The sequence below is a fragment of the Emys orbicularis genome, chromosome 20 (genome assembly GCF_028017835.1).
Source record: "Emys orbicularis isolate rEmyOrb1 chromosome 20, rEmyOrb1.hap1, whole genome shotgun sequence".
NCBI lineage: Eukaryota > Metazoa > Chordata > Testudines > Emydidae > Emys > Emys orbicularis.
Genome location: NC_088702.1, coordinates 7,223,185 through 7,434,453, shown reverse-complemented (window position 1 = coordinate 7,434,453; position 211,269 = coordinate 7,223,185). Strand labels below are relative to the sequence as shown.

General features: G+C 48.6%; 9 protein-coding genes across 11 annotated transcripts; all 9 read left to right on the top strand.

Annotated features, from left to right (window-relative positions):
• The first annotated feature begins 21,989 nt into the window (after nt 1-21,989).
• LOC135892183 (cathepsin K) lies at nt 21,990-31,643 on the top strand. The gene is made up of 8 exons (XM_065419894.1): nt 21,990-22,068; nt 24,105-24,231; nt 25,979-26,101; nt 27,014-27,169; nt 27,500-27,718; nt 29,390-29,555; nt 31,050-31,155; nt 31,317-31,643. Exons 1-8 carry the CDS (start codon nt 22,058-22,060, stop codon nt 31,414-31,416), a joined length of 1,008 nt encoding a protein of 335 aa, XP_065275966.1. The 5' UTR covers nt 21,990-22,057; the 3' UTR covers nt 31,417-31,643.
• A 23,906-nt stretch (nt 31,644-55,549) lies between these two features.
• Nucleotides 55,550-63,722, top strand: LOC135892298 (cathepsin S-like). 2 transcript variants are annotated; one of them, XM_065420012.1, is made up of 7 exons: nt 55,550-55,684; nt 56,587-56,709; nt 58,294-58,443; nt 58,523-58,747; nt 60,719-60,884; nt 63,300-63,402; nt 63,623-63,722. In XM_065420012.1, exons 1-7 carry the CDS (start codon nt 55,550-55,552, stop codon nt 63,720-63,722), a joined length of 1,002 nt encoding a protein of 333 aa, XP_065276084.1. The 2 variants fall into 2 exon arrangements, with proteins under 2 accessions (XP_065276084.1, XP_065276086.1); XM_065420014.1 differs by lacking the exon at nt 58,294-58,443.
• A 6,399-nt stretch (nt 63,723-70,121) lies between these two features.
• Nucleotides 70,122-78,005, top strand: LOC135892289 (cathepsin S-like). Its single transcript, XM_065419996.1, has 8 exons — nt 70,122-70,209; nt 71,207-71,339; nt 71,505-71,627; nt 73,298-73,447; nt 73,528-73,752; nt 75,188-75,353; nt 77,583-77,685; nt 77,906-78,005. The coding sequence occupies exons 2-8, from the start codon at nt 71,208-71,210 to the stop codon at nt 78,003-78,005; spliced, it is 999 nt and encodes a 332-aa protein (XP_065276068.1). The 5' UTR covers nt 70,122-70,209; nt 71,207.
• A 5,460-nt stretch (nt 78,006-83,465) lies between these two features.
• On the top strand, nt 83,466-90,905 carry LOC135892279 (cathepsin S-like). The gene is made up of 8 exons (XM_065419980.1): nt 83,466-83,507; nt 84,531-84,663; nt 84,828-84,950; nt 86,621-86,770; nt 86,851-87,075; nt 88,504-88,669; nt 90,235-90,337; nt 90,579-90,905. Exons 2-8 carry the CDS (start codon nt 84,532-84,534, stop codon nt 90,676-90,678), a joined length of 999 nt encoding a protein of 332 aa, XP_065276052.1. The 5' UTR covers nt 83,466-83,507; nt 84,531; the 3' UTR covers nt 90,679-90,905.
• Nucleotides 90,906-95,932: 5,027 nt separating this feature from the next.
• On the top strand, nt 95,933-105,300 carry LOC135892169 (cathepsin S-like). The gene is made up of 8 exons (XM_065419879.1): nt 95,933-96,055; nt 97,081-97,213; nt 98,781-98,903; nt 100,832-100,981; nt 101,061-101,285; nt 103,069-103,234; nt 104,857-104,959; nt 105,201-105,300. Exons 2-8 carry the CDS (start codon nt 97,082-97,084, stop codon nt 105,298-105,300), a joined length of 999 nt encoding a protein of 332 aa, XP_065275951.1. The 5' UTR covers nt 95,933-96,055; nt 97,081.
• A 6,995-nt stretch (nt 105,301-112,295) lies between these two features.
• LOC135892283 (cathepsin S-like) lies at nt 112,296-119,468 on the top strand. Of its 2 annotated transcripts, XM_065419990.1 has the most exons (7): nt 112,296-112,427; nt 113,188-113,310; nt 114,898-115,047; nt 115,126-115,350; nt 116,792-116,957; nt 118,978-119,080; nt 119,322-119,468. In XM_065419990.1, the coding sequence occupies exons 1-7, from the start codon at nt 112,296-112,298 to the stop codon at nt 119,419-119,421; spliced, it is 999 nt and encodes a 332-aa protein (XP_065276062.1). In that variant the 3' UTR covers nt 119,422-119,468. The 2 variants fall into 2 exon arrangements, with proteins under 2 accessions (XP_065276062.1, XP_065276063.1); XM_065419991.1 differs by lacking the exon at nt 114,898-115,047.
• An 11,465-nt stretch (nt 119,469-130,933) lies between these two features.
• LOC135892328 (cathepsin K-like) lies at nt 130,934-141,594 on the top strand. The gene is made up of 7 exons (XM_065420051.1): nt 130,934-131,062; nt 132,344-132,466; nt 133,161-133,319; nt 134,644-134,868; nt 137,271-137,436; nt 139,996-140,101; nt 141,495-141,594. Exons 1-7 carry the CDS (start codon nt 130,934-130,936, stop codon nt 141,592-141,594), a joined length of 1,008 nt encoding a protein of 335 aa, XP_065276123.1.
• A 5,078-nt stretch (nt 141,595-146,672) lies between these two features.
• On the top strand, nt 146,673-173,475 carry HORMAD1 (HORMA domain containing 1). The gene is made up of 14 exons (XM_065420375.1): nt 146,673-146,705; nt 147,342-147,486; nt 147,676-147,739; nt 150,254-150,290; nt 150,799-150,819; nt 150,927-150,953; nt 152,234-152,301; nt 164,126-164,277; nt 165,032-165,288; nt 166,510-166,576; nt 168,882-168,958; nt 169,606-169,689; nt 172,423-172,521; nt 173,395-173,475. The coding sequence occupies exons 1-14, from the start codon at nt 146,673-146,675 to the stop codon at nt 173,473-173,475; spliced, it is 1,212 nt and encodes a 403-aa protein (XP_065276447.1).
• A 6,207-nt stretch (nt 173,476-179,682) lies between these two features.
• On the top strand, nt 179,683-200,987 carry GOLPH3L (golgi phosphoprotein 3 like). The gene is made up of 5 exons (XM_065420223.1): nt 179,683-179,799; nt 180,851-181,052; nt 195,308-195,439; nt 198,130-198,244; nt 200,295-200,987. Exons 2-5 carry the CDS (start codon nt 180,870-180,872, stop codon nt 200,720-200,722), a joined length of 858 nt encoding a protein of 285 aa, XP_065276295.1. The 5' UTR covers nt 179,683-179,799; nt 180,851-180,869; the 3' UTR covers nt 200,723-200,987.
• The last annotated feature ends 10,282 nt before the right edge of the window (nt 200,988-211,269 follow it).

The following is a 211,269-nucleotide window of genomic DNA, read 5'->3' as shown; positions in this document are numbered from 1 at the left end:
GCGCTGTTGTGTGGGACAAGAGTCCCAGAACCTACACCGGGCTCCTAGCTCACGGCACCTTAATGCAGTGGGATTCAGACAGCGCCCTCGCCATCCACTAGACTGGAGGTTCCCAAACTTTTCTTATTGCCTACCCTCTTCAGATCTACCAGCTGCCTGTAAACCCCTACCCTTCTCGGCACTGATACTTTGTTCTTAACACTACCTGTCTTGAGCCATCTGTCCATATTTCACTGTTACTTACAGATATAGTCATAGTGCGACATATACAACCGAAAAAAAACCATCCTAAGTTCCGAGCTCAGTTAGATTGGACAGTTGCTAAGCAACTGAACCCACACTGTATCGTGATTGGAGGTGAGGGCTCTGTACGTCAGCATCTCTGTGTTCTCATTGGTACATCTCAAAGTTAAATTAACTGCCGTATTTTATATAACAAATTCCCAGAGAGTTTTAAAGCTTCATCTGAGTCGCCTGGTAAGAAAATGCAATAAATAAAATCCACAATTTCTCCCACGTACCCCCAGAGATGTCTCGCGTACTTCCAGGGGTATGTGTAACACACTTGGGGAACCCCTGGTGGTGGTGGGCTTAGTTTGGTGATCCAATACTGCAGTGTTGGGGTCCATATTAGTACTTTATAGTTTGTAGGGAGGATTCAGCAGCTCTGGAGGGGTGGGCAGCCAGCCAGCCATAACTGGTGGGAAGCCCCTCTCCTCTTAGAGCTCAGACTTCCTGGGGTTTGACCTTGCATTCCTTGGAATTAAATCAGTGCAGGGATGAGGCTTTAAGAGCCTGATCCTGTGAAATCTTACATCCCATGGGAGTGGCCGGTTGTGCTACCCCTCCTGTGGAATGACACCCGGACCCTACACATGTAGTATACCCCATGTGCCTGCAGATTACACCGCGACCTAACTGAAGTGTCACCTGGCAGCCCCGCTTAGAAACCAAAAAATAGCTCTGTTTTTGCCATGCAGGTGAAAAGGGCTTGCGTGAAATTATCGTTGGTTCTTTTCCTTCCCTGCTCTGGATGCAAAGGAGGCGCAAAGTCTTATTAAAACAAAAAATCCGGTAGGCTAACTGAAAAAAGGTTGACTTTCATTCGAGTCCTGTTTTTGATAATCAAATATTTTTAAATGTGAGTATTTTATTGTACAGTTTGGTTGGGAGGGCCGGGGGACGGGAGATGCTAAACGTTTGTTCTTTTTTAAATGTTCTGTACTGAAGGCTTTGTGTTGTGACAGAGGTTGCAAATAATTATATGTAGCAGAGATTTTACAAGAAGATATTTTTTTCCTTTTTAAAAGTGCAGTCTGTCTCTTTTCTGCTGGGTGTCTTTACAAGCGTTCCACTGGCCTGACTAAACCCATTTGGCTTGCAGGGCCTCCATTGGGTGTGCTAATGGCCCTGGGTCTAAACCTGCCCTGACGAGCCTCCAACCTGACTTTTTTTTTTTCCTTCCCAATCCTGCTCCCTAGCTCTGTTGTGTCGGGAGATCTCCCCCCATGACTAGCAGCATGTTTCTCTTGAAGTGGCCTAACAGAGATTTTGAAAGGCTCAAATGGGGCGGTTTCATGCCCAGCTCCTGTTGAAAGTGAACGGGAGTTGGTGCCAGATTCCTCCAAGTTGGAATCGTTGGAGAGACCCAAGGGAAAATTTTTGGAAAGTGCCTCAGGCTCCTGAGTGCCTAAGTCAATTTAGAAAAAAGGGACTTCAGGCTCCTAAGTCATTTAGATGCTCTTGAAAAATTCACCCTAAATCCCTACCGCTGTGTTCTTGCTCAGGAGATTCAATTCCCCAATATATTAAAGCCCTCCAGATCCCAGTGGTGACTAGCTGTCTGCTGTCCTGCATTGGTTTGAGGAGCAGAATAGCGCCCCCCCCTCCCCAACTGTGGCTATATCAATAAGTGCTGCTTTTGTGTGTGCTAGTCTCAGTATGTTTCTAGACATCTCATCGGGCACCTTGGGGGTGTGCCCTGTTCCGGAGATGTTCAGAAATGATCTGACCAGTGTGCTTGGTCTGAGGAGATAAGTAGTAGCGCTGTGTTCCCCGCTGCCCAGAAACTTAATATTCCATAATCTCTGGCTTCAATCAACCATTGACCATCTCCGTTCTTTTTCAAATGTGCATCCCCCCTCGTCTTCTCCCCGCCGTCATCGCTTGAATCAAAGCCAGGCTTTTTATCAATGGCCAGCAAGTTCACGCCAGTCTCCGATCCCTCCCAGCCAGCGCTGTCCCTTCCTGCTGGGGCAGATTAAGAAGCAGAGCGGGCCCATTACTCAAGCGTCGGCAGGGCTGTTGCAGGTAACCTGTCGTTGGAGCCATGACCAACACGGAACTGAACTCTCTCCTGCCATCTTGCTCTACCCCACCAGCATCTCCTGATGTCCCTAGTAATGCCGTGGAAGCTAAGAACAACTTCGTGGGTGGAAGAGGAAGTTTTCTGCATAACAGATGGTGTAACCTTGCTCTGCTTGAGCAGCTTGGCCTCGTCCAGTACAATCAAGAAAGATAATTTGGGGTGTTGAAGGGATTCCTTTAAAAAAAAAAAAAAAAATCTGATTGTGGTTAGTTGCAGGCCAGTACGTCCCTCCTGTGCTCCCGATGGTGCTAATATTATCTCAGTTTCTTGGAGTGGGAGTTGGAAGGTTCCTTTAGGCTGTTCTAGCAGTGTAGTAAGGAAGAAGGGGTCATGCCCAAGGTCTAAGAGCCCTGTCTTCCCAGCCAGCCAAAGAGTGGGGGGGAAAGGTTGTTCTAGGTGTCAAAGCCATGAGCATATGTGGCCCGCCTAGACCTGGGAAGAGGAGTCGAGCGTGGGAAGGAACAGGGAAATTGCTGCTCGGGAGTCAAACCCTCCAACTATCCTGTGCCCCATTCCTTGTGTGGATTGGACGGAAGTAGTGGTGTCCTCGGCGACATGCAGGAAAGAAGGGCCCAGGTGCCAGGGGAGACCTGCCTGGGAAAAGTTGCTCAGCCTGCAGCACAGCTCTCGCTCGGGAAGTGAGCGGACGTGTTGCTTTCAGAAGCTCACGCAGCCGCGCTGCATTAACATGTTTTACAGAACTTTTCAGGAGCTGCTCCAGTTTTTCACTGGTCCTAGCAACTGAAATTATGGTGACTGGACAGCTCGGGGGTTTGCTGCTGAGCATGAAACAGGAGCCTTTCACCACCTCCAGGCAAGCTGGATCCAACACCTGTTTAGCCTCCATCTGCGGCTCTTGGCCCATGCTGTGGTGGCCAGCTGTCCATCACAAATGGTGCCACTTCTCCACAGCTTACTCAGAAAAGCCATGGAGACTGACTCCATGCTGACCTGTGGAGGGTGCAGGGGGCCCTTCCGGTGCATGCCTTGGGAGAGGGACGCTTGCAGCCACCTTATACACAATTTCTGGAACCCATCTCGTCCTGAAACTTGCTGCACTGCTCTGAGCATCTTCCTGAAACGCCCCTTCAACAGAAATCTACTCTGAGGAGGAGCTTCTGAATGCTCCTAATTGGGGTAAGCACAGGGCACCCTGAGGAAATGGCCCTAGAAACCTGTTTCAGAGGGGTAGCCGTGTTAGTCTGTATCAGCAAAAAGAACAGGAGTCCTTGTGTCACCTTAGAGACTAACACATTTATTTGGGCATAAGCTTTCGTGGGCTAAAACCCACTTCATCAGATGCATGCAGTGGAAAATACAGTAGGAAGATGTATATCTACAGAGAACATGAAACAATGGGTGTTGCCATACCAACTCTAACGAGGCTAATCAATTAAGGTGGGCTATTATCAGCAGGAGTGGTTGTGTTCAGCCCCCAGCCTTGGCCCACAGCTCCCTTGCGGGACCTGGGGCAGATCACTTAATCTGTTCTGTACCTTCATTCCCTAGCTGTAAAAGGGGTTTAGTATTCCTCTATCTTCCAGAGCTGGTTGTGAGGGTAAAAATCTATGAATGTTTGATGCTCAGGGACTGCACTGCCAAGGGCTATAGAATTATCTGAGCCCCACTGCGCTAGGCCCTGTACAGACATGGAGTAAGAGATGGTTCCTACCCCAGGGTCTACAATAGACAAAGGAAGGGTCGGTCTCCCCCTTGCACAGGTGGGGAACTGAAGCCCAGAGACACGCTCAAGGTCGCACCATGAAGCTGTAGCAGAGCCGGGAGTAGAACCCCACTGCAGAGCGTTAATCACAAGCCCGACCTTCCCATACCACCCGGCACAGTCCACGTTTCCCCATCTCTGGTAAAGGGCTCGGGGATTGAGGGCTGCAAAGTACCATTTCTGGCCAATGCTTGTGACTGTGTTTATAAAAGAGCGGGGGGTGAGGGCCAGCCCATCCTTCCCTTCTTGCTCTCGCAAGCAGCAGGCCTGATCGATGCAGCAAAGCAGATGCATCTGGCCAGGCCATTAATCCCGTCCAGCGCGGCTGTAGGCGGAGTGCCCTGAAGAAAGATGCCTTTCATAAGAGGAGAGAGGGGTTGCCAAGCTGGAAAGCATGTGTTTGGCGAGCTAATGATTCCCCAGCTCCTTTCATCTCTTGTTCTTAGCGGTGTTTTGAAGTGGTTTGAAAGCCAGAGTCAGAAATAAAAGGGGAGCAGGAAGGATCTGGAGCCAGGCTCATTCGTTCCCTTTGAAGTTGTCGTCTCTGATGCGAGGTGGCAGCTTCGTTCTGCTGCAGCCTAGAGAAGACACCACCATCACGTGTCTCCTGCATCCTGTAGCTTCCTTCCCCCTTAACTGCCCTGCTCTGCTGTCTCCAAGGTTTAAATCCTGCTCAGTTCTTGAGCGGTGCTGTGGCCCAGTGGGTGCAGTGCTAGGCTGGCACTCAGGAAACCTGGCTTCTAGTCCTCTGAGCTGCTGGCTGACCTTGGGAAAGTCACTTCCCCTCTGTGCCTCAGTTTCCCCTCCCAGATTGTAAACTGTGGGGCAGGGAGAGTTTCTCACTGTTTTGGCCAGAGCCTACAGCAATGAGGTGCTGATACCCTACTGTAATACCAAATGATCACTGTCCTCTTTCATCTGGGTCAGCTGTTGTGTATCCACCAACCAATCAAAACCATTCCCAGGCCCTGATGTCCCTGGCAGATGTTACCAATTGTAGGTGGCACCTCTCCCAGCCAACATCTGGCTCGTGATCTTCGTAAGCGTTTTTAAAGGGCCTGTTGCCTGAGGGTCCAGCTGCTGCGCCGGGTGGAAGAAATGGACCAAGCGGTTGCAGCAGTTTGCTGAGTTAAGTAACAAGCTCTTGCAATTGACTCGTTAAGGCGCTGCACGAGCCAACCCCCCGGGGATATGAAGCGACCAACTTTCCCATGGACGATGGGAGAAGGCGAAATGTGAAATTCTTGAGGAAGAATGGTGAACTCTTTCCCGCTGCAGATCTTGGATGGCTTGGTAAAGGCGCATGCCTCTCAGGCTATTTGCAGATGGGGAAACTGAGTCACCCAGGGGCCAAGACTTGGCTACAGTCACCCAGTGAGGCAGCAGCGCCTGTGATGCAATGCAGGCCTCCTGCCGCTCAGCCTCCCACTCAACCATATTCCCTCCCCAGCTTGGGAATAGAATCCAGGAGTCCTGACTTGATACCTGTAGCCACTAGGCCATGCTTCCTTTTCAGGGGTGCAGGAATTGAATAAACCAACAGACCTCAAAGGGCTGAAGCTCCCCCTCGTGCCACCCAGCTTCAGAAACCAAATCTACCAACCCTCAGCTCTTTCCAACTGTGGCCACTGATCAAAGCGAAGTCCTCCATTCTGCTCCGCTCTCTAGAGGGTGATGCTCCTAGTACCCTGGCTCATTCACCGCACGGCCATTGTTCTGCTGCGGTGTCGGCGTGAGCAGGCGGGCAGCTGTCCAAGTGATCTCATACAAAACCACCTACTTCAGGGTTTAAGCCGATTTCTAGCTAGCAGAGACCTAATGCCGGGAGCAGATTATCCCCCATCTGTCCATGGTGGGGCGCTCTAACACCTTCCTCAGCAGCATCTAGTGCTGGCCATCTCCAGAGACACAGCGCTGGGCTAGATGGGCCTCGGGTCTGATCCAGTCGGGCAATTCCTCCTCCAGCGTATGCTTTGCTCCTGGCTAAAGATAGCGCGCTTGGAACCCAGGTGCTGGGCTCTGCCTGCTGCGCGAGCCAGAATGCACTCCAGCTCGCGCTCCATTAGCTGTGTCGCCCCCTGCAGGAGTTGTACAGTTGGCCTCTCAGCTTCCAGCGTTGCCCCTGTGTGGGAGAGGAGTGGCGGCTGCAGAAGGAGCTGAGAGGCCTACTCCTGTGTAGCCCAGCCCAGCCCCCTCCCACGTGGAGTGGAAGCCCAGGCTGAAGTGGGGGATTGGAGCTAGTCAACGATGCTGCGAATGGTGCAGAAATAGTTTTACCATCAGCATTGACCACTGGGCAGCCCGTTAGTAACAGGCGTGAGCTCATGTCCTAAGCCGCTGGTTCCTGGAACGTTATTTCACACCCCTCCTCAGTGCATCAATCAGGGCCTGATGCTCCCCAGGCCCTGCTGTGTTGGAGGCTTGGGGGGGGGGGGGGCAGCACCTGAGCAAACAGAGTAGAGCAGGTGGCTGGAGCTGGGCACCAGGAAGACATTATTTATCGACAGGCAGCACCAGCCACGTCCGGGCGCTGCCACGACACAGTCCCTGCCCCCAAAGAGCCCCCAGGCTGAATAGACACAGAGTTGGGGAAAGGAAGGATTGTTCTCCCCATATTACAGAGGGGAAACCCAAGGCTCAGAGCTGAAGTGACATGACCAGGGTCACCCAGGACTGAATCCAGAGCTCTCACCGCAAGCCCTTTCCTCTCTCGGGGTAGGGCTGCTGGCAGGAATGCTGTGTGGTCGGCTGACATCCGCACCTTGCTCCAGGACTGGGCGTCATTGTGTGGGGGGGTTGTCAGCAGTGTCTTTCTGCAGCCCTGTTGTCAGGATTCCCGTAAGTCAGGATTTCTTCCTGGCTGGCTGCTCCCTCCCCTCCTGCTCTTTTAATTGTTTGCAGAATCCTCAGAGCTGGGTCTGGATGTGATTAAGCTGGGAACGTTGTGATCGTGAGTTACGTCTGGATTGTTTGTCCTTTCTAAAATATCACATCCTCCCCCTGATGTGGTAAGAACTCCACAGGCAGGAGTTGGGGGGGGGGGGAAGGAGAGGAAGGGGGGACGCAGGCAGACACACCCATCCTCAGCTTCAGAGAGTCCAAGTTTAAAATCCATCCCCATTGCAGGGGGTGCGTTCGTCAGTCACAGCCCTGACAATAAAATACAGGAGTCCTGACTCCCAGTCCCCTGCTCTGTCCACTAGACCTCAGTCCCCACTCCCAGAGCTGGGAATGGAACCCAGGAGTCCTGGCTCCTGGTGTTTCCCTGCTCTAACCACTGAGCCACATTCCTATGAAAAACATTAGGAGGAAATTTACCCTCCTTGGTATGAAATACTCCCCTGCTTTCAGCTTGACAAGAAAAGAAAAATGGGATTTTACCTATGTGTCAAAATGTGAAACCGCGTAGCGGAAAGAGCACTGGACTGGCACTCAGGAGACCTGGGTTCTATTCCTGGCTCTGTCCCTGACCTACTGGGTGACCTTGGGCAAGTCGTGTCACCACTTTGTGCCTCAGTTTCCCCATCTGTAAAATGGGGGATAATGATACTTTAGAAAGCGCTTTGAGATCTAGGGATGACAAGTGCTGTACAAGAGTTAGGGAATGTTCCCACCCCCAATCATTCAGGAGTCAGGCCCCCCAAATATCATGAAATTGGCTTAAGATTTTTAAGTTGCCTTTTGTCTTTAGGGGTCACACTTGCAAGCTTTCTACTGCAACCACAAGGGCTGGAAACCTGATTTAAAAATAATAAAAAAAAACCCCTGAGATTCCCACAAAACGCCAGGACTCCAGGAACTGGGGCTTTAAGAAAAATACCAAATATTGCGGGGCTTGTGATAAAATTGTGACTTGGCAATGCTGATGATCCTGAATTCAGGAGCACGTAGGATGACCTCAGGGGCTGATCCCTGGTTGGAGAATTCTTAATTCTTTGATGTATTTCCACTTGGCCCCATATCTTCGGTTTTGTGTCTGCGCTTCTCTCTGCCTAGCTTGTTCCCGATAGGACGCTGCCTGGACCTTTTGCTTTGTTCATCATGGGGCTTGTCCCTTACCACGTTGGAGGCTCTGCTTTGGGGGAGAGATGGCCAGAGGTTTTAGCACCTCCTGCGTCACCTTCTGGAATGAATGCTACAGCGTAGAGACAGTCCTGCGATCCTGCCTGGCTCGGAACTGACCTCTAGTGACCCCTGGTACATACTGCAGCTTGTTCTTTTTCATTTTCAGCATCTGTGCCTTTACTGCACTGCTATTAATGAATTAATTATTTGTAATGCTACAGAACTTTGGAACCTCTCAGTCGCAGACCAGGACCCCCCCCCCCCCCCGGTGCAAGGCGCTGTACAAACACAGCATAAAAACCCGGTCCTTGCCCCAAAGAGCTTGTGACCGAAGTACAGAACAAGAGACGATGGATGGATACAGACGGACAAAACCAGAGCGACACTATTGCTCAACATGAGGGGCCGCGTAACCCGTGTCAAGACGTTTTGGTCTGGGGCATGGCCAAGGAGAGTTTTGAAGAGGCGTTGGAAAGAGGATCATGAGGCCGTTTTGTGGATGTTTAGAGAAGGGGGAGCCAGCGGTGGGATGTGATGCGATCAGAGCGATGGGCTAGAAGAACCAGCTTTGTGGCAGCGTTCGGACGGGATCTGAGCGGGGCCAGACTGCTGCTGGCCAGGCCAGAGAGACGGATGTTGCTGCAATCGAGAAGTGACGTGGCAGCCTGGACAAGAGGTTTAGCTGTGTGGGTGACTAGGAAAGGCTGTAGCTTGGAGCGGTTATGTGGAGAAAAGCCACAAGGTTTAAAGGCAGCCAGGATCTGAGGACCCAGAGTGAGGTCTGAGTCAAAAATGTCCCCCAGATTGTTGGCCTGAGTGACAAGCAGAATGCTGGTGTTGTCCACAGTGAAGGAGACCGGAGGTAGCGGGCAGGGCTGGGAGGTGGGGAAGGGATTAAGATCTGTTTGTTTTAGCCATGTTGAGCTGGAGCTCCAGCTAGACATCCCCCGAGGAGACGTCAGAGGGACTGATGCACTTTTTTGGGGGCACAGAGCGAGATCTGAGCGTGCCCAGCAGAGATGAGAAGGAGCCCGAGGGCAGAGCCCCGGGGAACCCCTGCAGAAAGCTGGGGTGGGGGAGGATCCTCCACAGGACATGAGAAAGGAGCGATTAGAGAAATAGGAGGTAAGCCAGGAGAGAACAAGTCGCCAAAGCCGAGGGAAGGGAGATTTCCAGCAGATGAGCGCACGCTCGATGGTGTGACAGGCCTGGGCGGAGAAGCGGTGGTTTTTTGCACGTTCCGCATCGCACGCTAGAATGCTACGGGCTACAGTGCTGCCTGCAATCCTGGGGGGCTCGGAAGTGACCTGGGGTGAGGGGAGATCGGGAGGTGGGATGGGGTCATTGGGGCAAACGCAGGGGTTAGAGGAGGTGAGCAGAGGAGAAACTGCTATAGCTGTGACTGGAGAAGGAGGCAAGAGTTTTTGGGGGGGGGGGGGGAAGGGCACCTGGTGTTTTGTTGTGTTTTTTCTCTTGTAAGCTCGGTGCAGAGGGGGAAGTGGAAGCGGGCCGGGGGAGGGTTTGAGGAATGAGTCGAAGGTGGCTGGTGGTGTCGTGGTGGGATTCAGTTCAGTTGGAGAAGTAGGAAGTGGTTATTTAGGGAGGAGGAGGGAAGGGGAAGGGGTAGTGGAGGAAATCAGCCTGCAGCTTGGAGCAGGTCCCCTGCTAAGCAGCTCACCTTGCTCATCACGATTGTTTTGATTCCTTCAGTCCCAAGCCTCTGGCCGGGGGGTTTTCGGAGCTCTGCCTCTCTGATGTGCCCTTCCCATCTGCTGTCTCCCCGCATGCATTGATTGAACGTGTCACGCTCCCTCCTGGCCCCGGGGCCCAGCCAGCTCCCCTTTGTTTCCTGTGCCTGCTGCAGACTGAAGGGGGCGCTGGGCTTGCCACGAGCCAGGTGTCTGTGTCAGAGGTGCGGGGGAGGGGCGCAGAGCTCCCAGGATCAGGCCCGTTGTCAGAGGTGCGGGGGAGGGGCGCAGAGCTCCCAGGATCAGGCCCGTTGTCAGAGGTGCGGGGGAGGGGCGCAGAGCTCCCAGGATCAGGCCCGGTGTCAGAGGTGGGGGGGAGGGGCGCAGAGCTCCCAGGATCAGGCCCGGTGTCAGAGGTGCGGGGGAGGGGCGCAGAGCTCCCAGGATCAGGCCCGGTGTCAGAGGTGGGGGGGGGGGGAGGGGCGCAGAGCTCCCAGGATCAGGCCCCGTGTCAGAGGTGCGGGGGAGGGGCGCAGAGCTCCCAGGATCAGGCCCGGTGTTGGGAGGAGGGAGAAGCTGTGGCACAGTTCGGCCTGGGAGCCAGCTCCTGTGCCCAGACTGCGGAGAGCGGGAGGCAGAGCCAAGGGGAGGGAATTAGCCGCCCTCTCGCCCATCCAACGTCGCTGGCGGGGAAGTGGCTCGTGGGGTGAACGAGAGGACCCCCCTGGGGGGGGGAGCTGAGGAAGCAGCAGCCGAAAGCCAGACCCTGAAGAGGCGTGCATGAAGCCGAGCCTCGTGACTGCTGGCCTGGTGCTGAGCCAGCTCAAATGCCCGGCCCCGGGAATGCAGCTATTCAGCTGAGTCCCTTGCACTGCGGTGAGCCCCTGTCGGGGCACGTTACAGAGGGAGGGCAGGAGCTTCCGGAACAACCCCAGCTCCTTGTGTGGCTTCAGGTTCCTTCCATGCCTCAGTTTCCCCATCTGTGAGGTGGGCACCAGAGCGAGCAGCCTCTGGTGCGGCTGCTGAGGCCTGGCTGGGAAACCCCAGGGACCTGGGGCCAGTCGCAAGAGGCTATAGCTGGGGCCTACAGGAGTAAAGACCCCAACTTCCAGGAGTTGTGTTCAGCTCCCTTAGGCTGGGATTTCCAAAGGTACTAAGGGCTTGGCCACCCTGGGACTTGGCCCCAATCACCGCCATTGGCCCATCAGCTGCGCTGCAGAGGCCCAGATCTGCTATTTGCACCGGTGCAGCCTACCCTGGTTTTAAACCGGGATTAAGCGGCGCTGGTGCGAATTGTGGCTTATCGGCCCATTGCCTGCAGTTTGCCTGCTGCATCTCCACCCCCCGACAGGAGCCCTCAGCGTAGCAAAGCCTAAAACAAACCCCCAAAGTCTCTCACCCCCCCCCCCCCCGGCAGCCAAAGATCCTGCCAGCTGACCCCATGCCCCATTTTGCTGGCACAGGCCAGAGGGTGCTGAGAGTGTCAGGGCTCAGGCGCTGCCACCCTAGGGGGGTTGGTATAACGGGCAATGCAGCAGCACCCTCCGTTCTGCTTTTGGCTTCTGGGGGCCGTCGTTGGTCTGGCCCGGAGCTGGATAAACAGCTCCTGGTCCCGAAGGAGTCAGGCCCCCGTGACTCGGTCACAAGCCGCTCGCTCACCCGCGACGGCTCTCTGGGGAGTCGTGCGCGTCGGGGCCGCGGCCCTTGCCAGAGATGACTCCGCGTTTGCGGTGGCCCCTCTGCTCTGGCTGATTCATGCTGCTTCCATCCAGCTCTTCCCTAGCCTGTTTGCGGAGTGCCAGGCATGTTCCTCCTGACGGCTAGAAGCAAACAGCCCCATCCAGCGACGACGGGAGGGGAGAGCCGGTCACGGGACGGGAGAGCTGGTCACGGGATCTGCCATCACATGAGTCTCTGCTCTCCACGGGAATAGCTGTGACCTCCTAGCTGGAGATCAGAGAAAGTGATCCTCCCCCTCCATCCCACACAGGCTTAATAACACACACCTCTAAAGACCCCAGCTGAGATCAGTGCCGGGACGCAGCAAGAGACCGGCCTTGCCCCAAGGAGCTGCCCGTGTGAAAAGACCAGGCAGACGCTGGATTAGCCTCCCCGTTTTAGACACTCATAGTCTCCAAGGCCAGAGGGGCCCATTAGATCACCTACTCTGATCTCCAGTATAACCCCGGCTGGAGAATTCTCCCCCATTTCCCGTTAGCCATGCGCCGGCTAATTTGCGTGTGATGAAACCATCACTCCGATGGGGCGCCGAGGGCCAGAGAGAGGACGTCACTTGTCTCCCGCCTCCTATATATATATATATTTTTTTCATTTTAACTTCTTTCTACGCAGGCCCTGTATCAAAGCAAGCCCCTGTCTGCTGGAGAAGGGCTGAACGCGGCTCTCTCCTGCACCGACAAATGTCACCGCACCACTGGCCAGACAGATTTGCTAGAGAGGGACGAGACGTGATCCCAGAGCCACTTAGTCTGGGGAACAAGACTAAGGCCTGCCCTGGGTTTGTATCCCTGAGGGGATGGCACAATCAGCTGTCCCTAGTTAACATCCCCCTGCCCGTTTAACGGGTCTTCATACTTTGTTCTTTACCCTCCCTGGGCCATAAAAGCCCTTGTCTCTTTACACTTCCTAAAATGTCCACATTGGGAAGCGAGGGACTCTGTGTCAGAGCTGGGAATTGAACCCAGGTGTCCGGAGGCCCACCCCAAGGCTGCCCTAGAGGTGAAAGGGGCAGGCAAGGCCAAGCCCCGACCTCAGGACTCGGGTTTCACTCTGTGAGCCAGGCTGTTGGCTTCATTTACCTTTATTTGTTTTGATTTCAATGCTACTTTCAAAATTCACCTTTCCTTTTCAGTGGTAGCAGCAAGAAGTTTTGTTGTGCACGTTTTTGGGGAAAATGTGCCTTCCCCACTGTGTGGAACTGTGATATAGTAAAATGTGGACTGCCCTTGGGGTGGAAAAGCTTTCGTCCCCCACACATACACAGGCGAAGTGCCAAAACGAAGACAGATGCTCAGAAATTTGGGTACCCTGTTTAGTACTCAGAGGAAGGCTCCCTAGCCGGCAAGCCAGAATCTTGAGCCAAATTCTCTATTAACTTGATCCCGAATAAGTACTGAGTAACGTAACTGTGTAACTTTGCCTTATGAAAGTGTTTTGTTTATTTAAATCACCTATACAAAGCCCTGGGTGCCCTGGCCTACAATCCCCAGAACAAGCCAGCAGCGTTCAACTATTGATTTGAGTAGTATTGCTAGAGGGCTGGCCATGGTGGCATTTGTGAAACACACAAATCCAGGACAAGCATCCTGAGACAAGACGGCGTCGCTTCCTCGGCTAGGCCGGGCTGGGAGCAGGAGCTCTGGAGTCCTTGTTTGGACACCAATGGGTATTGTGGTGAATGGAGACTTGGCTAATGACTTAGATGGGGGCCCCTTCTCCATGACTCAGATTCTCCCTCTCGAAGGTGGGGAGGATGGGGCTTGCTTTAGAGGGCGGCCGTGTGGCTGGATTACCTAATGCAATGCGTTGCGGCTCCCTCCGGCAACGTCAACGCTCCCAGCCTGCAATGATGGTGTAGCTGGTGCTCCAGCAATACATGGCTGGGGGGCTGTCGGCTGCTGCCAGGAGGGGGTGACCGCTGCTGGGGGTGAAGAGCCATGAGGGAGAGGATCAGACGGGACCTCTGTCCATGAACAGCCTCCCCAAAGAGGCACTAAGGGGAGTGTCCGGTGCAGTGTTTTCCCCAGGAATTGAAATTAGGGGGGGTGTTTGAATTTACGAGGGGAGGGGGTCAGGGCTGATGAGGGGTGAGACCGTGAGGGTGAAGGGGGGCTGTATGGCACCATAGTAAAAACTGAAAAATGTTTCATGACCGTTTTATTAGATTTAACTCATGTTTTAAAATCATCACACAAATTTAAGTTGGCTACTGAAGTCTCCTATGAAGCACGACATCTACATCCTTCTTGGTTTCTTGTTGTAATTTTGCACAACTCTGTTAATGAACTTCTTGAATGCAATGCGTTCATCTTTGGTGGCTTCTCGTGTGTCCAGGACTTCCAGTCCTTCAATTGATATGCTCATTAGTTCAGTCACATGAACAGGCAGAAGGCGACTTCTTACTGAACACAAAATTCTATTCAATGATGAAAAAGAACGCTCAACTGTAGCTGTTGTGACTGGGAGTAGCAAGAGATGAATTCCTACTTCTTTCATCCCAGGAAACAGAACACAAAGATCGGGTTGAGCCACTAGTGATGATAAAAAAGAAGTTTGAAGTCAAATCTTCATTCATTCGTCGTATGATATTCCACTCTGTGTTCAAATTCTCTATTCTGTCCTGAGCACACGGCAGCCCCATTGCTGGTAGTGCCTCGCTCCACTCAACTGTCGGTGTTTTATAGGACAGGGATCTGTAAAAGCTCCGTAGAGGTTGAGTAGAATCTAGAAGTCGCTGTTGTAGATTTTTAAGAATCAAGTCTGTGTACTTTTCAGTTGTCTTAACAAACACTTCTTGCCCTTTTCACTTAAGGGGTCAATATAAATGCCTTCATTAGTCAACTTCTGGACTAAAATCTTTGCTTCTTCCAGAACTTTTTCAATGGATAGCTCTCTGATTGATCCAAATGTAGGTTCTATTGCTGGACAAAGATCTACTACTGTTGTAGCAGATGCCTGGATGGCATTGTTTAATGACCCAAGTGGTTTCAACAGTAGACTTACAAGAGCAAGAATGGCAATAGTCTTCTCTGAACGTAGTAGCAAACGTAATCCACCAGCCTCACTACTTAGATCCATTCCATCTTGGTAGATACTTTCCAAAGCCAATAATAACGGCTGGAGTAATTTTAAGACAACAGCCAAGGATCGCTCATGAGAAAGCCAGAGGGTTTTCCCAGGTTGGATTAATTTGAACTTCAGTCCCAGTGTATCTTCTATATTTTCCAAGATATTCAGTCTTTTTGGACTCTTGCTGACAAAAGAATATAATGAAGACATTAAATTTATAGCTTTTTTTAAATGTCTTTTGAAGAGTCTGCAGCTTGTACTAGCGCTAGTTGGAGTAGATGGCCTCTGCAGTGTGTATAGGAGAGATTAAGGTTACACTTTTCTCTGAGTAAAGCTTGTACTCCACCATATCTTCCAGAGAAGTTTGTAGCTCCATCAAATGCACAAGCAGCCATCTGTTTGGGGTCCAGTTGACAAGCATTTAACTCTTCTAAGATGTGGGTTGTCACAGATGCAGCCGATGTGTCTTCTATAACTTGAACATCTAGAAATGCATCTACCGGCCTACCACTAACATCAAGATAACGTACACAATGACTTAATACTTGATGCCCATTTGCATCGGTGCATTCATCAGCCATGTATGCAAATATGGTGAGAAAGTTCTTCACTTTTTCAACTGTTGAGTCTTTCACTGTTGCACCACATGCTTCTAGCCAGTCTGAGTTTCTTGCAGAAAGATAGTGAGCATTTGCTGTTCTTGTTCAGTACTGTGTTCAACTTCAGGATGAACTATTGACAATGCATTTAACATTGGCCACCAGTTTGTAGTGTGTAGTATCTCTTGCTTAAATAGAAAGTATGATGCCACAGCCATGTTTGTTCGCATGAACTGTGTTGTGTCTCCAGCATTCTTAACAGCCTCATTAACACTACCGGTGTTGTCCTTGGTCAGTGGAGACGCAGAGTTCAGAGGTGCTTTCACATGAGTTCACCTCCCAGGTGGGGGGCAAGCAGGCACCTTGCTTATTGTTCGCTCTGGCCACTGTTGTTCGTTGTGCCACCGTTCACTCCATCGCTCTGTTGCCAATGGCCCTGCGCCATCACCTTCTGCTGCCACCTGCCACTGTGACCTCTGCGAGGTGGTCTCTTGAGGTTCCACCCAGCTCTGTGATTTCAGCTGAGCTCTCAGTGCGGGAACCTCGCTGCTAGTGCAGACTGGGCCATCTCTTCCACAGAAACACTGTCCCACAGCAGGTCTAAGCATTTAGACCTGATTATCAGTGATTTCAGCTGCAGTGGTCACTTAACAAAACAAGACTATCTATGGAGCCTAATCAGCTCTCTTTAAACAGTGGAGAAAGTTCAAATAGTACTTGTGACTCAGGCAGACCATCAAGCAAAACACCTGTCCCCACCCTCTCTTGATGCCCTCAATCAGCACAGGCTAAATACAGTTCTACTGCCCTTTACTCATACAATAACAACATTTCATTACCGCCGGCATTCAAGTGATTTGTAACCCCAGCCAAAATCTATCACTTGGGCAACACAGCTCTGTTTGCTGGATACCTAGGTAGATTAGGTGTGAATGTAAATACAATCTGGTCCTGAAGCCTTTCCCCCTAGCCCCAGCTCATCACTAGCTGTCAGGGAGAGCTCATTTAGACTTTGATTACAAATCGTAATTTGAAATTATTTGGTTGGCCAACATCACCAAAATGAATGCACTGACATTGTCATAAAAAACAACAGCTGTATAAGGAAGCTAGTCTATGTTCATACTTTTCAAATCTAGTATACTTTTTCAGATACATGTATTTTATCATACACTTTATATGCTTTTAAAGTGTGTATTAATGTTCCAATTTCAATTCAAATTTCCAAACAATCACTAAATTGGCAACACTGCATGTAACTAGTTCACAAAACTGGGGGCATGTTGGGGAAATTCGGGGTGGGTGGGTGTAGGGAAATCCCTGGTCCGGGGCAGAGAGGAGAATCGAACTGAGGGAGTTGTGCAATATGTTTACTTGTAATATGCTGTTCAGCCACTAGATGTCTCCATCTGCAGCACAGCGCTCCAGGCAAGTTGTAGGTCCCTGGCAAACCAGGGAGATAAAGTTGGAACGCAAGCTGTGCGGAAGCTTGTTTGCTTGCGTGCGTGGTTGTTCCTTTAAACAATGCCTCCTGTTGAGAGGGACTGAAGTTCCGTATCTCAGGGCAGGGAGATGAAAACTGGTGGTGGTGATTTAAACCAAAATACTCTGCTTCCTAGCATGTTCCTGTGAAGTCCCAGCAGGCCCTATGTTAACGGGAATGGCTAATGCAGGGCTCTTGTTGTCTTGTCTCCAAAACATGCCCCGGTCACCTGGAACTATGTCACTGCTCTGTTTTTACAATGTAAGTCCTTTGGGGCAGGGGCCCAGATCTCCCTGTGTGTTAACGGAGGCCACTAGGAATAAATAATAATGTAATGTGTGGTTATTCTCTACCCCACCCCAGCTCTTGAGGGACCAGCAGAATCGGTCCCTGGATCATTGTATTGTGCTGGACAGGAAGGGTAAGCTTGGGAGTGAATCTCAATGGGGTTGATGGGAATGCTCATTAGGCAGAACCTGCAATGGCCTGGTGTGTAAGAACTGGGCTCTGATTGTAAGCCTGGAAGGGGAGAGACAGGAGACAGACCTGGGGTAATAAGCCACTTGTTCTCTCCTTTAATCAGTAGTGCCAAGCACAGCGCCCCCTGGTGGGCTGCAGGAGGTAGTCGTTTTCGACGCTGATTCTCCCTTCCTGTTTTTTGCCTAATAGCCAAGGCTGCTTCCTTGTTGCAAGTCACCTGCTTTCCTTCATGCCTTGCCAAGGGACGGGCTGCTTCATGAACTGCTGACCCTGCGTGTGCATCAGGCCAGAAAGCACCTTTACTCAGAGAGCAGGAGTCAGCTTTTCTGGTCTGCTGAGTGCCGTCCTCTGCCCTGAGCCACTGCTACAGGCAGGGAGAGGAACCCTTTGTCTGCCGGTGAGCACATCCCCATTCTGCAGGGGCTTTGCTCCTCCACTCCCATGTCCTGGCCGGTGTCGCTGTTTTTAATTATTTGTAGTAGTAAAGCACCTGGTTACGACCAGGGCTCTGTCGGTGCCGGACAAACACAGAACAAAGACAGGCCGTGCCCCAAGGAGCCTCCAATCTAAATAGCAGGGAATCTGCTCCCCAGGGCGTGGGGTTCTTCTATGGGTTGGGGAAGCCAGTGTTGCTCTGGGAATGGAAAAATGAGGCTTGACTGCAGTCAGCTGAGTGGTGATTGTAACCCCCCCACAACCACAAAGATTGGTTGAGACGCAGTTATTAAGTGCAGTTCAAAAGGACACTCGGAATTAAACACATCCATCCTCCCCTCCCCCCCCCAAGCATTAAAAACTGGAAATCCGTCAATTTAACATTCTAATCAACAACTCCTGCACACAGACCATTTTGCAGTGATCAGCATCCAAATAACCTTAACTCTGCCCTGGATTTGTGTTTGGCCTTTAGAGCCCAATCCAACTCCTCTTCTTTCCTTGGACTTTAGTGGGATTTGGACTGGGCCCCTCCTTGGTTTAACATTCCAAGGTGTTACAAGAGGTATGATTGCAGCTTGGGTTGACATCCCCACCTAGTTTTCATCTAGCTAGCACGGCTAAAGATAGCAGTGAAGATGCAGCGGCAGCTAAGGATGGTGTATTAAAACTGTGTCCAAAATTGTAGGCTGTCACTTGAGATTGCAAGGTTTTTCCAGCCACTGTGGGCAGGTTACGGGGCTCCGTAGGGAAACGTGCAATCTGGGTCTAGCAGCAGTCAATCCACGCCTGCGTTTGCGTCTGTTTTGGGGGGTTTGTGTGTGTTCTTGTTCTGAATTCTAAGCAAGAAAGTCGTGTTAAGTTGCAACCTTCCAGCGAGAGGAATTATGTGTTTTTTTTTTTTTTTTTTAATCTAGCTTCCCTATGTGTCTGCTGCGAATATACCTGGGTACGTACTCGCATTGCTGGCCCACACCAGGCTCCATGCCGGCCGGGTCTTTGCTGCTACCGTTAGCCACAGTAGCTATATTAAAGCTAGCCCTGGTGGGCCTACCCGAGCTGCAGTCCCCCACCGGTTGCAGGGCCGACCTACACTCAATTATCCAAATGGAGGGTATGCATTTATTATTTGCTCTGTTCCATCAGATCTGATGGCTGGGCATGACCCACCTACTCCCTGTCTTTACTGTCGTGGCCCTGGTTTTGTGGCTTGTTGAGTCTGTGTTGGTACAGCAGCGTGGTCTCTAATGGTATTTTGTCTAATTGAGGGTGACATGGAATTATTTTGCTCTCTGGAAAAAGACAGCTGTTCCCTCCTGCTTATTCATAGATCAGTAGACGGTAAGGCCAGAAGGGGCTGTTAGATCATCTCGTCTGACCTCCTGTAAAGCACAAGCCAGAGAACTTCACCCAGTTACTGCTGGATAGAGCCCAATAGTCTGTGTCTGGCTAACACGTCCCTTCCAGAAAGGCAGCCGGATTGTGTTAGAAGATAAGGCGTGGGGAAGCAACTTAATCACCCTCGCTGGTCAAAGTTGGTGCCTGAGTCCTAATCTGAATTTGTGTGGCTTTAACCGCTGGCTGTTGGGCTTTGTTCTGCCTTTCTGCACTAGAAGGTGCCGTAACACTCAGGACAGAGCTGGGCTTCTTATCCAGCCCTGGGTGCCCCTCCCATCCAGCACTATGGGAGTGGAGCCCCCTGACACCTTGTTGTCACCTCCCCCAGGTTAGACCCGCCTAATAGAACTAGGTAAGATGGTGCAATTCTGTCGCTTATGCAGTCACGTACAGCAGCGCAAACCCGAGGTCAAATGTCGCCAACTTAATATGGCAGCGTTTTTTGCACTAGTTGAAATGATTCCGCAAGCTTAGAGCAATGAAAGATCGGGCCCATCTGAGAAGATAGGCCAGAGGCAGTGTGTCCTAGTGGGAAGGGCACCGGGCTGCCACTCAAAAGACCTGGTTTCTATAACCCGGCTCTGCCACTGACCTGCTGGGTGACCTTGGGCGAGTCGTGTCCCGGCTCAGTTTCCCCATTTCCACTGTGAAGCCCTTTGACACCCACGGATGAAAAGCGCTAGATCAGATTAGCCGGGCAGATGACATTGGGGTCACCTTGAGCGGCTCATGTCTGTATGGAACGCCGTACTTTGGTATGAATAAGAGGAAGGTTTTCTGACCAGTTCGACGGGGAAGCCACGGGATGCGTGGATAAGAGTCATTCAGGCTGGGATGATGCGCAAAGCAGCTGATGAGCTGGTTGCCAGGTTCTTGTTAACTTTAATCCAGTCCTTGGGGCAGCTTTGAAATTCCCAGGCACCGATTTTCTAGCTAATGCCTTTACTTAGACGGGAAGCTCTTTGGGGGAAGGACTGTCTATTTGTTCTATGTGCAGCGCCTAGCGCCCTGGGGCCCTGCTCCATGACCGGGACTCCTAGGTGTTACTGTAGAAGAGTGGAACACATTTGCTGGATCTCTTCGGTTCCGTCCCTTGCTACAGCCAGCCCAAATGGCATCAGCTGTTGTGTTGTGCGGGGGGACCAAGAATTCAGAGGCCTATGGAAACCTGAGTCCTGCCCTTAGAGGCACATAGGGTCAAATCCCACTTGGCCCTGAATCCTATCTCCCTCCTGCTCCCCTGCAGCTGTGACAGCTTCAGCCCCGCTCCGCAGCAAGCTACGCATCTGAGTCAATCGCTGAGGAACCTCTTGGCTGGCCCTGGGGATTGAACCTGGGCCCTCCCTAGCTAAGCACATGAGTCTCCAGGGGTTCTCCGGACAAATTATTTGGTGGCCTCAGAGTGCGGCCACCAACTTTTCTGGTGGCCGCGCTCTCACTTGTTCTTAAAATTCTTGATTAGCTTTAGGAAAACCAAACAAATTATGCACATCCACACGTCCAATGCATTGTAATGTATTTATTGCGAGCTAGTCAGTCTATTGTGAAAAGTGATACGCGTATGTTTGTTAATATCACTTTTCACAGCAGACTTACTCGGCCCCAGCAAGCCTGGGGACATATTAAGCCCTGGATGGGGGGTCGGGGGAGGCAGCGGGGGCCAGGCGTGGGTGGCCAGGGCAGACAGCTGGGGGCTGGAGCCTGCAGCCCCACAGACAGAGCCTGCTGCCCCCCTCCCTAAAGCTGAAGCCTAAACCCTGAGCCCCATGCCCCTGGGAAGGTGGGGAACTGACCAGCTGCCTGTTCCTCCAACTTTGTGCTCCAGGGGTCTCCAGATGGGGGCATGGCCCAACCCCTGCTGGTGGCCCCAGCAACCAACACCAAGGGGGTGCATTGCTGCCCTCCCCGCTCCCACAGTCCCAGCCCAGGAGCCTGTGTGGCCACAAGAAAAGCCCCTAGAAACACTGTTCTACAGCTTGAGCAGCCTCAGGGGATCAGGCACAGAGGGGGACGTGTAACGCCTGCTGATCCGCAGCTCGCACGCTCCTCCATGGCTGCAATTGGTGGGTTCAGTTCCTGGGCCTGTGCCTGGGCTGGGTGGATGTGTGGCTGGGGGAAGAGGGGTGTGTGTGTCACTGGGTCAATCCCCCGGTGCCTCCGCTAAGAGGTGGCATCACGCAAGTAGCGAGCTGACCCATGGAGGCCAGGCCAGCCTTGCATTGACCCAAGTGACTCCTGCAGCTAGTTACGGGGTTAAATTGCCCAGGGGCTGAGCGCCCACAGCTCCAATCTGCTGCAGCTGGAACAAGGGGCGCTCGGGGCTGAAGGTCAGCCCCTTCTGGGACTAATCCTGCCAGGGGTGACCTGCCCCAAAGCCAGAGGAAACGCGGGGTGCTCAAGACCTCCTTGGCTACGACCCTCCACGGGTTGCGGATGGATTCAGTAGGGGTGGTGGGGACTCTAAGGGGCGGCATTAAAAGCGAAGTGTCCTTTGGGCTTCCCCGGCGAGGTTCAGCGCCTGCCCAATCTGGGGCAGGGTGGGGATTGTGTGCTCTGGGATGGGGGTGTATGCTCAGGAAATCTGGGTCCTACTGGGGCTTTGGGGGAGGGATAGACACAGCCCCCCACCCTCAAGTTCTCCCCTGCACCCGCTTTGCCCAGGTGCAAATGACTCCCCAGGGGGCAAGGCCGGGTGGGAGCTGGGCCTGCGAAGCAGGGAGGTGACTAAGTTCTGCAGGCAGCTGCAGGTCATGTGAAACCGAACACCCAGCCAGCACCGCTCCCTGCAGCGCCCCCCACTCCCCGGCCAGGCCCATATGCAAATCTGAGTAAACCCTGCATGAAACTGACAGCCCATATTTTCCAGCCGCCTGCCCGACTTCCTCAATCCAGCCAGCATAAAAAGAACTAGCAGGCAAGCAGAGGTGCAACATCCCGGCTCTCATCTCCGCTCGGCGTCTCTTCGGGGCACGGAGAAGCGGTTGCTAACTTTGGTATCCGAGAGCAGCCATGACTTACAGGTGAGCCCCGCTTTCCTTCTTAGCAGCAAAGGGGGATCTGATCGCTCTCCAGCCATAGCCGCCAGGGCTGCTGGGTGAGGCTGCTCACTCCAAAGCTGGAGCGAGCGCCCCATACCTGTGGGGTATGATGCAGAAAGTTTCTCCTGCCTGTGCCCTGTGGTACAGATTACAGAGCTCTCCCTTGGGGGGCAGAAGAGGTTTCGTAACCCCAGGCAGTAGCTTTCGCTGCTCTCGGAATAGGTTCTTTGTTCGCTTTCATTTCCTTCTCCCCCAAGCAGCAGGACCAGCCTGCAGAGGCCTGGGGCAGTTTCAGAAGTTTGCTGCTGGGGCTGAACTCCCCCCTGGCCCAGGGGAACGGAAGCAGTTTGGGATCCCGGGTTGATAGTCCAGCTTGATAGCCCGGCTTGTAAACCGAACGGGGAGTCTGGCTTGTTGTTAGTTTTATGGGAGCGCTTGGAGGCTTTCCTGGGCTTCCACTGGGCTAGGTCCGGTGCATACTTGGAGTGAGAAACAGCCCCCGCCCTCAAGGGCTTCCACTCAGAATTCACCAGGCAGACAAAAGGTGAGAGAGGGGAAACTGAGGCACGGAACAGGAGACGTGACTTCTCCTAGGGTCACGCCAGAGACAGAACCCAGATGCTCCGTGCCCAGTCCAGTGCTCCAGCCATTAGACCGCTCTGGTGGTCCCTGATTTCTGAAGGATTTAGCAAGCTGAGCTCAGCCCGGGGAAGGCGGGTGGTGGCAGAGCGGGAGGAGCCGTCCGTTCATCCTGGGTGCCGGGCAGGGCTGGAGGGTGGACGCGGGCAGAGGGAGCTGAGGCGAGCGTGACAGCGGTGATAACGCTGGCTGTGACGTGGGAGCTCAGGGCTTGATCCCAGGAGCTGCTGAGGGCAGGAGCGACCGTCGGGGGACCTGCATTCTACACCCAGCTCCATGCCCCTGGGACACGTCCCTTCCCCACGCTGCCCTGCATTTCCTAGGCTGGGAAATGGGGAAAGCAGGCTTAAGGGAAGGCAGGGCAGCCCAATGGTTAGAGCAACTGGCAGCCAGGACACCTGGGTTCTGCTGACTTGCTGCAAGACCTCGGGCCAGTCTGGGCCTCATTCTGGGCCTCAGTTTCCCCATCTGTAAGGTGGCGAGAACGTTACCCGCCTGTGGGAAATGCCTTGAACTGAGGGGGAGATGAGGCAGCAATGAGCCGTGGTGGGTTTTATCCCGGGCCGGCCTTCGCCAGGCTGCGCTGCTGTGAAGGAGAGTTAACGAGCCCAGCCGGCTTGCCCTGCATTCCTCCAGAATCTCCCAGGCGTCCGCCAAAAGGCCCTAATGGGAAACAGCTGCTGGGGCTCATGTGACGGCTGCTTGCGCATCCGACGGGGGGAGTCCAGGGGCTGGGATCCGGCTGGTGAAAAAGGAGTCTGGCTCAGGCGGAGGTTTTCATTGACCGGCCCCGTGTAAACCCCTCCCTCTGGCCAGGCTTTGGGGAGTGGAGTGCTTCTGAGGGCTCCGTGTCGCCAGAATTCAGGAGCAAAGTCCTCATTCTAGTCACGGGGCAGGCGCGGTGCGGGATGGGGCAGCGCCGGAGCCCCTCCCCCTCCCCGCAGCAACGCTAGGCCCCGGCTACCTGCAGCCGCAGGGGTAACACACAGGAGGCAATCGCTTGAGCTGCAGCTGGGTTAGAACAGGGCACTAACGCCTGCCGGTGGCATGACACCCCCTCCCCTGTGGGTCATCAGCCGGGTTTGAACTTTCAGCTCCGCAGCCCGGACTTCCACCACTGGAGCTAAAAGGGCAGCTCTGGCAGCTGTAGTAGGCTGTTGTCCTCTATGCGGACTGGCCACTAGAGGGGGACCTGGCCCACATTTTGCCATGTGTTGTGCATGCAGGGGGTGCAACCTATACAGTGCCAGGGGGGTCTGTACTGACCCAGTGCGGTTGGAGGTTGTCCGGGGTGGGGGGAGTGTCTCGTATCGCTTTAACCTGTCCAATGCTGCCCTCCTACATTGCCCTGCTCATGGCTTTCCCCTCCGCCCTCGCAGGATGTGGTGGATCAGCCTCCTAGCCCTGCTGCTCCCGGCAGTGAAGGCCAGCGTGTACCCAGAGGAGGCGCTGGATTCCCAGTGGGAGCTATGGAAGAAAACCTACCACAAACAGTACAACGGCAAGGTACCCGGGGCGGGGGAGTCTGGCAGCTCCATACGGGTCAGGACGCTTCGGGGACTGGGCTTCAGCATAGCTGTGGGGCTGAACGCTCGGCAGGCCGGGCCCCAAAAGCAGCAGCCGCGCTGCTAGCGCGCACAGAGATCCAGAGCCTAGGTCTGTCTCCTCTGCTAAAGACTGTGGGGCTGGTTCGCCCTCCTGTGGTCGCCGCTTGCACCGCTGCAGAGCTCTGCCACGTCAGGGGGACCGGTAGCACTTTACACCCACTCTGCCCCAGCGTCAATGGGTGCGGACAGTGAGGCCCCCTGCAGCCGGAGCACTGAGGTTTATTGAGAACGCGGCAGCTGGTTTTCGAGTGGCCGATCAAGTGCTTTGGGGCTGGAAAGGTGTGGAGTGGAGGGATTAGTGTTATGGGCAGAGCGGGTCTTGTGGGGCTAGAAGTTCAGTGGCAGAGGGGTTATGGGAGACCCCCGAAAGAGGGTAGGACCTAGCAATGGGGAAAGGCCGAGTGGCTGTATGACCCTGGGGGAACGTAGGACTAGAACTTAAGGCTAGACTAGACCCTTATGAGCCCCTAAGCCTGACCCTCCTGCATAAGAGGTCCCAAGTTATCCCCTGCACGAGGCACGTCCAGGATTTGAACCTTGGCCCGCTGGCACACAAGGTGAGGGCCATCCGCGGCACCCCCCAGACACTTGTTAGAATCCTGGAATATCATGGTTGGAAGGGACCTCAGGAGGTCATCTAGTCCAACCCCCTGCTCAAAGCAGGACCAATCCCCTGACAGATTTTTGCCCCAGATCCCTAAATGGCCCCCTCAAAGATTGAACTCACAACCCTGGGTTTAGCAGGCCAATGCTCAAACCACTGAGCTGTCCCTCCCCCCAGGGACAAGGGACCCTGTTACTGCTTTGGCCAGCCCGGGGAATTCTAATGAAGCTTGAAAGCAATCATGCACCGCCTGGATGTTGACTGGCTCTTATGGACTGGGATAGAGGCGGTCAGGTTTAGTGGGTGGAGCAGGGGTACAGGTTGGGGAACGAAGCCAAGGGTCAGCACCAGAGTCCACTGCCAGTTCCCAGAGCCAGGGATCAAGCCAGAGGGAGAACCAGCCATGGAAGCTGAGGGTCAGAGCCGAGGTCAGGCGCCAAAGGCCGGAGCCGAGGGTCACGCCGGAGTCAAGGGCAGAAATCTGAGGCCAGGGTCGGAGCCGGGACTGGTCACCGAGGACTGGAGGCCAGCACGGTGGGAACAGGAGCAGCAGGAGCAGAACAGGAACCAGGACGGGGTGCGGGGGCCAGGCACAAGCAGGGTCCGACGCAGCCACAACAGGAAACCACCTGGTTCCTCAGACAAACTTCCTATTCCTTCTCCTTAAATAGCATAGCTGGACCAATCGGTGGAGCTGGGCGATCCTCCAATCAGAGCTCCTGGGGGTGGGGCTATAGCCCTGGTAGCTTCTCAGCCCAGTGGGCTTCAGTAGCCATTGGGTGGCAGGTGTCTGGGGACTCCTAGGCCTGGGTTCAAGACCCGGGACATCACCTTGCCAATCCAGGGCAATATGGGAGGCCCTATTCCAGTGCTCTCGATCTCTGCGGTGCACTGGGACAGCGATAACTCTCACCCCCACCACGTGGGCTCCAGACCCTGCTGTAACTCCCAAGCTAGCGCCGGCGGGAGTCTGAGCAGGGTCCGGCCCTTGGTGTCCAATGGCCCGGTGTGTTTCCATTCCTGAATCCTCCTTGCCTCGCAGATGGACGAGCTCTCGCGGCGGCTGATCTGGGAGAAGAACCTCAAGTACATCACCACCCACAACCTGGAGTTCTCTCTGGGCACCCACACCTACGAACTGGCCATGAACCACCTGGGGGACATGGTAGGTGGATGACATGCCAGGGTATTTCCGAATCCTCTGTGAATTATCCCCAGGCGCTGCAGCAATGTTACCCTTTGTCCGTCTATCCCACGGTCATCGACGGGGTGTTCGGCTTAGGGTGACCAGGTGTCTGGTTTTCAACCGGAACGCCTGGTTGAAAAGGGACCCTGGCGGCTCCGGTCAGTGCCAATGGGCCGTTAAAAGTCCGGTCGGCGGTGCTGCGGGATCTCGAGCAGACTCGTCCCTACCTGTCCTGGCACCGTGCTGCGTCCCAGAAGCGGCCAGCAGGTCCATCTCCTGGGTGGGGGACACGGGGCTCCGCACACTGCCCTCACCCCAGAGCCCGCACCCCCTCCCAGCCCCCAACTCCCTGCCCCAGCCCGCAGCCCCCCTCCTGCACGCTGAACCCCTCCTTTCTGGCCCCACCCCGGAGCCCGCACCCCTTCCCGCACACCGATCCCCTGCTCCAGCCCAGTGAAGGTGCTGCTGTGATGCATATGCTAACAAGGTGGGGAAGAAGATCTCACCAAGCGTCTGAGCGCAGGTCTTTGTTCCTATCCCCGTCTGTCCGTTCACCGAGTCTGGCCGCCGGACCCTAGTGGCACAACCTGCTTCCACGTCTGAATGCTTTGACCCCTGGGTCCATGCCGCACCAGCTTAAACACTGTTCACGGCCGGGCAAGAGAGGGGAATTCTCTCTTGGCAGAAGCTCGTTTTCCTCTCCACCCAGGGCGGGTGCCAGCCCGGCAGGTTTAGCCATGCTAAAGTTCTCCTCTACCATGCAATTCCCCAGGCAGTGCCTTTGGGTCACTGCCCCTGCCGCGCTGGGCCAATGCAGCTCTGGCCCAATGGCGACTACAAAACTGTCCGCCAGCGCCCGGCTTTGCCAAACGTCCGCCTCTCCTTCCCTAGACCAGCGAGGAGGTGGTGCAGAAGATGACGGGGCTGAAGGTCCCTCCGTCGCGTGGGCCCAGCAATGACACGGTCTACGTTCCCGACTGGGAGGAGAAGGTGCCGGACTCGGTGGACTGGAGGAAGAAGGGCTACGTGACGCCCGTGAAGAACCAGGTAAGCAGTGCTGTTCTCCGAGCTCGGCGCTTCCTTGTCCACTCCGGTTGAACCGTATGGCTGCCCTACACTGCACTTCGCTTGTTGGCTGGGACTTTTCAGGACCAGCTCAGAGAGCCAGCGGCCGGAGTCTGGGCTCCTTTCCACGGAGGTGGAGTGGCTCCGGATTTACGCCAGGGTGACCAAGATCTGACTCTGACTCTGCCGTGAGATCCTTACATTTCAGTGGGGGAAATAGCCACAAACGCTGGCTGCTTTCTGCTCTCCCTCTCTGCTCCTCGGGCTAGGAACAGCCTCTCACTTCTGACCATCTCCCCTCCTGTGCGTCAGGGTCAGTGCGGCTCTTGCTGGGCTTTCAGCTCCGTCGGGGCCCTGGAGGGGCAGCTCAAGCGGCAGACGGGGAAGCTGTTGGGTCTCAGCCCGCAGAACCTGGTCGACTGCGTGACCAACAACGACGGCTGCGGGGGCGGCTACATGACCAACGCCTTCGAGTACGTGAAGGAGAACAGGGGCATCGACTCGGAGGACTCTTACCCCTACATCGGCCAGGTCAGTGCCCCGGCTTCGGCTCTGCCTATCAACTTGGCGACAGAGATGAGAGCAGTTAGGGGCGGAGGGGGGGATTATGGCTATGCACCAGCCCAGGCGTGAGGTCGTCTTCCCTCTGACACCAAGGGCAATGCAGCCGCTAACACCTTGGAGTAGAATTTTGCAAGGCTGGGTGAGAGGGTCTCCCACCTTCTTGCCCAGAGGATGGCAGTGAGTGGAGCTGGCTTGATCCAGCCCAGATAAGGGGTAGTCACTAGATGACGACTCTAGTGACCATTGATTTCCTGCTGCCCCCTTGCTGCCGCTGGGGAAGTAACCTGGGCCAGCCCTGCCCTGTCGAGATGCCTCCCACTACCTGCCCGCTTGTGTAGCTGCCCGTTGGCAGCTGCTCTGCGTCTCCTGCAGACGCCTGATGCAGGGAGCTGTGCCATGATCTAAGAGCTCCTGGGACGGGGCAGGGCTCCTCACCAGACCTGGGCAGAACGTCCAGGACACCTAGTTTACTCCAGGAAAAATGCAGTTTTGGTCGAGGCAAAACGAGCCCCGATTTTGACGTGAATCGTTCTGGCCAGTCGCCAAGAAGAGGCAGCGGTGGCGATGGTGGTGCTGTGCCCCCCTTTATAACTTCTAGCCCTGCCAGGGCACTCCCTTGGCAGGCAGGAGCCCCCGTTTCCAGGCCCGGCTCCCCTGAACAGCCCCAGCCCCGATTGCTTTGATGCATCAAAAACACCAGAAATATTTCAGATTTGGTTCAACCTGACTTGAAAAATCAGTTATTTGCCCAGCTCGACTCACAACTGAGCCTCCTGGCTACTAATCCCCCCGCGGCCCAGCTGTTCCCTGCCTCTCAACCTGTCACTCCTAACTCCCACGCTACCTGGCCTTCCTCTGCAGCCAGCTCCCAGGCTGCTGCTGCTACTTCGTCCTGAGCAGGCCCCTTCTGGCCACACTACCCTTTTCTGTGCTGGAGAGATTGTGAGAGAGCTGTGCTGGCTGGATGTTGCACTTACAGTTCACGCAGTGCCCGGGAATGAGCAGCAGCAGCTTCGTTACAGAGCTAGCAGCGTTCTCCAGTGCACCCAGGCTACTGCGTACTGACCCCGTCCCCGTGCCCCAGCAGGGCAGTTCTCCCGTAAAACCCCGGATGGGTTCTGCAGGTGTCCTTGTCGCCCTGGGACAGTTGTTCCAAGCTCCTGACCAGGATGATGGAGGAGGATGTTTTCCTGGGGTATCAGGAAAACATTAGGGGTTACCAGGTATTTTGCTCTTGCCTGGCTCTAATCACAAGAGCAGGCTGGGAAATTCTATTTATTTATTTTCTCTCCCGCACAAAATTTGGATGAAATTGAAAACGTTTTTGTTTTCCCACAAAGTTTTCCGAGTTTTTATTGGAAACCAAAATTTTTACATGTGGGGTTTTTTTTTGCAACCGGAAACAGGAAAAATGTCAGCCGGTCGGTTCTCTCAAACCGGCCAGACCTTTTCAGTTTTGGTTGCCGAAAACTGGAGGGGGGGGGGGGGGAAGGGTTTTCTATAAAACTTAGAAAAAAATCATCAGAATCCCCTGGAAATTTCCAAGTCGACAAAACAGCCAGTTTCCATCCCCCCAAAACCTCCTTTGACGGTGAAATTGCAACCTGCTCTATCTGCTGCTCTCTCGGCCCCCTGCAGGATGAAAGCTGCATGTACAGCCCTACCGGAAAAGCCGCCAAGTGTCGCGGGTACAAGGAAATCCCAGAAGGGAATGAGAAGGCCTTGAAGAGAGCTGTGGCCAGGGTGGGGCCTGTATCTGTGGGCATTGATGCCAGCCTGTCGTCCTTCCAGTTCTACAGCAGAGGTAGGAAGAGTGGAACCTTATGAGTCCCAGGTGATGGTCTGGGAATTGCCCATAGGGTGAGGTCTACTCCGCCTTGGCTTTTGCTGGTGGAAGGGGGTGTCAGGTACGTTGGGCATCGAGGGGAGGGTCAGACCCCACTCTTCGCATTTCATCCCACTCCATCATCATCACACCTTCCACCCTGTGCTGTGCAACGCCACGGAAATGCAGCCACCTCTGGGGTGGAAGGCAGCCGCTGGGCAGACAGATGAAGAGGAGAAATTTTGACCAAGGGCTTCCCTTGATCTAATGCGAAGTGCCAGCAGGTCTTTAACACACAGGTAGAACAGACAGGAGCTGGGTTCTGGGATAGCTTCTCCCACACAGTGAGTTGTGTGGAGTGTGCCCCCTTGTATGGTAATGATGACGCCCTGGACAGGGTGTGTGTGTTTGAAGGCTTGCGTGCCCAAGCTGTAAAGCAGGATCCTCACCCTGCAGGCAATGGGCTGACTCGTAACAATCAGCGTAACAACTAACGGCACGTAGCATTGATTGTAATGCTTTGCATGGACAGCTGATGACATTTAAAAGGTGGCCAAATTTGAAACGGATTAAAAGGAAATAGATTCCTAGCTTCCAAGGCCAGAAGGGACCAGGGTGATCATCCAACAGGGGTAGTCGATAGGCGGACTGCGGGCCAAATCTGGACTGCTGGACATTTTTGAATGGATCCCCAAATCTTTTTATTTACTTATTACTGTTTTCTATGGAGTCTGGATCTTTGACTACACCTTGATCAAGACATTTGGACTTTGATTGCCTCTGATAGTCTGACCTCCTGTTTAACACAAGCCATAGGACTCCCCTGAATTAACTCCCATTGGGCTGTTTTACTAAGATAGGCCGTCTAGTTCAGTCTTGACTGTAAAATTGCTTGTGAGGGGGAACCCACCTTGCACCTCGGTAAATTGTTTCAGTGGTTAATTACCCTCACTGTTAACAACTTGCATTTCATTTCCAGTCTTTTCCACACCGAGTGTAATTGGGCTGCGGAACTCATTGCCACAGGAAGGCATTGAGACCAAGAACTTAACAAGATCCCAAAAGAGCTGAGACCTTTATGTAGATAACACGCACAGCCAGAGTTGTCGCCATGAACTCGCACCGTTTTTGGAAGGGATATTAAACCTTGTGCTTCAGGATTTAATAATAACAGGCACTAGATAAGAGCTAGGGGTTATCGGTAGATCTCAAAGCGCTTTGCCAAGGAGGTCAGTATCATTATCCCTATTGTACAGATGGGGAAACGAGGCACGGAGAGGGGGATGGGTTTAAGCCTAGCTCTAGCTATTAGAGACCAGGATGAGATCTAACATGGCAGGCAGATTATCCCACATCCGCCAACTGTGGGGTTCTTGCACTATCAGAGACAAGATTCTGGGCTAGCTGGGCTGAGGGGCTGGTCCAGTCTGGTGCTGTTATACCCGTGAGTGACTCCCGCCTTCCGTCCCCCAGGTGTGTACTACGATGAAAGCTGCAACGCTGAGAACATCAACCACGCGGTGCTGGCTGTGGGATACGGCACCCAGAAGGGCAGCAAACACTGGATCATCAAGAACAGGTAATACAATGCCAGCCAGTGCCTTCTAAGGGCGCCTGCCTCCTCTGCCAGGAGCCCCGTGGTGAGGAAAGGTGGCACTGGGCCAGGGTGATCTTACAGAGCTGGGGAAGGGCCAATGAATCCAGGCAGAGCTTTTCACTCCCTCTCCTTTCTCTCCGCAGCTGGGGAGAGGGATGGGGCAACAAGGGTTATATCCTGATGGCCCGGAACATGAACAACGCCTGCGGCATCGCCAACCTGGCCAGCTTCCCCAAGATGTGAGCCCGTCGCCCCGAGCACTGTTCCAAAGAAGCGGCTGGATTCCTGAGCTGGCATCGTGGAGTATCCGCATCTCTGACTCAGCGTCCGCGGCTGTCTCCTCCTCGGCTTCTGTACTAGCCTTTCCTGCTTGCCATTTTTTATACTCTGCCCTTCTCCTCTTGATTTGCAGTCAGACGCGGGATCGTCCCTATTCTAGGAGCCTCTTCCCCTCTTTCTCTTCCCCCCCCCCCCCAAAAAGTAGCCATCTCCCTCCCCCTGGGATGCGTGGGTGAAAGAATCCGTGTCTGCGGACAACAGACGCCGTTGTGGGGATTAGAACTCTCGCCCAGCAGCTCCGGAGGAGCAGGTCTCTACCCATATGAGCTGTAGAACTCTAGCCACCACGTCTCCAAAATCCTGGATTTGCTCCGTGGCCCTGGCGTCCCTCATTCATATGCACCAGTCCGTTACAGCCTGTGTGATACACGCCCTGCTGCTGAGTTCTGTCCTGCCCCACTGTAGGGACAGTCAGACGCACACAGCTGAGAGGGATCGCGTAACCCAGATTCTGAACCCTTGGGATGCAGCAGCAAAAGGGGGGAGGTGGCCTGGATTCCATCTCCTGGCGGGGTTCTGCAGGTGGCTTCATGTTCCCCCTGTCCTTGTTCCACTGGAGACGTTGCCTCTCTGGGGTTGGAAGGGGAGGATGCTTTGCTGTGTTCTGGCACATATGGCAGCAGCTGTGCCCACTCCGTATCCCATGCACACTTGCAGCCCTACTCCGGTGTGACAGGTTCTGGTGAGACTGACATGATTTTGTTTTTAAATAAACCCAGTTGGGAATAACCCGTCCCTTGCTTGGTGGTTTGCTCTGTATCCCGGCTGAATGGTCGCTGGGGCACTGATTCAATGTTGCCAATAGCATCTACAAATACAGATCTCCCGGTTTGGTGTCAGGTTGGGTAGTGCGAGGTGACACCCCGGCCCTGTTCGTTGCTTGCCTGTCCTGTTGTTAAGCCTCGACCAGGATTCCCTTGGGCCTTCCATTGGAGGAGCTCAACGCTCTTTGAAAGCATTACAAATACATGGTAGCCCCTGCCGCCCGATGAGGTGGCTAACACAGCCGGTCAAAAACTTTGCATCCAAACTGTAGGTGGAAAATTGGATGTTTGACAAAATGAAATATTTTGCAGAGAGTCTCTGCCTGCTTCCCGCGGAAAGCTTTGATGTTTTTATCAAACAAAAACAAATGCCTGAAAATGGAACAATATAGATTCTCACCCCTGCTGCCATGCCTCATGGGAGTTGTAGTCCAGCTGCCTCATGTGCCCACTCTCCTCTGTGGGGCAGGCTCCTGAGCTGGACTTCATCTCCCATGATGCACTGTGGTCATGGGACTCCTACGATGCCTGGCCTCACCACTCCAAGAGGGGAGATTATGATGCATCATGGGATATGTAGTCTGAGCAGGGAATCGGTCTATAGAGGAGAGTGGAGGCAGGAGGCATCTGAGCTACAGCCCCCATGAGGCTCCATGGAAGCATTTCCAAATTGAACTATTTTGCCTTTTGATTTTTTTTTCAATGCAACTGTTGAAATTTTCCATGGGGAGGGGAGAAACCATTTTCTCACCAGCTCTAGTGGTAAACATTATCCCAATGTTACAGACACAAAAGAGCCAGATTGTGATAACGCTGGGCAGCCCAGCATGAGAGCCGAAGAGAACCACAGGGTCAGTCTGCAGCCAGCAGCCTCCGTAACGAGTCCCTTCGTGCTCGTGACAGGCCAGTCTCTTCTGTGTGGGACACGACCTCTACTGGGCTTGCTTCACCCATTGGTGCAATGCAGCCACCTGTGGGGTGACCCTTTGGTAGCATCTGAGGGCTGATCACAAGGCGAGAGGGCTACAGCTCTAGCAAACAGGTTTGCATTGGGTTGTTTCACTGACGAAGCTGCAGACCAGGGCCCCACTGATGAGAGAAGGGGCGATCCAGACAGCCCAGGGCAACAGAGAGAGAATCAGACCATTGCACCAAATGCAACCCCTTCCCTGACTTTTCACACTTACACATAAGCAGCTAAAACTCCATTGTAAGCAAGACATGAGAAGTAATTCTTCTCTATGCCGCCCTGCTATGGCCTCAGCTGGAGAAGTGTGCGCAGTTCTGGGCACCACACTTTGGGAAAGATGTGGACAAACTGGAAAAAGTCTAGAGGAGAGCAACAAAAATGATTAAAGGTCGAGAACACCTGACCTAGGAGGAAAGCTTGAAAAAACTGGGTTGGTCTAGTCTGGAGAAGAGATAACTGAGAGGGGACATGAGAACAGTTTTCAAGTACATCAAAGGTTTTTCCAAAGAGGAGAGTGAACAATTGTTCTCGTTAACCTCTGAGGATAGGACAAGAAGCAATGGGCTTAAATTGCAGCAAGGGCGGTTTAGGTTGGCCATTAGGAAAAACTTCCTAACTGTCAGGGTAGTTAGGCACTGGAACAAATTACCTAGGGAGGTTGTGGAATCTCTGTCACTGGAGATTTTTAACAGCAGGTTAGACAAACACCTGTCAGGGATGCTCTAGATAATACTTAGTCCTGCCATGAGTGCAGAGGACTGGACTAATGACCTCTCACAGTACCTTCCAATCCTACACTTCTATGATTCTATCATGTAGTGGCTGTGTGATGGGTTGTCCCGCCCACCCCGGGGTGCCACCTGATGTACTGGGGTACCACTGAGTCTGCCTGTTCCACCAGCCTGGGCTCCCTTACACTGTCCTGCTGAGCCAGGCCCTCAAGCCTCCTTCAGCACACACACACATAGGATGCACCCAGCTGCAGAAAGACTGAAATCAGCTCTGCGTGGGAAGACTCAGCTAGGGAAATGCCCAGCACTCAAGTACACACCCCCGCTGGAGTGTAAACCCAAAATGGTACTGGCTTGCGCTGTGCAGAGAGGCTATGCAGAATTATACAGCGTAAGCTCATTGAAATTCACTCCCTCCCTCAATGTGAAGGAAGATATGCACAGGTTTTTGCTCCCCAGTTATAGACATCCACAAATTGGTTTTAGAGAAAACAAACAAGTTTATTAACTACAAAAGCTAGATTTTAAGTGGGTAGCAAACCGATCAAAGCAGATTACCTAGCAAATGAAACAAACTAAGCTTAATATACTAAAGAAACTGGTTATAACTAGCAATTTCTCAACTTGTGTTAGGCAGATTGCAGAGGTTCTTGAAGGCCAGCTGCTCTTGCTTGCAGCTTGAAACTCCAGTTATTTCTTTCACAGGCCGGACACGCTCTCACCTGGGGTCAGTCCATTTCCCCCACTTTGTCTTTGTTTCTTAGATGTTTTCAGCAGTCATTCTGGGCGGGATTCAGTGAAGAATGAACACTGATTAAGTCACTTCCCTGCATTAAATAGGTTTTACATAGGGTGAGAATCCTTTGTTTTCCAGTTTGGTTCCACCTTCCCCGCCCCCCCACACACATTCAGTGGAAAAATACTGGTATTCTATCATGGAGGATGTGATCACATGACCCTGCAGCCATGACTCAAAGTCTATTTGCAGCATCCACAGGAAGGCTTTCCATGAAGGTGGGAGAGCAGCATCTTCAAAGCCCTATTGTCTTTCCTCATGATCCATCCAGACTGATTGCATTCTGTCTGGTGGGCATTCCCCAGGTGTAAACCCACTTGTAACTGATACATAGTCAATATTCCTAACTTCAGATACAGAAACGATACATGCCAGCAAATAGGATCATCCTATTCAGCAAATCATAACCTTTCCAATGATATCTCACATGCCTTATCTTGTACAACATATATCACAGTTATGCTAGAATATTATAACAATATTTCTAGGAAGAATACGGGATGTACATCACAGGCTGCATGAGGCCAGCTGGCAGGGGGAAGCGATAATCAGGCCTGGTAAGCAGAGCCTGGCATGTGCGTTATTTTCAGTTCCTCTTTCTGTGTGTATTTTTGCACTTTGTGTGAAACGAGGTTGAGCGTAGCTGGGGGTGGGGAGGGAGAGAAGTTTTGGCAGAAGCAGAACTAGATGCCCAGTACACCGGCTCCGAACAGCGCTCAGGTGCTGGTTGCCCAGCGGTCTGTTGTCGCTGTTTGCTGGTTTTACTGTGACCAGCATTTCCTGCTGAGCAATGTACGGCTCAGCCCCCGCTGCCTAATTTGTGCCTTGCACGCTCACGTTCCCAGGATTGCCAACTCCAAGCATTTAAAAATCAGGACTAGGCCCCCACCCCCAGATAATGGTTGCCTTAAAAAAGTCAAGAGTTGTTTTTTTTTTTTTTTAAACACCACACATTTTGGGCTCTTTTAAAACTTCCTTTCCTGTTTTTGTATCGTTAAGGGGCCATGCCTTCAAGCTTTTCGCTGCAACCACAAAGGGCTGGAAACTGGTTCTTTTTGGCTTGTTAAATGAAAGCTGAGAGTCTCATGGGAATCCCATGACTCCAGAAGCTGGGGCTTAAAAGCACCAAATATCGCGAGACCTGTGATTAAAAACCATGAGAGTTGGTGCCACTGCGCTGGCACACGTTCCCGCGGCATGAGGCTGTAACGAGGTCACAGGCTGCTGTCATGTCTTGATGCAAAGACTCATCTTTCGGGGCAAACTCCAGGAAAGGCAGTTTGATCTCTTCCCGTGCGTAGTATGGAAGCCACAGGTCCTAGTGAAACACTTGAATTTCATAGCTACATCAACAACATCATGGATGAAACTGGAATTCCATGTCTCCAAAACCCCAGCCGCCACATCTGTCTCCAGGTCCTACTTTCTCTTAGGGCTTGTCTATGCTACCGCGTAAGTTACGTTGCTCAGGGGTCTGGAAACCCCCCCCCCTTAAAGTGGTGTCTACACCACGGGAGACGCTCTCCGGCCAACATAACTTCCGCCTCTCGTTGAGGGGGAGTAATTACGTCAACCGTTACCAGACGTGCTACACTAGTGCGGCTGCATTGATGCAGCAGTATTGATGCAGCAGTGAAAACAATCCCTTAGGGACTTGCAGGGCCCAGCAGAGGGTGCTACATCACACGATATACTTGCAAACCCAGAGCCCATTTTTTCAGCGCCTGAAACTTCAGCAGAACTTTCCCGGGAGATCTTCTGACCTCATTTCCAGCTGTATTAGAACAGGGGGAGCTTTATGTCGCGGTTGAGGGCTAGCTGCACCTCTGACCCCTCCTCTGGCCTCTCTGAGTGCATCTTACCAGCACCCTGACTTTTTTGGGGGTGGAATCCTGCAGTTTTTCCACTCTTAGACCAGGTCCTGTGCTGCAGCATTCTGTATATTGACTGTGCTCACCCCAGCAAGTCCAACTGGGGTCGGGTCCGCGTGGTTCTTCTCGGCGGGAGCTGTCATGTAAATAACCAGACAGCCTTCCAGAAACGAAGTGTTGGTTAATGTTCACAATAGGAACAAAGCAGAGCGTAAGAGAACAGGATTTAAATCCAGCAAAAGGCCTCCATGCATGCCAGGGGCCACAGAGACGTGCTAGCAGCCGGCCGCTTCCGGGAGCGGCGTGGGGCCACGGCATGCAGGCAGCCTGCCTGAGTGACTCACTGCACCGTGGGACTTTTAGCGGCTCGGAGTTGGAGATCGCTGCCTGTGATTTATTTTTGCGGGGCCCCCCTTGAGCCCCTGGGCTGCAGCCCCTGCCTTAGTCCGTCCCTGCTCCTAAGACCTCTCCCAGAGAGGGATTGGAGGGAGGGCCCTGCAGAAAAGGCTGTGGCCATAAGGGGGCGCCTGGGCAAATGGACACCTATACAAGGCTCTATACTGCTCCAACTTCCCAGTCACCCCGAACTCTCTGGGGTTCCACTCCCCCTGTCCTTGAGACGCCTTTTAAATTGAGCCAAAGTTTGTTTGTTCAGTGTTTTCTGAGCCTGGTTACACTGAGGGTATGTCTACACTACGAAATTAGGTCGAATTTATAGAAGCCGGTTTTATAGAAATCGGTTGTATACAGCCGATTGTGTGTGTCCCCACATAAAATGCTCTAAGTGCTCTAGTCGGCGGACCGCGTCCACAGTACCGAGGCTAGCGTCGACTTCCGGAGCATTGCACTATGGGTAGCTATCCCACAGTTCCCGGAGTCTCCGCCGCCCATTGGAATTCTGGGTTGAGATTCCAATGCCTCAATGATGCAAAACAGTGTCGCGGGGGGTTCTGGGTACATGTCGTCAGGCCCCTCCCCCTCCATCAGAGCAACGGCAGACAATAGATTCGCGCCTTTTTACCTGGGTTACCTGTGCAGACAACATACCACGGCAAGCATGGAGCCCGCTCAGCTCAGCTCACCGTCACCATATGTCATCTGGGTGCCGGCAGACATGGGACTGCATTGCTACACAGCAGTAGCAGCTAACTGCCTTTTGGCGGTAGATGGTGCAGCATGACTGGTAGCCGTGCGGCTGGCAGCCATAGGGCTGCATTGCACCAGCCCCTTGCCTTTTGCCTTTTGGCAGTAGATGGTATATTATGACTGGTATCCATCGTTGTCATATTGCGGTTCAATCAGAGGCACCTGGGCAGACATGCTCAGTCCTACTGAACTGTCTTGACGATGATGGCTATCAGTCATAGTATGCTATTTTCTGCCAAGCGCCCAGTATTTTCTGCTAAGCACCCAGAAGAGGCCGAGGGCGATCTGGGTGCTGGCAGATGTGGGGCTGGCAGACGTGGGGCTGCATTGCTACACAGCAGCAGCCCCTTGCCTTTTGGTAGAAGATGGTATATTATGATTGGTATCCATCGTCATCGTACTGCAGTGGCTATCAGTCATGCTGCACCGTCGGCTGCCAGCTTAAGATGTAAAAAATAGATTTGTTCTGTATTCATTAGCTTCCCCCTCCCTCTGTGAAATCAACAGCCTGCTAAACCCAGGGTTTTGAGTTCAATCTTTGGGGGGGGCCATTCTGTGTGACAGTTGTTTGTGTTTCTCCCTGATGCACAGCCACCTTTGTTGATTTTAATTCCCTGTACCTGTACGCCATGTCGTCACTTGCCCCTCCCTCCTTCCCCTGGTCCATCAGATACTAGTTTCGCGCCTTTTTTCAGACCAGGCGCCATAGCTAGCACTGGGATCATGGAGCCCGCTCAGATCACCGCGGCAATTATGACCGTTGGGGATGTTGAAATGCCTATCGTGATCCTTGGGGACCCAGCCTACCCCTTAATGCCATGGCTCATGAAGCCGTACACAGGCAGCCTGGACAGGAGTCAGGACCCGTTCAACTACAGGCTGAGCAAGTGCCGAATGGTGGTGGAATGTGCATTTGGGCGTTTAAAAGCGCGCTGGCGCAGCTTACTGACTCGCTTAGACCTCAGCGAAAAGAATATCCCCATTGTTATTGCTGCTTGCTGTGCGCTCCACAATATCTGTGAGAGTAAGGGGGAGACATTTATGGCGGGGTGGGAGGTTGAGGCAAATCGCCTGGCCGCTGATTATGCGCAGCCAGACACCAGGGCGGTTAGAGGAGCACAGCAGGGCGCGGTGCGCATCAGAGAAGCTTTGAAAACGAGTTTTGTGACTGGCCAGGCTATGGTGTGAAACTTCTGTTTGTTTCTCCTTGATGAACCCTCCGCCCGCCCCCCCCACCCGGTTCACTCTACTTCCCTGTAAGCCAACCTCCCCACCCTCCCCTCCCCCCTTCAAGCACCCCTTGCAGAGGCAATAAAGTCATTGTTACTTCGCATTCATGCATTCTTTATTAATTCATCACACAACTAGGGGGATAATTGCCAAGGTAGCCCGGGATGGGTGGGGGAGGAGGGAAGGAAAAGGACACACTGCACTTTAAAACTTTAACTCTTATTGAAGGCCAGCCTTCTGATGCTAGGGCAATCATCTGGGGTGGAGTGACTGGGTGGCCGGAGGCCCCCCCACCGTGTTCTTGGGCATCTGGGTGAGGAGGCTATGGAACTTGGGGAGGAGGGCTGTTGGTTACACAGGGGCTGTAGCGGCGGTCTCTGCTCCTGCTGCCTTTCCTGCAGCTCAACCATACGCTGGAGCATATCAGTTTGATGCTCCAGCAGCCGGAGCATCGACTCTTGCCTTCTGTCTGCAAGCTGACGCCACCTATCATCTTCAGCCCGCAACTTGCTCTGTTCATCCCACGATTCAGCCCGCCACCTCTCCTCTCGTTCATATTGTGCTTTTCTGTAGTCAGTCATTGACTGCCTCCAAGCATTCTGCTGTGCTCTGTCAGCGTGGGAGGACATCTGGAGGTCCGTGAACATATCATCCCGCGTCCTCCATTTTCTCTTTCTAATCTTCACTAGCCTCTGTGAAGGAGAAACATTTGCAGCTGGTGGAGGAGAAGGGAGAGGTGGTTAAAAAAGACACATTTTAGAGAACAATGGGTACACTCTTTCACGTTAAATTTTGCTGTTCACATTACACAGCACATGTGCTTTCGTTACAAGGTCGCATTTTTCCTCTTATATTGAGGGCCTGCCGGTTTGGTGTGAGAGATCACTCACGCAGTGCCAGGCAACAGATTTCGGCTTGCAGGCAGCCATGGTAAGCCACAGTCTTTTGGCTTTTTTCACCTTCTTAACATGTGGGAATGGTTTCAAACAGTAGCGCCCTCATTTCCCATACCAAGCACCCGTTGGGTTGGCCATTTAAAATGGGTTTGCAATGTAAAAGGAGGGGCTGCGGTTCCCGGGTTAACATGCAGCACAAACCCAACTAACCCCCCTCCCCCCCCCAATTCTCTGGGATGATCACTTCACCCCTCCCCCCCACCGCGTGGCTAACAGCGGGGAACATTTCTGTTCAGCCGAGCAGGAACGGGCACCTCTGAATGTCCCCTTAATAAAATCACCCCATTTCAACCAGGTGACCGTGAATGATATCACTCTCCTGAGGATAAGAAAGAGCGATAAGGAATGGATGTTGTCTGCATGCCAGCAAACACCGGGACCATACGCTGCCATGCTTTGTTATGCAATGATTCCAGACTATGTGCTACTGGCCTGGCGTGGTAAAGTGTCCTACCATGGCGGACGGGATAAGGCAGCCCTCCCCAGAAACCTTTTGCAAAGGCTTTGGGAGTACATCCAGGAGAGTTTTCTGGAGATGTCCCTGGAGGATTTCCGCTCCATCCCCATACACGTTAACAGACTTTTCCAGTAGCTGTACTGGCCGCGATTGCCAGGGCAAATTAATCATTAATCATTAAACACGCTTGCTTTTAAACCATGTGTAATATTTACAAAGGTACACTCACCAGAGGTCCCCTGTGCGCCCTCAGGGGATGGGAGCACGCCTTGGGTGAGTTCGGGGGTTACTGGTTCCAGGTCCAGGGTGATAAACATATCCTGGCTGTTGGGGAAACCGGTTTCTCCGCTTCCTTGCTGCTGTGAGCTATCTACATTATCTCCATCCTCATCTTCCTCGTACCCCGAACCCGCTTCCCTGTGTGTTTCTCCAGTGAGGGAGTCATAGCACACGGTTGGGGTAGTGGTGGCTGCACCCCCTAGAATGGCATTCAGCTCCGCGTAGAAGCGCATGTCTGCGGCTCTGCCCCGGACCTTCCGTTTGCTTCTCTGGCTTTGTGGTAGGCTTGCCTTAGCTCCTTAATTTTCACGCGGCACTGCTGTGCGTCCCTGTTATGGCCTCTGTCCTTCATGGCCTTGGAGACCTTTTCTAATATTTTGCCATTTCGTTTACTGCTACGGAGTTCAGCTAGCACTGATTCATCTCCCCATATGGCGAGCAGATCCCGTACCTCCCGTTCGGTCCATGCTGGAGCTCTTTTGCGATCCTGGGACTCCATCACGGTTACCTGTGCTGATGAGCTCTGCGTGGTCACCTGTGCTCTCCACGCTGAGCAAACAGGAAATGAAATTCAAACGTTCGCGGGGCTTTTCCTGTCTACCTGGTCAGTGCATCTGAGTTGAGAGTGCTGTCCAGAGCGGTCACAATGAAGCACTGTGGGATAGCTCCCGGAGGCCAATAACGTCGAATTCCGTCCACACTACCCCAATTCCGACCCGCTAAGGCCGATTTTATCGCTAATCCCCTCGTCGGAGGTGGAGTAAAGAAACTGGTTTAAAGGGCCCTTTAAGTCGAAAGAAAGGGCTTCGTCGTGTGAACGTGTCCAGGCTTAATTCGATTTAACGCTGCTAAAGTCGACCTAAACTCGTAATGTAGACCAGGCCTGAGTCAGGGTAGCAACATTAGTGTCAGTTGTCCTGGGTGTTTGCTGAGCGGCTGTTATCTGGGCTACCGTCTGCCTGTCTTTCCTGATCATACAGTTAATGCATCAATTCAGTACCTGCCCGTGCCTATGGTAAACGTTCCAGGGACCAGGTCACGTACAGTATTCATGAAGTATTACAGAGCAGTTCCAAACTGATCACGCTTTACACTACAGACTGCTGGGTTTCAAGGCCCCAAGGGACCCATTCTGATCATCTGGTCTGGCCTCCCTGCATAACAGAGGCCACAGAACCTCAGCCAGTAATTTCCAGGTTTGCCAACCCCAAAAGTTTAAAAATCAAAACAAAACAGAGCCAGATGCACCCCCCCCACAAAAAAAATCATGAGATTGACCTAAAAAAGTTGTGATTTTTGGTCTGTCTTTTGATTATTTTTTTTTAACCCCACCTCACCCCATCCCGTGTGTGTGAGAGAGAATTAATGTCACCAGCTTTCCCAAATGCACCGAGCAGGTGAATTCTGGCTTCACTGGACGAGTTCTCACTGTGCAGAGCTTCCCACTTCTCCCCAAACCCCAGTGTTCTAATTACAGGAACTCCTCACTTAAAGTCGTCCCAGTTAACATTGTTTCGTTGTTACGTTGCTGATCAATTAGGGAACATGCTCGTTTCAAGTTGTGCAATGCTCCCGTCTAACGTTGTTTGGCAGCTGCCTGCTTTGTCCACTGCTTGCAGGAAGAGCAGCCGGTTGGAGCTAGCTGGTGGGGGCTTGGAACCAGGGTGGACCGGCAGCCCCCCTATCAGCTCCCCCATCAGCTCCCCACTCCCCTAAGTTCCCTGTGCAGCAGCCGCCGGCAGTTCAGCTGTCCCTCCCCCCACTGCCATGTGCTGCTCCTGCCCTCTGCCTTGGAGCTGCTCCCAGAGACTCCTGCTTGCTGTGCAGGAGGGAAGGGGGGGGGGCTAATGTCAGGGTGCCCCCTCCCCCCTGCTCCTAAACCCCGCTTACCCCTTCTCCATATAGAACAGGGAGGGGACATGGAGGGAGAGAGACAGAGAGTGCTTGGGGCAGCAGCTGCTGTCTCAACTTCCTGATCCACTTAAAAAGACCATGCACTTAAGAGTGGGTCAGCTTACTTAAAGGGGCAGTGTGCATCTCTCTCTCTCTCCCACACACAAGATGTGTGTCTGTCTCTGTCTGCTATGCTGTCTCCCCTCCCTCGTGTTCGTGCTGCCTTGTGTGAGAGGCTACATTAACAACAATGTGTTAACCCTTGAGGGCTCAGCTAGTTCATCATTTAGCAGCAAGGCTCCCTGGGAAATATCCCTCCCTCTTCCACCCTCTGACTCCACCACCTCAACCAAGCTTCACAATCATCAATGCTGTGAACAGCATTAAATTGTTTGTTTAAAACGTATACTGTGTATATATCTATATAATATATAGTTTTTTGTCTGGTGAAAAAAATTTCCCTGGAACCTAACTCCCCCTATTTACATTAATTCTTATGGGGAAATTGGATTCGCTTAACATCGTTTCGCTTAAAGTCGCGTTTTTCAGGAACATAACTACAACGTTAAGCGAGGAGTTACTATAGTTCTGTCCCTCCCTTGCAGTCTCCACATCTATCCCCTACCCCCTTATCCGTTTTGCCCTCTCATCCCCCTGCATTTTCCCTTTGCCTGTCACTGCACCTCCTGCAGCTCCAAGATTCTTTGCCGCCCCCTCCTTCTCAGGCCTGGATGGGAAACTGCATTGCGGGGGTCTCCTTTCTCCCAGCCTAAGGGTGTGGGGGGAGCTCCAGGGGCTCATCACCCCCCCATTCCCTCTTCCCAGGACAGCGGGGATCAGACTGATTCACTGGAGGGGAGTGGGGTGGAGGGAGCGGAGATGTCTGCATTGCTGGGTTCATTCTGCTCCATCTCCTCGTCCCCTCTCCAAAAACTCTGGAGAGGTGGGGTGAGAACTCTGCCCACCTCTTGCAGCAGCGTTGATTGGCTGCCCTTCTGCTGGAGGTGGAGCAGTGGGGAAAGGCAGCCAATCAGAAGCAGGAGGTCTCATGAGAGCGTTGGAGTTTCTCGTGTCATCCTGAGACTGGCTCCAGCCAAAATCCCATGACTGGTGATGGAAATCATGAGAGTTGGCAACAATGAATTTCTGCATCAAGCCCATAACCTCTGGTTGAGCTAGAGCACCTCTTACATCCAGTCTGGATTTAAAGACCGCAGGTGCTAGAGAATCTGCCACATCCCGAATTGAGTTGTTCGAACAGTTAATTCCTCTGGCTGCTAAAAAATTGTGCCTTATTTCTAGGCTTGGCAGAACTTGATTTTGATTTTAATTTGGATGGATGCTATCAATGTTTATTTTTAATAATTTTTTTCTATTTTTATCAATGTTAGCTGTGCAAAATTAAGGGGTGTAAGCATTTATTTTTTTTATGGATTTACATTTTCCCAGTTGCAAGACATGATGGGAGGCTCAGACAGAAATTATTTAATGACAGTCGACGTTGAGATACAGGAAGTTGACGGTTAATAATGGTTAAAACACAAATTGCCAACATCCCATGTCAAAATATATAAAGTAAATCTTAAATCAAAATGTGGTTCACAAGCAGCATTTTTCCTTACTTTGCCTGTCTGTAAATATTATGGATGGCAATATTTTTTTAAACTGTTTGTGTGTGCACGGTGAAATTGGCGTTTACCAGCATTTACCAATAAACATCTAATCATAGAATCGTAGATGTGTAGGACTGGAAGGGGACCTCAAGAATCTGAAGAAGTGAGGTTTTTACCCACGAAAGCTTATGCCCAAATAAATCTGTTAGTCTTTAAGGTGCCACCGGACGCCTTGCTGTTTTTGTAGATACAGACTAACACGGCTACCCCCTGATACTCAAGAATCCAATGTTTCTCAACAACCGGGCTGGTCCTTGAGATTTCCCTGACACAGTTTAGGAAGGCACCAGGCCGGTCCCTGGTATCAAAGAAGTTGAGAAACACTGATTCTAGTCCTGTCCCTGCACTCAAGGCAGGACATGCCTTCTTTTTTCCAGGCCTAATTTGTCTATCTTCAGCGTCCAGCCATTGGATCTGGCTTTTCGCTATCCGATTAACGAGCGATCTACCAGAATTCTTTCCCCCATGTAAGTACTTGTAAGGTCGTGATCAACCTCTTAACTTTCTCTGGGATAAACTGACTAGATAGAGCTTCTTAAGTCTCAAGGCGTATTTTCTGGTTCTTGTTCCCCTAGAGCAGAGAAGAGGGGAGCCCACTGTTATGAGCTGACAAGCTGCTACAGCAGGTTAGAAAAAATGGTTAGTGTAGTTAATGAAAAAGAATTGTTTTCTCTAATTTTTTTTTCAGAACACTTAGAAATGTTTTGATTTTTCTGAATGAAAAAACGTATTAAAAAAAAATGTATTTCCCCTCCCTACCAGCTGTCCTTTTTGCCTATTGCAACTGACTAAGGTGGATGGGGGAGGTGAAAAACATCCCAAACTGAAAAGAGTTTGGTTTCTGTTCGTTCTGGTGAGGAAAAAAACAAAACAAAAAGAAAATTCCACCACATGGTGAGAAACAGCTCCGGCCCCACAAAGGATGGAAGGGGAAACTGAGGCACAAAGAAGGGATGGGACTTGTCCAGCAGGTCGTTGGTATAGCCAGGAATAGAAGCCAGGTGTCCTGATTTGCCGGGGCTGGTGCTTTCAAGGCAGGAAGATTAAGGTTCAGTCTTTGCTCCTATGTTGTCCTGGAGGGCTCATGGGGTTATTACCCCATCAGACAGGGCAAAATTCTCCACAGTGGAGCTCAGCTTGGATTCTCTCTCAACATTTTTGATTTTTAAAAAAGCCATTTTTTGTTTTTAAAAAAAGAAAGTTTCAGACAAAAAGTTCCGACCGGTTCTCTTAGCCAAAAAGTTTCCCGCTGTCCCCGCCTTCACCTCCCAGCTGCTAGCGCTCTCCAAAGGGGACGGATGCTGGAGCTCCAAGGAGAGAGAACTAGGTGTTCTGTCGAGCAATTTGGATCAAGTTTGGTTACTTGGGGCATGACTCAGCGCTCTTTGTTTTGCAGATGAGCAGGTTTCGGTTCCAGCTGCTCGTCTTTGACGTTTTCAAACCGAGAGTTCTCAGAATTCGAGCTCATTTCTACTCTGTTTCCCAGCTGGTCTTGTGCAATTTGGGGAAGTGGCTAGCAACTGCTGACTTTGGTGTTTAGAAAGCACCTCAAGGGTGCCTGGTGCTTACCAGACAAAATTAACAGGACCTCCCTACTGAGGAGCGTTCAGACAATCTTGTCTAGATTGGGGATTAGACCCTGTTATAGCCCTCAGGGCCAAGGTAGCTAGACAGCTGCAAACCCGTATTGTAGCTAGGCAAAGCTGTCATTTGCTCTGGTGCAACTGTAACATCGACAGACCCTGGTCGTCGGCGGGCGGGATCGAACCTGGGACCTCTGGAGCTTAGTTCATGAGCCAAAAGCCAACTGGCTGTTAGCTAAGGTTGTAGAGCAAACTCATTAAGAACTCTCTGTCTCTCTCTCTGTCTCGGTGCCACAAGATGGGACAGAACACCACACCCAGGAGGTGTGTGGGTTACACAACGACTGCAGTAACCGGCCACCAGTGGCTGAAATTCCCAGTGTAGACAAAGCCTGAGCATGCATCTGACCAGGTGAGGGTAGGATTTACAGAAGAACCGAAGGACCAGATTTTCCAAGGTATTCAGGCACCTACGGATGCAGATCAGTATCTAGTGGGCTTTAGAAAGACCAGGGCCGGCTCTGGCTTTTTGGCCGCCCCAAGCAAAAAAAAAACAAAACAAAGTTTGCGGCGTGGCCGGAGCACGGGTGCAGGGGGACCGGCTGGGGGGGGGGGGGAGGAGGAGGGAGCAGGCGGGAGAGAGAGAGAGAAGGGGGCGGCCAGGGCTACAGCAGGGGCGCTGCCACGCGGCCCCATCCGCCACGCTGCCTCCTGCCGCCTGCCGCGAGGGCTCCACTCCGGTCGGCGGGGAGGGAAGGAAGAGGACTGCCCTGCAGGGCGCTCTGGTTCTCTGCGCCGCCGCCCCCTACGGGGTGGCCGGAGCGGAACAAAAAAAAAAAAAAGCGGCCGTGCCGCCCTAGGATTGGGCAGAATGCCGCCTCGAACAATCTGCCGCCCCAAGCACCAGCTTGCTCAGCTGGTGCCTGGAGCCGGCCCTGAGAAAGACGCCTGAGCAGGTTGGGCGCTTGATTCCCATTGAAAGTCATCCCGGATGCCTTTTAATTTGCCCCTCACTCACTTATGAAAATGGCACTTAAGTTCCTTTGTAATTACATCACTTTTGAAAATGGGACTTAGGCTGCCAAGCCATTTTGACCCCCTTGAAAATGTTTCCCCTTGTGCCTCCCACCATGGCCGGCCGTGCTGTTCCCAGCTGCTGCTGTTTCTTATCTGCCTAGCAGCCCCTAGGACCGTGATGCTCAGAGTGGGGCTCGCAAGTTGCACGTGGCTCTTCGCTGCGTCTCCTGCGGCTCTTAGCAGTACATGATATTAAAACACCGGGTGATTTAATTAGTAACCAATCAGGAGGCTTTTACCATGTTATTAACCAATTGTAGTTGATAAAATAATAATACCTGGTCAGTCATTTTGCTGTGCGCGTAATAGATATACTAAATATTTCCCATCATGCTGTTTCAATATGACTATATAGTACTATAGTCGATGAAGCAATGAATTCACACGGGTCTGCTCTACTGGGTAATGGTGATCGCTAATTTGGCTCCTGAACTACTGAGGACTGAGTATCGCTGACCTAGGACCTCATTGTGTTTGTTTATTGCTATAGGGTGTATTACAGTAGCGCCTAGGAGCGCCAACCTCAGACCAAGACTCCATTGTGCTAGGCACTCTACATTAAGTGGATTACGGTAGTGCCCAGGTGTCCCAGCTGTAGACCAAAACCCCATTGTGCTAGGTGCAGTACCTTATTTATTAGGTGTATTACGGTAGCGCCTGGGTGCCCCCAGGACTGCATTGTGCTAGGCCTTATACAGACACAATGCTGGGCCCTGCCCCGACCTAAACATAAGACAAGAGGGAACAGATGGCTACATACCCCACGGGTATGGTTTTGTTCAATATCTTCATTAATGATCTGGAGGATGGTGTGGATTGCACTCTCAGCAAGTTTGCCGATGACACTAAACTAGGAGGCGTGGTAGATACACTAGAGGATAGGGATAGGATACAGAGGGACCTAGACAAATTAGAGGATTGGGCCAAAAGAAATCTGATGAGGTTCAACAAGGACAAGTGCAGAGTCCTGCACTTAGGACGGAAGAATCCCATGCACTGCTACAGACTAGGGACCGAATGGCTAGGCAGCAGTTCTGCAGAAAAGGACCTAGGGGTTACAGTGGATGAGAAGCTGGACATGAGTCAAGTGTGCCCTTGTTGCCAAGAAGGCTAACGGCATTTTGGGCTGTATAAGTAGGGGCATTGCCAGCAGATCGAGGGACATGATCATTCCCCTCTATTCGACATTGGTGAGGCCTTGTCTGGAGTACTGTGTCCAGTTTTGGGCCCCACACTACAAGAAGGATGTGGAAAAATTAGAAAGAGTCCAGCGGAGGGCAACAAAAATGATTAAGGGGCTGGAGCACATGAGTTATGAAGAGAGGCTGAGGGAACTGGGATTGTTTAGTCTGCAGAAGAGAAGAATGAGGGGGGATTTGATAGCTGCTTTCAACTACCTGAAAGGGGGTTCCAAAGAGGATGGATCTAGACTGTTCTCAGTGGTACCTGATGACAGAACAAGGAGTAATGGTCTCAAGTTGCAGTGGGGGAGGTTTAGATTGGATATTAGGAAAAACTTTTTCACTAGGAGGGTGGTGAAGCACTGGAATGGGTTACCGAGGGAGGTGGTGGAATCTCCTTCCTTAGAGGTTTTTAAGGTCAGGCTTGACAAAGCCCTGGCTGGGATGATTTAGTTGGGGATTGGTCCTGCTTTGAGCAGGGGGTTGGACTAGATGACCTCCTGAGGTCCCTTCCAACCCTGATATTCTACGATTCTACGATACAGACTGGGGAACGGGGGGGACAGGGACGCAATGAGATAATACTGGTCAGCATGATCATCAGTGGTCCCCACACACCAGGGGACTAACCAGCAAGTTTTTGTTGGCTTCACACGACAAAGGAGAGTTTTGAGGAGGGATTTGAAGGTGGGTAATGACTTGAGGGAGCTTTACTGATTGGTCCCAGAGCTCCTCCCAAGCATGCAGGGGGGAAAGCAGGAAGGGGCTTGTTTGAAAATGTAACGCTTGGGTGAGCAGTACGGCACTACGCTTTGTTGTAGGGATCTGCAAAAGCAAGCCCTACATTCGCAAAGCCTATGGCTAGTGTCAGGACACACTCCCGCCCCCTGGAAGTTTATAAAGCTTAACCACAAAACCCCAGCGTGTTCCTTTCCTCCATCCCATTGCCGCCGACACTGTCCAGAATACATGCTAATTCTCCCTAAAGCTTTCACCTCCATCTCCAGCAGCTACCGAAAAAGTGGAGCTGGGTGGGAACTGCAATTTTCCTCCTGTGGAAAATTTTGCATTTCTGGCAGAAGGAAATAAAATCAGTCCAAGTTGGAATAGAACGTCAGAGACGTGAAACTGTCCCGGGGGGAGGGAGACATGTTCAAACCGTTCAACTTCGGAAGACCCGAAACGGAATGTTTTGAAAATTTCCAGCCCCACCTCCCCAGGCTCTGTGGGAATGCAGAGTTGGCCTTCCAGGCTATCGGCCTCTCCTGGGGCGGAGCTGGCGATCCAGGGGAACCATTTCAATTTTGATGAATCAGCATTTTCTCTTGCAAAGCAGTGTGGAGTAGCGGATAAGCCTGGTTAAATATCTAGGCCTGCTGCAGTGACCTCGCATAAACCGTTTGCCAAGTTATTTGCAAAACGAAAGGAAGATTGTTGAGCAGTTCTCCTCTGTCTTCTGGTTTGGGGTTCAGGCCTTAGTCAGTTGCAAATTGGAATGGGATGGGATGGGTTACCTAGGGAGGTGGTGGAATCTCCTTCCTTAGAGGTTTTTAAGGTCAGGCTTGACAAAGCCCTGGCTGGGATGATTTAGTTGGTGCTGGTCCTGCTTTGAGCAGGGGATTGGACTAGATGACCTCCCGAGGTCCCTGCCAACCCTGATATTCTATGATTCTATGAAATTGTATAGGAATTTAAACAGCACTTAAAAGAGGTGAGATTTGACCTTCTGGTCTCTTTTGCAGTTCAGGGAACTGTAGGCTTAAGAGGGTATTTAGTAACAGAAATGGTCAACAGTGGCAGATTTGTCTTCAAAGTCAGCAGCTTTGGCATGGTGCACAAAGGTTTATTTTTAACAGGAGTACTTGTGGCACCTTAGAGACTAACAAATTTATTAGAGCATAAGCTTTCGTGGGCTACAACCCACTTCTTCGGATGCATATAGAGTGAAACATATATTGAGGAGATATATATACACACATACAGAGAGCATGAACAGGTGGGAGTTGTCTTACCAAGTCTGAGAGGCCAATTAAGTAAGAGAAAAAAAACTTTTGAAGTGATAATCAAGATAGCCCAGTACAGACAGTTTGATAAGAAGCAAGTGTGAGAATGCTTACAAGGGGAGATAGATTCAATGTTTGTAATGGCTCAGCCATTCCCAATCCCTATTTAGCCCTGAGTTGATTGTGTCTAGTTTGCATATCAATTCCAGCTCAGCAGTCTCTCGTTGGAGTCTGTTTTTGAAGTTTTTCTGTTTTAAGATAGCCACCCGCAGGTCTGTCAAAGAATGGCCAGACAGGTTAAAGTGTTCTCCCACTGGTTTTTGAGTATTATGATTCCTGATGTCAGATTTGTGTCCATTAATTCTTTTGCGTAGAGACTGTCCGGTTTGGCCAATGTACATGGCAGAGGGGCATTGCTGGCACATGATGGCATATATCACATTGGTAGATGTGCAGGTGAACAAGCCCCTGATGGTATGGCTGATGTGATTAGGCCCTATGATGGTGTCACTTGAATAGATATGTGGACAGAGTTGGCATCGGGCTTTGTTACAAGGATAGGTTCCTGGGTCAGTGTTTTTATTCAGTGATGTGTGGTTGCTGGTGAGTATTTGCTTTAGGTTGGGGGGTTGTCTGTAAGCGAGGACAGGTCTGTCTCCCAAGATCTGTGAGAGTAAAGGATCATCTTTCAGGATAGGTTGTAGATCTCTGATGATGCGCTGGAGAGGTTTTAGTTGGGGGCTGAAGGTGACAGCTAGTGGTGTTCTGTTATTTTCTTTGTTGGCCCTGTCTTGTAGGTTTATTTTTGTTATGACTAAAATGTTATGAAATGCCCTATAGACAAACCCTCCTGATCTATAACCAACATTCTGGGATGGATACATGAGGCACAAGAATGTGGCCAGAGGAGAGGTCCCAGCTGTTTGCGATTTTGTGCAAAAAGACAATCTGGTGAAAAATTGCTGAAAGGGGTGATTTTTTTTTTTGAACTCTTATTTTCTTTTCTCTATATCAATTCGTTTTCCATCAAAAACTATGATGCTATGAAAAAACTTCAAATCATGCCCATTCTACGCTTTGGTTTTTGCCGTCTCAATGGGATATTTTAGACAAGAAAAGTTTCAAACTCCTGTTAAGCTGAATGTAATCATACAACCCTGACTCTGGGTGAAGCAGGCCAAAAAAGGGATTTTCGGTCCAATGGGAAATTCCAACGTTTTGAAATGTTGTTATCCCAAATTGGGACAAAAATAGCTAAATTTGGTGTGGTAAGAAATATTCTGCTTTGGTAAACTCAAAATGACTGCGTTGCAATGTTGTTCTAGCTGTGTCGGCCCAGGATACGCAATGTTGAGGTTTGATATTATATTATATTTATATTTAGACATGAGAAAGTCAAACCAAAATGTTTTGAAACTCTTGCATTGAAAATTTCATAGAAATTGTCACGAGTCCCGCAAAATGTTTCGATTTCAACCAAACAAACTTTTCCAATGGAAAATTGTTCCACAGAGCATTTTCCAACCGGCTCTAACCACATGGCTGCTACCACTACACCAACCTAATGCAGCAAACAGTGGAGGAGCGGGGTGGGAAGGTGACACCCTGCTCTGATGCAGCTGGCCAGTGGGGCCATTGGCGCTGACTCCATGGGTGCTCCAGGGCTCAAACACCCACCGAAAAAAACGGGGTGCTTAGCCAGATTAATCTTTTGTGGGCCCCGGCGCCCGGGCCATGGCCCCACCCTCTGCTCCACCTATGCACTGCCCTGAGGCCCCACCCCCGCTCCGCCTATTCCCCCCCAAGACCTAGGGTGACCAGAGAGCAACTGTGAAAAACGGGACAGGGGGTGGGGGGTAATAGGCGCCCATATAAGAAAAAGTCCCAAAAAACGGGACTGTCCCTTTAAAAACAGGACATCTGGTCACCCTACCGAGACCCCACAGGGCATCTTTCCCTTGAAGCCCTCCCGCTGCTCTCATGGGCGGGGGGAAAGGGGGCAGAGAGGACCACCCACTGGCAAAAACAAAAGTCAGCTCCTGTAGTTGGGGTTTGGGGTCTCAATAGCATATTCAAAGTGTCAATATCCGTATGCTAATGGGCACCTGGAGGGCATTTCTGCTCAGCCCCGTGCACCCAGGAAATTGCCTGGGTGCCTCTGAACCTCCCACTCAATACTGGGTGCTCAGGCAGTCAAAGATCAATCGGAAACTGACTTAGTGAACATGCTGGGTGCCCAATTGACAATCAAGCGGGACTGGGACTCAGGAGATGTAGATTCTAGTTCCTGCACTAGCACTGCCCTGCTCTGTGACCTTGGGCAAATTGCTTCCCTGATCTGTGCCTCAGTTTCCCCTTTGTCTGTCTCGTCTATTTAGCTTGTGAGCTCAGGGAGGCAGGCTCTGTCTTTCCCTCTGTGTTCATGCAGAACCCTAAGAACATAAGAACATAAGAAAGGCCGTACCGGGTCAGACCAAAGGTCCATCTAGCCCAGTATCCTGTCTACCGACAGTGGCCAATGCCAGGTGCCCCAGAGGGAGTGAACCTAACAGGCAATGATCAAGTGATCTCTCTCCTGCCATCCATCTCCATCCTCTGACAGACAGAGGCTAGGGACACCATTCCTTACCCGTCCTGGCTAATAGCCATTAATGGACTTAACCACCATGAATTTATCCAGTTCTCTTTTAAACTCTGTTATAGTCCTAGCCTTCACAACCTTCTCAGGTAAGGAGTTCCACAAGTTGACTGTGCGCTGCGTGAAGAAGAACTTCCTTTTATTTGTTTTAAACCTGCTGCCTATTAATTTCATTTGATGACCCCTAGTTCTTGTATTATGGGAATAAGTAAATAACTTTTCCTTATCCACTTTCTCCACATCACTCATGATTTTATATACCTCTATCATATCCCCCCTTAGTCTCCTCTTTTCCAAGCTGAAGAGTCCTAGCCTCTTTAATCTCTCCTCATATGGGACCCGTTCCAAACCCTTAATCATTTTAGTTGCCCTTTTCTGAACCTTTTCTAGTGCCAGTATATCTTTTTTGAGATGAGGAGACCACATCTGTACGCAGTATTCGAGGTGAGGGCGTACCATCGATTTATATAAGGGCAATAATATATTCTCAGTCTTATTCTCTATCCCCTTTTTAATGATTCCTAACATCCTGTTTGCTTTTTTGACCGCCTCTGCACACTGCGTGGACATTTTCAGAGAACTATCCACGATGACTCCAAGATCTTTTTCCTGACTTGTTGTAGCTAAATTAGCCCCCATCATATTGTATGTATAGTTGGGGTTATTTTTTCCAATGTGCATTACTTTACATTTATCCACATTAAATTTCATTTGCCATTTTGTTGCCCAATCACTTAGTTTTGTGAGATCTTTTTGAAGTTCTTCACAGTCTGCTTTGGACTTAACTATCTTTAGCAGTTTAGTATCATCTGCAAACTTTGCCACCTCACTGTTTACCCCTTTCTCCAGATCATTTATGAATAAGTTGAATAGGATCGGTCCGAGGACTGACCCTTGGGGAACTCCACTAGTTACCCCTCTCCATTCTGAGAATTTACCATTTATTCCTACCCTTTGTTCCCTGTCTTTTAACCAGTTCTCAGTCCATGAAAGGACCTTCCCTTTTATCCCATGGCAGCTTAATTTACATAAGAGCCTTTGGTGAGGGACCTTGTCAAAGGCTTTCTGGAAATCTAAGTACACTATGTCCACCGGATCCCCCTTGTCCACATGTTTGTTGACCCCTTCAAAGAACTCTAATAGATTAGTAAGACACGATTTCCCTTTACAGAAACCATGTTGACTATTGCTCAACAGTTTATGTTTTTCTATGTGTCGGACAATTTTATTCTTAACTATTGTTTCGACTAATTTGCCTGGTACAGACGTTAGACTTACCGGTCTGTAATTGCCGGGATCACCTCTAGAGCCTTTTTTAAATATTGGCGTTACATTAGCTAACTTCCAGTCATTGGGTACCGAAGCCGATTTAAAGGACAGGTTACAAACCTTAGTTAACAGTTCCGCAACTTCACATTTGAGTTCTTTCAGAACTCTTGGGTGAATGCCATCTGGTCCCGGTGACTTGTTAATGTTAAGTTTATCAATTAATTCCAAAACCTCCTCTCGTGACACTTCAATCCGTGACAGTTCCTCAGATTTGTCACCTACAAAAGCCAGCTCAGGTTTGGGAATCTCCCTAACACCCTGCACAACAGGGCCCTGATCTCAGCTGGGATCTCTAAGTGTTACTATAATACTGATGATAACTTAAACCTGTCTGAGCTTTTGAAAATGTTGACCCTACTAGTTTATTTTTTCATTCTCCAAATCATGTGCTGTAGGGTCTAGGAAGGGAAGGAAAAACACCTGATTTTAGTGGACTGGGGCTGGGGACTGAAAATCAGCCTGCAGCCGTAGTGAATATCCCTAGTTTGATACAGTCACAGTAAATGTGAAACCAGAGGTCCTGCCATTTCCCCATTCACAGTCCCATGTGACGAGCCTGGCAGGTCAAACCGAACTCCTATTTCTCAGTGTTGCAGTCAGAGCAGGAAGGGTGTTAGGGTTCACTCAGGAACCAACCTTGGGAGGAGAATTTAGGGGAATTCTTGCTGCCTGCTGATCAGTTCAGGATTCCTGCCTAGAAATCTCCACCGGGCGAACTCCCATCAGGTATGTTTGGCTTTTTCTTTTTCCCCTTGTACTTTAAATCTCCCCTTTGTTGTATTTGGAACAATGTATTTGAGGAATTTTGCTTGTAGAGAGTTTGCATCAGTGGATACCCGCGTGCATCAGTCTTGATTGGGCTCCTTTGAAAATCCAAGTCCTCTTCACCTAAATCTCTCTGGGCCAGATCCTCAGCTGGTGTAAATCAGCTTCGCTCCAGTGACCACAATGGAGTGACACCAGTTTACACCATCTAGGGATCAAACTCATTGACCTCAGTGAAGCTACATCAATTCCCACCCCAGCTGGGAACGTCTCTGACTTTCGCTAGCTCTATCCCCCCCGCTGGATCACCTTATACCAGGCTCTGATGCCCATGGCCAGGTCCAAGATCCAGTTCAGGAGCTGTAGAAGTAGCCGGGTGATATTATCCATTGACCCAGCTCTGTTTTCCTTTCAAGTCTGTTGTTGTTGTATGGGGTTCCAGGAAGCCCCTTCCCCTGCCCCATCGCCCCCAAGAGGTACAAGCCGCCAGATGGCTCAGTGTGAGAACTGCTGCAGGATCAGGGTTTGCTTCTTGACACTTTTGCTCATGGCAGAGAGAGTGGAGAAATCTCAGCAAGTCAGTGCTGGATCTCTTGCACCATCACTGAGTGAAGGAAATTGAGACACTTGACTTAACCATGCAGATATTATCTCTCACCGGCGTGCTCTTTTTCTCTCTCCACTAGCTGAGCAGAATGAAGCTGTTGGTTTGTATCTTCCTGGCCTCTCTTGCTGCTGCTGCTGCTACTGCACATCTACACACAGACCCGACGCTGGATAACCACTGGGAGCTCTGGAAGAAAACCTATGGCAAACAATACAGCCACAAGGTGGGCTCTGTGCAGCTGTGGGGTTAAAGTGGGGGAGGGGGATTTCCGTCACCATCTCCCCTCAGGTCAGCAGGTATCCGGGATCTTAGCATGCCAGCCCTATGCCAGCTCTCACTGAGAACGCTGCCTCCTGCTCTTCTCCTGGAGATTGCAAAACTCTCTCTGCTTTCAGAAGTGCATTCAGTTTTAATTAACATTGGACCCTGTATGTACCCGCCACCTTGCCTAAACCATCCGGGGGGTTAGCTGATTTCTTCAAGCGTGTTTTGTTTGGGATATATTAGAGCCAGGTGACATTGTTCACGAAACTCTTCTTCTTCGATTTTGGCAATTTTTTTCGGTCTAATTAAAAAAAAATAAGATGGAAAGGTGGGAAAAAATGGTTCATTTCAGCGTTTAATAAATGAACCATTTTGACTTGTCCTTTTGGAAAGCCATTTTGTGTTGGAATTTCCCTCCATTCTATTAACAATAACTCAATAAAAAGGTTTTAAAAGCCCCAAATTGAAACAAAACGTTTGACCAAAATCCAAAAATCTTCAACTGATTTTCAAAACATTGTTTGGTTTGACTACAAGCTGTCATCACTGTCCTGGTGACAATTACATTCTGCCAGCCTATAATTCCCCCATATGATTTAATTGGATGCAGTGTGATTCTTCTCTTTTTGTCCTACCCTGTTGTGTAGTGTTGCTGTGTGCTGTTAAAAAGTTGCTGCACATCACTCCAGAACTGGCTCCGCTTCGGGGTTGGGGAAGGACTCAATCTTGCTTAACTTTAACTTGCTGGCAAGAATACTGTGGGTTCCTGGAGGATAAAAACGTGCTGTAGAACTATTAATACTGGAGATGGTTTCCTCTGGGCTACTGCATAGTAACGTGGGGGCTGTGCTTTGGTTCCAGAAAGAGGAAGGGGAACGGCGCGTGACCTGGGAAAAGAACCTCAAGCTCGTTATGCTGCATAACCTCGAGCACTCACTGGGGCTGCGTTCCTATGAGCTGGGCATGAACCACCTGGCAGACATGGTAAGTTAAATAGACCAAGTGACTGGGCATCTGGGAATTATCTGTGTTTCCCTGGGGGTGCTGTGGCCAGAGAATGTAACTGAATCAGGGGCAGAATAAGCTCCAGCCAGTCCAAGGTCAGTATGAGCCCTGCAGAGGTAGGCCCCCAAACCACAGCACCCCTCTGCGTCCTCCAGCAGCAACCTGCCCCCGTCACCGCTCCCAAGAGCTGTGCAAATCTTTGTTCTACTTGCTTGGGTCAGGGTTGTGTGAGGGAAATCTGCCATCAGGGGGATAGTCCTGATTTTTTAAGTGCAGGTGCTCCACCCCCTGCTAGCCCGCTGCTGGTGTGACCCCCCCGCCCCCAGCATATTTCTGTATCAAATGGCATCCTCCAAGCAGCGTGATCTTGCACATACAGTACATGTGAGGTCAAAAGTGTGGGACTCTCATTCCCGTAGGTTCCTGCTTCTCTACCTTACTGTGTCTGCCACCCTCCCTTATCCCCATGAGAAATGTCACGTGTGGAATAACACACGACCTGTCTGGTTGGCCGTTGCTGGTTAAAGAAGTTGTTCCTTTAACTGAAATTCCAGGGGCTTGTGCTTCAGATCCCGTTACTGCCAACGCCAAGCATTCAGAACTCAGGAGTCAGGCGCCTAAAATCATGGGGGGCTTAAAAATCCTGGGATTTAAAAAAAGTCTAAATCTGGGGGCTCTTTTTATTTGCCTCTGGGTTTTGCGCTTTTAAGGGTTAGGTTTTCCTGCAGTTCTCCACAGCTATATGAGAGATAGAAACTTAAAAAAAAACAAGCTGAAATTCTTGTGCAATCTCACAACCCTCCCACATTGGTACTTTAAGGAAAACACCAGATATTGTGACACTCTCAATAAAATCAAGAGACTTGGCAATGCTGATGCTCCTGGGTAGAGCTTTGTGAAGATGAGATTTTTTTGGTTTGGGGGCTGAAAAATCAATCAATCAAAAGTTAGTTTCAGATGGACCTGAAATGGCAATGGTGATATGAAAAAAAGATGAAAATAATTCATTTAGGGTTAGACAACACGTTTAGTTTACTTTTCTAGATTGTTTTACCTTTTTAAAAAAATAAATAAATGAACTGGCAGTAAAATTTAAACTGAAAAATCATTTTGAATCCAAACATTTGGACTAGTTTTGAATTTTTTTTTCCCGGCTGAAACAATTTTGCAAATTCAAGGTGAGTTGACACAATGTTTCAGTCGACCCAAATATGCATTTTTCAGATAAAAAATATTTGGTTTTGTCTAAAAACTTTCCAGCAGCGCTAGTCCTGTGTTCTATCCCCAGCAGTGTCCTGGGGGAGGAGGATTAGCATGTGGAGAATCACAGAATCCAGAGTTCCCGGCAAACAAAGCTACAGCCTGGGCTATTGTGTCAGCCAGGCGATCCCCAGCATTCAGGCGTGCTCATAGCTTTCACTGCATAAAGGAAAACACTGTATCGATGAACAAGAGTTGAACCTGAGCCGCAGAGTTTGTATCCGAATGTCCCCAGTGTTCGGGGCCAGTCTGTACATCGAAGGGGACGTCCGTCTGAAGGGGTGTGTGTGTTCTTTTAACTAGACCAGCGAGGAAGTGGCTGCTTTGTTAATGGGAGTGAAACTTCCCCACCGACCTGACCGGAATTCCACCTACAGGCCACGGCCTGGCAGCAAAGTGCCTGACTCCATGGACTGGAGGGACAAAGGATGTGTTACGGATGTGAAATATCAGGTGGGAGGCTCAATCTGTTCCCCTCCTGACATGGGTGCCCATCACAGCAGTGGCTGAGCGCATCTCTCTGGCTTTTCAGGGGTTCTGTAGCGCCTGCTGGGCTTTCAGTGCTGTCGGTGCCCTAGAAGCTCAGGTGAAACTGAAAACTGGAAACCTGGTGTCTCTCAGCGCACAGAACCTAATCGACTGTTCCACTACGTACGGGAACCAGGGCTGCCTGGACGGATATATGACCAACGCCTTCCAGTACATCATCGATAATAACGGCATTGATTCAGATGTTTCCTATCCGTACACAGCTCAGGTGGGTATCCAAGTTTCAGACAGACACAGAGAGGGTCTGTCTACACTGCACACTAAGCCCGGGTTCTGACTCCAGTTTGACATCCACACACAAATCAGCCTGACTCAGGTCAGCAAGCGCTCAGGGCCCAGGTCCTACGACACTGCTAGAGGGGTGGGTCAGAGTCCGAGTCCTGCTGACTTGGGTCCAAACCATGTCCTTTTGCAGTGTGGACGCAGCTCAAGCCGCAGACTGAAGTCAGAAAGTCTGCATGGTGCAGTTAGCATGGCTGTGAGACTTGGATCCAGCAACTGTAAACCCAGGTTTACAATGCAGTGTGGATGCTCAAGCCTGGGCTTGGAAACACTGGGTATGTCTACACTGCAATGTAAGCGCAGGGTTTGAACTCAGCCTCAAGCCTCACCCCCCTTCCATCTACACAGGAATTGAGATAATCGAGGGCTCAGACCCAGGAAGTTCCAAGCCTGAGTCAAGCTGGGACTCAGGGTTCAAGCCCTATTGCTTTGCAGCATAGATGCAGCCCCACTGGATTCATGCTCTGGGCGTCCACCCAAAGTATCTCACAATCCCACAGGCCCACATTTTTTGTCCTCTGGACAGTCAAGTTTGGGTGGACAGTCAAGATTTCCCATGGTGCACTGTGAACAAAGGGCTGGAGCGGCCACATTTTGTGAGGGTGCTAGGAAGTGTGGGATACGGTGCTTGGACTCTACCCTGCATAACACAGTGTAGATGCTGGAGCCCCAGGTTGGGACCCAGGGTTCGACATTCCTAACCTGGGGTTACAAATGAGCGTAGACGCTCAAGCAGTAGGTTACCGAACCCAGGATCTGCTAACTCTAGTTCTACTAACTCTGGGCTTGCATTGCAGAGGGTTTGAGACCCTGCCCCCACTAGGTCCCAGAGCCCAGGCTCCAGCCTGAGCCCAAAGGTCTATACTGCAATTGTATAGCCCTGCACCTGAGCCCCAAGGGCCTGAGTTACGTGTCACAGACCAGCTGTGGGTATTTTATTGCAGTGTAGACATATCTTTTTGTGGCCTGTTTTACTGGGTCTTTCTTTGCTGTTTGTATCAGCATAAAGACCAGGAGAAGGGATCTTCAAGGCAGTGTTCTCTAGTGGTTAGAGCAGGGGGCCTGGGAGTCAGGTCACCTGGGTTCTAATCCCAGCTCTGGCGAAGAATGGTGTCTAGTGGTTAGCGCAGTGGAACTTGGAGTCAGGACTCCTGGGTTGTAATCTGAGCTCTGTGTGTTCCTCACTCTGCTACTCTGTGAAACCTAGATAATGACACTTCCCTCCATCTCAGCGGGGGTGGTGGAGGCTTTTAATTAATTAATGTTTGTATAAGTCTCGTAGATCCGCAGATGAAAGATGCTACACAAGTGCTGCAAATTTTTATTGCTGTCATAAGATTGAGTCCTCACATTTCTTCTTACCGGAGTGATGGGAAAGGAGAGATACCAGCATTGGGGCATCCCAATTAGAGCTGGGTAAAAAAATTTTGGCACATAGTTTTCCAAAAAATTCATTTTTCAGGGCACTGAAATTATGAATTCAACCCGAATTCAGCAAATTTTTTTGGGGGGGAAAAACCCTCATCCCCTCCTCCCCCACCCGGAAATGTCGAAATGCACCGTTTTGGCATTTCCAACATGAACCATTTTGACAGCTCATTCTGAAATGACATTCAAAAGGTTTCATTTGACCCGAATGAATTATTTTTATTTATTTTTTGTTTCATTTAAAAAATAATAATGAAAAAATTCCGCTTCGATTTGAAACAAACAGATTTTTAAAATTTTATTTTTCCAGGTAAGTCACTGAACTGAAAAATCGATTAGTCCCTCAGCTCTGATCTCAAATGTGAGGGATTCAGACAACGGAGGGCAATAGAAGGGAGGTAAAAACAAATGTTGTGAGTGGGTCAAATGTTCATGCCAGAGACCAAAATGTCCCTGCTTCATCTGCTAGAGCGGAACGTGTCACTATAACCCTGCCACGCGAGCCGCCACCTGCTCCAAGTTCGTTGAGCTCCCGCATGCCAATGAAACAGCCCTGAAGGATGCCGTAGCCAATATCGGACCCGTGTCAGTCATGATAGATGCGGCACAGCCTTCGTTTTTCCTGTATAAGTCAGGTACGTTCTCTAAGCTAGAACACCTTGCGCCCGGTGCTGTACGTAGTTTGAAGCAGTGATGCCTTTGCTTTCTGTGGACTGTCTCTTTAAATTGGAAGAGGAATGTGGAGGAAGTTGCTATTTGTTCTGCAGCATGTTACTGAGGAGACGCGCACATCGTGTTCTTCCCATGGAGACCTGGCTTTTCTTTCCTTGTTATTTCCTGGAATCTTTTGGACCCTCAGTAAATTGCAGTAATTGTAAAACAAAAGCCCCAGGCGGGTGAAAGCACGTTTTGCATTTTGTGAGTGGCTCCATCATGTGACCGCTTGGTTCAATGTGTGTTACATGTCCCCCTCTAGCAGCTGGCTAGAGGATAACAGCCTAGTACTGCTGGAAGCTAATCTCTTTTGTTCTATACATATGATAAGTCTATACTGCATACCGGTGGTGGTGGCGTGCAGGGTAGGTGTAGCTACACACGGCAGTGAAAAGCAGGCTGTGTCCGCACTGCGCTGTGTAGCTATGCACAGCAGTGGAAGGTTCTGGCGCTGGAGGAAGTGGGAGCTGTCAGAGTTTTTCCCCACGACCTCCCGCTGCTGGAGTCTTTCCCTACGGCAGAAAAAGGCCACAGCAGCAGGGAGGTAGCAGTATATGACACTGCTGAAAATAGCAGTGTAGATGGGGGAGGCCCTGCTTGGGCGTGTAGAGAGCCGTGTAGAGCATATACCCTAAGGGTTCAGGTGTGTCTTTACTCCCCTAAGCCATCTACACTGCTGTTTATACCTGTGTGGAGTGTATATAGTCTATACGCTGCCATAAGGAGTGTGCAGTGTGGAAATACCCTTAGATTGGAAGCTCCTTGGGGCAGGGACGATCTTTTTGTTCTGAGTTTGTACAGCGCCTAGCGCCATTGGGCCCTGGTCTATGTCTGGGGCTGGCGGGTGCTACTGTAACACAGATTAATGATAACAACAAATGACTGGAAAAAGCAACAGAGGGTCCTGTGGCAAATGACTGGAGATGCTCCTTTAGCTCGAAAGGTGCTTCAAGGGCTAACGACCCCAGGTTCAATTCCTGCTGGTGTCTTAGTGTGTGTCATTAAAATAGCACCCCAGTGTGGACCCTTCACTCATGTTAATGTAATGCCAGTGCGCTGGGGTGAGCAGCAGGGACTGGAACTTCTGGATCTTAACGCATGAGCCTTTCTTGCTGGAGCTAAAAGACCCAACCTCTTTTAGGCAAGGCTGTGGCCGGCTCATCAACCTTTCTGTGGCCCAGCCACCACTAGAGGGAGACAGAACGCCCCACCGAGTGGGCATGGCTTACATTAACCTGTTTTTTTATTCGTTTTGTGGGTTGTATTTACCTTCACCCTAGCGAGCACCGTCCATAGGTGCTGGAACAATTTGTACAGTGGGGGTGCTGAGATACATTGAACCAAACTGTAAACCCTGTATATGATGGGAACCACTTCAAGCCAGGGGGTGCGGCAGCATCTTCAGCACCCCCAGTTCCAGCACCTCTGGCACCGTCAGACATTGGGGGGCCAATTTTATGCTGCACCAGACTCAGCTCAGGTCAGCTCTAAAATGGCCTTCAGCACAGTTCTGGGGTTGAGACGGCTCGTGGGATAATTTAGGCAGCCTTGGGTGTTGCATAAGATATGGCAGCCCAAGTCAAGCTACCTAATGGGAGCAACACCCCACAGACTTGCTATAGACCCTAAACCCGGCTGGAATGTCCCCTACGCTAGAGCTTCCCGAACAAGGCCTCCTAAGACAGTTTGTGGCTGTCTGACTCGGTTCCTGTGCTGGGGGAATTCTCTCCTGGCTCGATTTGGGGCTTTTAAGGGACCATTGTGAGGGGACCATAGTGGGAGGAAGATTCCTTCCCGGTATTTATGGGCGTTGGGATACTGAAATAGCTGAAGGGACGGATGGGAAAATGGAATTTTTCATTGCTGGGGGGTAGTTCAGCTGTACCGGTCAGACGTCCTTCTCTAGCTGACATCTCTTTGGTGGCCTGTAGAGAGTCTGAGTCCAGTTCTTGGGGGCAGGTGCCCACCTCACACTAGGCATGTTGGCCGCCTCAGTAGGAGAGCCAATGATTGTACAAGGCCATGGAAACTAAACTTCCCAGTGGACAGCGTGCTGGACTGGGGCTTAGGAGAGCTGGGTTCTATTCCCAGAGCAAGTCACTGCCTGCTCTGTGCCTCAGTGTCCCCATCTGCACAATGGAGATAATGAGACTGACCTGCTTTGTGACCTACTGATGAAAAGAGGGAGGGATTGTTATTATTACCCCCTTACAGGGGACCAGGTTAGAGGCATGTTGGTACCATGTGGGTGCTGTTGCTCACAACAGCTTTACCGAGCCGAGAAGTTCCTGCTGGCTTTTTTTCCTTCCTTGTGATTGCGAATTCTTTCCTTCCAGGAGTCTACGATGATCCACGTTGCACTCAAGAGCCGAATCATGCAGTTCTAGTTATCGGCTATGGCACCCTGGATGGGAAGGACTTTTGGCTTGTGAAAAACAGGTAAAAGAAAATCCATCACTGAGCTGTATTTATCTATAGACTAACGAGCTCCTGGGATATGCGTGGGGCATGAGTAAGCTGTGTAGAGCTAGTGTGAATTGGATGCACTTTGTTAAACAGCTTGAAACACATGAGAAAATGGGGGAGGGGAACCCTGCCTATAAAGAAAGGTGTTTTATTCTCTTAATGTTTAATTCTGTGTTATTTCTCCTTCCAACAGCTGGGGCGTAAAGTTCGGTGACAAAGGGTACATTCGAATGTCCAGGAACAAAGGAAACCACTGTGGGATTGCCAGCTACGGTTCTTATCCACAAATATAGCGAGATGGTCTGCTTCAGAATGCACTCTTGAGATGTGGTCTGTTAAACTGCTAATCTTAGCCTTGCTGTAATCTAGCTGCTCTGTTTGAGAACAATGTACGGGTTCTAATGGCGAAATCCTCCCATCAGATCCATCTGACGGATCTGAGACAAGCAGCTGAAAGATGAATGATCATGATTGGTCTGGTCCAGAATTTGGGCACTTTTAGCTCACTCTCCCTATCCCACAGGGGTGTTTGTAATTGATTAATGTCTATACATTGCTTTGTGCATGTGAAGTGCTATTTCAGTGCTAAGTATTGTCACTGCCGCTGTCTCAAAATGTGTTGGAGTGAAGGCCGTGTTGCCTTGATAAAGCTAGTCCATGCGGTAGAGTTGCCGAAGCCACGTCAGAGATGGAGAGGCAGCTACATGTATCGATTTTCCACAATACAGGTCACAAAGCAATCATTAGCAATCCGGAAGATCAAGCAAACTATGGACATTCCTTGGAGGAGGGAACATGTTTTCCATGGCTACACAAAATTGGGTTGGTATCTTGCAATGCTGCTCCCATAAGTCTTATGCGAAAACCGTAGCACGCCAGCAGTCAGAAATGACCTGAGATGGCCTTGTGCCACGGAGAAGGCCAGCCACGGAACCAAGTGCTGCTGCTGTTATAAAATGTGACCTACAGAGTGAGGTCAGCCTTTGCCACCTGCAGCGCTTGGACCAAGGACACGGTGCAGAGCTGAAAGGCCTGATTCTCTCTTCCACTGCACAGCCATTTACCCCTGTGCAAAGTAGGTGTATAATGTTGCTGAATCAGAAGAGCAGCAGTTTTCAGCCGAGGTATCCATGACTGCACATGATGCACAGTAGCAGGGAGTCAGGCCCAAAGGCTGTAAATCTAAGTGCAGGTATGGGACAAGCGATTGAATGAGCAAGAATGCAGGGAAAGGGTGAATCTGGAATCCACACCCCCAGCTGCAAGTGCCAGCACAGCACTGGGAATCACATCTGCTGCCCTGCTCTACTCCGCGGGGGAGCCCTGCTTCTGGATCTGACCTACTTTGCCCTACATTGGAATATGATTTGCAGACACCTATTGACCGAATCCTTGCGGGATACAGTTTCAGAGTGAGGTCACACATCTCTACAGCACATGAAATGCATTCTCGTCTCTCCAATTCAGCAGAGAGGTTGCTACAACGATCCAGATCTAATCTCATCTGTAAACAATGCATGTAATAGAAATTACACGTCCTCTTCCAAAAGGAAAAAAATATATTCAATTGTCTGAGAAGTTGGGGCTCAGTCTGTTCAGCAGAGCCAGGTGTGGGATCAGGGCCGGTGCAACCACTAGGTGAACTAGGTGGCTGCCTAGGGCGCCTAGTGGTTGAGGGTGCCTAAAAGCCCGCTCCGGCGAGGAGGTGGAGTGGAGGTGAGCTGGGGCGGGGGGGCGCGGGGAGGGCCGCCCGCAGTAATGGGGGGGGGGGGCGCACAGAGGAACCGCTCCCCGCCCCAGATCACCTCCACTTTGCCTCCTCCGCTGAGCACAGAGCCCCTGCTCTAATTCTCCTCCAATCAGCCCCGCAAGCCTGGGAGGGGAGGAGAATTAGAGCGGCGCTGGCATGCTCAGCGGAGGAGGCGGAGCGGAGGTGAGCTGGCACGGGCTGCCCGGACGGGGTTAGCTGCAGAGGGGGCTCCCTGGGCGGGGGGCTCCCTGTGTGTGTGGGGGGGTGGCAGGCGGGGTTAGCTGCCGCGGGGGGGCCTCCTCTGGTGGGGAGAGGCGGGTGGGCGTAGTTAGCTGCCACGGGGGGGGGGGGGCAGGGTTAGCTGGGGGAGGGTGGCGCAAGGTGGAAGTTTCGCCTAGGGCGCGAAACTTCCTTGCACCGGCCCTGTGTGGGATACTTAGCGAGTGACAGAAATGCAAAGCCACCCTGATTACAGACGAAACAAACTCTCGGGCCCTGATGCTGCAAAATCTGATTGATGAGGGTGGAGCCTCATAGACTCATAGACTTTAAGGTCAGAAGGGACCATTGTGGTCATCTAGTCTGACCTCCCGCATGATGCAGGCCACAAAAGCTGACCCACCCACTTTCCCTTAACTCAGCTGTTGAAGTCTCCAGGTCGCGATTTAAAGACTTCAAGTCGCAGAGAATCCTCCAGCTTGCAACCCCTGCCCTATGCTGCGGAGGAAGGCGAAAAACCTCCAGGGCCTCTGCCAATCTACCCTGGAGGAAAATTCCTTCCCGACCCCAAATATGGCGATCAGTAGAACCCCGAGCATACAGGCAAGAATCTCCAGCCAGACCCTCATTTTACAATGAGCCCTGAATCTCTGCAAAGCCCCAAGAGGGCTCCATATGGGCACAGGGGTCCACTTGAATTAATCAGGTTACAAGGTCAGGGCTTTAGTTAATCAAAGGGAAGCTGATAAAAATGTGGGATCCATCAGTGTGTTGCAGGGCCAGGTAGAAAAACGATCACTGAAAGTCTGGTTACTGCGGGCGAGGGAGGCGCCGGGTCATCACCCGCACCAGCCTCTACTCATCCGGAGCCGCCTCCTACCTTGGTTGGATGGCTGCACCTCCCAGCCCCGGCTCCACAGGCCAGTCCCTCCTGACCCGGGTGGCAGGGGATGGAAGGGGAAAAGCAGTGAGCAACCGGGGGGGGGGGGAGGCGGGGGGAGGCAGGAGTGGATGGGGCGGGGCCTCAGGGGAATGGGCGGGGCAGGGGCGGTTCTAGCACTCCTGCTGGAGTGTCCGGTTTTTAAATACAGTAACTCATCGGTTAACATTGTAGTTATGGTCCTGAAAAATGCAACTTTAAGCGAAACGATCTTAAGCAAATCCAATTTCCCCATAAGAATTAATGGGTTAGGTTCCAGGGAAATTTTTTTCATCAGACAAAAGACTATATTATATAGCAGGAGTAGGCAACCTTTCAGAAGTGGTGTGCCGAGTCTTCATTTATTCACTTTAATTTAAGGCTTCGCGTGCCGGTAATACATTTTAACGTTTTTTAGAAGGTGTCTCTCTCTAAGTCTATATTATATAACTAAACTATTGTTGTATGTAAAATAAATAAGGTTTTCAAAACGTTTAAGAAGCTTCATTTAAAATTAAATTAAAATGCTGATCTTACGCCGCCAGCCTGCTCAGCCCGCTGCCAGCCTGGGGTTCTGTTCACCTAGGCCGGCAGCGGGCTGAGCGGGGCCTGCGGCTGGGATGCCGGCTGGCAAGGGGCCGGCAGCCGGGACCCCAGACCTGGGGGGGGGGGTTCAGGGGTCAGGGCAGAGGGCTGGGGTGTGTGTGGAGGTGCAGGGCAGAAGGCTGGGTGTGGGGGGGGTTCAGGGGTCAGGGCAGAGGGCTGGGTGTGTGTGGGGGTGCAGGACAGAAGGCTGGGTGTGTGGGGGGGTTCAGGGATCAGGGCAGAAGGCTGGGTGGATGGGGGGGTTCAGGGATCAGGGCAGAAGGCTGGGGGTGTGTGGGGGTGCAGGGCAGAAGCCTGGGAGTGTGGGGGGGTTCAGGGGTAAGGGCAGAGGGCTGGGGGTGCAGGGCAGAAGACTGGGTGTGTGGGGGGGTTCGGGGTAAGGGCAGAGGGCTGGGGGTGCAGGGCAGAGGGCTGGGGGTGTGTGGGGGTACAGGGCAGAAGGCTGGGTGTGTGTGGGGAAGTTCAGGGTTCAGGACAGAGGGCTGGGGTGTGTGTGGAGGTGCAGGGCAGAAGGCTGGGTGTGTGTGGGGGGGTCAGGGCAGAAGGCTGGGGTGCTCGGCTCATGGGGGTGCTCCCAGCCCCCTGTCCTGAGCGGCTCATGGCAGGGGGCTGGGAGGGATATGCCCTGTTCCACCCCCTTCCCCCAGGCTCCGTCCCTACCTCTTCTCTGCCTGCTCTACGGAGCAGCGAGCACGCTGCCGCTCGGCTCTGCTCCGCTCCCCCTCCCCCTCGCAAGGGCCATCGGCACAGGGAGAGGGAGGGGGAGGGGGAGGAGGGGCAGGAAAGCACCACCCTGTGGGAAGAAGCGGGGGGGGGAAGCTTGGCTGCCGCAGGACCAAGCTTCTGCCTCCTGCCCCCGCAGGGGAGAGCGGTGGGCGGGGGGGCTGAGTGGGGCTGGGGCCCGGGACCCCCCCCCCCACTGCTCTCCCCTGCGGGGGCAGGAGGCAGAAGCTTGGTTCTGCGGCAGCCAAGCTTCCCTCCTCCCCCGCTTCTTCCCCCAGCGTGGTGCTTTCCTGCCCCTCCTCCCCCTCTCACCAGGCAGGCAGCGTGCCACTCAAAATCGGCTTGCGTGCCGTGTTTGGCAGGCGTGCCGTAGGTTGCCGACTCCTGTTATATAGATATACACACACATAGTATAAGTTTTAAACAAACAATTGAATACTGGTACACAGCGATGATGATTGTGAAGCTTGGTTGAGGTGGTGAAGTCAGAGGGTGGGATATTTCCCAGGGAGCCTTACTGCTAAATGATGAACTAGCAATTGGCCGAGCCCTCAAGAGTTAACTCATTGTTGTTAATGTAGCCTCACACTCTACAAGGCAGCATGAATGGAGGGAGAGGAGACAGCACGGCAGACAGAGACAGAGACACACACCCTGTGTGTGAGAGAGATGCACATTGCCCCTTTAAGTATGCTGGCCCCACTCTAAGTACACTGCCTTTTAAAGTAGATCAGCAAGTTGAGACAGCAGCTGCCCCCAGGAAGCTCCCTCTGCCCTGAGCCCTGTCCTGTCTCCCCCCCCCCCCAACCGGCCGCCATGGAGATGGGGTAAGCGGGGTGCAGGAGCGGGGGGAGGGGGACACCCTGACATTAGCACCCCCTCTCCTCCCCCCCCGCAACAGCAAGCAGGAGGCTCCGGGGAGCAGCTCCAAGTCAGAGGGCAGGAGCAGCACATGGCAATGGCGGGAGGGACAGCTGAATTGCCGGCAACTGATAGCCTGCTGGGCGGCTGCCGCACAGGGAACTTAGGGGAGTGGGGAGCTGATAGGGGGAGCTGATGGGGGGCTGCCGGTCCACCCTGGTTCCAAGCCCCAACCAGCTAGCTGCAACGGGCTGCTCTTCCTGCAAGCAGTGGACAAAGCAGGCGGCTGCCAAACAACCTTATTGCGCAACTTTAACCAAACATGTTCCCTAATTGATCGGGAACGTAACAACGATAACCGGGATGACTTTAAGTGAGGAGTTACTGTATTACTAAGTTGGTAACCCTACTCACATCCCACCTAAGCCCTCAAAATATGGGGCGCCCCAGCTCCCACTACCCCAGCATGGGATCCTCTCCACTGCTCCATCTCACCAGTTCCCTCTCTCCTTTGCCTTCCAGAGTGAAGGGGTGAAGGGAGTGGTGGAAGGGGGGGCTGGAAGGCAGGAAGGAAGCAGAGGAAATAAATGGAGGATGGGGTGGATGGAATGAGGGAGGTGTAGAGCAGGAAGCGGGAGGTCTTGGTGCGTGGGGACTGTGCTCATAGATTTTAATCTTCATTTCCGTCAACCATTGAACGGTGGGGTGGGGAATTGCTATGCCCCCCCGCTGAGAGCAGGGGTCCCCTGGGGAGGGATGCCACCCCCTGGGAACAGGTGCCCCCAAGGTGGGTACAGCAGTCACCAGCACGTTGCTGTTACAGCAGTGGGGAGGAACAGGTTAAACCAGTCCTGACCCCCAGACCCTCTCATTTGGGGCAGGGCTAAGCACAGTTCTGCTCCCCTTCATTCATACCATAATGACAACACATTGATAACAGCATTTCCCCACCCTGCATTCAGTACTAAAGTGATTTGTAACCCAACACCAGCCAAAGTTGATTATTTTGAGCAACACTGTTCTATGTGCTGGATATCTAAGCAGAGTAGGTGTGTTCATGTTCACTGCCCTGCTGTGTGAGCTTGGGCAAATTGCTTCCCTGATCTGTGCCTCAGTTTCCCCCTGCCCTTTGTCTGTCTTGTCTATTTAGCTTGTGAGCTCAGGGAGGCAGGCTCTGTTTTTCCCTCTGTGTTCATGCAGAACCCTGCACAACAGGGCCGTGATCTCAGCTGGGATCTCTAGGTTTTACCATAATACTGATGATCACTTAAACCCCAAAAGGGAGGTCCCAGCGACTGTTTGCACCTGTCTGAGCTTTTGAAAATGTTGACGCTACTAGTTTATTTTTTAACTCTCCAAATCATGTGCTGTAGGGTCTGGGAAGGGAAGGAAAAACATCTGATTTTAGTGTTCCGGGGCTGGGGACTGAAAATCAGCCTGCAGCCGTAGTGAACATTCCTAGTTTGATACAGTCACAGTAAAGGGAAACAGGAGGTCCTGCCATTTCCTCATTCACAGTCCCATGTGACGAGCCTGGCAGGGCAAATCGAACTCCTTCTTCTTGGCATGCAGTCAGAGCAGGAAGGGTGTTAGGGTTCACTCAGGCGCCAACTTTGGGAGGAGAATTTAGGGGAATTCTTGCTGCCTGCTGATCAGTTCAGGATTCCTGCCTAGAAATCTCCACTGGGCGAACTCCTGTCAGGTAAGTTTGGCTTTTTCTTTTCCGCCCTGTTCTTTAAATCTCTGTGTTTGGAACAATGTGCTTGAGGAAGTAAAATCAAGAAATGGCGTTTTGTATTTTGCTTGTAGAGAGTTTGCATCTGCGTGTATCAGTCTTGTCTTTCTATCCCCATATAAACCTCTCTCTCTTCCCATAACCCCCTCTATCTATTCAACACTCTCTCTCTCACTCGCCATACACCCTCTCTATCTATCTATTCTCATACACCCTCTCTGTCTGTCTCTCTCTGTCTTTCTAGCCCCATACACACCTCCATCTTCCTATCTAGGCTGGAGTGTTCAGAGGAACCTAGGGGAGTTAGGTGAGAGTCAATGGGATTTGGGTGCCGAACTCCCTTGAAAATCGCTTGGGCTCCTTTGAATATCCAAGTCCTCTTCACCTAAATCTCTCTGGGCCAGATCCTCAGCTGGTGTAAATCAGCTTCGCTCCAGTGACCACAATGGAGCGACACCAGTTTACACCAGCTAGGGATCAAACTCATTGACCTCAGTGAAGCTACATCAATTCCCACCCCAGCTGGGAACGTCTCTGACTTTCGCTAGCTCTATCCCTCCCTCCCCGCTGGATCACCTTATCCCAGGCTCTGATGCCCATGGCCAGGTCCAAGATCCAGTTCAGGAGCTGTAGAAGTAGCCGGGTGATATTATCCATTGACCCAGCTCTGTTTTCCTTTCAAGTCTGTTGTTGTCGTATGGGGTTCCAGGAAGCCCCTTCCCCTGCCCCATCGCCCCCAAGAGGTCCAAGCTGCCGGATGCCTGAGTGTGAGAGCTGCTGCAGGATCAGTGTTTGCTTGACACTTTGCTCATGGCAGAGAGAGTGGAGAAATCTCAGCAAGTCAGTGCTGGATCTTTTGCACCATCACTGAGTGGAGGAAATTGAGACACTTGACTTCACCACACAGATATTATCTCTCACCAGCGTGCTCTTTTTTTTTTTTTTTCCCCTTCATTCTGAGCAGAATGAAGCTGTTGGTTTGTATCTTCTTGGCCTCTCTTGCTGCTGCTGCTACTGCACATCTACACACAGACCCGACGCTGGATAACCACTGGGAGCTCTGGAAGAAAACCTATGGCAAGCAATACAGCCACAAGGTGGGCTCTGTGCAGCTGTGGGGTTAAAGTGGGGGAGGGGGATTTCCATCACCATCTCCCCTCAGGTCAGCAGGTATCCAGCTGTAGAACTATAACCCATTAATACTGGAGATGGTTTCCTCTGGGCTACTGCATAGTAACGTGGGGGCTGTGCTTTGGTTCCAGAAAGAGGAAGGGGAACGGCGCGTGACCTGGGAAAAGAACCTCAAGCTCGTTATGCTGCATAACCTCGAGCACTCACTGGGGCTGCGTTCCTATGAGCTGGGCATGAACCACCTGGCAGACATGGTAAATTAAAAAAATAGACCAAGTGACTGGGCATCTGGGAATTATCTGTGTTTCCCTGGGGGTGCTGTGGCCAGAGAATGTAACTGAATCAGGGGCAGAATAAGCTCCAGCCAATCCAGGGACAGTATGAGCCCTGCAGAGGTAGACCCACAAACCACAGCACCCCTCTGCGTCCTCCAGCAGCAACCTGCCCCCGTCACCGCTCCCAAGAGCTGTGCAAATCTTTGTTCTACTTGCTTGGGTCAGGAGTGTGTGTGGGAAAGCTGCCATGGGGCGGGGGGGTAGTCCTGATTTTTTAAGTGCAGGTGCTCCACCCCCTGCTAGCCCGCTGCTGGCGTGACCCCCTCCCCCCCAGCATGTTTCTGTATCAAATGGCATCCTCCAAGCAGCGTGAACTTGCACCCTGCTTCTCTACCTTACTATGTCTGCCACCCTCCCTTACCCCCATGAGAAATGTCGCGTGTGGAAGAACACACAACCTGTCTGCTAGGCCATTGTAGGGTGACCAGATGTTCCGATTTAATAGGGACCGTCCCGATTTGTGGGTCTTTTTCTTATATAGGCTCCTATTACCCACCACCCCCGTCCTGATTTTTCACATTTGCTGTCTGGTCACCCTAGGCCATTGCTGGTTAAAGAAGTTGCTCCTTTAACTGAAATTCCAGGGGCTTGTGCTTCAGATCCCGTTACTGCCAACGCCAAGCATTCAGAACTCAGGAGTCAGGCCCCTAAAATCATGGGGTGGCTTAAAAATTCTGGGATTAAAAACAAAGTGTAAGTCTGGGGGCTCTTTTTATTTGCCTCTGGGTTTTGCACTTTTAAGGGTTATGTTTTCCTGCAGTTCTCCACAGCTATACGAGAGATGGAAACTTAAAAAAAAGCTGAAATTCTTGTGCAATCTGATCCCTTCCCCCCCACATTGGTGCTTTAAGGAAAACAACAGATATTGTGACACTCTCAATAAAATCAAGAGACTTGGCAATGCTGATGCTCCTGGGTAGAGCTTTGTGAATAAGAGATTTTTTTTGGTTTGGTGGCTGAAAAATCAATCAATCAATCAATCAATAAAAAAGTTAGTTTCAGATGGACCTGAAATGACAACGGTGAAATGCAAAAAAGATGAAAACAATTCATTTAGGGTCGGACAACACATTTTGTTTAGTTTTCTAGATTATTTTACCTCTTTAAAAAAATAAATAAATAAAATGGAAATAAAATTTGAACTGAAAAGTCATTTTGAATCCAAACATTTGGACTAGTTTTGAATTTTTTTTCCAGTTGAAACAATTTTGCAAATTCAAGGTGAGTTCACGCAATGTTTCAGTCGACCCAAATATGCATTTTTCAGATAAAAAACATTTGTTTTTGTCTGAAAACTTTCCGACAGCGCTAGTCCTGGGTTCTATCCCCAGCAATGTCCTGGGGGAGGAGGATTAGCATGTGGAGAATCACAGAATCCAGAGTTCCCGGCAAACAAAGCTACAGCCAGGATGATCCCCAGCATTCAGGCGTGCTCATATTTTTCACTGCATAAAGGAAAACACTGTATCAATGACCAAGAGTTGAACCTGAGCCGCAGAGTTTGTATCCGAATGTCCCCAGTGTTCGGGGCCAGTCTGTACATCGAAGGGGACGTCAGTCTGAAGGGGTGTGTGTGTTCTTTTAACTAGACCAGCGAGGAAGTGGCTGCTTTGTTAACGGGGGTGAAAATTCCTCACCGACCTGACCGGAATTCCACCTACAGGCCACGGCCTGGCAGCAAAGTGCCTGACTCCATGGACTGGAGGGACAAAGGATGTGTTACGGATGTGAAAAATCAGGTGGGAGGCTCAATCTGTTCCCCTCCTGACATGGGTGCCCATCGCAGCAGTGGCTGAGTGCATCTCTCTGGCTTTTTCAGGGGGCCTGTGGGGCCTGCTGGGCTTTCAGTGCTGTCAGTGCCCTAGAAGCCCAGGTGAAATTGAAAACTGGAAACCTGGTGTCTCTCAGCGCACAGAACCTAGTCGACTGTTCCACTATGTACGGGAACTGCGGCTGCAGCGGCGGATATATAACCAGAGCCTTCCAGTACATCATCGATAATAACGGCATTGATTCGGACTCCTCCTATCCATACGCAGCTCAGGTTGGTATCCAAGTTTCAGACAGACTCAGAGAGGGTCTGTCTACACTGCACACTAAGCCTGGGTTCTGACTCCGGTTTGAGCCCAGGCTCCCCTTCCATCCACACGCAAATCAGCCTGACTCAGGTCAGCAAGCGCTCAGGGCCCAGGTCCTACGACACTGCTAGAGGGGTGGGTCAGAGTCCGAGTCCTGCTGACTTGGGTCCAAGCCTTGCTATTTTGCAGAGCGGGCGCAACAAAAGCTGCAGACCCGAGTCTGAACATCTGAGCTGGGCAGTATGGACACATTAGCACAGCTGTGAGACCTGGGCCCAGCAATTGTAAACCCAGGTTTACAGTGCAGTGTGGATGCTCAAGGTGGGCTTGGAAACACTGAGTCTACAAGCCCTGGTCCCCCAGACCTAGGTTTAAAATGCAGTGTGGACAACCCCAAAAACACAGAGACTCCATCGTCCTTTTCTTAGACTGTTGCTGGCATCTCGTCTTGCGAGTGTGTAGCAATCTGTTCTTTGTGGCCTGTTTTGCTGGGTCTTCCTGCACTGTTTGTGTCAGCACAAAGAACAAGAGAAGAGGCCTTCAGGCAGTGTTCTTTAGTGGTTAGAGCAGTAGAATTTGGAGTCAGGATTCCTGGCGTATAATCCCAATGTTGGGTGGGGCGTGGTGTCTAGTGGCTAGAGCAGAGGGACTTGTACTCAGGTCACTTGGGTTGTAATCTTAACTCTGTCTGTTCCTCGGTCTTCTCTGTGAAACCCAGCTAATGACACTTCCCTCTATCATAGAGGCATGGAGGCTCATAAATCCATAGATGAAATATGTGCTGCAAATTTTCATTGCTGTCATTGATGGCTGAATCCTCATATTTCTTCTTACCTGAGTGATGGGAGAGGAGAGAGATTAACACTGGGTGAATTAAAATTGGCTGAAAATGCTCTTTTCAGGGCACCAAAACTATTTGTGAATTTGACCTAAATTTGGCAAATTTTCGGCCCAAATCCCACCTGATTCCCCCCCCACCCCCCGGAAATGTCAAAAAGAACCATTTTGAGAGCTCATTTGGAAATGAAATGTCAATTTGAAATGACCTTCGAAATGTTTCATTTGAACCAAATTAAATTTTTTCGATTTTTCGTTTCAGCAAAAAAACCTGAAAAAAAATGCAATTTTGGTTTGAAAGAAACCAGTGGGTGTTTTTAGGTTTTTGTTTTGTTTTCTTCCATTTGTTTGTTTTTCTGGGTAAGTCACTGAACTGAAAAATCCATTAGTCCCTCAGCTCTGATCTCGATGCCCAGAGGCAGAAGGAATGCTCCAGAGGGAGCAGCAGTGATCTAAGAAATGAGAGGGATTCAGACAACGGAGGGGAATAGAAGGGAGATAAAAACAGATGTTCATGGCAGAGGCTGAAATGTCCCTGTTTCATCTGCTCTTTGCCCCTGCCAGAACGGAACGTGTCACTATAACCCTGCCACGCGAGCCGCCACCTGCTCCAAGTTTGTTGAGCTCCCGCATGCTGATGAAGCAGCCCTGAAGGATGCCGTAGCCAATATCGGACCTGTGTCTGTCGCCATAGATGCAGCACAGCCTTCGTTTTTCCTGTATAAGTCAGGTACGTTCTCTAAGCTAGAACACCTCGCGCCCGGTGCTGTACGTAGTTTGAAGCAGTGATGCCTTTGCTTTCTGTGGACTGTCTCTTTAAATTGGAAGAGGAATGTGGAGGAAGTTGCTATTTGTTCTGCAGCATGTTACTGAGGAGACGCGCACATCATGCTCTTCCCATGGAGACCTGGCTTTTGTTTCCTTGTTATTTCCTGGAATCTTTTGGACCCTCAGTAAATTGCAGTAATTATAAAACAAAAGCCCCAGGCGGGTGAAAGCACGTTTTGCATTTTGTGAGTGACACCATCATGTAACCCCTTGGTTCATAGGTGCTCCACCCCCGCTCTGCTCTGAGGCCCCACCCCCACCCCGCCCCTTCCCCTGAGGCCCCGCCCTCGCTCCACCTCTTCCCACTCCCCGCTCCAACCTCTCCCCAGAGACCCCTGTCCTGCTCACTGCTCTCTGCCCTCCCCAAGTGGTTCCCCTAGCTGCCGAACAGCTGATCAGTGATGCCTTTGGCAGTGCCACCCATCATGTGTGGCTGGTGGGTGCTGAGCACCCACTATTTTTTTCAAAGGGTGCTCCAGCCCCCCTAGCATCTGGCCACAGGATAAAAGCCTACTACTGCTAGAAGCTAATGTCTCTTGTCTTATACGTAGGATATGTCTATACTGCATACCGGTGGTGGTGGCGTGCAGGGTAGGTGTAGCTACACACGGCTGTGAAAAGCAGCCTGTGTCCGCACGGCGCTGTGTAGCTATGCACAGCAGTGGAAGGTTCTGGCGCTGGAGGCAGTGGGAGCTGTCAGAGTTTTTCCCCACGACCTCCTGCTGCTGGAGTCTTTCCCTGTGGCACAAAAAGGCCCAGGCAGCGGGGCGGTAGCGACATATGACACTGCTAAAAATAGCAGTGTAGATAGGGGAGGCCCTGGTTGGGCCTGTAGAGAGCTGTGTAGGGCATATACCCTAAGGGTTCAGGTGTGTCTTTACTCCCCTAAGCCATCTACACTGCTGTTTATACCTGTGTGGGGTGTGTGTGGAGTGTATATAGTCTATACGCTGCCATAAGGAGTGTGCAGTGTGGAAATACCCTTAGATTGGAAGCTCTTTGGGGCAGGGATGATCTTTTTGTTCCGCGTTTTGTACAGCACCTAGCGCAATTGGGCCCTGGTCTATGTCTGGGGCTGGCAGGTGCTCCTGTAACACAGATTAAAGGTGGTTCAAGGGCTAAAGGCCCCAGGTTCAATTCCTGCTGATGTCTTAATGTGTGTCATTAAAATAGCACCCCAGTTTGGACCCTTCACTCATGTTAATGTAATGTCAGTGTGCCGGGGTGAGCAACGGGGAGCGAACGTGGGACTTCTGAATCTTAACGCATGAGCCTTTCCTGCTTGCTCTGAAAGACCCAACCTCTTCTAACCAAGGCTGTGGCAGGCTCATCAACCTTTCTGTGGCCCAAACACCACTAGAGGGGGACAGAACGCCCCACTGAGTGGGCGTGGCTTATGTTAACCTGTGCTTTTTTTAATTAGTTTTGACTGCTGCACCAAACTCAGCCCAGGGCGGCTCTAAAATGGCCTTTCAGCCCAGTTCTGGGGTGGAGGTGGCTCCTGGCGTAATTTAGGCAGCCTTGGATGGTGCATAAGTTATGGCAAGCTCCCAAGCACCACACAGAATTGCTGTAGACCATAACGCTGGCTGGCTGGCATGTCCCCTAGGCCAGAGCTTTCGGGAGGGGGCCTCCTAAGACAGCTTGTGACTGTCTTACTCGGTTCCTGTGCTGGGGGAATTCTGGATTTGGGGCTTTTAAGGGAACATTGTGAGGGGACCGTAGTGGGAGGAAGATTCCTTCCCGGTGTTTATGGGAGTTGGGATACTGAAATAACTCACGGGATGGGTGGGGTAATGGATCCTTTCAATGATTGTACAGGCCATGGAAATTAAACTTCCCAGTAGACAGTGCACTGGACTGGGGCTTAGGAGAGCTGGGTTCTATTCTGAGGGCAAGTCACTGTCTGCTCTGTGACTCAGTTTCCCCAATGGGAGATAATGAGACTGAGCTGCTTTGTGATCTACTGATGAAAAGAGGGAGGGATTGTTATTCTTAGCCCCTTACAGGGGACCAGGTTAGAGGCATGTTGGTACCATGTGGGTGCTGTTGCTCACAACAACTTTATTGAGCAGCGAAGTCCCTGCTGGCTTTTTTCCCTTCCTTGTGATTGCGCATTCTTTCCTTCCAGGAGTCTACGATGATCCACGTTGCACTGGTGATGTGAATCATGGGGTTCTAGTTATCGGCTATGGCACCCTGGATGGAAAGGACTTTTGGCTTGTGAAAAACAGGTAAAAGAAAATCCATCACTGAGCCGTATTTATCGATAGACTAACGTGCTCCTGGGATATGCGTGGGGCATGAGTAAGCTGTGTAGAGCTAGTGTGAATTGGATGCACTTTGTTAAACAGTTTGAAACACATGAGAAAATGGGGGAGGGGAACCCTGCATATAAAGAAAGGTGTTTTATTCTCTTAATGTTTAATTCTGTGTTATTTCTCCTTCCAACAGCTGGGGTGAATATTTCGGTGACAAAGGGTACATTCGAATGTCCAGGAACAAAGGAAACCACTGTGGGATTGCCAGCTTTGGTTCTTATCCACAAATATAGAGGGACGCTCTGCTTCAGAATGCACTCTGGAGATGTGGTCTGTTAAACTACTAATCTTAGCCTTGCTGTAATCTGCTCTGTTTGAGAACAATGTATGGGTTCTAATGGCGAAATCCTCCCATCAGATCCATCTGACGGACCTGAGATAAGCAGCTGAAATGATGAATGCTCATGATTGGTCTGGTCCAGAATTTGGGCACTTTTAGCTCACTCTCCCTATCCCACAGGGGTGTTTGTAATTGATTAATGTCTATGCATTGCTTTGCGCATGTGAAGTGCTATTTCAGTGCCAAGTATTGTCACTGCCGCTGTCTCAAAATGTGTTGGAGTAAAGCTAGTCCATGTGGTAGAGTTGCCGAAGCTACCTCAGAGGTGGAGAAGCGAAGTAGATGGAGCAACACATCCCTAGCCACATGTATCAATTTTCCACAATACAGGTTACAAAGCAATCATTCGCAACCCGGGAGATCAAGCAAACCATGGACATTCCTTTCAGCGGGTATCGTGTTTTCCATGGCCACACAAAATTGGGTTGGTATCTTATGCAAAGACCTTAGCACGCCAGCACTCAGAAGCCACGGAGAAGTCCAGCCACGGAAGATCAAGCAAACTATGGACATTCCTTGGAGGAGGGAACGTGTTTTCCAGGGCTACACAAAATTGCGTTGGTATCTTGCAATGCTGCTCCCATAAGCCTTATGCAAAGTCATTAGCACGCCAGCGGTCAGAAATGACCTGATATCGCCTTGTGCTACGGAGAAGGCCAGCCACGGAACCAAGTGCTGCTGCTGTTATAAATTGTGACCTACAGAGTGAGGTCAGCCTTTGCTACCTGCAGCGCTTGGACCAAGGACACGGTGCAGAGCTGAAAGGCCTGATTCTCTCTTCCACTGCACAGCCATTTACACCTGTGCAAAGTAGGTGTATAATGTTGGTGAATCAGAAGAGCAGCAGTTTTCAGCCGAGGTATCCATGACTGCACATGATGCACAGTAGCAGGGAGTCAGGCCCAAAGGCTGTAAATCTAAGTGCAGGTGTGGGATGAGCGATTGAATGAGCAAGAATGCAGGGAAAGGGTGAATCTGGAATCCACACCCCCAGCTGCAAGTGCCAGCACGGCACTGGGAACCACATCTGCTGCCCTGCTCTACTCCACAGGCCGCGGGGGAGCCCTGCTTCTGGATCGGACCTACTTTGCCCTACATTGGAATATGATTTGCAGACACCTATTGACCGAATCCTTGCAGGTTACAGTTTCAGAGTGACGTCACACATCTCTACAGCACATGAAATGCATTCTCGTCTCTCCAATTCAGCAGTGAGGTTGCTATGACGATCCAGATCTAATCTCATCTGTAAACAATGCATGTAATAGAAATTACACCTCCTCTTCCAAAAGGAAAAAAATATATTCAATTGTCTGAGAAGTTTAGGCTCAGTCTGTTCAGCTGGACCTGGTGTGGGATACTTAGCGAGCGACAGAAATGCAAAGCCCCACTCATTACAGACTAAACAAACTCTCGGGCCCTGATGCTTCAAAATCTGACTCGTGAGGGTGGAGCCCTGAATCTCTGCAAAGCCCCAAGATGGCTCCATATGGGCACAGGGGTCCACTTGAATTAATCAGGTTATGAGGTCAGGGCTTTAGTTAATCAAAGGGAAGGCAGCAAAATTGTGGGATCCATCAGTGTGTTGCAGAGCCATGTAGAAAAATGATCACCAGTGGGACAGGAGGGAGATATCACATTTTTGTCAAAATGTAACCATTTGGAGAGCTGGTCCCCAGTTATTTCTTTATCTTTGTGGCTGGTTTTAGCAAAATATAATCTGTCAGTTGCAAAAAAAAAATCCCCACAAACTCACAAAAAAAACCCACTAGTGGATGAATGTGAACAACTGAGCAACATCGCCTCATGGTGAAATTTCATGAGATTTGCAACAACCACCAAAGCATTTCTTGCCCTGGGCTAAATTTGCAGTTTTACTTGGGAGGTTCCATGAGGCTGTCTTGTGTCACTGCTTCCCCTCGTTTGGGGGGAGCGCCAGGTGAGTGACTGATGGATCTTGGGCAGCCCCAGTTGCTAGGCAATGTCTGACTCTGTACTGTTTGTTACATGAACTTTTAGGGTGAAATCACCCTGTGCAGAGGGCCAGCACAAGCTCTAGACACCAATCTAGGATGATCAGGAGCCCAGTTTTTGATTGGAAAGTCTGGTTGAAAAGGGGACCAGAGAGTGTCCGGTCAGATTTACTGAGTCTAGTTTACAAAGATTTACAAAGTCCAGTTACTGCGGGCGAGGGAGGCGGGGAGGCGCCAGGTCATCACCCGCACCAGCCTCTACTCAGCCGTGGCTGCCTCCTACCTTTGTTGGGTGGCTGCAGCTCCCAGCCCCAGCCCCAGCTCCACAGGTGAGTCCCTCCTGACCCGAGTGGCAGGGGATGGAAGGGGAAAAGCAGCGAGCAACGGGGGGAGGGGGAATAGGAGTGGATGGGGCAGGGCCTCAGGGGAAGAGTCAGGGCAGAGGTGGGGTTTTGGGGGAAATAGGCGGGGCAGGGGAGGTTGTGGCGCACACCCCTCCCCCCCCTCTGTAGGATGGACCCAGCCACATTATGAGCCTGGCTCCCATTTGCACTATGGCTTCTTTTGCACTGGATAGAGCAGTGTATAGGTGAGTCCCTCCTGACCCGGATGGCGGGGGGTGTAAGGGGAAAAGCAGCGAGCGACAGGGGGTGGGGGGAAGAGGAGTGGATGGGGCGGGGCCTCAGGGGAATGGACGGGGCAGGGGAGGTTCTGGCACTCGTGTCGGAGTGTCCGGTTTTTAAATATTACCAAGTTGGCAACCCTACTCACATCCCACCTAAGACCTCAAAAAAGATGGGGCGCCCCAGCTCCCACTACCCCAGCATGGGATCCCCTCCACTGCTCCATCTCACCAGTTCCCTCTCTCCTTTGCCTTCCAGAGTGAAGGGGCACCATACTGGCACTAGAAAAGGTTCAGAGAAGGGCAACTAAAATGATTAGGGGTTTGGAGAGGGTCCCATATGAGGATAGATTAAAGAGGCTAGGAGTTTTCAGCTTGGAAAAGAGGAGACTAGGGGGGGGATATGATAGAGGTATATAAAATTATGAGTGATGTGGAGAAAGTAGATAAGGAAAAGTTATTTACTTATTCCCATAATACAAGAACTAGGGGTCACCAAATGAAATTAATAGGCAGCAGGTTTAAAACAAATAAAAGGAAGTTCTTCTTCACACAGTGCACAGTCAACTTGTGGAACTCCTTACCTGAGGAGGTTGTGAAGGCTAGGACTATAACAGCGTTTAAAAGAGAACTGGATAAATTCATGGTGGTTAAGTCCATTAATGGCTATTAGCCAGGATGGGTAAGGAATGGTGTCCCTAGACTCTGTTGTCAGAGGGTGGAGATGGATGGCAGGAGAGAGATCACTTGATCATTACCTGTTAGGTTCACTCCCTCTGGGGCACCTGGCATTGGCTACTGTCGGAAGACAGGATACTGGGCTAGATGGACCTTTGGTCTGACCCAGTACGGCTGTTCTTATGTTCTTATGGTGAAAGGGAGTGGTGGAAGGGGGGGCTGGAAGGCAGGAAGGAAGCAGAGGAAATAAATGGATGATGGGGTAGATGGAATGGGGGAGGTGTAGAGCAGGAAGCGGGAGGTCTTGGTGAGTGGGGACTGTGCTCATAGATTTTAACCTTCATTTCCGTCAACCATTGAACGGTGGGGTGGGGAATTGCTATGCCCCCCCGCTGAGAGCAGGGGTCCCCTGGGGAGGGATGCCACCCCCTGGGAACAGGTGCCCCCAAGGTGGGTACAGCAGTCACCAGCACGTTGCTGTTACAGCAGTGGGGAGGAACAGGTTAAACCAGTCCTGACCCCCAGACCCTCTCATTTGGGGCAGGGCTAAGCACAGTTCTGCTCCCCTTCATTCATACCATAATGACAACACATTGATAACAGCATTTCCCCACCCTGCATTCAATACTAAAGTGATTTGTAACCCAACACCAGCCAAAGTTGATTATTTTGAGCAACACTGTTCTATCTGCTGGATATCTAAGCAGCGTAGGTGTGTTCATGTAAATACAGTTTGCTCCTGAAATCTCCACCCTGCATTCATTCAGTTCATTCAGACCCTGCTTGTCTGTAACCCTTTAGAGGCCTCAGCAGGCAAATATTCATCCTCGCAAGCAGTTCATCGCTATGCAGTCTGTGTTCCGAGGGTTATTCATAATAGGAGCGATGCTGATTTATAGCAGCTGAAGATGTGGCCCGATTAGCCTTTGCACTGCTATAGAACCTTTATCTGTGGATCTCAGGGTCCATCTCAGCACCCGCAGGACCAGATTAATCTTTTGTGGGCCACAGCGCCAGAACCGTGGCCCCACTCCCAGCTCTGTCCACTGCTCCATATTGACGCCACGCCCCGCTCGCCCTCTTCCTCCAGAGGCCTTGTCCACGCTCCACCCCAGATCCCACTCGCACTTGGCCTCTTCCCTCCCAAGGCCCCGCCTGCCGTTTGAAGGGGGTGAGGGGGCGGAGAGGAGCACCCGCCGGCAAAAACAAAAGTCAGTGGCCGTGGTTGGGATTCTAGCCCTCATTAGCATATTCAAAGTGCCAATATCCATATGCTAATGTGCACCTAGAGGGCATTTCAGCTCAGCCCTGTGCACCTAGGAAAGTGCATGGGTGCTCTGACAATCCCACTCCATGCCAGGTGCTCAGGCAGTTGAGGTTAAACCAGACACCGACTCAGAGAGCATGCTGGGTGCCCAAATACCAATGAAGCAGGCACTGGACTGGGACTCAGGAGATGTAGGTTCTAGTCCCTGCACTAGCACTGCCCTGCTGTGTGACCTTGGGCAAACTGCTTCCCTGGTCTGTGCCTCAGTTTCCCCCTGCCCTTTGCCTCCCTGAGCTCACAAGCTAAATAGACAAGACAGACAGAGTCTGTCTTTCCCTCTGTGTTCATGCAGAACCCTGCACAACAGGGCCCTGATCTCAGCTGGGATCTCTAGGTATTACCATAATACTGATGATCACTTAAACCCCAAAAGGGAGGACCCAGCGACTGTTTGCACCTGTCTGAGCTTTTGAAAATGTTGACCCTACTAGTTTATTTTTTAACTCTCCAAATCATGTGCTGTAGGGTCTGGGAAGGGAAGGAAAAACATCTGATTTTAGTGTTCCGGGGCTGGGCACTGAAAATCAGCCTGCAGCCGTAGTGAACATCCCTAGTTTGATACAGTCACAGTAAAAGTGAAACCAGAGGTCCTGCCATTTCCTCATTCACAGTCCCATGTGACGAGCCTGGCAGGTCAAACCGAACTCCTTCTTCTCAGCATTCAGTCAGAGCGGGAGGGGTTTTAGGGTTCACTCAGGAGCCAACCTTGGGAGGAGAATTCGGGGGAATTCTTGCTGCCTGCTGATCAGTTCAGGATTCCTGCCTAGAAATCTCCACTGGGCGAACTCCCATCAGGTGTGTTTGGCTTTTTCTTTCCCCCCGGGTACTTTAAATCTCCTCTTTGTCATGTTTGGAACAATGTGTTTGAGGAAGTAAAACCAAGAAATGGCGTTTTGTATTTTGCTTGTAGAGAGTTTGCATCTGCGGACACCCGCGTGTATCAGTCTTGTCTTTCTAGCCCCATATAAACCTCTCTCTCTTCCCATAACCCCCTCTATCTATCTATTCAACACTCCCTCTCTCACTCGCCATACACCCTCTCTATCTATCTATTCTCATACACCCTCTCTGTCTGTCTCTCTCTGTCTTTCTAGCCCCATACACCCCTCCATCTTCCTATCTAGGCTGGAGTGTTCAGAAGAACCTAGGGGAGTTAGGTGAGAGTCAATGGGATTTGGGTGCCGAACTCCCTTGAAAATCGCTTGGGCTCCTTTGAATATCCAAGTCCTCTTCACCTAAATCTCTCTGGGCCAGATCCTCAGCTGGTGTAAATCAGCTTCGCTCCAGTGACCACAATGGAGCGACACCAGTTTACACCAGCTAGGGATCAAACTCATTGACCTCAGTGAAGCTACATCAATTCCCACCCCAGCTGGGAACGTCTCTGACTTTCGCTAGCTCTATCCCTCCCTCCCTCCCCGCTGGATCACCTTATCCCAGGCTCTGATGCCTATGGCCAGGTCCAAGATCCAGTTCAGAAGCTGTAGAAGTAGCCGGGTGATATTATCCATTGACCCAGCTCCGTTTTCCTTTCAAGTCTGTTGTTGTCGTATGGGGTTCCAGGAAGCCCCTTCCCCTGCCCCATCGCCCCCAAGAGGTACAAGCTGCCGGATGCCTGAGTGTGAGAGCTGCTGCAGGATCAGTGTTTGCTTGACACTTTGCTCATGGCAGAGAGAGTGGAGAAATCTCAGCAAGTCAGTGCTGGATCTTTTGCACCATCACTGAGTGGAGGAAATTGAGACACTTGACTTCACCACACAGATATTATCTCTCACCAGCGTGCTCTTTTTTTTTTTTTTCCCCCTTCATTCTGAGCAGAATGAAGTTGTTGGTTTGTATCTTCCTGGCCTCTCTTGCTGCTGCTGCTACTGCACATCTATACACAGACCCGACGCTGGATAACCACTGGGAGCTCTGGAAGAAAACCTATGGCAAACAATACAGCCACAAGGTGGGCTCTGTGCAGCTGTGGGGTTAAAGTGCGGGAGGGGGATTTCCGTCACCATCTCCCCTCAGGTCAGCAGGTATCCAGCTGTAGAACTATAACCCATTAATACTGGAGATGGTTTCCTCTGGGCTACTGCATAGTAACATGGGGCTGTGCTTTGGTTCCAGAAAGAGGAAGGGGAACGGCGCGTGACCTGGGAAAAGAACCTCAAGCTCGTTATGCTGCATAACCTCGAGCACTCACTGGGGCTGCATTCCTATGAGCTGGGCATGAACCACCTGGCAGACATGGTAAATTAAAAAAATAGACCAAGTGACTGGGCATCTGGGAATTATCTGTGTTTCCCTGGGGGTGCTGTGGCCAGAGAATGTAACTGAATAAGGGGCAGAATAAGCTCCAGCCAATCCAGGGACAGTATGAGCCCTGCAGAGGTAGACCCACAAACCACAGCACCCCTCTGCGTCCTCCAGCAGCAACCTGCCCCCGTCACCGCTTCCGAGAGCTGTGCAAATCTTTGTTCTACTTGCTTGGGTCAGGAGTGTGTGTGGGAAAGCTGCCATGGGGCGGGGGGGGGTAGTCCTGATTTTTTAAGTGCAGGTGCTCCACCCCCTGCTTGCCCGCTGCTGGCGTGACCCCCTCCCCCCCAGCATGTTTCTGTATCAAATGGCATCCTCCAAGCAGCGTGAACTTGCACCCTGCTTCTCTACCTTACTATGTCTGCCACCCTCCCTTACCCCCATGAGAAATGTCGCGTGTGGAATAACACACAACCTGTCTGCTAGGCCATTGTAGGGTGACCAGATGTTCCGATTTAATAGGGACCGTCCCGATTTGTGGGTCTTTTTCTTATATAGGCTCCTATTACCCACTACCCCCGTCCTGATTTTTCACATTTGCTGTCTGGTCACCTAGGCCATTGCTGGTTAAAGAAGTTGCTCCTTTAACTGAAATTCCAGGGGCTTGTGCTTCAGATCCCGTTACTGCCAACGCCAAGCATTCAGAACTCAGGAGTCAGGCCCCTAAAATCATGGGGTGGCTTAAAAATTCTGGGATTAAAAACAAAGTGTAAGTCTGGGGGCTCTTTTTATTTGCCTCTGGGTTTTGCACTTTTAAGGGTTATGTTTTCCTGCAGTTCTCCACAGCTATACGAGAGATGGAAACTTAAAAAAAAGCTGAAATTCTTGTGCAATCTGATCCCTTCCCCCCCACATTGGTGCTTTAAGGAAAACAACAGATATTGTGACACTCTCAATAAAATCAAGAGACTTGGCAATGCTGATGCTCCTGGGTAGAGCTTTGTGAATAAGAGATTTTTTTTGGTTTGGTGGCTGAAAAATCAATCAATCAATCAATCAATCAAAAAGTTAGTTTCAGATGGACCTGAAATGACAACGGTGAAATGCAAAAAAGATGAAAACAATTCATTTAGGGTCGGACAACACATTTTGTTTAGTTTTCTAGATTATTTTACCTTTTTAAAAAAATAAATAAATAAAATGGAAATAAAATTTGAACTGAAAAGTCATTTTGAATCCAAACATTTGGACTAGTTTTGAATTTTTTTTCCGGTTGAAACAATTTTGCAAATTCAAGGTGCGTTCACGCAATGTTTCAGTCGACCCAAATATGCATTTTTCAGATAAAAAACATTTGTTTTTGTCTGAAAACTTTCCGACAGCGCTACTCCTGTGTTCTATCCCCAGCAATGTCCTGGGGGAGGAGGATTAGCATGTGGAGAATCACAGAATCCAGAGTTCCCGGCAAACAAAGCTACAGCCAGGATGATCCCCAGCATTCAGGCGTGCTCATAGTTTTCACTGCATAAAGGAAAACACTGTATCATGACCAAGAGTTGAACCTGAGCCGCAGAGTTTGTATTCGAATGTCCCCAGTGTTCGGGGCCAGTCTGTACATCGAAGGGGACGTCAGTCTGAAGGGGTGTGTGTGTTCTTTTAACTAGACCAGCGAGGAAGTGGCTGCTTTGTTAACGGGGGTGAAAATTCCTCACCGACCTGACCGGAATTCCACCTACAGGCCACGGCCTGGCAGCAAAGTGCCTGACTCCATGGACTGGAGGGACAAAGGATGTGTTACGGATGTGAAAAATCAGGTGGGAGGCTTAATCTGTTCCCCTCCTGACATGGGTGCCCATCGCAGCAGTGGCTGAGCGCATCTCTCTGGCTTTTTCAGGGGGCCTGTGGGGCCTGCTGGGCTTTCAGTGCTGTCGGTGCCCTAGAAGCCCAGGTGAAATTGAAAACTGGAAACCTGGTGTCTCTCAGTGCACAGAACCTAGTCGACTGTTCCACTATGTACGGGAACTACGGCTGCAATGGCGGATTTATGACCCAAGCCTTCCAGTACATCATCGATAATAATGGCATTGATTCGGACTCCTCCTATCCGTACGCAGCTCAGGTTGGTATCCAAGTTTCAGACAGACACAGAGAGGGCCTGTCTACACTGCACACTAAGCCCAGGTTCTGACTCGGATTTGAGCCCAGGCTCCCCTTCCATCCACACACAAATCAGCCTGACTCAGGTCAGCAAGCGCTCACGTCCCCGGTCCTAGGACTCTGCTAGAGGGGTGGGTCAGAGTCCGAGTCCTGCTGACTTGGGTCCAAGCCTTCTCATTTTGCAGAGTGGGCGCAACAAAAGCTGCAGACCCGAGTCTGAACATCTGTGCTGGGCAGTATGGACACATTAGCACAGCTGTGAGACCTGGGCCCAACAATTGTAAACCCAGGTTTACAGTGCAGTGTGGATGCTCAAGGTGTGCTTGGAAACACTGAGTCTACAAGCCCCGGTCCCCCAGACCCAGGTTTAAAATGCAGTGTGGACAACCCCAAAAACACAGAGACTCCATCGTCCTTTTCTTAGTCTGTTGCTGGCATCTCTTCTTGCGAGTGTGTAGCATTCTGTTCTTTGTGGCCTGTTTTGCTGGGTCTTCCTGCACTGTTTGTGTCAGCACAAAGAACAAGGGAAGAGGCCTTCAGGCAGTGTTCTTTAGTGGTTAGAGCAGTAGAACTTGGAGTCAGGATTCCTGGCGTCTAATCCCAATGTTGGGTGGGGAGTGGTGCGTAGTGGCTAGAGCAGAGGGACTTGTACTCAGGTCACTTGGGTTGTAATCTTAGCTCTGTTTGTTCCTTCTCTGTGAAGCCTAGCTAATGACACTTCCCTCTATCATAGAGGCAAGTAGGCTCATAAATCCATAGATGAAATATGTGCTGCAAATTTTCATTGCTGTCATTGATGGCTGAATCCCCATATTTCTTCTTACCTGAGTGATGGGAAAGGAGAGATACTAACACTGGGTGAATTAAAATTGGCTGAAAATGCTCTTTTCAGGGCACCAATACTATCTGTGAATTTGACCTAAATTTGGCAAATTTTCGGCCAAAACCCTCCCTGATTTCCCCCCCCCAGAAAATGTCAAAAAGAACTATTTTGACAGATCATTCGGAAATGAAATGACATTCAAAATGTTTCATTTGAACCAAATGAAATTTTTTCGATTTTTTGTTTCAGCAAAAAAACCTGAAAAAATGGAATTTTGGTTTGAAACAAACCAGTGGGTGTTTTTAGGTTTTTGTTTTGTTTTCTTCTGTTTGTTTGTTTTTCCGGATAAGTCACTGAAGTGAAAAATCCATTAGTCCCTCAGCTCTGATCTCGATGCCCAGAGGCAGAAGGAATGCTCCAGAAGGAGCAGCAGTGATCTAAGAGATGTGAGGGATTCAGCTAACAGAGTGGAATAAAAGGGAGATAAAAACAAAAGTTGCGAGTGGGTCGGATGTTCATGCCAGAGGCTGAAATGTCCCTATTTCATCTGCTCTTTGCCTCTGCCAGAATGGAACGTGTCACTATAACCCTGCCACGCGAGCCGCCACCTGCTCCAAGTTCGTTGAGCTCCCGTATGCCGATGAAGCAGCCCTGAAGGATGCCGTAGCCAATATCGGACCCGTGTCTGTCGCCATAGATGCGAAACAGCCTTCGTTTTTCCTGTACAGATCAGGTACGTTCTCTAAGCTACAACACCTCGCGCCCAGTGCTGTACATAGTTTGAAGCAGTGATGCCTTTGCTTTCTGAGGACTGTCTCTTTAAATTGAAAGGGGAATGTGGAGGAACCTGCTATTTGTTCTGCAGCTTGTTACTGAGGAGACGCGCACATTGTGCTCTTCCCCTGGAGGGGCGTGTAGAGAGCCGTGTAGGGCATATACCCTAAGGGTTCAGGTGTGTCTTTACTCCCCTAAGCCGTCTACACTGCTGTTTATACCTGTGTGGAGTGTGTGTGGAGTGTATATAGTCTATACGCTGCCAGTGTGCAGTTTGGCAATACCCTTAGATTGGAAGCTCTTTGGGGCAGGGATGATCTTTTTGTTCTGCGTTTGTACAGCGCCTAGCGCCATGGGGCCCTGGTCTATGTCTGGAGCTGGCAGGTGCTACTGTAACACAGATTAATAATAACAACAAATGACCGGAGATGCTCCTTTAGCTCAAAAGGTGCTCCAAGGGCTAATGACCCCAGGTTCAATCGCTGCTGGTGTCTTACAGGGTGTCATTAAAATAGTATCCCAGTGTGGACCCTTCACTTATGTTAATGTAATGCCAGTGCGCTGGGGTGGGCAGCAGGGACTGGGACTTCTGGATCTTAACGCATGAGCCTTTCTTGCTTTCTTGCTGGAGCTAAAAGACCCAACCTCTTTTAGCCAAGGCTGTGGCAGGCTCATCAACCTTTCTGTGGCCGAAACACAACTAGAGGGGGACAGACCGCCCCACTGAGTGGGCGTGGCTTACATTAACCTGTGCTTTTTTTTAATTAGTATTGACTGGGTTGTATTCCAGGCACTGTCAGATATTGTGGCTCCAATTTTGTGCTGCACCAAACTCAGCCCAGGGCGGCTCTAAAATGGCCTTTCAGCCCAGTTCTGGGGTTGAGGTGGCTCCTGGCGTAATTTAGGCAGCCTTGGATGTTACATAAGTTATGGCAAGCTCCCAAGCGCCAGACAGAATTGCTGTAGACCCTAATCCTGGCTGGCATGCCCCCTAGGCCAGAGCTTTCGGAACGGGGCCTCCTAAGACAGCTTGTGACTGTCTTACTCGGTTCCTGTGCTGGGGGAGTTCTGGATTTGGGGCTTTTAAGGGAACATTGTGAGGGGACCATAGTGGGAGGAAGATTCCCTCCCGGTGTTTATGGGAGTTGGGATACTGAAATAACTCACGGGATGGGTGGGGTAATGGATCCTTTCAATGATTGTACAGGCCATGGAAATTAAACTTCCCAGTGGACAGTGCACTGGACTGGGGCTTAGGAGAGCTGGGTGCTAGCCCGAGGGCAAGTCACTGCCTGCTCTGTGCCTCAGTTTCTCCATCTGCACAATGAAGATTATGAAACTGACCTGCTTTATGATCTACTGATGAAAAGAGGGAGGGATTGTTATTCTTACCCCCTTACAGGGGACCAGGTTAGAGGCATGTTGGTACCATGTGGGTGCTGTTGCTCACAACAACTTTACTGAGCAGCGAAGTCCCTGCTGGCTTTTTTCCCTTCCTTGTGATTGCGAATTCTTTCCTTCCAGGAGTCTACGATGATCCACGATGCACTGATGACACGAATCATGCGGTTCTAGCTATCGGCTATGGCACCCTGGATGGGAAGGACTTTTGGCTTGTGAAAAACAGGTAAAAGAAAATCCATCACTGAGCCGTATTTATCTATAGACTAACGTGCTCCTGGGATATGCGTGTGGCACGAGTAAGCTGTGTAGAGCTGTGCTTGTATGTGTCTGTACTAGTGTGAATTAGATGCACTTTGTTAAACAGTTTGAAACACATGAGAAAATGGGGGAGGGGAACACTGCCCATAAAGAAAGGTGTTTTATTCTCTTAATGTTTAATTCTGTGTTATTACTCCTTCCAACAGCTGGGGTGAATATTTCGGTGACAAAGGGTACATTCGAATGTCCAGGAACAAAGGAAACCACTGCGGGATTGCCAGCTACGGTTCTTATCCACAAATATAGAGGGACACTCTGCTTCAGAATACACTCTGGAGATGTGGTCTCTTAAACTGCTAATCTTAGCCTTGCTGTAATCTAGCTGCTCTGTTTGAGAACAATGTACGGGCTCTAATGGCAAAATCCTCCCATCAGATCCATCTGACGGATCTGAGACAAGCAGCTGAAATGATGAATGATCATGATTGGTCTGGTCCAGAATTTGGGCACTTTTAGCTCACTCTCCCTATCCCGCAGGGGTGTTTGTAACTGATTAATGTCTATGCATTGCTTTGCGCATGTGAAGTGCTATTTCAGTGCCAAGTATTGTCACTGCCTCTGTCTCAAAATGTGTTGGAGTGAAGGCCGTGTCACACGGATAAAGCTAGTCCATGCGGTAGAGTTGCTGAAGCTACCTCAGAGGTGGAGAAGCGAAGTAGATGGAGCAACACATCCCTAGCCACATGTATCAATTTTCCACAATACAGGTCACAAAGCAATCATTAGCAACCTAGGAGATCAAGCAAACTATGGACATTCCTTGCAGGGGGTAACGTGTTTTCCATGGCCACACAAAATTGGGTTGGTATCTTACGCGAAGACCTTAGCACGCCAGCACTCAGAAGCCACGGAGAAGGCCAGCCACGGAACCAAGTGCTGCTGCTGTTATAAAATGTGACCTATAGAGTGAGGTCAGCCTTTGCCACCTGCAGCGCTTGGACCAAGGACACGGTGCAGAGCTGAAAGGCCTGATTCTCTCTTCCACTGCACAGCCATTTACCCCTGTGCAAAGTAGGTGTATAATGAATCAGAAGAGCAGCAGTTTTCAGCCGAGGTATCCATGACTGCACATGATGCATAGTAGCAGGGAGTCAGGCCCAAAGGCTGTAGATCTAGCTGCAGGTATGGGATGAGCGATTGAATGAGCAAGAATGCAGGGAAAGGGTGAACCTGGAATCCACACCCCCAGCTGCAAGTGCCAGCACGGCACTGGGAATCACATCTGCTGCCCTGCTCTACTCCGCGGGGGAGCCCTGCTTCCGGATCTGACCTACTTCGGAATATGATTTGCAGACACCTATTGACTGAATCCTTGCGGGATACAGTTTCAGAGTGAGGTCACACATGAAATGCATTCTCTTCTCTCAAATTCAGCAGAGAGGTTGCTATGATGATCCTGATAGAATCTCATCTGTAAACAATGCATGTAATAGAAATTACACAACCTCTTCCAAAAGGAAAAAAAAAATATTCAATTGTCTGCGAAGTTTAGGCTCAGTCTGTTCAGCGGGGCCAGGTGTGGGATACTTAGCGAGCGACAGAAATTCAAAGCCACCCTGATTACAAACAAAACAAACTCTCGGGCCCTGATACTTCAAAATCTGATTCATGAGGGTGGAGCCCTGAATTTCTGCAAAGCCCCAAGAGGGCTCCATATGGGCACAGGGGTCCACTTGAATTAATCAGGTTACAAGATCTGGGCTTTAGTTAATCAAAGGGAAGCCGGCAAAAAATGTGGGATCCATCAGTGTGTTGCAGGGCCAGGTGGAAAAACGATCACTGGTGGGACAGGAGTGAGAAATCACATCTTTGTGAAAATGTAAGCATTTGGGAAGCTTGTCCCCAGTTATGTCTTTATCTTTGTGGCTGGTTTTAGCAAAATATAATCTGTCAGTTGCAAAAAAAACCAACCCGACAAACCCACAAAGAACTCCACCAGTGGATGAATTTGGAACAACTGAGCAACATCAACTCAGTGAAATTTCATAAGATTTGCAACAACCACCAAAGCATTTCTTGCCCTGGCTAAATTTGCAGTTTTACTTGGGAGGTTCCATGAGGCTGTCTTGTGTCACTGCTTCCCCTCGTTTGGGGGGACCGCCAGGTGAGTGACTGATGGATCTTGGGCAACCCCTGTTGCTAGGCAATGTCTGACTCTGTACTGTTTGTTACATGAACTTTTAGGATGAAATTCATCCTGTGCAGAGGGCCAGAACAAGGTCTAGATGCCACTCTAGGGTGATCAGGAGCCCAGTTTTCGACTGGAAAGTCCAGTTGAAAGGGGACCAGACAGTGTGTGGTCAGATTTACTGACCGGACATTCAACGTCCGGTTACTACGGGCGAGGGAGGTGGGGAGGCGCCGGGTCATCACCCGCATCAGCCTCTACTCAGCAGGGGCCGCCTCCTACCTTCGTTGGGTGAAAAGGGGGAAGAGGCATGGATGGAGCCGGGCCTTAGGGGAATGGGCGGGGCAGGGGAGATTCTGGCACTCCTGCTGGAGGTTCTGTTTTTTAAATATTACCAAGTTGGCAACCCTACTCACATCCCTCCTAAGCCCTCAAAAAAGGCGGGGGCGCCCCAGCTCTCACTAGCCCAGCATGGGATCCCCTCCACTGCTCCATCTCACCAGTTCCCTCTCTCCTTTGCCTTCCAGAGTGAAGGGGTGAAGGGAGTGGTGGAGAGGGGGGCTGGAAGGCAGGAAGGAAGCAGAGGAAATAAATGGAGGATGGGGTAGATGGAATGGGGGAGGAGTAGAGCAAGAAGCAGGAGGACTGGGAGAGCAGGGGCTGTGCTCATAGATTTTAATCTTCATTTCTGTCAACCATTGAACGGTGGGGTGGGGAATTGCTATGCCCCCCCGCTGAGAGCAGGGGTCCCCCAGGGAGGGATGCCACCGCCTGGGAACAGGTGTCCCCGAGGTGGGTACAGCAGTCACCAGCACGTTGTCGTTGCAGCAGGGATTCCTGACGTCTGCACACAGCCACATTGTGGGCCTGGCTCCCGTTTGCACTACGGCCTCCTTGCGCTGGGCAGAGCAGTGTACAGGGCCCTCAGCGCAAATGAGGGTCAGTCTGTCACTTGGGGAGGGTCGAGCCCCGGATGGACGCCAGCCCAGCTGACGACTGAGCTGGGCAGTGAGGGGGCAGGCCCACAGCCCGGCATATGGCAGCCCCTAGCCCTTCTAGTGTGTGCTGTGGCCACAGCACGGGGAGAATTGGGAGGAGAGAGACCAGGACCGGGGGCCTGAGAGGGATAATCCAGCTATGGCTGCATCAGCGTCCTTTCTGATCTGAGGGGCAAAGGGAGGAGCAAGGGCTCCAGACCCGTGCAGAGCAGCCAGGCGGGCGTTTGCCATCCCACCAGCCAGATGTTTTCGGCGCCAGGTTCCGTGACTCGGGGAAATGATTTGTCCTGTTGGTTTCGCAGGTGAGGAATTTGCCTTGTTGGGTGATGCCAATGTAGTGATTGTTTGGGAATTTGAATTGAAATTGAAACATTAATACACACTTTAAAAGCATATAAAGTATAAGATAAAATATGTGTATCTGACAAAGTATAATACATTTATTATAATATGTTATTACTGGCTTTGGAAAGTATCTACCAAGATGGAATGGATCTAACTAGTGAGGCTGGTGGATTACTTTTGCTACTACGTTCAGAGAAGACTATTGCCATTTTCCCTCTTGTAAGTCTACTGTTGAAACCACTTGGGTCATTAAACAATGCCATCCAGGCATCTGCTACAACAGTAGTAGATCTTTGTACAGCAATAGAAGCTACATTTGGATCAATCAGAGAGCTATCCATTGAAAAAGTACTGGAAGAAGCAAAGACTTCAGTCCAGAAGTTGACTAATGAAGGCATTTATATTGAATCCTTAAGTGAAGAGGACAAGAAGTGTTTAAGACAACTGAAAAGTACACAGACTTGATTCTTAAAAATCTACAACAGCGACTTCTAGATTCTACTCAATCTCTAAGTAGCTTTTACAGATCCCTGTTCTATAAAACACTGACAGTTGAGTGGAGTGAGGCACTACCAGCAATGGGGCTGCCGTGTGCTCAGGACAGAATAGAGAATTTGAACACAGAGTGGAATATCATACGATGAATGAATGAAGATTTGATTTCAACTTCTTTTTCATCATCACTAGTGGTTCGACCCGATCTTTGTGTTCTGTTTCCTGGGATGAAAGAAGTAGGAATTCAGCTCTTGCTACTCCCAGTCACAACAGCTACAGTTGAGCATTCTTTTTCATCATTGAATAGAATTTTTTGTTCTGAAAGAAATCACCTTCTGCCTGATCATGTGACTGAACTAATGAGCATATCAATTGAAGGAGTGGAAGTACCAGACACATGAGAAGCCACAAAAGATGAACACATTGCAGTCAAGAAGTTCATTAACAGAATTGTCCAAAATTATAATAAGAAACCAAGAAGGATGTAGATGTCGTGCTTCATAGAAGGCTTCAGTAGCCAACTTAAATTTGTGTGATGATTTTAAAACATGAGTTAAATCTAATAAAATGGTCATGAAACATTTTTCAGTTTTTACTACGGTGCCATACAGCCCCACTTCACCCTCACGGTCTCACCCCTCATTGGCCCTGCCCCCCACCCTGTAAATTCGAACACCCCCCCCCATTTCAATTCCTGGGGAAAACAATGGGGGGCGGAGAGGAGCACCCACCGGCAAAAAAAAAGTCAGTGGCTGTGGTTGGGATTCTAGGCCTCATTAGCATATTCAAAGTGCCAATATCCATATGCTAATGTGCACCTAGAGGGCATTTCTGCTTAGCCCTGTGCACCCAGGAAAGTGCATGGGTGCTCTGACAATCCCACTCAATGCTGGGTGCTCAGGCAGTTGAAGCTAAACCAGACACCGGCTTAGTGAACATGCTGGGTGCCCAAAATGCCAATGAAGCAGGCACTGGACTGGGACTCAGGAGACGTAGGTTCTAGTCCCTGCACTAGCACTGCCCTGCTGTGTGACCTTGGGCAAACTGCTTCCCTGATCTGTGCCTCAGTTTCCCCCTGCTCTTTGTCTGTCTTGTCTATTTAGCTTGTGAGTTGAGGGAGGCAGGCTCTGTTTTTCCCTCTGTGTTCATGCAGAACCCTGCACAACAGGGCCCTGATCTCAGCTGGGATCTCTAGGTTTTACCATAATACTGATGATCACTTAAACCACAAAAGGGAGGTCCCAGCGACTGTTTGCACCTGTCTGAGCTTTTGAAAATGTTGACCCTACTAGTTTATTTTTTAACTCTGTAAATCATGTGCTTTAGGGTCTGGGAAGGGAAGGAAAAACATCTGATTTTAGTGCTCCGGGGCTGGGCACTGAAAATCAGCCTGCAGCCGTAGTGAACATCCCTAGTTTGATACAGTCACAGTAAAAGTGAAAGCAGTGGTCCTGCCGTTTCCTCATTCACAGTCCCATGTGACGAGCCTGGCAGGTCAAACCGAACTCCTTCTTCTCAGCATTGCAGTCAGAGCAGGAAGGGTGTTAGGGTTCACTCAGGCGCCAACCTTGGGAGGAGAATTTAGGGGAATTCTTGCTGCCTGCTGATCAGTTCAGGATTCCTGCCTAGAAATCTCCACTGGGCGAACTCCTGTCAGGTATGTTTGGCTTTTTCTTCCCCCCCCCGGTACTTTAAATCTCCTCTTTGTCATGTTTGGAACAATGTGTTTGAGGAAGTAAAACCAAGAAATGGCGTTTTGTATTTTGCTTGTAGAGAGTTTGCATCTGCGGACACCCGCGTGTATCAGTCTTGTCTTTCTAGCCCCATATAAACCTCTCTCTCTTCCAATAACCCCCTCTATCTATCTATCTATTCAACACTCCCTCTCTCACTCGCCATACACCCTCTCTATCTATCTATTCTCATACACCCTCTCTGTCTGTCTCTCTCTGTCTTTCTAGCCCCATACACCCCCTCCATCTTCCTATCTAGGCTGGAGTGTTCAGAGGAACCTAGGGGAGTTAGGTGAGAGTCAATGGGATTTGGGTGCCGAACTCCCTTGAAAATCGCTTGGGCTCCTTTGAAAATCCAAGTCCTCTTCACCTAAATCTCTCTGGGCCAGATCCTCAGCTGGTGTAAATCAGCTTCGCTCCAGTGACCACAATGGAGCGACACCAGTTTACACCAGCTAGGGATCAAACTCATTGACCTCAGTGAAGCTACATCAATTCCCACCCCAGCTGGGAACGTCTCTGACTTTCGCTAGCTCTATCCCTCCCTCCCCGCTGGATCACCTTATCCCAGGCTCTGATGCCCATGGCCAGGTCCAAGATCCAGTTCAGAAGCTGTAGAAGTAGCCGGGTGATATTATCCATTGACCCAGCTCTGTTTTCCTTTCAAGTCTGTTGTTGTCGTATGGGGTTCCAGGAAGCCCTTTCCCCTGCCCCATTGCCCCCAGGAGGTACAAGCTGCCGGATGGCTCAGTGTGAGAACTGCTGCAGGATCAGGGTTTGCTTTTTGACACTTTGCTCATGGCACAGAGAGTGGAGAAATCTCAGCAACTCAGTGCTGGATCTTTTGTAACATCACTGAGTGGAGGAAATTGAGACACTTGACTTAACCATGCAGATATTATCTCTCACCAGCGTGCTCTCCCCGCCCCCCCCCCCCCCAGCTGAGCAGAATGAAGCTGTTGGTTTGTATCTTCTTGGCCTCTCTTGCTGCTGCTGCTACTGCACATCTACACACAGACCCGACGCTGGATAACCACTGGGAGCTCTGGAAGAAAACCTATGGCAAACAATACAGCCACAAGGTGGGCTCTGTGCAGCTGTGGGTTTAAAGTGCGGGAGGGGGATTTCCGTCACCATCTCCCCTCAGGTCAGCAGGTATCCGGGATCTTAGCATGCCAGCCCTATGCCAGCTCTCACTGAGAACGCTGCCTCCTGCTCTTCTCCTGGAGATTGCAAAACTCTCTCTGCTTTCAGAAGTGTATTCACCCTCCACCTTGCCTAAACCATCCCAGGGGGTTAGCTGATTTTTTAAAGCGTGTTTTGTTTGGGATATATTAGAGCCAGGTGACATTGTTCACGAAACTCTTCTTTTTTTTTTTTTTTTTTTTGGTGGAAAAATGCAGACTCTGGTTGACAGAAACAATTGGGGAAGTTGTCTCGATTTTGGCAAATTTTTTCAGTCAAATTTAAAAAAATAAGATGGAAAAGTGGGGAAAAAATGGTTCATTTCAGCGTTTAATAAATGAACCGTTTTGACTTTTCCTTTTGGAATGCCATTTTGTGTTGGCATTTCCCTCCGTTCTATTAAGAATAACTAAATAAAAAGGTTTTAAAAGCCCCAAATTGGAATAAAACGTTTGACCCAAATCCAAAAATCTTCAACTGATTTTTAATACATTGTTTGGTTTGGCTGCCAAACCAAAAAGTCAGTGATTTGCACAGCTGCAAGCTGTATTGTGAATGTTTGATTATTGTTTTGCATCCTAATTGTATGTGCAGCTCCTTAATTACTTTGGCTTAGTTGAAGGCCCCAACTGCTTGGGGTCATTAGAGAATCCTACAGTACGTTCCTCCTAAATTACAAGGTGTCATCACTGTCCTGGTGGCAATTACATTCTGCCTCCCTGTAATTCCCCCTGATGATTTAATTGGATACAGTGTGATTCTTCTCTTCTTGTCCAACTCTGTTGTGTAGTGTTGCTGTGTGCTGTTAAAAAGCTGCTGCACACCACTCCAGAACTGGCTGCATTTTGGAGTTGGGGAAGGACTCGATCTTGCCATGCTTAACTTGTTAAGACTCCCCTTGATTTCCTAAGAAGTTTTGCTTGAGTGAGTGTTGCAGGATCTGGGCAACATTTTTGCAAAGCACTTAGAATCATGGCATCATAGAAAATCAGGGTTGGATGGGACCTCTGCACTTGTCCTTGTTGAACCTCATCAGATTTCTTTTGGCCCAATCCTCTAATTTGTCTAGGTCCCTCTGTATCCTATCCCTACCCTCCAGCATATCTACCACTCCTCCCAGTTTAGTGTCATCTGCAAACTTGCAATCCACGCCATCCTCCAGATCATTAATGAAGATATTGAACAAAACCGGCTCCAGGACCGACCCTGGGTGCACTCTGCTTGATACCAGCTGCCAACTAGACATGGAGCCATTGATCACTACCCGTTGAGCCCGACGATCTAGCCAGCTTTCTATCCACCTTATAGTCCATTCATCCAGCCCATATTTCTTTAACTTGCTGGCAAGAATACTGTGGGTTTCTGAGGGATAAAAAAGTGCTGTAGAACTATAACCCATTTATACTGGAGATGGTTTCCTCCTGGCTACTGCATAGTAACGTGGGGGCTGTGCTTTGGTTCCAGAAAGAGGAAGGGGAACGGCGCGTGACCTGGGAAAAGAACCTCAAGCTCGTTATGCTGCATAACCTCGAGCACTCACTGGGGCTGCGTTCCTATGAGCTGGGCATGAACCACCTGGCAGACATGGTAAGTTAAAAAAAATATCGCTACAGACCAAGTGACTGGGCATCTGGAAATTATCTGTATTTCCCTGGGGGTGCCGTGGCCAGAGAATGTACCTGAATAAGGGGCAGAATAAGCTCCAGCCAATCCAGGGACAGTATGAGCCCTGCAGAGGTAGGCCCCCAAACCACAGCACCCCTCTGCGTCCTCCAGCAGCAACCTGCCCCCGTCACCGCTTCCGAGAGCTGTGCAAATCTTTGTTCTACTTGCTTGGGTCAGGGGTGTGTGAGGGAAATCTGCCATTAGGGGGGTAGTCCTGAGTTTTTAAGTGCAGGTACTCCATCCCCTGCTAGCCCGCTGCTGGTGTGACCCCCCGAATGTTTCTGTATCAAATGGCATCCTCCAAACAGCGTGACCTTGCACATACAGTGCATGTGAGCTCAAAGGTGTGGGAATTCCCGCAGGTTCCTGCTTCTCTACCTTACTGTGTCTGCCATCCTCCCTTACTCCCATGAGAAATGTCACGTGTGGAATAACACACAACCTGTCTGCTAGGCCGCTGCTGGTTAAAGAAGTTGCTCCTTTAACTGAAATTGCAGGGACTTGTGCGTCAGATCCCGTTACTGCCAACGCCAAACATTCAGAATTTAGGAGTCAGGTGCCTAAAATCATGGGGGGCTTAAAAATCCTGGGATTTAAAAAAAGTCTAAATCTGGGGGCTCTTTTTATTTGCCTCTGGGTTTTGCCCTTTTAAGAGATATGTTTTCCTGCAGTTCTCCACAGCTATGCAAGAGATGGAAACTTAAAAAAAAAAAAAAAAAAAGCTGAAATTCTTGTGCAATCTCACAACCCTCCCACATTGGTGCTTTAAGGAAAACATCAGATATTGTGACACTCTCAATAAAATCAAGAGACTTGGCAATGCTGATGCTCCTGGGTAGAGCTTTGTGAATAAGAGATTTTTTTGGTTTGGGGGCTGAAAAATCAATCAATCAATCAATCAATCAAAAGTTAGTTTCAGGTGGACCTGAAATGGCAATGGTGAAATGAAAAAAGATGAAAACAATTCATTTAGGGTCGGACAACACATTTTGTTTAGTTTTCTAGATTGCTTTACCTTTTTTAAAAAATAAATAAATAAAATGGAAGTAAAATTTGAACTGAAAAGTCATTTTGAATCCAAACATTTGGACTAGTTTTGAATTTTTTTTCCCCGGCTGAAATAATTTTGCAAATTTAAGGTTAATTCACACAATGTTTCAGTTGACCCAAATATGCATTTTTCAGTCCCCCCTCCCCACCAAATTTGTTTTTGTCTGAAATCTTTCCGACAGCCCTAGTCTGGGTTCTATCCCCAGCAATGTCCTGGGGGAGGAGGATTAGCACGTGGAGGATCGCAGAATCCAGAGTTCCCGGCAAACAAAGTACAGCATGGGCTATTGCAGGGGTTGGCAACCTTTCAGAAGTGGTGTGCCGAGTCTTCATTTATTCACTCTGGTTTAAGGTTTCGCGTGCCAGTAATACATTTTAATGTTTTTAGAAGGTCTCTTTCTATAAGTCTATAATATATAACTAAACTATTGTTGTATGTAAAGTAAATAAGGTTTTTAAAATGTTTAAGAAGCTTCATTTAAAATTAAATTAAAATGCAGAGCCCCCCGGACCAGTGGCCAGGACCCGGGCAGTGTGAGTGCCACTGAAAATCAGCTCGCGTGCCGCCTGTGGCATGTGTGCCATAGGTTGCCTGCCCCTGAGCTATTGAGTCAGTCAGGCTGATCCCCAGCATTCAGACGTGCTCATATTTTTTACTGCATAAAAGAAAACACTGTATCAATGAACAAGAGTTGAACCTGAGCCGCAGAGTTTGTATCTGAATTTCCCCAGTGTTCGGGGCCAGTCTGTACATCGAAGGGGACATCAGTCTGAATGGGTGTGTATGTTCTTTTAACTAGACCAGCGAGGAAGTGGCTGCTTTGTTAACAGGAGTGAAACTTCCCCACCGACCTGACTGGAATTCCACCTACAGGCCACGGCCTGGCAGCAAAGTGCCTGACTCCATGGACTGGAGGGACAAAGGATGTGTTACGGATGTGAAATATCAGGTGGGAGGCTCAATCTGTTCCCCTCCTGACATGGGTGCCCTTCACAGCAGTGGCTGAGCGCATCTCTCTGGCTTTTCAGGGGGCCTGTGGGGCCTGCTGGGCTTTCAGTGCTGTCGGTGCCCTAGAAGCTCAGGTGAAACTGAAAACTGGAAACCTGGTGTCTCTCAGTGTACAGAACCTAGTAGACTGTTCCACTACGTACGGGAACTACGGCTGCAACGGTGGATATATAACCAGAGCCTTCCAGTATATCATCGATAATAACGGCATTGATTCGGACGCTTCCTATCCCTACACAGCTCAGGTGGGTATCCAAGTTTAAGACAGACACAGAGAGAGTCTATCTAGACTGCACACTAAGCCCGGGTTCTGACTCATGTTTGAGCTCAGGCTCCCCTTCCATCCACACACAAATCAGCCTGACTCAGGTCAGCAAGCGCTCAGGGCCCAGGTCCTACGACACTGCTAGAGGGGTGGGTCAGAGTCTGAGTCCTGCTGACTTGGGTCCAAGCCTTCTCATTTTGCAGAGTGGGCGCAACAAAAGCTGCAGACCCAAGTCAGAAGGTCTGTGCAGGGCAGTATGGACACATTAGCACAGCTGTGAGACCTGGGCCCAGCAATTGTAAACCCAGGTTTACAGTGCAGTGTGGATGCTCAAGGTGGGCTTGGAAACACTGAGTCTACAAGCACCGGTCCCCCAGACCCAGGTTTATAATGCAGTGTAGACATCCCCTCCTTTGATATTCACCCCTTCTTGTCAACTGTTGAGAATAGGCCACTTCCATCTTAATTGAATTAGCTTTGTTAGCACTTGACGCCCCACTTGGTAAGGCAACTCCCATCTTTTTATGTGCTGTAATATTTATACTGCTTTCTGTGTTTTTCACTCCATGCATCTGATGAAGTGGGTTTTAGCCAACGGAAGCTTATGCCCAAATAAAATTGTTAGTCTCTAAGGTGCCACAAGGACTCCTCGTTCTTTTTGCTGATACAGACTAACTCGGCTACCACTCTGAAACCTGTCACCAAAAACACAGAGACTCCATCGTCCTTTTCTTAGTCTGTTGCTGGCATCTCTTCTTGCGAGTGTGTAGCATTCTGTTCTTTGTGGCCTGTTTTGCTGGGTCTTCCTGCACTGTTTGTGTCAGCACAAAGAACAAGAGAAGAGGCCTTCAGGCAGTGGTTATAGCAGTAGAACTTGGAGTCAGGATTCCTGGCGTCTAATCCCAATGTTGGGTGGGGAGTGGTGCGTAGTGGCTAGAGCAGAGGGACTTGTACTCAGGTCACTTGGGTTGTAATCTTAACTCTGTCTGTTCCTCGGTCTTCTCTGTGTAATCCAGCTAATGACACTTCCCTCTATCATAGAGGCATGGAGGCTCATAAATCTATAGATGAAATATGTGCTGCAAATTTTCATTGCTGTCATTGAAAGCTGAATCCTCATATTTCTTCTTACCTGAGTGATGGGAAAGGAGAGAGACTAACACTGGGGCATCTCAATTAGAGCTGTGTAAAAAATATTTGACAAATAGTAAATTGGCTAAAAATGCTCTTTTCAGGGCATCAAAACTATTTGTGAATTTGACCGAAATTTGTCAAATATTTTCGGCCAAAAAAACCCCTGATTTCCCCCCCGTCCCTCCCCTCCCCGGAAATGTCAAAAGGAACCATTTTGACAACTCATTCGGAAATGAAATGGCATTTGAAATGACATTTGAAATGTTTCATTTGAACCAAATGAAATTTTTTCGATTTTTCATTTCAGCAAATAAAACTGAAAAAAATGCAGTTTTGGTTTGAAACAAACCAGTGGGTGTTTTTAGGTTTTTGTTTTGTTTTGTTTTCTTCTGTTTGTTTGTTTTTCTGGGTAAGTCACTGAACTGAAAAATCCATTAGTCACAGCTCTGATCTCGATGCCCAGAGGCACAAGGAATGCTCCAGAGGGAGAAGCAGTGATGTAAGAAATGTGAGGGATTCAGGCAACGGAGAGGAATAGAAGGGAGATAAAAACAAATTCTGCGAGTGGGTCAGATGTTCATGCCAGAGGCTGAAATGTCCCTGTTTCATCTGCTCTTTGCCACTGCCAGAATGGAACGTGTCACTATAACCCTGCCACGCGAGCCGCCACCTGCTCCAAGTTTGTTAGGCTCCCGTATGCCGATGAAGCAGCCCTGAAGGATGCTGTAGCCAATATCGGACCTGTGTCTGTCTCCATAGATGCGGGACAGCCTACTTTTTTCCTGTACAAATCAGGTACGTTCTCTAAGCTAGAACACCTCGCGCCCGGTACTGTACATAGTTTGAAGCAGTGATGCCTTTGCTTTCTGTGGACTGTCTCTTTAAATTGGAAAAGGAATGTGGAGGAAGTTGCTATTTGTTCTGCAGCATGTTACTGAGGAGACGTGCACATTGTGCTCTTCCCATGGAGACCTGGCTTTTGTTTTCTTGTTATTTCCTGGAATCTCTTGATCCCTCAATAAATGACAGTAATTATAAAATAAAAGCCACAGGCAGCTGAAAGCACGTTTTGCTGTTTTTGAGTGACACCATCATGTAACCTCTTGGTTCATAGGTGCTCCATCCCTGCTCCGCCCCGAGGCCCCGCCCCCACCCCGCCCCTTCCCCTGAGGCCCCGCCCTCGCTCCACCTCTTCCCACTCCCCACTCCAACCTCTTCCCCGAGGATGCTGCCCTGCTCACTGCTCTCTGCCCTTTTTGTTCTGCGTTTGTACAGCGCCTAGCACCGTGGGGCCCTGGTCTATGTCTGGTGCTGGCAGATAAATTAACACGAATTAATAATAACCAATGACCAGAGATGGTCCCTTAGCTCAAAAGGTGCTCCAAGGGCTAACGACCCCGGGTTCAATTCCTGCTGGTGTCTTACAGGGTGTCATTAAAATAGCACCCCAGTGTGGACCCTTCACTCATGTTAATGTAATGCCAGTATGTCGGGGTGAGCAGCGGGGAGCGAACGTGGAACTTCTGAATCTTAACGCATGAGCCTTTCCTGCTTGATCTGAAAGACCCAACCTCTTCTAACCAAGGCTGTGGCAGGCTCATCAACCTTTCTGTGACCCAGCCACCACAAGAGGGGGACAGAACGCCGCACCGAGTGGGCGTGGCTTACATTAACCTGTGCTTTTTTAATTAGTTTTGACTGGGTTGTATTCCGGGCACTGTCAGATATTGTGGCTCCAATTTTGTGTTGCACCGAACTCAGCCCAGGGTGGCTTTAAAATGGCCTTTCAGCCCAGTTCTGGGGTAATTTAGGCAGCCTTGGACGTTGCATAAATTATGGCAAGCTCCCAAGCGCCACACAGAATTGCTGTAGACCCTAACCCTGGCTGGCATGCCCCTTAGGCCAGAGCTTTCGGAACGGAGCCTCCTAAGACAGCTTGTGGCTCTCTTACTCGGTTCCTGTGGTGAGGGAATTCTGGATTTGGGGCTTTTAAGGGAACATTGTGAGGGGACCATAGTGGGAGGAAGATTCCCTCCCAGTGTTTATGGGAGTTGGGATACTGAAATAACTCACTGGATGGGTGAGGGTAGTGGAGCATTTCAATGATTGTACAGGCCATGGAAATTAAACTTCCCAGTGGACACTGCGCTGAACTGGGGCTTAGGAGAGCTGGGTTCTATTCTGAGCAAGTCACTTCCCGCTCTGTGCCTCAGTGTCCCCATCTGCACAATGGAGATAATGAGACTGACCTGCTTTGTGATCTACTGACGAAAAGAGTGAGCGATTATTGTTATTACCCGCCTACAGGAGGCATCTTGATACCATGTGGGTGCTGCTGCTCACAACAACTTTACCGAGCAGAGAACTCCCCGCTGGCTTTTTTCCCTCCCTTGTGATTGTGCATTCTTTCCTTCCAGGAGTCTACGATGATCCACAATGTGCTCATGTCACGAATCATGCGGTTCTAGTTATCGGCTATGGCACCCTGGATGGGAAGGACTTTTGGCTTGTGAAAAACAGGTAAAAGAAAATCCATCACTGAGCCGTATTTATCTATAGAATAACGTGCTCCTGGGATATGTGTGTGGCATGAGTAAGCTGTGTAGAGCTGTGCTTGTATGTGTCTGTACTAGTGTGAATTGGATGCACTTTGTTAAACAGCTTGAAACACATCAGAAAATGGGGGAGGGGAACCCTGCCCATAAAGAAAGGTGTTTTTGTATCTTAATGTTTAATTGTGTGTTTTTTCTCCTTCCAACAGCTGGGGTGAATATTTTGGTGACAAAGGGTACATACGAATGTCCAGGAACAATGGGAACCTCTGTGGGATTGCCAACCAAGGTTCTTATCCACAAATATAGAGGGACGCTCTGCTTCAGACTGCACTCCTGAGATGTGGTCTCTTAAACTGCTAATCTTGCTGTAATCTAACTGCTCTGTTTGAGAACAATTTACGGGCTGTAATGGCAAAATCCTCCCATCAGATCCATCTGACGGATCTGAGACAAGCAGCTGAAATGATGAATAATCATGGTTGGTCTGGTCCAGAATTTGGGCACTTTTAGCTCACTCTCCCTATCCCACAGGGGTGTTTGTAATTGATTAATGTCTATGCATTGCTTTGCGCATGTGAAGTGCTATTTCAGTGCTAAGTATTGTCACTGCCGCTGACTCAAAGTGTGTTGGAGTGAAGGCCGTGTCACACGGATAAAGCTAGTCCACGCCGTTGGTGGAGCGGTAGAGTTGCCGAAGCCACGTCAGAGGTGGAGTGACGAAGTAGATGGATCAATACATCTCTAGCCACATATATCAATTTTCCACAATACAGGTCACAAAGCAATCATTAGCAACCTGGGAGATCAAGCTAACTATGGACATTCCTTGCAGGGGGTAACGTGTTTTCCATGGCTACACAAAATTGGGTTGGTATCTTATGCGAAGACCTTAGCACACCAGCAGTCAGAAGCCACGGAGAAGGCCAGCCATGGAACAAAGTGCTGCTGCTGTTATAAAATGTGACCTACAGAGTGAAGTCAGCCTTTGCCACCTGCAGCGCTTGGACCAAGGACACGGTGCAGAGATGAAAGGCCTGATTCTCTCTTCCACTGCACAGCCATTTACCCCTGTGCAAAGTAGGTGTATAATGTTGCTGAATCAGAAGAGCAGCAGTTTTCAGCCGAGGTATCCATGACTGCACATGATGCACAGTAGCAGGGAGTCAGGCCCAAAGGCTGTAAATCTAGGTGCAGGTATGGGACAAGCGATTGAATGTGGAAGAATGCAGGGAAAGAATGAATCTGGAATCCACACCCCCAGCTGCAAGTGCCAGCACGGCACTGGGAATCCCATCTGCTGCCCTGCTCTACTCCACAGGCCGCGGGGGAGCCCTGCTTCTGGATCGGACCTACTTTGCCCTACTTCGGAATATGATTTGCAGACACCTATTGACCGAATCCTTGCGGGATACAGTTTCAGAGTGAGGTCACACATTTCTACAGCACATGAAATGCATTCTCGTCTCTCCAATTCAGCAGTAAGGTTGCTGTGACGATCCAGATCTAATCTCATCTGTAAACAATGTATGTAATAGAAATTACACATCCTCTTCCAAAAGGAAAAAAATATATTCAATTGTCTGAGAGGCTTAAGCTCAGTCTGTTCAGCAGGGCCAGGTGTGGGATACTTAGCGAGCGACAGAAATGCAAAGCCACACTCATTACAGGCGAAACAAAATCTCAGGCCCTGATGCTGGCAAAATCTGATTCATGAGGGTGGAGCCCTGAATTTCTGCAAAGCCCCAAGAGGGATCCATATGGGCACAGGGGTCCACTTGAATTAATCAGGTTACAAGGTCAGGGCTTTAGTTAATCAAAGAGAAGCCGGCAAAAAATGTGGGATCCATCAGTGTGTTGCAGGGCCACGTAGAAAAATGATCACTGGTGGGACAGGAGTGAGAAATCACATCTTTGTGAAAATGTAACCACTTGGGGAGCTTGTCCCCAGTTATTTCTTTATCTTTGTGGCTGGTTTTAGCAAAATATAATCTGTCAGTTGTAAAAAAACAACAACCCGACAAACCCACAAAAAAACCTAGCAATGGATGAATTTGGAACAACTGAGCAACATCGACTCAGTGAAATTTCATGAGGTTTGCAACCACCCTGGGCTAAATTTGCAGTTGTACTTGGGAGGTTCCATGTGGCTGTCTTGTGTCACTGCTTCCCCTCGTTTGGGGGGAGCGCCAGGTGAGTGACTGATGGATCTTGGGCAGCCCCAGTTGCTAGGCAATGTCTGACTCTACTTTTTTGTTACCTGAACTTTTAGGGTGAAATTCACCCTGTGCAGACGGCCAGCACAAGGTCTAGACGCCATTTGTGACGTTGTGCCGTCTATATGATTTTATAAAAACATAATAAGAAGTGAATATAATGTAACTGGAATAGTTTTATAAAAATATGACAAGTGAATATAATGTAACTGGAATATGCTTCATGCAAAAGGTCTCTTGTAAGGTATCCTTACAAAGCTTATAATCTACTGAGTGTGATCATCCTATTTGTATAAATGTACCACTCTTGTATCTAAAACTAGAAATATGAAATATAACTCTAAGGGCCTATTGTAATTATGCAAAGTGTGGGCCATTAATAGTGGTTTGGAATTTTGATGACTCCCATTAACCAGGACCATTGTCTGCAGATGGCTGTGTTTACCTGTTAGGCTTCCTGTATATGTGTGTGCTGGCAAGTGGGTAATGAAGTCTTGCAGTGACATGTGATCATGTCACCTGACCTGGAATCCATCTTTAACCTGGGTGCTTTTCCAGTGTGGGGGGTGTGGAAACCCAGAGGGACAAAGGGTTCCCGCCTTATGCAAAAGATATATAAAGGGGTGGAAGAGAACAGAGGGGGAGAGGAGTCATCATGAAGAATCCCCTAGCTATCACCTGAGCTGGAACAAGAGCTGTACCAGGGGAAAGAATTGTGCCCAGGCCTGGAAGGTGTCCAGTCTGAGAAAAAACTTACTGAAGCATCTCTGAGGGTGAGATTATCTGTATTCAGTTTGATTAGACATAGATTTGCGCATTTTATTTTTATTTTGCCTGGTGACTTACTTTGTTCTGTCTGTTACTACTTGGAACCACTTAAATTCTACTTTTTGTATTTAATAAAATCACTTTCTACTTAGTAATTAACTCAGAGTATGTATTAATACCTGGGGGAGCAAACAACTGTGCATATCTCTCTATCAGTGTTATAGAGGGCGAACAATTTATGAGTTTACCCTGTATAAGCTTTATACAGGGTAAAACGGATTTATTTGGGTTTAGACCCCATTGGGAGTTGGGCATCTGAGTGCTAAAAACAAGCACACTTCTGTGAGCTGTTTTCAGGTAAACTTGCAGCTTTGGGGCAAGTTATTCAGACCCTGGGTCTGTGTTGGAGCAGACGGGAGTGTCTGGCTCAGCAAGACAGGGTGCTGGAGTCCTGAGCTAGCAGGGAAAACAGAAGCAGGGGTAGTCTTGGTACATCAGGTGGCAGCTCCCAAGGGGGTTTCTGTGATCCAACCCGTCACACCACTCTAGGGTGATCAGGTACCCAATTTTTGACTGGAAAGTCCGCTTGAAAAGGGGACCAGACATTCAAAGTCCGGTTACTGCGGGTGAGGGAGGCGGGGAGGCGCCGGGTCATCACCCGCACCAGCCTCTACTCAGCTGGGGCCGCCTCCTACCTTCGTTGTGTGGCTGTAGCTCCCAGCCCCGGCTCCACAGGTGAGTCCCTCCTTACCCGGACGGCAGAGGATGGAAGGGGAAAAGCAGTGAGCAACAGGGGGAGGGGGGAAGAGGAGTGGATGGAGTGGGGTGTCAGGGGAAGAGGTGGGGCTTTTGGGGGAAATAGGTGGGGCAGGGGAGGTTCTGGCACTCCTGCTGGAGTGTCCGGTTTTTAAATATTACCTAGTTGGCAACCCTACTCACATCCCACCTAAGCCCTCAAAAAAGACGGGGCACCCCAGCTCCCACTACCACAGCATGGGATCCCCTCCACTGCTCCATCTCACCAATTCCCTCTCTCCTTTGCCTTCCAGAATGAAGGGGTGAAGGGAGTGGTGGAGAGGGGGGCTGGAAGGCAGGAAGGAAGCAGAGGAAATAAATGGAGGATGGGGTAGATGGAATGGGGGAGGTGTAGAGCAAGAAGTGGGAGGCCTGGGTGAATGGGGACTGTGCTCACAGATTTTAATCTTCATTTCCGTCAACCATTGAATGGTGGGGTGTCTCCTGTCGACAATGCGAATGCCGCTCATTGGGGATGGAAGTATTTTGTCAGCAAAAATGCCAACAAACAGTAGCTACACTGCCCGACTTTTATCGACACGGCTGTATCGACACGGGAGTGTCGCTAAAAGCTGTGTAGTGTAGATATAGCCTTAGTAATTTTCAGCTCTTTGCAGGCTGGGGTAGAAACACTGCCCCATCTCAAACTCTCAGTGAATTTTAGCTCTTAGCAGGCTGGGTAGAAACACAGTCCAACCATATCTGATTTCAGCTCTTATTGAGCATTTAAAATAACGAAAAGGATCCTAATGAACCCTATTTAGTTCTTTCTTTGAACAGTGGGGCGGAACAGGTTAAACCAGTCCTGGGACCCCTAGGGAGAGTCCACACCTCCTAGCTGGGACACCTGTCCTCTTACTTTCACAGGGCTCTGGCATTCAAGCCCCTGGCTTAACGAGGCCCTTTCAGCTGGGGGTGACCCCCTCATTTGGGACAGGTTTAAGCACAGTTCTGCTCCCCTTCATTCATAATGACATACACATTGATAACAGCATTTCCCCACCCTGCATTCAATACTAAAGTGATTTGTAACCCAACACCAGCCAAAGTTGATTATTTTGAGCAACACTGTTCTATCTGCTGGATATCTAAGCAGAGTAGGTGTGTTCATGTAAATACAGTTTGCTCCTGAAGTCTCCCCCCTGCATTCATTCAGTTCATTCAGACCCTGCTTACGTCTGTAACCCTTTAGAGGCTGCAGCAGGCAAATATTCATCCTTGCAAGCAGTTCATTGCTATGCAGTCTGTGTTCTGAGGGTTATTCATAACTAGGAGCGATGCTGATTTATAGCAGCTGAAGATGTGGCCCAATTAGCCTTTGCACTGCTATAGAACCTTTCATCTGTGGATCTCAGGGTCCATCTCAGCACCCGCAGGACCAGATTAATATTTTGTGGCCACAGCGCCACAACCATGGCCCCACCCCCTGCTCTGTCCACTGCTCCGTATCGACGCCCCGCCCCGCTCGGCCTCTTCCCCCAGTCCGCGGTCCACCCCAGACCCCACTCACACTTGGCCTCTTCCCTCCAAAGGCCCCACCTGCCGTTTGAATGGGGTGAGGGGGCGGAGAGGAGCACCCACCGGCAAAAAAAAAAGGCAGTGGCCGTGGTTGGGATTCTAGGCCTCATTAGCATATTCATAGTGCCAATGTCCATATGCTAATGTGCACCTAGAGGGCATTTCTGCTTAGCCCTGTGCACCCAGGAAAGTGCATGGGTGCTCTGACAATCCCACTCCATGCCGGGTGCTCAGGCAGTTGAAGCTAAACCAGACACCGGCTTAGTGAACATGCTGGGTGCCCAAAATGCCAATGAAGCAGGCACTGGACTGGGACTCAGGAGATGTAGGTTCTAGTCCCTGCACTAGCACTGCCCTGCTGTGTGAGCTTGGGCAAACTGCTTCCCTGATCTCTGCCTCAGTTTCCCCCTGCTCTTTGTCTGTCTTGTCTATTTAGCTTGTGAGCTCAGGGAGGCAGGCTCTATCTCTCCCTCTGCGTTCATGCAGAACCCTGCACAACAGGGCCGTGATCTCAGCTGGGATCTCTAGGTTTTACCATTATACTGATGATCATTTAAACCCCAAAAGGGAGGTTCCAGTGACTGTTTGCACCTGTCTGAGCTTTTGAAAATGTTGACCCTACTAGTTTATTTTTTAACTCTCCAAATCATGTGCTGTAGGGTCTGGGAAGGGAAGGAAAAACATCTGATTTTAGTGTTCCGGGGCTGGGCACTGAAAATCAGCCTGCAGCCGTAGTGAACATCCCTAGTTTGATACAGTCACAGTAAAAGTGAAAGCAGTGGTCCTGCCATTTCCTCATTCACAGTCCCATGTGACGAGCCTGGCAGGGCAAACCGAACTCCTTCTTCTCGGCATGCAGTTAGAGCAGGAAGAGTGTTAGGGTTCACTCAGGAACCAACCTTGGGCGGAGAATTTAGGGGAATTCTTGCTGCCTGCTGATCAGTTCAGGATTCCTGCCTAGAAATCTCCACCAGTCGAACTCCCGTCAGGTATGTTTGTCTTTTTCTTTTTCCCCTTGTACTTTAAATCTCCTCTTTGTTGTGTTTGGAACAATGTGTTTGAGGAAGTAAAATCAAGAAATGGCGTTTTTTATTTTGCTTGTAGAGAGTTTGCATCTGCGGACACCAGCGTGTATCAGTCTTGTCTTTCTATCCCCATATAAACCTCTCTCTCTTCCCATAACCCCCTCTATCTATCTATTCAACACTCCCTCTCTCTCACTCACCATACACCCTCTCTATCTATCTATTCTCATACACCGTCTCTGTCTCTCTCTGTCTTTCTAGCCCCATACACACCTCCATCTTCCTATCTAGGCTGGAGTGTTCAGAGGAACCTAGGGGAGTTAGGTGAGAGTCAATGGGATTTGGGTGCCGAACTCCCTTGAAAATCGCTTGAGCTCCTTTGAAAATCCAAATCCTCTTCACCTAAATCTCTCTGGGCCAGATCCTCAGCTGGTGTAAATCAGCTTCGCTCCAGTGACCACAATGGAGCGACACCAGTTTACACCAGCTAGGGATCAAACTCATTGACCTCAGTGAAGCTACATCAATTCCCACCCCAGCTGGGAATGTCTCTGACTTTCGCTAGCTCTATCCCTCCCTCCCCGCTGGATCACCTTATCCCAGGCTCTGATGCCCATGGCCAGGTCCAAGATCCAGTTCAGAAGCTGTAGAAGTAGCCGGGTGATATTATCCATTGACCCAGCTCTGTTTTCCTTTCAAGTCTGTTGTTGTCGTATGGGGTTCCAGGAAGCCCTTTCCCCTGCCCCACTGCCCCCAGGAGGTACAAGCTGCCGGATGGCTCAGTGTGAGAACTGCTGCAGGATCAGGGTTTGCTTCTTGACACTTTGCTCATGGCACAGAGAGTGGAGAAATCTCAGCAACTCAGTGCTGGATCTTTTGTAACATCACTGAGTGGAGGAAATTGAGACACTTGACTTAACCATGCAGATATTATCTCTCACCAGCGTGCTCTCCCCCCCCCCCCCCCCCCCAGCTGAGCAGAATGAAGCTGTTGGTTTGTATCTTCTTGGCCTCTCTTGCTGCTGCTGCTACTGCACATCTACACACAGACCCGACGCTGGATAACCACTGGGAGCTCTGGAAGAAAACCTATGGCAAGCAATACAGCCACAAGGTGGGCTCTGTGCAGCTGTGGGGTTAAAGTGGGGGAGGGGGATTTCCATCACCATCTTCCCTCAGGTCAGCAGGTATCCAGGATCTTAGCATGCCAGCCCTATGCCAGCTCTCACTGAGAACGCTGCCTCCTGCTCTTCTCCTGGAGATTCCAAAGCTCTCTCTGCTTTCAGAAGTGCATTCAGTTTTAATTAACATTGGACTCTGTATGAACCCGCCACCTTGCCTAAACCATCCTAGGGGTTAGCTGATTTCTTCAAGCGTGTTTTGTTTGGGATATATTAGAGCCAGGTGAAATTTTTCACATGACTCTTTTCTTTTTTTGTGGTGGAAAAATGCAGATTCGGGTTGACAGAAACCATTGGGGAATTCGGCTTGATTTTGGCATATTGTTTCGATCGAATTAAAAAAATTAAGATGGAAAGGTAGGAAAAATGGTTAGTTTCAGCATTTAATAAATGAACCGTTTTGTGTAGTGTTGCTGTGTGCTGTTAAAAAAGCTGCTGTACACCACTGCAGAACTAGCTGCATTTTGGGGGTGGGGAAGGACTCAATCTTGCCACACTTAACTTGTTAAGACTCCCCTTGATTTCCTAGGAAGTTTTGCTTGAGTGAGTGTTGCAGGATTTGGACAACATTTTTGCAAAGCACTTAGGTTCCTGGGGGATAAAAAAGGACTGTAGAACTATAACCCATTTATACTGCAGATGGTTTCCTCTGTGCTACTGCATAGTAACGTGGGGGCTGTGCTTTGGTTCCAGAAAGAGGAAGGGGAACGGCGCGTGACCTGGGAAAAGAACCTCAAGCTCGTTATGCTGCATAACCTCGAGCACTCACTGGGGCTGCGTTCCTATGAGCTGGGCATGAACCACCTGGCAGACATGGTAAGTTAAAAAAATAGACCAAGTGACTGGGCATCTGGGAATTATCAGGATTTCCCTGGGGGTGCTGTGGCCAGAGAATGTAACTGAATCAGGGGCAGAATAAGCTCCAGCCAGTCCAAGGTCAGTATGAGCCCTGCAGAGGTAGGCCCCCAAACCACAGCACCCCTCTGCGTCCTCCAGCAGCAACCTGCCCCCGTCACCGCTCCCAAGAGCTGTGCAAATCTTTGTTCTACTTGCTTGGGTCAGGGTTGTGTGAGGGAAATCTGCCATCAGGGGAGTAGTCCTGATTTTTTAAGTGCAGGTGCTCCACCCCCTGCTAGCCCGCTGCTGGGGTGACCCCCCCCCCCCCAGCATATTTCTGTATCAAATGGCATCCTCCAAGCATCGTGATCTTGCACATACAGTGCATGTGAGGTCAAAAGTGTGGGACTCTCATTCCCGTAGGTTCCTGCTTCTATACCTTACTGTGTCTGCCACCCTCCCTTATCCCCATGAGAAATGTCACGTGTGGAATAACACACGACCTGTCTGGTAGGCCGTTGCTGGTTAAAGAAGTTGTTCCTTTAACTGAAATTGCAGGGGCTTGTGCTTCAGATCCCGTTACTGCCAACGCCAAACATTCAGAATTTAGGAGTCAGGCCCCTAAAATCATGGGGGGGTTAAAAATCCTGGGATTTAAAAAATGTCTAAGTCTGGGGGCTCTTTTTATTTGCCTCTGGGTTTTGCACTTTTAAGGGTTAGGTTTTCCAACAGTTCTCCACAATTATATGAGAGATGGAAACTTAAAGAAAAAGAAAAAAAAAGCTGAAATTCTTGTGCAATCTCACAACCCCCCCACATTGGTGCTTTAAGGAAAACACCAGATATTGTGACACTCTCAATAAAATCAAGCGACTTGGCAATGCTGATGCTCCTGGGTAGAGCTATGTGAAGAAGAGATTTTTTTTGGTTTGGTGACTGAAAAATCAATCAATCAAAAGTTAGTTTCAGGTGGACCTGAAATAGCAATGGTGAAATGAAAAAAAGATGAAAACAATTCATTTAGGGTCGGACAACACGTTTAGTTTTCTAGATTATTTTACCTTTTTAATAAATAAATAAAATGGAAGTAAAATTTGAACTGAAAAGTCATTTTGAATCCAAACAATTGGACTAATTTTGAATTTTTTTTCCCGGCTGAAACAATTTTTCAAATTCAAGGTGAGTTTACGCAAAGTTTCAGTCGACCCAAATATGCATTTTTCAGCCCCCCGCAAAATTTGGTTTTGTCTGAAAACTTTCCGACAGCGCTACTCCTGTGTTCTATCCCCAGCAATGTCCTGGGGGAGGAGGATTAGCATGTGGAGAATCACAGAATCCAGAGTTCCCGGCAAACAAAGTTACAGCCTGGGCTATTGTGTCAGCCAGGCGATCCCCAGCATTCAGGCGTGCTCATAGTTTTCACTGCATAAAGGAAAACACTGTATCGATGAACAAGAGTTGAACCTGAGCCGCAGAGTTTGTATCTCAATGTCCCCAGTGTTCGGGGCCAGTCTGTACATCGAAGGGGACGTCCGTCTGAAGGGGTGTGTGTGTTCTTTTAACTAGACCAGCGAGGAAGTGGCTGCTTTGTTAACTGGAGTGAAAATTCCCCACCGACCTGACCGAAATTCCACCTACAGGCCACGCCGTGGCAGCAAAGTGCCTGACTCCATGGACTGGAGGGACAAAGGATGTGTTACGGATGTGAAAAATCAGGTGGGAGGCTCAATCTGTTCCCCTACTGACATGGGTACCCATCACAGCAGTGGCTGAGCGCATCTCTGTTTTTTTCAGCTGGCCTGTGGGGCCTGCTGGGCTTTTAGTGCTGTCGGTGCCCTAGAAGCCCAGGTGAAACTGAAAACTGGAAACCTGGTGTCTCTCAGTGCACAGAACCTAGTCGACTGTTCCATTATGTACGGGAACCATGGCTGCAGCGGCGGATTTATGACCCAAGCCTTCCAGTATATCATTGATAATGACGGCATTGATTCGGACTCCTCCTATCCATACGCAGCTCAGGTTGGTATCCAAGTTTCAGACAGACACAGAGAGGGTCTGTCTACACTGCACACTAAGCCTGGGTTCTGACTCAGGTTTGAGCCCAGGCTCCCCTTCCATCCACACGCAAATCAGCCTGACTCAGGTCAGCAAGCGCTCAGGGCCCAGGTCCTACGACACTGCTAGAGGGGTGGGTCAGAGTCCGAGTCCTGCTGACTTGGGTCCAAGCCTTGTCATTTTGCAGAGTGGGCGCAACAAAAGCTGCAGACCCAAGTCAGAAGGTCTGTGCAGGGCAGTATGGACACATTAGCACAACTGTGAGACCTGGGCCCAGCAATTGTAAACCCAGGTTTACAGTGCAGTGTGGCTGCTCAAGGTGTGCTTAGAAACACTGAGTCTACAAGCACCGGTCCCCCAGACCCAGGTTTAAAATGCAGTGTGGACAACCCCAAAAACACAGAGACTCCATAGTCCTTTTCTTAGTCTGTTGCTGGCATCTCTTCTTGCGAGTGTGTAGCATTCTGTTCTTTGTGGCCTGTTTTGCTGGTTCTTCCTGCGCTGTTTGTGTCAGCACAAAGAACAAGGGAAGAGGCCTTCAGGCAGTGTTCTTTAGTGGTTAGAGCAGTAGAACTTGGAGTCAGGATTCCTGGTGTCTAATCCCAATTCTGGGTGGGAAGTGGTGTCTAGTGGCTAGAGCAGAGGGACTTGTACTCAGGTCACTTGGGTTGTAATCTTAGCTCTGTTCCTCACACTTCCCTCTATCATAGAGGCATGGAGGCTCATAAATCCACAGATGAAGTATGTGCTGCAAATTTTCATTGCTGTCATTGATGGCTGAATCCTCATATTTCTTCTTACCTGAGTGATGGGAAAGGAGAGAGATTAACACTGGGGCATCTCAATTAGAGCTGGATAAAAATAATTGACAAACAGTAAACTGGCTGAAAATGTGCTTTTCAGGGCACCAAAACTATTCGTGAATTTGACAAATTTGGCAAATATTTTCAGCCAACCCCCCCCCTGATTCCCCTCCCTGGAAATGTTAAAAGGAACCATTTTGACAGCTCATTCGGAAATTAAATGACATTTGAAATGTTTCATTTGAATCAAATGAAATTTTTTCCATTTTTCGTTTCAGCAAAAAACCCTGAAAAAATGGAATTTTGGTTTGAAACAAACCAGTGGGGTTTTTTTAGGTTTTTGTTTTGTTTTGTTTTTTTCTGTTTGTTTGTTTTTCCGGATAAGTCACTGAACTGAAAAATCAATTAGTCCCTCAGCTCTGATCTCGATGCCCATAGGCAGAAGGAATGCTCCAGAGGGAGCAGCAGTGATCTAAGAAATGTGAGGGATTCAGACAACAGAGGGGAGTAGAAGAGAGATAAAAACAAATGCTGTGAGTGGGTCAGATGTTCATGCCAGAGGCTGAAATGTCCCTGTTTCATCTGCTCTGTGCCCCTGCCAGAACGGAACGTGTCACTATAACCCTGCCACGCGAGCCGCCACCTGCTCCAAGTTTGTTGAGCTCCCGCATGCCGATGAAGCAGCCCTGAAGGATGCCATAGCCAATATCGGACCTGTGTCTGTCGCCATAGATGCGAAACAGCCTTCGTTTTTCCTGTACAGATCAGGTACATTCTCTAAGCTACAACACCTTGCGCCCGGTGCTGTACATAGTTTGAAGCAGTGATGCCTTTGCTTTCTGTGGACTGTCTCTTTAAATTGAAAGAGGAATGTGGAGGAACCTGCTATTTGTTCTGCAGCTTGTTACTGAGGAGACGCGCACATTGTGCTCTTCTCCTGGAGACCTGGCTTTTGTTTCCTTGTTATTTCCTGGAATCTTTTGATCCCTCAATAAATGACAGTAATTATAAAACAAAAGCCACAGGCAGCTGAAAGCACGTTTTGCTGTTTGTGAGTGACACCATCATGTAACCCCTTGGTTCATAGGTGCTGACTTTTATTTTTCCCCAGGGGTGCTCCACCCCTGCTCCGCCCCGAGGCCCCACCCCTACTCCGTCCCTTGCCCTGAGGCCTCGCCCTCGCTCTGCCTCTCCTCGCTCCAACCTCTCCGCCGAGGCTCCCGCCCCGCTAACTGCTCTCTGCCTTCCCAAGCGCCTCTCCTAGCTGCTGAACAGCTGATCAGTGGCACCTTTAGTGGTGCCACCCATCATTTGTGGCTGGTGGCTGCTGAGTACCCACTATTTTTTTTCCATGGGGCTGCAGCCCCTCTAGCAGCTGGCAAGAAGATAAAAGCCTACTACTGCTAGAAGCTAATGTCTCTTGTCTTATACGTAGGATATGTCTATACTGCATACAGGTGGTGGTGGCATGTAGGATAGGTGTAGCTACACATGGCTGTGAAAAGCACGGCGCTGTGTAGCTACACACAGCAGTGGAAGGTTCTGGCACTGGAGGCAGTGGGAGCTGTCGGAGTTTTTCCCCACGACCTTCCACCGCTGGAGTCTTTCCCTGTGGCACAAAAAGGCCCCAGCAGCGGGGCGGTAGCGACATATGACACTGCTAAAAATAGCAGTGTAGATGGGGGAGGCCCTGGTTGGGCCTGTAGAGAGCTGTGTAGGGCATATACCCTAAGGCTTCAGGTGTGTCTTTACTCCCCTAAGCCATCTACCCTGCTTTTTATACCTGTGTGGGGTGTGTGTGGAGTGTGTATAGTCTATACGCTGCCATAAGGAGTGTGCAGTGTGGACATACCCTTAGATTGGAAGCTCTTTGGGGCAGGGACGATCCTTTTGTTCTGCATTTATACAGCGCCATGGGGCCCTGGTCTATGTCTGGGGCTGGCAGGTGCTACTGTGACACAGATTAATAACAACAACAAATGACCGGAGATGCTCCTTTAGCTCGAATGGTGCTTCAAGGGCTAATGACCCCGGGTTCAATTCCTGCTGGTGTCTTAGTGTGTGTCATTAAAATAGCACCCCAGTGTGGACCCTTCACTCATGTTAATGTAATGCCAGTATGCCGGGGTGAGCAGCGAGGAGCGAACGTGGAACTTCTGAATCTTAATGCATGAGCCTTTCCTGCTTGCTCTGAAAGACCCAACCTCTTCTAACCAAGGCTGTGGCAGGCTCATCAACCTTTCTGTGGCCCAAACACCACTAGAGGGGGACAGAACGCCCCACCAAGTCAGCATGACTTACATCTGAAGAAGTGAGGTTTTTACCCACGAAAGCTTATGCCCAAATAAATCTGTTAGTCTTTAAGGTGCCACCAGACTCCTTGTTGTTTTTGTGGATACAGACTAACACGGCTGCCTCCTGATACTATTAACCTGTGCTTTTTTTAATTAGTTTTGACTGGGTTGTATTCCAGGCATTGTCAGATATTTTGTGCTGCATCAAACTCAGCCCAGGGGCTTAGGAGAGCTGTGTTCTATCCCCAGGGCAAGTCACTGCCTGCTCTGTGCCTTAGTTTCCGAAGCTGCACAATGGAGATAATGAGACTAACCTGCTTTGTGATCTACTGATGAAAAGAGGGAGGGATTGTTATTATTACCCCCCCTCCAGGGCACCAAGTTAGAGGCATGTTGGTACCATGTGGTTGCCGTTGCTCACAACAACTTTACTGAGCAGAGAAGTACCTGCCGGGTTTTTTTCTCCCACGTGATTGCGCATTCTTTCCTTCCAGGAGTCTACGATGATCCACGATGCACTGATGACGTGAATCATGGGGTTCTAGCTATCGGCTATGGCACCCTGGATGGGAAGGACTTTTGGCTTGTGAAAAACAGGTAAAAGAAAATCCATCACTAAGCCGTATTTATCTATAGAATAACGTGCTCCTGGGATATGCGTGTGGCATGAGTAAGCTGTGTAGAGCTGTGCTTGTATGTGTCTGTACTACTGTGAATTGGATGTACTTTGTTAAACAGCTTGAAACACATGAGAAAATGGGGGAGGGGAACCCTGCCTATAAAGAAAGATGTTTTATTCTCTTAATGTTTAATTCTGTGTTTTTTCTCCTTCCAACAGCTGGGGTGAATATTTCGGTGACAAAGGGTACATTCGAATGTCCAGGAACAAAGGAAACCACTGCGGGATTGCCAGCTACGGTTCTTATCCACAAATATAGAGGGACACTCTGCTTCAGAATACACTCTGGAGATGTGGTCTCTTAAACTGCTAATCTTAGCCTTGCTGTAATCTAGCTGCTCTGTTTGAGAACAATGTACGGGTTCTAATGGCAAAATCCTCCCATCAGATCCATCTGACGGACCTGAGACAAGCAGCTGAAATGATGAATGATCATGATTGGTCTGGTCCAGAATTTGGGCACTTTTAGCTCACTCTCCCTATCCCACAGGGGTGTTTGTAATTGATTAATGTCTATGCATTGCTTTGCGCATGTGAAGTGCTATTTCAGTGCCAAGTATTGTCACTGCCGCTGTCTCAAAATGTGTTGGAGTGAAGGCCGTGTCAAACGGATAAAGCTAGTCCATGTGGTAGAGTTGCCAAAGCCACGTCAGAGGTGGAGAGGCAAAGTAGATGGAGCAATACATCCTAGACACATGGATCAATTTTCCACAATACAGGTCACAAAGCAATCATTAGCAACCCGGGAGATCAAGCAAACTATGGACATTCCTTGGAGGAGGGAACATGTTTTCCATGGCTACACAAAATTGGGTTGGTATCTTGCAATGCTGCTCCCATAAGTCTTATGCGAAAACCGTAGCACGCCAGCAGTCAGAAATGACCTGATATCGCCTTGTGCCATGGAGAAGGCCAGCCACGGAACCAAGTGCTGCTGCTGTTATAAATTGGGACCTACAGAGTGAGGTCAGCCTTTGCACTTGCAGCGCTTGGACCAAGGACACGGTGCAGAGATGAAAGGCCTGATTCTCTCTTCCACTGCACAGCCATTTACCCCTGTGCAAAGTAGGTGTATAATGTTGCTGAATCAGAATAGCAGCAGTTTTCAGCCGAGGTATACATGACTGCACATGCTGCACAGTAGCAGGGAGTCAGGCCCAAAGGCTGTAAATCTAGCTGTAGGTATGGGATGAGCGATTGAATGAGCAAGAATGCAGGGAAAGGGTGAATCTGGAATCCACACCCCCAGCTGCAAGTGCCAGCACGGCACTGGGAATCACATCTGCTGCCCTGCTCTACTCCACAGGCCGCGATGGAGCCCTGCTTCCGGATCTGACCTACTTCGGAATATGATTTGCAGACACCTATTGACAGAATCCTTGCGGGATAGAGTTTCAGAGTGAGGTCACACATCTCTACAGCACATGAAATGCATTCTCTTCTCTCCAATTCAGCAGTGAGGTTGCTATGACGATCCAGATCTAATCTCATCTGTAAACAATGCATGTAATAGAAATTACACATCCTCTTCCAAAAGGAAAAAAATATATTCAATTGTCTGAAAAGTTTAGGCTCAGTCTGTTCAGCAGGGCAAGGCGTGGGATACTTAGCGAGCAACAGAAATTCAAAGCCACACTGATTACAGACTAAACAAACTCTCGGGCCCTGATGCTGCAAAATCTGATTCGTGAGGGTGGATCCCTGAATCTAGGCAAACCCCCAAGAGGGCTCCATATGGGCACAGGTGTCCACTTGAATTAATCAGGTTACGAGGTCAGAGCTTTAGTTAATCCAAGGGAAGCCGGGAAAAATGTGGGATCCATCAGTGTGTTGTAAGGCCAGGTGGAAGAATGATCACCGGTGGGACAGGAGTGAGAAATCACATCTTTGTCAAAATGTAACCATTTGGGGAGCTTGTCCCCAGTTATGTCTTTATCTTTGTGGCTGGTTTTAGCAAAATATAATCTGTCAGTTGCAAAAAAACCCAACCTGACAAACCCACAAAGAACCCCACCAATGGATGAATTTGGAACAACTGAGCAACATCAACTCAGTGAAATTTCATAAGATTTGCAACAACCACCAAAGCATTTCTTGCCCTGGCTAAATTTGCAGTTTTACTTGGGTGGTTCGATGAGGCTGTCTTGTGTCACTGCTTCCCCTCGTTTGGGGGGAGCGCCAGGTGAGTGACTGATGGATCTTGGACAACCCCTGTTGCTAGGCAATGTCTGACTCTGTACTGTTTGTTTCCTAAACTTTTAGGTGAAATTCACCCTGTGTGGAGGGCCAGCACAAGGTCTAGACACCACTCTAGGGTGATCACATGCCCAGTTTTCAACTGGAAAGTGTGGTTGGAAAGGGGACCAGACAGTGTCCAGTCAGATCTACTGACCGGACACTCAAAGTCTGCGGGCGAGGGAGGTGGGGAGGCGCCAGGTCATCACCTGCACCAGCCTCTACTCAGCTGGGGGCCGCCTCCTACCTATATTGGGTGGCTGCAGCTCCCAGCCCCAGCTCCACAGGCAAATCCCTCCTGACCCGGGTGGTGGGGGGTGTAAGGGGAAAAGCAGCGAGCAACAGGGGAATGGGGGAAGAGGCATGGATGGGGCGGGGCCTCAGGGGAATGGGCGGGGCAGGGGAGGTTCTGGCACTCCTGCTGGAGTGTCTGGTTTTTAAATATTACCAAGTTGGCAACCCTACTCACATCCCACCTAAGCCCTCAAAAAAGACGGGGCGCCCCAGCTCCCACTACCCCAGCATGGGATCCCCTCCACTGCTCCATCTCACCAGTTCCCTCTCTCCTTTGCCTTCCAGAGTGAAGGGGTGAAAGGGAGTGGTGGAAGGGGGGCTGGAAGGCAGGAAGAAAGCAGAGGAAATAAATGGAGGATGGGGTAGATGGAATGGGGAGGGGGGTCGAGCAAAAAGGGGGAGGCCTGGGAGAGCAGGGGCTGTGCTCATAGATTTTAAGCTTCAGTTCCATCAACCATTGAATGGTAGGGTGGGGAATTGCTATGCCCCCCCGCTGAGAGCAGGGGTCCCCCAGGGAGGGATGCCACCCTGTGGAAAGAGGCACCCCTGAGGTGGGTACAGTAGTCACCAGCATGTTGTGGTAGCAGGGATTCCTGATGGCCCTCTGGCCGAGGTGCTGAAGGGGCCCTCAGTGCTGCCATCTCATGGTTTTGCTGGAAGGTCGCTGGGATCTCTCTCTCTCACTCGCACACACACAGCCCTCTATAGGATGGATCCAGTCCCGTTTGCACTACGGCCTCCTTGCACTGGGTAGAGCAGTGTACAGGGCCCTCAGTGCAAATGAGGGTCAGTCTGTCACTTGGGGAGGGTCGAGCCCCGGATGGACGCCAGCCCAGCTGATGACTGAGCTGGGCAGTGAGGGGGCAGGCCCACAGCCTGGCATATGGCAGCCCCTAGCCCTTCTAGTGGGTGCTGTGGCCACAGCACGGGGGGAATTGGGGGGAGAGAGACCAGGACCGGGGGCCTGAGAGGGATAATCCAGCTATGGCTGCATCAGCGTCCTTTCTGATCTGAGGGGCAAAGGGAGGATTCTGTGACTGTGCAGTCATTTGCACCAGTACCAAGTGGGTGAAAAACCCTGCAGGAGCAATGTTCTGGTAGCATTTTCTGCCCACTTTGAGGTGTTGTAAATGGCCACACAAAGGGCAGGGCAATGAAGAATCAGGCCTACCACAGGTATTTTATTTTACTTCTTTCATTGCTGGTCTCTGAAGACTTCCACCTCCAAAGGCACCAGTCTAGAGCCCCAGGAACCGTGGAGGTTCATGTAAAAATCAGAAGATAATTAATGATGTTTTATTTTTCTTAAGACTAATTCTAGGTTCTTTCTCCTTCCATAGCCTGGGGTGCATATTTCAGTGGCCAAGGGTGTATATGCAGAATGAGAACAAGAGGACCACTGCAGCATTGCCAGCCACAAATATAGATCTCTGTACTCCAAAATGGTCTCTTGAGAGCTGGAAATGTGGCCTGTTAAAATACCAACGGCTGTGCAAGCCTTTAAATAGTTTGCGAGCCCTCGAGCGGCACTCGCTGGTCTATTTAAAGGGATTCTACACTAGCCCTATACAAGATGCTAACCTTAGGCATGTTTTAATCTAATTGCTTTGTGTAACAATGTTGTATAGTCTCTAAGGGGAAAATCCCCCCAACCGATCTATCTGGTGGATCTGAGACAAGCAGCAGGCCTACCAAGGAGGAGGGTGTTTTTAGTTCTATCTCCACAAGCCTCCACAGGATGTTGTGAGCCTTAATCGCTTTCTGTCTACACTGCTTTGAACATGACGCTCATCGGCATTGTTGCTGTCTCAGATTGGGTTGGAATGAAGGCTGTGACGGGTGTGAAACATAGGCGCTGACTTTTATTTTTCCCTGGGGGTGCTTCACACACGCTCTGCCCCCAGGCCCCACCCCCATTCCGGCCTGGCCCTGAGGCCCCACCCTTGCTCCGCCTCTTCCCACCCCCCAGCTCCAACCCCTCATCAAGGCCCCTGCATGCTCGCTGCTCTCCGCCCTCCCTCAGCCGCCAAACAGCCAATCGGAGGCACCCTGGAACAGCTCATCGGGAGCGCTGCCAAACAGCTGTGGCTGGTGGGTGCTGAGCACACACTATTTTTTTCTACAGGTGCTTGAGCCCCAAAGCACCTACAGAGTCGGTGCCTATGATGGGAAAGACACCTCACTCCCTTGGTGCAGCTACATGGTGGCAAGGGCCATGTCCATGGATCAAAATGTGTCTGCCCTGTCCACATGTGTAGATTTTTTTAACCCAAAGGCTGCAAAGCAAACACTAGCAACCTGGGCTATCCACTGACTTGTGCACCCTCCACATGCACTGCATTCAGCAAAAGCAGGCAGAGGGAAGAATGGGAAAAGCAGACAAAATCAGATGAAACACATTTCCAAGCAGCCTGGATGAAAATTGCCTTTTCCAATGCTGTGATCCCCAGACACAACTGTCTATCGCTGCACTATAAGAAACTTCTTTCCTTTATCTAAGGCTGAGGACAACAGGAGTACAGAGCACGTGCTGGGCGTACAGTGTCTGGATGTAGCAAGGGTGACCCGGGTGCTCTATCAAGCCAGGAATCCAGCTGGTGAAATTCCCAATGCAGAAGTTTCCTTTTCATTTCTTCAGTCCTTTACCATAAGAACATGAGTTATTATTTCTCTGAACTTCCCAGCTTGCTCAGTCATTGTTTTGTGGTGAATAAGCAGGCACAAAAATGCAGGAAGCTGATATGTAACCCTTAAGAGGCTGCAGCAGGCAAATATATTCATCCTCGCAAGCACGTCATCGCTGTACAGTCTGTGTTCCGAGGGTTATTCACAATAGGAGCGATGCTGATTTATAGCAGCTGAAGATCTGGCCCGATTAGCCTTTGCACTGCTATAGAACCTTTCATCTGTGGATCTCAGGGTCCATCTACACAGGAAAAAAAAACCCCAAACAAACCCACGGCGGCAAGTCTCAGAGCCCAGGTCAACTGAGTCAGGCTTGCAGGGCTTGTGCTGTGGGGTTAAAAATAGTGGAGTAGACATTCGGACTCGGGCGCTGAGCCGTGGGTCGTTTTTATGCCTTTGAAATAATTATAATGGCTTTAATGTCAGTGAGAAAAAGGCCTGCCTGTACTGACTTTAGATAAACTGGTTACGCTCTGTGCCTCAGTTTCCTCATCTCTAAAATGATGACAGTGCTATTGACTCAATTTTGTAAAGTGCTTTGAAGTATTTGGATGGATGGCACTATATAAATACTATGCATTATTAGTATACTACATATTATTATTACTATTGTACTGGGTATTATGCCTTATTACTGAAGTTGGTAGGTAAGTGGCCTCGTGCCTTTTCTGAGTGAAGTAATTGGGAAACACTAATAATCCCTAGCTCTTATTTATTGCTTTTCATCAGTAGATCTCAAAGCACTTTGCAAAGATCAGTATCATTAACCCTATTTTATAGCTGGGGGAACTGAGGCCCAGAATAGGGAAGTGACTTGCCCAAGCTCACCCAGCAGGCTACCGTCAGAGGTGGGACTAGAATCCAAAGCTCCTGACTCCTACTTCGGCAGTCTATCCACTACAGTACCAGGTGAGGTAAGCCAAAGTCGGATAGTAGTGGGGCAATGACTGGAAAGTAATAAGCAAAATGCGAGTTTGGACAGAGCATTGGTTTGTTTTAATCGTTGCTAAATCTGAAGGAAACAATATGCTTAGAAATAACTTAAAGGGAGGAGAACTGAACATTTTAACAATCATGCTCTCGTCTAGTTAAATTTACTGTAGCCTAGACCAAAATTATATGGAATAACAGAACTTCTTTCCTCTTGCCTGACAATGAAACAATAGTAGGGATGACAGGAATACATTCTGGGAAAGTTGGGGCCGATTTGAAAGTCATACGTGCTGAATTTTCATAATTATCCACTGGATAAGCCCTATTTTTCATGGGTCCTTATGATGCCCTGTCATTCGCAGGCAGTCTGAGTCACTAGTGTCCTTTTGGAATCATGATGTGATGTTATGTCATGAGACAGCAGCCACTCACCGGCTTGTGTGATTTCCACACAGGGTACCGAGGCGCCAAAATGCAACCCTCCATTGTGAAAGTGAAAACGTTGCAACGTTTGGTGAAATCACATGAAGGCATCATCACAATGGGATTAGTTTGTGCCAAAATGCAACTCTCCATTACAACACAACACCCCCACCAACCCATCAGTGCAACTGGGGAGTGAAAACGTTGCAACGTTCGGTGAAATCACATGAAGACATCGTCACAATGGGATTAGTTTATCCTGCAGGACAGATAGGAAAAAGTGGTAGCCCTAAATCAGTGATAAAGTCAGTGGAGCAGGCAGACTTGGATAATAGTGTCTGCACCTTCACCTGCCTGTGCTAGCAGAGAGTGGTGAGCAAGTGCTGAAGCAGTGACGAAGGGTATGTCTACACTGTGATAAAAGACACACTGCACCGAGTCTCAGAGCCTGGGCTCCAACCTGAGCCTGAATGTCTACACTGCAATTTTATAGCCCCGCAGCCCAAGCCCCATGAGCCTGAGTCAGACAACACAGGCCAGACGTGGCCTCGCTGTGGGTCTTCTCTTCTCTCAACTAAACAAACCCAGTTTTTCCAAGCTTTCCTCATAGGCCATGTTTTCTAGACCTTTAATCATTTTTGTTGCTCGACTTTCTCCAATTTGCCCACATCTTTCCTAAAGTCTAGTGCCTAGAACTGCACACAATCCTTCAGTTGAGGGTTTAGTGCTGAGTAGAATGGAAGAATTACTTCTTGTGGTTTTGCTTACAACACTGTTGCTAATACATCCCAGAATGATGCAGTCATTTCCCATTTTTATTTGTGCAATTGACTATTCCTTCCTAAGTATAGCATAGGAAGGAGTTCCGCAGAAAAGGATTTGGGCGTTATAGTGGATCACAAACTAAATATGAGTCAACAGTGTAACACTGTTGCAAAAAAAAGCAAACATCATTCTGGGATGTATTAACAGCAGTCATTTCCCATTTTTATTTGTGCAATTGATTATTCCTTCCTAAGTATAGCACTTTGCATTTGTCCTTTTTGAATTTCATCCTATTTAGTTCAAACCATTTCTCTTGTTTGTCAAGGAAGATCATTTTCTTTTATGATCAGACAACAAAAGACCATGGGTCTAATTCTCAGTTTTGCTAAGCCCCTTTTGCACCACTTTGGCAGCTGAAAGAGGGTTCACCACAGTAGCGTAGCTAGCGGGGTGCAGGGGAAGCAGCCGCTTCCCCTCAGCACATGTTCCAAAAGCAGCGCCTTTCCAAAAGCGGCCGGAGGAGCGAGGGGGGGCGCAGGCTGGTGGCCTGCAGCGCGGCCGGCAGCCATGGGGGGCGGAGGGCGCGGCCGGAGGAGTGGGGGGGGTGCAGCATGGCAGCCGGCAGCCGCGGCCGGAGGAGCGAGGGGGGGGCCGCAGGGGTGGCACGGCAGGGCCGGAGGAGCCAAGGGGGGGGGGGGGAGGGACGGTGCAGCCGGAGGAGCCAGCCAAGGGGGGGGCGCGGAGCGGCCGGAGGAGGAGCCAAGGGGGGCATGGCCAGAGGAGGAGCCAAGGGGGGGCGCCTTTTTTATGTTTGCTCCCCCTCCTCTTAGAAGCTGGCTATGCCACTGGTTCACCGTAGGTATAAATTACATTTGTACCCACTTTAAAGCACTTTAGGCTGCCAGAGCAATGTAAGTGAGCCTTAATGTAACTACGAAAAAGGCCCTAAAATCTCATTCAAGGTTGCGCTCTTCAGAGTAAGGGCAGGTCTATTCTAAAAATGTTGCTATAGTGCTTAAGTGAAGAGCTGTCTCCCATCGCCATAGTTAATCCACCTCCGTGAGAGGCGGTAGCTATGTTGACCGGAGAAGCTCTCCCACTGTCATAGTGCTGTCTGCATGGGGAGGTTATGGTTGGTATAACTATGTTGCTCAGGGGGATGGATTTTTCACACCCTGAGCAATATAGTTATACCAGCGTAAGTCTGTGGTGTACACCTGGCCTCAGGGAGTAGGCGTGCAAGAAACTTGAGATTGATTTTCTCTCACTGTGGAGACCTATGTCGAGGAGTTAACCTTCTTTGTGCCCATGCATAGCCTCCATTCAGACTTGCAGTGGAACACGACAACCTTGGTTGCAGGATTAAGGGCTTGAAGTGTGGCTGATAAGTCATGGTAAAAGTAGCATTGTGTCTCTCCATGTTAACTACAGAGCAAATCTGATCAGTTTACAAATAAAAATATTTCTTTTTTCTAGCTGCCACTGCACACTGGACTTTGGGATCTGAAATTCAAGCTGGGTACTTCTTGGTTGCATCATCACCAGGAATAAAGAACTTGCTCACCAAACTCTGCCTTCGCCTACACCTCCGCAACCTCATTGTCTTAAAATTATGCCCCAGCTACCCCAGTCTGACTCCGTGTCTCTGATGGAATTGCACAGACATAACTTAGTTCCTGCGACTGGAACTTAGTGAACAGTTCTGTTGATACAAACCAGAACAGAATCCATCTGTGTTTGATCTTCAGGGCCAATAGGAGCATAAAGCACTTTCATTTTGTCACTAAAATCAGCACATCTAAACTCCGGATACTGACAAAAAGCAGATCCATTGACTCATGGTGCCCTCACACACTGGTAATTACTGGTAATTTTTTTCTGTATTCTCTTCTCTTTTTTTTCTTTCTTTCTTTTTTAAGTAGACTTTGGAGGAAGTAGCTTCTATGATCATCAAGCTCAAGATCTCTGACTCAGAAATGAATAACCTTACAGTCCATTGATCTGAAGAAACTATTCTGCACCCAGCCTGGAACAAAAGAGGAAAGGTTATATCACCACAGTAAAATACATGCTCTGAATGCAAAGTTGGAAATTAAAGCAGGTGGAAAATAAAAACTGAAACGACCATGTTTACTGAACTATGCAAATCTCCTACCCCCGTCCTTGCATTGCTAAGGATCGTCTGCCCACTCCAGTAAAACATTTGCAAATGGAAATCTATGAAATTATCATCTTATCGGCATTAATCACCTCAAAATGTAGATTAGTTGATTTCATTTAAAAATGCCTCTTCACCAGGAATTCTTTTATTTAATGTGTTTTTCAGCAAATCTAGTGATAATGTAGTTGAAAGTGTCAGATGCATAACTTGGAGGGTGAAGTTCTTGGTTTAGTGCAGAAAAACTGAAATATAGAACTAGAGATACAAAGTGGGTGAGGTAGTATCTTTTATTGGACCAACTTCTGTTGGTGAGAAAGACAAGGCAGTGGTACTGTAAGCATCTCCCACCGTGGCCCCAAGCAAAGTGCCTCAGTCCTGATGTGAGAGGTTGAGTTCAGTCCCCATGGCACATTATAGCTTTGGCTTCTTCTTGAGGCTGCCAGGAAAGTTCCAAATTTTCACCAAGCACGGACACAGTTTTGTGCTGTGAACACAGGTCCATAAGGAAATACATGGAGACTGCCAAACTCAATTCACATCGAACACTGAATAGCAATTGCAAAGTAACAATTTCGCCATGGGCTGGATTTGAATGGTCACTTAGGCCAGGTCTACACTACCGCGGTAGTTCGACAGCTGGCAATCGAAGTTCCGGGTTCGATTTATCGCGTCTGGTCTGGACGCGATAAATCGATCCCGGAAGCGCTCGCCGTCGACTGCGGTACTCCAGCTCGGCGAGAGGAGTACCGCGGAGTCGACGGGGAGCCTGCCTGCCGCATGTGGACCGCGTCTGAACCGCGGTAAGTTCGAACTAAGGTATGTCGACTTCAGCTACGTTATTCACGTAGCTGAAGTTGCGTACCTTAGTTCGAATTTGGGGGTTAGTGTAGACCAGGCCTGCGAGTTGAAGGGCTTCATATCCCATTTCCATTAAGCATTCGGTCCTCTTGGAAACTTTGTTTTTAGGTTTATCTTTCAATTATATAAACTGAGAATATGTCCCATTCATATAACTGCATGTGTCAAGCTAGCCAAATGTTACAAAACCTTTTTATGGAAGCAAGTTATACCATTTGACCATTTCACCTATGTTGTATGCAAAAGGAGCAACAAGATATTTGCTTTCAGTTCTGAGTTCTGCTTTTGTTCCCTTCTGCTTGGGTTTTGTGCCTGCTTAATCATTACAAAACAAGTCTTGAGCAAGAAATAGTCTATTCTCATGATAGAAAGCATATTTAAAGAAAAATGAAACCTCTGCATAGGGAACTTCTCCAGCTGACCGCTGGATCCCTGACTTTATAAAGCACCCAGGAACCTTTGCTCTGTTGTCCTCAGCCTGGTCCTTAAGTGCAAAGAAGGAGTCTCAGGATCACCGCAATTTAACAGGTACTTTGCATATATGCTACGTGTATTGACTTATCATCTTACTTTATCTGTTTTTCTCTATTTCTGCCCCCTCGTACATTTAATGCAGTGAAGGGTGCAGGGTCAACAGTCCCAAAGACAGAAGTGACATCTCCTGTCCATAACAAAATAGACACAATGGCTCAGTGAGCTTCCTTCACATTGCCCTGCTAAATGGGATTCCACGCTATCCCAGAGGGAGCACCTCATGGGGATAAGCAGGGGGGTTACATTTCTATGGCTTATTCTGTTCTTGGTCTTGACCAATAAGGGGGTCCAGTGGTGAGTATGATAGCTGCTCTTCTCTTTTAAAGATCTAGGACTAAAAGTGGGAAATGATCGGAAAGCAGATTCACAAATACTGGGCAAACTTCACTGCTGTTCATAGGGTAATATTATTTGTGACTATTTGGAGGAATATTTCAAATATTGATGAAAACGTTTGTGTAGTGAGGCGGTGTGGCCTCCCTCCTGCTCAGTTGGGGCTGAGACACCAGAGGAGGCAGACGGACCCAGCTCGCTCCTGGCCACCGACCCTGCTGCTGAGGCCAGTGGCGCCCTGCCTGCCAGGGAACTTACTGCTGCCACGGACCTGCCAGGACTGCCGTGGGCCATTTATCCAGAGGAGGCAGACAACACCCCGCTACTCCAGTACACCCCAAGGGGAGGGGAGGAAGTGGCCCATGGACAGCCGACCTTAGTCTGGCTACAGCTCTACCTGAGGCACGGTCAGCGTGTCACGGTTGGGATCCCCACACCTGCTGTGTGTCTTTGCCATTCCCTTGAGCTCTTCAAAGATCCTGGACTGTGATGGGAAGGAAGTAATACATTGTGTTATAGAACATCCCTTTTACATCTTTTCCAGTTTAAGATGCTGACAGTGGGCAGTGTTTTACTGCTTATGATAGCAGCATCTGTTGCCAACATAGGCAAGGATCCTACTCTTGATTCAGACTGGGAACGCTGGAAGACAATCTACCAAAAGCAGTACAGCAGTGAGGTAATTATCTTTGCATTCTAAATATTTATTTTTATGGTGTATTGCACTAAACATTCATAGGCAGAACCATACCCACTACTACCTGGTTGATTCTTTTTACTGGTTAATAATTTAGTGGCCAAGACAAACAGAAGAACTGAATAGAGTTATGGAGACTGAAATGTTCAACATCATGGTCTATCTGGATTAAATATGATCATGAACAGCTCCACAACTATTTATTAGTGATATCTGAACTGTGGTAAGGGTCACTTACACTTCCAGCTGAAGGTTGCTTCAATGTGCCTACAAAGAGCAGCTCAAGAGTTTGTGTTTCTAATAAGCTAATTTACATTCTTGGACTATATCACAAGTGGAGAGAAACATTCTTAATATTTTTCATCCAAAGCAGTTATGTTTTGATCTGGGTATTTCCTCAAATTCCTGAAAGGAAAAGAATAACTTTACTCACTCTCAATCTGGTGTATATCTCTGGCCCATGGAAATTACCAGAAAGAAGCAGAGTGCTCCTCAATATTTAAAAATTGTAATTACATTGTCCATGCTCGACAATTTAATGAGAACTGGTTGAAAAAACCATTTTTTGCCTTATGAAAATTTTTCATTAAAAATTATTCATTTGAAATTTTTCAATTTGTCACCTGAAAATTTTGAAACAAAAAACGTTCATTGTGTCAGATTCATTTTGAGATTTTTGTTGTGGTTTTAAAAAACTAAAAATTAGTCAAACTTTTGAAACTTCTGATTTTAGTTTTTTCCCTTTTCTCTCACTGTTTTTTTGTTTTTGTTTTGCTACTGAATGTAATAATGAAAGACATCTTTTTTCTTTTCACTTTTTACTCTTTCATTTTTTCCTTTCTCTACTCTGTAACTTGGCAAAACTTCTCCAACTTTGGAAAAGCTAGAGTGGCATATTTCATTTTTCCTTTTGCCATTATTTAACTCTTGCAAAATGGAAGACGTTTAAAAAGTTAGAGTAGAAAAGGGAAAAAGAAAAAAAAAAAGGAAAACTTGGGAGTTCTCTTCCTCCCAAACTATACATTATTCATCCTATTATGGCAATAAGGGAAAAAAAGAAGAAAAGAAAGTGAAAATTTTAGAAGAAAAACAAAACAAAATGAAATTTCAATTTAAAATGAAACAAAAAAATGTAGTTTCATTGGGAAATTTTCCATTGGAAAATAATCAAAAAAACAACCTTATTCTGCCAAAAAAATTAAAAAAATTTATTAACCCAATTTTTTGGGCCAAAAAATGTTCCAATTTTTTTCGTTATTTCAGGAGGAAGAGCTTTCTAGGCGCTTGATCTGGGAAAAAACCCTGAAAATTGTTACAGTTCATAACTTGGAAGAGTCAATGGGAAAGCATTCATACACAATGGCCATGAATGGCTTTGCAGACATGGTAAATTTCCTCATGCTACTTTGTTTTCAAATTATGTTGTGACATTTTAATCTAGGCATTATTGTTTCAAGCTCTTTTTTTTAAAGAAATAATAATAATTGTAAAAAGATTTTCCCTCACCTCATTATTGTTTCAAGCTCTTTTTTTTAAAGAAGTAATAATAATTGTAAAAAGATTTTCCTGGTCAGGATTGCTAGTGGAATTAATTACACTAACTAGTTACCTGTATTCCGATTACTTTGAAAAGTAAATGATTAAAAGTGATATGAGCCTGAGGAGGTGCATGGGAGCAGAGGGTAGTAACATAGTTCAATGGCTAGGACACTGGATTGGGAATCAAGAGATCTAGATTTTGCTAACAATCCTGCCACTGAATAGCTGTGTAGCTTTAGACATCTGTAAAATGAGGATAATACTTACATTCCTTTGCACTGTGCTTTGAGATCCTCAAGTAAAAAGAGCAGAGAATTATTAAAGGAGTGGGCTTTGGATCAAGCCCCATTGAATAAGGAGGTGCCATTTTACACAGCCACTCTTTATAGTATATCTACAGTTTAAATCTTAGACGTTTTCTACCATGTATTTGTCAACTGCTACAAAGTTGGCCAATTAGGGCACTTGCCTGACAGCACTATGACCAATTGGTGATTTAATACACAGTACTCTAGTCCTTTTTTAATTTTTATTTTAACAGACATCTGAGGAAGTAACGGCTACAATGACAGGGCTCAGGGTATCTGACTCAGAAATGGATAACCTTACAGTTGATTGGCCTCAAGAAAGTATTCAGGATCAGGCCCCAGACTGCATAGATTGGAGGAAGAGCGGTTATGTCACCAATGTCAAGAACCAGGTGCGAACTCAGAGGTGGAAATTACAGTAGGTGGAGAATGAATACTGCAAGCCACATAATTGCAGAGTAGTGCAAATCTCCCATCCCCTTCCTCACATTGCTGAGGAAGAACTGCATGATCACACCAATACAATGTTTGTAAATGACATTCTATGAAAATCTATATTATCTGCATTATCCATGTCAACATGTAATTTATTTTATGCAAAAAACATGCCTCTTCCTTTGAAGTTGTTCATTCAATTTAATTTATTTTTTAAACAACTTTAGCATTAATGTAGGTGAAAAGGGTCATTAACAAAAGCGGAGAATTAAATTCTTTGCTCTTATACAGAGAAGGCAGAGTACAGCATAGGCAGTGGCAATGCAAGCTTCTCCCCCTACTGACCTCCTACCAACATGCATCAGCCCTGATCTGAAAGGAGAGGGGGTGGTTGATCTTAGTATCAAACATGGAAGTGTTTTTTGTGATGTGGATACCTATCAGCTAGGAACTGGACCAAGGACACTAAACTCAATGGCACTGATTTGCACTACACCTGAGCAGTGCTTGAATGTAATGAAGAGTGGTGGCTGCAGGGAGATAGTTGTGCCACCTTGAATCAGGACTGCCGGATCCTGCTCTAATTTATGTTGCTGTGTAAAGGATGGCACTGAAGGAATAAGACACTTTATGCTAGCATAGGATCATCAGCCATACTGGAGTTCAGCTCCACTACGCTGCCTCTTGCCGCCTTTCATGGGGTTGGGAAGGCAGCTATACCACCTCCACCAGCTCTGCATCAGCAGACATTCCTCCTACACAAGGAGAATTCTTTGTTGAAAATCTCTGGCTGGTTTAAGGCCACTTTGTGCTGCAAAAGAACCCGGGGAATTTGGCCCAATTCACATAAGACACTGAATAGCCATTGCACAGAAAAAAAAAATGTCACTGTTGCCATCGACTGGATTTTAACTGTCACCTGAAAGGCTGCCTAACCCATTTTCAATTAAGACTTATCGTTCCACTACTTAATGTATCCAATTCATACAGCTTCATGGGTTGGGTTAGCAAAAATTGTTATCAAACTCATTTTATGGAAGCTATATGTCTCCAAGAATTGCAGGTAGACTAGCTATATTTACTTCTCAGATAGTTAAAAATACCTGTCTCACAACTGCATTGTGTCCCTCACTCTTCTCTCACTTATGCTGCTGTAAATCAGGAATAATCCCAGTGGCGTTACACCAGTGTTGCTGTCTTAAATGTATAATTAAGCTATTAATGACACCTGCCATAACATCTCTCCTTTCTGTTGTTGTTGAACTTTGCAATGTGCCACAGGGATCTTGTGGTTCTTGTTGGGCTTTCAGTGCTGTGGGGGCCTTGGAAGGACAACTGAAGAAGAAAACAGGGCGTTTGGTGTCACTTAGTCCCCAGAACCTAGTAGACTGCTCCTGGAAATATGGCAACCATGGTTGCAATGGAGGCTTTATGACTAATGCTTTCAGATATGTTATAAACAACCGTGGCATTGACTCAGAAACGTCGTACCCATATGAAGGTCGGGTGAGTATCACCTGGGCCAGAGGTGTTTCTTTGGGGAGGAAAAACATTGGAAAAATCTATATTTTACCAAACATGTTTTATCTAAAAGACAAATCAGGGGGAGGACTCAAACCTCTACTTTATACTATGGTTATATTAACATTTTAATAGATTTGGGGGGTTTTCCTTCTTGATTGCTGCATATTTTAACTCAATTTAAACACACAGTGATGTCTTTTTTTTTTAATGTCATCTAGAAATAATTAGGGCCTAGAATATTCCACAATTTTGCGGCTGCAAAATTTGCAACAGAATCCATTCCTTACCATAGATCCAGATTATAAACTTTCATTTAACAAAAATAAATAAATAAATAAATAAAATAAAAAATCCTATGTTTATGAAAACCTTCCAAACGGGACCCAAGTGTAGTCCTAATACCGTATTGTCTTCCCGCGTCTGCAGAGTGCTTGAAAGAACAGCTCCCAGAGAAGTGTGAACCACTCCATTCATAATTATGGCAATTTAAATAAGTATTAACTGTTTCACTGTTGATTATTTTAGCAAACATATGTAGCTAATATGCTTTTCTCACAATCTTCAACTGCCTCCCACAACTTTTGAAGTGTCCAAAGACCCAAGATGTTCACTAGCCAGCTGCCAACACCTCCAGCTTCCTATTGACAACTTCTACCATGCAGTTATGTGTTATTAATTAAAAAAAAAAACCCACTGTTGTATACTGAAAACTGAAAATGCAGTGGGGGAGCCAAATAAATTGGACCTCATTTTCCATTGCTTTGCACCTTGTGTAGTCATTTGCAACTGTTCAAACTCAGTGCAAACTCGGTGTACAATGATGTCCTTTTGATCTGGTAGAATTTTATGCCAACTTAATACTAACTTTGCACAGGTATAGATGACTACAGAAGACAGGCATGATACTGCTCTATGTTGCCCTGGTGTAAATCAACTGTAAATTCACTGAAGTCAGGAGAGTTACCCTTGATTAAAACTCCTGTGAGAGCAGAAACAAGCTTGGGGCAAAGCACTGGAAAATCAATAAGATTGAATTTAGTATTTAAAAAACCACCAGGGATATTGTACTATTGTATAGTATATTTTCATATTTAAAGGAGCACCATCTACCTGAATTCCATTCAATTTAATATAATGATAAGATCAGATAAGCTAGCTGCATGAGGCCACCTGCCAATTTTTGTGGTTTTGCAACCATTTTCCTATTTTTTAAAAATGCTTTTCTCAGTCTTGTTGCTCTGTGAAAGATTCACACAAACAACAGGGGTAACTGACTATATAGGGGAAACCGTGAAACAGACTATACATAAACAACAAGGAGTCTGGTGGCACCTTAAAGGCTAACAGATTTATTTGGGCATAAGCTTTCGTGGGTAGGTTTTTACCCACGAAAGCTTATGCCCAAATAAATCTGTTAGTCTTTAAGGTGCCACCAGACTCCTTGTTGTTTTTGTAGATACAGACTAACACGGCTACCCCCTGATACTTGAGACTATACATAAAGAGCTGACAAATGCGCAAAGCAAACAAACTGCAAAATAGAGAAAAATCTTTTTTCCTGCAATCTTTTTCAATTATAGTAATTTCAGGTGTTACCTTCTGTAACAAGAGGTTTAAAACAATTTAGACAGAAGAGTGATTGTTTTGAAGTTGACATTGTTCATTTAATTAAATTGAATCAAACCCCACATTTTGAATTTTACCTGTATTTGTGGCAACATTTTCGGTGTAAGTGCCACAGAAAGTAGGAAACCGTGCCACTGAATCAGAATTTATATCCATCTTGCTGTACATGGGGCCCTGGAAATAATGGTGTCATTTCATATACCAGCATACCACAGAGTCAAATAATACTGTAATATATTGGCTAATACATATACGGTATACTGTACTGGCATTTACTGGATGGAATGTATCACGCTAGTACATGTGTGTACAGTGAACAAGTTGTTTGCAGTGTTGTGGTAGCTGTGTTGGTCCCACGATAAATTGTTAATTGCCCACTTCATCTTCATGTGTTAACTCCCTATCCTTAACAATCTCTTTCACCGTGTATTTAGCTGTGACACTCTAATTACCTTTCCCAGACCTGGAGAAGAGCTTTGTGTGGCTCAAAAGTTTGTTTCTTTCACCAACAGAAGTTGGTCCAATAAAGGATATTACCTCACTCACCTTGTACGGTGAAAGAGTAAGTTCTATTTTCTGGGATGAGCTAAGTTACTGGAAAGGAACTAAAACACATAAACAGATCTGAATAAACCAGTATGTTATATACCTCTGGACTGTTACAGGAGTCTGTTAATTAATGAAGATAATAAAACTTAGCACTAACCTACTTGCCACACTTATTGTGCCCTTATATCTCTGTCTGCCATCTTCTACAGGACAAGAATTGCCGTTATAAAACTTCTGGACGGGCTGCCACCTGTGTCAGTTATAAAAAAATACCTAAGGGAAGTGAAACTTATCTTGAAAGAACAGTGGCTTCAGTGGGACCAATATCTGTTGGTATAGATGCAAGTTCGAGATCCTTCCAACAATACCACAGTGGTAAGCAGTTTTCTCTTTCCCTGTATTTTCTGAGACCTAAATAGTTCTTAACAAAATTAGAGACAAAGGCCCTGAATCAACAAAACACAAAGCTAACTTCAAGCATGTGAGTAGCTCCACTGAAATCAACAGAACTACTTGTCACAGTTCAGGGCAACTGCACCTGTATTTTTCCTCAATGGTCCAGCAAGGGCCCCATTCTCAGGCTTCCAGCTCCCCAGCCATTGCCTCTCTTGGGTGCAGACACATGTCTCTCTCCCTTCTTACTGGGTTATTTCCAGGATGCACAGTTCCCTGCCTTCACTTTATTATTCCCAGAAGAAATAGGCTCCCCAACCACACCTGCTTGCTTTCTCTTCAGAGACTGATAACAGAGTGATTGTCAAAAATTATAAGTACCACACAGTTCTTCCTATTTTATTCTTACAGAGCATTACAGAGAAAACATATAAAAACAATAACAGAACTACATGCATATTAATAAGCTCACCAGAATTCACCCCAACAACCCTAACATAGATTCTGGCAGAAGCAGTCATTCAGATTCTGACCCAAGGGGTTTCCTTGTGGTTACAAGTTCATCACAGCTTCCCCTCAGAACAAGCGCTCTCATAATGTATTTAGTCCACTTTTTATAAGGTGCAGTGTCCTTCATCTGGAGTTTCCAAGAATAAGTAACTGGCCTCTCCCCAGGGTGTAGCTTCAACAGGCAAGCTCAGAAGGGGATAATTTGCATTTCTCTCCTCTCAAGTACAGTCTAGGAAATTCACTTTACAAGTAGTGTTCCAAAAAGCATTTTGAAGTTCCAAACAATCCCACAATAGTGCATACATATTTGCATTTTTAATACAGTGAACTCCAAAGATGTTAAACATAATTCAGTAAGGTTTAACTTAATTCAATAAAGTTTGTACCTGTCAGTCTGTCACACTGCTCACATGCCTAAAGTGAAGTACATGCTAGTAAGCGGTTTGCTGATTCAGGGTCAAAGAGCAGCCCTGGAAAATTTAAGGGATGAGTTGACTACATTCTGTAAATATCTACATGGGGAAGAAACATTTAATAATGGGCTATTCAAACTAGTAGGAAAAGGTATAACAAGATGGGGGGGAGGCATAGCTCAGTGGTTTGAGCATTGGTCTGTTAAACCTAGGGTTATGAGTTCAAATCCTTAAGGGGGGCCACTTAGGGATCTGGGGCAAAATCAGTACTTGGTCTTGCTAGTGAAGGCAGGGGACTGGACTCAATGACCCTGGTTCCTTCCAGTTCTATGAGATAGGTATACCTCCATGTTTTATTATTTCATTATCCAATGGCTAGAAGATGAAGCTAGACAAATTCAGACTGGAAAGAAGACATGCATTTTTAAGTGAGTGTAATTAACCATTGGAACAATTTACCAAGGGTCATGGTGGATTCTCCATCATGGACCATTTTTAAATCAAGATTGTATTTTAAAAAAAAAAAGATTATGCCCTAGGAATTATTCTGGGGAAGTTCTACAGCCTGTGTTATAAAAGAAGTCAGACTAGATGATCACAGTGATTCCTTCTGGCCTTGGAATCTATGACTCTATTAAATTATTGGGGGGTGGGGAAACATCCTATTTAGAAATAATTCTGCTGATATACTAGGGGCTCTCTGACTTTAGGAAAAGATTTAAGGAAACCAATCAATCGTCTTGCTCTGTGTGCTCCAAAAGTGAGAGAAGCTTGGGAACTTAAAAAAGCTGATTTAGAAGTATATCCATCAACTTCACATAAGAAAGGGTCACAGGGTCAGATTCCCAAATTGTTTTTGATTAGACTAAGTCAGGGGTTCTCAAACTGGGGGTCAGGACCCCTCAGGGGGTCGCGAGGTCATTACATGGGGGGTCACGAGCTGTCAACCTCCACCCCAAACCCCACTTGCCTCCAGCATTTATAATGGTGTTAAATATATAAAAAAGTGTTTTTAATTTATAAGGGGGGGTCGCACTCAGAGGCTTGTGATGTGAAAGGGGTTGCCAGTAAAAAAGTTTGAGACCCACTGGACTAAGTGATGAGGCTACCTCTGTTTACAGCATTGGTGAAACAATATATCCTGTACCTGTGAGGTTCAGGTTTCCAAAACAGCAACCCATCTGTTTTAGGAAAACGGTTTCAAAATCAAATGCAGATTTGCCAATTGTATCTTTATTCTGTTTTATATCATTTTTACATCTCTCTCTTTTAAATGATTTATAAACCTTAAGTGGTATATATAGTTAACCTATGCAACCATAGGTTTTTTTGTATTGTCACCCTTGTCCTCCCTCACCACTTCTGTCCTACAGTTATATACTCACTAATTAGCTCTTGTCTTAAATTAGGCCACAGTCCTGCATGGATGTACCTTTGTACTTGTATGGAACTCATTGCAGAATTGGGACTTTAGACTGTAACCTCTTTGGGACAGAGACTTTGTCTTCCTATGCATTTATACAATGCCTATCACAGGAGCACAATGCTCCTGATTGGGGCTTCTGGGCACTGTTGTTTCATAAATAAATAATTAATTAAAAAAAAAAAACATTTTCAGGTGTGTACTATGACTCACAATGCAGGTCTTCACATATAAACCATGCCGTTCTTGTTGTGGGATATTGTGTGGACAGAGGTGTGCCATACTGGCTCGTCAAAAACAGGTAAGGATGAGTTTTCTTTAATTAAAATACCTTTCCTAAAAATTCTTTAAAATATTATTTCATCTTAAAGAACTGGTTTAATACTTTACAAGGACAGCATCAAAATAAATAAAATATGTTTTAAAAGTCTTTAACTGTTAGCCATATCTCTGATTATTAAAAATGAAAGAATATTTTAAAATTCTAATTTACTTTTCACTATTAATTCTGTTTAGGTTTTGCACATGACAGGCAGCTTGACACAAACTAGTTTAGTTGATTTCATTTCCTTTCTCTAACCAGTTTTGCTTTTTAATTCTCATGGCCCAGCACAAGGTTAAAGACTTTGAGTTTCAAAAACAGAGAAATAGTTCATTCCAGAAGACAAGTGTACGCATTCAATTGAACCTGCAATTTCACTGAACTTTTTCAATTACAAAAACATGTATTCATAATATTTACTATAGACCTAGATTTTGGCCCTGAATTCTGACATTATGTTTTTAAAATAATTTCCAATGTGTAATAATTTTGATATCTAGCTGGACTAGTGGCCTGCAAAGAGGAAATAAATACATTGTGTATGTCTGAAGTAAAATATGAGACAATTCTCCAAAATTCTCAAATGTAAAACAAACAGATAATAAATATGAAACTCATGGGCATGCCCAGTACTCTCTTTTCAAGAAGGTTGTGAAAGTCTTTTCCCCATTTTTAGCCTTTCTTTGATTGTGGATGTTAGCTTATTACAATTACCCAACTATTGAGCTTTAACAGGGTATCTGTGTTCTGACAAAGATAACAATTATGTGTTTATTGATACATCCCTGTCTGCAAAGTGGAATTCTGGGTATACTTATTTATATTTCTTATTATTTATAATGCACTTCCAGTGTGCAATGGTTTCAGAGAAGTGCTGCATTCTGAGCTCTGGGAGCACACTTTTATTTTTGCTAAGGCTTATTTATGCTTAATTTAAAATCTTGCTTTTCATGGAGACCTCTCCTTTTATAAAACATTCAGACTCCGATCTGTAAAAGTGCTCTGCATCTCTAGCTCCCACTCAGCCACAACTGAAAAGGAGCTGTAACAATTAAATTTTGTGTCAGGAACTAGGGTGACCAGACAGCAAATGTGAAAAATCGGGACGGGGGTGGGGGGTAATAGGAGCCTATATAAGAAAAAGACCCAAAAATCGGGACTGTCCCTATAAATCGGGACATCTGGTCACCCTAGTCAGGAACATCAGTAACAAGATTTGCCCTGCTAAGATTTTCATACTATAAAAAGTCGATAGCAACCCCTGCTCCCCAAAACAAAACAAAAAACAGGGAACCTGTATTAAGATTTAACATTTTATATATATATATATATATATATAAAAACAAATATATTGTTTGTTTCTCTTCTGCAGCTGGGGAACCAGATGGGGTGATCAAGGTTATATCCGGATGGCAAAAAACAGAGGCAACCTTTGTGGAATAGCTTCACTTGCCAGCTATCCACTGATGTGAAAAATAGACTTAATCCTAGTAGGCAGGAATGAAGAGTCAAACATGCTTTAAAATTAATTTTGTTCTGAGTTCCCCAAAGAACTGTAGCCTTCAATAACTCCTGTCTTGAATCATACAAATTTGATGGACCCCAAAGGATCTGTTAAATGCAAGAACAAAAAACTACTGTAAGAATCACTGCTTGCTATAGAACTTCGTGCCCTCTTGGCATATTGCTTTCATGTTCCCTAACCAGCCTGGAGCAGCATTCAGAAAATCATCTACACCAACTACTTCAACCAACTAGTCACATGATACTGGTTCTCCTTGTTTCATTAAAAGAAGTTAAAAACATATTAGGAAAGCATCTAATATATATTACTGTTAGGTCCAAAAAGAAAAGTAGGAGAAAGGGGGAGTTAAGAACATACAAAGAACAGAAACAGGGAGTGGAGGCAGTATGTCTCCTAATCTATCTTCTGAGCACACTGTTCTTAGCACATCTGGTATAGGAATGCAGCTCCCCGCTTATCTCACTTTTTTCAGCTCAAACAACTATGTCTTCGTTTCTGCCCGGAGATTACCCAGAAACTTCCGTTGGCCTCATTCTGGTTAGGTTGGCATAACTGCTCTACAACTTTTCTTTTTGGGCCTAACATTACTTTCCTATGTGGGCAATTGCTATTAGAGTCACAAACAGGAGTGGAGGTGGTGCATGTGTTCACAAATTGAAGGAGATGTGTCCTCAAAACAATCTCTTTATTTTATGGTCCACTCTATGAATAGCTGCTAATTTTTGTAATGATGGACGCCATATAACTACCTAGATTGTTCAGAAAGTTTGAGAAGCTTTCTATAATCAAGTTTCTCAAAGGTTTTGCAAGAGAAACCGTTGCTTTTTAATTTGCCAAAAATGCCCTTTTTTAATGCTCGGGTTTTTAAGAACCTCAAAACACACCTGAAAACAGTTGGACATGATGTATGATAAGTAGCGTTGGATGAATTCCTGGAGATTTCACCACATGACATAATCTTTAATTAAAGATTAATCTTTAATTCCTGCAGACTCCAGTACAATCCTGGAGGGTTGGCAACCTTAATGATACGATGTACTATGGCACCAAAATCAATGTTAAATGTGAGATTTACTGACAGTAAATAATCTCAAAATTTTATCCCACGTATCACAACAGTTGGTGTTTTTTCTCAAAGATCCTGGATTTTTGTGATTATGTGAAAATCTCAGCCTTCTTTTTATTTTTTAAAATGTGTTTCTAGTGCTCATGGTTGTGGATAAAAGGTTGAAAATGTGCCCCAAGTGAACCCTACAGGCTCAAAGACCAGAAGGCAAATAAAAAGCACCCCAAATGTATTTTTAATCTCATGATTTTTAAACCAATCTCATGATTTGGGGGGGCGTGACTCATAATTTTTGAATGCTTGGGGTTGGCAATACTCATGTTATAATGTATGATGTATTACAGAAAGCTGCATGCATGATAATTCAGAACCTATGTTAGGTGTTCTACTGCCCTTGTCCTGCTTCCTGGGTTTCTTGGTAATTAATGTCTTAGTATGTTAATTCCCCAAGAATTGTACTGGGATAACAGCTAGTATAATCTTTCAGAATGAGGTTTTTATTAATTTTAAATGATGTATTGTTAAATGACAATCAAAGATGTTTTCTCAAAACTTGCTTAAAAGGCTGATTGTAAGATTTTGCATGCATTACTTCCCACAGAAGCTTTAGTTTGTGGTGATCAGTGTCGGTACAGTATTGTGTAGCTAGCACCAGAACAGTAAAGGACACTTAATTAGAGTGCTTATTAGCTGAAACTTTGATATTTTTGTCCTTTTTTACTAAATAAAAGCAAAACCTGAAAGATACGGCTTGATATTTGGCTAGTTTAATTTTTAACTTAGATGTTATTGGTTTTTAAATATTGCACAATACATCTTTTTCAAAATACAGTTCACAAAAATAGTTTTAAAAAAACCAATTCCATTTCTGGCAAAGAAATGTAGAATGATGAAAAGGTAACAGGGAATATAGTCCTCTCTTAATACTTTTCCTCAGAAATTGCCATATACATTAGTAGGGTGACTAGATGTCCCAATTTTAAAGGGACAGTCCCGATATTTGGGGCTTTTTCTTATATAGATGCCAATTACCTGCCACCCCCGTCCCGATTTTTCACACTTATTATCTGGTCACCCTATATATTAGGCTATACTTGTGTCTGTCCTATCATGTATACGCCCTATTCCCCTCTGTGAGATGGACTATCCAATATGATCTAATGTTTTTTATGATCCTGTCCTCCTACAGTCTGTAACTATTACAGAATACGAGTCTAACACTGTTACACAAGTGTGGGTGTTTCAATGGCTCTGTGCTTTACACACGTCCCCATGAGTGGGCTCAGATTCCCCCTCTTCCAATGAACTGCAACCCCCGTTTTCCTTCCCCAGGCGAGCCACTGTGACATCTAGGTTAACAGCAGGAAGGGGAAAAGTGTGGAGTCTTTGCATGTGACTCTGGGAGCAGTGCAGGAGGCCATGAGTAGAGAGGGGGCAAGAGCAGGGCCGATGCAACCCATTAGGCGACCTAGGCAGTCGCCTAGGGCGCTACAATTTGGGGTGCGGCGACATTTCGGCGGCGGGACCTTCCGCCGCCTCTGTGGGGGGCAGCATTTCGGGGCGGGACCTTCTGCCGCCCAAGCTGGCAATGCTCCTGGGCAAGAGTGTTTGCAAGTGGGGCTGGGTGGGAGGTAATAGGGCACGAGAAAGAGCCCTTGCATGTGGCGTGACAGGGCAGACAGATGGAGGCGATAATGGGAGAAGAAAAAGAATGAAGAGCCTTTGGCTCTGTCTACACCACAGCGGTGCCCCTGGAGCGCCATAGCGCAGGCACTTCCAACATGGGTGGAAGGGCTTCTCCCACTGCTGTGGTTAATCTGGCTGCGCCAGAGGGTTAGGGCAACCTTACAACAGAGCACTGGGTGCAAAATGTTTCACTGCCCGGAGCCATGCAGCTAGGGCAATCTAATTTTTCAGTGTAGACCAGGCCTTTGTACGTGACTGGAGGGGGGGGGGAGGCAAAAGTGTGAGGGGAAGAAGGTGTGAAGAGCCTTTGCACGTGGCCCCACACAAGGCGGAGGTGGGGGAACAAGGGTACCACAGGGAAAGGCAGCAGCTTTGCCCCCTAGCCCCAGGGCAGGGTGAGAAGGGAGCGGCTGTGGTAGGCCGCGCGGGCTCTTTGCACACGGCCCTTCGTGGAGGGCTCAGCGGCGCTAAAGTCAGTTGGGATGTAAGGCGGGAAAGCCTTTGCACACGGCTCCCTGATGGCAGCAAGGGAAGACGGGGGGAGAAAAGCGGTTACGATGCACACGGCCCCCGTTCCGAGGAAGGCGCGCGCGTCAACAGCGTGAGAGGAAAAGGCGGGAAAGCTGTCAGCGCGCGGGCAAAGGGGAGGTGCAGGGGACGGTTGCTGCGCGCGCCGGCCCAGGGAGCGGCGGCGGCCGGCCAGCATTAGGGCGGCCAGGCAAGGGGGGGGAGCTTTTCCGGGGCCAGCGCACGCGGCGGGTTTCGCCCTATGAGGCGGCTCGGATTACCCCCCTCCCCCAACGAGTTGCGACCCTTGTTTCCCCGCACCCATGGGTCTCAGTTTCCCCACTGGCCCCAACTCCCCTGGTTTCAGGACCCCACTCCTGCCCCACCCCAGCTGCTTGGGCGCTGCAGAGGCCCAGCTGGGGGGGGCTGTCCTGCCTCTTTCCCTTGCCCAGCTGGACATCCCCACCTCCGTTTTGTCTAGGGCAGCGTCTGACGCCAAAGGAGCCCTTTAAAGGGGAATCCCAGGTCGTAAAGGCACGTCCGCCCTACAGCGGCACAGCTGCGGGTAGCACCGTAGTGTGGCCATGCCCTATGTTGATGGGAATGGGCTCTCCGCATCGGTGTGGGTAATCTACCTCCCTGAAGGGAGGTAGCTAGGTCAGCGGAAGAATTCTGCCAGCCTGTCCAGGGCTGGGCACGGATGGTTCTGTTGATCTAACCAGAGCGCTTAGGGTGTGAAATGTTTCACGGGCCTCGGCGACATAGCTAGGATGATCTAATTTTTAAGGGTAGACCAGACCTAAGGCCACAACTACACTAGGAGCCCGGTTACTGGCTTACTACGCTGGCAAAGCAATTCTAGGGCTGGACCACACTTGAAAGGTTACAGCGTAGATCAGTGGTTCTCAACCTGTTTATCGTTGTGGGTTGTATATGCAGCTGTCTGTGTGGTTTATGGGTTGCATCCACACTATATACTACTTGTGTGGCCCTGAGGATGTTGCATGGTCTGCAGCTGTGTGCTGATTGGGCTGCAAGCAAGACACGGGTTGAGAAACACTGGCATAGATACTACTTATGCTGACGTTCTCCTGTTGGCATAGGTAATGCGCCCCTCTGAGGAACAATAGCTAGGTCCACTGAAGAATTCTTCCATCAACCTAGCACTATCTACACAGGGACCTAGATTGGCTTAACTGTGTCACTCAAGTGTGGATTTTTCAAACTCCAGAGTGATGTAGTTGAGTTGATCTAATTTTCTAGTGTAGACAGCACCTAGTGTGGATGCAGCTACACCGGCACAGCTGTGTTTTGTACCGTTAGTAAAATCATCTCCCCTGAGCAAAGCAAGCTATATTGGGAAAAGTGCGTTTTGCCAGTATAGCTGCGTCTACGCTAGGGAATTCTGCCTGCGTTCATTGCACCCTAACTGACATAGTTATATCAGCAGAAGTGTGTACCATTAACCAGGCTAAAGACTGTAGATCTTTACTCCTGTGAGTGATCCTCATTCACATAGGCAGTCACACTTAAATCAATGGGATTACGTACATGAATAAAAATTGTTCATGTGAGTAAAAGTTTGCATTTAGGCTCCTGACTTGCATTGATTTCAATAGAACCTAGGAGCCTAAATACCCTGGTAGATCTGGGCCTGTGTTTTTAAAAACTGAATGGACTGGATCTACATGTGTATGTGTCATCAGAGTGCAAACTAACCATGCTAACATCCCAATTTTATTAACAGATAGGAAAAGACTGACAATATGGCAACTGCCCAGATGCAAAGAAATTCTATGGTATGGTTCCATTTATTTCAGTGTATTTTTGGCACACTTGATTGCAGCAGTCAGGAATATAAAGTAATTATTTTTAGGACTGTTTTATTGCCCAAAATTACCTCTGCAGCTAATTACACTTGAAAAGAGTATTTCACATTCATATAATTTGTTCCTGTATAAACAGAAGATGTTATTCAGGAGTAGTTCTTATTGCCATAAGTAGTCTCATGGAACACAGTTGTAAAAGATCACAGGGTTCAGTTAAACACTAAGGTCCTGATACTGCAAAGAGTTAAGCATGTGCTTTATGCACAGTGAATCTTCACATTCAAGTCAATAGAACTATTTACAGTGCAAAAAGTTAGTGTTACTCTTTGCGTGATTGGAGGCTATCATAATGTGATAGTGATGATGTTCAACAAGGGAAGTGAACAAGAGAAGGATGGAGATTATTTGTTGAAAAATGCTTCATGTTAATTCCTTTAACATTAAAATAAAATAAAATAAAATAAAATTGGTAGACCTGTGTACATTTGGCTAGTGAGATAAGACATTTTATTTGTTTTCAATATTTGAAAGGCAAGTGAATGAAAATAACCCCCCCCCCCCTGTATACTGGAGATTAATTCCTCTCTCTTTCTCTTTTAATTTTAGAGTGCAGTAATATTTCCTAATAAAATACGTACTGAACAGCAGTCTTTGATATTGGTGAAGAGACTCCTAGCAGTAGCAGTATCCTGCATTACTTACCTAAGAGGAATTTTTCCAGAATGTGCCTATGGAACAAGATATCTAGATGGTAACATGCTGTTTCTGAGATTCCTTTGATATAAAATATTTCTCTGTTCTTGTGACAAAGAAATTTAGAGAGCTTATTTGAGCTAACTTAATTTAGTGTTGTATCTGTACTTTAGTGTTGTAATTTAGTAATTTGTAATTTAGTATTGTAGCTGTACTTTTCTAACTAAAATTTGTTTGTTTGTTTCAGACCTCTGTGTCAAAATTTTGAGGGAAGACAAAAACTGTCCTGGGTCCACTCAGTTGGTGAAATGGTATGTTGATTCTATAGCATTCATAACATCATTATAACATGTCAAGTCTGAAAATTAGCTCTCTAGTCAAAGAAAAATTGTTCACTCACTGTTAGTGAGTACTGGTCATTTGATGTATTTAATGCTTAGTATTTACTGTTTTGGTATACAGACTTTGCACATTGAAAAATCAGAATTTATACATTTCAGTACCATGTGATGGGCTTAACTTTCACATTTGGTTTTATGGAAAGATTTACGATCTTGGGACTCATATTAGCAAGGTATTTAAACATGTTTGTGATCTGAAACATGTGAGTAGTCTTTTTGAAGCCAATAGGATGACTAACATTTTAAGTTATGCACATCCTTAAGGATCCTGCTGAACTGGGGTAAAACAAATTGTTGCAAAAATTATTTTCATGCCAAGAATGTGTTCCCTATATCCATTCTTGCCTGTTCTCACGGTTCTCTCAGGACCTGATTCTTTGTTGCTCTGAGTTGTAGTCATTTTTTCCAGTACAATGTGGATGTAAAATGCTACCAAATCAGAATAGTAGTCCTTTATGCTCACTTTTCACTGTTATAAATGACTGCCCAAAGTGCCCTCATTCTTTAGTGGTCGAGGTTCGGACACAATATTTTCATTAACATTACATCTATTGTATTTTTCTAACTTTTAAATTTGAGGATTATGTTCTCAAGCTTGACAAAAAAGAAGAGTTCAGTTTTTAAAAATCTGTAGCTGAATATGTATTAGTAAGCATCTTGTATATATTGTGTAAGACTGGTTCTTATTCTTTTCTTCTAATGTTTCATTGGGTTATGGTAAAGTGTATGGTAAATTGATGAGTTCTTGGCTACTTATATATTTTGGTATCTCTTTAATTACATTTTACGTAAAAAATATGCAAAAGCTTTTAAATAAACATACCAAGACTAAAAACTATATTGGTTTTGTGCTTAAAAGATGCATAGACTTAAGTGAAATAGTTAAACTCATCAACTGATTTATGAACACATGTTAGAAAGTGTTTGATACTGGCAGGCATACAATTTAATTAAATTTGTACTTGTTCTGTAAAGAGACTGGTATGTTTTTGGATGTTGCAAACATTATAGTTAATTATGTCTATTAATACAAATAAAAAGACAAAACTAATGGAATAAGCATTGTTTTACTTCTGTATTTCATTATATAAAATTGTATTGTATAAAATTAAGAAGTATAAACACAAGAATTTCATTTTCATAGAATCATAGAACTGGAAGGGACCTCAAGAGGTCATCTAGTCCAGTCCCCTGCACTTGTGGCAGGACTGAGTATTATCTAGACCATCCCTGACAGGTGTTTGTCTAACCTACTCTTAAAAATCTCCAATGATGGAGATTCCACAATCTCCCTAGGCAATTTATTCCAGTGTTTAACCACCCTTCCAGTTAGGAAGTTTTTCTTAATGTCCAACCTAAACCTCCCTTGCTGCAATTTAAGCCCATTGTTTCATGTCCTATCCTCAGAGGTTAAGAAAAACAAATTTTCTTCCTCCTCCTTGTAACAACTTGTTTTTTACATACTTGAAAACTGTTATCATGTCCCCTCTCAGTCTTCTCTTTTCCAGACTAAACAAACCCAATGTTTTCAATCTTCCCTCATAGGTCATGTTTTCTAGACCTTTAATCATTTTTGTTGCTCTTCTCTGGACTCTCTCCAGTTTACCCACATCCTTCCTGAAATGTGGTGCCCAGAATTGGACACAATACTCCAGCTGAGGCCTAATCAGAGCGGAGTAGAGCAGAAGAATTACTTCTCATGTCTTGCTTAGAACACTCCTGCTAATACATCCCAGAGTGATGTTCGCTTTTTTTGCAACAGCGTTACACTGTTGACTCATATTTAGCTTGTGATCCACTATGACCCCCAGATCCCTTTCCGCATTATTCCTTCCAAGGCAGTCATTTCCCATTTCGTATGTGTGCAACTGATTGTTCCTTCTAAATGGAGTACTTTGCATTTGTCCTTATTGAATTTCATCCTATTTACTTCAGACCATTTCTCCAGTTTGTCCAGATCATTTTGAATTTTAATCCTATCCTCCAAAGCACTTGCAACCTCTCCCAGCTTGGTATCGTTCACAAACTTTATAAGTGTACTCTGTATGCCATTATCTAAATCATGATGAAGATATTGAACAGAACTGGACCCAGAACTGATCCCTGCGGGACCCCCTCATTATGGCCTTCCAGCCTGACTGTGAACCACTGATAACTACTCTGAAAACTGGGAACAGTTTTCCAACCAGTTTTGCACCCACCTCATAGTACCTCCATCTAGGTTGCATTTCCCTAGTTTATGAGAAGGTCAAGATATACCACGTCTACTGCTTCCCCCCCATCCACAAGGCTTGTTACCCTATCAAAGAAAGCTACCAGGTTGGTTTGACATGATTTTTTGTTTTGTTTTGTAGGAATTTTTATGTAATCAGAAGCAAATCAAAATGGTAATTAGTAATAGACAATATTATTTGATTTTTACAGGATGTTAGGATGCTATGATGCTTTGCAGAAAAAATATGTAAGTCTTCCAGCATAATTTTGTTATATTTTAATATACTGTAACGTTGTGTATTTGTATATTTCTAATAGCTGCCTCTTGTGGTTTTGGGGCTACTGTTTACAAAATAACTGCAATTTAGCCAGATGTGAAAATTAATGGCAATTCCAGGTGCTCAGCAACTCACAGGATGTGGCCCATAAGTCTTGATGGTAAAGACTTCTGCCCAGTTTATACCATCTGAGGATTTGGCACTAGATGTCTGAGATATGACTTTGGAAAAATTTCTAATGCCCTGATTCAGCAAAGCACTGAAGTCAATGGTACTTAAGCGTCTGCTTAAAGTTAAGCACATGCATATATGCTTTGTTACATAGAGATGGATGTAAACATGCTTTCCTAAACCAGGGCCCTAATTTCCACTTGTTATTTTGTTTTTTTGAATCTGTACTATAAATTGGTATGCAGGATTATTTTATAGGTTACACTTAATTTATTGTTTTTCTTTCCTTAATTACATTTTGAACAGCTAAGAATGGTTGTCCTAGCAGTAAGTATCTTTAAAATGTTTACACAGCTTTCAAAATAAGTGTATTTATATACACTGTATTTATTTTATTTATTCTCATATTTATATTATTTATTTTTAAAATATAGGTCTACACTCATGCAGAAGACCCTCAGGTAAGTTTAGTATAATATTTAAGGTTGACTGCTGATAGTAACATTCACATTAAAATTTGCATATACCGGCATATAGAATATTTCACATTTGGTCCAAATTCACACTATTATTTATCTAAAGAAGTTATATCGTAACACAAGAATTGCCATACCTGATATTTAGTCCAGTATCTTGTCTCTGACAGTAACCAGCACCAGACACTTCAAAGGAAAGTGCAAAAAACCTCACAGTGAACAATTATGTAATTAACTGCCTATAAGAGGAGTTTCTTTCTTATTCTATATAGTAAATTCCATGAATTCTTTCAAGCAAAACGTAATTTTACTAGCCACTAGGTGTCACCCTAGCTCTGTATGGTGTATATGACATTTTTGGACAGGGACTAATTTGAACTAAAAATTTTCTTTAAAAAACTTCAGCTCATACTTGTGTTTTTTCTTATAATATATGGTGGCTGGAAGAGACTACTGACATTGATTTCATTTGATGGCAACAACAATTGTATAAATAAGCCGTGCATAAAAAAAGTCAGAATGAATCATTATGACATTAGAAAGCTATAATCCAGTGGTATTCAATCTGTGTGCTGCATGTGGCCCCGTTAGCACGCAGCTGTGGCCCAGCTGTGTGCTAAAGGCCGCTTGGCCTGTGGTGTCGGGGGTGCAGGCTGCCCCATCGCCTGGTGCGATGGGGTCCAGAGGCATGGCTGCCCGGCCGAGCCTGGGGTCCTGGCCCCCCTGCCTGGGGTCCTGGCTGCTCTGCCCTGCATAGTGGAGTCCAGGGACGGGGCTGCCCTGCCCCACATAGCGGGGTCCAGTTTCAGGGCTGCCCTGCCCGGCTCCGTCTGGTGGGATCCAGGCTTGGGGCTGTCCTGCTGCCCGGCTCAGGGCTGCCGTGTGGCGGGGTAGGGGCTGCCCTGCGGCCCCACGCCTGGGGTCTGCTGCTGGTCCTACTCTGTGGAGGGGTCTGTAGGCAGGCTGGGGTGTTGGGCATAGGGGTCTGCTGGGTGGGTTTGGAGGGGATGGGGGCGCTGTGGTTCTCAACCTGTGGCCCAGGTAACACTGCGGCCCACAATGATAAATAGATTGAGAACCACTGCTATAATCCATGGAAATGTCATTGTAATGATGGATTATAACTTTTGCTTGACATGTAGACATCAGTTTAAAAAGCATGCAAGGCTAGTATATTTCCGAAAATAAGAAACAATATCGTATTTCACTTCTTAACAATTGATACTGTATGTGTTAGATCCATAATTACTGTGTTTTGTGTTTAGACAGTTACAGAATGTTATCAGTTCAAATTCAAATACACCAACAATGGGCCGGTAATGGATTTCACCAGGTATTGTCCTCCTGGTTTTTCTCTGCTATGCAATTAACAATATCTTTCTATAACAGGTTGAGCTAACATATTGGTATAATTTTTTATCTGTTGTTTGATTTTGGAAGCTGAATCTTAAGATGAAGTTCAGTAAGGAAACATACTTTCCAGCTGTACCAATCTTGAAGGTACATTATCATTTTAGCAGGATATATTACTTAGTACTCTAGTTAATGTACAGATTTCACAGTGCCCTCTATCTGCCCTTTCTGGTTTCCCCTACACAAGTGTGCACACACACAGATGGTTTGGGGTTAGTACTTTTTAAAAAGTGCTGTCTAGATTTAGGAATTTGCCTATATTAAGACAAATAATTAAAAATGTAGAAAGTAGGGCTGTCAATCGCAGTTAACTCCAAAAAATTAATCGCGATTAATCGCAGTTTTAATCACACTGTAAAACAATAGAATACCAATTTAAATTTATTAAATGTTTTGGATGTTTTTCTGCATTTTCATATATATTGTATTCTGTGTTGTAACTGAAATCAAAAAGTGTACAAAAACAAAACAATGTAAAACAGGGGTCGGAAACCTTTCAGAAGTGGTGTGCCGAGTCTTCATTTATACACTCTAATTTAAGGCTTCGCGTGCCAGTGATACATTTTAACGTTTTTTAGAAGGTCTCTCTATAAGTCTATATATTATATAACCAAACTACAGTTATATGTAAAGTAAACAAGGTTTTCAAAATGTTTCAGAAGCTTTATTTAAAATTAAATTAAAACGCAGATCTTATCAGTTTAGTGTGATCCTTGCCCTTGCTTTTCCTTGCTGAGTTTTCCAATGTCTGGCACATATTTGGATACTTTAAGCTGCACACAAGCTTCTGAGTGATCAGTTGTTAACCGGCTGGCAGGAGGTCAGTGGTTGGAATCCCAGGTCGGCAGCTGAGGTGAGTGGAGCTGGCGGCTGGTAGGGCTGAGTAGGGCCGGAGGCCTGGACCCTGTCTGGCAGGGGGCCTGCGCTGGAACTCCAACCGGAAGCAAGGTGAGTGGGGCTGCGGCGGGGACCCCGACTGGCAAGGGGCCAGCAGCCGGAACCCCAGAGCAGCGACTGAGCGGCTCAGCCCGCTGCTGCTCTGGGGTTCCAGCCGCCGGCTCCTGCCAGCCGGGGTCTCAGCCCACTGCCAGCCTGGGGTTCCTTCACCCAGGCCAGCAGCGGGCGCTGAGTGGAACCGGCGGTGGGACCCCGGCTGGCAGAAACCCCAGAGTGGCGGTGGGCTGAGTGGCTCAGCCCGCCGCCGCGTGCCATCAAAAATCAGCTCGCGTGCCACCTTTGGCACGCGTGCCGTAGGTTGCCGACCCCTGATGTAAAACTTCAGAGCCTACAGGTCCACTCAGTCCTCCTTCTTGTTCAGCCAGTCGCTAAGACAAACAAGTTTGTTTACATTTAGAGGAGATAATGCAGCCCTCTTCTTAGAATCACAGAAGATTAGGACAGGAAGAGATCTCAGGAGGTCATCTAGTCCAACTCCCTGCTCAAAGCAGGACCAACCCCAACTAACTCATCCCAGCCAGGGCTTTGTCAAGCTGGGCCTTAAAAACCTCTAAGGATGGAGATTCTACCACCTCCCTAGGTAACCCATTCCAGTGCTTCACCACGCTCCTAGTGAAATAGTTTTTCCTAATATCCAACCTAAACCTCCCCCACTGCAATTTGAGACCATTGCTCCTTGTTCTGTCATCTGCCACCACTGAGAACAGCCGAGCTTCATCCTCTTTGGAACCAGGGCCGGCTCTAGCGTTTTTGCCACCCCAAGCACAAAAAAAAAAAAAAAAAAAAAAAAGCCGCAATCGCGATCGGCGGCAATTCGGCGGCAGGTCTTTCGCTCCGAGAGGGAGTGACAGCCCTGCCGCCGAACTGTCGCCGGACGTGCCACCCCCCTCTTCATTGGCTGCCCCAGGCACCTGCTTGCTACGCTGGTGCCTGGAGCCGGCCCTGTTTGGAACCCCCCCTTTAGGTAGCTGAAGGCTGCTATCAAATCCCCCCTCACTCTTCTCTTCTGCAGACTAAATAAGCCCAGTTCCCTCAGCCTCTCCTCATAAGTCATGTGCCCCAGACCCCTAGTCATTTTTGTTGCTCTCTGTTGGACTCTCCAATTTGTCCACATCTTTTCTCTAGTGGGGGGGCCCAAAACTAGTCACAATACTCCAGATGTGGCCTCACCAGTGCCGGCCGAATAGAGGGGAATAATCACTTTCCCTCGATCTGCTGGCAATCGCCTACTTTTGTAGCCGGCATTGCAAGGTATTTACGTGCCAGATATGCTAAACATTTGTTTGCCCCTTTGTGCTTCGGCCACCATTTCAGAGGACATGCTTCCATGCTGATGACACTAGTTAAAAAAATAATGCGTTAATTAAATTTGTGACTGAACTCCTTCGGGGAGAATTGTATGTCCCCTGTTCTGTTTTACCTGCATTCTGCCATATATTTCATGTTATAGCAGTCTCGGGTGATGACCCAGCACATATGGTTCATTTTAAGAACACTTTCGCTGCAGATTTGACAAAACGCAAAGAAGGTACCAATGTGATATTTCTAAAGATAGCTACAGCACTCGATCTAAGCTTTAAGAATCTCGAGTGCCTTCCAAAATCTGATCGGAACGGGTGTGGAGCATGCTTTCAGAAGTTTTAAAAGAGCAACACTTTGAGGCAGAAACTACAGAACCCGAGCCACCAAAAAAAGAAATCAACCGTCTGCTTGTGGCATCTGACTCAGATAATGAAAATGAACATGCGTCGGTCCACACTGCTTTGGATTGTTATTGAGTAGAACCCGACATCAGCATGGACGCATGTACCCTGGAATGGTGGTTGAAGCATGAAGGGACCTTTGAATCTTTAGAACATCTGGCACGTAAATATCTTGTGACGCTGGCTATGACAGTGCCATGAGAATGCCTGTTCTCACTTTCAGGTGACATTGTAAACAAGAAACTGACAGCATTATCTCCTGCAAATGTAAACAAACTTGTTTGTCTGAGCAATTGGCTTAACAAGAAGTAGGACTGAATGGACTTGCAGACTCTAAAATTTTACATTGTTTGTTTTATTTTTCAATGCAGTTTATTTTGTACATAATTTTACATTTGTAAGTTCAACTTTCAGGGTAAAGAGATTGCACTACAGTACTTGTATTAGGTGAATTGCAAAATACTATTTCTTTTGTTTTTTTACAGTGCAAATACTTGTAATCAAAAATAAATATTAAGTGAGCACTGTACACTTTGTATTCTGTTGTAACTGAAATCAATATATTTGAAAATGTAGAAAACATCCAAAAATATTGGATGGGGTGGCAGGGGGCAGTCAGGGGCAGGGGTTCCGGGGGCAGTCAGGGGACAGGGAGAAGGGGTGGTTGGATGGGGCAGGGGTCCTGGGGGGCCCGTCAGGAATGAGAGGAGGTGTTGGATGGGGCAGTGGCGGTCCGGGGGCAGTCAGGGGACAGGGAGTGGGGGTGTGTTGATGGGGCAGGGGTCCCAGAGGGGCCATCAGGGAACGGGGGGGTTGGATGGGGCAGGAGTCCCGGGGGGGCAGATAGGAGGTGGGGGCTGGGCCACGACCCCCTCCCCTAACTGGCCCTCCATACAATTTACGAAACCCGATGCGGCCCTCAGGCCAAAAAGTTTGCCTGCCCCTGGTTTAATGGATGGGTGGTGGTTGTTGGAGTTGTGGTGGAGTTTAAGCCATCTAACCAGAGGATGAAAATATCATTGATCCATCTTAGGTACATCATTGGTTTTGTGGTGCAGCTGTCCAGAAATTCTTCTTCAGGATGGCCCATGAAGAAGCTGGAATTTTGAGAAGCCATCCTAGTACCCATGGCTGTTCCTGGTTTGAGGATGGTTTCTATGGGTCCTGATATGGTCTGCCTGGGGTCCCTTGTGTGTGTATCTTGGGAAGCATGCAGAAGGTCCCTGGACTGGGTTTGTGGGGGATGAGTTTCTCATTTGATTTGATGATATCCTTAAGTTCTTCTTTGAGTGCTTGCTCATATCGATTCCAATTAGGTGTGCGCGCGCTGCGTGCACGATCGTCGGAGAAATTTTCTACCCTAGCAACACCCGGTGGGTCGGCTGTGGAGCCCCCTGGAGTGGCGCCTTCATGGCGCTGGATATATACACCAGCCGACCCAGCGCCCCCTCAGTTCCTTCTTACCGCCCCTGACGGTCGTTGGAACTGTGGAGCGCGGCATAGCTGTTCTCCACTCTCCCTAGCTTATTCGGTTATTCTGTAGATAGTTGTAGTTATAGTTCTGTAATAGTGTTAGATAGTTATTCGTATTAGTTTTAAATAGTTGTAAATAGTTACCGGGGGTTAAGGGGGTCGTTCTCCCTCCTTTCCCCCCCGCGCATAGCCGGGCTCATGCCCAAGGCTCCTGGCTTTAAGCTGTGCGCGTCCTGCACTAAGCCTATGCCTACAAGTGATCCGCACGACTCGTGTCTGAAGTGTCTAGGAGAGTCCCATCAGACAGATAAGTGCAAGATCTGTAAGGCCTTCAGACTGAGAACTAAAAAGGAGCGGGACTTTAGGCTTAGGCAGCTCCTCATGGAGGCGGCACTTAGCCCGGATCCTCCCTCGGCGCGCCCGGCCCCGGCACCAAGCACCTCGGTGCGCAGCGCCCCTCCGGCACCGACCGGTACTGCACAGTGGGCAGACTCGGACAAGGCCTCACGGCACCGGCCTCCTTTGGCACCGCGTCTGCCACAGGGGCCTCGGCGCCGTTCCCTGTCTCCAGGACACAAGAAGTCCCGCAAGGTGCAGGAGACTGCTGTCCTGCAGACGCCGGCTCCCCCGGTGCCGGGGGTTGAGCCGCGTCTGCCTTTGGAGCGCCAGAAGCAAGTGCCTGCTACACCGTCGACTCCGGCACCGCGGCCGTTGAGTCCGGTGCGGACTGGATCACCACCTCGGTCGGCGGTGGAGCCTTGTCTCCCGTCTACCCCGGAGACCTTCGCAACGGCGAGAGACCTTATCGCTCTCACGGAGCCAGTGCCGTCCCAACCACCGGCACCGGCGGCCCCTCGCGCAGTGCAATCCAGGGGCAAGTCTGCCCTGGTACGCCCGCTGTCTCCGGACGTGGACTCACGGCACCGCTCCAGGTCTCGGAGCAGGTCCCGGCGCCGCTTGCAGTCCCGGCGCCGACTGTCACCTCGGCACCGGTCGTACTCGCGGCCCAGATCATCTTCACGGCACCGGTCTACGTCTCAGCACCGTCACGATCATCGGTACCGATCTGACTCGAGGCGCAGTTCTCGGCACCGGTACAAGCGCCGCTCCAGTTCGAGGGGCCGCTCCTGGTACCACGTCTACTCGCGGTCGTCGTCATCTAGGTCCAGATCCGGATCTCGGCACCGACATGGTCACCGGCACCGATCCCGGTCCCGTTACCGCTCACCAGCACCGCACAGGGACCGATCGCCTGCGGTCCTGCACCGATCGGCACCGTATGGTACCGAGCCGGTTCCTACGCGTTCGGCACCGCCTTGGCCCTCGAGGTCGGCGTCTCGATCATCTGACGGGGCCTCGAGATCAGCATACCCTCCTCAGGGTCAGGCGGCCGCGGCTGACTTGGGCCACTGGCAGGAGACGGCAGAGGACCCTGCGCAGGGACCTATGCATTGGTCGTTCTGGACCCCCTGGGCGTATCATCAGGCTCAAGGGGCTCCACCATCAGCCTCTCGCTCAGCACGCTCTGAGCCCAGAGTCCCGGAGGCCACCATCTCCCGTCCTCCCCCAGGGGGCATGGAGGCTCCCGTCCCTACACCACCTCAGGCCCTGGACCCAGGAGCAGGCGATGCTCCGCTTCAGGGGCCCCTGGAACAGGACCCTCCGTTAGACCCATTGCCCCCTGAGGCATCCTCCTCGTCTTCCCCGGATGAGGCGGTGGCGGGCACGACAGCCTCAGGCCCGCCCCCAATAGATCTTCGTGCCCACCAAGATCTATTACGTAGGGTGGCACGTAACATGGACCTCCAGGCGGAGGAGATAGTAGAGGTACAGGACCCGGTGGTGAGCATCCTGTCGGCGGATGCCCCATCCTGGGTGGCATTACCGCTGATTCGTACGATTCAGGCTAATGCCACTACAATATGGCAAACGCCGGCCTCCATTCCACCCACAGCCAGAGGGGTGGAAAGAAAGTACTTCGTCCCTTCCAAGGACTATGAGTACTTATATACCCATCCCCCGCCGTGTTCACTAGTGGTGTCATCGGTGAACGCGAGAGAGCGTCACGGACAGCAAGCTGCAGCGCCCAAGTCGAAGGACGCGAAGCGCTTCGATTTGTTCGGGCGTAAGGTGTACTCGGCAGGAGGGCTGCAGCTCAGAGCGGCGAACCAGCAGGCGCTCTTGAGCCGCTACAACTTTAATTCATGGAACTCCATGGGGAAGTTCAAAGAGTTGGTTCCTCAGGACTCAAGGGAAGAGTTCGGGGCATTAGTGGAGGAGGGTAAGAAGGTGGCGAGGACCTCCTTACAAGCCTCCCTGGACATAGCGGACTCGGCTGCCAGGACGCTGGCGTCAGGTATCGCCATGCGGCGGGTCTCCTGGCTCCAGGTCTCTGGCTTGCCGCCAGAACTGCAGCAGACCCTGCAGGATTTACCGTTCGAGGGCCAGGGGCTGTTCTCAGAAAAGACGGACTCTCGACTGCAGAGCCTTAAAGACTCGAGAACGATCATGCGTTCCCTGGGGATGCATGTCCCAGGGCCCCAGCGCAGACCCTTTAGGCCCCAGCCTCAAAGGTTCTACCCTCCCCCGCCTCGTCCAAGGCAGGACTTCACCAGAAGGCAGGGTCGAGGTGGTAGGCGGAGGTCGACCGGCCCTCAACCCGGTCAGAACCAGGGCCAGCCTAGGCCACCTTCAGGCCCTAGGCAAAACTTTTGAAGGTGCGGTCGAGGACGGCGCCCCAGCTATTACCCAGGATCCATCTCCCTCCTTTCGGAATCGCCTCGCCCGTTTCCACCGTGCTTGGTCCCTCATAACATCAGACCGTTGGGTCCTTCGCACAGTGGACAGGGGTTACGCTATCCAATTTTCCTCGTCCCCTCCCTCCCACCCCCCCTCCCCGTCCCTCTTCAGGGACCCTTCTCACGAGCATCTCCTTATACAGGAGGGTTTTCGCCTCCTATCTCTGGGGGCCATAGAGGAGGTGCCACCAGAGTTAAGGGGCAGGGGTTTTATTCCCGCTACTTCCTGATCTCCAAGTCAAAAGGGGGTCTGCGACCCATTTTAGACTTACGCGGACTCAACAAATTCATAGTAAAGTTGAAGTTCTGCATGGTCTCCTTGGGGACCATTATCCCTTCCCTGGATCCTGGAGACTGGTTCACCGCCCTCGACATGAAGGACGCATATTTCCATATAGCGATTTACCCTCCACACAGGCGCTTCCTTCGATTTGTTGTAAACAAGGTGCACTACCAATTTGCGGTCCTTCCCTTCGGCTTGTCCGCGGCTCCGAGGGTGTTCACAAAATGGCAGCACACCTTCGTCGACAAGGAATACAGGTGTTCCCGTACTTAGACAACTGGCTGGTACGCGGCCGCTCGAGAGAGCAAGTTCAAGCTCACATCCACGTGATAGTTCAAACATTACACGATTTGGGCATTCTGCTCAACAAAGAGAAGTCCACTCTAGGGCCAACCCAGAGGATAGAATTTATCGGGGCGGTCCTAGACTCCAGACTCGCTCAAGCTCTTCTACCAGACAATCGCTTCCATACCGTCACGAGCATCATTCAAGGGCTCAGGGCCTTTCCGATTACCACAATAAGGACGTGCCTCGCCCTATTGGGTCACATGGCCTCCTGCACTTATGTAACCAGGCACGCCAGACTTCGACTTCGCCCACTCCAGACCTGGGTATCATCAATATACCGCCCTCATCAACACAGCCTAAACATGGTGGTCACGATCCCGACCTCGGTCCTAACCTCTCTCACCTGGTGGCTGGACCGCAAGGCGGTTTGCGCAGGAGTGCCGTTCCACGCCCCTCAACCCTCCCTGCATCTGGTCACGGACGCCTCCTCTCTAGGTTGGGGCGCTCACCTTGGGGAGCACCAGACCCAGGGACAGTGGACCCCACCTCAACTAGCCCTGCACATCAATGTTCGAGAGCTGATGGCGGTGCGCTTGGCCTGTCAGGCATTTCTCAGTCTTCTGCGGGGCCGTTGCGTGTTAGTTCTCACCGACAACACCACGGCCATGTTTTACATCAACAAACAAGGAGGAGCCCGGTCGTCGCTTCTATGCCAAGAGGCCATCCGTCTGTGGGAATTCTGCATCGCCCACTCGATACATCTCGCGGCATCGTTCCTTCCTGGAGTCCAGAACACGCTAGCGGACCGTCTCAGCAGGTCCTTCCAGACGCACGAATGGTCGATTCGCCCAGACATCATCTATTCTGTCTTCCAGAGGTGGGGATTTCCCCGGGTCGACCTGTTCGCATCTCGAGCCAACAGGAAGTGCCACGTGTTCTGCTCCCTCCAAGGGCGATCTCCGGGCTCCCTGTTGGACGCGTTCCTTCTAACGTGGAAGGACCACCTGTTCTACGCCTTTCCTCCATTTCCACTGGTCCACAGGGTACTGCTCAAGCTACGCAGGGACCAGGCACGGGTGATTCTGGTCGCGCCAGCTTGGCCAAGGCAGCACTGGTACATCACGCTTCTGGAGCTATCGGTCCAAACACCGATCACGCTTCCCTTGCACCCAGATCTGATCTCTCAGGACCATGGCCGACTATGTCACTCCGACCTACAATCTCTCCACCTCACAGCGTGGATGCTCCATGGCTGAATCGGACAGAGCGGCAATGCTCGCATCCCGTCCAACAGATTCTGCTGGGAAGTAGAAAGCCCTCTACTCGAACCACATACTTGGCCAAGTGGAAGCGGTTCTCCTGTTGGTGCGAGCAGCGAGACACGCCCCCCTTGCAGGCGCCTATTCCTCTTATACTTGAATATCTCCTATCCCTAAAACAGCAGGGCTTGGCGATCTCTTCGGTCAGGGTTCACCTAGCCGCTATTTCGGCGTTCCACCCAGGAGAACTCGCTTCCTCCGTTTTCTCTAACCTGATGGTCGTTAGATTCCTCAAGGGCTTAGACCGACTGTACCCACAGCAACGCCAGCCCGTTCCAATGTGGGATCTTAACCTGGTTCTCTCAAAGCTTACAGGGCCTCCGTTCGAGCCATTAGCTACCTGTTCACTCCTGTACCTATCTTGGAAAACAGCCTTCCTTGTAGCCATCACTTCAGCAAGGCGCGTTTCTGAACTCAGGGCGCTGACGTCTGAGCCTCCATACACTGTGTTCCATAAGGACAAGGTGCAGCTTCGCCCCCACCCTGCCTTTCTTCCCAAGGTAGTTTCACCTTTTCATGTGAACAAGGATATATTTCTCCCGGTCTTCCATCCTAAGCCACACGCTACCCGGCAAGACCAGCGTATGCACTCCTTGGACGTACGCAGGGCCCTGGCTTTCTATCTTGACCTTACAAAGCTGTTTAGGAAGATGACGCAACTCTTTGTTGCAGTGGCCGACCGGATGAAAGGCTCACCGGTCTCCTCACAGTGCCTGTCCTCTTGGATCACGTCCTGTATTCGTGCTTGCTACGATCTGGCCGGTGTCCAGACGCCACGCCTCATCGCTCACTCCACGAGGGCACAGGCCTCCTCGACTGCCTTCCTGGCTCACGTTCCGATCCAGGCCATTTGTAGAGCTGCAGTTTGGTCATCAGTCCACACATTCGCCGCTCACTATGCGCTGGTACAGCAATCCAAAGACGATGCTGCATTCGGATCAGCGGTTTTGCACACAGCAACGTCTCACTCCGACCCCACCGCCTAGGTAGGGCTTGGGAGTCACCTAATTGGAATCGATATGAGCAAGCACTCGAAGAAGAAAAGACGGTTACTCACCATTGTAACTGTTGTTCTTTGAGATGTGTTGCTCATATCCATTCCAAACATGCCCCCCTTCCCCACTGTCGGAGTAGCCGGCAAGAAGGAACTGAGGGGGCGCTGGGTCGGCTGGTGTATATATCCAGCGCCATGAAGGCGCCACTCCAGGGGGCTCCACAGCCGACCCACCGGGTGTTGCTAGGGTAGAAAATTTCTCCGACGATCGTGCACGCGGCGCACGCACACCTAATTGGAATGGATATGAGCAACACATCTCGAAGAACAACAGTTACAACGGTGAGTAACCGTCTTTTCCTGAGTAAATTGTAGTGTAGGGTGGTCCTCTCTGATTTCTTCATAGTAGATGGTGTTGGAGAGTTATTGGCTGGCCTCGTTAATGTAGTCATCATGGTTGAGAACTATGATGGGGCCCCCTTTGTCTGCTGGTTTGATCAGTATCTGGTTGTTAGATTTCAGGGACTGTATAGTTGTCCTCTTGGCTGTGGAGAGATTGTGGTGGATGTGATGTTTGTTAAAGATTTCATAGTCAATTTTTTCCCTAAAGCGATCAATGTAATTATCAAGAGTGTGATCTGCTCTATCGTGTCTAGTCATAATGCTTTTTTCTTATGATTGTCAGTGGGGACATGGTAATTGTGAATGGTGTCATCACTGTTGTGAAAGAATTCTTTGAGACGACGGTGGAAGAATTCTTCTAGTTCTCCACATGTTAGTATTGTATCAGGTGCTGTGGTGGGGCAGAAGTTCAGTCCCTTGGAGAGTACAGCAAATTCAGCTCCAGTGAGGGGTGGTCTTGGTAAACTGATGAAGTCCAGGTGTTGTATAGTACTGTCCAGGTTTCTCCGGAGCTCTCTGTGGCTCGAAAGCATGTCGCTTTCATCCACAGAAGTTGGTCCAATAAAAGCTATTACCTCACCCACCTTATCACTCTCATAACCTGGGACCGACATGGCTACAATTACACTCATACTGTACTATAAATATTGTTTGAAAAACTCTTACCCTCCAATATTAAAGAGAAAGAAACTGGTACATTTCAAGACTCCAATCCTGCAGATATATACACACATACTTAACCTTATGCACTGTGAATAGTGCTATTGACTTGAATGGGACTACTCATAGTTCGTAAAGTTCAGCATATGTGAAGTCTTTGGAGGACCAGGGACCAAGTATGTTAAATGAATGAGCAGCTTGTGTCCTGGGGGGAGAGCACTGGGAGATTTGTGTTAAATAAGTGCTTTCTGACCTATCTGTTCTAATCCTCAAAGGAAACTGCACAACTCTTTCAAAAGATGAGCCTGGGAGCTTAAATTCATAACTCTCTGCTAAAAATCATGGACTGAACAGAGACACTGGATTTATGGCTTATTACAACAGTCTGTAACCCACTAACACCACCTTTTTTGTCCGATGACTATAGATCGGTCACTCTACTTTGGTCCCTTAGAATATGTGCTAACTAGTCATGCTAAGCAATTTGTTCCACCTTGCATTTTGCTGTGACACTGATTCAGAGTACCTTTCCCTGACCTGAAGAAGAGCTCTGTGTGGCTCAAAAGCTTGTCACTCTCTCCAACAGAAGTTGGTCCAATAAAAGATATTCTTTCACCCGCCTTTTCTCTCTAATAAAGTACAGTAGTTGGTTTCATAACTAGTTGAAGCCCCTGATTTAGGACTTGATCCTAAAATGTGCTGAGAATGCACAAGTCTAGTTTACTTTATGAAGATTTACATAGCTAATAGTGTGATATTCACTAGCCTGAAATATTTATAGTAACTTATAAGTAATTAACGGTATATTTATAACATTAGAAACAATTTTGTTCCCATAAAAGCTCTGAATACTTTGTTCATCCCTAGTAAGAATAAAGGAAATGATTCCAACATCACATGTACAGACACCAAGAAAGCAAGTATCCTCCTCATTCGTAAGATTTATGTTCTGATGCAGAATCTGGGCCCGTTACCTAATGATATCTGCTTGACTATGAAGCTTTTTTATTATGATGAAGGTACTGTTTCCACATTATCTTGATTTATCTAGTGTATAAATAAATACTTTTAAATGATTGAAACAGCATTTTATATAATTTTTATGAATGTTAAAGCTAAACATATGTTAGCTTTCTCATATGTGTTTACCTCTGCATAGTCCTGGATTTTCAGAGTTCTTGGGGTAAAATCTTGGCCATATTGAAATCATTGGGAGATTTCCCAATGACTTTAGTGGTGTCAAGATTTCACCTTAGATATTTAAAAACTGCAACTCATTATGTTCATTTGGAATTAAAACTGAGAGAAATTTGACTGTATGAAAATTTCATACAAGCATTCTGAACATGATGCATTTTTATTAAGGAAAACGCAGGAGTGTATTTCAAAGGTTTAAACAAGGACCAAACTCTTGATGGGAAAGTTAGACCTAGTTTTGTATACCACTTAAATGGCTTTTGTAACTTAATTTTTTTAAATATATCACAGTTTTATACCAGTAATTTTTTTTTCAAGGTTATCTTTTTGTGCATATTAAATGTTCTAATCAGATTCTTTTCTATTGTATAGAAAAATAGGTTTTATTTAATACAAACTGAATATGGAATATAAAAAATGGAACAAAAATAAATAAAAAGACTGTGTTTTGGAGTAACACTCTTTGTTCAAAGGGAAAAAAATCTGTTTCATTCAGATACTTGTAAAACATTTTTTCCCAAGACTAAGAACACACTTCAGCATATAACAGTATATTTCATGAATTATTTTCTGCAGTTACACCACCTGATTACCAGCCTCCTGGTTTTAAAGAGGGTAATTCTGACACAATGATATTTGAGGGGGAGCCTATTTACCTAAATGTGGGTGAGGTGCCAACCCCTTTTCATATGCTGAAAGTTAAAGTGACAACTGAGAGAGAACGAATGGAAAATATTGATAAAAACGTGCTAAAGCAAGGGGACTCTAAGGTGCCTACGCAATTAATCAGACTGGACAAAGATAATTCAGAAGAACAGAACCAGCAAATAAATGTAAGGACTCAGGCGTTGCTACATGCTATTTATATTTAAAATGTTTTACAATTTGAACTCTCTTGAAAAGAGTCAGTAACCATTTATATTGTCCACTACTGCAAAGTTTTAATAAAACATTCAGTTGCCAAAGATATTCAAATAAAATTACATATAGTCGTTTAGATTTTTTCTCTTCTTAATTTTACTGCTCAGACCGGAGCAATCAGTTTATTTTTATTTTCGTAATAGAGATCTACATTGAACTACTGCGACATGATGGTGCTGATGGGCTGCAGTATCTTTAGTATGAAATCCCATGCAATGTTTCATAAAATGGAAGGGAGTACATGATAGTCATGGGGTTCTGGATAAATTCCAACTCAGTTATATTATGTCTATAAATCATCTCCCCAGTTATTTTAATTGAACAAGTTATTCTTCATTTTATATCCTAAACTGATATATAGTGTTACTAGCATTGGTAAATTTTGTGCAGCATCGTAGTAGTAGGTGGGAGATTAAGTGTCTAACTGGATTTCCTTGCTATATAAGGGCATTGATCCTGCCAACACTTATGCATATGATTAACATAAGTGAACTTAATGAACTAGTCACATTAATAATGTTATTCACATCCATAACCATTTGCAAGATTGGGGCCTAAACGTGAGGAATTATTATTTGTAATCCTGAGCACAGACTAAACTTTTTTTTGTGGAAAGATAGCTGTGCCATATTTAAAGTTGCACCAAAGTTTTTATTTGACAGCAACCTTAGCAAAAACCAAGGCAGATTAACTTCCCACAGGCATGGAATGTATGACATCACATGTGCCCAACTGTTGATACTTGAGTGTAAGAGGTTGCCATTAAAGTTTTAAGCTGAATACAGATTGGTATCAGTTGCAGATGGAAGTGAATATCTCATGGAGTGTTGGAGTGTGTTATTGGCAGTTTTGTAGGCAATATAAAAGTGGCAAGGAATATAAGAAAAATTCCCTTAACTTCCTATTTACATGTTTTAAGATTTTGGGTGGATGGTGGGTGTCCTGATCACTAAGCTAAGGTTTTGTGTTAATAATTACACAATGCCATGATTGAAGACCCGGGCCCTCCTCCTAGCAGTTTAGGGCCAAATCTAATTAGTTCAGTTCAATGTTTTTATATGATTATTTTTATTCCATTGAGAATCCAGTACTTTTAAATTTTATATCTTCTTTCTTTTTCCTTTTTTATATAGGAAGATTTTGTGGCAGATAATAAAATGGAAGTTCAGAAAAATGCAAATACATCTGTAAAAGTTGGAGGTAATAAGTATACAGTTCAGGACAGCTCAGCTCTTGCCACCTGGTTCCTATGTTGCTGAAATGAGAAGTAGACTATGTAACATATAGTACTACACTCCGTTTTACACACACTATTATCCCTTTTGATCCACAGGATAGCCAAAGTTCAGAGCCCTATATGTTGTTTCCATTAGGAGAAGAAATTGATTATAGAGCCCCGGATTTTCTTGATACAATCTTGTGTATTTACAAACATTATACATAAAGTCCTGTTTCCCTGAACTCAGTAGGAATTAAACAGCAGGAGACAATTCTTTTGCTTTCTGTTCAAAACTTGCCTTTCCAGCCAGCACTCTATTTGCCAAAAGATTTTTCTCATAGCTTTCTCTTCGGGCCACATTACCAACACTTCTGTACTGTCTGCTTGGCTTTCTTGCTACTTCTCTCTCTCTCTCTCTCTCTCTTCTATTCTAAATATTTAACCTATTTTAACTGATAAGATATAAATAGAGCACAGCAAAAATTCAGAACAGAAAAATAAAAAGTGCATTTGACAACAGCATGCAAAACTTCGTAAAATAAACCAGTGACATAAAAGAAAGGCATAGCAAATATATTACTAGTATTGTTGTGGGTTGAGCTTAACCTTGTTATAATCAGGGCATAACCACCAACTTTCGTCCAGGTGGCTGAAACAACAGCAGTAGCACCCAAAACACAGGCAAATGGAAAAAAATTGAGTAGAAGCTGAATCATGTGGGCCAAGGGTTTCAAATGTAAGGACTCAGGTTTTGATTGGTGCAACTGTTTTTTTTTTTCTCTCTCTCTCTCTCCCTCTCCCCCCCCCCCCCCTCCAGGGCCGGCTCTAGGATTTTTGCCGCCCCAAGCAGAAACAATTTTGGCCACCCCCCCCTCCCGTTTTTTTCTTACCCCGGCCCCGCCTCAGCTCCGCCCCTTCCCCAAATCCCCAGCCCTGCCTCCTCCCCCCAGGCTCTCAAGCCTAGGAGGGAGGGGGAGAAGAGGCGCGTGCGCCGCGGCCACTCGGATTCTCCCCCTCCCTCCCAGGCTCTCAAACCTGGGAGGGAGGGTGAGCAGCGGCGCGCGAATCAGCTATTTCGCGGGCCGCGGCCGCTCGGGATCTCCCCCTCCCTCCCAGGTTTGAGAGCCTGGGAGGGCGAGCAGTGGCGCGCGAGCGGCAGCAGCGGAGGTGAGCTAGGGCGGCCGGGGCACATTTTTAGGGGCGGCTTTCTGGCGCCGGCCATGCCGCCCCTAAAAATGTGCCGCCCCAAGCACCAGCTTGTTTTGCTGGTGCCTAGAGCCGCCCCCCCCCCCCCTCTCTCTCTCTCTCTCTCTCTCTCTAGAGAGAGAGAGATTAACCTTGTTATAATCTGCCCTGATTATAACAAGGTTAAGCTCAACCCACAACAATACTAGTAATATATTTGCTATGCCTTTCTTTTATGTCACTGGTTTATTTTACGAAGTTTTGCATGCTGTTGTCAAATGCACTTTTCATTTTTCTGTTCTGAATTTTTGCTTTGCTCTATTTATATCTTATCAGTTAAAATAGGTTAAATATTTAGAATAGAAGAGACTACATCACTTGAGATTTTATCTAAAAAAATACTTTCCCCCCTGAAACATTACAGAAGTAAAACAGACAACTACCTGTTATTGCAAATTTGTGATGCAGAATTCTTGGCACATAGCATAAGGGCCAAATCCTGCTTCCATTTCAGTCGATAGGAGCAGGGTTTTTAGCTCTAACATTTTAATCATGAAATCAGTTCAGCAGAAATTTGTCAGCTCTGGTCATGAGTTTTCAACAGTCTGACTGTAACAAGACCCAGGGCCCGATCTGTAATGCTTAATCTTTCAGTTAGTCCTTATTAATGTGAGTGAATTCATTGGGACTGTTAGTAAGGACTACTTACAAGTTTGCAGAATCAAGCCCACAGATTTTAAGGGCATTTTATATAAATCTGTGTTACATAGACATAAGTATGTCTCTTTACATGCCTGTTTGCAATAACAGGATATAGTGAGCCTGATTCTCATTTATACTAATGCCCCTTTACTGTCAGTGTAAAGGGGCTTTCATGTAAATGAAAATGAGGCCCAGTGAGCTAAAGACATGAGGCACAGTAATTCCCACTAATGTTAATAGTTACTTCCATGCACAGATGGGAGAATAGAGCCTTTTCCAAGTGCCTGGCTATCCTGGCTGTCACATTTATTAGATGCATATCATGCTGATGTCTGAAAACAAAAATGTAAAAATGCAGTTAATTTAATATTAGAACTTGTTTTAACAAACCTTTCACAGAATTAAGTTTAACTTGTGAAGAAAATGAACTTACGAGGTCTGAAGAAAGCCAGAATAAACCTGTTTCTAATTCTCAGGTATAAAAGCTATATTCTCTTCCAGACTTACTCTTAAAATACTTTTCCTAGGGTTTTGTGAAATTTCTTTATTATTCAAACTAACATTTTGAATTTTGAGACCTCTTGAGCAATTAATTAATGTACGGGAACTCCCATCAACAACCACTTAGAACCATCTGGCAAAATTTTTGTTTTATTTGGCTTTAATTTTATTAAATTAATGTGACATCTATAATAGTCATTTAGCTTCGGTAGAAATCTCTGCTTTTAAATGTTGATGGAAGCCTAAGGTAAATCTGGGTATTGTAATAATGACCATTCTTATTGTACTCTCTGAAAACAACTCTGAGAGTAGTAACATGTAAATACAGAATAGGAGTACTTCTGTTACAGATCCTTGAGGCTCAAATGCAAATTGACCCCTTGGTAATAGCCAGGGACTGACTATAACTGAAAAAAATTGAGGCACTGATTCAGGCAGTGGTACTTACGCACATGCCTTCAATAGGACTACTTCTGCTTAAAGTTAAGCACGTGCTTAAGTACTGTGATGGATTGGGGCAAACAAGCACTTGGCATCTTGCAGGATTGAGCCCTTTGTGTCCTAATTTGCCTCTTAATCCTAAAAATTCTTATTTTGAAATAATACTAATTTTCCATTTTAGGTTGATCAGTTAGCAATTAAGACATCTGAACTTGATGTGTCAGAGGGCAGGACAAGAAGTGGAAAAATATTTCAGATCAACACAGTCAGTAGCTTTTTTTTTTTTTTTTAAACTCCATTCCAAATACAGAATGAAATAATGTGCTTAAATACAATGTACAGTGCAGGATTGAAATTCCGGTCCCATTGACTTCTTTGGGACCAGGATTCACTTCAGAGTTTTGGTATTTTTAGCTCTTTTTATTTTAGGAATATGAACAACACTTTTGTATTCCTAATGTCAAAAAGTGAATGCCTAGTTCTAAAAATTACTTTAGTGTTTGGTTTTTAATTGTATAGTTTCAGAGGGATTCGTGAGGATTTATTTGTATTCTTTTCTTGGCCATGTTCTCTGCCAGCCTAATTCCATGTGCTGCAGTGGACCTATGCTAGACGAGAACTTAATCCAGTGTATTGTTTCATATCTCTTATAAAATACTGGGCCAGAATTCTACTCACAGATGTGTGATTTGTACGTATCTTGAAAAATCCATTATTACTTGCTTATTCATGCTTATGTGTGGTAGCTAAATTTTTGAAATCTACTCCACCTACATGGCACCTGAGTATCTGGGCTTTACAGAAGTGGAACAGGAGGAGTTTTGGGGGTGAAAACCTCAAGCCACTTTCAGCCCAGGGGCAGTACAGGGCTGCTCTGTGGTCCATGTGCCCTTCCTCTCTCAGTGGCTATGAGCCTATGGGCTGAAATAGTATCCTTAGTCCCCTGCACCAGTTTGTAAGGTTTAGGGGGACACTTGATCCATGTAAACATGGATTCTTTGGCCCCTTTACTGGCCGGAGTCCCTTGCAGCCTTCTGCTCTGGCCTTATGGGGCTGGTATAGAAACGCTTTCCACAGTGGACAGGGGGTACATACATATGCCTGCATGAACAACAAGGAGTCTGGTGGCACCTTAAAGACTAACAGATTTATTTGCGCATAAGCTTTCGTGGGTAAAAACCTCACTTCTTCAGATGCATAGAGTGAAAGTTACAGATGCAGGCATTATATACTGACACATGGAGAGCAGGGAGTTACTTTGCAAGTGGAGAACCAGTGTTGACAGGGCCAATTCAATCAGGGTGGATGTAGTCCACTCCCAATAATAGATGAGGAGGTGTCAATTCCAGGAGAGGAAAAGCTGCTTCTGTAATGAGCCAGCCACTCCCAGTCCCTATTCAAGCCCAGATTAATGGTGTTAAATTTGCAAATGAATTTTAGTTCTGCTGTTTCTCTTTGAAGTCTGTTTCTGAAGTTTTTTTGTTCAATGATAGTGACTTTTAAATCTGTAATAGAATGACCAGGGAGATTGAAGTGTTCACTTACTGGCTTATGTATGTTACCATTCCTGATGTCCGATTTGTGTCCATTTATTCTTTAGCGGAGGGACTGTCCGGTTTGGCCAATGTACATGGCAGAGGGGCATTGCTGGCACATGATGGCATATATAACATTAGTGGATGTGCAGGTGAATGAGCCCTTGATGGTGTGGCTGATGTGGTTGGGTCCTCTGATGGTGTCACCAGAGTAGATATGGGGACAGAGTAGGCAACGAGGTTTGCTACAGGGATTGGTTCCTGGGTTGGTGTTTCTGTGGTGTGGTGTGTAGTTGCTGGTGAGTATTTGCTTCAGGTTGGGGGGTTGTCTGTAAGCGAGGACTGGCCTGCCTCCCAAGGTCTGTGAGAGTGAGGGATCATTTTCCAGGATAGGTTGTAGATCGTGGATAATGCGCTGGAGAGGTTTTAGCTGGGGGCTGTATGTGATGGCCAGTGGTGTTCTGTTATTGTCCTTGACACCATCAGAGGACCCAACCACATCAGCCACACCATCAAGGGCTCATTCACCTGCACATCCACTAATGTTATATATGCCATCATGTGCCAGCAATGCCCCTCTGCCATGTACATTGGCCAAACCGGACAGTCCCTCCACAAAAGAATAAATGGACACAAATCGGACATCAGGAATGGTAACATACATAAACCAGTAAGTGAACACTTCAATCTCCCTGGTCATTCTATTACAGATTTAAAAGTCACTATCATTGAACAAAAAAACTTCAGAAACAGACTTCAAAGAGAAACAGCAGAACTAAAATTCATTTGCAAATTTAAAACCATTAATCTGGGCTTGAATAGGGACTGGGAGTGGCTGGCTCATTACAGAAGCAGCTTTTCCTCTCCTGGAATTGACACCTCCTCATCTATTATTGGGAGTGGACTACATCCACCCTGATTGAATTGGCCCTGTCAACACTGGTTCTCCACTTGCAAAGTAACTCCCTGCTCTCCATGTGTCAGTATATAATGCCTGCATCTGTAACTTTCACTCTATGCATCTGAAGAAGTGAGGTTTTTACCCACGAAAGCTTATGCCCAAATAAATCTGTTAGTCTTTAAGGTGCCACCAGACTCCTTGTTGTTTTTGTAGATACAGACTAACACGGCTACCCCCTGATACTTGACGCCATATGCCTGCATGGCTCTTCACCCTTGGTCCCCTGTATAGCTCTTGTATATGGGTTACTTTTCCTCATAAGACTTCTGGGACAAATGCTGCCAGTCTCAGTAAATAAAGAAGTAGCCTTCATCATTTACAGTCAAGAGAGGAAATTACATGTCAAGGCAAAGAAAAATCATGCCTTCCCTGTCCCAAGTCTGAAAAGCTCTTCATTAATTTTTAACACAGGTTAGGGAACAGCAATAGCATCCACAGTGTGCTGCTTTGTAGCTGTCTGCAGTCTTCTTCTAAAACTAATAGTTAATTTCTTTCTGTAAAGGTTGGTGAAAATCAGGCTCAGGAACATTGCAAAAATCGTTTAGTAGCTAAGTGTTCTAAAGAAACCCAGAAGAGAAATTGGTCTGAGTCTGAAAAACTTGTAAGTTTTAAAGTTGCATGCAGAAAGCAAAAGGATTTGTTGTTATATTTGTGCATTTGGTGACAAGCATTGAATATCTCTAAATGGAAAATAAAATACATAATATAAAACAAAAAGGTCTGGTGATTTTTCAAGATGCTGTTTATCACTATACCAGTTTTAAATGAGCATTCTCTAATCCCACCCCAAAACCTCATTCAGTATTTTTGTTATTGGGTATACAGAATAAGAAAGGGAAATAAATACATAGTTACTACTTCTGTATTTGTCTGTGAAAAAACCTTTCATTATTATTACTATTTAAGGTTAAAGATATACAAACATAATTACTCTAGATAAGAAAGAACACAACAAGTTAAGTAAAGACTGAGGGCCAAATTCTGGTCTTATTTTATACTTAAATAAACCAGAAGTAACTCCATTGAAGTCAGTGGAGTTAAATGAGTGAAAACTAATGTAAGTGTAATCAGAATCAAACCCTGTGTCTTGACAGGTTGATGATGTGCAGTACTACTTAACATTAGCTTTAGATGTTAAAGTGGAACTTCTGAGAAAATTTTACTTGCATTTGAAGCAGCGTCACAAAGGAGCCTTTACCCTTAGATCATAAATAACTTTTAACCTCCTTTCAATAGTGCATGAGAAAGTTCTTGCATTTTAACTGATTACTATCAAAATATTATCCCAAGCTTTGCAATCCTGAGCACAAATGTCATTGTAAGGATTGGATATTCTTTGCACCGCTTTATGTTTCATATAGTTGATTCTTGTTATGAAGTTCTTTTTCCATGTTAAGATACCTAACACAACTGAAAGAGCCATGGTTTGTGAAATACAGGGAACTGAAATGCAGTCTGTATTTTCTCTTGGTAGGTTCATCAGTACGAACTCTCCTCTAGTCAAGATACACTGCCAAAAAGGAGAAAATTTAGTGAACCAAAGGAGCGGTTTTAGATCTCACCTCCCTGCTGTTTATTTGTAGAATTCTTCTCAATATAGCTTTCATTTGGTGTTTAATATGAATATTGTTAATATTAGAGATAATTTAAGGTTCTTTTTTTGTTTTTATATGCAGTCAAACACAGAATTTATACACAGGAAAAATTCTGACAAGAGAGGCCCCAATTTTTGCAAATTGAAAGTTATTTTTTAAAGGGGGTTGTATTCCAGTCTAGAAGGATAGACAGGACATAACTATTCATCTGATCTGAGAAAAACTTTTTAAGCAAGAAGATTTTTAGCGAAGCCTTCAGTAACACCTTTTCTTTAGAGATTTTGCTGAAATCCTATTGGTGTACAATGTATACTCTTGGAAGTGAAACTATGCAAAGTTTCCACTGGTGTCTTTTCCTGGACCATACGCAGAAGCTTAAGAATTTTTTGTTCAGAACACGCCTTATGGACTGAACATGAAAACTAAAATCTCAACTGGAATTTTGAGTTTTGGTAGAATTACATCAGGAAATTTGGTTAAGAAAATTGTGTAGTCATTCTATAATAATACTATAGCTTCTCTTTTTTTTATCATTTCTAACAAGCAAACTTCAGGTAGCCTGATTGTGTTCATTTCTCCCATTGGTACCTCACCCAAGCTTAAAAAAGAAAAAACAGCATTCACGTCTTTAGTTCCTAATTTTGAACTGAAATGTAGGAATCCATATGCAGCTCTGATGCCAGATATATATATAACAGCTAAATGTTCTCATGTTGTTTGTGCTAGGCAGCTATGCCAAGTACAGTAGTGCCAATTATAACAGGCTATAACTAAATATCTGAAATATAGACAGCTCAGCTTTTATGTATGTGAAATGATTAATTGCAGCTGTCAGAAACAGTGCCATTGCATGTTTTTTCAAAAAAATAAATTTGGTTTGCTCTTTATAACTTTAAATCCACTGGAATAATGCTCTTTATAAATACAGGTAACAACTACTGCTATATTTGGATTAGATGTGAATAGCTAAACATTCCTGTCCTTGAATTTTAACTTTTAAACGAAGAATATCTTCTTATCCTATTTCCTAATTAAAACAATGTTATTTAATAATTTGTGACTGTATATTTGTTAAATATAATGACCCATCAATTTGACTTAAGTAGATGATTGACTTTTTTAATGAAAAGTTCATAAAGGCTGAGGACTTTCACTTGGTGTGTGTTGCTTGTTTTAGAGTCTGCCGGTTTTACAGCCCAAATAAAATATGTACTGTTGAAGAAAAATTGCCTCTCTACATAGTTCTGTTTGTTTTATTTTAAGAGGAAAAATCACAGGATCTGAATGTATTTGAGAGCAATTTAATGGAGAACATTAGTAAAAATATCGTTTTATAGATTTTGCATAATAATGTGGAATGATGCAATATGATTCCTACAATTATTTGCATTCTAAAAAAACCCAAAACCAAACAGGCACACCCCTGTCTCCTTTCCTATTCTCCCATTTCCCCCGTGTAATACTCCCTGGTTCAGACTTTACCTGTCACACCTCAGGAATTCTGCTGTCCTCCACCTGGAGGTCAGACCTATGCTGCAGTTTTAAAGGAGAACCCCTGCTTACCCATCTTCAGCTTAGATTTGTGCTTTAATATTAGGGCATAAATAGTACCTGCTAAGCCTTGTTTGTTTCAACCAGAGCAATTTGTATGCACAGATGAACACATTCCAAGTATTCATAATATATCAGGAGTTGCAGTAGAGTTCCTTGTGTAGGGCTGAATTAAGAAGGTTCCTAAATGCAAAATGCCATTTTGCATGCCATTTGTGTGCTGGATAGAGAGAGACAGGTTCATCTGTGCAGGTGATGGCTGGAGGCATTGTCTGCGAAAAGCCTGCACATGATCCTGGTTGCCATTGGGTGTATTCTATGCTGTCTTCTCCCCCCAACCTCTCAGTGGTGTCCACCGTGCAGAAGTTATGGATGGCAGCACTCCCATCCCTGCCAGACACACCTCTTCTGGACCATTCAGTGCTGCTGGTTCACTAGTCCCTGTCCTCCAGTACTACAACTGGGTAATATATAGAAGTCTGGAAGCTTTCTGTATTATTTGACACCTTAACACAGCCCTATGGGGGCAGCCAAAATCTGGAGCTCACATCAGGAAATTCAGAATTTCCAAGGCTCCTTTAGAGCGAATGGGAAAAGCTCCCCAGCCATAATCCTCAGGAGGAACAAAGAGTTCAAACTTCACAGCAAGTATCAAATTAATCCCCCTGCAATACCAGAAACCAATTAACCTAAGTAACCTTGAACAGGGGAATAAAGTTAGCTGGAAGAGCTGACCATAATTCCTCCTAAGGTACAGAACAGCCACTTCTAAAACTGTTTAATATAAAATACATTGACAGTAACAAACCCTTTAGATCTGTTCTGTTAAATTCTGAAATGTAACTAACACACGTTGCAAAGATGTGTTGATACTGGTTCCATTTCCTATAGTGTTGATGACCTGTTGAATCTGCAACTAGCTTTGATTCCCAGGGCAGTCAGATGGTCACTACTTACTCCTGAGGATAGTCTGTGCCAAAAAAATAAAAATTCTGTGCACAATATTTTAAAATTCTGCAAATTTTATTTGTCAAATAAATGTGGAGGCTCCAGAATGGCACTGGGGAACACAGGCCACTGTGTTAGCCAAAACATACCCAATACCGTGTGCTTCTTATAAGCATAACAACTATGCAGCTCTTCCCCCCCCCCAACCCCCCAGGTCACGGACTTAGTGGTAAAGCTGAACCCAACCCTGAAAGCCCAAGGACAGGGCCTGCCCCAGAAACACCCCAGGGCCCTGCCCCTCCATGCCAGGTGCACCAGGTGTGGGCAGGCAGGCTCAACAAGGCAGGATCCAGGTGGGGGTTGAGAGGGTTCTGTGTGGGGCAATCTGGGTGTGGGCAGCTCAGTGGGGGATCCGGGTGTGGGAAGGATCTGGATGCACCATTTGGGGGAGTCTGGGTCCAACAGTAATGGGACTCTGCAGGGGGGTCCGGGTGAAGGTTGTTGGGGCTCAGCAAGGGGGTCTGGGTAGGGGAGGGTTTGGGTGGGGGGGTCCAGATGCTGGGGGAGTGGGGCTCAGTGGGATGGGGTCCAGGTGCAGCTGGTTGGGGCTCAGATCTGGGTGTGGGTAGCTCATCAGGGTGGTCCAGGTGCAGGGGGAGTGGGGCTCATTGGGGGGATGGTCAGGGCATGAGGGGGTCTGGATGCATGGGGGTTGGGTAGATGGGGAAGCAGCTCCCTTTACAGGGATCCCTCCCACTGCAGCTGAGGAGCAATGGGTGCAGGAAGTGTGTGTGGGGGGGAGTTTGCAGAGCTTCCTGCAGCTGGAGGAGAAATCTGGGGGTGGGTCTGACCCGGCACTGGATGCCATGCCGAGGAAGAGAAAGTCCCATCCTCCCCAGCCCAGCTGGGACTAGCAGCTGAACCCAGCACAGTGTAGGAGCCACCAGCCAGGTCTTCCCCAGTCCTGCCCCCTGCCTCACAGTGATTTACCTCTCTGCCGGCTGCCCTGGGCACCCAAAACATATTGCTGGGGAGGGGCACATGACTGCTCTTGTGGCTTCCCTTTGCTTCCCTGTCAGAAAGTCATTTTTCTGCAGGGAAGCAAAGAAATCTGCAGGGGACATAAATTCTGCACGTGTTTTCCCCAGGAGTATCTACTGCAGGTAGACATCCAGCCAGCACTGCATTTATTATGTGTATTATGGTAGCATCTAGGGACCCCACCCAAGATCAGGATGCCACTCTGCTAGGCACTGTACAAACAGAGTAAGAGTCCATGCCCCAAACAGCTTACCATCTAAACTGACAAGAGAGACAGAGGGCTGGGGGAATAGGACAATCCCATACAAGCCGAGTGAATAATGTGATGGTCACAAATGTGCGATAATTTTTTTGTTGGTTTCTCTTTTTTGAAAGGTGGAAGAGGATTGTTGAGAGGGAATTAGAGAGGAAGAGGGGGGCAGGAGGGCGAGGGTCAAAGGAAAGGAAGGGGAGCAGGGGCAGTGAGACTGAAGTGGGGAGACCAAAGGGGTAGATGGGAGGGAGTGGGTCATTCCTAGGTACTGCTGGTCTCTGCTCCAGCCAGCTCAGCTTCTGGATGGCCCCTCAGTTTCTTTTGTACCCAAGCTCACGTGGGGAGAGGGTGGGCGCTGATGCCCTTGAAACAGGACTCTTCCCTGCACACTTCTGTGTCTGGGGGTAACCCTAGTTGAGTCTCAGTTCCCCTCTACCCCCTGTGGTATGCCATCACGGGGTTTCTTCACATGGTCCTATTCCCAAAGCTCTTCTGTGTTCAAGAATTAAAAGAGCGAGAGAGAGACAAGACAGTGCAACATTCGATCTTTAATCCTTCCTCCCCGTATACTGTTCTCGGTCATCAAACAGGCCCTGAAAGTGGAGTTCTCCAAGTTCCTACACATAATCACACTTTAATGCCCATATTTATGGTAACAAAAACTACCCCCAGGCCTCAACGGTTTTTCCGCTGCCTCCCACCAGCTTTCTATCTGAGTGCCTTCCACATATAATTAATAGGAAGAGCGAAGTTCCTAGTGGACTTCATACAGCCTCTTATGCTTCACTCAAACAATTTTTTCCCCAAGAGTTCCTACAGAAGGGGGTTTTCCCTCTTGCCATCTTAACATGCTTATGAATAAGATATGGGATGAAAAAAGGAAAATACTTTAAAACACAATATTGTTCTGATGGTGAAAACTACTGAAAAGATGGCACATTTTAAATAGCCAACCAGTTGTAATTTACCCTACAGCAGAACTTTGCTTCAATTTTCTATATTCCTGTGGACAGGGATTTGCCAATCGTTTGCAGAGGGATTTGTACATTTGTCACAGCACATTCATTCATAGTTCAGTGGAGTGAGCTAGATGAGTGGGATTTAATTGACGAACAGCTAATTTTAACCTCAGACTTTGCTAATTTTGTAGATGGCTTTTACAAGATTTATCTCCCAAACATTCTTTACAGCCAATACTCCCCTTTCTGTCTCTCGTTCTGCTGTCCACATGATCTCAAAACAGAAGCTTTCCATTGAATACTGCACGACTGAAATGTAGTGAAATGCAGATAAACGCTATAATCAAAATGCTGGATGACAAATGCAATACATCACTGCATAGCTGCACCGCATACTACATCTCGTTCAATATACAATATGCTAAAATACTGCACAGCAGCACAGCATGCAATACGATACAGTATTGCACAGCTGCCTAGCAGATGCTGGCATGAGATACTGTGCAATATTGCATGGCTGTACGGTGACCAGATGTCCTGATTTTATAGGGACAGTCCCGATTTTGGGGGCTTTTTCTTATATAGGCACCTATGCCCCCCACCCCCATCCCGATTTTTACACTTCCTGTCTGGTCACCCTACATGGCTGTGACATGATATGATGCAATACCATAGCACACCTACACAACAGAACTGTTACAAAAAGATGCATGACTGCCTCGCTGTTATCTGTATTGTCCAGCACAATGCTACACTGCATGGCTGGGTAAACTATGTGATAACAATTCGGTGCTGCATAACTTGCACCCTGTAACGTTGCATGGCTGAACAACAGGCAAAACTGCTGCACATCAGATAGGGTGACCAGACAGCAAATGTGAAAAATCAGGACGGGGGTGAGGGGTTATAGGAGCCTATATAAGAAAAAGACCCAAAAATCGGGACTGTCCCTATAAAATCGGGACATCTGGTCACCCTAACATCAGATACCATGCAATATTCTTCTGTTGCACAGTACAGAATACAAGGCAATACTGCACAATTTCACCACACACAATGCAAGGTAACATAGCACAGGTGCCGTACACACAGCACAACACAATCCTACCAAGCTTCATAACAATACACCTTTATGACTCCAGTCTTCAAGGTGGTGATTTCTGCATCTGCCATAGGTCGGGGGCGTTGGGGGCTGAACAAACTACCACCATCCCCCCATCTTCCTATTGGTTTCCTCAGCTGTCAACAAAGAAAAAGACACAAAGCAGTGCCACCCTACAAGTTTGTCTGTACCAGCAGGGACCCACCCCCTGCAATCCCTATTGGAGGAACAGCCTCTGAGTTGGGCATTAACAAACACCATGATAGGTTACCCAGGGATACGGAAGCTGATGTGTTTCCTCCCCCTTGCTCCAGCTCAACCAGGAAGTAAAGTTTCTATTTTCTCTGGGCTCAGAAGTTTAATACCAGGCAAAGCAGAGGGGAAGGGGGGGGTGGACGAGGCCTCCCAGAAGAGGAGATCAGAGTCACAGGTAAGGCTGGGGAAAATCTCCAACAAGGGTTAAATTCTTAGGCACCAACATTAAATAACTGGGAAGTCACTTGTAAATTTCACAGTGATCTCATTTAATTTGTAAATTTCAGGGGGGAGGATTTTCCCCCTCTTAAATTATTTTTTTTTCCTGCTGGAATTTAAGTTTTCCTGGCAGAGGTAGTGGGAAGTATGTGTGTGTGTGGGGGTGCCTGTGTCTCTTCCCTAGGCCCCCCCAGCATGGACAGGGGCTGCTGGGAACATCTCCTCCTTTGCCTCTTAGGTTCAGTGCCTGAGTCCAGTTCGTTTTCTATAGCTCCTTCCTACCCTAACTCACCTAAGGAACTGGGCCATGCAGTCCCATCAGCTGTGGGAAGCAAAAGCCCCTTTTATGTGAAATGGAGGTGGGCGGGGGAGGGAGTGAGCACGTTCTCTTCTGGCCCTAGAACCTGTAGAGGTGAGAGCTGGGGTTTTGGGGTACTTGCAGGATTAGGCCAGGGTGGGCAGCCCCTCTGGTGTACCTCCATTTCCTCCTCTCCTGCAGGGATTACTCATTAAATTTATCCCTTCCCTAAAGAAGTGAGGGACTCCGGCGAAAGCCATAAGCAGCCAAGCCACAACAGCCTGGCTCCATGAGGCTAGGAAGGATGAAAACCTATGTGAAGCCCTAAGTCTCCAGACGGATCCAAGTTCTGTGCAGATACCAGGCCATCAGTGGGTGTAGAAGGGCGAGCCCCCAGCCTCTTCCTATTCTAGGTGGGACAGACCTTGTCTGCTTCCCAAATGTCCTGTTCCCTGCTCGGAGATTTTGTTCCTGCATAATCTGGGATGATCTGGCCTTTTCAACACACAGCACCAGTGCAATGCAGCCACTCCTGTGTTGTAAATGCTGCCCAGCAGTGTTGGAGTAAGAATATTTGCCTTGTAAAGGGGCAGGGCTGTCCTGGCCCTACCTGAATTCCAGTCTTCAGTTCCCTGTAATTTAGTGCCTTTAAGCCATCCTTTCTGGAACCGGTGCACCCATCAATACTTCCTTTGGTTACCCTTGCTAGCGCCTAGTTGTGGGAGAGGATGACGACGCTCATTCACAGAGGGCGGCGTGCTGACGTGGGCAAGAACGCCGACAAGAGGCTGGAGGGCGAGGACGACGACTCGAAAGACCGAAACCTGGATGAGGAGGAGTCGGGTGACTCCAAAGATATCCGCCTGACCCTCATGGAGGAAGTGCTGCTCCTGGGACTGAAGGATAAGGAGGTAACGGGTCTTTGGCTGCCAGCGTTTGTGTTACATGGGCAGTGCCACTGATGGAAGCAACTGCTCCTGGCTTTGCTTGTGGGAAAGTGCTGTAGGGGGCAATGCCTGCCCCCTTTGTGGATCCAGAGGCCCCTCTTGCAACAGAACCAGTGCAGTTCCTCTGTGCAAAGGGGCGCATAAGCACCCTCTGAGTGGCATCAAGCCCAGGGCCACAACAAGGCACGGCTGTGCCAGGGGGTATGGTGACGAGGCTGGTGGATCCCCAGCTCTTTCCCTCCTGCCCCAGAGGCTGGATGGATGATCTTCCAGGGGGCAGGTCTGCTGCTGCTGTACTGCCTGGCAGTGGGAGTAGGGTTACCATACGTCCGGTTTTTCCTGGACATGTCTGGCTTTTTGGTAATCAAATTGCCAAAAAGCCGAACATGTCCGGAAAAATACCGCCGGCCGGGCACTTCCCCTCCCGGGCTCCGGGGGCGCAGGGTCCAGAGGCATGGGGGCTGCCCGAAGCCGGTAGCGCTTGGGCAGCTCGGCTCTTAAACAGAGCCGAAGAGTCAGGGGAGGAGCACAGCAGCCGGAGCCCGGGAGGGGAAGTGCCCGGCCGGGGGCGCAGGGTCCGGAGGCATGGGGGCTGCCCGAAGCCCGAGCGCTACCGGCTTCACGGTTTGCCGGGCAGCCTCCAGACCCTGCGCCCCCAGCTGGGCACTTCCCCTCCCGGGCTCCAGCTGTGCTGGGGAAGCGCCGGCCAGGGGCGCAGGGTCTGGAGGCTGCCCGGCAAACCGTGAAGCTGGTAGCGCTCGGGCAGCCCTTTTCGCGTGGCTGGGAGGGAGGAGGGGGAGTTAGGGCGGGGACTTTGGGGAAGGGGCGGGGAATGGGCGGAGTTGGGGCAGGGAAGGGGTGGAGTTGGGGCAGGGCGGGGTGGGAAAGGGGCGGGGCCAGGGCCTGTGGAGTGTCCTCTTTTTTTATTTTTTAAATATGGTAACCCTAAGTGGGAGGATCTTGTGGCATTTTGCCATTGTGGTTGGTTCTTTGCCTGCTTCCTGCCTGACCCTGTTGGATCGGTGCTCTGTTTAGGAAGTAAACGTGGTGTGGCATAAAGAAGCAAAATGCCTCTCCGCCTTTTTTGCACAAGGCCCTTGTGACAGGGTCCATAGGCAAGAAAGCTGCGAGTCTTTTGGAGAGAGCGGGGCTGGGCCGTGCTCCCAATACAGGGGGCGGATTCATCCCTGCGCACAGGCAGAGGAGAGGCCATTTACACCTCACCTATTAAGGGGCCCGTGCAGCCTCAGCGAAGGCCAGGGCTGCCCTAAATGGCACATAGATTTGCCAACCTACCAGTCCACCCTAGCCAGACCCCCATCCTTTCTCTGGTCCGCCCACACCCTACAGCAGAACAACTCGCCTTGTACGCTGGGCTGCTTCAGAGGCACATCTGGCTCTATGCCAGGTGCAGCAGCTACCGGCACCAGGGTTGTTTGTTAAAACCGGCTTTGCAGACCCTCTGTGCCAATCTCCTTTGTACAAAGGGGCCCTTGGGCAATAGGAAATTGGACCCAGGAATTCTTGGCTTCCCCTAATGGTCTCTGAAAAGTGAATTCCTTGTCCCAGTGCACAAGAGTTCTTCTTTCCACCTGCATTATAACGCCTCATATCTATGCCAAGCAGGATCCCAACAGCTGTTGACCACTCCATAGTACTTATAAAGAACAGACACGCACGTCCGTTGCGACAGAAGCAAAATCGAATCTATATTGCAGGTGAAAATGTGCAAATCTGCACGGTACAGGATTTTCTTGGGCTGGGGGGAGTTACTTTCATTTGACAGGCAAGGCCCGTTAAATATATGACACTAACAAAGCCTGACCCTGATGGGAGAAAAGGTTGCAAGTTCTGGCCCTACAGCAGGATTAAAATGTCCATATAACTGAAGGAAATAAATGTTTCCATTATCTGATCGAAAAGCCCCTTTGGGGTGTAACTCAGCAGCTGTTTAGCAGCACACAGCAACAGTGGTCAGAGGTTGTTGGTGGTGTATTTTTAGCACATAAGTGAAGAAAAAAACCCAACAACTTTGAAACTGCAGGGGGAGGTGCTGTTTATTTGTGTGGAATTAGGTAGCTCTGTCTTCCTGAAAGTTTCCTTCCATCATTTTGTCTGTAATCTTTGCAATACCAGAGCAAAGTCAGAAAGGAAATTTTGGTCTTGGGGTTAAGCCACTGGGCTGGGACTTGGAAGCTCTGGCTCTGCCACAGATTCCCTGTGTGACCTTGGGCAAATCACTTAATATCTCTGTGCCGTAGTTTCCCATCTGTAAAATAGGAATAATAGTATTTTCTCCCACCCTTTGCCTGTCTTGTACACTGGGGCTCTGGCCTCTAAGTGCTATCACAATACAAATGATTAAAAATTGTTTGATTATAAGCTTTTCTGGGGCAGGGACTGTCTCTCACTGTGTGGCTGTACAGTGCCAGTGCAATGAGGCCTCTAGATGCTATTGTAATACACCGCTACCTCGATATAACACGAATTCGGATAAAACGCGGTAAAGCAGTGCTCCGGGGGGGGGGGCTGCGCACTCCGGTGGATCAAAGCAAGTTCGATATAACGCGGTTTCACCTATAACGCGGTAAGATTTTTTGGCTCCCGAGGACAGCGTTATATCGAGGTAGAGGTGTATAACCAACTTAATATAACCTACTTAATTTGCAATATTGCGGATCCCGCAATATTAGACTTCCACAGCCGTTTTGATTGTAATTAGCGAACTTTGCAAAGTCCCACGATTTTGCACACATTGAGATTTGCAACACACACTTTTTTCCCCCCATTAGCATAGTAGAACTCCATGTATCTGAGCTAATAGCGGCTGGGGCTCGGGCTGTCAGCCCCGCGCGTTAATGACTGTAATATAGCTGCAGCAAAATGTCTGGTTAACAAAAAAAATTAGCAGGCATTGCATAATACTTGTTTATATTGTTCCAGCAAATTTTTCTTAAATAAATGGGGCTTCTCTGGCTTATCCAAATTTCCTCAATTAATAAAGGTCCATTATTACTTTTCCCTGATTTTTTTCCATGTCTTGTCCGCAACTCAGCCACAATTATTTGACAATCATCCCGCGATTCAAGTAGGGCCTTAAATATAACTAAATCTGATGATGAAAGCCAGCTGCTAGACAGCTTCCTCTCCGCTGTGAGATCTATCAGTCAGGGTACCCTTGTGCACTCCTTAACCTGGATCTGTAGCGATTATAGCACGAGGCATTCAGTACTTTAGTAGTTGCTATTAGTTCATCTCACTGAAGCAACAGATCTCTTCTGTCTGCCTGCAGTCAGGTGCCATTTAAAATAATTAGACTGTACCCTTTTTGTTCAGCGCAGCCAGGAGTGGCTTCTTGCTATGGAATGGGGCGGTGCAGTGTCTTTGAAAGGAACGCCTTGGCACCTCTGACTGCAATGCTCCCGAGAAGGGCTGTCTGTGTTTGTGGCTGCTAACATGGTAACTAGAAGTCTGAGATTGTTCAAACCAGCGAAGGTGGTTGACTCTCGGTTTGCACAGGGGGTAGGGCAAGAGACTGGGGGTCAGGACTCCTGGGTTCCGTATCCAGCTCTGCCAATCAAAATCAGATCCCCGTTGTGCTTGATGCTGCACAGAATTCTAGTTAGATACAGTAGATAAAGCCCCTGTGGGGCTTAGACTCTAAGGCCAAGCTCCTGTACTTGTGCCTAAATTTGCATTTGAAATCAGTGGGATTGCTCGTGCGGGAAAGGTTGAGTATGTGCAATGTTGCCAGCCCTAAGTGTGTAAAAATCATGAGTCAGGCCCACCCAAAATCAAGATTGTCTTAAAAATCTTCCGATGGAGCCTTTAGAAGGCACATTTTCAGGCATCTCTCTGAAGCCCCAAGGGCTGGAAATATTTTTTTCTCTATTATTTGAAAGGAAGCTGCTTTTAAAAATCACCGCTGAGTGAGATGCATGCATCTTTGCCGAATTTGAGACACGGGTCTGGAAGGGACTTCCTAGTCATTGTTATCCCTTCTATCACAGGCAACCACATCATGTGTTCCCACTCATAAACCTATCAAGCTCCGTCTTCGAACTAGCTAGGTTGTCTGTGTCCCCCCCCCCCCCGCTCCTCCTGGGAGGCTGTTCCAGAACCACCACCTTCTCATGGTTACAAACCTTCTACATTTACTCTCCACATGGGTCCAAGTTCTGTGCAGATACCAGGCCATCAGTGGGTGTAGAAGGGCGAGCCCCCAGCCTCTTCCCATTCTAGGTGGGACAGACCTTGTCTGCTTCCCAAATGTCCTGTTCCCTGCTCGGAGATTTTGTTCCTGCATAATCTGGGATGATCTGGCCTTTTCAACACACAGCACCAGTGCAATGCAGTCACTCCTTCATCCCATTTGTCCTTGTGCCTGCGTTGTCCTTCCATAGCTTTTCTCATTCCCTGAATAAAACAGCCATGGATTCCTCTGCTGGACATGTCTCTCTGCTCACACGTGGCTATTTGTGGCTGCATTTCAGGCGGGTTGTTCTGCTGGACTGGTGAGTCTATCTTCAGTCTGCCGTCGCTGAGGCCTTTCGGCTCCTGTTTTATTGGTTCCCCCAAGAGGTGAAAGGTGCTGATTTAACAGCCCTTCACTTAGAAGGGTAAATGCAACATGGACAACCAGCTTCCCTGCCCGTGTGTCTTGAGCCTGATCTGTTGGGGAGTCCGTTCTTGTTCCCTCTACGGAGATGGCCATTTGTGAGGATGGCTTTATGTGACGTGGACAACTGGGCCAACAGGGACTGGACTGAGACCCAGCCAGCTCGATTACTGCTTAGCAGCTGGTAACTAGCTTTGCCATTTGATGCTCCCCAGAGTAAGCTGCTGACCTAGAAGCGAACGGTTGCAAACTCTGTTATTCTGAGTTGTCTGCTCCCTTGGATCGATTCTTCTTGATGTCTCAGGTACTTATCTAGCCCCATCACCGTAATGTCTGAGCACCTCATGATCTTTAATGTATTTATCATCACGCACCCCCCGCGAGGCAAGGCAGGGCTGTTATGCCCATTGTACAGTGGGGGGGAAACTGAGGCACAGAGTGGCTAAGGGACTTGACCAGAGTCACACAGGGAGCGTGTGGCAGAGCAGGAAATTGAAACCAGGTCTCCTGAATTCCAGCTAGCGTCCTCACCACTAGGACATCCTTCCTCCTAGCCTGAAGAGAGTATATTTTCAGAGTCTCCTGAGTCCTATTCCAGTGCTCTATCCACTAGGTCATACTGCCTCCTGGGTCCTCAAAACTGAGCCCCTGTAAAACAAGGGGGCTGATTTTTCAGAGGTGCGGAGCACCTGCAGTTCCCAGTAACTTCAGCAGCAGCCAGCGCCTCTGGAAATCATGCTGCAGGGCTCGGTTGGGCAATATCCCGGTTATAAGGTGCTGCTCGATGCCTCTAGTTCAAGAGCACCAATAAAAGCTCGGGGTTGCTAATTTAAGTAGGACGTTATAGGCAAGCAGGGTGATAAGCCGGATGCTGGGGATAACCTCAGAGAGCAAATATTTGAGAGCCGCTCAGGTGCAAATGTAATTGGAGCAGTGCAGTGACCTTTAATTCCCTTTAACTCTTTTGGTGCCAAACCCTTTAGCTTCAGCCCGATTTAGGTTGCTTTAAACCAGGGTTCTGAACCTGTTTTGAATCATGAACCCACAACCCCCCCCCCCCCACCCCCCTTTTTAAACTTGGACTGCTCTTTCTCCCTTCCCCCCCTTACAAAATGGGACTGTCCAATGTAATCTAGCTGGACCTGGGGCCATTAATACACTGATTCCAATAAAGGGGATTCTGCGTTAAATAAATCAGTCTTTTGACCCTGCTGTCTAACTGTTCCTAGGCTGGGAAATGTTGTCAAAGCACATACCTTAATACCCACAACGCTTGCCGGGCAGAATCTCTTTCAGCATTGATGAGTGTTCCTGGGCGTTGTGATCCCGGGCACAAGGTCGCAATGCCACTCATTCAAATTTGGCCCAGCCGCCCCTCCATCTGGCATACTGGAGGGAGCAGCCAGGCCAAACCTGAATGGCATCATAGTCCTGACCCCATGCGCCAGGTCGCGACGTCCTCCTGGAAAGTTTGATTCCCCCCGGGGTTGAGAACTTCTGCTTTCAACCATGTGTCCTTTGGACTATCTGTAGGACCCAGACACATTCAGAAAGCAGACAGAGGTCTCTGCCATGGCAGTGGGTAGGTACAGAAGGTCAGCGGCTAATGTGATGGAGGTGTAAGGGGGCCCACAGATTCGTTGCAATACTTTTTGCATGAGCTGCAGGCGTAGGCCCGTTTGGAACTGTGTGGTGACGGCAAAGATAAAACTCGGTGCCCGCTGATGTCAAAGCGCAGGTCCCTGACGCTTGGGGAGAATCTGTGTTCACAGTGGAGGGGTTATGACACACACGCTGTGCTCTGGAAGTGGCAAGTTCCAGGCTCGGATGAGCCAACAGTAGAAGCGAACTTCACAGCTGAGCATGCCTGGGTGAAAGTGCTCTGTGCCACCCTCTACTAGAGACTAATGGGAGAAGCAACCCCTAACATTGTCTCTTGTCTTAGATTTAAATTGCAAACTCTTTGGGGCAGGGATTGACTTTTTGTTCTGGATTTGTACAGCGCCTAGCACCAGGGGGTCTTGGGCCATGACTGGGGCTCCTAAATGCTATGATAATGCAAATAAATAATAATAATAATTAATAATACCCTCCAGCAGCTGCAATTGGTTATCTGGGGGTGGGTCTCTCTCTTAGAGAATCAGCTTCTAGGCTAGTTAGAGCTCTATAGAGATCAGAACTCTTGTTGTGTTTCTCTCCCTTATGCTTTAGCTGAAGCATCCCATGGGCCCTCAAGTGCAGCCATGTAATTAAGCCTCACAGCTGCCCCTGCAAGAGAGAGAGAGAGAGAGGGGTTAATAGATGGGGAAACTGAGGCACAGAGAGGTTAAGCAATTTACCCACGGTCACAGAGCTTGTGAATAGAGTCCTGACTGTCTATTCCTTGCTCTTACTACGTGACCCCACTTCTCAGAGCTGGGTCTAGAATTCGGGAGTCCTGAGACTCCCAGTACTTATGCTCTAACCCCTAGATGCTCACTGCCCGTGTCTCTTGGCTCGTTAGCCCACGTAGGCCCATGATTTGGCATTGGCCACAGAGGGGCAACTGTGGAGGATTTTCCCTAGGCAATCGGTGTGCGAAATGATGATTTCTCTCTGAAGAGGGAGTTGGCCTCTTGTCTCTGGGGCTGCTCAGGGTGGCCTCGAGGGAGGGATACGGTGATTACTGCCCAGGAAGGGGTGTGCTGTTCTGTTTGCAGAGATTGCAGCCGCACGTTCCTGCTGTGAGTTTGTCCACGCTACGGAGACGGTTGTACCGGCATAGCTCCATTGCCTTGGCTATGCCGGCATAAACACTGTGGGGTAGATCAGGGCTGGCTCTGGCTTTTTTGCCGCCCCAGGCAAAAAAGCCTCCGGCCGCCCCCCCCCCCCCTGCGGGGGGGGGGGGGCGGAGCCTGGGGGGGGCGGCGAGCCCCGGCGGGGGCTCCGCTCTCCCGCGGGGGGGAGGGTGGCCGGAGCCCCGGGGCGAGGGTGGCGAGCCCCGGCGGGGGCTCCGCTCTCCCCCCGGCGGCCGGGGGCAGGGTGCCGGGGGGGAGGGCGGCGAGCCCCGGTGGGGGCTCGGCTCTTCCCCCCCCCCCGGCAGCCAGAGCGCCGGGGGCAGGGCGGCGAGAGGGCGGCGAGCCCCGGCTGGGGCTCGGCTCGGCTCTCCCCCCGGCGGCCAGAGCGCAGGGCGGCGAGCCCCGGCTGAGGCTCGCCGCTCTCCCCCCGGCAGCCGGGGGGAGGGCGCGGGGGGGGGAGGGCGGCGAGCCCGGCTGTGGCCCTGCTCTCCCCGGCGGCCCGAGCGCCGCGCCGCCCCCCTCCAGGTGCCGCCCCAAGCACCAGCTTGGTTGCCTGGTGCCTGGAGCCGGCCCTGGGGTAGATGCGCCCTGCACCGGCAGAAAGAGTTTTCTGTCGGTTTAGGATCGCGCACACACGAACGACGGTAGTTACATCCACAGAAGCATTCTCCTGTCAGCCTAGCTACGTCTACACTGGGGGTTAGGTTGGCATGGCTACGGAGCACAGGATTTTTCACATCCCCGACTGACGTAGCTCTGCTGACTTAAGTGTAGACCAGGCCCGAACCTATGTCTGCACTTAGTGCTACAGCAGCAGCGCTTCAGTGTAGACACTGCAGCGACAGGAGGGGTTTTCCCACTGCTACAGTTAATCCACCTCCCCGAGAGGCGTAGCTAGGTGGACAGAAGAATTCTTCCATCAACCTAGTGCTGTCTACATGGGGACTTAAGCAGTCTTCACTCCATCGCTCAAGGGTGTGGGTTTTTTCACAGCCCCGAGCCCAGTTGCTGGGTTGAGCTAATTTTATGTGGACCAGTCCTAAGAAACTCTGTTATCCTTTCCTCTGATGTCAGGGCTGAAAAATGTTGCTGGTCTTTCCTAATTAATGGCTCATTCAAACTGATTCTTGCAACACTACTTTTCTGTAGGGATGTGGCATTGTCTCTTGAGTTAATGTTTTATAGAATGGCTGGAAGATGAATCGGAAAGGGGCCAAGTCTAGGGAGCTAACAATGCGGGGGGGGAGGGGGGATATGGGAGGGGAGGGGGGCGGATTTGGATATGGCCCCATCTTGCTGTGAAATTCTTCCTCCATCCTGTTGGCTGGTACCGGTGGTTCTCAAACTCTTTTTCTCACACCCACCCCACCCTACAAATATTCCTGGAACCCAGTTGCCAGTGGGGTGGGGTGGATTGTAGCTCCGATGCTGATAAGCTCTTGTGAGCAGTTTTCTGTAATGTGATGAAAAGGGGACTCACTGGTGATGGATCGGACCAAAAACCTGACATTCTGTGTTTTGCATGTTGCTCCTCGATATTCTTCTCCTCATTCTCAAAGAAAAGGCAGAAATCGTGTGCTCCAGCGGCCATGGCACCCGACTAAGAATCATGACTTTAGGTTGGACATCAGGAAAAACTTCCTAACTGTCAGGGTGGTTAAGCACTGGAATAAATTGCCTAGGGAGGTGGTGGAATCTCCATCATTGGAAATTTTTAAGAGCAGGTTGGGCAAAAACCTGTCAGGGATGGTCTAGATAATACTTAGTCCTGCCTTGAGTGCAGGGGACTGGACTAGATGACCTCTCGAGCTCCCTTCCAGTTCTATGATTCTATGACACCTGTTTTCTATGCCCTGCTCTGCCACTAACTCATTGTGTGGCATTGGGCAAGTCACTTCCCCACTGTGCGCCTCAGTTTCCCTATTCGTACAATGTGGAGAATAAAAATTGCCCGCTTTTGCTTAAAATGCTCTGAGTTGAGCCTGTCGGAAACTTTTCAACAAAATGGTTTTTGTCACAAAATGCCCATTTGTGAAAACCGAAACTTTTCGTGGGAACATATTGGTTTGGATGAAACTTTTGTCGGGAACATTTCTTGGATCCACGATGGAATTTCTGGTCAACGTTTGTATGTGTGTGTGCGCGTGAGAGAGAGAGTGAAGTAGAGAGATTCTAGAATGGCCAGTAGTCTGGAGGTTGGGGGACGCACTGGGGATGTGGAAGTTCCAGGTTTAAATTCCTGCTCTGCTCGATTTGGACCAGGGACTTGAACCTGGGTCTCTCATATCCTAAGTGAGTGCCATAATCAGTAGGCAGTTGGCTATTCTGCTGTCATTTTTTTTTTCCTCTCTCTCTCTCTCTCTCTGTTCTTCTCACACACACTCACTCACTCAAATTTGTAAGATCTTGGTTTTATTCCTCGTCAGAATGGAAACAAATGTCAAAACTTCAAAATATTTCCTGAAAAGTAATTCTTGTTTTCTGGACAGCCCTTGTTTTGATGTGTATTCAGCACACGGGATACTTCTGAACCATATCTAGTGTGTGTCTCATGCTAGGCTAGGGTATAGAGGGTCCACTTTGACCAGAGTTGAAAGAACCCAGCTTGACTCTCAGATCCCAGTTGAATCTGATGTGCCAGCAGGAAGAACAACCATCTCTCTGCCTGTAAACTGCTCTGGCTTCATATGGAGTCGTTGAGGGACGATAAAGATGCGGCCTAAAGTTTAGGGGAAAGTTTTGACCAAAAAGAGGTGGAGGGGTGGTAGGAGAAAGAAAACGGGCAACATTTTCTGTCTGGAAGCCCAATGATGCCATTTCATTTTCTTCCAGCTTCACTATATCTCTTTGCCTACCCTCAGATGGATTGATCTATGACAATCAGTCTGGCATTTATAATCTGAAACCAAATCTGGACAGAAATCCAAAGATTGCAAATATCCTGCTTTAAAAATAAAGGGTGAACTTGAAACCCTTTTCTGGAGAGCAAAAAAATGCGTGGTTAAAAGGAGAGTTTCTTTTGTAGAAAGCACCCAGCAGATCCTCTGAACTCTTGATTCCTGCGTTGCTTAATCACTTGCCACAAGGAAATGAATAAAGCAAATAAAGGTTAGCTTTTTATTGTATCGTTTTATTGTTCTGCCCTACGAAACACACCCAGTGCATGTGTCAGGGCTTGCTACAGAAAGAGATGTTTGGAGTTATGGATTAACCCTTTATAGGCTGCAGAATATTGCTTTTTTTTTTTTTTTTTTTTTTTTTTTTTTAATCTGTATACTTTTAAAAATTATTATTCCATTTCTAATCCTCAAAACTTGGCATCTGCAGAGTTTATTCATCTTTCCCAATGATGCATTTGGAACTCAGAGGCCTGAAAGCTGGTTAGATGCTGTTTCAGGCCTTACCCCTCCTACCCCCGATTCTGCAAATACTTTTATGTGCTTGTTCAGCTTTATGGACTGTTGCAATCTCTGTTGAAGTCTATGGCAAAGCTCCTGTTGACATGTGTGGTTAGGAGCGGGCTCATTGACGCAAGTGAAGCACGCACGCAAATATCTGCCAATTTTTAAATCTAGGTTGGCTGTTTTTTTCCAAAAGCTTTGCTCTAGGAATTATTTTGGGGCAGTTCTCTGGCCTGGGCCATGCAGGAGCTCAGACTAGAGATCACAGCGGTGCCTTCTGGCCTTTGAACCTGTGAATCCATCTGCAGGATCAGGGCCTTCGTTGGTCAGGGACTGCAACCGAGACGCTTTGCGGGGTTCGAATGGGTCTCCCAGCAAACAGTGATCTGGCTGGTTTTAAAATATTTGATTCCCCTCATTGTGCTCAGCTGATCTGTCTCCTCAGCTAGAGGTAGTGAAAGAAAATTCCTCTTGATTTTTGGACCCTTCTCCCTTGATGACTTCTGCGAGCAGCGTCCAAATCCTTAGTCGCTTGCCTGCCAAAAGATAAGAGTTCAGGATGTCTTGTTCATGGGCCTTTTTCCTGTGCCTGTGTTATAGTGTGACTATGGTATATTGCATTTCCCATACTCCTCTGCTCAGCTGACATTAACCTCTTCAGTCTGGATCTGATCCGGAGCGATTTGGTGTAATGGTGTCATCTAGTGGGTAGAACGCTGGACTGGGAGCAGGGAGGCAAGGTCCCTCTCTGAGTGCCTCTTCCTGCCCCCTTTGAGCTGTTCCAGGCAAGGACTCTTCCACAACAGGGCCATGATCTGGCTGGCGACTCTAGGTCCTACTGTAATCATGATGCTGAAGACGGGATGAGTGGCAGGGCTTTGACGCTTCTCAGGATCGGGCCCTTTGCTATTACATGGGGCGGGGGGGGCATTATTCAACACCCCTTGAGCTAGGCTTAATGGTTGAAATGTGCCCTGGTGTGGAGGCCTTTGCCTCACTTACACGCCCCGTGTAGGGCTCTGGCGGGTGTATGGAACCTGGTGCTGAGACGGGTGAATTTCGCGTGATCTGAGTGACTGTCTCTCATAGCTATAATGTATGAAGGGTTAGTAACGGAGTGCATTAGAAAACTGAGAGTGTGACTATAAACCGGTACACAGAACCAGATCCTCAGCTGGTGTAAATCAGTGTGGCTCCGCTGACTTCAATAGAGCTGCCTCAGTTTACTTGAGCTGAGGATCTGGCCCGTTGAGCACGTCCCCACCCGTGATCGAAATGCAGCCACTTCTAGGGTGGAAGGCGGCGGCTGTTTAACAGCACGCAGCCACGCTACCCAACAATTTCAGAGGTTCCTATCCCAAGCGAGCAAGTAATACCATCGCTAGCTGGAAATTGACTTGGTGGATTTAAGTAGGCAGAATGTAATTAGCCAGAGTGCAATCCGGACAGGACACTGGGGAGAGTGCTGTTATCTAAACCTTAATAGAAGTTTAGTCAAAGATGTACACCTTGGGCTTAAAGATAAAGCTGTGGACAGCGAGGAGCGCTCTTACGACAGGGCTTACAAGCAATTTCTGATTACAGCTAATTGTTCGGCATGCATGTCTGAAGTTGTCAGGGCTTTCATGTTTTCCTGAGCGGCCTCGTTATTCAGAAATCTCGTAAGCTCTGGGAAAGCTGGTTTGATGGAAACCGTTACTGCTCCTTGGTTAGTTTTCGTGTCAGCTGCTGACCCAGTTCTAGGTCATCGTAAAAAGGGTGGATGGTGGTGTTTCTGGCATGCTTCCCCATGGGTTTAATGCTGATGGGGAGGAATTGGTGGTGGGCAGGCAAACGGGACCAAGCAATGATACCATTACAGTCAGATACTCAATCTCTCTCTTGTCGTCTTCTTCCCCCCTTGCCCCACCATGCTGAAAGCAATGTCCCTTATGGGAAAAGGTCCTGTAGAATTTCCTACGGGTCCGAACTCTTTCAAACCTATAGAACTGCATTGAGACTTGTGCTCTGTAGTGGGTTAATTTGATTTTTTTCCCCCTATTGTGAAGAATAAAATTCTCTATAGGGTCACATCCAAAGCCTATGCAAACCTTAACATCTGTCTCTCAAATCTTTTCCATGGTCGGGTGTTTGCTCTCTCAAATGTTGACTAGTCCCAGAATTGCAGAAGCGTGAAACTTCTTATTTACGTTACAGTAGTTCCCCTGAGATCAAGGACCTGCATGCATAGTATGAGACCATCCTTAAGATGTATAGACTAGGTGGGAAGGGGAACGGAGGCAAAGTGACTTGCCCGAGGTCATCTAACAGCTCAGTGGCAGAGTGGGAATAGAACCCGGGAGTCCTGAGTCGTTGTCCAGCACTGCTGCAGGGCTCTGCTCTGAGCCGGTTTGGCAGGCCAGCGTGGGCTGCAGTCAGATTAGTTTTCAAAACTCTTACTCAACTCCTAGGCTAGGTTTCAGAGGCCGGGGCTGGCGCAAACTTCCCGTCCGCTCTGCAAACACCAAACACCTGGACGTGCTTGAAGAAACCTGCATTGGAGCGGGCATGTTCTCTGCCGTAACCCGAGCCAGTTGGTGAAGGGCATGTGATATGCTGCTCAGCGTTGGCTCCGTGAGGCGAACTACAGGTTGCTGGCCCAACCCTTTAACGCTGTGCTAGTCAAGTCTCTCTGCCCTTTGCTAGGCTATGTACACGCTACAGCTTACGTCGGTACAAGTGACGCCGCTCAGGGGTGTGAGTAAGCTTGGATTTGCAGCTGCTCGGCATCTCTGAAAATCGGGCCCTGTTGTCCATTTTGGGGGGGGTGCCTAGCGTTGGTCTGGAGCCATCATACGAAAAAAGCCGCTTTCAGGCTATTGCCCCGTGTGGGGCCAATAGGCAGACCGGGCTTTTGCTGGGAGAGGGGCCCTGGTGTTTCAGAACCGCTGGCTCTTCTGTCTTTCCTCTCGACTCCATGCGCTCCTGAGGGCTCTCGACTCTGCACAACCTGGGGAACATGGCAGTGGTTCTGATGCTGTAGGGAAAGCGGGGTTAGAACTTGGACCCTCCTGCTCCAAAGGGCAGGTCTTTGCCACTGGAGACTCCGTAGCTGGACTGGCTCTGCCTCTGGCCTGCTGGGTGACCTGCGGGCAAGTCGTTTCCCCGCTTTGTGCCTCGGGTTCCCCATCTGTAAAATGGGGGTGGTGATCCTGACCCCCGTGGTAAAGGGCTCTGAGATCCACTGATGGAAAGTGCTAGAGAAGGGCTAGGTGGTGCTATTATCCCTAGCTGTTAGAAGTGAAGGGCCTTGAGCTGCCTTCAGTTCCTCGGAGAGCTGGGTGGGCTACAAAGGAGCTGTAGTGACCTCTTGATGACTCGGTCCCACTAGGGTTCCTTTGTCTCTAATGCCGGTGGCGTTCCTCCCCCGCTCTCCCTCCTCAGGGCTATACGTCCTTCTGGAACGACTGCATCTCCTCAGGCCTGCGCGGCGGTATTCTCATCGAGCTGGCCCTGCGCGGACGCATCCAGCTGGAGTCGCTCACCATGAGGAAGAAGAGGCTGCTGGACAGAAAGGTACCCTGCCCCGGGGGTCGGTCTCTGTGCCTGTTGGGCCAACAAGGAGGACAAGGCCCTTAGCCTCGGGGAGATCCCCTCCCCCTACCTTTTCAGACCCATGAGGCCTGATTCCCTGCTGCCCTGCAGTCATGTAGCCCGGTGTGACCTGGCTACAGAACGCTGCCATCCCAACCTGTGAGCGTTCTGCACCCGGGTCAACGACGGCACGGGGCAATGGAGAATCAAGCCCGTTTACACTGGTTCTGATCAGCGCTGCAGGGGTAAATCCGAAGTCGCTCCAAGGAAAGCGATGGAGTGACTCTAGATTTACAACGGGGGGCGCTGTGGGGATCGGGCCCCGCCTCCGGTCTGCGGCCTTGGAGGAAGAACGTGACAGAGAGGCTGGGACGAGGAGGCCACAAGGTAGGCGGTCAGGGTCAGATGTGGGGAGTGAGCCAGGCCTGTATTTGTCTGGAGGGGGTGGGGAGGCATCTCTCTTCTTCTCGTGCCTCTGGAATAACGATGATTTGCATGGACAATAGCAGCTTACGTCCAGATGGATGTCTCAGGCACTCCTGTGGCCTCCGGCGCTGTAACACCTGAGCACTCAGTTATTAATGCATTTAATCCTCAGGCACCCCTGGGAGGCAGGGCAGGGCTGTCATCCCCAGTACAGAGATGGGGAAACTGAGGCACAGAGAGGCTAAGTGACTGGGCCAAGGAGTCTGTGGCAGAGCAGGTGTGATGGGATCCCCGGGGTGCAGCCTGGGACTGTGGGACCGTTGTGCCCCCTTAACTCTCCAGCCTGGGCTGTCTCTCACAATGTCTTGCTCGTGACAAGCAGCAACCCCCTCCAGGCCCTGTTCTCACTCAGCACAACAGCATGTGGAGCCCCCCACCCACCTAGATTGCATGAATGCTCCCAGAACCACTCATGAATCACACCGAGAAAGGCACCAGCCAAACCTCCCAGCTCTGTACCCCAGGAATGTACCATATTGCGCTGCTCAAGATGAGCAGTGCAAATTTATTAAATGGTTCACCACTTCATCAGTGGAAAGTGGATATACCCCAGCCTTTGTAAACCTGAGCAAACACCCTTACCAAACACTTCAGGCAAACACACTGGCAAAGCTAACAGTTAAAAATCTATGCTTTGTAGTCAATAAATTTGTTTAAGTGAGTATAAGTGATAGGCAAAAAGTCAGCGTGATTACCAAAATAAAATAAAATATCAGCACGCCGTCTAAACTCTCAACCCTATTAGACTGGGTAACATCTAAATTAAGCAGTTTTTCTCCCCCACACTGGATACTGCAGTCCTTAAGATACAGGTTTGTCTAGGCCAGTCTCCTCCTTTGGAGTCTTCTGAGTGTCCTTGTTGCTTGCGGCATAGGCCTTGGCTACACTGGCAGTGTACAGCGCTGCAACTTGCTGCGCTCAGGGGTGTGAAAAAACGCCCCCCCCCCCCCCCCCCGAGCGCAGCGAGTACAGCGCTGTAAAGCGCCAGTGTAATCAGACAGGTGGAGTACATACAGCGCTGCGAGAGCTCTCTCGCAGCGCTGGCGGCGCGACTACACTTGCGCTTCACAGCGCTGCCGCGGCAGCGCTGTGAAGTCCCGAGTGTAGCCAAGGCCATAGGTGGGGGCAGGAGAAAGGCCAAGCATGGGGCCCCTGTGTTCTGTTTTATACCCTCAGTCCCATGTGCTTGGAGAACACAAGTCCAGGCATGTCTGGGGGGCATTGCTGAGTCCCCACGCAAGGTTGAGCAATTCCCCTGGTGTGGCCTCATGCAGGTGTCATTGCATTGTAGCTCCCTTTCTGGACAACGGCTGTTGATGGTTGTTTGACACCCACCCGGGTGTTGGTTACTTTCCTTGCTGTTGCCTCTGGGGAGCTAATATCTGGCCAATTCCCCAACTTACAGCATGCTTTAGTGACAACCATCCAACACAATCTCGTAACTTCATATGCACTGATGACATACATATTTAGATAGAACAGTGACTTTCACCAGATCATAACCTTTCCCCTGATACCTTACATGGCCTGCTTTATATGCACGATCACAATTGTATATAACTGAGGGGTATGGGGGTTACAGGCAGATTGGTAACGAAAATCTGTCACCGCGCTCCCCCAAGGTATAGAATGTCACAGCAGGGAACTGTACTAGCTTTGGAGAGCCGGGTTCTCTAACCATTGGGCCAGCCTTCCTCTCGGCACATAGGCCTGATGTTCCTTTCACTTTCACGGTTGTAACTCCATTAGTCTGGCGTAACTCTGACGTCTGCTGGCTTTGAGCCCGTGCCTGTGTTCAGAGTTGCACGTGATTTAACTGAATCCGTACAAGGACATTACAGAGCCGGGAGTAGAACCCAGGTGTCCTGACACCCCGTCCTGTGCTCTATGCACTGGACAATGCCTCATTGCTTCAGTGGGTCTGAGAGTCCCTTGTAGCGTCACATGGGCTGTAGCAGTGTCATATCCTCTGTGGATGGGGCATGTAGCCCATGCAGCACAGTGGGTTACACGTGCCCTGGCATCTTGCTGATCTTGGTCAAAGATGCTTCCTGGGCTTCTCCCGTTAGAACCAGTTTCAAAGCTCCCAGCCAAAGCAGGATCAAGCCACGTCGTCTCTGGGATAGAGGGACGGCAGCCAGTCCGGGATCCAGCCTCAAGCTGTGTGTCCGTCTTTGTCCTCCTAGGTGCTCTTAAAGTCAGACACCCCGACCGGCGACGTCCTACTAGATGAGACCCTTAAGCACATCAAAGCCACAGAGCCTGCAGAGACAGTCCAGTCATGGATAGAGCTGCTCACAGGTACGACGGCCTGGCCTTGAACGGAGCCTCCTCCGCTTCCCGGTGGCCTGCTCTGCCATGAGCCACTTTATGCTTGTTCTTGCTTGATCACCTAAGGCAGGGGTGGGCAAACTATGGGCCAGATCCGGCCCACCAGCCATTTTAATCCGGCCCTCGAGCTCCCGCTGTAGAGCGGGGTCTGGGGCTTGCCCCGCTCCAGTGTTCCAGCTGGGGAGCAGGGTCGGGGGCTGCTCCGCACGGCTCCCAGAAGCAGCGGCATGGCCCCCTCCCCCCTCCAGCTCCTATGCATAGGGGCAGCCAGGGGGCTCCGCTCTGCACGCTGCCGCAGCCCCCACAGTTCCCATTGGCCAGGAACCGCAGCCAATAGGAGCTGCAGGGGCGGTGCCTGTGGATGGGGCAGCGCACAGAGCCGCCTGGCCACGCTTCCGCTTAGGAGCCAGAGAAGGGACATGCCGCTGCTTCCGGGAGCTGCTTGAGGTAAGCGCCGCCTGGAGCCTGCACCCCTGTGCCTCTCCCCATGCCCCAACCCCCTGCCCCAGCCCTGATCCCCCTCCCAACCCCTCAATCCCAGCCCGGAGCACCCTCCTGCACCCCAAACCCCTCATCGCCAGCCCCACCTCAGAACCCACACACCCAGCTGGAGCCTGAACCTCTCCCCGTGCCCCAACACCCTGCCCTAGCCCTGATCCCCCTCCTGCCCTCCCAACCCCCCGATCCCAGCCCAGAGCACCCTCCTACACCCCAAACCCCTCACCCCCACCCCGGAGCCCTCACCCCCAACCGGAGCCCTCACCCCAACCCCAATTTTGTAAGCATTCATGGCCCGCCATACAATTTCTATTCCCTGATGTGGCCCTCGGGCCAAAAAGTTTGCCCACCCCGGCCTAAGGACTAAACCGGTCAGGGCGGTGGAGCGTGCTGGAGAGGCCACGCGCTCCCCCTCTCATGGGCAGTGCCTCCCGGCACATTCAGACTTATCTCGCCCGGGGCTGATCTCGTCCCTGATTGGGCTGGAATCCAGGCTGGCAGGTTGCATGGGTGGGTTCGTGCTCGTCTCTGGTCTGGACGGAGCAACCTTTGTGCTTTTCTCCGTGCGGATCTGCTTCCTAAATACTCAGCCTCACCTAGGCCTGGTCCACACGTAAAAATTAGCTCCATCTAGCTCTGTGGCTCCGGGCTGTGGGAACCTTTGTGCACGGAGCGCCGTAGTTAAGTCACCCTGGTTGACGGAAGGATCCTAGCCCCTCGGGAGACGGATTAACGACATGGACAGAAAAACCCCTTCTATCGAGATTAGGAAGCCTCTACACTATGGCTGTGTGGCTATAGCGTAGACATGTCCTTAGGCCTTTAAGGGTAAGTCCACAGACACTGCAGCTGGGCTGAGCCTCCTGGGCAGACAGATTTTCCCTAGCAGGACTCCAGCTAGTGCATTAGTGAGTGGGTTGTGGGTCGTACTGAGGAGCATCGGCTCAACTGTGTGGAGCCTGGTACTGGAATAGCACAGGGGCTTAGGCAAAGGCGACGTGGGGGGAGGGGGTGCAGGGTCCTATGGCCCCCCCCAGATTGCTTGGTCACCTGGTGCAGCCAGGCCCTCCCCTCCCTGTGGGGCAGCTGAGCCAACGGGCTGCGCCAGGCAGAGAGGGGGCAGAGGCAGGAGGAACAGCTAGGAGCTGTAGGGAGGGGCTGCTGCTTTCCGGGATGGGGGAGGTGGCCTGGGGGTGGGCATGACTGGTGCTGTTCCAAGGTGCTTCCCCGCCCCCCCCTCCCCCCCACACACTATCAGCAGGCACGTGTTGTGTCTGGGCTTATGGATCAAATTGAAGGTGTCCTGGGGGAACTGGGCAGGGGCCTGAGACGGGAAGAGGCTTGAGGTACATGGGCAGAGCGGTGTGGAGGGTCCCAGGACTGGAACAGCATTGCAGGGGTGGCTGAGGTGCAGTATCCGAGCTCTCCCGGGGATGTCGTGGCGCAGGGCGGGGTGGGGGGATGCCCACCTATTGCCTTGATTTTGCCACTAAAAAGCAAACCTCGGCTCCCCGTCCCGCAGGCGAGACCTGGAACCCCTTCAAGCTGCAGTACCAGCTGCGCAACGTGCGGGAGCGCATCGCCAAGAACCTGGTGGAGAAGGGCATCCTGACCACGGAGAAGCAGAACTTCCTGCTCTTCGACATGACCACCCACCCGGTCACCAACACCACCGAGAAGCAGCGCCTGCTCAAGAAGCTGCAGGAGAGCGTCTTGGACCGGTGGGTGAACGACCCGCACCGCATGGACAGGAGGACCTTGGCCTTGCTGGTGCTGGCCCACTCCTCGGACGTGCTGGAGAACGTTTTCACCCCGCTGGCGGACGACAAGTACGACACGGCCATGAACAGGTCAAAGGACCTCTTGGACTTGGACCCCGACGTGGAGGCAACCAAAGCCAGCGCCACGGAGATGATCTGGGCTGTCCTGGCGGCCTTTAACAAAGCCTAAATCCAGACTGCCTTGCCCATTGGACGTAGCACGGGACCTTTGGGTGGGGAGCTGCCCTGGGCCGGGCCAGCGCAAACTCTGTTCTACATGGCACCTGGGTTTGACTGATGTCCACCCCTGCCCCAACCTACCTCTCTTGGCTGGGGATTGTTGTGCTGGTAGAGCGAGCGACTGTATGTTGTGTGTCCTCTTCTTGTAAACGCTCGGCTAAATGAAGGTCTTTGTCTCCGGTGGTGGTGGTGGGGGGTTGGCTTGCGGCTCAGTCAGCTCTCTCGTTTCCCATCACCTTTTGGAGAATGGAGATGTAGAATTGCCATCGGGATGTATTCTGCTCTTCTTTTCTCTCCATTGATTTTTAGTGGGGGGGGGGGTTAGCTTGAGTTGACGGGGCCTGCTCCATTCCTGCACTTGGGGGACTGACAAACGGGGTGGCTTTAAGCCACCTTTGTGCTCCCTGTGTTCCGAGGCTTGCCTGGCCCCCCCACAGTGTAAGTTAGAGCAGTCCGGAAGCTGCTCTACATTATGTTCTGCTCCCCATGGCGACCAATGGGCCCTGGGAAGCGGAGAATAGCTGTTACGCAGGGTACTCTGGACATGCTGCTGGTCTCCAGCGTAGGGGGCAAGGCCATTGCAGAGCCCTGACGCCAGCTCCACTGTAGCCAGGGAAGGGGGGAGGGGGTTCCCCATTGTCGGGCCCACTCGTACTGCCAGAGCACTGCGAAAGGGCCTGGGTGTTACCAAGAATCAGGCTGGTAGAGTCTGACCTGGTCTGACACTCGCGCTGGTGTAATCCCGCTGACTGCAGGGGTGCAGCTCCTGGCCCACGCCGGAGTCCCAGAGATCGGTATCACGGCCTCTGAAACCACGGGGATGTAGCTGCCCCTTTACTCAGCATGGCTAACTTCTTCACGACCTTTCCTATTCAATTTCTGCTGGGACAGATTCACAGCCGCATGACTCCTGGCCGAACTCCTCTGAGATCGGTACAGTCACCGACTTGCTGTGACCTTTCAGTGCAACGCGGGAGGGAGAGTGCGTGGCTGGCTGAGCCATGTTGGAAAAGACACAGAAATGATCTGTGCACAGAGTCCAATTCTCGCCGCCCTGCGTCAGGCATGGTCTTTCTGCACCAGTGCAAAGTGAGCATGTGGGTTACTTTCGTGTTGCGCTGGTGCACATGGCATGGCAGTGGAGAAGTGGGCCAATAGGCTGCTTGAGCCGTTTAAAGGTGAACACGACTGGCCCACTCCTGCAGCCTTCACTCGTGTGAATAGCCGCCCGTGGGGGGTCTGCATTTGTGAGTGAAGGCGACCGGGACTGACCTCTCAGGTCAGGCTTTCAGAGACCGCCCTGTGGAAGGGAGCCTGTACGGCTGGTAACGCTGCTTAGGAAAAATCAAAACAAAACTCATTTTCCATGGAATTTTTTTTTAACTTTTCAGCAAAAAAAATCAAAAATTAAAATATCTGGTGCCTCATGGGAGTTGTAGTTCGGTCACCTTGAGTGCCCTTCTACAGGCTTCCTAGTTGGACTACATCTCCCATGATGCACCACGGTCTCGTCTCTTGGTGAGGGGAATTTGTGCGTGATTGGAAGCGCTATGGCCAATTGGCCATGGTGCACCAGTGGAAAATTTTCAGCCGGCCTTAACCATGAGTGGAATTGACTCAGTCTTTGCAGTGGATCCGGAAAAGGCCGAAACCGCAGCTGGTCTAAAAGTGGGAAATTTTTTTTTTTTTTTTTTTTTTTTTTTTCTTAAGAACATAAGTAGCTTTTAATGGCCTTGCATGAATTCTAGGTGGCCGTGTGAAGCCTCTGTGCCCAAGAGAAGGATATAAACTTTCCCTGTAGAGAGGTGCATTTTAGAAATCTAGACTGGAGCTTTCAAAATCATCCAAGGGACTGTGAATTTCAATGGGAATTGGGTGCCGGACTCCTTTGAACACCCCCAGAGCAAATAAATAATTGCAGTAGGATTTTTAGGCAGTGCTGAGATGGCACCGGTGTTCTATTTAGCCTGCGTCTTACTTCCCCATCATCCTATGCTGCCATCCCCTGCCATTGCGTCTGTGTTTACCCCTGCAACTGAGTTTCCAGCGTCGTCTGTGAGCTTTCAGAGCTTGTTGGTGTCCGGAGCAGGCTGCCACCAGCGTGTCGATAGGACACTCGCGCAGGAATCAGCCTCGTACACGGATGGGCCCAAATATGAGGTTAAGGAGGCGTTACCCAGTGACAACGCAAAGCTGTAAGGAGTAATCTGAGCTACCTCCAGTTTGACTGTTCTGTCTGAATGAGCGCCTAAATCCACAGGCCAGGTCTTCAGCTGGGATAAGGCAGCATAGCACCATCAACTTCAGTGGAGCTACAACCGTTCACACCAGCTGAGGATCCGGCCCTGGATCTCCATTTCGGTTACACCTGTGCCAGTTCCGAGACACTCCGGATTTACACTGGGGTGAGAGAGGAGAACTCGGCTCTTGCGTTTAGATCCACGAGGCCATGAACTTCCTGAATCGGACAACGTGCCTAGAAGCAAACGGCCTGATTCTGCTCACAGTCACAGGAGTGTAGACGAGAGAAGAGAGTTATGCCGCGGAAAGCCAATGTACATGAGATCAGGATCAGGCCCACCAGCCTCCATCTTGCGAGGAGAAAGGGAGCGAATTCTATTCGGCCAACTCAATTCGGTTATAATTGACCCTCCCTGTCTTTTTTTTTTTTTTTTTTTTAATCCTGCAAAATTCTTTCCTGCCTTTTGATGATCAATCCCTTTCCCAGCACGAGCTCCCTGATCAACGCAAAGGAGGAACAGACACGTTAGGCAGCAGGGAATGGAAAGTAAGATTCTGGGCTGACTCCTCATTGACTTAGTGAAGGCGCTCCCAGATAGTAGCAGCACGGAGGATAAACAGGCCCTGGACTCCTAGCGCCTTGCAAGCAGAGATCATCAAAGCAAAGAGATTCTAGATTTTGCATTTACTACCTGTTGTCTTTCATTCATGTCCTCAGTTTGCTATGAGCTCTGCAAATATTTGCATGCAGGGTAGGGTGGTTCTCTGCTAATGGAGTGGACACTATCCTACCAGCCCCATTGCATGCTGCACCAAGCCAGAATGTCCCTAGCTAAGCCAGGCTTTTGAGGTGAACAGCATGGGGGGGAGGGGGGAGGAGAACTGCACCTGACCTACATGCATGACGTAAAACTAATTGGAACCTGTGGTCCATTGCGGGGATATGTGGCGGGGGCACAGTGGGAAGCTGACTTGTATGAGACTCCAGGACTTGGTTTGCTCTGTTACATATGGAGTGTCTCCATTGGTGTCAATGGGTCAGATTCTCAGCTGGGGCAAATCAGCATAGCCTGACTCCACTGACGTCAGCAGTGGTTGACGCCAGCTAAGAATCTGGCCCCTTGGATTTACACGGGCATAACCGAGAGCAGAGCCTGTGCCTCTGGGGGATGAAGTTTGCATCAAAGCGTGTGATGACTCGAACTTCAGCCTCGGAAGGGCAAAGAGCGTTTCTGCATTAGTGGTGGGCTCTCGGCGTTCCATCCCACAAGGAGATTCTGCAGGGCGAATTCACTAGGGGGAAGACGGAATGGGGAAAGCACAGACAGGATCAGGTATCCTGAGCTTGCTGTTCAGTAGAAACTTTGGATATGTGGACTGGGGAGAGGAGGGCACTGGTCATGATTTTGGGTTGCACTAGCAGTGTGGTCTAGTGGTTAGATTAGAGAGCGGGACCGGGTAGTTCAGATGCCTAGGTTCTAACCCTGTCTCTGTGATTTTGGTAAGTTGCTACTTAACCTCCATGGATACAGTCCTCTTGAGTAGGAGCAGAGAGGGTATTTTACTTCTGCATTTGGCACTGGTGCGACGGCCGCCGGAATATGGAGTCTAGTTCTGATGGGCACGGATTTTGAAGGAAGTGGATGAATTCGAAAGGGTTCAGAGAAGAGCTGCGAGAATGATTAAAGGATTAGAAAACCTGCCTCATCGCGACAGACTCCAGAGCTCAGTCTAGTCAGCTTAGCAGAGAGGAGGGTAAGGGGTGACTTGACTACACTCTCTCAGCAGCTACGTAGGGAACAAATATTTAACAATGGGCTCTTCCCTCGAACACAATCCAACGGCTGGAAGTTGAAGCCACACAAATTCCGACTGGCAATAAGGTGGGAGGAATGAATGATCGGAACAATTTTCTGAGGATCGGGGCGGGTTCTCCATCACTGACCATTTTTAAATCTAAGTTGGATGTTTTTTCGAGGGCTCTGCTCTAGGAATGACTTTGGGGCAGTTCTCTGACCTGCCCTATTAGCCAGCGGTGTAGCAGGCTTGTCAACTCTGTATGTGGCCTATCCACCGTTAGCAGGGAAGAGAGAACACTACGCTGGGTGGGTGTGGCTTATGCTATCTTGGATGGAAGGTTCTGTAGAATGGCTGTCTGTTGTTATTGTCCTAATAAGGTGCTAATTATATCCCTGATTGACCACAGCTCACTTTATAGAGAGGATAGATCCAGGTCTGTGCTCCCATCCCATGGGCTTGGTCTTAGACCTGCAGAGCACATGCATAATCCACATGTATATATTTTTATTTCTCCTCTGAAATAGCTTCCTAAACTCTGCTTAGAATTTTACCCCCAGGCGTTTTTCAGTGCAGCCACACCTCTGCGAACCTGAGCATCTTCCTTTGGGTTTATAGTGACCCCTGGGGATCCGGGTGTAATTCCTTAGGATAACTAAACCAACCAGGGGATGGGCTGCTGCAGTTAAAGGTGATCTGCAAAGTCGGGGGGAGCGGGGGTTGGGATTGTGTCCTTTTTGGTTGTTTAGTGATGGATGAAGAGAGCCTGAATGCATCGTATTAAAATGATTCTTCCTTTAAAAGTTTTTGCTGTGTTGATAAAGGTCAGATAGAGAATGACTGTGATTATGACATTGCAAGCAGAAGGATTTTATTGTAGGCCATCTCTTTCGAGCAGTCTGGCTTTTGCTGACACCGGTTTAACACCAAAATCTAACACTGACTACGCCAGGATGTCGTCAACGCGCACACTCTCCAATGAAGGCGTGAACACAGGAACTTTTCCACAAGGCTTTTTTTTGGGGAAAATGCCAATTTTGTCACAACCAATTTTTCCCCCCGGGAACCTTTCCGACTCGAAAAGATTTGGTGGGGGCGTAGCAGTGATTTCTAAATGTTTTGGCATTTTCAGAACAAAAAAAACTTTTTTTTTTTTTCTCCCCGATTTCCATTTTGAAATACAAGCTAATTCTAATTTTTGGAAAACATGTTTAAATTGGTCAAAATGGAAACGAAACACTTTGACCCCACCCAAAATGTTTTTCAGAGTTTGTAAACACTTTTTAAGATTTTTTGTCCCAATTTGGGATGGGTAGGGAGGGCGGGATTTTTTGATATGACCGTTTTCACATGATGGGGAAAGTGTTTCCTTCCCGGCTGCAGTGAGCATTCCCACCATACGCCCCTGGAAAGGCCAGACCTGATGTGTGTAATAAAACAAGTAACAGAGGAGACAGCTGCACACCTTCCCTTGCTGATCCTAGATAAAGATTCCTCCATTGATCCATCCTAAAGAAGCAACAAACCAGCATGACTCTAACACGGTGAAAGGTACTTTACAGGGCCCCGGCAAGCCCTGGGGGTGGGAATTCGCTCCTTACGCAAGAAGGGCTCTTTCTTGACTTGCTTTCATAAATCTTGTCTTCCTCCTGGGCCAGGTACCAACAATGTAAATAGTCCTAGAGGAAACTGACTTGATCTTTGGTGAGGGTGATAGTTTCTTCACACCCCTTGGAAAGGGAGGATTGTGGGGAGAGGTCTGTATTGTTTGCTGCTCTGATTCTCGGGGCTGTTGTGTGAGCCGCACTCGCTTTTTGCTGGGTTTAATCCGCCGCCTGCAGCGCAGGACGCTGGGGAATCAGTCGCCAAATGGTGTCTCTCCTCCCCAGAGGAAAGGAAACTTCCCCCCCCCCTTACTCTACCTCCTTGGGAAATAGCCCCCCACCCCCAAAAGAGACAGCATCACTTTCCTGCCTGAAAACATACTATCGTTAACCACCAAGATAATACAGTTGTGAAAGAGGTTGCAGGAAGGGCAGGTTTCACTTTGTTTTACTCTCAGCGATTGACCGCTCTAGGGTCCCTTGCTCCGTTTCTCTCCTAGGGGTAGATTCTAAAGCCAGAAGGCACCGCTGGGATCTCTAGTCTGACCTGCATGGCACAGGCCATAGAACGGCCCCGAAATAATTCCCAGAGCAGAGTTTTTAGAAAAACATCCAATCAGGCCCTGATCCTGCAGGGAGCTCATGTGACTCAACCCGGATCCATCCCCATAGGTCCAATTGCAGGAGCGGGGCCCTCGTTTTCCCCGTGTGGGTCTCTTGCGCAGCAGAGACAGAAAACTTTTGCAGAACAGCAGAGGGATTGTAAAACAACCCCCGTTTACACTAGGAGGGGGAAGGATCTGAAACAACTTAGTGTTTAGGCTGCGGGGTGTCTCTTCAGCTGGTGAGGGGATGGTCAATGCAGGGGAAGGACTGTCAAGTCCAGGCTGCCTTCATCAAAATGTGTAGTTGCAAAGGCCCCCAACCTGCAATCGGATCCATACGGATGGAGCTTTGTGCCTCTTGAAATCTGTGGCCTAGTGGGTGGAGCACCAAATTGGGAGTTGGGCAACCGGGGTTCTATTCCTGGCTCTGCTACTGGCCTGCTGGGTGACCCTGAGCAAGTCATGTCGTGCTGTGCCTCAGTTTCCCCACCTGTAAAGTGCTGTGAGATCTAGGCTGAAAAGCGCTAGATAAGAGGTAAGGATCATTAATTGTACTGTGTTCGTGCCTAGGTAGGGGGCTGCAGGCATGGACCAGGACCCCATGGTGCTAGAGGCTGTACAAACACAGAATGAAGAGCTGGTCCCTGCCCCCAAAGAGCCGATTGCAGGCTCTGGGCCTGAAGATAAAATTTTCAGGGGTGACCGAACTCTTAACGCTAACTCTGGGCGCTTTAAAAATCCCAACCCCCAAACCTGTGAATATAGATTAGGCACAAAGTGGGTCTGATTGGCTTGTGTTTTAAAGTCAACCTATCCCTAAATAACCTTTCGTCTTGGCTGAGTGTTCATCGACGAAACGCGGTAATTGTAGGTTCATTGCAACGGTAGGTTCCCGATTCTGCTCTAGGGTAAAGGAGACTTGATTTCAGTTTAACATCTACATCCACCCTTCTTGCTTTCCCGGGTGCTTCTGGGCCCCCCCATCGGGCCGGGGACTATTCTGGGTGACCCCTATCCCCACACAGCCGCAATATTGTATCATTCCGTATGTAGTAGATTCACTCTGAAGGAGTAATAGTGACTCAAATTCTATGGGGGGGAAAACAAAGTTTAATGCTTCTCCCCGACCCCTTCTTTGTTGTTCCACTTTTCTTTTGTGACTGTGAGCGAGAACTCGTGGGGTAATTCCGATGTAGCGTTTAGCTGCTGTGGATTAAACTGCTCTTGAATAATAAAAACCTTTTACATTTTGGTGTCGTGCTGGTTGTTGGCCTCCACCCTTTTCACAGAGCAGGGCAGGTGCTTGCTCTGGTGATGGTGATGTTTAGTAGCATGTTGTGCAATGAGTTTGCTGGGTCTCAGCCTGGTTCCTGACATTCTGCTGCTGGTACACCCAGGTAGGTTTCAAACTAGTCTTAGCAGAGAGGTCAAGGATGGGCCATGGAGAATGAACTGGTCTCCTCTTCCGGTTAAGTTTGCTACAAAGGCAAGGTGGTGGTGCCCGTGCTTTATCTGTGTTTGATGCTAGGCTGGGATGCAGGCCGGCAGAGCTGCCCGGCCTTCGTGTTACCAGAAGGAGGAACAGCAGCAATGAACCAAATAGTATTTATTATTTTTGTATTATCGTAGCGCAGTGTTTCTCAAACTGGGGTCGCTGCTTGTGTAGGGAAAGCCCCTGGCGGGCCGGGCCGGTTTGTTTACCTGCCCCGTCCGCAGGTCCGGCCGATCGCGGCTCCCACTGGCCGCGGTTCGCCACTCCAGGCCAATGGGAGCTGCTGGAAGCGGCGTGAGCCGAGGGACTTACACAAGTGGCGACCCCAGTTTGAGAAACACTGTCATAGCGCCTAGGAGCACCAGCCGTGCACCAGGGTGCAAGGTACTGTACAGACACAGAACAAAATGATAGTCTCTGCCCCAAAAAGGCACCTGATGCCAGACGGTTCTACCCAGTGATTCCAACCTGCTCTACAGGAGGTCCGACTGGATGATCAGCTTCCCCTCTGACCTCAGAATCTGAGTCCTCATGCTGATGATCTGGGCTAGTGGCTTATGGGCTGACCTTGACCACCCACAAATCCCATTAACGGAATGGTGGATGCTCAGCCCTGTGTCTCCTTTCCCGCCCCACCTCATGTAAAATGGGGTTTGTAGTATTGAAGAATTGGGTAATATCCCTTTAAACAGTTTGGGAGCCCTCTAAAGGGTCTTGCTGTCTTCCATTGCTGGAGCTACCCGAACCCTGCCAGAGCAGCCGCGTACCTAGGTACAGTAGTTGGGAGTTTGTCTACACACGACCATCCAGGAAAATTAATCCGAATTAACTAAAGGTGTGAATTTGGATTAGTTTAAATCACATGAAATCCCTGTGTGGACGCTGTTGTTCAGAATTAAAGCGGCCAGAATTTGGTTTCATTTAATTCACTTTGGAAGTGAATGAAACTAAACCGAACTAAGGCCACTTTAATTCAGAATGAGGGTGGTCACACACAGCAATTTAACTAGTCCACTTCAAATTCACCCCTTTCATTAATTCGGGTTAGCTTTCCCACATGGTCCCCTGGCGCCAGGTCCTGGGTCTGGTATATTTGCACATGGTTAATAAACATGGTTATTTGGAGTCTAGCTCTGCCCGTGAGGCTTCCCCATGTTCCTACTGTGGGGTAAAAAGCCAGGACACAACAGGATTAATAGCTGCCTCACGTGTACATTGGGTCGTCTTCTCTCAGGCTGACTACATTGACTTCAGTGGAGTCCCTTCTGATTTACACCAGCGTGAATGATCCCCTGCTCTTATCTAGTGCTTCTCATCCATAGATCTCAAAGGAGGTCAGTATCATTATCTCCATTTTACAGGTGGGGAAACTGAGGCACCAAGGGGGGGACGTGACTTGCCCAAGGTCATCCAGCAGGTTGGTGGCAGAGGTGGGACTAGATCTCCTGTCTCTCGAGACCCAGCTCAGTAAGTTGTGCTCCCTCTTTTAGGAGTTTAGGCCCGAGTTGTCCAGCTTGGGTGTCTACAAATACGTCACCTGAATTTAGGAGCTTAAATATGGCTTTGGGGGAGGGATAGCTCAGTGGTTTGAGCATTGGCCTGCTAAACCCAGGGTTGTGAGTTCAATCCTTGAGGGGGCCATTTAGGGATCTGGGGCAAAAATCTGTCTGGGGATTGTTCCTGCTTTGAGCAGGGGGTTGGACTAGATGACCTCCTGAGGTCCCTTCCAACCCTGATATTCTATGATTCTATGACCTAATTTTCGGCACTTAATATTGACTCAATACTGAGGAACAGCTCCTCGTTACCACAAAAAACCCAGATCAGCTCCTCAGCGGATGTCAACGGTTCCGCTCCATGGCCGACAGCGCTGCTTCATGGACATACGGCAGCTGAGACTTTGCGCCTGTGTTTTTTAAATTATGATTTATTCCCACACGCTCAATGCCTGAGCAGAACTAACAGCCTGCAGAGACAGGGCTGGCATGCTGCTACCTCTCGGCCTGCCACTGGGGGGCGCTAATGGCCTTTCAAAACCAGGCCAGAAGGAGACATTTTTGCTCCAAGACCCATTGATCCAGTGGGCTGTTTGGTGGGGAGAGAACGGGGCAGAGACCAAGTTGAATGAGTGTTTGGGTCTAATTGCTGGAGGTCTGGGGAAATATTTACATAAAATGAGGCACCTAATGAGGGTGATCAGAGGTGCCCGTTTTGTCAGTGGGAGCGGTGGGCTGTTTATGTAGAGGTCTGGCTCCAGGCACCCAAGTTTTAATATTGGCTTAGGGCTTGTTCACCTATAGATCTCAAAGCACTGGTGAATCAACATCACACGCCTGGGGCTACGGATGGAGAAAGTGAACTAAATGGCAAAGAGGGCCCAGGGGTTAGAGTCTAATGACACAAACGCATGCGAGTGCGGTGAAGGCCAGACCGCCTGCTCGTTTGCCGCCTCCGTGGCGAGACCTGTACGAAGGAGTCGCTTGCTGCAGCGACGGAAAGAGCCATCGCTTGTGCGCAGTTCTGGAAAAAACATCTCGTTTGTGACAAGGACATGAGGAGAAGCTGCGGTTAGGGTGCTCGGCTTGGGCTGGGGAGACCACGCTTCGGTTCCTTGCTCTGTCACGGGCTCCCTGTGTGATCGTGCGTAAATCACGCTGTCGGCCCGTGCCTCAGTTTCCCCATCTGTACAATGTACTTGATCCTAGTCTCCGGCTCAGATGACAGCACAGCAGACCCAGACTCGGCTAGTTGCGTCTGC

What these genes read in the sequence shown, in the direction of transcription:
- HORMAD1 (XM_065420375.1), top strand. Translation starts at nt 146,673, where the DNA reads ATGGCAACTGCCCAGATGCAAAGAAATTCTATG. An exon ending in TGGAACAAGATATCTAGATG is followed by an intron (nt 147,487 to 147,675) that starts GTAACATGCTGT and finishes TGTTTGTTTCAG; the next exon opens with ACCTCTGTGTCAAAATTTTG. An exon ending in CCGGTAATGGATTTCACCAG is followed by an intron (nt 152,302 to 164,125) that starts GTATTGTCCTCC and finishes GTTCATCCCTAG; the next exon opens with TAAGAATAAAGGAAATGATT.
- LOC135892283 (XM_065419990.1), top strand. Translation starts at nt 112,296, where the DNA reads ATGAAGCTGTTGGTTTGTATCTTCTTGGCCTCTCTTGCTGCTGCTGCT. An exon ending in TGAACCACCTGGCAGACATG is followed by an intron (nt 113,311 to 114,897) that starts GTAAGTTAAAAA and finishes TCTTTTAACTAG; the next exon opens with ACCAGCGAGGAAGTGGCTGC. An exon ending in GTTTTTCCTGTACAGATCAG is followed by an intron (nt 116,958 to 118,977) that starts GTACATTCTCTA and finishes CTTTCCTTCCAG; the next exon opens with GAGTCTACGATGATCCACGA.
- LOC135892169 (XM_065419879.1), top strand. Translation starts at nt 97,082, where the DNA reads ATGAAGCTGTTGGTTTGTATCTTCTTGGCCTCTCTTGCTGCTGCTGCT. An exon ending in TTACGGATGTGAAATATCAG is followed by an intron (nt 100,982 to 101,060) that starts GTGGGAGGCTCA and finishes CTGGCTTTTCAG; the next exon opens with GGGGCCTGTGGGGCCTGCTG. An exon ending in TTTTTTCCTGTACAAATCAG is followed by an intron (nt 103,235 to 104,856) that starts GTACGTTCTCTA and finishes CTTTCCTTCCAG; the next exon opens with GAGTCTACGATGATCCACAA.
- LOC135892298 (XM_065420012.1), top strand. Translation starts at nt 55,550, where the DNA reads ATGAAGCTGTTGGTTTGTATCTTCCTGGCCTCTCTTGCTGCTGCTGCT. An exon ending in TGAACCACCTGGCAGACATG is followed by an intron (nt 56,710 to 58,293) that starts GTAAGTTAAATA and finishes TCTTTTAACTAG; the next exon opens with ACCAGCGAGGAAGTGGCTGC. An exon ending in TTACGGATGTGAAATATCAG is followed by an intron (nt 58,444 to 58,522) that starts GTGGGAGGCTCA and finishes CTGGCTTTTCAG; the next exon opens with GGGTTCTGTAGCGCCTGCTG.
- LOC135892183 (XM_065419894.1), top strand. An exon ending in CTTACCCCTACATCGGCCAG is followed by an intron (nt 27,719 to 29,389) that starts GTCAGTGCCCCG and finishes GGCCCCCTGCAG; the next exon opens with GATGAAAGCTGCATGTACAG. An exon ending in CACTGGATCATCAAGAACAG is followed by an intron (nt 31,156 to 31,316) that starts GTAATACAATGC and finishes TTCTCTCCGCAG; the next exon opens with CTGGGGAGAGGGATGGGGCA.
- LOC135892279 (XM_065419980.1), top strand. Translation starts at nt 84,532, where the DNA reads ATGAAGTTGTTGGTTTGTATCTTCCTGGCCTCTCTTGCTGCTGCTGCT. An exon ending in GCAAACAATACAGCCACAAG is followed by an intron (nt 84,664 to 84,827) that starts GTGGGCTCTGTG and finishes CTTTGGTTCCAG; the next exon opens with AAAGAGGAAGGGGAACGGCG. An exon ending in TGAACCACCTGGCAGACATG is followed by an intron (nt 84,951 to 86,620) that starts GTAAATTAAAAA and finishes TCTTTTAACTAG; the next exon opens with ACCAGCGAGGAAGTGGCTGC.
- LOC135892328 (XM_065420051.1), top strand. Translation starts at nt 130,934, where the DNA reads ATGCTGACAGTGGGCAGTGTTTTACTGCTTATGATAGCAGCATCTGTT. An exon ending in TCACCAATGTCAAGAACCAG is followed by an intron (nt 133,320 to 134,643) that starts GTGCGAACTCAG and finishes AATGTGCCACAG; the next exon opens with GGATCTTGTGGTTCTTGTTG. An exon ending in CTTCCAACAATACCACAGTG is followed by an intron (nt 137,437 to 139,995) that starts GTAAGCAGTTTT and finishes AAACATTTTCAG; the next exon opens with GTGTGTACTATGACTCACAA.
- GOLPH3L (XM_065420223.1), top strand. Translation starts at nt 180,870, where the DNA reads ATGACGACGCTCATTCACAGAGGGCGGCGTGCTGACGTGGGCAAGAAC. An exon ending in TGGGACTGAAGGATAAGGAG is followed by an intron (nt 181,053 to 195,307) that starts GTAACGGGTCTT and finishes CTCCCTCCTCAG; the next exon opens with GGCTATACGTCCTTCTGGAA. An exon ending in AGAGGCTGCTGGACAGAAAG is followed by an intron (nt 195,440 to 198,129) that starts GTACCCTGCCCC and finishes TTGTCCTCCTAG; the next exon opens with GTGCTCTTAAAGTCAGACAC.
- LOC135892289 (XM_065419996.1), top strand. Translation starts at nt 71,208, where the DNA reads ATGAAGCTGTTGGTTTGTATCTTCTTGGCCTCTCTTGCTGCTGCTGCT. An exon ending in TGAACCACCTGGCAGACATG is followed by an intron (nt 71,628 to 73,297) that starts GTAAATTAAAAA and finishes TCTTTTAACTAG; the next exon opens with ACCAGCGAGGAAGTGGCTGC. An exon ending in CCTATCCATACGCAGCTCAG is followed by an intron (nt 73,753 to 75,187) that starts GTTGGTATCCAA and finishes TGCCCCTGCCAG; the next exon opens with AACGGAACGTGTCACTATAA.